Source organism: Bufo gargarizans, chromosome 3 (assembly GCF_014858855.1).
Source record: "Bufo gargarizans isolate SCDJY-AF-19 chromosome 3, ASM1485885v1, whole genome shotgun sequence".
NCBI classification, from domain to species: domain Eukaryota; kingdom Metazoa; phylum Chordata; class Amphibia; order Anura; family Bufonidae; genus Bufo; species Bufo gargarizans.
In genome coordinates this window covers 541,754,585-542,042,942 of record NC_058082.1, presented here as the reverse complement: position 1 = coordinate 542,042,942, position 288,358 = coordinate 541,754,585, and the positions used below count along the sequence as shown (strand labels likewise).

General features: G+C 41.4%; 1 protein-coding gene across 1 annotated transcript; it reads left to right on the top strand.

Moving 5' to 3' along the window:
• Nucleotides 1–55,132: 55,132 nt before the first annotated feature.
• On the top strand, nucleotides 55,133–251,111 carry ANOS1 (anosmin 1). Its single transcript, XM_044287280.1, has 14 exons — nucleotides 55,133–55,485; nucleotides 114,755–114,802; nucleotides 157,892–157,954; nucleotides 162,023–162,245; nucleotides 173,153–173,337; nucleotides 179,334–179,463; nucleotides 195,196–195,401; nucleotides 195,834–195,978; nucleotides 197,284–197,430; nucleotides 222,491–222,579; nucleotides 227,084–227,255; nucleotides 232,883–233,103; nucleotides 233,599–233,740; nucleotides 248,877–251,111. Exons 1-14 carry the CDS (start codon nucleotides 55,183–55,185, stop codon nucleotides 248,933–248,935), a joined length of 2,133 nt encoding a protein of 710 aa, XP_044143215.1. The 5' UTR covers nucleotides 55,133–55,182; the 3' UTR covers nucleotides 248,936–251,111.
• Nucleotides 251,112–288,358: the final 37,247 nt, after the last annotated feature.

The window sequence follows — 288,358 nt, the reverse complement described above, 5'->3', positions numbered from 1 at the left end:
TCCCCTTAACCATATAGTATTGGACTCCAGGGCACTTCCTCATTCAATCCTATTTTTATTTTCATTTTACCATTATATTACGAGGCTACCCAAAGTTGAATGAACCTCTCCTCTGTCTGGGTGCCGGGGCCTAAATATATGCCAATGGACTGTTCCAATGTTGGGTGACGTGAAGCCTGATTCTCTGCTATGACATGAAGACTAATTCTCTGCTGACATGAAGCCAGATCCTCTGTTACGGGACCTCTCTCCTCTGCCTGGGTGCTGGGCCTAAATATCTGACAATGGACTGTTGCAGTGGTGGCTGACGTGAAGCCTGATTCTCTGCTATGACATGCAGACTGATTCTCTGCTGACATAAAGCCAGATTCTCTGTTATGGGACCTCTCTTTCCCGCCTGGGTGCTGGGCCTAAATTTATGCCAATGGACTGTTGCAGTGGTGGCTGACGTGAAGTCTGATTCTCTGCTATGACATGCAGACTGATTCTCTGCTGACATGAAGCCAGATTCTCTGTTATGGGACCTCTCTTTCCCGCCTGGGTGCCGGGGCCTAAATATATGCCAATGGACTGTTGCAGTGGTGGTTGACGTGAAGCCTGATTCTCTGCTATGATATGCAGACTGATTCTCTGCTGACATGAAGACAGATTCTCTGTTACGGGACCTCTCTCCTCTGCCTGGGTGCTGGGCCTAAATATCTGACAATGGACTGTTGCAGTGGTGGCTGACGTGAAGCCTGATTCTCTGCTATGACATGCAGACTGATTCTCTGCTGACATCAAGCCAGATTGTCTGTTACGGGACCTCTCTCCTCTGCCTGGGTGCTGGGCCTAAATTTATGAAAATGGACTCTTACAGTGGTGGGTGACGTAAAGCCTGATTCTCTGCTATGATATGAAGACTGATTCTCTGCTGACATGAAGCCAGATTGTCTGTTACGGGACCTCTCTCCTCTGCCTGGGTGCTGGGCCTAAATTTATGAAAATGGACTCTTACAGTGGTGGGTGACGTGAAGCCTGATTCTCTGCTATGACATGAAGACTGATTCTCTGCTATGACATGAAGACTGATTCTCTGCTGACATGAAGCCAGATTCTCTGTTACGGGACCTCTCTCCTCTGCCTGGGTGCTGGGCCTAAATTTATGACAATGGACTGTTGCAGTGGTGGCTGACGCGAAGCCTGATTTTCTGCTATGACATGCAGACTGATTCTCTGCTGACATGAAGCCAGATCCTCTGTTACGGGACCTCTCTCCTCTGCCTGGGTGCTGGGCCTAAATATCTGACAATGGACTGTTGCAGTGGTGGCTGACGTGAAGCCTGATTCTCTGCTATGACATGCAGACTGATTCTCTGCTGACATGAAGCCAGATTCTCTCTTATGGGACCTCTCTTTCCCGCCTGGGTGCCGGGGCCTAAATATATGCCAATGGACTGTTGCAGTGGTGGCTGACGTGAAGTCTGATTCTCTGCTATGACATGCAGACTGATTCTCTGCTGACATGAAGCCAGATTCTCTGTTACGGGACCTCTCTCCTCTGCCTGGGTGCTGGGCCTAAATATCTGACAATGGACTGTTGCATTGGTGGCTGACGTGAAGCCTGATTCTCTGCTATGATATGAAGACTGATTCTCTGCTGACATGAAGCCAGATTGTCTGTTACGGGACCTCTCTCCTCTGCCTGGGTGCTGGGCCTAAATTTATGAAAATGGACTGTTGCAGTGGTGGGTGACGTGAAGCCTGATTCTCTGCTATGATATGAAGACTGATTCTCTGCTGACATGAGGCCAGATTGTCTGTTACGGGACCTCTCTCCTCTGCCTGGGTGCTGGGCCTAAATTTATGAAAATGGACTCTTACAGTGGTGGGTGACGTGAAGCCTGATTCTCTGCTATGATATGAAGACTGATTCTCTGCTGACATGAAGCCAGATTGTCTGTTACGGGACCTCTCTCTTCTGCCTGGGTGCTGGGCCTAAATTTATGAAAATTGACTCTTACAGTGGTGGGTGACGTGAAGCCTGATTCTCTGCTATGACATGAAGACTGATTCTCTGCTATGACATGAAGACTGATTCTCTGCTGACATGAAGCCAGATTCTCTGTTATGGGACCTCTCTTTCCCGCCTGGGTGCCGGGGCCTAAATATATGCCAATGGACTGTTGCAGTGGTAGCTGACGTGAAGCCTGATTCTCTGCTATGATATGCAGACTGATTCTCTGCTGACATGAAGACAGATTCTCTGTTACGGGACCTCTCTCCTCTGCCTGGATGCTGGGCCTAAATATCTGACAATGGACTGTTGCAGTGGTGGCTGACGTGAAGCCTGATTCTCTGCTATGACATGCAGACTGATTCTCTGCTGACATGAAGCCAGATTCTCTGTTACGGGACCTCTCTCCTCTGCCTGGATGCTGGGCCTAAATATCTGACAATGGACTCTTGCATTGGTGGCTGACGTGAAGCCTGATTCTCTGCTATGATATGAAGACTGATTCTCTGCTGACATGAAGCCAGATTGTCTGTTACGGGACCTCTCTCCTCTGCCTGGGTGCTGGGCCTAAATTTATGAAAATGGACTCTTGCATTGGTGGCTGACGTGAAGCCTGATTCTCTGCTATGACATGCAGACTGATTCTCTGCTGACATGAAGCCACATTCTCTGTTATGGGACCTCTCTTTCCCGCCTGGGTGCCGGGGCCTAAATATATGCCAATGGACTGTTGCAGTGGTGGCTGACTTGAAGTCTGATTCTCTGCTATGACATGCAGACTGATTCTCTGCTGACATGAAGCCAGATTCTCTGTTATGGGACCTCTCTTTCCCGCCTGGGTGCCGGGGCCTAAATATATGCCAATGGACTGTTGCAGTGGTGGCTGACGTGAAGCCTGATTCTCTGCTATGATATGCAGACTGATTCTCTGCTGACATGAAGCCAGATTCTCTGTTATGGGACCTCTCTTTCCTGCCTGGGTGCCGGGCCCTAAATATATGCCAATGGACTGTTGCAGTGGTGGCTGACGTGAAGCCTGATTCTCTGTTACGGGACCTCTCTCCTCTGCCTGGGTGCTGGGCCTAAATATCTGACAATGGACTGTTGCATTGGTGGCTGACGTGAAGCCTGATTCTCTGCTATGATATGAAGACTGATTCTCTGCTGACATGAAGCCAGATTGTCTGTTACGGGACCTCTCTCCTCTGCCTGGGTGCTGGGCCTAAATTTATGAAAATGGACTCTTACAGTGGTGGGTGACGTGAAGCCTGATTCTCTGCTATGACATGAAGACTGATTCTCTGCTATGACATGCAGACTAATTCTCTGCTGACATGAAGCCAGATTCTCTGTTACGGGACCTCTCTCCTCTGCCTGGGTGCTGGGCCTAAATTTATGACAATGGACTGTTGCAGTGGTGGCTGACGTGAAGCCTGATTTTCTGCTATGACATGCAGACTGATTCTCTGCTTACATGAAGCCAGATCCTCTGTTACGGGACCTCTCTCCTCTGCCTGGGTGCTGGGCCTAAATATCTGACAATGGACCGTTGCATTGGTGGCTGACGTGAAGCCTGATTCTCTGCTATGACATGCAGACTAATTCTCTGCTGACATGAAGCCAGATTCTCTGTTACGGGACCTTTCTCCTCTGCCTGGGTGCTGGGCCTAAATATCTGACAATGGACTGTTGCAGTGGTGGCTGACGTGAAGCTTGATTCTCTGCTATGACATGCAGACTGATTCTCTGCTTACATGAAGCCAGATTGTCTGTTACGGGACCTCTCTCCTCTGCCTGGGTGCTGGGCCTAAATTTTTGACAATGGACTGTTGCAGTGATGGCTGACGTGAAGCCTGATTCTCTGCTATGACATGCAGACTAATTCTCTGCTGACATGAAGCCAGATTGTCTGTTATGGGACCTCTCTCCTCTGCCTGGGTGCTGGGCCTAAATTTATGACAATGGACTGTTGCAGTGGTGGCTGACGTGAAGCCTGATTCTCTGCTATGACATGCAGACTGATTCTCTGCTGACATGAAGACAGATTCTCTGTTACGGGACCTCTCTCCTCTGCCTGGGTGCCGGGGCCTAAATATCTGAGAATGGACTGTTCCAGTGGTGGGTGACGTGAAGCCAGATTCTCTGCTATGGGACCTCTGTCCAATTGATTTTGGTTAATTTTTATTTATTTAATTTTTATTTTAATTCATTTCCCTATCCAAATTTGTTTGCAGGGGATTTACCTACATGTTGCTGCCTTTTGCAGCCCTCTAGCCCTTTCCTGGGCTGTTTTACAGCCTTTTTAGTGCCGAAAAGTTCGGATCCCCATTGACTTCAATGGGGTTCGGGTTCGGGACGAAGTTCGGATCGGGTTCGGATCGGGTTCGGCCGAACTTCTCGAACCCGAACATCCAGGTGTCCGCTCAACTCTACTCACAAGCGGTCAAAACAGATCAGTTTTTGCCCTAATGCATTCTGAATGGAAAAGGATCTGCTCAGAATGCATGAGTTTTTAGCAGTTCAGTCTCTATTTCGCTTTGGAGACGAACACCAAAACGCTGCTTGTCCACCTGATGAAACTGAGCCAAACGGGCTGGCACACAATGTAAATCAATGGGGACAGATCCCTTTTCACTGACACAATCTGGCACAGTAGAAAACGGATCCATCCTTCATTAACTTTTTAATGGTGTTCAAGACGGATCCGTCTTGGCTTTGTTAAAGATAATACAAACGTATCTGTTCTGAATGGATGCAGACAGTTGTATTATCTGAATGGATCAGTCCATGACGGATCCGCACAAAACGTGAATGTGAAAGTAGCCTAATACACCCCAAAAAAAGCTTTAAAACATATAACTGCACCGCTTAGTGGCAAATAATACTTTTTTTGCCACTAATACATGCCAATAAGGGCTGTAATTTTCTCACTTCACCACACAACGGCTAATAAGCCCTTTTTTCCCACTAATACATGCCACAAAAAGTTTTAAAAATTATAAATTCACCGCTGAACGGCAAATAATACTTTTTTGGCCACTAATATACACCAAAAAAAGCTGTAATTTTCTAACTTCACCACACAATAGGCCCTTCTTTTTTCCCACTTATACAAGCCAAAAAAAAGCTTTAGAACATATAACTGCATTGCTGAACGGCAAATAATACTTTTTTTTTTGCTACTAATACACGCCAAAAAGGGCTGTGATTTTCTGACTTTACCACAGAACAGCTAATAGGCCCTTTTTTCCCCAACTAATGAATGCCAAAAAAAGCTTTAGAACATATAACTGCACCGCTGAACTCCAAATAATACTTTTTATTGTTACTAATACACGCCAAAAAGGGCTATAATTTTCTCACTTCACAACTCAATGGCTAATAAGCCATTTTTTTACCACTAATATATGCCAAAAAAGGCTTTAGAACATATGACTGCACTGCTGAATGGCAAATAATACTTTTTCCCCCACTAATACATGCCATGAAAGGCTTTAGAACATATATCTACAACGCTGAATGGAAATTACAACTTTTTTTTGCCACTAATACACTCCAAAAAGGGCTGTCATTTTCTCACTTCACCACACAACGGCTAATAAATAGTGTTGATCGAGCACCAAAGTGCTCGGATGCTCGGGTGCTCTGGCCGAACACATCGGGATGCTCGGGTGCTCTACCAAGCTCCCGAGTATAATGGAAGTCAATGGAAGAACCTGAGCATTTAACCAGGCACCCCCTGCTCTGAAGAGGAGAGGATGCCTGGTCAAAGGAAAAGGTCAGAAATTGATGGAAACACCACCAAAATGGTTCGGGAACAGCGTGGGGAGGATGTCTGGATGCATCTTGGACTCTCAGGTTGCTGCTGGGAACCATGTTGTCCGAGTAGTACGCCACTTTTACAGACTGACAATAATACGCACAAAACCAAAGATGAAATCTATTTTAAAGGAAAAATTGTTAGGAAACATTCTTTCCTGTATATTTACTTGTATATAAATGGCGATGATCCATTCGGATGTCTGCTGTCACGAGGGTGTCAAGAACCACGCCTGACTCCGTTATACCCGGGGTCAGGAAGTCGCAGCGGGTGGCTGCGCGCTCTATGTAGAAAGATAGGGCTGTTTCTTTATGGTAGCTTTCTGGGTTTGCTTTGCAACCCTTTTTGGCTCACTCAGGGATCCGTAGCTCCTTCTCCTCAGCTGTTCCTTGTCCAGCACTCCCAACCTCCTTATATTCCCCTTTCCCACTTCTCTGGTTGCCAGATATAGAGCTTCCTGCCTGGACTTCTATACTGACCCACTGGAGCTGTGTTGCTGCGTTCCCTGGTTGTTGTTCCAGAACGTTACACTCCGGATGCCTGTTGGGCCTTTGTGGTCTGCTGTTGTCGCCCACCTGGGATTATATGTTTGTCTGTATTGTCTGTCCTCTCCTTAGTGTTTTCCTCTTAGTGTCAGTGGTGCGGACTAGTGATCCCAACCCCCCGTTCACTACATAGGGCTTATCTTAGGGAAAGCCAGGGTTTAGGCACGTGATCGGCGTTCGGGTGAGAAACCCGTCTAGGGATGTCAGGGCAGTCAGGTGCCAGCCGCAAGGTGAGTCAGGGGTCACCACCTTTCCCTCTCCCTTGGGCAGGGCCTTCCCTTTTCCCTCCCTTTGCGTGACGCCGGTCATTACATCTGCACTATCAACTTTCGATATTATTTTCAGCGCAAACCATGGTGGCCACGGGTAACGGGGAATCATGGTGCGGAGAGGGAGCCTGAGAAACGGCTATGTCTATGACATCCAAGCAAGGCAGCATGCGCAAAAATTACCTATTAGGTATAATTAGGTGAGGGCCTGCAGGTGAGCTGAGCCTATAAAAGATTTAAGATGCGGGCTTGCAGGTGGGCTGACCCTGTAAAAGATTTTAGGTAAAGGCCTGCTGGTGAGCTGACCCTCTAAAAAATTATATGCGAGGGCCTGCTGGTGAGCTGATCCTGTAATAGATTGTAGGTAAAGGCCTGCTGGTGAGCTGACCCTGTAAAACATTATATGCAAGGGCCTGCTGGCTAGCTGACACTCAAAAAAATTATATGCGAGGGCCTGCTGGTGAGCTGACCCCTATAAAACATTGTAGTTGAGGGCCTGCTGGTGAGCTGACCCTCTAAAAAATTATATACGTGGGCCTGCAGCTGAGCTGACCCTGTAAAACATTATATGCAAAGGGCATATTTGCGAGGGCATTAGATGCGATGAATAAGCATGTTGATATGATGGAAGAGGAGAAGGAGGATGAGCAAAGGAAGTTTCAACCATATACCCTTGTTTGTGGTGGAAGGGGTCCATGGGTATACAGTGTATTCAGTACATTATAAATAACACATTTAAAGTGCCTTTATGTTCATCAGCTTTCCTCTAGTGGAGTCGAGAAGCCATGGTCAATCAAGGCCTTGTTTATTTTTATAAGAGTCAACCTGTCAGCATTTTCAGTTGACAGGTGGATATGCTTATCTGTTATAATGCCACCAGCAGCACTAAATACAAGCTCAGACAGGCGAAACTGTCCCAGACTTTGGAGAGTGTTGCCCTGCCTCTGTTGGAACTGCTGTGTGTTCCCCTTGTCTCTGCTCCTCGGTTGACCAAGGAACTACGGACTCTGCCACCAGCGTTGTCAGATGGAAATTTTTGGAGCAATTTTTAAACAAGGATCTTCTGGTATTGCACCCAAGGGATGAGAGATGAGAAGGACTCTTTGTAGCAGGGGTCAAAAAGGGTGAACAACCAGTAATCCGTGTTGTCTAAAATGCATATAACGCACAGGTCACGGAAAAGGCAGCCTAACATGAAATCAGCGCTGAGAAGATGAACTGAGGGTCATCTGGCTATCACCCTGTGTAATGTCTTCCCCCATTTCCACCTATTCCACATGCAAAGCTTCGTCCTTAATTGTGAGTAGTGAGTAGACACAGAAGTGGGATGGTCACGTTGATAATAGTGTTATCGCGGCTCACCATCTGTGTTAATTCCTCAAACTTTCTTAAAACTTCACAGAGGTCAGGCATCCATGCCCACTCCTCGCTTGTGAATAGCGGAAGCTGACTGGAAAGGCGATGACCATGTTGCAGCTGGTATTCCACTACTGCCCTCAGTAAACAGTAACTGAGATTCCCCACCATCATCTTTTGCGATTGTGGATGCTCAAGAGTTTGGGAATCAGGGCACACGATCTTTCCCTCTTCAAGCACGCTTTGCGTGAGGGCCAAATCAAGGAATGGCGCAGAAAAGAGGTTCTCGGAATATCCGAGTGTGGGATCACTTGTTTGTCCAGACTCTCTATGGTGGGAGGAAGGAGGATCAGGGTGAGGATTGGGTTGAGCAAACTCTTGGCTACTGAGACTGGACTTGGTGGTAGACAGGGTGGTGCTTAAGCGACTGGAAACATTATCTGCTGCAATCCAACCGACCACTTGGTCGCACTTGTCTGACTTCAAGAGTGGTGTCCTGCGCTGCCCTGCAAACTGGGACAAGAAGCTAGGTATCATGGACGATTGTTTTTCTTATGTTCTGGCAGGAGGCACAGTTTCACCGCACCCAGGGCCACGGCCTCTGCGTGCACCATCAGCATCATGGCCACTGCCATGTCCCTTACTGCTCGTCTTCTTCATATTAAATGTTATATATGATTGAAAGTCTGTCACTGTCACACCTACAGTAGTGTAGAACTTGGAAGTGTATGTGCAAACAAATTTAAAAAGGTATTTGGGATGTGGAAACGTCACACAGGAGATATCCTGCAGATAATGTCAATGCTGTCACCAGTGGCTAATGAAAAATTACAGCGAATGTCACAGGTATTTGGGATGAATAAACATTATACAGGAGAGGTACCACCGGTAATGTCACTGTCCGAAGCGTCTACACAAAAAAGTACACTGTATGTCACAGATACATTTTTTCGGCGCACACGTTACACTGCAGATGTGGCCCTGGTAATGTCACTGTCAGAAGCGGACACGGTCTATTGACAAAGTACACTGTATGTCACTGATATTTTTTGGATGCGCACACTTTACACAGGAGATGTGGCGCAGCTAATGTCACTGTCCGCAGCGGACACCATCTACTGAAAAAGTACACTGTATGTCACAAATACATTTTTTCAGCGCACACTTTGCACTGCAGATGTGGCACTGGTTATGTCACTATCAGAAGCGGACACCGTCTATTGACAAAGTACACTGTATGTCACAGATATTTTTTGTATGTACAAACTTTACACTGGAGATGTGGCGCAGCTAATGTCACTGTCAGAAGTGGACACCTTGTACGGAAAAAGTACACTGGATGTCAGATATTTTTTGCGTGCGCACACTTTACACTGGAGATGTGGTGCGGCTAATGTCACTGTCTGCAGCGGACACTGTGTATGGAAAATGGACACTGTATTTCACAGATGAATTTTTTTAGCGCACACGTTACACTGCAGATATAGCACTGGTTATGTCACTGTCAGAAGTAGACACCGTCTATTGAAAAAGTACATTGGATGTCAGATTTTTTTGGGATGCGCACACTTTACACTGGAGATGTGGCACAGCTAATGTTTCTGTCTGCAGTGGCCTAACTATTGTACGCTATTTAGCGCAGGATGCGCTAAAAATAGGTATTGCTGTCACACACAATAGTCCTTAGAAGGACTTTGGGGTCTGTAAAGTTTTAGAAATTTAGAGCAGGGTGTTGTAAAAATATAGATTGCTGCTGCCAAACACAATAGTGCTTAAAAGTACTTTTTTCGGTCTCTGAAAAGTTTTTGTAGTAAAAATATTCCTAAATCACTCCCTACCCTGTCTGTCCCTTCCTCAGCACAGCTCTCCCTGACTAAGAATGAGCCAAACATGCGTCATCGGGTGCTTTATAGCACCCGATGACGCGGTTCGGCCAGCCAATCACTGTAATGGATAGCAGCCAAGAAACGTGCGGGGCGGTGACTCGAGCATTGCCCTCAAGCACATGCGGTATTCGCCCCAATACCGCCATTTGCTGAGCACCGAGATGCTCGAGCTGAACTAATGCTTGGCCGAGCATGCTCGATCATCACTAATTAGAACATATAACTGCACCACTGAATGGCAAATAATACTTTTTTTCCCCACTAATACACTCCAAAAAGAGGCTTTAGAACATATTACTGCACCGCTAAATGGCAAATACTACTTTTTTTTGCCACTAATACACTCCAAATAGGGCTGCAATTTTCTCACTTTACCACACAACAGCTAACAAGCCCTTTTTATCCCACTAATACACACCCAAAAAAACTTTAGAACATATAAATGCACAGCTGAACAGCAAATAATACATATTTTTTTTCATCTAGTACACACCAAAAAAGGCTTTAGAACATATAACTGCACTGCCTAAAAACAAATATTATTTTTTTCCCACTAATACACGCCAAAAAAAGCTTTAGAACATATAACTGCACCGCTGAATGATACTCAGAATCCGTGCTAACTGTGAGGTTTGATGATAATATTTTGGCCTGGGCCCCAAATTTCCATATAGCAGCCAATATATTGGATAAAAACTTTCTTCAAACTTTGCAAGACCATTATCGCTCTTATTTCAGTACATCAGTTTCCTTCTAAAGAAAATAAGGTCCCTTTCTCCTATTTACAACAGCGAGCTGGATTCTGGCTAGTTTCCACTAATACACACCAAAAAAGGCTTTAGAACATATAACTGCACCTCTTAATGGCAAATAATTATTTTTTTTGCCACTAATACATGCCAAAAAAAGCTGTCAATTTCTAACTTCACCACACAACGGCTAATACGGCAGTATATTTCTCACTTTACCACACAACGGCTAATAAGCCCTTTTTTCCCCACTAATACATGCCAAAAAAGGCTTTAGAACATATAACTGCACCGCTGAACGGCAAATAATACTTTTTTTTGCCACTAATATATGCCAAAAAAAGCTGTCAATTTCTAACTTCACCACACAACGGCTAATTAGCACTTTTTTCCCCCAACTTATTCAAGTCAAAAAAGGCTTTAGAAAATATAATTGCAAATAATACTTTTTTTTGCCACTAATACATGCCAAAAAAGGCATTAGAACATATAACTGCACCGCTGAACGGCAAATACTACTTTTTTTGCCACTAATACACTCAAAAAAGGGCTGTCATTTTCTCACTTTACCATACAGCGGCTAATAAGCCCTTTTTTCCCACTAATAAAAGCCAAAAAAGTCTTTAGAACAAATAACTGCACCGCTAAACGGCAAATAATACTTTTTTTTCCCCACTAATACAAGCCAAAAAGGCTTTAGAACATATAACTGCACCGCACAAGGGCTAATAAGACATACAGGTCCTTCTAAAAAAATTAGCATATTGTGATAAAGTTCATTCTTTTCTGTAATGTACTGATAAACATTAGACTTTCATATATTTTAGATTCATTACACACCAACTGAATTAGTTCAAGCCTTTTATTGTTTTAATATTGATGATTTTGGCATACAGCTCATGAAAACCAAAATTTCCTATCTAAAAAAATTAGCATATTTCATCCGACCAAAAAAAGAAAAGTGTTTTTAATACAAAAAAAGTCAACCTTCAAATAATTATGTTCAGTTATGCACTCAATACTTGGTTGGGAATCCTTTTGCAGAAATCACTGCTTCAATGCGGCGTGGCATGGAGGCAATCAGCCTGTGGCACTGCTGAGGTGTTATGGAGGCCCAGGATGCTTCGATAGCGGCCTTAAGCTCATCCAGAGTGTTGGGTCTTGCGTCTCTCAACTTTCTCTTCCCAATATCCCACAGATTCTCTATGGGGTTCAGGTCAGGAGAGTTGGCAGGCCAATTGAGCACAGTAATACCATGGTCAGTAAACCATTTACCAGTGGTTTTGGCACTGTGAGCAGGTGCCAGGTCGTGCTGAAAAATGAAATCTTCATCTCCATAAAGCTTTTCAGCAGATGGAAGCATGAAGTGCTCCAAAATCTCCTGATAGCTAGCTGCATTGACCCAGCTCTTGATAAAACACAGTGGACCAACACCAGCAGCTGACATGGCACCCCAGACCATCACTGACTGTGGGTACTTGACACTGGACTTCAGGCATTTTGGCATTTCCCTCTCCCCAGTCTTCCTCCAGACTCTGGCACCTTGATTTCCGAATGACATGCAACAGTCCAGTGCTGCTTCTCTGTAGCCCAGGTCAGGCGCTTCTGTCGCTGTTTCTGGTTCAAAATTGGCTTGACCTGGGGAATGCGGCACCTGTAGCCCATTTCCTGCACACGCCTGTACACGGTGGCTCTGGATGTTTCTACTCCAGACTCAGTCCACTGCTTCCGCAGGTCCCCCAAGGTCTGGAATCGGTCCTTCTCCACAATCTTCCTCAGGGTCCGGTCACCTCTTCTCGTTGTGCAGCGTTTTCTGACACACTTTTTCCTTCCCACAGACTTCCCATTGAGGTGCCTTGATACAGCACTCTGGGAACAGCCTATTCGTTCAGAAATTTCTTTCTGTGTCTTACCCTCTTGCTTGAGGGTGTCAATGATGGCCTTCTGGACAGCAGTCAGGTCGGCAGTCTTACCCATGATTGCGGTTTTGAGTAATGAACCAGGCTGGGAGTTTTTAAAAGCCTCAGGAATCTTTTGCAGGTGTTTAGAGTTAATTAGTTGATTCAGATGATTAGGTTAATAGCTAGTTTAGAGAACCTTTTCATGATATGCTAATTTTTTTAGATAGGAATTTTGGGTTTTCATGAGCTGTATGCCAAAATCATCAATATTAAAACAATAAAAGGCTTGAACTACTTCAGTTGGTGTGTAATGAATCTAAAATATATTAAATTCTAATGTTTATCAGTACATTACAGAAAATAATGAACTTTATCACAATATGCTAATTTTTTTAGAAGGACCTGTATAAATATTTCCTAGTAATACACCCTGTTAATGGCTGTATCACACAGCACTTGCACCCCAATAAAAAGAATGGTTTGCTGGAATTACAGAGGTATAATCTATTGCAAACCTGAAAGCAGCAATATAATGGCAATTTAGATCCCCAGTCAGTGCAGCAAGGTGTAATGGAATTGTTCCTATTACCCTGTCTGTAAACTACCCTATTGAACCCTGTTCTGCTTCAATACTGTGAAATAATTCCTCCCTATTATTTCCCTACACTTCTAATGCTCTTTCCCTGAACTTCTATTCAGCAAAATAAAAGTTTTCAAGTCTTTCCTAGCATATTCCCTAGCGCCTGCTGATGTCACTCCATGCACTAAGTACACTGGAAAATGGCTGAATCCAAGATGGCTGAGCCTATTTATAGTGCGGTGACATCACAGAGCCTGCTGTCTGCTGATTGCCTGCATGCATGGCATTGTGGATGATCCCTCGTTCTCAGAGTTATTTGCGCCATGTCATAACATGTGCAGCTTCCATTTTAGGAAAAAATTTGATTCGTTACCATGAAGAGTGAGGAAATTTTGATTTGGTGCAAATCGAATTTTTCGTGAAATTCGGATAAAATTCTACTTCATCAACTTCAATTCGCTTGTCTCTAGTTGTGAATCCATTTTTTGTAGACCAAAATATGGACACGGCTGTGGGCATGAGCCTTTGCATTTTAACCTCCTCAGGACCGCCGTACGCAGGGTTGCGTCCTGGCGGCGGCCCTGCTCTTCTGGGTGGACGCATATACACGTCCTCCCGCGAGAGCTGAGATTTCCTGTGAACGCGCGCACACAGGCGCGCGCGCTCACAGGAACGGAAGGTAAGCGAGTGGATCTCCAGCCTGCCAGCGGCGATCGCTCGCTGGCAGGCTGGAGATGTGATTTTTTTAACCCCTAACAGGTATATTAGACTCTGTTTTGATAACAGCATCTAAAATACCTGCTACCTGGTCCTCTGGTGGTCCCTTTTGTTTCGATCGACCACCAGAGGACACAGGCAGCTCAGTAAAGTAGCACCAAACACCTCTACACTACACTACACCCCCCCTTTCACTTATTAACCCTTTATGAACCACTGATCACCCCTGATCACCCCATACAGACTCCCTGATCACCCCCCTGTCATTGATCACCCCCCTGTCATTGATCACCCCCCTGTAAGGCTCCATTCAGACGTCCGTAAGATTTTTACGGATCCACGGAAACATGGATCGGATCCACAAAACACATGCGGACGTCTGAATGGAGCCTTACAGGGGGGTGATCAATGACAAGGGGGTGATCACGCATATAGACTTCCTGATCACTTCCCTGTCATTGATCACCCCCCGTCATTGATCACCCCCCTGTAAGGCTCCATTCAGACGTCCGTATGATTTTTACGGATCCATGGATACATGGATCGGATCCGCAAAACACATGCGGACGTCTGAATGGAGCCTTACAGGGGGGTGATCAATGACAGAGGGGTGATCACCCATATACACTCCCTGATCACCCCCTGTCATTGATCACCCCCCTTTCATTGATCACCCCCCTGTAAGGCTCCATTCAGACGTCCGTATGATTTTTACGGATCCACGGATACATGGATCGGATCCGCAAAACGCATACGGACGTCTGAATGGAGCCTTACAGGGGGGTGATCAATGACAAGGGGGTGATCACGCATATAGACTTCCTGATCACATCCCTGTCATTGATCACCCCCCTGTCATTGATCACCCTCCTGTAAGGCTACATTCAGACGTCCGCATGTGTTTTGCGGATCCGATCCATGTATCCATGGATCCGTAAAAATCATACGGACGTCTGAATGGAGCCTTACAGGGGGGTGATCAATGACAGGGGGGTGATCAATGACAGGGAAGTGATCAGGAAGTCTATATGCGTGATCATCCCCTTGTCATTGATCACCCCCCTGTAAGGTTCCATTCAGACAATTTTTGGGCCCAAGTTAGCGGAAATATATATATTTATTTTGTTTGTTTTTTCTTACAAAGTCTCATATTCCACTAACTTGTGTCAAAAAATAAAATCTCACATGAACTCACCATACCCCTCACGGAATCCAAATGCGTAAAAATTTTTAGAAATTTATATTCCAGACTTCTTCTCACGCTTTAGGGCCCCTAAAAAGCCAGGGCAGTATAAATACCCCACATGTGACCCCATTTTGGAAAGAAGACACCCCAAGGTATTCCGTGAGGGGCATATTGAGTCCATGAAAGATTGAAATTTTTGTCCCAAGTTAGCGGAAAGTGAGACTTTGTGAGAAAAAAAAATAAAAAATTCTATGAACTCGCCATGCCCCTCATTGAATACCTTGGGGTGTCTTCTTTCCAAAATGGGATCCAAATGTCTAAAAATGCCCTCCTAAAAGGAATTTGGGCCGCTTTGCGCATCTAGTCTGCAAAAAAGTGTCACACATCTGGTATCGCCGTACTCAGGAGAAGTTGGGGAATGTGTTCTGGGGTGTCATTTTACATATACCCATGCTGGGTGAGATAAATATCTTGGTCAAATGCCAACTTTGTATAAAAAAATTGGAAAAGTTGTCTTTAGCTGAGATATTTCTCTCACCCAGCAAGGGTATATGTAAAATGACACCCCAAAACACATTCCCCAACTTCTCCTGAGTATGGCGATACCACATGTGTGACACTTTTTTGCAGCCAAGGTGGGCAAAGGGGCAGATATTCCAAAGTGCACTTTTCGGATTTCACCGGCCATTTTTTACACATTTTGATTGCAAAGTACTTCTCACGCATTTGGGCCCCTAGAATGCCAGGGCAGTATAACTACCCCACAAGTGACCCAATTTTGGAAAGAAGACACCCCAAGGTATTTTGTGATGGGCATAGTGAGTTCATGGAATTTTTATTTTTTGTCACAAGTTAGTGGAATATGAGACTTTGTAAGAAAAAATAAATAAAAAAATCATCATTTTCCGCTAACTTGTGACAAAAAATAAAAAATTCTAGGAACTCACCATGCCCCTCACGGAATACCTTGGGGTGTCTTCTTTCCAAAATGGGGTCACTTGTGGCGTAGTTATACTGCCCTGGCATTCTAGTGGCCCAAATGCGTGAGAAGTACCTTGCAATCAAAATGTGTAAAAAATGGCCTGCGAAATTCGAAAGGTGCACTTTGGAATATGTGCCCCTTTGCCCACCTTGGTGTAAGATCCTCACCTGCTTTGCACTCCAGGGGAACCAAGAGGGGTCCTCGTGGAGTTGCGGGACAGGTTATGCGTGTCTCTCATGCACCAGCGCTGACCCCTTTGCGAGCCAGTGCGGAGATGCGTTCGCGTGGACATCGGAGTGGAGGACCGTCGGAGTCCCGGGGACAGAGTGGCCAGGCTAGTGACAAGACGCCGCGGCCAGGGTTGTCTCCGGTGTCTCCTGCGACTTCCGTTTCCGCATCTGGGTCCACGTGCTCGCATACTCGCGCTGAGTCAATCATGCGTCCGTGCGTACGCACGAGGGCAGGTTCGCAAAGGGATACACGGTCGCGAGTACGCGCTTCTTATGCACTTCGTCGACCAGTGGCGCATATTATACTGACTCACAAGAGCAAAGTGGATTAGGGAGCCAGCCATGGGTTAATCAACTTGTGATTGCCTTAGGCCTTGTACTCAGGTGCAGGGCAATTTGTTCACCTATGGTAGTGGACACTTGGCACCCTGGGATTGGTCAGCAGGCATTTAAAAGGAGGTCTCTCAGAGTGATCAGTGCCCACTGTTATTTTCCCTCAACCTGGTATAGGTCACAACTCCTAGTGACTGAAGACTACCAGGAACTTACAGCGGACCCAAGATCTGGAGTGACTCGACTGCCAAGTGCACAGCATCATTCAGCACTGGTTGGGACTATTCCTGGAATCTCCTTGCCTGGTTTTTTGTTATTATTCCTTGTTACCAGCAAGTGTCCTGGACGTTTATGTTTCTGGTGAATAAACACCTTTTTGCTTTCATCACTGGTCTGTTTGTTGGTGCCTTGCATTACACTTGGCTGCAAAAAAGTGTCACACATCTGGTATCGCCGTACTCAGGAGAAGTTGGGCAATGTGTTTTGGGGTGTCATTTTACATATATCCATGCTGGGTGAGAGAAATATCTCGACAAAAAGACAACTTTTCCCATTTTTTTTATACAAAGTTGGCATTTGACCAAGATATTTTTCTCACCCAGCATGGGTATATGTAAAATGACACCCCAGAACACATTCCCCAACTTCTCCTGAGTACGGTGATACCAAATGAGTGACATTCCAAAGTGCACCTTTCGGATTTCACCGGTCATTTTTTACAGATTTTGATTGCAAACTTCTTCTCACACATCTGGGCCCCTAGAATGCCAGGGCAGTATAACTACCCCACAAGTGACCCCATTTTGGAAAGAATACACCCCAAGGTATTTTGTGATGGGCATAGTGAGTTCATGGAAGTTTTTATTTTTTGTCACAAGTTAGTGGAATATGAGACTTTGTAAGAAAAATAAAAAATAAAAATCATCATTTTCCGCTAACTTGTGACAAAAAATAAAAAGTTCTATGAACTCACTATGCCCATCAGTCAATACCTTAGGGTGTCTACTTTCCGAAATGGGGTCATTTGTGGGGTTTTTCAACTGTCTGGGCATTGTAGAACCTCAGGAAACATGACAGGTGCTCAGAAAGTCAGAGCTGCTTCAAAAAGCGGAAATTCACATTTTTGTACCATAGTTTGTAAATGCTATAACTTTTACCCAAACCAATTTTTTTTTTACCCAAACATTTTTTTTTAATCAAAGACATGTAGAACAATAAATTTAGCGAAAAATTTATATATGGATGTCGTTTTTTTTGCAAAATTTTACAACTGAAAGTGAAAAATTTCATTTATTTGCAAAAAAATCGTTAAATTTTGATTAATAACAAAAAGCAGCAATGAAATACCACCAAATGAAAGCTCTATTAGTGAGAAGAAAAGGAGGTAAAATTCATTTGGGTGGTAAGTTGCATGACCGAGCAATAAACGGTGAAAGTAGTGTAGTGCAGAAGTGTAAAAAGTGGCCTGGTCATTAAGGGGGTTTTAGCTAGCGGGGTTGAAGTGGTTAAAGCGGCTCTTGAGAGTGGTAGAGTCTGACAATGTGGCACCAGAAAAGGCTTTGCCCTTATGCTTTAGATAGCTGTCAAATTACATTTGTTCAATAGTGTAAAAGTCCAGCAATACAGATAGCGAGCTTATACTAAAACGGGGTATCAATATGTATCAACAGTTAGTCCAGCAAGAGTACCCTGTTTATCCATTAAGTAACTAAATTTAATAGGTAAGTTCAGAATTTACATATATACAGACAAAACAGTTCTATGCAAATGATCCATGTAGAGGCCAGAATATGGATACCTAAGATACAGGTATACATAGGCGGGAGGCCGGGGAAAGTTATCCCTAGCACTGATTCCCTGATCTGGTCCTCTGCCCAGGGACGTCTCCTGATGGTGGGGGCGCCCTGTCCCCGTACCTGAACTCCAACTCCTAATTATCCCTGGTGAGGTGAGTGATGGAGTGGGACGATATACGTGGTGTCTAACATGGAAAACAAGCACAGATAGGAAAGGATAGGTTACAAAGGTGTCCACTGTATACTGCCCTCATGGCGTAACCAGGAGGTACAGGGCCCACCTAGAAGATAAAATATACTAACAAAACGCACAATTGGGTATAGATATATTAAGATAATTATAGATGACCTACAAACCCCGACGCGTTTCACCCAAACGGAGGGTTCATCAGGGGGTTACGTGTAGTAGGTATGCAAAGATAATGGGACCATTGCCAATGGTTATGGCCGCCCCAGTTCAGTGATGCGTGCGTGCATATATAACAGGAATAGACAATCCTTTATGACACTGCAGACCCACAGTAATGAAACGATTGCCAAATGGCAGTTTACATACGTTTTTGGCAGCGTGGTGAGTGAACTCGACTACCAACATACACACTGAGGTTGGCAATAATATATTGCAAACAAGGTCGTTCCTGAGGAGGCTCATAGATAGGAGCATATGCACCTGACTGAAGTGCAGCACGAAAGATATGCGTGCCCCAGTTTAGTCACCCAGGATGCCGGGTTACCCACCCAGAGGATACATGGTGTGGTCAGTGGTGTGGAATAATGGGTCTGAGGTGGTGATCCTCAGTTTAGCCCTCCCTTTTAACCCCCCAAAGCCCATACACAGGTGGATATCTAATTAATTAAGGTGTGGCCGAAAGAGTAGGGCGTGCCAGGGGGAGGCATGCTCATTAATGAGGTTGTGTAGATGTCATGACCTGGTGGATACAAGATGGAGGTGCCCCATGCTGTCCTATGTAGTTTGTAATCGGCCAGCATGTGTGCTTGGCCCGCACGCCGGTATGCGTGTCAACGTGGACCGCACACCGGAAGTGACGTACATGTATTCACCATCAAACCGGAAGTGCGGTGTATGCGTGTCAGCTTGACACGCATACTACCGCTGATGTCGACCAGTTGATGATGCGCCGAAAACGAGGCTGTCCTGGTATATGGAGACAGTAGGCAAAACATGTATAGATGAAGGTGCCCCATGCTAACCTACGTAGTTTGTTATCAGCCAGCATGTGTGCTTAGCCCGCACGCCGGTATGCGTGTCAGCGTGGACCGCATACCGGAAATGACGTAAATATAGTCACCATCATACCGGAAGTGCGGTGTGTGCGTGTCAGCTTGACACGCATATTGCCGCTGATGACTACCAGATGATGATGCGCCAGAGTTATATGATGACAGTGGGCTGAACATGTATGAATGGTCAAACAGTACACATACATGATGGGGGATAGTCTGTGGTCCGGTTGGGCCAGGTCGCAAGGGTTGCAAGTAATGGGCAAAAGTAGGGGACATGTATAGGGTGGGGCATGAGGAGTTTCTGTGCCAGAAAAGATGCACACAGAGCTGTTACTGTACATGTATATAACTACTGACGTACAAAGAAGATATATACAGAGAGCTCCCTTCAGGATAACAAGGAAGCCCCATACAGGGTATGTCACTGTGAATAGACATCCCATTAAATGTAACGTTCGGGTACTTTACGTACCCAGGCTATACGCCAGGGAATTAAAGATATTACTGAGGTCAGAATTGCAGGGGGGATGGCCACCTGATAGGGGATACCCCACTAACAAGGCCAGATCAGTGAAGCAAGGGGAAGTTAATGACAGAATGGAGGTCACCATTCATGTCATAAGGCAATGAGAGAGAATGAGCAGTTATAGAAAGCAAGAGAAAGTCAAGCGCTCGTTAAGTCCTCGGGGTGATTGGGAGCGAAATCTATAAATCCACTCGCTCTCCTTCTGTAGGATACGTCTGTCCAAATCACCGCCTCTTGGAGAGGGGGATATCAGTTCAAGGACAGTGAAGCGAAGGCAAGAGGGATCACCACCATGACAGTCATTTACATGAGTAGCCACGGGTGTGGGCTCTTTTTTGATGACGTCATTAACGTGTTCCAGGATTCTTCTCCTGAACTCACGTATCGTCTTGCCAACATAATCCATAGGGCATGGGCACTGGCAGAGGTAAACCAGCCCACTGGAGAGACAATTAACAAAGTCCCGGACCTGGAACGTTTGACCAGTGACCGAACAGGTGACAGACTTGGTGGTTCGAACATATTGGCAGGCCTTGCACCGACCGCATTTGAATATACCGATGGGTTTCCGGTTGAGCCAAGAGCCAGCCTTCTGAGGTGGTGAAAAATGGCTGTGAACCAGACGGTCCCTAAGGCTCCTACCTCGCCTATAAGAGACCGACGGATATTTGCTTATGATATCTGAAATATCAGCATCCATTTGTAGGATCGGCCAGTATTTCTGTAGGATTTCTCTGGTTTCACGGTTGGCGGCATCGAAATTGGCGATGATACGTGCCGGTTGAGGATCATCAGAGGTACGTCTTCTAGGTACCAGGAGTTCAGTCCGTGGTCTAGTGGATGCTTTCTGAAAAGCCTCCCGCAGAATATCCCTCGGATACCCCCTTGCCAAAAATCTATCTTGAAGCTTCCCGGCCTCCTGAAAAAAGGAGGAGTCATTAGAGCAGTTTCTCCTCACTCTTAAGTATTGCCCCTTGGGTATACCTCGTCTGAGAGGGGCGGGGTGATAGCTGCTCCAATGGAGAAGAGAGTTGGTGGCCGTACTCTTACGATAGATATTTGTTAAAAGACTGTCACCCACCTTAGTGACCCTTACATCTAGGAAGGTAATGGATTCATAATCCCATTCACAGGTGAATTTAAGACCAATACTATTAGCGTTAAGGTCTGTGACAAACCGTTTAAAGCTGAGGGGATCACCCTTCCAGACTATAAACACATCGTCTATAAATCTGGTCCAAAATTGGATGTAGTCAGCCCACCAGACGATGTGGTCCGGAAAAACCTGCGTGTCCTCCCACCAGCCCAGGAAGAGGTTGGCGTATGACGGAGCACAGGGACTGCCCATCGCCGTCCCCCTGAGCTGGTGGTAAAACCGTGCATTGAACAGAAAGTAGTTGTGGTTAAGAGTGAACGTCAAGAGTTCACGGATGAAAACATTATGCAAAGAACAGTGAGTCCCTCTGGTTTTGAGATAGTGATCCACAGCCCTTAAACCATGCTCATGTGGTATAGAGCTATACAGAGCCTCGACGTCTATGCTGCCGAGGATGCATGCCGGATCCAGATTCAAGGTATTAATTTTATTGAGGAAGTCCATCGTGTCCCTCGTGTATGCGGGGAGGGACACGACGAACTCCCTCAGAATCTGGTCCAGATAAATGCCACTATTTTGTGTCAGGCAGTTGACGCCTGACACAATAGGACGGCCTTTTAAAGGGGAGGTACCCTTGTGTACTTTGGGTAGGCCATAGAAAGTAGCGACCAAGGGTTTCACTGGTAATAGAAATGTGTATTCAGTGGTGCTAATGACCTTATTCTGTAGACCCGTGTTCAAGATGTTTTTGAGTTTACCCAAGTAAAGAGCAGTAGGGTTGTTCTGCAGTACCTCATACCCCTCCCTGTCTTTAAGGAGGTCCAGGCACATATTTTTATATAATGGGGAGTCAAGGATGACAAGGTTGCCACCCTTGTCTGATGGCTTGATCACGATCGTGCTATCCCTTTCCAGTGACCTAAGTGCCTCCATCTCTGACACTGAGAGATTGAAGGACCTGGGTCTCACATGCCCCAGCTGGTCAAGATCTCGTGTGACCAGCTGGAGGAAGATGTCAATATGTTCTGAACTCAGTGGAGGCGGCATTCTACTGCTTTTGGGCCGTAGCTTGGTGAACGGGCCTACTGTCTCCATATACCAGGACAGGACGGGTTTTGCCTACTGTCTCCATATACCAGGACAGCCTCGTTTTCGGCGCATCATCAACTGGTCGACATCAGCGGTAGTATGCGTGTCAAGCTGACACGCATACACCGCACTTCCGGTTTGATGGTGAATACATGTACGTCACTTCCGGTGTGCGGTCCACGTTGACACGCATACCGGCGTGCGGGCCAAGCACACATGCTGGCCGATTACAAACTACATAGGACAGCATGGGGCTCCTCCATCTTGTATCCACCAGGTCATGACATCTACACAACCTCATTAATGAGCATGCCTCCCCCTGGCACGCCCTACTCTTTCGGCCACACCTTAATTAATTAGATATCCACCTGTGTATGGGCTTTGGGGGGTTAAAAGGGAGGGCTAAACTGAGGATCACCACCTCAGACCCATTATTCCACACCACTGACCACACCATGTATCCTCTGGGTGGGTAACCCGGCATCCTGGGTGACTAAACTGGGGCACGCATATCTTTCGTGCTGCACTTCAGTCAGGTGCATATGCTCCTATCTATGAGCCTCCTCAGGAACGACCTTGTTTGCAATATATTATTGCCAACCTCAGTGTGTATGTTGGTAGTCGAGTTCACTCACCACGCTGCCAAAAACGTATGTAAACTGCCATTTGGCAATCGTTTCATTACTGTGGGTCTGCAGTGTCATAAAGGATTGTCTATTCCTGTTATATATGCACGCACGCATCACTGAACTGGGGCGGCCATAACCATTGGCAATGGTCCCATTATCTTTGCATACCTACTACACGTAACCCCCTGATGAACCCTCCGTTTGGGTGAAACGTGTCGGGGTTTGTAGGTCATCTATAATTATCTTAATATATCTATACCCAATTGTGCGTTTTGTTAGTATATTTTATCTTCTAGGTGGGCCCTGTACCTCCTGGTTACGCCATGAGGGCAGTATACAGTGGACACCTTTGTAACCTATCCTTTCCTATCTGTGCTTGTTTTCCATGTTAGACACCACGTATATCGTCCCACTCCATCACTCACCTCACCAGGGATAATTAGGAGTTGGAGTTCAGGTACGGGGACAGGGCGCCCCCACCATCAGGAGACGTCCCTGGGCAGAGGACCAGATCAGGGAATCAGTGCTAGGGATAACTTTCCCCGGCCTCCCGCCTATGTATACCTGTATCTTAGGTATCCATATTCTGGCCTCTACATGGATCATTTGCATAGAACTGTTTTGTCTGTATATATGTAAATTCTGAACTTACCTATTAAATTTAGTTACTTAATGGATAAACAGGGTACTCTTGCTGGACTAACTGTTGATACATTTGTTCAATAGACTGCCGTTACTCCTGACTCCTCCGTTAACATAAATGCTTGGCTTAGCTGAGCATGATGTTTTTTCAGTAAAGAGATGTAAATAAGCTGCCAGCGAATTATATTATGAGGAAACAAACACTCAGTATGTTGACATTTATGGCTCATCCTTCTTTCCCCCAACATCTGCCATCAGAAGAACATCAGGTGAACCTGGTTGGCCGATTTCGGTGACTTTCATCTAATGTGTATGGACAAGCTCAGATTCATTGTTGCATAGTAAATGGAATGCATTAGTAAATTTAATTTGTAATTTTTTACTCTACTAAAGTGTTTCCAGCCAACTGTAAGCTCAACAACAATGCTGGGGACAACACAGGCTCACAGAATGGGACTGACAAATGATAAAGGGCATACTGTCTGAACTCATTTAAAACACTTACTTCTAACTTGTTCCTATCTTTGGAAGCAATGTTAGCAGAAGCAATGTCACTAGGGGAGCTTCAATGATTGTGTTTTCATGAGCACAAAAGAGTGAGTGGTGTAAAGCTTACCAGCGTTGAATGGTAGAACAGGGGAAGCACATTCCCTGGGGTGATGATTCATTCTTCTTTATATGGCTGAATGATGAATCTACATCTGGCTGATACTCAGAATCGGTGCTAACTGTGAGGTTTGATGATAATATTTTGGCCTGGGCCTCAAATTTCCATATAGCAGCCAATATATTGGATAAAAGCTTTCTTCAAACTTTGCAAGACCATTATCGCTCTTGTTTCAGGACATCAGTTTCCTTCTAAACAAAATAAGGTCCCTTTCTCCTATTTACATCAGCGAGCTGGATTCTGGCTAGTTTCCATACATGTAATAATATCAAAGAGATTGATCAGAGAAAGATCCCAGCATAAACATTATAACAAAGAAAAAAAAGCGAATTTCCATAAATTAAAAAATATATAATAAAAAACTGTGCAAACAATTGCAATAACATAATGCTGTTCATTACAACTAATTACATTTTAGCTCGTATTATATAGACTAGATTTCATCTAGCATCTGATTGATCTCCATAATGAACATTGTTCTTCACTGCATGTTTTACTAACAGTGTTTATTATGACAGATTTAAAGCACTTGGGTCCTAAAGAACATCTTCATTGAGGTTGCATGTTCTCCCCAAGTTCCTCTGTCCAAGTAGTCCTGTCTAAAAAAAAATGCACATTCCAAAAACTTTCTATTCATACAAATCAGTTCAGCCTGTAGCTATCTAGCTAAGACTATCCTATGAACATGTGTACCTGGGTGGGTCGAACATGTATGCATATTGTGAGGAAGAGGAGGATCAAACATTGGGCAAAGATTTCATGCGCCAGTCACCGTTAATTCCTATTACAATAAATACTAATTGACGACAGTAGCTAGAAGTCACTTACTGTATATGTGCTGTAGCGGTTACCATTAATTGTGATCAAAATTAATTGGATGACATGAAAATCACACCATAGACTAATTAATGTATCTTCTCACCCTTTCATTACCCAATCATGGAGTCTGACATGCATTCTGCCTTGTGGGGTCAGACATCCATGAAGTAATCCAGTTGACTATTCTGTATATTTTCTTTAGTAGGCACTAAAATTTGCCCTTTTAAACCCATTGAGTCATTGCCTTTTAAGCCACCCACTAAACAAATAGAGGAAGTTTTCAGTATTTAGTTACGGGTAATAGAGCATGGCACAGGTTTTAGCAATATGTCTGCTTTCTGGCAGTCCTCTTATGTTAATGAGGAAACCAGACCTAGGCTCACTTCCTCCACATTTTCTTTCTCGGCAGTGCACCCTGTAACTGCTTTGTATTTTTCTTCCTGATCATGGCTATGATATTATTCACTTCCACCTTCTACTGCCTCTAAAGATTCATGTCCACCCTTGATAACCTCAATTGGCTATGTTAAATCTCCATGCCATGATCTGATCCTTTGTATACAGCTGCAGAAACACTTGAGGATCATTTTGAAGTTAATTTAAAGTCTGTTGATGGAAACTATCCATCAGTGAAAATAAGCTGCTATATTCACATTCAGTCCTGTGCAGCAGCATGATGAAAAGCATAGATTAACTCAGTAGGGGAATAAACAACCGTGGGCTAGGAAATAAAATCACATTGGCGCTACATGCAGCGTCAAACGTTATAAAGCTTCTATATGGTCTACTAAAGAAAATGAGATTCACTAAGTAGGTACTATATAATCAATGGTTTCAGAGGGCAAAATATATTATTTATCAGTGAGTGTATGGGTCTATCACTTTACAGCCCTCACAGACGATAAGGTACAGATCATTAAACACAAAACATACATGCATAAGTAGCTGCAGGCTCTCGTGTCTAGCATGCAGCCACGTAGGCTGCGTGGCTGCACGCTAGACACGAGAGCCTGCAGCTACTTATGTATGTTTGTTTTTTTATGTGCCGGCTTCCTTACTTTGCATGTACGCTCCTGATGAATAAGCTGCAATATACAGCAGCTAAGAAACGCGTTGAGCATGTGATCTGATTAGAGACATATTAGCCTCTTGTTACACAGCGACGAAAGTAGCTAGGAAGCAGCATTACAGAATAGCCAGTTTCTGTGTTTAATCAGGGAAGCTATACAGGGTTCATCGTCAACACAGTGTTTAATGATCTGTACCTCATCGTCGGTGAGTGCAACGAATGTATGAGGGCTGTAAAGTGATAGACCCATACACTCACTGATAAATAAAATATTTTGCCCTCTGATCCACACGCAGACCCAGGATCCTGTCTTAGGGTGCAAGACAAATATTCACACCTGGAATGAGTGTGATCTTGGGGTCTATCTATGTTAGCACTGAAGTTTAATCATCCACGTTTTTAGAGTATATTTAATAAAAGTTATATTTTAGCGATTGACACCTTATTAGTTAACATACTAAAGAAAATGGTCTACAATGCGGGAGAATAAAGTAGATAGATAAATAGACTAGACAGACACATGCATTAGAAACATAATACTTTAGATAGCTAGACAGTTAGATAGCACATAGACGGCATGGTGGATCAGTGGTTAGCACTGGTGCCTTGAAGTGCTGGGTTCCAAGTTTGGAATCCAATCAAGGGCAACATCTGCATGGAGTTTATATGTTCTCAGTGTGTTAGCATGGGCCTCCTCCAACACGCCAAAGACATACTGATACGGAATTTAGATCAGCAGCCAGCCCGGAGATGTCACAGCCTTATAAATACGGTGGCCATCTTAGATTCTGCCATTCTCCATCGTACTTTGTTCAGGGACAGACGTTTTTGCAGGCGCTAGGGACAGTGAAAGAAAACCTCATTGTGAAAAAAAAAATGTTTTATAAGTGCGCAATAAGGATAGGGAGGAATTATTTCACAGCATCTTAGTGCATGGACAGATGTTGCAGAGGCTAGGGAGAGTGATAAAGAAAACATCATTGGGAAAAAATATGACTTACAAGTGCAGGGAAAGATTATTTAGGGATCCAAATAGCCATTATACAGCTCTGGCATTCCAGCAATTTGTTGTAAAGGTGCAAGTGTTTTGTTGAAAAGCCTTTAGTGGCTTATATCTGTGGAAAAAGAGAAATATATACTCTGTTCACTTCTGCAGCTAAATATGGTAAAAGCGTTTAGTGCCCTATTATAGTACAATATGAGAAAAATAGACGCTGTTAACATTTCGTGTTATTTGCACTAAAAACATTTATTGTCATAATTCAGTACAATACGAGAAAAATACATGCCGTTCACATTTGGTGTTATTTGCGCTAAAAACATTTATTGTCAGATCAGTACAATACGAGAAAAATAGACGCTGTTCACATTTCGTGTTATTTGCACTAAAAATAATTTAGTGGACTATTTCAGTACAATACGAGAAATATATACTCAGTTCACGTTTGCTGTTATTTGCGCAGAAATAATTTAGCGGCCTATTTGAGTACAAAAATATAAATATATTTGAGGCTTTTAGTGGTGTTTTTGCTTTTAATTTATTCAATTCAGCTAAAAGTATGTCAGACAGAGAAGTGCCAGGCCATGCAAATAGGAGTGGCAGAGGCGTAAATGATTCTGGCACAGGCACAGGTTGGAGCAGAGTAAGAGGGAGTTGCACCAGGGGTTTCTTTCCAAGGCCTGAGCTCCCAGTGTCAGCCAGCGGTCTTGTCTTGACCAGAAACCCAGCGGTTCTTGATTGGTGGACTTGATCTTTGGCTTCGTCGCAAGTGACAGTAGCACCAGCGGCCTGAGTCTAGAGTCGCTGATGAGCAGCTTTCTTCACCCGCATAGTGAAGAAACTGCTCACCAGCAGCAGCAGGTAGACCTGGAGCAGGAACTGAACCAGCAGCTGGTGGAATACTTTGACAGCACCCTGTCAGCCATCATTGAAGATCCACTGGACTACTGGGCAGCCAAACTGGATTTGTGGCTGCAACTTGCAGAGTTTGCCCTGGAAAAGCTGTCCTGGCCAGCCAGTAGTGTAGCATCAGAGTGGGTATTTAGTGTGGTGGGGGCCATAGTTACCCCAAGGAGAACTCATCTGTCCACCTAAATTGTGGAGAGACTGACCTTTGTCAAGATGAATCAGGCATGGATCAGCCAGGATTTCCACCCACCAATGACTCATGCATCTGATTAGATCATCCATGCCGCCTCACCCAAACCTTGACAAAAGATACAGGTTTCTTCTGTCTGCATGCCTCAACTACTACTCTGATGCTGCCACCCGCCTGATGCCAAGTGTTCCTTTATTCAACCAACTTCCTCAGAGGGTACTGCCACTGGTATTGCCACTCACTGCCCCACTCTGTCAACGGGTCAATTTGTGGTATCCTTATGCTGCTGCTGCCATCTCTACACTATGTCACCTTGCCACTCTGTGGTATCCTCCTTATGCTGCTGCTGCAGCTGCCTTCTCCACACTCTGTCACCATGACACTCTGTGGTATCCTGATGCTGCTGCTGCTGTCATTGTGCCACTCTGTGGTCTCCGCCTGATGCTGCCGCCACCTCAACACTCTGTCATTGTGCCACTTTTTGGTCTCCTTATACTTCTCCCAATTCTAGATTCTGACATTGTGCCGCTCTGTGGCCTCCTCATACTGCTGCCACCTACAGACTCTGTCAATGTGCCACTCTGTGGTCTCCTCATGCTGCTTACACATCATCACTATGTCATAGGGCTACTCTGTGGACTTCTCATGCTGTTCCCACCCTCCTCACTTCATGAATGGGCCACTATTTTGCCTTTCAGCCTGGCTGACATCATCATTTATTTGACCTTTCTTCTGGTCTGTCAGAAGGAAGGAAAGATAAGACGCATAACGGATCCTGTCTGTGTTGCAGTTGCAAGGCCTGTATGGTCCCATCAGAATTGGCTTATCATTTGGTAACTAAAAGCAGAAGTGGGTACAAAACACAGAAGACATGCAAATATGCTCCACATACAGGATCCATTTTTTGTGGGTTATTGTTCTGACGGGTCAGAGGAAGGGCAAATTAATCATTTACCTCGTACTACCATTTACTAATTACAATGTTAGATCTTATGATAATTGTCGATGAGATCAATAAATATGTTTGTACACCTTTCTTGCCTTTTTTCTGGCCAAAAACTTACTGCAATGGTGACACATCCCCGCTGCGACCAGGCTGAGGCGGTGGTCATGTGTGGAGACGTAACTCAATGGCAGTGATCAGGTAAGTATACTCACCACCGCAGGTACAGCCACACTGAGGGGTTTGAAAAAATGGTCAATAAAGGTGTACAACCCCTTTACAGTAGTGTACAGGAATAGACAAGGAAAAGGCACCCTAAAAAGGCACTTTACATTTGGCAGAATTTGTTGCAGGAAAATTTTGGGACAACCTCCCTGCCGATTTCCTTCAAAAACTGTGTGCAGCATGTTTGTGTTTTGCTCCTTCCTCCGGGTTCCTTCCCTGTCTGGGACTGGAGGAGTTAATTACCTGTCTGGGTGTGGTCACTAGGTGTCTTAATTGCCTGTGGCTTTAAGGCCTCATGCACACGACAGTATTTTTTCACGGTCCGCAAAACGGGGTTCCGTTGTTCCGTGATCGGTGTCCAATTTTTCTTCCGTGTGTCTTCTTTGATTTTTGGAGGATCACCAGACCAGAAAAGTGAAAAAAAAATCTAAGTCAAGTTTGCCTTAAAAAAGATAAGAAAAAAATGGACACGGATCACTGACGCGGATGACAATCTTGTGTGCATCCGTGTTTTTTCACTGACCCATTGACTTGAAGTCCGCGAACCGTTGTCCGTCAAAAAAATAGGACAGGTCATATTTTTTTGATGGACAGGAAACACGGATCACGGACGTGGATGACAAACGGTGCATTTTCCGAGTATTCAACGGACCCATTGAAAGTCAATAGGTCCGCAAAAAATCACAGAAAACGGAACAACGGACACGGATGCACACAAACGTCGTGTGCATAAGGCCTAAGGATGGAGTCATTTGTACTCCAGCCTTTGTTTGTGCTGGAGCTTTGCTCCTTTCCTGGGTGTTCCATCTGCCCAGTCCTAGTGGGACATCAATGTCTCTCCGATGTCTTCATCTTTTATCCTTCCCTTTACTATCCATTTTGTGGTATGGTGTTTATGTATGGGTGGTTGTTGTGAAGTCTTGTTTGGTAGTGATAAGCGGCAGGGGCTATATTTGAATTCACAATATTTCACGAATATTTTGTAGAATATTCGTAATATATTCGCAAATTCAAGAATTAGAGATTTTTTTTTAATGCAAAAAATCTGCAATGTAAAAATAGCGTAATGCGAATTCGTAATGCAAAATACAGGCATGGGTCACTTTGGCTAAATTTTTCAAGCAGCTAGAAGTTTCAGGAGTTTCTCATGAGACTGGAGATAATGGTTGGCACAGCAGAACATTACACTAGCTTTAGATGCAGATAGTCAAGTGCTCCAATATATTTGCGATTGCGCTAATCAGCAGTGATTTCGAATATTTTTTCGCACTATGTGCAACTTCACATTTTAGCAGGTCTGACTACAGATTACTGATTGGTGCACTAAGTATTGTTGTGAACTTGACATTGCTTCCTTCTCATTGGCCCACAAGTAAGAAACAGAGAGGAATCATGTGTTCAGATGAAAAAAATGCAGACTATTCAATATAGCACTATATTCTAAATATTCGTGAATTCTCGAAGTGGCGATATTCGTGATAAAAATGTGCCATTCGAATATTCGCGCTCAACACTATTGTTTGGTGTTCCATGTCTGGTCTGTCTATGGTGTATGCTCAGTCCTGCATGGATGCTAGAAATCTCCCTGAGTATCTGTGCCTTCAGTGAGAGGGCCCCAGGGTTCCCTGGAGGGGGAACTACAAATCAGTGAGCAGCTCTGCCTGGTGCCTTCATGCATCCATGCATCCTTCCCGCATGCGGGTCCAGGCAGTTACTGGTGTACTGTGTCCTGTTTCATGTGTGAACTCCAATACATATGCACGGGTTCCAAGCGTGTGGCTGCGGCAGGTAAGTGTGTTGTTCTGGTCCTTACCTGCTGATCCAATAGCTGTTCATGGTCTCCTCTTTTCCCTGCATCTAGCATCTAGGCCAGGTGAGACTCCTGTTCTTCCGTATCTTGTAGGAACGAGTGTCTCATGCCCTTTCATTATCTGTAGGGATGTTCAGGGATTCCACGGTCCGAGGTTCCTGGGTATGAGTCGTCCTAATATCTGGGTCCGCTCATATGGTGTGAGGAGTCAGGGCCAGGATTAGGGTGGCTGTAGGAGGTGACCTTCTCCTTTTTCACTGTATCCAGGCCTAGTTTCTTCCCTGTTTCCCTCTTGGTGTTCGGTGGGGAGTTCCTTCCCACTCCCTACAGTGACAGTATGTCCCACTAGGTGGCCCTCACACTGGAAGGATGGAATATCCAGGGCAAGAGCATAGCTCCAGCACACACCAAGGCTGGAAAACTACTGACCTCAATCTTACAGCACCAGATTAAGAACCGCTATGAAGCCATACCCAGAACACACCTAGCCAGGAAGTTAACCCCTCCAGCTCCAGCCAGGTAAAGAACCAGAAGAAGGAGGAAAGCACAAACATGCTGCACCACAACACGTTGTCCCTGGCAACCAGCAAGCACAACAAACGTGTCACGGCCCACAACAACAAGACCGTGACACAGTCATGACTATACCATTACATTACGCATGCAAATAACATTATTGAAAATCCTTACAATGACTACAGCTAAGCCAATGACTGCAGCTAAGCCTGTGGTAAAGCTAGTAAGGTTTTTTATTTTAAGACTCAGCACAGACTATCTGGAAAATGAGTAATAAATGTTAACTGTACAAGGGTGTCCTCAGGCATCAGAATGCTAAAGGCCCATTCCACTTCATTGCACAGAAATGAGCAGCAGTATACATACCCCAACAGCGGGACTACATACCCCACCAGGGTCCTTTCCCCTGAACATACTTACCCTAATAGTGCCTTCTCCTCTCTCTGTCTCGCTCTCTACCATTCCACTTCATGTCAGAATGCTGACTGTAGGACTTCACAGAAAAGAGCAGGGAATCCTTACAGAATAGAGAGAAGGTGTGGCCATTCCGCCTGACTGGGCACCCCAACCTGGTAGGCCCCATAGCAAATGTGTGGTCTGTCTCCATTGCTATCTTGCACACTGCAGCTGCCATTAAATCAATTAAAAGTTTTTATGATCCCACTGTGGCTGGAACAGCCTTGCAGTCCAACCTGTGACTCTACTGTACCCTCATACTGCAATAGTAGCTTGAAACCAATGAGACGCATTACACAAAATCTCAGTGTAGCCCAGGCATAATATCTGTAGAAGACAATTAAGTATCAATTGCTGGGCATTTCATGATAATGATTAAGTCAAGAACAAAATTACAGGAACACTTATTTTATATCATTGCCCATTCAAGGCCCTGCTCACACCTGCACAAACTTCATCAGATGGACCCCATTGTCTTATAGTGGGGTTTCGGTGGGACTCCATCAAGGTGTCCATTATTTTTTGGGAACATAGCCTTAGCAGGGCTGAAAATAAATGTATGGTTTCATTTTTGTACAATAGGGATTGTAACTCTTAGAATGGACAGCAGGTGGAGATGTTGCCCACTAAACTATCTGCAAAGTAGACAGCTTACAATCTTGTGACAGTCTAGGAAGGTTTTAGGTTGCATGTTGCATGGTTTGATCACATTAACATATGTTGGTGATTCTGTATTTGCTGCACTTGCAATAAGCTCGGGACAAGTTTTCTATTCAGCATACAATATTATGTTACAATGATACAATTTTATATAAATCTTTGTGGTGTTTATTATATTGCACAGGATTTAACATAATGATTCCCTAAACTATACTCTTCTTGTGTAAGGGATATTCTTAACTGTATTTATTGCTATGGAGTCTGGATCCATTCCCAACACTGGATCACATGTAGTAGTCGTGTGTGATATCTATACAACCTAAACTAGTGTATGGAAAATCATGTAAATGGGCCCACTGTGTGCTTAAGATAGGTGCTGGTGCACACATTCGGCAGCTCTCAGATCCTGCACCATTTTAATATTGGAGCAGAGAAAACTTTTTCATCACAAATCATGTCCCATCAAAATGTCACAAGATGTAAAAATAAATAAAAGCAATGGGTGAATATATAATATTTAGATTTATTTGATGACACTGTAGCTTAACTGCAATGCCAAAATGAAACAGAGATCAGGACTTTGTCAATGGTTTTGCTAGTTGCTAACATAATGGAAACGATTAACTGTCGGTAAAGAAGATTTGATAAGATAGCAGATATCCAGGGCCAGACTGGCCCACCAGAGTACCAGAAGATCCTCCAGTGGGCCCAAAAGATCCAAGATATTTGGAACTGCCTTTGGAGTAAATGACTTGTTTCTAGGGTCTTTTCTTTGACTCAAAATCTATTAGCCTTTATTGATGGGCCCTGAGAATAATTTCCTTTTGTGAGCCCAAGTAATCACAGTCCATCAATGCGGATTAGCTAAGATAGATTGTAGATGTGAAGACTGAAAATTGCATTTAAATGGTCACTAACTTTTCACACAACTTTGCATAAATTGATAATAACAACCACAAAAAACTTTATAATATGTTTTATCATTGAGAAATGTCTACTTATCATATTATCAGCAGTTCCCCCTTCTTAATAATTGCTTTTCACTTTCAAAAATGCTTTAAAGGGAACCTGTCACCAGTTTTATGGTGTCCTAACTAAGGGCAAGATAAATAAGTGACTGATTCGCTTAGCAAAATGCTGGGTCACTTTCTTTAATTGACCCAGTCAATCTGCCAACATCTTGTATTGAAAAGCTCCAGCTGATAATGATGAGACATGAATATTCATGAGCTCCTGACTCTCCCTGCCCACCTGCTGCTGAATGACAGTTTGTTTCCATAGGAATCAGCAGCAGGAGGGCAGGGGAGTGGCTATAGCTCTGAATTAAATATACGCCGGACTCAATGACATCATGCCGGACTCAAATCGGCTCATTAGCATGTGGCATGCAGCATCTTTGTGTGTATATTATGAGGTAACCATCTGTCACACCAGTAAGTGAATACATCTAAGGCACTTTTTAGTAGTTTATGATTGTATATAATTAGTTAGATTATAATCAAATATCCACATGACAGGTTCCCTTTCATTCTGTCTCGAGACAGACTAGATGGAGACCGTAGGACGGAGGAGTGAGCAGCAGTAGGATTGATACAGGACTCAAGGAGAGACACTAAGGAGACTGCACAACTACATCCTATCTCAGCACGAGTGCTAAATTCACAAACATGCAGATCATTACTTCTCTGTAAAGTCCTCCATTATCCCAGGGCTGGTTCTGACTGAGTAAGAGAAGGTTAGGAAGCAGATCCTCATCTACTTTCTGTGTGTGTAATGGATGGCAGCTAGTCTCCACTCACCATGTCCGAGAGAACTGCAAAGTTCACATTCACTGTGCAGAGGAAAAAAACTGCTAAATACAATAACATATAATGGCCAAAAGTGGTGTTATTACTCATGTACACACACTGTACTATTGATTAATGCAAAGTTTGTTGAAATGTATAGTGATGCTTTAAAGACAGAGCTGAGCACTTCTCTTCCAATACTTTGACGGCAGATATCTAGTAAATGGTCACAACTATAGTGCTGCTGTAATTCAATAAACTGGTCCCCTTTGTTAGTTAGGGTATCACCCAGAGATATGATATGTATGCCTAGACGTACAGGTACCATAGGTCTAGAGAATGTCCTGCTCTTGAGATTTCATACTCCGGCACTGAACACATGTATTCATTTACAACCTTTTTTGACCACATACATAGAATAACTGTCTACCAAATGTTATTTGAATAGCAATTTTATTCTTGATTGTCTCATGAAATTCATATTGGGGGCATTTTCTGATGCATAATGAAAAGGAAAGCAGGTTAAGGGCATTTAACAGTTCATATAGGACCTCACATTATCAGCTCATATACACCACAAACGTTTGAGTGAATCTACTCCTCTTAGGATATTGCAGACAACAGATGGGAATGTCACTAGAAACAGGAATTCTAAAGATGTGTTATTTGAATTAAAATATCCAGGGACAGATTTGGTATCAAATGTAAGTTCAGCATCTAACAATGTGCAGCACTCATGTCGTTCTGGATAAGTTGCCTCCTGGCTGAACTTCCATTACAGCTCACTGCATTAGATGTTCTATACGGCCTGTTTTCCATTAGTAGGGTGTTTGGCTTGTTTATCAGTGATTTCATTATCAGACATGTAGCACTGTGATTATCACTGACATTCTAGATCTACATAACATCACCACATGCTATATAAGAATAGTGTCCCTGTATGAATTCAACTAGTGATGAGCGAATTTATGGCAATTCAATTCGGGTCCGATTTGTCAAATTGATTCTACTCAAATGAAAAATGCTTTAATCTCCCCCTCAATCTCTTTCTCTCTCTATCAAAATTCTCCTGAATCAAAACACGATATCATATGACAGAATCAATTTGCTCAAAATCTTCTGTCTTCTCGGCTTCTCTATTAAAAAATTGTACCTGTTCTTTTTTTTTCAAACTTGAACGACACCCTTAGGATGCACATTTGGCTTGGCCTCCAATCGTTTTATGAAGCAGAGACAACCTGTCATTGATCCTAAGCAAGTTGGGATTCAAAATTGAACAAATCCAACATGTCCTTTAAAAGAGTGGTTAAGAATGACATTAGTACTGTTAATTTCAAGCAATTCGATCTTCAACTACATTTAAAGCAACTAATCTTATATCAGATGCACTGGAATAATCTCCACCCGCTTTTGAGGTGGGACACTACACAGGTTGCCACTTGATCGCCCTATAGCTATAGGTTTTAGGTTGATTCCTCTGGTAGTATAGACAAACCTGGCCAAAAGTCAAGTAATCTGACCTTTTCTGAAGCCTTTATGAACAGGGAAGCTCTTCTGGTGGCTCGAGCTGATAGTATGAGGCAACCCCTCAATGTAAGGCAAAGTCAGTAGTTCAACCCAAGTCACATTATGTGTTCAGCTTCATGTTTTAAATACAGTAACAATTACTAAAAAAAGAATCTGTTTTATGGAGGCCATACACATTTAATAGCTGTCGGCCGAACAATAATGTGTATTCTATATTCTATGGAGAGAGGGGAGAATGCTGCTGCCAGACACTTATGGCAGTGGGTTATCTCCCAGGAGAGCAAAAGGATTGGGCCCAATCTTCCTCTCCCCCGACATCATGTCTGGGGAGAGTTGGGAACTCACCAAACACATTAGACTGTCGGTCGAAACAAATCTGTTTTTCTTTACGTTAAGTCACATTTATATAAAATTGATGAATTAAATTTTCCAGTAGTAAACTCGTTGTGGCTGCCATAGAATAATAGCCATATGTCTGGAATGTGTCATCAGAACATGACTTATTGTTTACATCACATTTTTAAAATATATATTTTTTATGTTTTCATGTTATCTATCTATATTTAAATAAGAAAATGTATATAATCCTGCAATTTTCACACTGGCTACTAGGTCTAATAATAGTTCATAATTTCCTGTTCTGTACAGGTAACTTCTCAGAATCTATCTGGTTATCATTCGAGGCAGATGATAAATAACATCTCTATGTAGACAGGATCCACCATTCACAATAGGTGACGTTACAGCTTATCAGCTGGAGCATGCCTAGAAAACTCTTCTATAAAAGTCAATTGGGTCAGCTCCTGTCCATTGTGTCTATGGCCCATGTAGCTGCTCTAATATGGCAGGAAGCCTTAACATATTTTAGGCCGTGTGGTCAGTGTGGAAACTGGAGGGTTTCATATATTTTTAATATAGTGACATTGAAAATATAAAATAAAATAAATAACCAGAAAAAGTAAACATAAAAATATGATTTAAAAAATAAGTCATGTTCTGATGACACAATGCGGGAAATTTATGAAGACTGGCGTATTCCTGTGTGTATAACTTATTAAGAGGCAAATTCTTCTTAATAAATTAAGAATAGTAATTCACATAGTTTCAGTGGCCACATGCCCTACTTTTTACAATCACACCAATAAGGTGGATTAAATATGTATTTAAAATACTGTTAAATCAGATCAAGATAGAAAGGTAGGTGATGATAGATAGATAGATAGATAGATAGATAGATATGAGATTAGATAGTTAAATAGATAGATAATTGATAGATAGATAGATAGATATGAGATTAGATAGATAAATAGAGAATTGATAAATAGATAGTAGATAGATATGTGATTAGATAGATAATCAATAGATAGATAGATAGATAGATAGATATGAGATTAGTTAGATAGATAGATGATAAATAATTGATAGATAATAGATAGATAGTAGAAAGATATGTGATTTGATAGATAGATAGTAGATAGATAGATCAATAGATAGATATGCGATTAGATAGATGATAGATAATTGATAGATAATAGATAGATAGTAAATAGATATGTGATTAGATAGATAGATAATAGATAGATAGTAAATAGATAGAACTAAAATGTTCCCTGAATTTCAGTAGCTGTACAGGGATATATACATCATAGGAAGTTAGACAGACAGATAGATGGATAATTTGATAGATAGATAAAAAGATTGATCAGTCGGTAGATACTGTACATCACAGGTAGTTAGACAGACACATAGATATATTGATAGATCGATAGATAAAAATGCTGATCGATAGATAAATAAATAGATTGATCATAGGAAGTTAGACAGATGATCGACAGATAGATGATAGACAGACAGGCAGGCAGATAGATAGATAGATTATAGATAGATCGATAGATAGAAAGACTGATCGATCAATAAATAAATAACTAGATCGATCATAAGAAGTTTGACAGATGATAGATAGATAGATAGATAGATAGATAGATAGATAGATTGACCTAAAATGTCCCTTGGAATTTCAGTAACTGTACAGGGAAATGTCTGTTGAATGGCAAATAGCTGTAATTGTGCTGAAACCGGTAGCAATGAATCTTCTCTAATTAGAATGATCAGCCAAAGAGCGATTTAGCAAATAACAACCATTATGAAACACATCCTCAGTGAACATAAAGGCAATGTTCACATTTCTGCTGAAATACAATTACACCAAAGAAGTATGAAGATAAATGTGCTATCCTGTTTCTGATCCATTTGCACCCACAGCTTAATTGCAGTTGTTCATCCGCTAAGAATCAATTGCGTGCACCCCAGCAAGGTCATAGGCTGTGCTTTATTTATGGCGCTTCTGCTGGAGATTCATAAACTTGGAAGAAAAGGATCATTTAGCCTCATACAGGAGCAACCAAATCGACCGCAAGATGCTTTCTTTTCCACTGGATTTCAATATCTCATTTAGCTTTCGCCTTAGACAGATCACAGGGGTAATCACAGGCTTCCTTTGCAAGGTTATCCTCTTTGAAAAGATCAATGTAATTATGCCTGAGTATGACAGCATTTTGTGTGGCTGAGCTGCGCTCCTGGTATTACTGCTGGAACTGAGCTGTATACAGTGAGGGATATGGCAGTGAAATCTATCAGCCATTACTAATGCAGAGCCCCCTTGCGCAAATTCCTTCTTCTATATTTGAGGCCACAGAAGAAACCAAATTTGCTATTAATGGGTTGGATAGATTAGGCATAATCTATGTAATCTCAACAACGGCATGTGCAGTCTCAAAGGCTTAGCTCTGCTATATGTGACTACAGAAAGACTAAAAGTGATGGCTGCTTTCTCACGAGACCGCTCAGGAATACCTATGTAGCTGGTCCTTGTAGTGCAGCCTGTGGATAATGACAAAATGGCCATGGAATCCACACTATGGTCACATGCACAAGCTCTGAAATGTATATATAAAACAAATACCATAAAAGTCTAATAGATCATGTATAAAATAAGCTATGTATAACTATATAAATTGGAAACAAAGGTATTTGTCCAAGACATTACTCATATAGTAGAGTTTCTCTATAGTACAGTGCTATACAGAGGAAACATACAGTCATGTGAAAAAATTAGGACACCCTTTGAAAGCATGTGTTTTTTTGTAACATTTTTAATAAAAGGTTATTTCATCTCCGTTTCAACAATACAGAGAGATTAAAGTAATCCAACTAAACAAAGAAAACTGAAGAAAAGTCTTTTCAAGATCTTCTGTAAATGTCATTCTACAAAAATGCCTATTCTAACTGAGGAAAAAGATAGGACACCCTCACATGTATTCCCTCTTAAATTGGCTCAGATCTCACACAGGTATATCACACCAGGTGCACATAATTAGTAGATCGTTACTCTGCATGTTGAATGAGGCTTGCCCTATTTAAACCTCAGACATTTAGTTTGGTGTGCTCCTGACTGTTGAAGTGAGAGTGAGCACCATGGTGAGAGCAAAAGAGCTGTCAGAGGACTTCAGAAAAAAGATTGTAGCAGCCTATGAGTCTGGGAAGGGATTTAAAAAGATCTCAAAAGATTTTGAAATCAGCCATTCCACTGTCCGGAAGATAGTCTACAAGTGGAGGGCTTTCAAAACAACTGCCAACATGCCCAGGACTGGTCGCCCCAGCAAGTTCACCCCAAGAGCAGACCGCAAGATGCTAAAAGAGGTCTCCAAAAACCCTAAAGTGTCATCTCGAGAACTACAGCAGGCTCTGGCTACTGTTGATGTAGAAGTACATGCCTCTACAATCAGAAAGAGACTGTACAAGTTTAACTTGCATGGGAGGTGTGCAAGGAGGAAACCTTTGCTTTCCAAGAGAAACATCGAGGCCAGACTGACATTTGCCAGAGATAAAGTTGACAAAGACCAGGACTTCTGGAATAATGTTCTTTGGACAGATGAGTCCAAAATTGAATTATTTGGACACAACAGCAGAGGACATGTTTGGCGTAAACCAAACACAGCATTCCAAGAAAAGAACCTCATACCAACTGTGAAGCATGGAGGTGGAAGTGTCATGGTTTGGGGCTGCTTTGCTGCAGCAGGACCTGGTCAGCTCACCATCATAGAATCCACGATGAATTCTACTGTGTATCAGAAGGTGCTTGAAGAACATGTGAGACCATCAGTTAGAAAATTAAAGCTGAAGCGGAACTGGACCATGCAACATGACAATGACCCAAAACATACTAGTAAATCAACCAAAGATTGGCTGAAAAAGAAGAAATGGAGAGTCCTGGAATGGCCAAGTCAAAGTCCAGATTTGAATCCCATTGAGATGCTGTGGGGTGACTTGAAAAGGGCTGTACGTGCAAGAAACCCCTCAAACATCTCACAGCTGAAAAAGTTCTGCATTGAGGAGTGGGGTAAAATTTCCCCAGACCGATGTCGAAGACTGGTAGATGGCTACAAGAACCGTCTCACTGCAGTTATTTCAGCCAAAGGAGGTAACACTCGCTATTAGGGGCAAGGGTGTCCTATCTTTTTCCTCAGTTAGAATAGGCATTTTTGTAGAATGACATTTACAGAAGATCTTGAAAAGACTTTTCTTCAGTTTTCTTTGTTTAGTTGGATTACTTTAATCTCTCTGTATTGTTGAAACGGAGATGAAATAACCTTTTATTAAAAATGTTACAAAAAACCACATGCTTTCAAAGGGTGTCCTAATTTTTTCACATGACTGTATAGCAGCACATGAAAGACCTACAACTGGGATGTGTATGAAGCTTTAGTATTAGTATCCTTGGACTATTATTAATAGAATGAAATGACCAAGGCATTTTAAAAGTAACTTGTACTTAAAGGATATGTACACCATTGGGGAATTTTTTTTTATTATTGCATTGTTATCATTTTAAGCTAAAAATAATTTTTTCAATTGGTCTTTATTTAAAGAGCCTCTTTATCTGTCCAGCCTTGAGATTCTCTAGTATGAGGTTCAGAATTTTTCTCTGTTCCATCAAGCAGCTCAGCAGATGGCTTATAATCTCTGATCTCCTAAACACTTATTATAGCTCAATTCCTATTTTATTGATAGGAATGTGACTTAAATAAGTGTTTTATTATTTTTTTAGCCCAAAATGAGTCAAATGCAATCATAAGAAAATTGCCCCTGAAGGTGTACATATCCTTTAAATGCCAGAGAGTAGCATACAGTAATATTTAGCTACTATTGAACTAGCCTGAGAGATAGATACATAGATGAGCAAATCAATTTGTTAGAATCAAAAATCAAACAAGATTTCTTTTTCTCATTATGAGATTTTTTTTCTCATTATGGATAATGCCTAAAAGGCGTGAGGAGTCCTATTGGTCAGCTGCTTTTCTAGGTTTCAGGGAATAAAGATATGCAAATGAACTTTATTTCCAAAATAAAAAGTCAGTGCTTGACCTTTTAAGCAGGCTTTGAAGCATAACTTGGATCTCATCTGCAGACAGCTGTTTTGGGGTGATTGCCCCTAGGTAGTGCTGAGTATAAAGAACTGCCTTAGCTAGTTAAGAGGCCTTGGTCAGGTTCCAAGGATGGGGGGGGGGTAATTTCTCCTTATGAAGAGCGCATAGTAGACATGAGTAGTCTTACAGGCCAGACAATGCTCTGCTAAGTTTCTGGGGGAAAATATATGCAAATTAGCTTGTCTTCCAAAAGGCAAAGAAAGCTGAGGGTGCCTTCATACAAGATGGAAAAATCCACCAGAAAATATGAAGCTGCATTTGCATAGATTTCTGTGTGGACTACATTCTCCGCTGAAATAAATGGAGACATTCAGCTTAAGAAAATCCACAACAAATCATTATTTATGCTGTGGAATGTTAATGTAAGGTCTGTAGGTAGGGAAAGACATAGACAGTGAGCAATAACCTTGAACCCAGCCCTCTTTCCCTACCTACTTGCAGGTAAAACCCTAGGTAGCAAGACTGCAACTGGTTGACAGTCCCTATGCTACTAAGGTCCAGAGACAAACACCAGGAAGGAAGGGATTTAAATAGAGCACCAAGTCCCAGGATCAGAACCTGATAGGTAATGACTCTATTAGTCAGAACACTAGCATACAGGAATAAAGCAGCTAAGCAATCATCCCACTGCTAGTCTCCTCCAGCTCACACCTGTTGTTGGAAGAAAGAGCATTGCATCTTGTTGCTAAGGACGCTGTTGCTTTACCAGGGAGTGTAGCTTAGCAGCACATCTTCTGGCCCAGTTGCACTGAAGCTAGAGATCTCGCGGCTGAAGTTGGAACAGGTAATAGGGATGAGCGAATGGACTTCGGATAAAACATCTGAAGTCGATTCGCATAAAACTTCATCAGAATACTGTACAGAGCAAGTGCTCCATACAGTATTAGAATGTATTGGCTTCAAAGCCAAAGTTATTACTTTGCAGAGTATCGCGAGAGTTCGGGTAATGACTTCAGAAAATAATTTTTACTGTTAAAAACCTTTTTACCGAACTCGGTTTTGTTTCCAAGTGGTACCATATTCGCTTATCCATAAACGGTAAGTCTGTGACAGAAATGTTTAGTAGAAAGCAACACAATGTCTAATGTCAGGGGTGGTGAAGGTGACGATAATGACGTGTCGATGGACGTCACGTGGGTGCCCACAAGAGAGGAAGAGGAGGGGAGTTCAGAGGGAGTGACCCAGCAGCAGATAGAGTGGAGAAGGAGGAGAAGCAGGCAGAACTCGCAGTGCATCGGAGGCAAAAAGCAGCCTGCAAATGTATCTGGAGCGAGCCATCCACCATGCACGGTCACATCTTGGGCTCCAAGGACGCCAGCACATGGCTCTGCAGTGTGGGCATTTTTTTAACGTATCAGCTGCTGACAATAGTGTTGCCATCTGCAGCCTGTGTTTTCAATGCATAAGTCGTGGTAAGCTCAACACTCACATAGGGACGACCGCCTTAAGAAGGCACCTGGCCTCCTATCACTGAGCCCAGGGGGAGCAACGCCGTCAGAACCCACAAAGCCACACTCCCAGCGCCCCACGCCCTGCCTCTTTTCCTTCTACTCTCTCCTCCCATTTCTCCTCCACTCCATCTTCCACCGAGCCATCGTCGCCTTCATCTGGCAGAAGGCAGGCTTCCGTGGCCCAAATGTTTGAGCGTAAAAAGTTTATGATGTCTGCCCAACGGCTAATCGCTGGCGTGTCGCAACTGCTAGCCCGCCAACTACTGCCACATAAACTAGTGGACTTGGAGGCCTTTAGAAAGATTGTGGCCATTGGCACACCGCAATGGAAAATATTTCTCCCAGAAGGGATCCCAGAGCTATATGGCCACGTTCAGCAGCAAGTTATTTTATCTCTGGCACACATTGTCGGTGCCAAGATATATCTGACCACATACATGTGGTCTAGCAAACACGGGCAGGGAAGGTACATAACTTTAACTGCCCACTGGGTGAACCTTCTGACGGCCGTCAAGCATGTACCCGTGGCACCCATGTGGAATAGGTGTTACCGCCAAGGATTTCATGCAGGCCTGCCTCTTCTCCTCCTCCTACTCCATCTTCCATCTCTTCTTGAATGACTCATCCTTTTCCACTGCTACCGCCTCTTCCGCTGCACCCCCAAAGCTCCCCAGAACCTATTCGACGTGCCAGGTGAGACGTTGCCATGCTATGCCACGGCTGTTGTGCCTGGAAGGCAAGAGCCAAACGGGTCCCGCACTGCTTTCAGCTCTGCGGTCACAGGCCGATCAGTGTCTAACCCCACTCAATTTGACAGTTGGTAAAGTGGTGTGCGACAACGGTGCCAATCTGCTGAGCACGCTGAAACAGGGCAAAATGACATACGTGCCACACATGGCACAAGTCCTTAGCTTAGTTGTGCAGCGATTTGTTGCCAAATACCCCGGGGTCCAGGACGTCTTGCGGCAGGCCGGGAAAATCTCTGGCCATTTTAGAAGATCTTACACGGCCATGGCTCGCCTTGCTGACGTTCAGCGGCGACACCACCTGTCCGTCAGACGTCTGATTTGTAACAGCCCGACGCACTGGAACTCCATCTTGTACATGCTTGATAGGCTGCTCAAGCAGCAACGTGCTGCTAATGACTACCTGTATGAACTCTGCAGCAGGACAGGTTCTGGGGAGCTTGGTTTCTTTTCACCGCGCCAGTGGCTGCTCATACGCGACGCATGCAGACTTCTGCGGCCATTTGATGAGATCACCAAACTGGTCGCAGACAGGGGGCGCCATCAGTGACATCTTACCTTATGCCTTCTTTCTGGAGCGTGCATTGTGTCCATTGATCAAGTCGTCGAGGAGCAGTAGCTAGAAGATGAGGAAGTTGCAATGCTGAATAAATTCCCAGGGGGGCTAATCCATTTGAGTCAAGTCAACAGGAGTCTGAGGAGGAGTCAGAGGAGGATGGTGGCTGGGGGGAGGAGGAGGAGCAAGAATATCAGGCTTTGAGGGGGATTTTAAACTTTTTGGGGATCCCTGGTGTTGTCCGTAGCTGGGTGGAGGAGACCAAGGACGACATTCTCCTGGGCGATGAGCAGTAGCCAGGGCGCTCCACCGCTTCCAATTTAGTGCAAATGGGGTCCTTCATGCTCCAGTGTTTGAAGAGGGACCCCTGTGTAAAAACCATAAAGCGCAAGGACTAGTACTGGGTGGCAACGTACTTAAACCCCCAGTACAAACACAAAATGGCGGACATGTTACCAGCATCACAGAGGGCTGATAAAATGCAGCATTTCCAAGCCTTGTTGCGAGAGATGCTGCATTCTGCTGTTGTGGGGGCTGGCAGAGGAATTTCCACCCACAGAGAAACAGGTGTGGGTACCAACCCACAAGGAAGCAGAGGACCCTCTGGTGTTCTACGCTGAGACAGAAGGGCGCCTACTCCCGTCTCAGACGCGTCCACCTCGAGGACAAAAGGCAACCCAGGGTTGGGATGCGACAGAATCGGAGCCGACACAAAGGCGGACTTTAGAGCCTCAAAAGCTCGGATGGCCTCGAGCGGCCAGACCTGGGGATTACTGCCCTTCCTGGTCAGATCCGTGAGAGGCTTGGCTAGCATGGAAAAGTCCCTGATGAACTTCCGATAATAATTGGCGAAGCCCAAAAAGCGCTGCAGGGCACGAAGACCACTGGGCTGGGGCCACTGTAAGACAGCCGAAACCTTCTCAGGATCCATGGAGAACCCCTCAGCGGAAATGATGTAACCTAAGAAGGTTACCTGGGATCGGTGAAATTCGCATTTCTCAAGCTTACCGAACAGCTTGTTCTCTCGTAACCGTTGCAACACTCGTCTGACATCCAGAATGTGGGCCTCCATGGATTCAGAATATACCAAGATGTCATCCAAATAGACCACCACACACTGCTGCAACAGGTCACGGAAACCATCGTTGATGAATTCCTGGAAGACTGCGGGCGCATTGCACAACCCAAAGGGCATAACCAAGGATTCATAATGACCGGTCCTGGTGTTAAACGCGGTCTTCCACTCATCGCCCGCCTTGATCCTTACCAGGTTATATGCCGCCCTCAGGTCGAGTTTGGTAAAGACCGTGGCCCCTTTGAAGCGATCGAACAGCTCGGAAATCAAGGGTATCGGGTAAGCGTTCTTGATCGTGATGCGATTGAGACCCCTGTAATCGATGCAAGGCCTCAACTCACCGCCCTTCTTTTTCACAAAGAAAAATCCAGCCCCTGCCGGGGACGAGGATTTGCGAATGTGTCCGCGTGAAAGCGCCTCCCTCACGTACTCCTCCATGGCCTCATTCTCCGCTACCGACAGTGGATAGACCTTGCCACGAGGAGGAACGGCACCAGATTGTAACTCTATGGCACAATCGTATGGGCGGTGCGGAGGTAGGGCAACCGCACGCACCTTATCGAATACATCCCGGTACTCCTCGTATTCAGGAGGCAACAGAGAGTCCGAGGAAGTACACAGCAACTTGACAGGCCCATGGATGCAACTAGCCCCACACTGCGGTGACCACGAGAGGATCTCGGCCGATCTCCAATCGAAAGTCGGATTATGCTTCTGGAGCCAGGGGTACCCCAAGACCACCGAGTAGTGTGGAGACGAAATAACCTGGAGACAGACCGACTCTCTGTGAACGGCACCAATGGCCATCCCCACTGGAAGGGTCTCCTGAGTCACGTGTGGCGGCAGAAGGGGTCTGCCGTCTATCGCCTCAAGAGCCAGTGGGGAACCTCGAGGCTGCAGAGGAATGGAATTGGCGGCAGCGAACACACTATCAATGAACAAACCACCAGCACCAGAGTCCACCAACGCCTGGGTCGTCACCGAGCCCCCGACCCAGGAGAGGACAACAGTAATCAGTGGTTTGTCAACACGGGAAACCGGGGACGAGGAGACTCCACCCAAGATCTGCCCCCGACAGGATCTCAGGTGCGAGCGTTTCCCGGACGGTTCGGGCATGCCAACCGAAAATGCCCACCGAGACCACAGTACATGCATCGGCCCTCGCGTCTCCGGAGTACCCTCTCCCCCTCGGACAGGCGAGCAAACCCCAGCTGCATGGGTTCACCCCCAGACAAGTCATCCCCAGGAGGCGTGGGAGGAGAGGGAAGGCACGGGTGGGACAGCAAACGTAGGCGCCAATCTGTTAGAAGACCTCCGCAGGCTCTCCTTAAAGGAAGGTCTCTCCCTGAGTCTGGTGTCAATCAAAATCAGGAAAGAAATAAGAGACTCGAGCTCCACTGGTAGGTCCTTAGCTGCAACCTCATCCTTCAAGGCATCCGAGAGACCATGAGAGAAAGCAGCGACCAGAGCCTCATTATTCCAGCCCACCTCTGCTGCCAGGGTACGAAACTCAATGGCGTATTCAGCTACGGATCGTGAACCCTGTCTGATGGACATAAGGAGCTTCGCAGCAGAGGCAGCACGAGCCGGCACATCGAATACCTTCCGAAGAGAAGCAACAAAACCGGAAAACTCGGCAACCACCGGATTGTTGTTCTCCCATAAAGGGCTGGCCCAGGCCAAGGCCTTGTCCGAGAGCAGCGAGATCAAGAAGCCCACCTTTGATCTCTCAGTAGGAAAGGCATGTGGCAGCAACTCAAAATAAATGCCCACCTGGTTAAGGAAACCTCGGCACTGAGTTGGCTCTCCCCCAAAGCGCTGTGGAAGGGGGGCAGAACCGGTCATACCCCGAAACACCGCAGGCGCAGCAACAGGTATCGGGGTAGACTCTGGCGCAACAACCGGAGCGGCAGTAGGAACGGGCCCAGGAGCGACAACCGACCCATCGGCAACGGAAGCTAAATGAGCCGTGCGTTCAAGCAGGGTTTGCAACGCCACAGCGAACCGACCCAACAGGTGATCCTGCTGATCAAGTCTGGCAACCAGCGTAGGTAGCGAGGATGGCCCTGTACCGTCAGAATTCATGGCTTGGTCCTAATGTCATGGAACCATGAACCAGACGTACAACAAGAGATAAGTGGAAATAAGAAGGCTTTATTGAAAATCCAGCTGTAAGGCAAAAGTCCAAACGGATGGCTAAACCGAAGCAGGGTCTTGCGAAGCCAGAGGTCAGGAACCAGAAGGGTAGTCAGACGAAGCCTGGATCAGGAACCAGCAGGGTAGTCAGACGAAGCCTGGATCAGGAACCAGCAGGGTAGTCAGACGAAGCCAGGATCAGGAACCAGAAGCAGCAGCAGTCTTAGAAGCATGTGAACACAGGAGGACCAAGCAAGGAACTGAAGCCACAGACCTCCTATATATATGAGCTAGGCATCCAGCTCCTCCCAGTGGGAAGGAGAAGCCGCAGGGTGGGAGGCTACAAGAAACCCAGAAACCAAGATGGCCGCCAGCACATGTCAAACGAAGGAGAGCAGCAAGAAGGTAAGACCATGACAAGTACATTTTTGATAGCTTCCCTTTAAGACGCATAAAAATGGCTCCTGATTAAAATACATTTTTTTTGTGGTATTTTTTGCCATTGATCCCCCTCTGGTATGTCACTGTCTATGTTGTTTGACTATTTGTGCACTTCTAGTAAATATTTGGTGGCTGCAAATATGACCTGAAGGTTTTTAAGGTTCGCCTGCCATTAAAGTGAATGGAGCCCGCAGCGATCGCGCGGTTCGCGAACATTTGATCGCGAACGCGTAGCGTCTGCGCTGATGTACGTCCATCACTAGTTAATTCTTCAGCATATCACAGCTTAGGGATTGGCAATTTTCAGGCCCATAGGATAACATGAGGGAAGTCTTTATGTTGCAGATTTTTTGTTAGAAGTTTCCACCACAAGTTAAGCCACCCTAAGCCTCATGATGTAGGGTAGCCATCCAATTAGTCAACTTTTGACATTTTAAATAGGCCTTGAAACAAAATTTTAATAATAGCTATGCCAGTACCTCATGTGTAGACAGCTGTTTTGGGATGATTGACTCTCATTAGTACAGAGCACTCCCCTCTGCACACATGAGGGCAATCTGTCTGCAGATGAGATGCTGGCTTAGCTATCATCCGATTTCTGTTCAACTCCTGGTTAAAAGGCTTACTATGCTGTCTCTATAAGGATAGTACCCCATTCTCACAGTGAGGTTCACTGTGACACGGGTTGCCTTCTTGCTCACGTTTATGCTCTTTCATACTGGCTACGGTGGATTCCATGTAGGCCAGTTGCCAGGGGCAATGTGTAGTGTTGGCAACCTGTGTTTGTTCTGTCTCTTCCTTGCTTTCCCCTCTCTTTCTTCTGGTTTGTGTGGGTTAATTTCTTGGTCTGGGTGTGGTCACTAGGTGCTATTTAATCCTGTTAGCTTTGGGCCTGGGATTCAGTCTGTCTCCAGCCTTGCTGGGTGTAAGAGCTATCCACCTGACATAGGGTTATTCCACCTGCCCTGTTTGTCTTGCCACCTAGTAAGACAACAAGGTCACGTTATCTGGTTCTGTGTCTGGTCTGTGACCGCCATGTGTCATCCCACATGGGGTCCAGACTTCTGCCAGTTTGTGCCTTGTGTGCAGCTCTGTCTGGTCATCCATGGCATCTGCTAGTCCTGTCTTCGCCTTTGGTGAGAGGACTTCTGGTTTCTCCAGAGGGAGGACATCTCTGTCTTATATGTATTTGTTCAATGCGTAGGTCTATGTTAGCCTGGCAGTGCTTATTGCTTTTGTTCCTTCTTGTTCTGCCTTCTGTGAGAGGGCTCCTGGGTTCTCTGGAGGGAGGACATCTGGTCTGTGTGCAGCTCTGCTTGAGACCGTCATTTGTTGTTCGGCATGGAGTCCAGGTATCTGCTTGTCTGGCTCTTTGGGCAGCTATGCCTGAGACCGCCATTCAGCCGTTCCTCATTGGGTCCCGGCAGCTACTTGTGTTCTGGTTCCCGTTTGTCTTGTCTGTAGTGTGTCCTGTGTGGTTTGTTTGGGTTCCAGTACGTGTGCCTGGGTTCCAGTCCATGTTTGTTTGGACTGCTGGTTCTTGGCCAAGTGCATCCGAACCATCCTAGAGGTTCATCCCCACAATCTAGGGCTCTGTGAAGAAAGGGTCTTACTGAGTCTCTGCCCTCTGGGTTTGGCCCAAAAAGCAGTGCACTTTGTCTAGTGGTATTTCCTGCCACTGGTCCTTTACCTGCTGATCCAGTTTACATAAAAGTATTCGGTTTTGGTTCTTGCCTTGTCTGCCTGATTGCTTGCCTCGTGTTTGTTTGCTTGAGATGTTCTAGCGGTCGGTAGGACCTTCGGTAGAACATGACACCCGTGGATCCTGACCACGGCCTCTTACCTAGCTAAGCCAATTTTCACTACTCAGCTGTCTGCAGATCTAAGTTATAATTTAAGGTCTGTTTAAAAAGTGAAGGAAAGGTCATTTACAAATCTTTTTCCCTATGGAGCATTGTTTGGCAATGTATTTCCCATGGGAGCATCATTTACGACTTCTCACACCTACTAAGCACTGTCCATAAAGAGAAACTCTAACTCACTCACATTTCCCAGCCATTAAAATCACTTTAAATTTGGGTAGAACCAACTCGTACACAAATCAAATTTCTTTGCCGATTCGGACAGAACAAAACAAGTTTAGGAAATTTAAGGATTAAAGGGATTCTGTCACCAGATTTAACCCTATTAAGCTCGCTGACATTAGTGATGTGCAAATGTCAGCTAAACCTAACTAGTCTATTCCTACTTTTATCTATGCCTGTGTTACGCCAGAAATCTAACTTTTATAATATGCTAATTAGCCTCTAGGAGCAGGGGGAGGGGCATTGTTCCTGTTCCTAGAGGCTCCGTTCTCCCACCTTTGTCGCCTCCCTCCAAGACCTGATTGACAGGGCCAGGCAGCGCTTGCATCTGTCTGCCATCCCTGTGCTCTGGTGAAATCTTGCGCCGTTCAGTATTCCACAAAGGCACAGTGAGGAAGCTGGCAGCCTCGGTCTTTCCCTCATCGCGCCTTCGCCGATTGCTGAACGGCGCAAGATTTCACAAGAGCACAGGGCTGGCAGACAGATGCAAGAGCAGGAACAACGCACCCCCTGCTCCTAGAGGCTAATTAGCATATTATAAAAGTTAGATTTCTGGCATAACACAGGCATAGATAAAAGTAGGAATAGGCTAGTTAGGTCTAGCTGACATTAGCACATTGCTAATATCAGCTAGCTTAATAGGGTTAAATCTGGTGACAGAATCCCTTTAAGGTTTAAAGTGGTTTTCTGGGTTCAGACCCTCCGTGTCCACCAACCAACTGTTTGAAGGGGCCACACAGCCCTCTTGCCAGCTCTGCAGTCTCTTCATTGCTTACATTGGTCCTGCATGTTATCCACAGTAATTAGTAGCCTCAGGGCATAATATTTCAACATTGTCCGATTCAATTGAACTGGACATAGCTGCAATCTGCTGTCCTGATGCTGCTAGGTAGATGGTGTGCAGGGTGTAGAACCTATTTAAATAGACTGTATGTCATTGATCAGCTGATCAACAATCTGATATTGACAGACCATCTGTACTATGAAAAAAAATAGTTATGGGAAGCTCACCAAAATAGAGCACGGCCTGCTACCATCCAATAGCTTAACAATAAATATACAAAAAGATGACCAGCTCACAAGTCAATTACATCAAATGTAATCCCAAACTGTAAAATTATGCCAGATATTGGCCAATCATACATAAAAATATGCACTCTTGTGTGCTGACATGGGCACACCAAATAGCAGTATAAAATCAAAAGGCAATTATGAATCTAAGATAGCAATAAAATTTAAATGACAATAAAATGATAATAGTCACGGTCCCTCCTTTCTATTAAGCTGCGGAGCTCTCGCAGCTTGCTCTATATTATTTGGACTGCAGCCCAACGTTGTTTTCCTTTAAATGGTCTTAACTGATGTATTTTCAGCAGGATGGTGGAATGTTCTATGGGGCGTAAGTGTCCAGAGTCTCAATACACACTGAGAGGTGCGTTAAATGATTAACAGTGATGGAGCGTAAGTCCACTTACGTGTCCAGACGCTTCGGCACCTTTGTAGTGTAACGGGTAGTTTTCTTTTTTATATAGCGCTTGTGACAGTGTCTACACTGTACTATGAAGCTGAAGAACCCCTTTAAGTGTCAACCCATTTGACACTGATTCTGTCTTTACTAGGAAATAAAACTGGGAATACTCACATTTGGGAAAGACAGTTCAGGGTATTATTTTGGAGAGGTCCATAGATCAGGGATCAGCAACGTCCAGCTGTTCTGAAACTACAACTCCCAGAATCCTCCTTTTACTTCTTTGGGAGTTACAAAAACAGCCAAGTATGTTTTCATGCTAGGAGTTGTAGTTTTACAGCAGCTGGAGTGCCAAAGGTTGCTGACCCCTGCCGTAGATAGATGACAGACAGAAAGACAGAGAGACAGAGATAGATAGATAGATAGATAGATAGATAGATAGATAGATAGATAGATAGGAAATATATAGATGATAGATAGATAGATGATAGATAGATAGGAAATATATAGATAATAGATAGATAGATAGATAGATAGATACTTCCATTGAGCTTTTCACTTTAATAAGTTCAAAATTCTAATATAATATATTCAGAATATTCTAAAATCGAATATATAGCAATATAGCAAATTTTATGTAATAATTATGTAGTAAGTCAGTGATAATATCTGACACTAGAAAAGCTGGGTAATAACTCAGTGTAGATCGCGAGTTATTGCCCAGCTTTCCCAGTGTCAGATTTTATCACTGAGTTATTAGCCAGCTTTTCCAGTGTCAGATATCATCCTAGTGTAGATCGCGAATATTCTAATTGCGAATTTTCCATGCAAAAGGCTACACTAATAAGCTTGTCATAAGACTCAGTCGAATATTCTTGTCAGAAGACTATAAAAACCAATAGACGACACTATTGAGTTATGAACAGCAACCTCTATTGGTTTCATAGTCTTCTGACAGAACTATTAGTCTGTTGTCATAAGACTGTAAAACCAATAGAGGGCGCTGTTCATAACTCCATAGCGCCATCTATTGGTTTTCATAGTCTTATGACAGCTTAAAAACAAGGCAGATTCTGCTCATTTGCATGTCTTTCCCATATGCCCATGTTTATGCAAAATAGTTTTTACATGACAAAAATGTATAGAAAGGTTATTAAATATTATGTTAGGACAATCAGGAAACTTTTTGTCGCCCTAATGATATTGATCTAGGTGTGCAGGTCCACCCAAGCCATCCAACAGATGCCACATAACTGAGGTTTACTGGTTCTCAGTCAGATGAGAGCTGGTTTGGAATATCTCATATTGCACAAGGCTGCCCTTGTAAGATATGCTGACTAAGCCTGTCATCTGTCTCATGGATAGATCGGGCACATACCTGGCTTGTGGCATACAGCCTTTGTGTGGTTGTCTATTGTATGTTGTACATAATAGGAGTCTAAGACACATCCAGCTATCCTCTTAATCCTGTTGCCAGACCATTTTTATGGGGTTTCCATCAATTTCTAACCTTTTATAATGAACCAGACACCCTCTTGTCTTCCAAGCAGGGGGTGCCTGGTTGTCTCCCATTGACTTCCATTGTATTAAATTGTATTGGAGCACCCAAATTATTCGGCTGAGCACTCAGATCTGCCGAGTATAGCGATGCTTGAGCCGAACAGGTATTCGGTCGAGAATGCTCGCTCATCACTACACCTGTGTCCAACTGATGCCGTATAGGATTTTTATTTCCCAGTTACTGCCCTACCCAGTTGTCTCTCTACGCCCACGCTAGGGTTCACCTCAATAGTCAGTACTTTTGACCCAAATCCCTCTGTACTAGCTCTGTAATACAGCATCTGATGACACTGCAGGCATATGAAGGTAGTAGTAGTCCCTATAGACCCCCATGGGTGCTGTATTATGGATCTATACAACTGAGACGGTGGAGAAAAAGAAACAATTGCATTGATTGTTGAATTTTTTTGTCTAAGGGTACTTTCACACTAGCGTTTTTCTTTTCCGGCACTGAGTTGCGTCCTAGGGGCTCAATACCGGAAAATAACTGATCAGTTTTATCCTAATGCATTCTGAATGGAGAGCAATCCGTTCAGGATGCATCAGGATGTCTTCAGTTCAGTCTTTTTTACTTTTCAGGACGGAGATAATGCCGCAGCATGCTGAGGTTTTATCTCCGTCCAAAATTCCGGAACACTTGCCGGAATTCCGGATCCTGCCCCCAATTGTTCCGGAAAAACGGATCCGGCATTGCGGTCTGCGCATGCTCAGACCACAAAAATTAGAAAAATTAATGCCAGGTCCGTTTTTCCGGATGACACTAGAGGGACGAATCCGGCATTTCAATGCATTTGTCATACGGATCTGGATCCTGATCTGTCTGACAAATGCCATCAATTGGCATACGTTTTGACGGATCCGGCGGGCAGTTCCGGCGACAGAACTGCCTGCCGGAATCCTCTGCCGCAAGTGTGAAAGTACACATCGTATTGGCATGTTTTTTTGCCTTGCATTTTTTGCAGCTAGATGTTACGGTACTTTAAAGTCCTTGTACACGGCGTTTAGTATTTTTGGGGGTTTCTGTAGGTAGAATGGTTTCCTTCTGCCTTTTTCTTCTCATTGGCTTCTCTATAGGATTTCAGTAAAGCCAGGTCACATAAGGGTACAACATAAAAAAAAAACGCCAGCAAAAAAGGCTTGTCAAAAAATCTTTGAAATGCTTGTGTTGAAACGCTGAAAAAGTAGGCGAATTGAACCTTGGTTTTACGACACCTGTGCGCTGAGATAGTTCATGATAGGCGGTCCTGATCTGGTACACTTGTCACATGTCAAGTTTAATTATATTTCCCTCTCTTTTCAACATTTCTGTGATTCGAGCTTGGAAACATTGCTATGAGCACGCGACGTAGGGCTCATTCACACAAACGTATTTTCTTTCCGTGTGCGTATTTCTAACCTTTTTTTATGAACCAGACTCCCTCTTGTCTTCCGAGCAGGGGGTGCGTGGTTGTCTCCTATTGACTTCCATTGTATTAAATGGTATTCGAGAACCCGAATTTCTCGCCTAGCACCCGGATCTGCCGAGCATAGCGATGCTCGGACCGCATTCATTTCAATGGGTCCTCTAAAAAAAAAAAAAAAAAAAAAAATGAAGTTACTCCGCGTGCATTCCGTTTCCATACGTCCGTATGTCTGTTCCGCAAAATACAGAACGCACACAGACGTCATTCGTATTTTTTGCGGTCGTGTGCATGAGCCCTTTAGAGAAGGGGTTTGTCACCCTAGCAGGGCGAGTCTATACTGCGCTGAGATAGCGCACTGCTCCTCTATTGTCCTGTCCCTTTCATGTACCACAGAATAACCTCAGCATCTTTTCACTTTTTCGTCATCCGTCTCATTCAATACTGCTCTCCCTCTTTTCAGAAGCCAAGCCGCTGTCAGTCATCTCCTTCCCCCGGCCAATGAGACTGGGTGCTGTCAGCTTGGTACCACCCTGAGGAGGTGCAGCTGTTGGGAGAGGGGTGGTGAGAAGCAGGAGCAGGAGGAGGAGTGGGACTGAGTGCAGCAGCTCCAACCAAATAGAGTTGAATGATTGAACTTTCTTTTCTAGTTTGTGCAGCTCCCCTGCCTCTGTCCCTGGCCAGCACAGGGAAGCTCCACTCTCCTCTTCCCTTGATTGATCTCTTGTACAAGATGAAGGATCCCGGCTGTTCCATGACCCTTCTCCTATGGATTATCTTGCTGTGGGGCAGCTCTTGTAACTCAGCTTCTGCTACTTCTGGCAAGCAGGATGAGTCCTTCTCTACAGTGAGTGTGTACAGAGCAAGATGCACGTCCAGGTGCCTGAGCCTGCACATCACTCGCATCTCTGCCTTCTTCAAGCACTTCCAGGTACAGTCTGAGCCTGGCTGCTCCCAGCTTGTATCTTCTGCAGCAGCATGTAGTGCAAAAAGGAATTGAAGTTTATGGATGAACCTTTAATCATCCTATATATATATTATAGTTTTTTTGAAATCACATATGTAGCAGAGCTCAACTTGTCAGTGAACTCTTTGGAGATATGTCTTTCCAGCATTATGCTAAGTGTCTCGGTTATGATATAATGTGGTAGGTTTAACTGCAGTCCTATGTAAAGCTACTTAGAAGACCTGGGAAGTCGTATTAAAAGACAAACTTTGCTCCGCTACATCAGTTTGTTAATCTCTGGAAGGGGGATGACTTGAGTTGAATGCCAGTTAACGTCTATAACTTGCCTTTTATCCCAGTTGTGCATATATTTTGTTAATTAGTAAAGGAGCTAAAAACAAACAAACAGATGTAGCACTGTTGAATATGTCACTTGAAATGGATTTGTTAATGGATTTGGATAATGTTCAGTGTAATGTTAATACGGTAGATTTGTCTGCAGTCCTATGTAAGACCACTGGAAAGGTTATGACATCGGCTACATCTGACTGACCCAAAACTTCTGTGTCACACTCAACACTGCTACATCAGAATTTATCAACATTGCTATTTCTGACATACTCTGCTCTGCTACATCTGAGTTTATTAACATTTCTATTTATGACATACTCAGCTCTGCTACATCTGAGTTTATCAATATTGCTTTCTCTGACATACTCAGCCCTGCTACATCTGAGTTTATTAACATTTCTATTTATGACATACTCAGCTCTGCTACATCTGAGTTTATTCATATTGCTTTCTCTGACATACTCAGCTCTGCTACATCTGAGTTTATTAATATTGCTGTTTAGGACATTCTCAGCCCTGCTACATCTGAGTTTATTAACATTGCTATTTCTGACATACTCAGCACTGCTACATCTGAGTTTATCAATATTGCTGTTTAGGACAATTTCAGCCTTGCTACATCTGAGTTTATTAACATTGCTATTTCTAACATTCTCAGATCTTCTACATCTGAGTTTATCAATATTGCTTGTTCTGACATACTCAGCTCTGCTACATCTGAGTGTATTAACATTGCTATTTCTGATGTACTCAGCCCTGCTACATCTGAGTTTATTAACATTGCTATTTATGACATAATCAGCCCTGCTACATCTGAGTTTATTAATATTGCTATTTCTGATGTACTCAGCCCTGCTACATCTAAGTTTATCAACATTGCTATTTCTGACATTCTCAGCCCTGCTACATCTGAGTTTATTAACATTGCTATTTCTGACATACTCAGCCCTGCTACATCTGAGTTTATTAATATTGCTGTTTAGGACATTCTCAGCACTGCTACATCTGAGTTTATTAACATTGCTATTTCTGACATACTCAGCCCTGCTACATCTGAGTTTATTAATATTGCTGTTTAGGACATTCTCAGCACTGCTACATCTGAGTTTATTAACATTGCTATTTCTGACATACTCAGCCCTGCTGAGAAAGGGCAGAAGGAAATTGCATTATTTTTTTTTTTGCCATTAGACAATAATTGTCTTCCAATTACACAAATCATGTAATTTGCCGTATCTAGAGGAAACCCAATCTGATGACCGGGTGCTATAATGTGGCTATATGTGAGATATAGATGTAGGAGAGATACATTTCTCATTTGGTCCATATTGTAAAATCAATGCACATTTGGCAGCAGGGCTAAGCCCTCTGTTCAATCTTATCTCAAGCAGATAATGAACTGCACAAATCATACTAGTCAATAGAGTAGACTGACAAATTCAGCTCAGCTATATCTATCATTCCAGACTTCTCTGTATACAATGCCATAGGGACGAGCATGTCTCACCTCAGACATCGGTAGATATGCCATTAATGTCAGAAAGGTAGAGGTCCCACCTCTGGGATCTGCTTCTATCTCCAGAACGGGGTCCCCCCAAACCGAAATAGGACACACTGCGCATGTGCACGTGCTCCCCATTCAAATTTATAGACGTCCCATAGTGATGAATAGAGAGCACACCGCGCATGTATTGCCACCTCTCCATTCACCTGGCGGAAATAGCCGGGGCAGCCCGTAGCAGAGGACGGAGGGTGGCCACCTATGCACGAGTGCTATCTGAAAGGAGTGACGTACCCTAGTGATTTGCTATCAGTGTCTGAGATGGGAATACCCCTTTAAATATGAGGGTCATCTGTCTCTAGTGCAGCGGCAACATCTGCCTACAAAAATCAGTGTTTCTCATTTCAATTTGGAGCACAGTTTGCGGCTTTCAAGTAAAATGGATAATAATTGACAACTAAATAAAATAATCTTCAATTTTACCTAAATAAATAAATAAACAAACAAACAAACACGCGGCATCCCGGCGGCCCATACACTTTAGTGGAATGTACAAGGTTTGTTTATTTGGTGCGGAGTATTTGTTTATTTTGTCTGCTGAAGAACTTCAGTCCCGTCATTATTCTGTGGAAGTGAATAGCACCTGTTGGGTATTATGGTGACAAACGCCACCCCGGAGAGCGCTCCGTCACAGCATGCTGAAGTAATAAAAACTGAGAGGGGACGACTTCAGAGATGATACGTTTGCCCCATGCTTCAATTTCAGCCTCGGGCTCCTGATAGATAAGCCAGCATTAGCTTACCTCTGAAAGCAGCATTTTACTGGGGGGGGGGGGGGAAATCCCTGCTCACCTATTAACCTATGAAATCCACATCATTATTAGTTGACCTTTAGGGGGCAATAGCTGAAAAGCTAAGACCATCAGTGTACATGTGTGATACATTTATTCCGACAGGCTGAGGGTACAGCTTGGCCTGCTGTGGGGTAGCATGACTCCAACCACACACGCCATAAGCATGGTGAATGCAGATTAGCTGTCGGCCAAGATGACTTAGGTATTTCTCTGAAATACTAGACAAGACATAGGGCATTTCACTTAGTCTGAGTGCTCGCAATTATCCCCATGTGTTTCTTGGCCGAGGAGACATCTTTATATTTGCCTCACTTCTTCATGTTTTGTCATTTGTGTAGGAGTTTGTGTTCCTTAAGAAAAGTTGCAAATCTGTAGCTGCTGAGGCTTGTCAAAGGAAATGTGTGAATCACTTGTTTTTCTCCTGCGATATCGTCAGGTTGCGATGAGGGGGCTGTCGACAACAGCTCCAATTAGCTAGCTGAAATAATAACAATATAACATTAATAGTATTACTCCTAGAAAATAGTTTCTTCTGTTAAAAGTTTTAGGGACCTTCACACTCCATAGGAGAAACATAGGAGTCCAGAAAGCAGATATACGGGGACATGTTTGGCAGGATCCTCATAATGATGGTGGTCGCCGGTGATTTTCTTGATTCTTGAGCTCTTCTGTTAGTTAATGAACTCTGAGCATCTGCTTAGCAAGCATCACTGCATGTCTTCCTGAACCCTGTGCAAAGTAGTATTCCAGTTATTTCAAGTTATATCCAATCCACAGGACGGGCGCTAACTATTTAGATAACTCCCCGGATCAACGACCCCTCTCTAGTAGCTATAGCCTGTAATATTATTACGCTCCAGAAATACATCCAGGCCCCTCTTGAATTCCTTTATTGTACTCACCATCACTAGGTAAGGATTTGAAAACAAGAATAGGGACCCTATAAAACGTAGGGTGCCCCAAAATGAACAGAGCACAGGTTGGGCGCATACTGCTGCTACATTCATCTCTGTGGGACTGGCGAAGATAGCTGAGCACCACATTCACTATTACTGGCAGGTCCCGCGTAGAACCAGGCTCCTCGTGATCGGTGGGATGTTTATAATTTAATTAGGCTTCGGGGAAGACAAAACTTGGTAGCAAGACAACCAGTAGGCGAATGATGGCACGTGAGACCAAAAAGTTTTGAAATCCATGGAATGGGCCAATAAGCTTGCTTGTTCAACCACAAAGAATTAAAGGGGCTTTGCCACAGAAGATATTTAACATTTTTCAAACCAGAACCTGGAAAAATGTAGTTAAAAATTCTGTATAGACACTGAGTTATTCAATAAAATGTATCTGTATAGCGCCACCTGCTGTTTATTATTTTCCTTATTTCTTCATCCCCCTAACTGAGGTGGTCACAGGCGCTCAGTTTAAGTCCAACTGCCACAAGTAGATATAAGTGTAGTTTTGGAAAATTTGTCACAAAGCGCATTTTTTTGTAAGTAGCGGGTGCAATGACAGGCAGCTGCGATAGCGCCTCTCCCCACCATTGTACCCCTTAGATGCCGCATTCATACATGATCGCGGCATCTAAGAGTAATAATACAGTGTAAAACGTTTAAAAAAATTTAATCAAACCGCCTCCATTTGTTCGCGATGGGGCAGCCTCCGCCATCTAGCTTGAAGATCTTGCAATCTCAAGTGGCCCAAGATGATGTCATCATGCCGGTCGGCATGGTGATGTCATAAGTCACCACACATAGGATTTAGGCCAAGAACTTCAATCAAGATGGTGGCGGCCAGCCTGTTGCAAACAAATGGAGGCGGTAAGTATCTTTTTCTTGCTTTTTGCACTATTTCAGGTTAAATTGATTTACTACCACGAAGCACAAGGAAGTATGGCTTCGCGGCGAATCAAATTTATCCTGAAATTCGGATCTAATTCCACTTTGTGGATTCGATTCACTCCTCTCTATTCACAATCCATATCTTCTGATAGAAGCTATGGCAGTTACAGGGAAAGAGTTGCAGCACAAAGGAAACATCCCCTGAAAAAGGAAACACCCCTGAAATAAATGTAGCAGAGCAATTGTAGCAATGATTGGGTTGATCTCTGGATCCATGTGAGGTACAGGGCTGGATCTAGCTTTGTTAGGGCTCATGCACACGACCGTGCCATTTTTGCAATCCGCAAATTGCGGATCTGCAAAAAATGGATGCCGCCTGTGTGCCTCTCGCAATTTGCGGAACGGAACAGGAGGCCCATTATAGAGATGCCTATTCTTGTCCGCAAAACGGACAAGAATAGGACTTGTCTCATAATTTTTGCGGGGCCACGGAACGGAGCAACGGAAGCGGACAGCACAAAGAGTGCTGTCCGCATATTTTGTGGACCCATTGAAATGAATGGTTCCGTATATGGACCTTATACAGAATCAAAATATGGTCTGTATACGGAACGCAAAATACTGTCGTGTGCATGAGCCCTTAGAAAGAGATAGTCATGTTCTATATGATGTCTGGTTTTTATTTTTTACATCAATCAAGGTGTAACCCCTTTAAATCTGATTTTGCATAACTGATGAGGCAGTTAAAATGACAACATTATATTTTCAGGAGCAGTTATTGACCAGAATTATGTTGAATCAGAGACATAGTTGAGAATGGAATCAGTATGAACAGAAGAGGGCACTGTGACTGAAGAACATAGCTAGAAGTCCACATCCATGCAGAGGACATTTTTGGATGTTTTTACTACAGCAGCCAGATGGGCAATGTTAGTGAATAGGAATTTATGAAATATTTCTGCGCTGATTTACTGAAATTAGGAAGAACCACAACAAAAACAGACATGTAAATATATTTTACTTGTGGTGCCTCATATGTCATTTTCAATCAAGTCAGTTCTATGACACTTCCCAGAGCTGTTCCTGTAAACTGGCATGGCTAAAAAAAAACATGAATTTTGGGTTGCTGCTTTCTGTATAGTTCTGAACCTCGGCGCTATCTTCTGGACTCTCGAAGGGATTATTTCACTCAATATCTGTACTTTTTAAGCTGCGAGGCTGATTTTTAAAGAATATATGTGAATTCAATGTATACCAAATCCCTACCAGAATCTTCAAGTAAATGTGACTGTGCTGCAGTTCTATACACAGCTGGCACTTTTTTTCTGGTAGAAAGATGACTTTGTCTCTTATAAAGCCTATTTCAGCCAGGTGAGAAACCCTCATGTTGGTAGGCACAATAACGATAATGATTGCATTTGATATAATGGCATATGTAGCATGGGAGTTGGCTTGTAGGCTTCTGAACACCTACTGTAGGAGTTTGATGAATGGTCTTCCTTCAGTATCTTCCATCCAGGAGGAATGAAATTGGAGATGTACTTTTACAACGCCGCTTGCTGACAATACAGCTGTGTTAGGGGTTTCTGTGGTCAGTATTGTGACTTGACTTTCAAGTGACACTGTGTTAAATACGGGCTGACATTTTCCCTCCAGCCATTTGCTTGTGACCATTTGTGAAGCACCAAACTGTTCAAGTACAGCTCAGTTCTGTTCAAGGAATCGCTTAACTTGAATAACCTTTCTAGTCCTGAGCTATATATCTCAGGCAGACAGTTTGGGTGAATCATGGAGATGTTTCTTCGTTGATTTACATGTTCCTGTAGGAGGATACATCCATATTTTACAGATAAGTAAACATCTGCTGCATTACCCTCACCCTGAATCACAGGTGTATGAAGTCTCTGCTGGAACAGAACCAGAGCACGTGTTCATCTTCACCAGAAAATCTGAGGTGGATCTACAGTCTATAGTCCACTGTTACCTACTCTGCAGAAGAAGGATGGACGGTCAAATGCGTCTGTCATCTACTCCTCGAACTTCAAAATGTGCACCACCACATAATAAGATAATTATCTTTATAATAGTATGTTAAAAAATCACAATAATGGTTAAAATGAGACCCATAGCCACACCAAATCAGGAAACCAAATTGTGGTATCTGAACATGTATGATAATAAAAGGCAATGATCACACACAGCAACCCATTATAAATGCCACAAGGATAGCTGAATATTAGGACACCATATGTACGTAGACTAAGCTACATAGGAAAAACGTCAACCAAAACGGCTCCTGAGACCCCAACACCATTTTGCAGTTGCCTCTTCCAGGGAGAAGAAGAGTCAGAAGCTAGTACACGAAGGTACGTCAAGAGTATATTCACAAGCTGTCAAAATCTGCCACATATTCCACAGCAGAAGCCATTGGGTTGTCTGCCGCAGTTTTTAACTTTTTGAATGGCACAAACCTGCTGGCGATGTAGACCCTTTGAAAGGAGCTATCTTGTGAGCAAACACCTGCTGTGGCTTCCAGTGACATCGGATTGCTTAGAAGGGTCATGTCCATTCTTGACGTGGTCACGGCCCACGCAAACGGTATCACTGGTTCCCGTTGCAAACAATGGGAGGTGGACACCAGGCAGCCACTAGCAGAATTTTAGCCCTGAATCAGTGTGAAGAGGCCCTAAAGTGAATCTGTCACTAAACAACTTTTTTACTAAATAAAAACAGATAATGGCACACATTCCATTTTTTTTCAAACCTGTTTTTATTTCGTACCGTAATTATTTTTATTTTTGTACACTTGTTTTCATTTGGAATTATGATTATGGACCAGTCATCTTGCCTGAAGATATTCTTTATAGCATCCACATATATCATAGGGCACAGAGGAGAGATGTTCATTGACGTCTATATGAGAATTTTCTAGACATGTTCTGTGACCTATGAGGAGGTCATTGTGTAGTGAGGGCGAGTAGATAAGCTGGGAGCATCACCTATTGTGTATAGTGTGATCCTGTGCTATCTATATATAGGTGTTATCTTTCATTGTAATCCTGCAAAATAACTGCTAAAAGTGATCTCTACAAAACCCAAAGTTAAGTATAGTGGACAGAATGAAAACTGCAAGATTTTTCTTGTTGTTTTATATATATATAGGAAGTGGCATGAAAAATTAAAAAGAATATCACCAACATGTTTTAAAGGGAATCAGTCAGAATCCGCATTTCCGGAGCGGGCCCCCGATCTTCCGGTCTGCGGCTCCGGAAAGAAATAGAACATGTCCTATTCTTGTCCACACTTGTGGGGATGCCGACCGGGTGTATTGAGGATCCGCAATACACTACAGACGTGTGAATGGACCCTTATACTGTCCTATGTGAGGGCAGCATGAACTGGTGACGGATATCCTGATCAAAAATTGGGTCACTTTCTTGAATTGACTGTAGAAAACATAGTCTGCTGAGTGCAGAGCACATGCCAAGGAGTCCCAAATTCTTGAGATCCCAGCTCTCCCTACCCGTCTCTGATTGATCTTTCTTCCTACTGCAATTAGCATCAGGGAGAGATGGAAGCTCATGAATATGAGGACTCCCTGGAGTGTGCTCTGCATTAACCGGACTGGTCCCTTGCTAAGGCTTTTCATCACAGAGTTTAGCAAATCGAGTGTATCTGTCACACGTCTGTGCTACCCTCAGATCAGGCAGCATGAGCTGCTGACAGCTTCCCTTTCTCCATAAAGAGTTGATATAACATTAGGTCATTTTCTGATAAACACATTCTCTTTAAATGAATGAAATTTTGGCAGAAATGTATTTAAAAAGAACTCCTTATATTATATGTTGGTGCAGACAATTGGGTACTTTTATATTTTTAACATACTGTATTAACCCAGTGGTCTACTGGAAAGGGATATGATGGTTGTCTATGGCAGTTTTTCGTTTGTACAACACCAATATCACTTAAAGTGTACCTAAACTTTAAAGTACATTTTATTAAAACCTATAGTACATGTGCAAATAATATTTCTAATCAACCTTAATTATCTTCTTTTTTTTTTTACTTAAAAATAAGTACCTATGGTGCTTTAGAGTCTGTACTCCCATACAGCACTGTGTATGGGAGTATGGATTCCCCTGTCGCCAGGCACCTATATTTTGCAAATAAAAGTACATTAAAAAGTATTAAAGTACATTAGAAATATTATTTCTAGCATATGTACCTTAGGTTTTAACTAAGTGTACTTGAAGGTTTAGGTACACTAACAATTCTCAGGGCAAGCATTTTATGGATCTCCTATAGAGAAAACTTTCCGATTACTGATGCATTGACACTGATTATAGGGGTTGTCTGACCCATGACCTATTCATCTGTGAACAGGAAGTGTGACATCCCATCCATCATCACACACTGTTGCAGCCATTCACTGCCTTCAGAGATGTGTCCCCAAGCTACCGCTGAGGCCAATGAGTGGAACGGAGGACCTGTTAATAGATAAATGATTATTTTAATTTAGGCTGAGCACCTTTGGGATCATAAGTTAAATTATTTAGAGATTGGGCAACCCCTTTAAATAACACCAGGCATTAATAAGGAAATCCATATGGCATGACCTGTTGGGGGTATTTGAGGGCTGAGGTTTAACTGGGCTATAGGAACTACATTATGGCAAAACTAGGCATATTCAGGCAGGACTTCTGAAGCTTTGCAACTGTTACCTCACCTTCCAAAACATGGGGTTGCTTGGGCCTCCATGGTTGAAGTCCAGTGCTGGTTTTGTCCTAGAGCCCCTAACTTCTACAGTGACCATTTCAGCCTCCGGTTGTTCCTAGAACTACAACACAGCTCTAGTCATTTGACTAGCTCTACAGCCCCTTTATTCTTAGGATTATTGGTGGTCCCCACAGTGGGACCCCTACTTCTCATAAAGTGATGGCATATGATATCTGGTGTAAAACTACAATTCACAGTGTTGTAGTTTAACAACAGGTCAAGTGCCGCAGGTTGCCCACCCCTGGCACATGCCATTATTTTCTGTGATGAAAATAACACATTATGGCAAACCTACTATGCAGTTGGCACTCACAGAATTGTAAAAATGCATAAATGATCAAGCCTTAATGGTGAATTTGACCCTACTACTACTATTTGACCCTTACTATCTATCACAGTAACTGCCTTATTTGCGTTGGTTTACAGTGAATAGACCTCGCTGTTTTCCCTTTTCATACCAATTTGAGGTACATCTTAAGTAAGAAATACAATCCAAACAAAAGAGTACAAATAAGGCAGATGACAGGCCTTTGATCTGGTTGGTGTAAAGATCTGTTGCAACAAGTTGTCCAAGTAGAACAAAATTGTGACATTGAATAGACTCTAATGAACACAACAGCATAACTGAAGTCCAACTGAAAATATTTTTACTAAAAAAAACACTGATTTAACTAATATTTTTCTTTTACTGCAAACACATACAAATAGTACAGGCCCTTTACATTTTTTATTGTTATACTATGAGTTATTGATGGTGTCATGTAGGTGCTAGCTACTGTGCTCAGGCATGCAAAGTTGACTCCATGTACAATAATATTCAGTAAAGAACTTACCAAGTGTGAGGTGACTCCAAACTTTGAGTAGGCATAATACTGACAACTAGTGATGGACGAACATCGGCCGGGAAGGTTCACAAATGCGTGTTTGAATGTTTCCGAACCGTGTGTTCGCGGCGGGCCACATTGACTTTGGCAGACGAACCTGAAAAACCTTCAGGTTGTATTTGCAGCCACCAAATACTTACTAGAAGTGCACAAATAGTCTCACAACATGGACAGTGACATACCAGAGGGGGATCATTGGCAAAAATTCCCACAAAAAATATGTATGTTAATCAGGTGCCATTTTTATGCATCTTAAAGGGAAACTCTTAAAAATGTGCCCGCTTGTGCCTAGAAATTTTTTATTTTAGGCCACGGGAGTAAAGGCCCGAAAAATTAGGCATTCACCTGACAGAAAAGAACAAGTGATTATGTGGCTGGAGGTACATTAGGCAGTCACTGGATACAAATTTTACTCTAGGCCACTGGAGTACAGGCCCCAAAAATTTGGCATTCACCTGACAGAAAAGAACTTGAGATGATGTGTCTGGAGGTACATTAGGCAGTTACTGGATAAAAATGTTACTGTAGGCCACTGGAGTAAAGGCCCAAAAAATTAGGCATTCACCTGACAGAAAAGGCCTTTTATGCTTCTGTATATACATAAGACAAGGACCATTCTTTGTTCTGGGTGGTGGCGGATATGTGTGGGCTGGTATGAGGAAATTTAATTACACATGGTTGTCACAGGTGTTAAATTCCTTAGAGATCCATGCCTCATTCATTTTTAGAAATGTGAGGTAGTCCACACTGTCGTGAGCTAGGCGAGTGCGCTTATCGGTCATGATCCCCCCTGCTGTGCTGAACATCTTTTCGGACAGGACACTCGACGAGGGCCAAGCCAAGAGTTCCATGGCAAATTGTGCAAGCTCTGGCCATAGGTCAAGCCTGCACACCCAGTAGTCCAGGGGTTCCTCGCTTCTCAGAGTGTCCACATCGGCCGTTAACCCGATGTAGTCGGACACATGTTGGTCTATGCGTTCCCTGAGGCTGGATCTGGAGGACGGCTCTCGATGGGTTGGCTGCAAGAATGATCTCCAATCCGAAGTGACCAACGCATCTTCAACCCGCACCTGTTTCGCTGTGGGTGGAAATTCCTCTGCCAGTGCCCACAACAGCAGAATGCAGCATTTCTCGCAGCAAGGTCTGGAAATGCTGCATTCTGACAGCCCCCTGTGATGCTAGTAACATGTCTGCCATTTTGTGTTTTTACCAGGGGTCTAAGTACGTTGCCACCCAGTACTGGTCCCTGCGCTTTATGCTTTTTATACGGGAGTCAAACACTGGAGCATGAAGGCCTCCATTTGCACTAAATTGGAAGCGGTGGAGAGTCCTGGCTCCAGTTCATCACCCAGGAGAATGTCGTCCTCGGTCTCTCCCCCCAGCCACGGACAACACCAGGGTTCCTCCGAAAATTCCCCCTCAAACCCTGCTCTTCTTGCTCCTCCTCCTCCCCCCAGCCACCATCCTCCACTGACTCCTCTTCAGACTCCTGCTGACTTGTCTCAGATTGAGTAGCCCCAGCTGGGAATTTATTCAGCATTGCGACTTACTCATCTTCCAGCTCCTGCTCCTCGATGGCTTGATCAATGACACAACGCAATGCACGCTCAAGGGTGCACCCTTTGAAGTAATCGCACGCGCCTTCTCCAACTTCCAACTTAGGCTCCAAACTGGTGCACCTGCCTGACCCCTACCACCCCTGTGGAACATCCTGCCTCTTCCTCTGACTGTCATTTTCAAAATGGCCCTATGCCTAAGTCCCTAGAGAAGAGCAGTATTTGTGGAAGCAGGTATATCGCAGACCTTATTCAATATTTGGTGGAAGCAGGTATATCAAACCCCTTAATCAGTATTTTGTGGAACCAGGTATATCATAGGCCTCAATCAATATTTGATGGAAAAAGGTATATCAATCCCCTTAAATCAGTATTTTGTGGAAGCAAGTATATAGCAGGCCTCAATCAATAATTGGTAGAAACAAGTCTATTGCAGCCCTCAATCAGTATTTTGTAAAGCAGGCATATCAAACTTCTTAATCAGTATTTTGTGGAAGCGGGTATATAGTAGCCCTCAGTCAGTATTTTGTGGAAGCAGGTATATCAAACCCCTTAATCAATATCTTGTGGAAGCAGGTATATCACAGGCTTTAATCAATATTTGGTAGAAACAGATATATCTAACCCCTTAATCAGTATTTTGTGGAAGCAGGTATATCGCAGGCCTCAATCAATGTTTGGTGGAAACAGGTATATTGACCCCTTAATCAGTATTTTGAGGAAGCAGGTATATCGCAGGCCTCAATCAATATTTGGTGGATGCAGGTATATCAAACCCCTTAATCAGTATTTTGTGGAAGCAGGTATATCAAACCCCTCAATCAATATTTGGTGGAAACAGGTATAGTAAACCCCTTAATCAGTATTTTGTGGAAGCAGGTATATCGCACCCTTTATTTTTATGTTTTTGCCATAACTGTTATATCACACCACCCTGTTTATTTGGGGCAACAGGTATATCGTTGCCCTCAATCAGTTTTTTTGGAGGGGCAACAGGTATATCACACCCGTTGCAATTAGTTGTTCCAATAGCGTTTGTCCCTCTATATAGCTGCAGTATCACAGCAGAACTGCACACAACTGCTGCACAATACAAATGCACTATAATATACTTTCTTTGTTAGAAAGTATATTATAAGTATATCACACCCCTCAGTATATCACACCTATCGATAGTACACCTATACCAGTCCTTAAAAGGACTTTTGGGGCCCTATTAGCTAGCTTTTGCTGTCCCTTACAACCTGTCCCTGCTCCACAGAGCAAATTCTGAAGGTTGAAATGGTGATCTTATTAAAACGTAACTTTTAATTGATATCAGGAAAGAAAAAAGTCCCTAAATATAAACAAAATAACAAATGAGTGCAGAAACTACACATGCAGCGGCGCCTGAGAGTATAACCGTTTGTCCTACCGTAACCCAGGTGTCATGCGGTCGTTGGGGATGTTCAGAAAATGTTCGTCGCACTGAAAATAAATTTTTAGTGGTAGGTACCGGACATGGATGACAGAAGGATCTAAGTCCCTAATTCACCCTTGGATAGGGATACTGATTTGTCCCTGGTCTCCTTACCATGGAGCACTCGTCCTAAAAAGAACGACAGGTAAGACAACCGTTTATACTCTCAGGTGCCGCCGCGTACCAATTTTCTCATGTGTAATTTTTGCACTCATTTGTTATTTTGTTTATATTTAGGGACTTTTTTTTAATCCTGATATCAAGTAAAAGTTACGTTTTAATAAGATCACCATTTCAACCTTCAGCTATTTTTTATATAATTTTTGGTAAACTAATATTTAAATATCTAGAAGCCTTCTTCTTTTCACAAAGCAACTTCTCCCTACACTGGCAAAACACAGAATGTAAAGTGGCTGCCAAATCAGGTTCTTTTATAGGGTGGGGGTGTGTCCATTTGCTGAAATATCTCAATTGACTGTCCTGTCCCTCCTGATAGATGTGTCATGGGTCAAATGCAAAAGAATATGGCTCCGGTGGCAGAGTTCGCCGCGAAATGACAGCCGGGCGAACCGCAAGGCCAGCTCTACTGACAACAGGACCATTTATGTAGACCTTTTTATGGGGACAGAAAGGCTCAAAGTCAGTTGTTTTTGAACCATTACTGACACGTCCAGTGTCGAAAGTTAGGTAAATTTAAGTGACTTTCCAGATACTTTGCTTTGTTTGTACTGATTTTGAGTTACCAGATTGCAGTACATTGTGAGAATTCGGGGACAGTTGCACACTTAGAGCTAAGTTGTTAAGTCATGTGTCTGAGATGTAACTTGAAGCTCCTGGGCCCTGATGGAAAATCTGAAGCAGCCTCTCCATATACCATGTTCCATAAACAATATTGGTTTCTTCTTATGTGGCCTTTGTACCCCCTTAGGAACCAGAGTCCTGAAGCAACTGTTACCTCTCTGCCCCCTATGGATTTGTCTCTATCTGATTTCCAAGGGCAACTAGAGGAGATGAGAGAAAGCTGCTAACAGACACCACTAGAGGTGGCTTATCCTCCCTGAGAACAAACCGATTGGACATGTTGAAATCCAGTTGCCCAATCATACACATAAGATGATCAGCCAGTCCTGATACAATTGGTGGGTTTGGTAGACAATAATATAATGTGTATACCTAGCACTAGATAGCACTAGCACTAACACTAGGTTGAACTTTCAGTGGCAAACCTAACTAAATTACATTACAAGGATTTCATAGGCCTAGATGTAAGGAAACATAAGATGAGCAAATCCATTCTACCGAATCCTTTTGTCATATTACCACAAGTCCCTTACTGTGAAAGGTTCTCTCTGCTGGTCAAGAAGCACCCACCTGTCTCTTGATTGACATGGCTGGATAATACCATGCCTGTGCTGCTGCTTCGAGTAGTGGCACAAGAGCAGAGGCTCTTCTTCTGTTACCAGAACAGTGACTGTTCATGCGCTACAACCTGGAAGTGTAGCAGTAAGTGTGTAGAAGTTTAGTGTAGGTGTTATTGTCAGGTCCAGGTGAGATGTTCAACCCTGGAAATCAAGAAATAGGAGTGGGGTTCTGCCCTGTATGGGGATAGCCCCTCACAGATGAAGAACTTTTTGTTGTTGAAACAAATCCATTTGTAAAAATCAATCTTCTCCTTTCTAAGGTGACATGGATATGCACATCAATAAATGTATTTGGTATAATAAGAATAAGAACACTCCCCACCCACTGTACCTCATTGTAGAGTCGACCATTTTGTGAGCAGAATCAATATTTATTTTGCTAAGAATTAAAGCTTTTCATCCCAGCAGTGTTATTGCTGCTAGTAACCTAAATTCACACACGCTATGGGGCAGGTTCATTAAAGGGGTTATCCAAGACTGTTAAATTCCCCCCATATGCCCAGGCCCCTCAAAATGAATATACTTACCCCGCTCCTCACTCACTGCACTGCTCCTGGTCCCTGCACCGCTGCTGCTGCTTCTCCCAGTGTGTGGATGAAAACATCCGGTGTCGGGGGGGGGGAGCAGTCAATGGCAGGCAGTGACTAGGATGAGCTACTCTATCGTCGCCCGCGATGCAGTCAATGGCAGGCAGTGACTAGGATGAGCTACTCTATCGTCGCCCACGATGCTAGGAAGGCTCGTCCCCGCCTGCCATGGGCTGCTCCTGCAACAACCCATTATGTTTTCATCTGCACATGGGGATAAGCAGCAGCGGTGGTGCAGGGACCAGGAGCGGCGCAGGGAGCGGGGATCATTGTGAGGAGCTTGGTATATGGGGGGAATTTAATAGTCTCAGAAAACCCCTTTAAGACTGACTTTTCATACACCAATCTTAAAATTATATCACGGATAGGGCATGCATCAATATTTTAAACTTTTTTGCACCATAAAAATTTTAGCAAAAGCAACAATGAATCTGCCCCTTTAGGAAACCCCACTATTTATAGATTGGTTAAAATCAGTCTACTATGTCACTGAGGTAATATGCTGACTGGGCCTAGAAAACACTGGTAATAATCTGTATCCAAATCCAATCTCCTACACTTCACATTGTAAATTATGACCCTGCTTCAACTAGCAAATTATACATTGGGTGAAAATGAAATCAATATTGCGCATTCTCTCAATGATATATTCCGTATGTCATTTTTCATGTTCTGTCCAAATGTCAGAGCACGACTATATATATACAATCTGCGCGCCCGGCACAAAATAAAAACTCATTATATCAAAATACGGCCAAGAGGTGCTGCTAATTTATTATCCAGATGTTTTATTGCATGGGATCTGAGTTCAGGAAAAGCACATAAAACATACGCCTTAAGTGTAGAGTAATCATATATTTACATTGTGTATATATTCGTTGTTATGTCAGAATACTGTATGCATGTTTTATGTCTATGACATTACAGTTTGTATATTCAATTGCACGGAACAATGTTTTAAGGCTGTTTATTTACTTCACTATTTCCGCTATGCCTTGGTTTGATACTGGCAGCCATCTTGGAATTCCGAACCCTGGCTGCCCCATCAATGACCATGTTGCATAATGAATTCCCTAAACTGATTTAGCTGTGCTTGGCACAATATGGCCTTGTGAGGGCTATTGTTGTAATTGCCGTATTGGAATTATAAAGTAGGACAAATTACATTTTAATTGCAGCGATGAGCCCTGCCAGCGAGGACGTGCCTCTACCTGACTGGAAGGCCTAGCTTGTATATTAATCATCATCAGCCTATGTCTCTCTGAACTGAGAAGATTACATTTCACAGCCAACAAAAATCAGATTACGATTAAAATGCATTAGGCGGTTAGGGCACGGAGAGCGAAGATGCTCCAGCATGGTGTAAACATCTAGTTCATCGCGGTTTACAGTCCCCTATGGTTTTAGTACATATTTTTGACAGGAAATATTTCTTCCTTTCATGTAGAAATACGTGAAGAATCTTAAATAATGCAGAACACAATCAGTCGGCCTCCGAGTTAATCCTCAGTTGGAAACATTAACATCAAAGCAACTTGCAAGCAACTCTCTGTAGATTCCGACTTTACTGGGCTACGACAGGCGCTAAGTGTCTGCCAACATCTGCTGCAGTGCAATATCATATTGGGAAAAATATTAGCTGGGAGACGGTTCTAGATTTCATTTACAGTCATGTTAGAAAAGGTTACAGTGAGATCATGCAGCAGTAATGTCAGATATGCTGTAGCTTTTAATGTGTGCTATGGACATGCTAAATGATTACTTAACCTAAGGCTATACGGTAGTTGTGTCTGACTTGCTGTCATGTTTCATTAGTCTGGCATTTGGTTCTGTGTAACATGTCTCCAACTCGAGTGTGTACAACTCGAAGAGTGTAAATGGTAGCACTCGTACCTCTAGGCCAGGGATGCTCAACCTGCGGCCCTCCAGCTGTTGCAAAACTACAACTCCTAGAATGCCTGGACAGCCTACAGCTATCGTCCTACAGCAGGGCATGGTGGGAGCTATAGTTTACAACAGTTGGAGGGCCGCAGGTTGACCTGTTTTAGGCTAATGCATACATTGCTGTAGGACGTATTAACAGACACTAATGTCTCTGTGTTCATTTCAGAACGATTAGGGTGTCTACTGTATGTGTAAATGTTGGCACCAGGTCCATCACAGGTTCAAAGATCATCCGCATGTCAACAGTGATTAGAGGGAATCTGTCACCCCGATTCCGGACCATTATCCACAGTAAATTCATGAGTAGTACTGCAGATATAGATCACTATTTTTATAGGCTACTGCCCCCATTCCTCTGCTGTCAGCGCTCAGAGCTGCACTCAAATACAATGTGCACATGAGAGTCCTCTCCATTATGTTAGAACAGCACGGCAGTCTGGATTGGGTATTTCAGCGCAGCTTTGAGTCCTAATAGCAGGGGACCAGGGGGCGTAGGAAAAGAAAAAATTGTGATCTGGACTCCTTATCTGCAGTACTACACATGTATTACTTTAAATATATGTATCTATATTGTTTTATGTTTTTGGTGAATTATTCTAACTTCCTATAGTTTGAAACGTGCAATGATCAGGCCCTTGAGTGGCTCCAAGCTTGACAGATAATATTTAATTTTCAGCCACTAACGATTAAAGTGTACCTAACCTTCTGAATAAGTTTATTAAAACTATTCCAAATGGGCTATAATTCATTTTTTGTAATATGCATTATTTACGTATTTTACTGCACTTTGGAATCAATATACTTGTATATCACTGACATGTCAGCGTTTTATGGGTATGTGGGTTCCATTTTGGGGCCAAAGTGAGAAATTAACAGGCACTCTTCCTGCCTATGCCAGCTATTCTCTGCTAAAGCCTGGCATAGCACATCCATTGTGCTATGTCAGGCTTTATTAGAATGGGCACTGTCAGGGGCAGCGTTGAGTGCTACTGCCTGTACATTGCTTACTGTGGCCCCAAAATGGAATCCGTATATCTATACAACACTATGAGCATATGGAGCATATGGATTCCAAAGAATTATAGACACCTGAACTAAAACGGTAAAATAAGTAAATAAACAAAAATGAACAACGACCAATTGAGAATAGTTTTAATAAAATTATTCAAAAGCTTAGGTACACTTTAAAGGGAACCTGTCACCGGGATTTTGTGTATAGAGCTGAGGACATGGGCTGCTAGATGACCACTAGCACATCCGCAATACCCAGTCCCCATAGCTCTGTGTGCTTTTATTGTGTAAAAAAAAAACGATTTGATACATATGCAAATTACCCTGAGATGAGTCCTGTGTGTGAGATGAGTCAGGGACAGGACTCATCTCAGGTTAATTTGCATATGTATCAAATCGTTTTTTTTTTTTACACAATAAAAGCACACAGAGCTATGGGGACTGAGTATTGCGGATGTGCTAGCGGCCATCTAGCAACCCGTGTCCTCAGCACTATACACAAAATCCCGGTGACAGGTTCCCTTTAAATCTACTAAAACAGCAGAAAGGAATATATAATCCCAATATACAGTATGGTTGAAAATAATGTTAGATACAAATGTAGCAATTTTAAACTTGAGTGTGATATCACATGATGAAAGCCATTGAAAAAGTCAATTCAAAGTTTCTTACCATTACTTAGTTTGTTAAGGATCAAGATAAGGATTGCTACATCTGTATATGTTCACACCCTCACTCCATGCATGCCATGTGCAGACTATCATAAATGTATATTTGTAGTAATCTATGATTTCTTTTTGACACATACGTAGATATTATATTGCAAGCTGTAAAGGTTTAATACAATTAATGGTTTGATAAATTAAAGAGAACCTGTCACCATGAAAATGCAGTACAATCTGTAGGTAGCAGGTTATAGAGCAGGAGGAGCTGAGCAGATTGATATATCGTTTTATGAAAAAAGATTCAGTGTAACTTGATTTGATTGGCTTAAATCCCTGCTCATTCTGGACTTTGAAGTTGAGGAGGCAGTCCTACCATTTATTGACGGCTATATCGGTATGCACGGTCATAGAGGAAAGGCTGTCAGTCACTGATAGGACCATCTCTGTGACTTCAAAGCTAAGAATGAGCAGGAAGTTAAATCAATGCAATGCAAATTATACTGAATATTTTCCCACAAAACTATGTCGCAATCTGCTCAGCTCCTCCTGCTCTATACCATGTTGTCTGCAGCTCAGAGACCAGGTTCAATGTGACAGGGTCCATTTAATGTACCAAAGTACCAATGCTGAAAATTACACATACCAAAAGACTCTATGGTGTCCAAATATTTTCTTTAAGGTTTATAAATGTTCTAAACCAGGTGAAGAAACATAATTGTTTCCTTCCTTCAATGGCAATCTCATATCTCTTCCTTCCCAGAAGACAGGAAATCAGGAAGACCATGTAATAATAATGCAATACATAAAATAGCATGGCATAAAGCAGTCAGCAAATTACTTTGTCTACATCAGTAATCAGCAACCTTCGGCACTCCAGCTGTGCTAAAACTATGACTCCCAACAAGCACTTGCCTAGCTGTTCTCAAAACTTCCATAGAAGTGAATGGAGCATGCTAGGAGTTGTAGTTTGACAAGAGCTGGAGTGCCGGAGGTTGATGATCCCTGGTCTTCATAAAGGAGCAGCACGGGTTAAGCCTTATACATGCCCTATGTGCCTGTTATTGTATTTATTGAAAAGCATAATGAAAAATAGAACTAACCTCATATACTATCCTGCCAAGTTACTAATCACTAGTCAGACCACACATGGAGTACTGCGTACAGTTCTGGGCTCATATGAATGATGAGTTACAATGATTTAGTCTCATATTTAAAGGATGCCACTTGCAGTAGCTACCTGGATGAGATTATCTCAATTGGCTCTAGACAACTGCTGCAACTAGAGATGAGCAAATCGAAGCTGACGAAGTGGAAATCATTTAGAATTTCAGGAAAAATCTGTTTCGCAACTAATGCGAATTTCCTTGCGCTTTGTGGTAACGAATCGCAATTTTCTTAAAATGGCGGCTACATGTGTGAGGACTGAGGACATGGGGCAAGAACTCTGGAAAGGCGAGATCACCCAGATTGAAATGCCTGCATGCAGCCAATTAGAAGCCAGCCAGCCCTATAAATATGTCAGCCATTTTAGATTCTACCATTTTTCAACGTTCAGAGTGCAGGGACAGACGTGTGAAGGTGCTAGGGACAGCAAGTCGGAAAATGATTGTGGGAAAAAAAAAAGACAGAAAAAAGGATTTATAAGTGCAGGGAAAGAATAGGGAGGAATCATTTCACAGCATCTTAGTGCAGGGAGAGACGTCAGAAAGCGCTAGGGACGTTGATAGGAAAGTGATTTACAAGTGCAGGGAACGATTATTTGGGAATCCAAATAGTCATTAGACAGGTCTTTCATACCAGCTATTTGTTATTGGCTGCAAGTGTTATGTTGGAAAGCCTTTAGTGGCTTATATCTTAGTATCTTATTCATTACTACAAAAAATATATATACACATTTCATTTCTGTAGTTATTTCTGGTGAAGGCGTATAGGGGCATATTTCATTAAAAAAAGAAAAATATATATGCACTGCACTGTTGCAGTTATTTCTGTTGAAAGCATATAAGGGTGTATTTCAGTAAAAAAAGAAAAATATATACGCACTGCACTGTTGAAGTTACTTCTGGTAAAAGCGTATAGGTGGCGTATTACAGTGAAAAAATATATACGCACTACACTGTTGCTGTTATTTCTGGTGAAAGTGTATAGGGGCGTATTACAGTAAAAAAAAAAATATATATATACGTACTGCAATGTTGCAGTTATATATTTGAAGATTTTTGTATGGTCAAAGCTGGTTTTAAGCTCCCGTTGTCATCTAGCGGTCCAGCAACCCAGCAGTTCTTGATTGGTTAACTTGGTCACCCACATCAGCCCAAGTGACATCAGACACCCAAAGCCAACAGTCAGTGCGTTCGTCAGACACAACCCTTAGTTGGCATGGCCCGGGAGCAGGCCCTGTGTCCTCACCTGTCCTCAACCTGCCTCCGGCCTTTTCTGTTCCCTCACCGCGAGATGTACTACATGCTGTGGGCTCAGCTCGACTTTTCCCCGAGTAAGAGCTACTAGAGGACAATCAGCAGCTACTGTCCAGCCAAGATTTGGGGTAGAAATCCGCCACTTCATCCGCTAGGCGGGCAAGTGGTGATGAGGAGAGTGGTGCAGGAGCTTGTGTTGCAAGCAGTCAGGCTCCTGACCCAGAGGCTGTTGAGGTGGACATCAGTGATGTGCAGACACTAGTCGATGATGATGAAGCCGATCGCACTAGGGAGTCAGGTGAAGAAGGGGCTTCGTCATCATCAGGAGAAGAGGGTGTCAGCTTGCCCGTGAGCCAGCAGCGGAGCCAGAAAGTTGCTAGCGTGGCCGTCAGTCAGAAGGGTGGCAGCAGTGGGAGGTCGGGAGCCAAACATGCCCGGGGTAGACCACCCGCTTTGCAGAAGCCTACATGCCTGGAAAAGAAGTGGTGCAAGGGTTCACGGAAGCAGCAGCAGTAGCAGTCAACCAGTGAGTAGTCTTGGGGGGAAAATCAGGTACTCGGCGGTGTGGCAGTTTTTTGTGAAGCCGCCAGAGGAGGTTAACATGGCCATATGTAGAAAATGTGGGCAAGAGGTGAAGCATGGGCAGGATGCCAATGTTGGCACCAGGGCCCTGCGTCAACATATATTTTCAAATGGTGGACTCTGCACCTTTCAGAGAACTGATGGCTTGTGCCGAGCTGAGGTGGAGAGTCCCAAGCGATCATTTCTTAGCAAAAAAGGCAGTACCACCCGTGCACACACATGTAGAACAGAAGGTGAGCCAGTCCTTGAGTCTTTCAGTGTCTGCCAAAGTGCACGGCAGCGCCAACATGTGGAGCTGTAGCTACATTCAGAGACAATACGGCCCACTGGGTGAATGTGGTTCCTGCACAGCCACACCAGCAACTTGGCCAGGTCATGCCGCTTCCTCCTCTATGTTGTCACGCCTTTGGTCCTGTGACAATGTTCGTCTCTGCCTCCTCATCCTCCACCATGTCCTCAACCTCCACTGCAGGGACAGCTCGGCGGTGTCACGCTGTTCTGCACCTGGTTTGCCTTGGCGAACGGAGTCACACAGGGGAAGAACTGCACCCTATGATGCATTAAGAAATTGAATCCTGGCTTTCTCGGCGACAACTAAAAATCGGAACCATGTTGACCGACAATGGGAAGAACATGGTGCTGGCGCTGCCTCAAGGAAGGCTGAGCCATGTGCCCTGCGTGACACATGTGTTCAATCTGGTTGTCAAGCGGTTCCTGAAGTCTTCCTCCCATGTGCAAGACATCCTAAAAATGTCCAGGAAACTTTGCATGCACTTCAGCCACTCGTATACCACAAAACACACCTTGAACCGAACGACGTTGCGGTGAAATTTTTTCTTTCAAATTATATATTTTTTTAAATGATGGGTTACTGAAAAACTCCTTTTGCTGCATGGACCGAATGACGTCGTGTGAGATCGTGTGACGTCTGAAAGTGTGAGGAAAATATATATATTTAGAAACAACAAATATACCAAAAGTACATGAAAACAATGACAACCACCTGATACCCTCTGGACTCGGTGGCCTCCCCATACAGCTGCTAACTCCAGACTTGGTCATTTTGCCACTCTGTGGCCTACTCGTGCTGCTGCCACCTCCAGCCTCTGTCATTGTGCCACTCTGTGGCCTACTCATGCTGCTGCCACCTCCAGACTCTGTCATTGTGCCACTCGGTTTCCTCCCCATGCTTCTGCTAACTCTGTGGCCTATTCATGCTGCTGCCACCTCCATACTTGCTGTGGCCTCCTCATGATGCTGCCACCTTCAAACTCTGTTGTTGTGCCACTTTGTGGCCTACTCATGCTGCTGCCACTTTCAGACTCTGTTGTTATGCCACTCGGTGGCTTTCTCCTGATGCTGCCACCTCCATACTCAGTCATTGTGCCACTCTGTGGCCTCCTCATACTGCTGCCAACTCCAGACTGTCATTTTGCCACTCAGTGGCCTCCCCATACTGCTGCTAACTTCAGACTCTGTCATTGAGCCACTCGTGGCCTCCTCATACTACTGTCAAATCCAGACTCTGTCATTGGGCAACTCTGTGGTCTCTTCATGCTGCTTCCACCCTCCCCACTTCATGACTGGGCCACTATTTTGCCTTTTGGCCTGGCTGACATCATCATTTTTTTACTCTTCTTCTGGTCTGTCAGAAGGAAGGAAAAATGAGAAGCACAACGGATCCTGTCTGTGTAGCAGCTGTAAGACCTGTATGGTCCCATCAGAATTGGCTTATGATTTGGTAGCCAAAAGCAGGAGTGGGTACAAAACCCAGAAGACATGCAAATATTCCATTCATGTGTCATCTCTGTTTTACATCCACTTACATCCACTTTTGGCATTAGCAGTACTGATGGATTATTGAGCAAATGCTGACCGAGTGAAGGCGTATGCTCCACAGACAGGATCCGTTTTTTGGGGGTTATTGTTCTGATGGATCAGAGGAAGGGCAAATGAATCAGCAAATGAATGATGTCAACACAAACTTCCTGCTGACACCCTCTGCACTCTGTCCGGAGGAGGGGGGGCTCTCTACTTGAATACGTGTTTAATGGAACAGGTTCTGTAGACATCTATATGGAATCAGCTGACGACGGTGTAAAAGGAGCGCGCTTCTTCTTGGCGCTAACGCCAACCTGTAAGGCTGAGTTCATACTTGAGTTTTTTGGTCAGTTTTGGCCCTGTGACTGCCCTAATAAGTGAAGTGTGCAGTGATTCTAAGAGCGACACCTTTCATCTGCATGTCATACGGACTCACAGTATTATTTCACTACCAAAGCAGACTCCCTATGCGTGTTACTACAAGGCACAGTGTTCTACACCACCATAAAAGCTCTCAGCAGCCAGGAAATAACAATTTTTTTAAGTAATTTGCAGCGAATATATGTAATCAAATTTTTCCTGAAAAATTCTGTGAACCTGCAAATTGAATTTTTAAAAAATTTGCTCATCTCTAGCTGCAACCCATGGTCTCAAACTTATTTTTGGAAACTATATTCCAACTGAGGTATCCACTATGCGTACTATGGTAGTTAGTCAGCGGCGTAACTCCAATAGAGGCAGCTGCTATAGGGCCCATGGGGAAAAGGGGCCCACGGTGAAACAAAGGCTCTGCCCCCTAATTACACTCATTACTGTCCAGCTCCAGTATAGCATCCCTATCATCAGTGGAGAAAGTTAAAGTATCTATGATGATGTCCTCACAGTTCCTGTACATATAGTGAAGGAACTGCACAAAGAATGGTGTAGTTCCCAGGTTAGATAGGAGCATCTGCCAGGACCTGTGATGACATCATCTTCAGCATCACTGGTCCTGGATAAGAACTGCAGAGTGGTAAGAGAAGGTCCTCCTCATTCTCTATTTTCCCTCATATCTCACTGATATATAGAGTACTCCAGATAGTTAAAACCACTATTACCTCATGTACCTCAGACAATAACCACAATATATAACTGACCACATATATCTGTACCCACTGCATTTATTTTACCTTGCATTTGTCAGATTAGTATGCTGCTCTATAATATATATATATATATACACACACTGCATCTGTTAAACAGTATAATAGATGCAGTGGGTACAAATATATAGTATATACAGCAGTGTACTGACATGTCAGGTATGAGGTATAATAGATGTAGTGTGTTAAAATATATAGTATATATAGCAGTGTACTGATATGTGAAGTACAAGCTGTAATTTATACCTCATACCTCACACATCAGCTTTATGATGTTTGTTTTTCTACCACTGTATAAGCATATGTTTTTACATATTTTTGTCTTGAACAAAATAAAATGCTGCAATCTCAAAAAATTAAAGCATGGACAATAAGGGTAAAGTCACATAGTCAAGTCAAGACCCTGCCCATAAGACTTACAGACATAACAATTTGTTTGGATTATTAAGGATAATCTTTCTGTTTATGGCCAATTTTAGCCCAATAATCCTTGAGTCTAAATCTTATTCTGTGACTCAGAGGTGAGTACAATACCCACAGCAATTTACAGTCCCAAATAGTCTATTTAAATAGTGTGAAAGGCTGGCCTCCTCAGTTATTAGCAGGCTGAGCTGCATGGGATGGATAAGTGGACAGCTGGTCTGTCATCTCAGATTTCAGGTAGCATCTTCCTAGGGTCAGTATTGTTTTACCATGTTATCAGTTGTTGGACGTTTGGAACACTGTGAAATATGGGTAAATGTTAAATGATGTGTTTTCACATCATTCACCATGTTATTTTAGGAAACGTAAAACTCATATTGATGTTCACGTGTGGTTATTCATGCTTGTGAGCTAAACTTTTGTTCGGACCCCTAAGAATACTTAACACCTAGTAAAACAAGACACGTCTAAACATCTGCTATGAAATGAGGCAGTGAGCTCTTGTTATAGCCCTGGACCCATTCCTATAAATATTTCAGAACGTGTTAATGAAAAGAACATCTCATCGAAACTGTTCTTTTCTGTTCTCATATCTCATGTATTTCTTTGTCAAAGTTTTGCATAAGTAACTACTAACTAATGAAGATGTACAATAATGACAAACATGTCCTGGTACAAATATATTTCTAGCTATTTAAGATATTTGTTGAAGTGGTTAAACTACACTTCGGTAGAACATTTTATTACACGTTAATTTGAAAAAAAAATAAAAATGATTTAGGCAATCAGATCAATTTGCAGTATCCAACCTTAACCACCAATGCTTAGAGTGTGAAGCCATGTTCTGCACAACTAGTACATTAAGGATTTCCATCAACAAGCACCATCAACAAGCACTAAACACTCCCAGTCAAATAGCTGATATTACTAGAGAAGCCACAGCCAGGCAGGTGGCCAACTAGAACAATTGCCATCCATATACACTGAAGAAGTCCAGCATCAGAAGCATAGAATTTTCAGGCTTTATTGAAGCATTACCATTCTTGTATCAGTAATAATGCAGTGTAAATGCTTGAAAATATAATTTATTAATGATAAAAAGCATCTTGTTCTAAATGTTATGGCCTGTCCATCTTCACAGAGAAAATACTGTTATTAGTGGCATGGCCTATAAGCATAGTTGCCTAGTGCACAGCTTTTCACAATAGCCATCGCTAGTCAATAATTATGCTCCTGATCTGCAAGAAAAGAACTTTCTCTCCATCAACATTAAGAATAATAATGATGAAAATCTCAATTACATACTTGAAGCAGCTTTTCAAATGGACCATTGCTGGTCAAGACCAGCAATGGTCCGGAAGGGAACGCAAGGGAGGAGTTTCCACCCCATGCATAAATCTCCATCAAGTACTTGAAAGAGCTTTTCAACCCACTGATTGTTCATCTGTTGCTTGAAATGTCCCATCATGTTTAAAATTGTCTTTGTCAACTTAGATGTTAACAATTTAAAGTTAACAAATTAAAGGTTCTCTAACACCTACTCTGATGTCTCCACCCTGTGCAAGTCATTGCACTGGTTGCCCATACAGTATAGGATTCAAAAAAGTTCTCACTCTCACACAAATAATTACCCACAGTGGTGCATTCCCATATATTTTCTCACTAATCTATGTCTATCACTCTGTTCTATACTCTGCAAATAAGTTAAGACTAACATCCACTATAATAAGTATCTCCCGTTTCCAAGATTTCTTTTGAGTTGCACCAGTTCTCAGGAATTCCCTACCCCAAGCAATTAGATTAGTTCCCAGCATCTACAATTTTAGGTACTTCCTGAAAACCCACTTTTTAGGTTGGCCTATCACATTCCCTAATCTATCTCTTCTCCATTCACCCCCCTTTCAACATTATTGTTCAGAACCTGACCTGTCATCCAACAGTATCCACCACACCCCATGCACTCAAAAGCACTACAGATATTGGCTGGTGGATGGCTTATGTGGCTTTTTATCTACTCCCCTATTGTGTTAAGATGGCTCATTGTACAAAACAAGCGCTTTTGTGTTGCCCCTGTGTCTTATTTACAGGGCATTCTTCTTGTTTTAATTGTTGACTTGTTTGTTGCTATGTAATATGTTATTTTATTTGTACATAAACCCTCTGATTGTAGAGTAAAGTGCTGCAGAATGTTTTGGCCCTAAATAAAGATTATGATTATTATTATTATTATTATTATTATTATTATTATATTGAAGTTGTAATGTTGAGACAACTTTGACAAAATAGCCAGTTTTTTTTTGCATTGAAATTTTAATAATTACAGATTATTTTTACAGAAGTACTGTATTGATTTTTCCAAAACTTAAACTGAAATCTGTGTCTTTGCCTTCTGAAAGCAGCTACATGCTGTATAATATATATCTTTTCAATGGGTCCCAAACCAAATTAAAGGAATGCTTGTAAATTGGAAGGTTAAAGGCAGGTGCGGCACTACATGATTTTTACACATTTTGGAATATTAAATAAACTGGCCCCCATAGTGTGAGCTCTTGCTTAGTGTTACTTAATACTCAACTATATAGTAACTGCCAGACAACTCTACAAATGTTACATATTGCACCTATTTTAAAGCATTCCAGGAACTCTTTCTCTGTAGGTGTTTCCTTTCAGCCAAACACGTTCTTTATGATTGCATGAGATGCAGTTCCTTAAAAGTATTTCATTTGGACACATTGCAGTGTAAGAAAAATATTGTATTATCAAAAGGAATTTTCCATGTGAGGAAAAACTGGTTGACACCTTTCCATACAAGTGCCTTATTCACAGTCAAGTTGTCGATGCGTGGAATTATATTTCACAAAAACATTCATTTATCCAAATGGCAACATTCAATCAATGTAGCAAGCTGTTCAAAGTCTGTGTGCAGGCTACAATTAGTGCCAAATGATCCTTAAATGCATGGAAGTAACTGGAGTTGCTTGGAAGAGCCTTGCAAAAAAGTTAAACATACAAGCAATGATGTAGTTCTTTTATCAGTTACCATTTATGGTTCTATTTTTGGCCTAATCCAGGGAATAATGTTTCAGTAAATATAAAATAGCTTTTGTGGACCCAATGCTATTGTGCATGCAAGGTTGACTGTGCAAATGGAATAGGAAGATGTGCATCATTTACAGTAAATCTGTTAATGAGACATCTCACCGTGATTTTGAAGCAGACATACTACACATCAAATTTAACATCCAATAAATAGAAATTGTTGTGTCTTTCAGGATCTTTTGCATGTCCATTGCTGCCTTTACATGCTTTGATAATGTGTAGGATTTGGTGAACTGTTCTAGGGGTAAGACAGCACTGGATATATCCCCACATCTCACCAAAACTGTAGTCCTCAAAATTAAAGTAACAACAGCATGCTTTATAAGCAGATTTTAATAGTTTCTGGACAAGTATGCAAGCAGGGAAGGTTTTGACGTTTACAAAAACTGGGTCTTTTTCAAGCTTGAAAAAGACCCAACCATAGTAAGGGTTGAAACATTACCTGTCTGTACCTCGGAAGAGATTTTCGCAATGGGTCTAATCAATAGCATACTGTCAATGGAGGCAGACCATGCAGTTACTATGGGACCCAGCCAGGATAGTGTAAACAATTCCTGCACTTCCCTAAAGAGTCATGGTTAGGAGTCCAATGTTCTAATAGTGCTTGAGGAAACCTCTGTATTTAAAATTTTGAGTTCACTTTTTTTCCAGATTATCTGTGTCACGAACTAGTGGGTGTGAACCCACTGTGCCACGTGTCCTTCCTCCTCTAAAGGCATTGTCTAAGTGAACCCCTTGTTAGTCTCAGTACCCCTGATGGTGGACATAGAGTTTCTCAAGGGGAACATGAAGTCACTATCTCTCGAGGAGAATTTGCACACAGGGCAGCTGATGCAGACAGACCAGGGGAACAGACGTAGTCAGCAGGCCAAAGGATAAGGTAAAGGTGAAGTCAAACAAGCAATAGGTCAGGGCAGGCGGCACAGGTACAGGTCAGGAAATCTGGGTCAGCAACAGGAGAGTCAAGGAAAGAAGGCAGGGATGAAATAAGTAGCAAAGCCCAGAAACACAAGCACAGGTTAGGTAAACAGAAACACAAGCAGAAATAACAGCAACCTTTGCAGGACACAATGACATTGACATTGACAGTCAGGCACCTGGGAAGGGGGCTAGACCATTTATATACATGCAAGAGGGCTGGGATTGTTCAGCATGGTCCTATGTGCTAACCCATAAATCACAGGAAGTAACACAAGCTGTCCCTTAAGGAAGCCCTGCAGTGAACAAACTGAAAGCATGCTGTGCCCAGGGCTGGAAATAAACCATGGAGCGCATTCACCACCGAACACAGAGCCTGGGACCGCAGTGGTCAGCAGGGGGACATTGGCGGACAGCAACCGCTGTTACAATCTCTTGTTTTGGTCTTGAGTTCAAGACCTGCTGTAGTGACAGAAACCTCAGCAGTTGAGCTACAGGCTTAATGGCTTAACTGTAGTGATTGAGAGGATTTTCTTTGACTAAAAACCTGGCTAGTATTCTTCCCATGTATAATGTAATATCTATAAATACATCTCTATATATCAGCATATTGTATAGATCCCAGCAAAAATATATATTTTTTTAGTTATTTAAAATAATTATTGGTGCAAAATAAATATTTTATTTACATTTATTATAGTTATATATTCACATAAAATGTGTTTATTGTAATTTATGTTATTTTCGTTGTTCTGCTGAATGTGGTGCATAATTGACACAGATGGTTCCAAACAGACCCTATTGAATATAATGGGGCCCTTTTTGGGTGCCTGCTTTTTTATTTTAGATGAATAAACAGTCCTGCATTGAGGACTTTGCTCCTTTTGGAATAAACTGCTATGAAGGCCCGAACAAAGCCTCCAGCACAGATGTGAACCTGTCTTCAGACTGCTGAAGGCCTATCCCTATTTATATTTAGGTGGTGGTGGTGGTGGTGGTGGAGCAATTCTAAATATTTTTGCATTTGGCCCGGGGTCCAACCACTGGCATTATCAAAGCATGTAAGAATATAAAGCTTCTGTTAATCTTGTGAAGCTTGCAGGAACAACATCAGGACAATCAGAGTTCTAGGCTATACAGTATCTGCTGCTATAACTTCTAGTCTATTTTCTAGACAATGTTGGAATCGTTTGATGTTATTGTAATCAGTAATGGTAATGTTACGAGACCGTATTATTCTTAATTTTTTTTTTCTTCGTAAGTTGAAGTGACCACTGATGGCAAATGGTCTCAGAACTTCATTAAGGAGTTGTCAAAGGCACAATGGTATGCATTAATAATGCCTAACTTCTAATACTTGTGAGTTGAATTTTTTTCACAAATAATTTAAATTGAAAGATTCCAATTGCAATCATCATTTCAGAATGATGTATGAAACAATGTGTCTAGTGCAGTATCTCTTCTTAACTCATTTTGATTCAAGATATCTTTTAATAGTTCGCATGCATTAAGCAAGTGTTAGACAATGTGTTGATGCACAGTTGAATTCTTCCATGAGGACATCATTAGATAGGAATGTTCTTTGTAAAGAAACATTTACTTGTTGCTAGTAAAAAGCTGTCACTGAGATAAAGCCTAATGATATTCACCACAAAAGGACGTAAGATTTGTAATAACCAGCAGTCTATACAATGACGACATCAAAATCTCCTTTTATGTGGTTTTCACTGTTGTATACGTTTGTTAGTTAATAGTGCATATAGTAGATTTAAGACTACATTTTGACTTGTATAAATATTAGGCATCATTGTATGCATTATGTAAAAATGTTCATGTCATGTGGTTCACTAAGATTCTATTAGGCTTAGAAACATACAACCTGAAGACATTAGAAGTGGGAATTTCCAAAAATCAGATGTGTAGGATGCCTTAATCCCAGAATAAAATAATATTGAGAACACCTGCTCAGTTGAAAGAAATCTTATATTCTGTTTGGAATAATGGAATTAAAAGTGCAGAGGAATTTATTAAATCTATTTACACCACTTCTTTCAGTACCTTTATGGGCACAACCTAGTCTAGATTCGGAATGCTATAGTGCCATGGCTTCCCTCATTTTCAAGATTAATTCCAACCAAGAATGTATCAATCAATTACAATAATTATACCATACCACCTATATATGATATACAGGTTTAATAATGCAAAAAAAATGAAAAATAATAAACAACTGGTAGCAAGTACCACCATGAAAAGACCAATAAAAATCAAATACAAAAAGCTGCTCCAATAAGAAAGTTAAAAACAAAGATTAAAATTGACCTAGGTGGAGGGTCACAAAGGTGCAGCATATCCCAACATAGTATAAATGTCCCAATAGAATACCTGTATGGACAGCATTTCCCAATGGAAGAATATGATGGGTGTACATCTCGCTGGGGGTATAGATCAGTGCCCCAAAAGAACAGGATAGTCCAAAAAATAATAAAGAGCAATGGAGACAGCACTCCTTCAAGTTTGTGTCCTTTGTGTCTGGGTTCAGAGAAGAGATGAGTGAATTTTTTAAAAATTAAATTCGGCCGGTTCGCCAATTTTTTTGAAAAAATTTGCTTAGATCTGAATTTATTTGTGGTGAATCACATTAAAAAATGGCTATTTCTTGGCTGCAGAGAGCCTTTATAGTGGTGTAGAACATAGAACACTGTTCCTTGCAGTAACACGCATAGGGAGTCTGCAGTGGTAGTGAAATTATACTGTGACTCAGTATGACATGCAGCTGACAGGTGATGCTCTTAGAATCACTGCACACTTCACTTATTTGGGCAGTCACGGGGACAAAAGGGTGTCAGCAGTGAGTTTGTGTTGATGTCACTAATTATTTTGCCCTTCCTCTGATCCATCAGAACAATAACCCCCAATTAAGGCATCCGCCTTCACTCGGTCAGTATTTGGTCAGTAATCCATCAGTATTGCTAATGCCAAAAAAAAACAGGAGTGTATCCAAAACAGACATGACACGTGAATGGAATATTTGCATGTCTTCTGTGTTTTGTACCCACTCCTGCTTTTGGCTACCAAATCACAAGCCAATTCTTATTTTTTTTTTTTGAACGGGAGGGAAAAAAATGTTTACTTCACAAACAGGACATTAACACACATAAAATACAACACAGAAGGGGCAAAACCACAAGATTTAAAAGACAAACTGAAAAAAAAGTGCTTCATGAAGAAGAATGGATTTATGACCAGTGTCGGCGTGACCACGATGGTAATGCATATTGATCATGAAATGTATGGGGTTATGGCTGATAACTGGAGGACAGTTCAGCAAACATGTCGACTCCAGCTCATTCCTACAGTGCAGACTACACAATTACAGCTGGAAGGTAACTGGTCGGTAAAGGCAACACCCAAAAATCTTCATAAATAAGCCTTAGTATGTGCAGGTCTCACAACCGCTGTAACAGATGGTAAGAAACGGTATAACATGTAGTAAGCACTGTAGGGATCACCTCTAAGACATGTAAGACGTCCCGGGCGTCCCGAACATTATGGACAAGGTCCAAGATGAGAGTTGTTGAGGTGTTCAATACTGGATGTTATTGATGGCCAGCTCCATGATGAATCCCAGAGCTTCACAATGCGCTGATGCTACAGATGCCGTCACCTTGACGAGCTGGGTTGCTGATAAGTGGATTCTAAAGTGTCTGAAGAAATGCGAGTAAAGACATTGGAATAAATTGTCTACTTTCTCCAATGGGACCTCGTCCTTTCATTTATTAATATCATTCCATAACGTCTTGAAGTCCTCTGCGTGGATGGCATAAGAAATGTCTATGCGAGGTTCAATGGGAATAGAGAAAACAAGCATTGTGGCCGATACTGATCAAGACAAGTCATACCTGGTCCAAATCGCTGCTAGCCACATAAGGTCCTGAGAACTGATCACCAGCTTACCGAAACAACAGTTAAAGTTTCTGAGCCGTTATATAGGAAGAGCTGGAGGCAAGTAAATATCTCTGGTAACACCTCCAATAGATCATCCTCTGTGTACGTCCCGCAGAACCAACCTGTCCACACAATCTGGTCCTCTGTGCTTGCCCTGGTGAGTGGAGTCTGGGATGAAATCTGTATGAGCACAGCCAGTGGATCTCTGTCCTTTCCTTTGAGTCCAGGTAAACAGGAAAATTTGGCTTTTAGGTTCAGTTCTCAGCCCACTTCAATTGCAAGACCGTTCTGCTTCTCAGCAGCTATGTGGGCAGAGAGGTGCTTGGAATACTTTTTCAGTCTAGTGTATTAGAAATTATACATCAGTGTCACGGTGTACAGAGTCTATTGTTTTTGAAGGATCAAAGCAGCCTGTGACGGATCAAGAGTTTCCTCCAAGGGGGTGCACTGCTGGATTTTTCTTTTAGACAAGCTTCGTAATGCAGACCATTGACGTGCATAGGTCAAGCTTCCGTGAGGATACCTCGAGCTATGAAAATGACTGCTCCTTTGTGCCGATGACCTACTTTTGAGGGTTAACACCCCATCGGTAGGTGTTTGCATATCCTTGTGATAAATGATGTTCCCGTTCACTGATACTGTAAACAGAGATCTATCTTGACAGACATATGTATCAAACTCTGCCGCCATCTAGGTGCCACGTCTCCAGTCTCCTAACCAGCCAGATTTACCAATATCTGTTCCAGTACATGAAACTGTGGAATGACGTTTATCCTGTAGTCCTGGCGACTGACAAATAACGTGGCCTCCTCGAAGGGCCTGAGCAAACGGCAAGTGTCATGCATGAGCTGTCACTGTCTGATATCGACGTCACACAGGGGAGTACTCCTGTCCGCTTGGATCATCAGGAAATCATTTAGGTATTTTCTCTGTTCATATAGTCGGTCCAACATATCGATGGTGGAATTTCAACAGTTGGAAACGTTGCATATCAGCCTATGTTGAGGGATGCCGTTCTGCCACTGTAGCTCAAGGAGGGTGTGCTTTGCGGTGTACAAGTGGCTGAAGTGCATGCAAAGTTTCCTGGCCATTTTTAGGATGTCTTGCAGATGAGTGGAAGACTTCAGGAACTGCTTGACAAATAGATTGAACACATGTGCCATGCAGGGCGCATGGCTCACCCTCCTTGACGCAGCACCGTCACCATGTTCTTCCCATTGTCGGTCACCATGGTTCCGATTTTAGTTGTCGCAGAGAAAGCCAGGATTCGATTTCTTGATGAAGAACACGGAGCTGTTTCTCCCCTGTGTGGTTCACCGAGCAAACGAGTGTAGAACAGCGTGACACCGCCGTGCCCTGCACATGTGGTATGCTGGAGGGGCACTGTGAATTGTCCCTGCAGTGGAGGCTGAGGTCACGGTGGAGGATGAGGAGGTAGAAGCAGACATTGTCGCAGGAACCAATGGCGAGAGAAAGTGGAGGCGAAAGCGGTGTCATCAGGACAAGTTGCTGGTGTGGCTGTGCAGGAACCACATTTACCCAGTGGACCGTAAAGGACATATATTGTCCTTAACCATAGTTATAGCTACCAACCAATTTTTACAAAAAAGGCTGTTTCACAAACAAATTTCACCACTGAATGGCTAATCGACGTAATCCTAGTTCTGTAATCATACAGAAGGTCTACAATTACCCATCAATTTTCCCCATAAAGACTCTTTAAAAAAAAAATTCACCAATAAGTGGCTAATCGACGTAATTTGTTTCATACAATAGAAAGTCTACAATCACCCATCAATTTTCCCTTATTCTTTTTCCTATGAATACACCTCCAAAAAATAAATATAACAATCACAATTCACTGCAGAACGGCTCTTAGGACATAAGTATCTATCCTATTAATACACCCTGTAAATGGCTGTAGTACAATGGAACTTCACCGCTCACGGGAAAAAATTTTTTTTGCCACTAATACACACCAAAAAGGGATGGCATTTTCTCACTTCAACACACAACGGCTAATAAGCCCTTTTTCTTTTTCCGCACTAATACACACCAAAAAGAGCTTTAGAACATATAACTTGCACTGCTGAACGGCAAATATATATTTATTTTACCATTACATGCCAAAAAGGGCTTTAGAACATATAACTGCACCGCTGAACGGCAAATAGGCCCTTACTTTTTTTTCCAGTTATACATGCCACAGAAGGATTTAAAACATATAACTTCACTGCTGTAATAAGCCCTTTTTTCCCACTAATACAAGCCAAAAAATGCTTTCGAACATATAACTGCACAGCACAAGGGCAAATAAGACGTAGAAATATATCCTTGTACTAAATCCTGTTAATGGCCGTATAAAACAGCACTTGCACCCAAAATAACAAGAACGGTTTGCTGGAATTACAGAGCTGTATGATGGCAATTTGGATCCACAGTCAGTGCAGCAAGGTGTAATAGGATTGTTCCTATTACCCAGGCTGTAACCTCGCCTACCCTGTTCTACATAAATGCCGTGGAATGATTCCTCCCTATCCTTTCCCTACATCTTGAATAATCTTTCCCTGAACATGTAAATAATTTTTTTAGCACAATGAAGTCTTTCCTAGCACTGTCCCTGGCACCTGCTGACGTCTCTCCCTGTACCAAGTAGACTGGAAAATGGCAGAATCCAAGATGGCCGAGGCCATTTATAGGGCTGTGACATCACAGGGCTGGCTGGCTGCTGATTGGCTACATGCATGGCATTATGGGTGATCCCGTGTTCCCAGAATTCCTTGCTCTATGTCCTCACACATGCAGCAGCCATTTTACCACGAAGCGTGAGGAAATTTGGATTTAGTGCAAATCAAATTTTTCCTAAAATTTCGATTGAATTCCACTTCATCAGCTTTGATTCAATTTGATCTCTAGTTCAGAGCTAAATCCAGACATTTGGGGAGACTTGGGGAGTTTTTTCATATTTTTTTACACCATTAGGTGGAGGTTTCTGGTGGTATCTCTGGCACTGATCGGCAGGATTTAGCGCCGCCTTAGCTTTTTTACAGCTAGGGCAGCACTACCGATGTAGAACCTCGTATGTCACTGGATCTCCAAAAAAAGCCTTTGCCCTGAGGGGCTGCCAGGATGAAAATGGGGATATGTCTGGAGTTCATCTCTGAACTCAGACAACCCCTTTAAATGGGAATTCCAGGATTTTATTATTAATGATTATCCTCAGGATAGGCCATCAATATTTGGTTGGCTGGAGTCTGACAGCCCACACACCTGCCAATCAGCTGTTCTGCGGTAAAGCCAACCCTAGAACTACACAGCTCCATTCATTATGTAGTAGATAGAGCTGATAACTACAGTGCTGCTCACAGTCACTTCAATCGGAGAAGTGCTGCACTAACCAGATCCACTACACAGTGGGAATAGTTGTGTAGTTCCAGCTGAAACCTCCAGTGTGGGAAAACATGAAGCTGAAGAACAGTTGTTTTGCAGGAGTACAGGCCTAAAGGGTGTCACACCCTTGCCAATTAGATATTCAGGATAGGCTATCAGTAATAAAATCCTAGAATATCCCTTAAATAGATTTGTCTCAGTATAGCTGTTGATGATATTTCACTAGGACATGCCACAGTTTTCATATTATAGTCTGACTGCAGTGACCCCCAGAACTAAGAAAGCACCATGACAATTCACATATCTCTGCTCTAATTTTTCTAAAGGCCAGGTCACCTTTTCTTTTGCTCCTAGAATCTATGCTGCACGGATGTGGAAAACTAACATAGAAAATAGTCCAGTATCTCAGAATCCATAAATCTGGGTTTTATTCATGAAAATCCATAAATAACACGGAAAGGCAAAGAGAGCCAAACAACTCCTATGCATTTCAGACATTGGCACTAGCCGATTCGTGCATTCTGAGATGCTGGACTGTTTTCTACTTATGTTTGGTTTATTATAGTCAAGTGATGACCAGCAAGACTTTGGGAAAAGTGAAAGTACTTCATTCTACTGGTCAACATTCAAACCTATACAAAGAGACAACTTTAACCCCTACTTGTTAGACATATCAGCATGCCAAAAAAGCATATATAAAGTAATTTGAGTTTTCCATTCATTGATTTATTTTAGTAGAAAGTAATGTATAAATAACATATTACCTAGATATCCATCTTGTTGGGGAGGGCATCAGTCTGAGACCCAGCCTAGCAATTATAAGGAATAAATTACTGCTATTCTACTTTTCATTATATCATTTATCAGCATTAGTATAGACAAACTAAAAGGCAAAATGTTGTTATCTTGACCTCTGTCACTTTGGATAATTTGTTGTTTTCTTGTGTCTTAGTAATGATTAGTAATTAGGTGCAGCAATCTATCAACTTGTCATACAAGGCACCTTGTAAAGGAAATAGTTGCACAGACAGAAGATGAGAGAAAAGGGAAGGCTTTTTTTAATCCTTCTTATCTCACATAATCTCACATATATGTGGAGGAAGGAATGGCTATGATGTCATATACACTAATTTTAGTCATCAGGAAGTTAATATGGTATTGTCTAGCCAAAACTACTTTGGAGTGTAGAACATCCATTGCATGCAACTACAGGATATTGCTTCATTGGGTTCCACCCCTGTTTGAAATTACTTTATTGTATTTTCCTGAGTTTATTGGATTTTAATTTGTAAAATGTATCATGTAATTAACAAAGTTGGTTACTAAGATATATATTGTTGCTCTGCAGTATACTACTTTGATATAGATTTGGTTTGGGAACTCCAAATGAACATGTTTTTTCCATAAGTGCAGTGTTCAGAAATAGAGCACTGCTAAGGATTTACTTCATGTTCCATCATAACTACAAAGTAATTGATCCATGGGGTGGTCATAGAAATTTTTTTTTTTTGCATTTTATGATAATAGTTATCAGGCTGTGTGTAGTACTTTTGTTACATGCAAGAATGAAGTGAAATACTTTATTGAAATACTAGAGATAACAGTGGAATGGGGGTCTATAGGTCAATATCTCTCTAAAACTTGGATATCTACTTGCATATGGCCACATTATGGTGACCTCATTGTGACAGAACGCCTTGCACCCCGACTGGGTACCTCCGTTGATGGATGCTCCTAGAGCTTCCCGAGGGCTCCGTAAGCATCACAGACCCCACGAACCGCCACAGCTTGGTTCGGGTCTCGCAGTCCTCCACCCACTCTGGACCAAAGACCAGGCTTCAGCATCCAGTGGGAGAACCTCTCCTAAATCCAGAGAGCAGGAACCAGGAAAAATCTCTTACAAGAGCTTATACTCAGGGGAGTATTGTGATATAGCAATCCCCAAGAGTGTAGTTATCCAGTCTCCAAAACATAAGCCAAGACTTCATGAAGGGGTAACGCAAGTCTGTTTAATGAGCACAAAGGCACACAAAGTCACAACAGCCAATCAACACATAATTGTACAGTTAGACACTACAAGCTAATGTACACAACCCCCCCCCCCCCCCTCTGCCTGTGATAAAATTAACAAACACAATGAAATAACGTAATCACTCATAGGCAGAAAAAACACCTGTGATACAATTAACAAACACAATGGGATAACTTAACCACTCACAGGCAGAACACACAATTTTTTCACAACCACAGAAAACACCACATATACCCATAAAAATCACATCCCCTGATAGCCTTGATCTGGGTGAACAAACTATCCAAAAATCACCCAGAATTAGTTCAGGGGTTCAGGAATTTCATGGAAGTCTTATTTTTGCCCCACCGTGCACATGGTCCCATGCCCAAAATAGTTCCATAGTCTCGACGGCAAAACACTTCTGGACATTTTAAGATGGCCGTCGCCACATGTTTGAATCTGTTCCACTTAAAAGTCAAAGGGACAGAAACAGTGTCTTTAAAATCCAATATGCCAAAATAGTGTCCCAGGCCACTGTTAGGGTACGGCCACACAGAGTGGCTGTGCTGAAGGCAGGTTGAGGCCATGCTGTGGTGAAGAACCGCATTACCAATTAGCTCGCAGCTGCCTTTCATTTAATAATAAAGACCTCACTGTATAGTCGGTCTTCATTGTTAATGGCCGCCAGGCACCTTTAATGCACCTTTAAACAGCATTTTGGGTGATCTTGTGTTCCCAGGTTTGTCTCCTCTACGCTTTGTAACACTTGCAGCCACCATTTTTGTAAAACCTGATTAGTTACACGAAGTGTGAGAAAAATCGGATTCCTTGCAAATTTAAGTTTTCCTAAACTTTAAACCAAATTCTGCTTTGAATGCTTTGCTTGGCTTAACACTACTAAATCACAAGCCAAAAAAGCATATATAAAGTCTATTTTGTAAATTCCATCAAAATCTGACAGATTAGCTGATGTGATGTGAGGTGGTCAGTTTAGAAATCTGTTGGACTGAAGAGATTAGTTTATCTGCATACTCCTTGTTGTAAACATACTAGATTTCTGTATTAAAGCCAACATGACAGCGCTTTTTAACAGACTGTCACAAGTGCTTATGCTTCCTGCTGCTTGTAACCATCATGTCATGGATTACACAGCAAAGGTCTCTTTTAAGAGCAGCTTGAACTCATGATCTATTTTCCTATGACATATTCTCCTAAGATTTCATGAGATATTTTCGTATTGAGTCGAGAAAAATGTAAGAGCATTAACATCCACAGATATGTGATAGTTCTACTTCCTCATTGAATTAATCCATTCACAATTAGATCTCGTTTTGATTCTACTACTGTAGAACATTACTGACTTGGGGATGACTGTGATTACAATTAGAGATGAGTGAATCGAAGCTGACAAAGTCGAATTTGTTCCGAGTTTCAGGAAAAATTTGATTCTGAACAAATGCGAATTTCCTATCGCTTCGTGGTAACGAATCACAATTTTTCCTAACATGGCAGCTACAATGGCAGCTAAAATGGCGGCTACACATGTGAGGACATGGGGCAAGGATCTCTGGGAAGGCGGGATGATCCATAATGCCATGCATGCAGCCAATCAGCAGCCAGCCCGGAGATGTCACAGCCTTATAAATACGGCAGCCATCTTAGATTCTGCCATTCACCATTGTACGTTGTTCAGGGACAGACGTTTATGCAGGTGCTAGGGAGAGTGAAAGAAAACCTCATTGTGAAAAAAATAAGCGTTTTATAAATGAGCAATAAGGATAAGGAGGAATCATTTCACAGCATCTTAGTGCAGGGACAGACATTGCAGGGGCTAGGGAGAGTGATAAAGAAAACATAATTGGAAAAAAAATACGATTTACGAGTGTAGGGAAAGATTATTTGGGGATCCAAATAGCCATTATACAGCTCTGGCATTACAGCAATTTGTTGTAAAGGTGCAAGTATTATGTTTAAAAGCCTTTAGTGGCTTATATCTGTGGAAAAAGAGAAATATATACTCTGTTCACTTCTGCAGTTAAATATGTAGAAAAATAGAAGCTGTTCATATTTGGTGTTATTTGCTCTAAAAACATTTATTGTCAGTTCAGTACAATACGAGAAAAATAGACGCTGTTCACATATGGTGTTATTTGCTCTAAAAGCGTTTCTTGTCATATTTCCATAGAAAAAAGGAAAAATACACTCCGTTCACATTTTGTGTTATTTGCATTAAAACCATTTATTTTCATATTTCTAGAAAAAAAGATATAGACATCTATGTGGAATCAGCTGACGAGGGTGTAAAAGGAGTGCGCTTCTTCTTTATACTAACATCGACCTGTAAGGCTGAGTTAATACTTGAGTTATTTGGTTGGTTTTGGCCCATGACTGCCCAAATCCGTGAAGTGTGCAGTGATTCTAATAACGGCGCCTGTCATCTGCATGTCATACTGACAGTATTGTTTCTAGTGATGAGCGGCAGGCGCTTTATTCGAATTTGCAATATTTCATGAATATTTGGGCGAATATTCGGCATATATTTGTGAATTTGAGATTATTTTCTTGATTGAAGGCATACTGAACCAGCAGCGGCATGCTATTCCATCTGGTTTGCGTTTAGTTGGACCATCATTGTTTCTTTAACAGGACAATGACCCCAAACACACCTCCAGGCTGTGTAAGGGCTATTTGACCATGAAGGAGAGTGATGGGGTGCCTTGCCAGATGACCTGGCCTCTACAGTCACCGGACCTGAACCCAATCAAGATGATTTGGGGTGAGCTGGACCGCAGAGTGAAGGCAAAAGGGCCAACTAGTGCTAAGTATCTCTGGGAACTCCTTCAAGACTGTTGGAAGACCATTTCAGGTGACTACCTCTTGAAGCTCATCAAGAGAATGCCAAGAGTGTGCAAAGCAGTAATCAAAGCAAAAGGTGGCTACTTTGAAGAACCTAGAATATGACATATTCTCAGTTGTTTCACACTTTTTTGTTATGTATATAATTCCACATGTGTTAATTCATAGTTTTGATGCCTTCAGTGTGAATCTACAATAATAGTCATGAAAATAAAGAAAACTCTTTGAATGAGAAGGTGTGTCCAAACTTTTGGTCTGTACTGTATACTGTATATATATTGTGGGGATTCGCTCTGGTAGTTAGGACTAGCGGATGCAGTATAGAGGCAAAGTACACAGTTCTTGAATCAAACATCGGTGTTTATTCACACATTGGTGTATAACAAAATGCAGATAAGGTGTATCACAAAACGCAGGTGGCTTTGTGTTTGTTCACACACAAGGAACGTCCATAAACAATAAAAGTCACCTTTTCTCCTGGGTGTTAATTCACACATTGTTAGCAGTTCAGCCTTATCAAGTCCATAGGCGGCCTGTTCACCTTTAGAGGGGCCTGAGTCCTCCAGCCCGGTTCAAAACTCAAATCCCAGCACAGCCCTCAGTTCACAGCACACAGACTCCTGAGCTCCACTGTCAGAGGGAGGTAAATCCACATACCTGGCAGTGCTGGCTGGTTTTTATTCCTGGCAAAACCTGGCCTGGAACATGGGGAGTAGTCACCCACCCAGCACTTTGACTACTCCCAGTGAGAGCCATCCCGGATCAGCTATGCTAAATCTCAAGGTGTCAATTAGTAGAGTTGAGCGAAGACCTGGATGTTCGGGTTCGAGAAGTTCGGCCGAACATCCCGGAAATGTTCGGGTTCGGGATCCGAACCCGATCCGAACTTCGTCCCGAACCCGAACCCCATTGAAGTCAATGGGGACCCGAACTTTTCGGCACTAAAAAGGCTGTAAAACAGCCCAGGAAAGAGCTAGAGGGCTGCAAAAGGCAGCAACATGTAGGTAAATCCCCTGCAAACAAATGTGGATAGGGAAATGAATTAAAATAAAAATTAAATAAATAAAAATTAACCAAAATCAATTGGAGAGAGGTTCCATAGCAGAGAATCTGGCTTCCCGTCACCCACCACTGGAACAGTCCATTCTCAGATATTTAGGCCCCGGCACCCAGGCAGAGGAGAGAGGTCCCGTAACAGAGAATCTGTCTTCATGTCAGCAGAGAATTAGTCTGCATGTCATAGCAGAGAATGAGGCTTCACGTCAGCCACCACTGCAACAGTCCATTGGCATATATTTAGGCCCAGCACACACACAGGCAGAGGAGAGAGGTCCCGTAACAGACAATCTGGCTTCATGTCAGCAGAGAATCAGTCTGCATGTCATAGCAGAGAATGAGGCTTCACGTCAGCCACCACTGCAACAGTCCATTGGCATATATTTAGGCCTAGCACACAGGCAGAGCAGAGAGGTCCCGTAACAGACAATCTGGCTTCATGTCAGCAGAGAATCAGTCTGCATGTCATAGCAGAGAATCAGGCTTCACGTCAGCCACCACTGCAACAGTCCATTGTCATAAATTTAGGCCCAGCACCCAGGCAGAGGAGAGAGGTCCCGTAACAGACAATCTGGCTTCATGTCAGCAGAGAATTAGTCTGCATGTCATAGCAGAGAATCAGGCTTCATGTCAGCCACCACTGCAACAGTCCATTGGCATATATTTAGGCCCAGCACCCAGGCAGAGGAGGGAGGTCCCGTAACAGAGAATCTGTCTTCATGTCAGCAGAGAATCAGTCTGCATGTCATAGCAGAGAATGAGGCTTCACGTCACCCACCACTGCAACAGTCCATTGGCATATATTTAGGCCTAGCACACAGGCAGAGCAGAGAGGTCCCGTAACAGACAATCTGGCTTCATGTCAGCAGAGAATCAGTCTGCATGTCATAGCAGAGAATCAGGCTTCACGTCAGCCACCACTGCAACAGTCCATTGGCATATATTTAGGCCTAGCACACAGGCAGAGCAGAGAGGTCCCGTAACAGACAATCTGGCTTCATGTCAGCAGAGAATCAGTCTGCATGTCATAGCAGAGAATGAGGCTTCACGTCAGCCACCACTGCAACAGTCCATTGGCATATATTTAGGCCTAGCACACAGGCAGAGCAGAGAGGTCCCGTAACAGACAATCTGGCTTCATGTCAGCAGAGAATCAGTCTGCATGTCATAGCAGAGAATCAGGCTTCATGTCAGCCACCACTGCAACAGTCCATTGTCATAAATTTAGGCCCAGCACCCAGGCAGAGGAGAGAGGTCCCGTAACAGACAATCTGGCTTCATGTCAGCAGAGAATTAGTCTGCATGTCATAGCAGAGAATCAGGCTTCATGTCAGCCACCACTGCAACAGTCCATTGGCATATATTTAGGCCCAGCACCCAGGCAGAGGAGGGAGGTCCCGTAACAGAGAATCTGTCTTCATGTCAGCAGAGAATCAGTCTGCATGTCATAGCAGAGAATGAGGCTTCACGTCAGCCACCACTGCAACAGTCCATTGGCATATATTTAGGCCTAGCACACAGGCAGAGGAGAGGTTCATTCAACTTTGGGTAGCCTCGCAATATAATGGTAAAATGAAAATAAAAATAGGATTGAATGAGGAAGTGCCCTGGAGTCCAATAATATATGGTTATGGGGAGGTAGTTAATGTCTAATCTGGACAAGGGACGGACAGGTCCTGTGGGATCCATGCCTGGTTCATTTTTATGAACGTCAGCTTGTCCACATTGGCTGTAGACAGGCGGCTGCGTTTGTCTGTAATGACGCCCCCTGCCGTGCTGAATACACGTTCAGACAAAACGCTGGCTGCCGGGCAGGCCAGCACCTCCAAGGCATAAAAGGCTAGCTCTGGCCACGTGGACAATTTAGAGACCCAGAAGTTGAATGGGGCCGAACCATCAGTCAGTACGTGGAGGGGTGTGCACACGTACTGTTCCACCATGTTAGTGAAATGTTGCCTCCTGCTAACACGTTGCGTATCAGGTGGTGGTGCAGTTAGCTGTGGCGTGTTGACAAAAGTTTTCCACATCTCTGCCATGCTAACCCTGCCCTCAGAGGAGCTGGCCGTGACACAGCTGCCTTGGCGACCTCTTGCTCCTCCTCTGCCTTGGCCTTGGGCTTCCACTTGTTCCCCTGTGACATTTGGGAATGCTCTCAGTAGCGCGTCTACCAACGTGCGCTTGTACTCGCGCATCTTCCTATCACGCTCCAGTGCAGGAAGTAAGGTGGGCACATTGTCTTTGTAGCGTGGATCCAGCAGGGTGGCAACCCAGTAGTCCGCACAGGTTAAAATGTGGGCAACTCTGCTGTCGTTGCGCAGGCACTGCAGCATGTAGTCGCTCATGTGTGCCAGGCTGCCCAGGGGTAAGGACAAGCTGTCCTCTGTGGGAGGCGTATCGTCATCGTCCTGCCTTTCCCCCCAGCCACGCACCAGTGATGGACCCGAGCTGCGTTGGGTGCCACCCCGCTGTGACCATGCTTCATCCTCATCCTCCTCCACCTCCTCCTCATCCTCGTCCTCCTCGTCCTCCAGTAGTGGGCCCTGGCTGGCCACATTTGTACCTGGCCTCTGCTGTTGCCAAAAACCTCCCTCTGAGTCACTTCGAAGAGACTGGCCTGAAAGTGCTAAAAATGACCCCTCTTCCTCCTCCTCCTCCTCCTCCTCCTGGGCCACCTCCTCTTCCATCATCGCCCTAAGTGTTTTCTCAAGGAGACATAGAAGTGGTATTGTAACGCTGATAACGGTGTCATCGCCACTGGCCATGTTGGTGGAGTACTCGAAACAGCGCAACAGGGCACACAGGTCTCGCATGGAGGCCCAGTCATTGGTGGTGAAGTGGTGCTGTTCTGTAGTGCGACTGACCCGTGCGTGCTGCAGCTGAAACTCCACTATGGCCTGCTGCTGCTCGCACAGTCTGTCCAGCATGTGCAAGGTGGAGTTCCACCTGGTGGGCACGTCGCATATGAGGCGGTGAGCGGGAAGGCCGAAGTTACGCTGTAGCGCAGACAGGCGAGCAGCAGCAGGATGTGAACGCCGGAAGCGCGAACAGACGGCCCGCACTTTATGCAGCAGCTCTGACATGTCGGGGTAGTTGTGAATGAACTTCTGCACCACCAAATTCAGCACATGCGCCAAGCAAGGGATGTGCGTCAAATTGGCTAGTCCCAGAGCTGCAACGAGATTTCGCCCATTATCACACACCACCAGGCCGGGCTTGAGGCTCACCGGCAGCAACCACTCGTCGGTCTGTTGTTCTATACCCCGCCACAACTCCTGTGCGGTGTGGGGCCTGTCCCCCAAACATATGAGTTTCAGAATGGCCTGCTGACGTTTACCCCGGGCTGTGCTGAAGTTGGTGGTGAAGGTGTGTGGCTGACTGGATGAGCAGGTGGAAGAAGAGGAGGAGGAAGCCGAGAAGGAGGAGGTGGCAACAGGAGGCAAAGAATGTTGCCCTGCGATCCTTGGCGGCGGAAGGACGTGCGCCAAACAGCTCTCCGCCTGGGGCCCAGCTGCCACTACATTTACCCAGTGTGCAGTTAGGGAGATATAGCGTCCCTGGCCGTGCTTACTGGTCCACGTATCTGTGGTTAGGTGGACCTTGCCACAGATGGCGTTGCGCAGTGCACACTTGATTTTATCGGATACTTGGTTGTGCAGGGAAGGCACGGCTCTCTTGGAGAAGTAGTGCCGGCTGGGAACAACATACTGTGGGACAGCAAGCGACATGAGCTGTTTGAAGCTGTCTGTGTCCACCAGCCTAAATGACAGCATTTCATAGGCCAGTAGTTTAGAAATGCTGGCATTCAGGGCCAGGGATCGAGGGTGGCTAGGTGGGAATTTACGCTTTCTATCAAATGTTTGTGAGATGGAGAGCTGAACGCTGGCGTGTGACATGGTTGAGACGCTTGGTGACGGAGGTGGTGGTGGTGGTGTTGGTGGTACATCCCCTGTTTGCTGGGCGGCAGGTGCCAACGTTCCTCCAGAGGCGGAGGAAGAGGCCGAGGCGGCAGCAGCAGAATAGGCCGAGGCGGCAGCAGCAGAAGAGGTAGCAGGGGGAGCCTGAGTGACTTCCTTGGTTTTAAGGTGTTTACTCCACTGCAGTTCATGCTTTGCATGCAGGTGCCTGGTCATGCAGGTTGTGCTCAGGTTCAGAACGTTAATGCCTCGCTTCAGGCTCTGATGGCACAGCGTGCAAACCACTCGGGTCTTGTCGTCAGCACATTGTTTGAAGAAGTGCCATGCCAGGGAACTCCTTGAAGCTGCCTTTGGGGTGCTCGGTCCCAGATGGCGGCGGTCAGTAGCAGGCGGAGTCTCTTGGCGGCGGGTGTTCTGCTTTTGCCCACTGCTCCCTCTTTTGCTACGCTGTTGGCTCGGTCTCACCACTGCCTCTTCCTCCGAACTGTGAAAGTCAGTGGCACGACCTTAATTCCATGTGGGGTCTAGGACCTCATCGTCCCCTGCATCGTCTTCCACCCAGTCTTGATCCCTGACCTCCTGTTCAGTCTGCACACTGCAGAAAGACGCAGCAGTTGGCACCTGTGTTTCGTCATCATCAGAGACATGCTGAGGTGGTATTCCCATGTCCTCATCATCAGGAAACATAAGTGGTTGTGCGTCAGTGCATTCTATGTCTTTCACCGCTGGGGAAGGGCTAGGTGGATGCCCTTGGGAAACCCTGCCAGCGGAGTCTTCAAACAGCATAAGAGACTGCTGCATAACTTGAGGCTGAGACAGTTTCCCTGGTATGCATGGGGGTGATGTGACAGACTGATGGGGTTGGTTTTCAGGCGCCATCTGTGCGCTTTCTGCAGAAGACTGGGTGGGAGATAATGTGAACGTGCTGGATCCACTGTCGGCCACCCAATTGACTAATGCCTGTACCTGCTCAGGCCTTACCATCCTTAGAACGGCATTGGGCCCCACCATATATCGCTGTAAATTCTGGCGGCTACTGGGACCTGAGGTAGTTGGTACACTAGGACGTGTGGATGTGGCAGAACGGCCACGTCCTCTCCCAGCACCAGAGGGTCCACTAACACCACCACGACCATGTCCACGTCCGCGTCCCTTACTAGATGTTTTTCTCATTGTTATGGTTCACCACAACAACAAATATATTATTTGGCCCAATGTATTGTATTCAAATTCAGCGGGATATAAATTTGAGGCCTAGTATTTAGGCGCTGGGTGACCGGTATGGATTTAGTGACAGAATTAGACTTGGAAATGCACAGAAGCGTGTGTGTGAAGTTATTCTGAATGACCCTATGTGCACCTTCAATATGATCTACCCTTTTAGGGATAGATTTCAAATAGCTCTGATATAGCAGAAACGACTAAATTATGAAATTGCTAAATTGGGAATTGTATTTCAACCCAGAACAAAAAATGTGCTTTGACGGACACTAAATAACTTTCCCAGCCACAACAGGACAGCGGTAACGAGAGATTTAGCGGGATATAAATTTGAGGCCTAGTATTTAGGCGCTGGGTGACAGGTATGGGTTTAGTGACAGAATTAGATTTGGAAATGCACAGTAGCGGGTGTGTGAAGTTATTCTGAATGACCCTATGTGCACCTTGAATATTATATACCCTTTTAGGGATAGATTTCAAATAGCTCTGATATAGCAGAAACCACTAAATTATGAAATTGCTAAATTGGGAATTGTATTTCAACCCAGAACAAGAAATGTGCTTGAACGGACACTAAATAACTCGCCCAGCTACAGCACTAGGGACAGATTTAGCGGGATATAAATTGGAGGCCTAGTATTTAGGCGCTGGGTGACAGGTATGGGTTTAGTGCCAGAATTAGACTTGGAAATGCACAGTAGCGGGTGTGTGAAGTTATTCTGAATGACCCAATGTGCACCTTGAATATTATATACCCTTTTAGGGATAGATTTCAAATAGCTCTGATATAGCAGAAACCACTAAATTATGAAATTGCTAAATTGGGAATTGTATTTCAACCCAGAACAAGAAATGTGCTTGAACGGACACTAAATAACTCGCCCAGCTACAGCACTAAGGACAGATTTAGCGGGATATAAATTTGAGGCCTAGTATTTAGGCGCTGGGTGACAGGTATGGGTTTAGTGACAGAATTAGATTTGGAAATGCACAGTAGCGGGTGTGTGAAGTTATTCTGAATGACCCTATGTGCACCTTGAATATTATATACCCTTTTAGGGATAGATTTCAAATAGCTCTGATATAGCAGAAACCACTAAATTATGAAATTGCTAAATTGGGAATTGTATTTCAACCCAGAACAAGAAATGTGCTTGAACGGACACTAAATAACTCGCCCAGCTACAGCACTAAGGACAGATTTAGCGGGATATAAATTTGAGGCCTAGTATTTAGGCGCTGGGTGACAGGTATGGGTTTAGTGCCAGAATTAGACTTGGAAATACACAGGAGCGGGTGTGTGTGAAGTTATTCTGAATGACCCAATGTGCACCTTGAATATTATATACCCTTTTAGGGATAGATTTCAAATAGCTCTGATATAGCAGAAACCACTAAATTATGAAATTGCTAAATTGGGAATTGTATTTCAACCCAGAACAAGAAATGTGCTTGAACGGACACTAAATAACTCGCCCAGCTACAGCACTAAGGACAGATTTAGCGGGATATAAATTTGAGGCCTAGTATTTAGGCGCTGGGTGACAGGTATGGGTTTAGTGACAGAATTAGATTTGGAAATGCACAGTAGCGGGTGTGTGAAGTTATTCTGAATGACCCTATGTGCACCTTGAATATTATATACCCTTTTAGGGATAGATTTCAAATAGCTCTGATATAGCAGAAACCACTAAATTATGAAATTGCTAAATTGGGAATTGTATTTCAACCCAGAACAAGAAATGTGCTTGAACGGACACTAAATAACTCGCCCAGCTACAGCACTAGGGACAGATTTAGCGGGATATAAATTTGAGGCCTAGTATTTAGGCGCTGGGTGACAGGTATGGGTTTAGTGCCAGAATTAGACTTGGAAATACACAGTAGCGGGTGTGTGTGAAGTTATTCTGAATGACCCAATGTGCACCTTGAATATTATATACCCTTTTAGGGATAGATTTCAAATAGCTCTGATATAGCAGAAACCACTAAATTATGAAATTGCTAAATTGGGAATTGTATTTCAACCCAGAACAAGAAATGTGCTTGAACGGACACTAAATAACTCGCCCAGCTACAGCACTAGGGACAGATTTAGCGGGATATAAATTTGAGGCCTAGTATTTAGGCGCTGGGTGACAGGTATGGGTTTAGTGCCAGAATTAGACTTGGAAATACACAGTAGCGGGTGTGTGTGAAGTTATTCTGAATGACCCAATGTGCACCTTGAATATTATATACCCTTTTAGGGATAGATTTCAAATAGCTCTGATATAGCAGAAACCACTAAATTATGAAATTGCTAAATTGGGAATTGTATTTCAACCCAGAACAAGAAATGTGCTTGAACGGACACTAAATAACTCGCCCAGCTATTGCACTAAGGACAGATTTAGCGGGATATAAATTTGAGGCCTAGTATTTAGGCGCTGGGTGACCGGTATGGATTTAGTGACAGAATTAGACTGGGATATGGCCAAAAAATAAACAGACTATTGCTGGTTAAATGCACTTGGTGTGACAGCTTCACCCTGATGTAGGCTTTAGCCAAAAAACAACCACACCATTGAGGGTTAAATGCACTTGGTGACAGGCGCAGCTTGCCCCTGATTTAGTATATGGCCAAAAAATGAACAGACTATTGCTGGTTAAATGCACTTGGTGTGACAGCTTCACCCTGATGTAGGCTTTAGCCAAAAAACAACCACACCATTGAGGGTTAAATGCACTTGGTGACAGGCGCAGCTTGCCCCTGATTTTGTATATGGCCAAAAAATGAACAGACTATTGCTGGTTAAATGCACTTGGTGTGACAGCTTCACCCTGATGTAGGCTTTAGCCAAAAAACAACCACACCATTGAGGGTTAAATGCACTTGGTCGCAGCTTGTGCTGGCGCACCACAAGACACAAAATGGCCGCCGATCACCCCAGAAAAATGTGACTGACAAACGGTCTGGGCAGCCTAAAAACAGTGAGCAATTGAGGATCAGCAGCTCAATGATCCACAGCTGCAGATCGATCAGTTAATCAAGTCCTTTGGAGGAGTTAATCTGCCTAATCTCGCCCTACTGTCGCAGCCGCAACCTCTCCCTACGCTAATCAGAGCAGAGTGACGGGCGGCGCTATGTGACTCCAGCTTAAATAGAGGCTGGGTCACATGGTGCTCTGGCCAATCACAGCCATGCCAATAGTAGGCATGGCTGTGATGGCCTCTTGGGGCAAGTAGTATGACGCTTGTTGATTGGCTGCTTTGCAGCCTTTCAAAAAGCGCCAAGAAAGCGTCACAAAAGCGCGAAGAAAGCGACGAACACCGAACCCGAACCCGGACTTTTACGAAAATGTCCGGGTTCGGGTCCGTGTCACGGACACCCCAAAATTCGGTACGAACCCGAACTATACAGTTCGAGTTCGCTCATCCCTATCAATTAGCAATAGCTGCTGCTGACACATAAAATATCGGCTCTTACTTCACCGAGGCCAGGAACCCTCGGTGACACATACCTTCCATCCACGATGATTCCAGGTACCTTCTTAATAGCTTTACAATGACAAAACATGGGCGTGAGAAATGTCAACATCCCTGTTTGACAGTAAGTTTAAATATTCTTGTTGACATCTAGAGGCTTAAAACTCATAGGGGAAAATGGATTAGTTGTGTGTATGAGATTGATTTTTGGCAATTGCTTTATCAGAGAGGTGCCAAAGATAGGTGTGCTATATCACCCTAGCAAGTGGCAAGTACACCTAGATTTTGACATACATTGCTCCAAAATGTGTCACAATTTGCCAAATCTAGGTTTAGAAAAATTGTCTGTGCTTAGCCTGAGATGAAAGCATGACATTTTGCACCATAATTTTGCCACAATTCTTAAATAAAAATGTGTCTTAGTCAACCAGTACTTGGCATAGTGTTAGAGAAAAGTGTATAGACATACAACCTATTTATCGTCCAGTCTGAACCACTAAATTGGATAATGAAGTACCGCACACTGTTTTACTCTTTCCGGTGCCAGCAAAGACCCGACTGTCATCCAATAGTATAAATATGCGGCACACAGAATATTCTTTGCAATTTAAAGGTAATTTTATTTAGTGATTTTCACAATAAGAGGTTTATGATCCAGTTTAAAGGGAAATAAATGCTGTGTAACCACTATCCATATATGAGCTAGACGTTTCGATCCATATGTACCTTCTTCAGCGGCTTGGAGTTTCTGTGGCCGGATATCCCTTTATCTCTGACCACAGAAACTCCAAGCCGCTGAAGAAGGTCCCTATGGACCGAAACGTCCGGCTCATATATGGATAGTGGTTATGCAGCATTTAATTTCCTATAAACTGGATCATAAACCAGACTGAGACACTGTGGTAAATTTGGTGAAGGTTTAGACAGTCTAAAGTTACAGAATCCAACAGAAAAATCTCTATAACTCCATATGAATTTGTGGCATATAGAGGTAGAGTATGGTACTTTAGAGTAATATGAATGACTTGCAGTACTGTGTAGTTTTTGTGGGAACCCTTTTAAATACCCCTTTCTCCTGGCTTATTTATTATCCAAATCATATCTCAGGGTCTATTTAAAAGGTTGAACATTGACTTATAGGATAGCTGCCTTACATGTGGTGGCATCAGAGGCGGAGCTTGTTAACAGCTCATTTGCATCCCTTTCTTCCCAGAGGAGTCTAATGTGTATGGCCAGCTTCATCCGTAATCTCTTTTCTGCTGTTCAATTTGCAGGTTGTTGCCTCCTACTTCTAGAAGACCGCTTGCTGTAGGTTATACAAATATACTGTATGATCAGGAAACTGCTCCTCATGCAGTTCTCTAGCATACTAGTACAGGTTCCCTTAGATTCTTGCAAATTTTTACCTATTCCCAGCAAACCATTTTAACAATTTAGTAAGGTTATATTTTCTGCTCTGGACAACCTAAACCAGCAAGAATTTTATTTTTCTTGCCAATTAAGAATTTCATGCTGTTAGATAATTTAAACATTATTTTTAACTTTCTAAATCAAACCTTTGATGTTAATATTGGTAGATGTTCATGGTTTATTCGCCTTGTAGATTTGTCTCTTTTCCAGCAATAACATTTATTTGAGCCCTGGTTTGGCAATTACTGACCACAAAACGGGGCCAAATGCTTAACTACTACACTAATCTCTACTTAACTATTAGGCTCTTGGCCTGTAACGGTCTTGCTCTGCCAAGCCTTGTGTGGCTGTTTCATATTGCACAAGCACAAGCTTATATGATAGATTGAAGAAGGTATAACGCTACTACTGAAATAAAATCAATGCTTACCAAAGAAGACAAGTAGTCTTAATAACAGAGGATCAAAGTGAAATATCACATTCTATATTTTAAGAAATTGCATATTTTAGTGATCATTCTAGCAATCATTTCATAATACCCTAAAATATAACGCCACTCATGACACATGTACTCTCACTTGTCTCTCTAGTTTCTGAATAGCTTTAGGCTAGTTTCCCCTATGTGCTTAAGATTCCAGTATTCTGTTCCAGCATAGGAGCCGAATACCGGAATCTGTGGATCCGGCAGATGCTGTGCACTGCCGACACCTGTTGGATACATTCATGTGGTCTGCCGGGTTCCAGCTTGAGTGTGGGCATTTTGCTGGACAAAATTCTACTGTATGCAGCACTATTTAATACTTTTTTTTGCCAGAATCTGTGATGGAGGCTCCTTATAGCTAGTGTTAGCCCCAGCTTGTGCAGATTTCAGCTTTTGGAGCACGGGCCATTGTTCTGCCAGATTCCTATACCTTGGCAGAATGCAATACCCGGAAGTGACACGGCCGCATCAGAATTAGCTGGAGGAGGGTGTGTGTGTGGATCTGCGCAGGTGCAGATCCACTGGATTCGTAAAAATAATTGCACCACCGCGGGAGAAGCACCTACTTCATTTACATGCGCGAAACCATACACCGCATGTGCGCACTCAGCTCTGCTATGTGGTGACCCCACAACGCCAATATCCTGCACTCAGCTCTGTTATGTGGTGAGGTAAACTACGCAAGATGATGTGTCCGCGCGTGCGCACTGAGGGGTAGGGAGATCTGATGGAACATTTTGCACTGAAAAATCGACCTACTCCTGAGTGCGCATGCGCGGTGTACGGTTTTGCGCATGCAAATTAAGTAGGTGCTTCTCCCGCGGCAGTGCAATTATTTTCACAAATCTAGTGGATCTGCGCTTGCGCAGATCCACACACACCCTCCTTCAGCTAATTCTGGTTCGACTGCATCACTTCTGGGTATAGCATTCTGCCAGGTATAGGAATCTGGCAGAACACCATCACTAACTTATCTGTCCAGGGTCCAGGGGCAATATCTCCAACTTCAGAGCAACCGCATCAGAAGAGATGCTCTGTGAAGCCACGGCCCTTAGTTAAGCGACAGCATCCCTAGCTACAGGATGCAATGCTGTGTTTCTCTTACAGTGGTCGTGTGCTGGAGGAAAACTAACAGTGCTATATTATTTAACTTTTCTGTTCCTGTGTGATGTGTCTGACTAATGGAACACCGAGTCATGGACCGATCTGGTTCTGATCCTTGAACTCTGTGCTCTATTTAAATCCCTTGCCAGTTATAGGTTTACTCCCCTCTTGTGCTCCTGGTTCTGTCTGTGAGTGTTTTGGACTGTTTAGAATATTAACCTGGGCTTGCCTCTGACCTTCCTTTGTGTTGTGATTTTGTTCCATGATACTTATCTGGTTCAGACAAATTTAATAGGAGAAATGCACCTCATATTGAATTTGGTGTATCTTACTCCACTGGACTTTTTACTAAGACTGGTATATAAAATGCCAGTCTTAGTAAATCTGCCCCTTTGTGGTTATAAAGTCACATATTCTTCCTGTTTTACTAACATTTTCAACCATTTTTTTTTTAAGTGGCACTGAATATTACCAAATAAAATGAAGTTGCAATTAGAAATGAGAAATTTGATTTTATAGAATTAGAATTTGAACCAAATTTTTGGAAAATTTTGGATTGCATAGAATCAGAACTTTAAGTGACTTGACTCACTGAAAAACATTTGGTGTATGTGTCACAGGTAAAGGGGAAGGGGAAAACACCAGATACACACAAAAGAAATACACAACAGTCTAGGCTTAAAAATCTAGGGATGGTGACCTCCTAGTAATCCCTAGACCTTTCCCTAACTCCTGCCAGTATGAGCAGATCCTGATGGTGGAAATGCTTATACACTGTATATCTATGCCCTGCTAAAACTGACGAGCCCTAAGATAGGTAGCAGGGGACGAGACAGTTGGTTCCTTCCCAGATGAAAAAACCTGCGTCTCCCTGAAGGACTAGAACCAAAACACACCAGAGAACAACAAACTGAACAGGCAACTTGAACTTAGCTTTTAGATGAACGGAGAAGCAGGAGATCCAAGACAAAATAGCTCTAGCAACTCCAAGAGGAAATATAAACCACATGGTCAGCAGTGTGAGGCAGACCTAAAAAGAGCCTCATCACTGATAACAAGCAGAACCTTAGGAGAGGTGAGATCCTGCCAAACAAAACATACAAAGAGGAAAACAGAGAGACCTGTCAGATAGCTTCATGTGCAGCAAGTCTATTCTATCTTCTCACCTCTGTCACGGGAGGGACCATGACAGTATGAGAGAGTGAGACCAAAATGTCATCAGCACCTATTCAGAGCTATTGATGCACTTTTCATTCAGATGCAATCAATTTAAATCTGAGTCGAACCAGATAATGGATGTGGTTGAATTGGACCAGAATCGAATTTGCAGAAATTTGCTTATCTCTAGTTACAATATATTCAACAACTGGTTTTCCATCTTTGTGGGCCACAGCACAAAATAATAAAAGTATTATTGTCTAGTATGTGTATATATATATATATATATATATATATATATATATGTATTTTTATATATATATATATATATATATATATACAGGTCCTTCTCAAAAAATTAGCATATTGTGATAAAGTTCATTATTTTCTGTAATGTACTGATAAACATTAGACTTTCATATATTTTAGATTCATTACACACCAACTGAAGTAGTTCAAGCCTTTTATTGTTTTAATATTGATGATTTTGGCATACAGCTCATGAAAACCCAAATTTCCTATCTAAAAAAATTAGCATATTTCATCCGACCAATAAAAGAAAAGTGTTTTTAATACAAAAAAGTCAACCTTCAAATAATTCTGTTCAGTTATGCACTCAATACTTGGTCGGGAATCCTTTTGCAGAAATGAATGCTTCAATGCGGCGTGGCATGGAGGCAATCAGCCTGTGGCACTGCTGAGGTGTTATGGAGGCCCAGGATGCTTCGATAGCGGCCTTAAGCTCATCCAGAGTGTTGGGTCTTGCGTCTCTCAACTTTCTCTTCCCAATATCCCACAGATTCTCTATGGGGTTCAGGTCAGGAGAGTTGACAGGCCAATTGAGCACAGTAATACCATGGTCAGTAAACCATTTACCGGTGGTTTTGGCACTGTGAGCAGGTGCCAGGTCGTGCTGAAAAATGACATCTTCATCTCCATAAAGCTTTTCAGCAGATGGAAGCATGAAGTGCTCCAAAATCTCCTGATAGCTAGCTGCATTGACCCTGCCCTTGATAAAACACAGTGGACCAACACCAGCAGCTGACATGGCACCCCAGACCATCACTGACTGTGGGTACTTGACACTGGACTTCAGGCATTTTGGCATTTCCCTCTCCCCAGTCTTCCTCCAGACTCTGGCACCTTGATTTCCGAATGACATGCAACAGTCCAGTGCTGCTTCTCTGTAGCCCAGGTCAGGCGCTTCTGCCGCTGTTTCTGGGGAATGCGGCACCTGTAGCCCATTTCCTGCACACGCCTGTACACGGGGGCTCTGGATGTTTCTACTCCAGACTCAGTCCACTGCTTCCTCAGGTCCCCCAAGGTCTGGAATCGGTCCTTCTCCACAATCTTCCTCAGGGTCCGGTCACCTCTTCTCATTGTGCAGCGTTTTCTGCCACACTTTTTCCTTCCCACAGACTTCCCACTGAGGTGCCTTGATACAGCACTCTGGGAACAGCCTATTCCTTCAGAAATTTCTTTCTGTGTCTTACCCTCTTGCTTGAGGGCGTCAATGATGGCCTTCTGGACAGCAGTCAGGTCGGCAGTCTTACCCATGATTGCGGTTTTGAGTAATGAACCAGGCTGGGAGTTTTTAAAAGCCTCAGGAATCTTTTGCAGGTGTTTAGAGTTAATTAGTTGATTCAGATGATTAGGTTAATAGCTCGTTTAGAGAACCTTTTCATGATATGCTAATTTTTTTAGATAGGAATTTTGGGTTTTTATGAGCTGTATGCCAAAATCATCAATATTAAAACAATAAAAGGCTTGAACTACTTCAGTTGGTGTGTAATGAATCTAAAATATATGAAAGTCTAATGTTTATCAGTACATTACAGAAAATAATGAACTTTATCACAATATGCAAATTTTTTGAGAAGGACCTGTATATATATAGTCCAGAGAATGAACGACACTCCAATAGATAATGGACAAATAACTCCTTTATTCACCTGTGCGGTGCAACGTTTTGGCTCAATACTCGAGCTTTTTTCAAGCCTTGCACCGCACGGGTTAATAAGAGTTATTTGTCCATGATCTATTGGAGTGCCGTTCATTCTCTGGACTTTTATTGGGGTAAGAAGCCTATTCCCTCAAGGACGTACACCCAGATTTGTCCATTTTCCTGTGCCGCCATTTTTCGTTGATATATATAAAGTTTAGCATATATCTGACATGTCTATATTGATAGATATTGATAGATATTGATAGGGTATGACATTGTTTCATAATGAGTGATGGTCTGACTGCTAAGACCCCAAAGGTCCCTAGAAAAAGGAAAGGAGCTTTTGCCTCTTACAATCAGATGGTGTACAGAGAATTACACACAGATCTAGTAAAGTATTGGGACTGTAGTGCATAAAGCCAGTTTAAGTGGCATAAATCTGTATTGTAGTCACTTCATAATTGGTGTGGGTTTAACCTCCTTCAAGACAAGTCAAGCAAATCATGAAAAAAAGTGGATACAAAACATCCTGCACGATATGATACTAAATATGCGGATGTACATGGCTACATTTACAAAGTCACAGAGAATAATGCACTATAATAATAGATGCAAACATAACATATGGACCTAAACCTACCTATGCCGTTATGCATCTACGTTCAGGAGCGCAGCCCCTGCACATATAGTGTGTTGCTCCTAGTTACCTCTGTGTGCATCAGCAGCCGGTGAGAGGAGGAGCATCACACACACCTATATGTACCACCCTAATCAGGGTCCACCTATTAGATAGGTGGGGCAAAAGTGCACATGAATACTACTCCCAGGAAAGGAGCATATTCACACCTGAAGGTGCCCCTCCTCCAAGACAAGTCAAACAAATCATGAAAAAGAAAAAGGGGATACAAAACATCCTGCACGATATGATACTAAATATGCGGATGTGCATGGCTACATTTATAAAGTCACAGAGCATATTTAGTATCATATGGTGCAGGATGTTTTGTATCCCCTTTTTTTTTTAATATTTTTTTGACTTGTCTTGAAGGAGTGGTACCTTCAGGTGTGAATACGCTCCTACTCTGGGTGTAGCATTCATGTGCACTTTTGCCCCACCTAAGAGGCGACCTTGATTAAGGTGGTACATATAGGTGTGTAAGGTGCTCCTCCTCTCACCAGTTTCTGATGCACACAGAGGTAACTAGCAGCAACACACTATATGTGCGGGGTCTGCGCTCCTGAACATAAATGCATAACGGCATAGGCAGGTTTAGCTTAGGAACCCCCTGAACTGAGACCACCTTGGCGCTAGGTAGGTGGGCACAGATGTATTTTGATCAAAATGTATTGACCAAGTGTCTCAGATTTTATTACTAGAGTTCGGGCTTAGTCCACTAATAATAATAAAATTATGGCATGAGTTAAGATGTTCATACACTTTCAATAGTGGCTGATCAAACAATGATTTGGCCGACAGCTACATTATCTCTAATTGCGCTATTGGTGGCTTATCTGTTGAAAGAACAAAAGGCTCAGGAGTTCAAATTGAATACTTCGATCCTTTTCTCCATGAAAATGAAAGGTACAGCAAATAATACTCCAATGTGCATCAGTGACCTTTATACATGACCTCAACTCAATAGAAAGTCTTTAAGCTTTTTAATACATTAATCTAAAGAAAGGGTGCCAATGTAGCACATTATATATTGCCAACAAATGCCTCAAAGGCATCTGTGGACATGATCCATTTTAATCAATAGCCTAAATACCTTCTACAAACTATTTGCCACCTGCAATTCTTGTGTCCTTAAGCTAGATTGTCTAGGCTGCAATGATCGAACACAGGACATAGCTTCTTAATATTAAACTCTACACTTTGACGGTTCTGTACAAGGCTCAATTATGGACAGGTCAATTTATTACACCAACCTAGAAAATAAGAGGCACGGGTAAAATGGTGTCACTTTAGATTTATATCTTATGAAGGAGTAGGGATCTATTGATACTGTGTTTGTACTGAATGATCTCTATTTTTTGTTTCAGAATAATGGTTCCTTGATATGGTGCCAGAACCACAAGCAATGCTCAAAGGTAAGCACATGCTTTTGTCCTTTAATGCTTGTTGATTGTTATTTCTTGAATAAAAAATAAATAAAAAAAGAGAAAGTGAGAAAAATGAACCATTAATAGAAGATGTGGAGAATGCTCTCTCTTTGTGTGATTCATCCTTCTGTCATTACTGCCAGGGCTTTTTAAGTACCATAATAACTCCTTCACTGTTAAGGACTCCATTTAAACATTGCTTTTCAGTGATAGTTCTTATTCAAGACTTGACAAGTCTAGAATAGAAGTAAGTACTTGTTCATTTAACCCCTTGTCTCTCTGGGAGGGGTAGCTGATCAGATGCTTCTAATGATTTAGGGGTTGAAGACAGCTCATTATTTATTGTAGCCCTGCCATTAAAAGCCCAAAGAGCAAATAAACTTATGGCTAATTGATTCTATTAGACTATTAGACAGAAATCTAATTAAGATGTGTCGACGAAATATGTGTTTCATCAAAAGTGTATGTTAATTTAGCTTGAGATCTGTAATATGTGTATGAATATCTATCTATATAAATAAATACACCGCAGCACTTCCAGTAGGTGAAAATAGTGGTATCCTTTTATTCACCCATGCAACGTTTCAATCCATATGCTGGGACCATTTTCAAGCCTATCTATCTATTTCTATTTTTAGTTGTATATGTATTGCATCTGTATCTTATATTATTTTTAGAGATAAGCGAATTGACGCTAAACAAATCATATTTGCCAAAAGTAAAAAAAAATAAAAAATTCTAACGCATCTGAAACATTTGTGGTTCATTTCGGATGAATTATTCAAAATGGCTGCCACCATCATTTTACAGAGCACAAGACAGAGAAGAAATGATCTGCTACCAAAAAGGGATACTATTTGGAAAAAATAATAATTTACAGAAAAATCCAGCAGTGCAGTGTGTTTTTAAACATGGTGTGTGTTGTTAATAGCATCCATTTACTCATAGTCCTACATGTTAGTCACTCTGACATTACTAATGCTGTCTTGGCATTAACAAGCTTGAAAGTGTCAAACACAACTTTTCAGGGCAATTGATCTTGTGAAAATACTAAGGTGGATTTTGTGAGAATTCCAAATCCAGCAGGCACACCAATGATGACCTATGTTAAAGTAGGCAATAGAAAAATCAAAACTGGACAGCACTCCTAGTGATCAAGATATGTGGGTGCCAACTCACCCCTAAAGATGGAAAATTGAGTGCAGAACAAGGGATAGAGGCAGCACTCCAAATATGTTGCAAAAAGTGGTTCTCCTTTATTCCAGATACAACATTTCAGCTTAAAGTCTATAACAGCTGAAACTTGGCATCTAGAATAAAGTAGAACCACGTTTTGCAACATATTTGGAGTGCTGCCTCTATTCCTTGTTCTGATTTTGGATATTATATCTTAAAGAGGGTTTCCCTTGAGAAACATTTGTCACATATACAGGTGAAACTTGAAAAATTTGAATATCGTGCACAAGTACATTTATTTCAGTAATGCAAATTAAAAGGAGTTGCATTAATGCAGCTTAAAATTAGAATTTTGTGAAAAGGTTCAATATTCTAGGCTCAAAGTATCACACTCTAGTCAGCTAATTAATCCATACCCCCTGAGCAAAGGGTACCTCAAAATTGAGACTTTGGGGTTTCATTAGCTATAAGCCATAATAATCCAAATTATAACAAATAAAGGCTTGAAATATCTCGCTTTGCATGTAATGAGTCTATCCCATATGTTAGTTTCACCTTTTAAGTTGCATTACTGAAATAAATGAACTTTGCACGATATTCAAATTTTACGAGTTTCACCTGTATATAGATTGAGCAAGAAATGTTTCATCTCTGTAAACTGTTAGGGCCCCCCAATTACTAGAGCAGGAGTTTGATGTCCTCTGTTTTCTATAAGTGAACCAACAGCGGGGAAGAGCTGAGAAGAGGTTATGTTTGAGCAGGTAGTATCCAGTCTTCAGTTTTGGAGATATGATAAAAAATAAAACTTTTAATGACATGGCAGCAGATTGACTAACCATTGAAAGCTTAAATTGAGCAGGTACTTATTCCTATATTTCTTATGGGATCACAAGGAATCTTGAGAAAAAAAAACTTATCTTCAAGGTAGTGGAGATGGACAATATGATATATTACCAAGCTCTACTATTCATAGACCATTTTGATATATAGTATCTCTCAAAAATGAGTACACCCATCACATTTTTGTAAGTATTTTATTATATCTTTTCATGGGACAACACTAAAGATATGACACTTTGATACAATGTAAAGTAGTCAGTGTACAGCTTGTATAACAGGGTAAATTTGGTGCTCCCTCAAAATAACTCAAAACACAGCCAATAATTTCTAAACCACTGGCAACAAAAGTGAGTACCCCCCTAAGTGAAAATGTCCAAATTGTGCCCAAAGTGTCAATATTTTGTGTGGCCACCATTACTGACTTAATTCTCTTGGGCATGGAGTTCTCTAGAGCTTTACAGGTTGCCATTGGAATCCTCTATCACTCCTCCATGATGACATCACAGAGTTGGTGGATGTTAGAGATCTTGCGCTCCTCCTCCTTCCATTTGAGGATGCCCTACATATCCTCAATAGGGTTTAGGTCTGGAGTAATGCTTGGCCAGTCCAGCAAATTTACCCCCATTTTCTTTAGTAAGACAGTGGTCATCTTGGAGGTCTGTTTGGGGTTGTTATCATGTTGGAATACTACTTCAGAATGTCACAGTACATGTTGGCATTCATGGTTCCCTCAATGAACTGTAGCTTTCCACAGTCGGCTGTACTCATGCAGCCCCAAACCATAACACTCCCACTATCATGCTTGAATGTAGGGAAGACACACTTGTCTTTGTATGCCTCACCTGGTTGCCGCCACACATGCTTGACACCATCTGAACTAAATAAGTTTATCTTGGTCTCATCAGACCACAGGACATAGTTTCCAGTAATCACTGTCCTTAGTCTGCTTGTCTTCAGCAAACTGTTTGCGGGCTTTCTTGTGGATCATCTTTAGATGAGGCTTCCTTCTGAAATGACAGCCATGCAGACCAATTTGATGCAGTTTGAGTTGTATGGTCTGAGCACTGACAGGCTGACACCCCACCACTTAAACCTCTGCAGCAATGCTGGCAGTACTCATATGTCTACTTTGAAAAGACCACTTCTGGATATGACTCTGAGCACATGCACTCAAATTCTTTGGTCATCCAATGCGAGGCCTGCTCTATTCTTGTTAAACCACCGTATGGTCTCGGCCACCGTGCTACATCTCAGTTTCAGGGTGTTGGCAATATTTTTATAGCCTAGGCCCTCTTTAAGTACAGCGAAAATTCTTTTTTTCTAATCTTTAGAGAGTTCTTTCCCATGAGGTGCCATATTTAACTTCCAGTGACCAGTACGAGAGAGTGTGAGAGCGATAACACCAAATTTAATACACCTACTCCCCATTCACACCTTAGACCTTGAAACACCAACAAGTCACATGACACGAGGGAGAGCGAAAATGGCTAATTGGGCACAATTTGGCCATTTTTTGCTTGTGGTGAACTCACTTTTGTTGCCAGCGGTTTAGACATTTTGAGGGCACACCAAATTTACACTGTTATACAAGCTGTACACTGACTACTTTACATTGTTTTAAAATGTCATATCTTGAGTGTTGTCCTATGAAAAGATATAATAAAATATTTACAAAAAATGGGAGAGGTGCACTCACTTTTGTGAGATACTGTATATATAAATCTCAGCGTGTCGTTTTCTTGTAGAACTCTTTTATACAATCTACAGCATTGCAGAATACATTACTAGTAACATTGTAATGTACTGAAGCTAGCAGTGTGACTCCAGTTGATTAATGTGAATGTACATTTGCGTCCATTTAATAGGATGCATTCAGTGATTAAATCAACAAGAATAATGTAGAGAACATTTTGAGTTGTATAGTTTCATCCCATTTGACTATTTAATGTCAGTGAATTATATCTACAGACAGTTAGATACTTGGCCACCATTTAAACATTTAGACTAATCTGATTAGAGATGTCCAAATTGTATATGTGGTCTGCAGTTTATGGATCATCTTCCCTTTTATGATCCTCTTGAGATTCCTGGTGTTTAGCTTTTGACCGAGGATAATAACTTAGAGCACAAATAAGGTAGATGATTATTCCACATTATTTGAGTTTTCCCTGCCATATTAAGATTGATGTCAGTGTTGGCAGTGCTTCGCAGCTGGGCCAAATCCAGCATAAATGATTAAAATAATAAAATACTAGTCAAGTGTTCTGTCTGCATGAACAATATGGCTTACTGTTTAATTCTGAACAAGTCAGGGTTCTATGTATGCCAACAGAGCAGGGATGTTGCACATAGGATGCTGCTTGTTTCTGAAATTAATTTCAAGAAAATAATCTGCATAGCCATGTGATATCCTTCACAAAAATACTATTAAATAAAAGGTATATTAGGTACTATTTAAAAAAAAAATGTATAATAAAAAAAATAACCTGTTATTTAAATCAAATTTTTTTGAGGATTTTTGGTGTATTTTTTTTTTTTTATGTCCATGTCACTATCAATATATTTTTTTAAATGTATAAAATACTGCAGTTTTCAATATGGCCACTAGGTTTCAAATATGGTAATACTTCCTGTTTTTTGAGAGCAGCTAAATGGTCCATAGACACAATGGACAGGAGCTGAACCATTCACTTACATGGGATAGTTTTCTAGGCATGCTCTGTGAACTGTACATTGGTCAGGAGGAAGTAGATAATCTGTTATATCACCTATTGTAAAAGGTGGATCATGTGATATTTGTCATTGTAATTCTGTCTGTGATAATGATAGGAGCTACTGAAAAGTCACCCTTACAGAAGACGAAATCATGGCCTATTAGACCTAGGGCCAGTGAGAAAATTGCAGGATTCTATAAATTTTTATAGTTAGTGACATGGAGGGAAAAAAATAAAAATGTTTAACATAAAAACATGATTTAAAGGGATTCTGTCACCTCCCATAACCCAAAATCTGATTTTAAAGCAGTCATGCAGCACAGCTTACCTTGAATAGGCTGTGCTCTTCTATATTGTAATCCGTCCAGTAGTTTATGAGAAAATCGACTTTTATGATTATGCAAATTAGCCCTGAAGGTGCCCAGAGGGGCGTTTTGTTCCCCTTAGTGTGCCCAGTAAGCCCCTCTTACAGTGCCCAGCCCGCCTTCCTTCCGACTGCCTAACCTCCCACAGCCTCTCATCCCTCTCCTCCCCCTCCCTCACGGCCGAATAAACTCTCGCGCAGGCGCAGTACCCACTGAGGGCTGCGCCAAGTGCGATCTGCAGGAGACTGAGGGCAGGAGCTTCATCCTCGTCACTGGGCATGCGCCGAGCCCAGTGACGTCCGATGCTCGCTCTTCCCTCAGTCAGACATAAAAATGTATAGAATCCTGCAATTTTCTCACTGGGCTCAGCGCATGTCACTGGGCATGCACCGAGCCCAGTGATGTCCGATGCTCGCTCTTCCCCCAGTGAACAGGCTGACTGATGGAAGAGCGAGCATCGGACGTCACTGGGCTCGGCGCATGCCCAGTGACGAGGATGAAGCTCCTGCCCTCAGTCTCCTGCAGATCGCTTTGGCGCAGCCCTCAGTGGGTACTGCGCCTGTGCGAGAGTTCGTTCGGCCGTGAGGAAGGGGGAGGAGAGGGATGAGAGGCTGTGGGAGGTTAGGCAGTTGGAAGGAAGGCGGGCTGGGCACTGTAAGAGGGGCATTACTGGGCACACTAACGGGAACAAAACGCCCCTCTGGGCACCTTCAGGGCTAATTTGCATAATCATAAAAGTCGATTTTCTCATAAACTACTGGACGGATTACAAGATAGAAGAGCACAGCCTATTCAAGGTAAGCCGTGCTGCATGACTGCTTTAAAATCCGATTTTGGGTTAGGGGAGGTGACAGAATCCCTTTAAACAACAGGTCATTTTTTATGACAGATTCCTTTTAAATGAGAAAGCTAGTTAAGATACAAGATACATGTGAAAAAAACACATTGATAAAGTCTATGATCTGGGATCATCACTGGTTTTAAGTATGAAAGTCCTCTGTAGAGATCATAAATTGAAAAATACAGTGAAAATTTTATTTTTTTATGTCATGAGTAGAGTTCAGCGAACACCTAGATTTTCGGGTTCAGGGAGTTCGGCCAAACTCTAAAAAAAAGTTCGGGTTCGGGAGTCTCGGGACCCGAACTTGATCCGAACTTGGACCCGAACCCGAACCCCATTGAAGTCAATGGGGACCCGAACTTCACTTTATTATTTTCCGTCATAACATGGTTATAACGGAAAATAATAGTATTAGATTTTTCAGATCTGAGTTTTCACGATCGTTAAAACTCAGATCCGACAGTATATTCTAAAACAGAGGCGTTCCCATGGTGATGGGGACGCTTCAAGTTAGAATATACTAAGAACTGTGTACGTAACTGCCCCCTGCTGCCTGGCAGCACCCGAATCTCAGCCCCTGTAAGAGATCGGGTGCTGCCAGGCAGCAGGGGCCAGACCCCCCTCCCTCCCCAGTAATAAAATCATTGATGGCCAGTGCGGCCCCCCCCACCCCCCTATTAAAATCATTGGTGGCTAATGCGGCCCCCCCTATTAAAATCATTGGTGTCCAGTACGGCCTCCCCTCTCCCCACCCCTAATTAAAATCATTGGTGGCAGTGGCCTCAGGTTAACAAATTTTACTGAAAGGTTCGGGTTCGGGTGCCGAACACTGTAAAGTTCGGTACGAACCCAAACTTTACAGTTCGGGTTTGCTTAACCCTAGTCATGAGGAAGATTGTAATGACAAAGTCTAAAAAGGAGCCTCAGAAGCCCCCCAAATAGCTGGTTATCAGCAATGGCCATTGGTTTGAAAATCTAATTTGTAATCATTTTATGGGCTTGCGATGAGTAGAGGCATGTATAGTCCTTGATGAAAAGAAGGGATAGTTATGTGAGATTTGGTATAGTCTATCCTAGTTGCAAAGAACTTCTCATTTGCTACTACTGGGACCACCACCAGCCATGATAAACTAGCCATCTAGAGCTTCTTCTGTGATCTGATGGTTGGTGCTTGAACCTGTGGAAAATAAATTGCACAGGATGCAGTTACATTCTCTAGTTTAGTAATTGGGTTACGTTATTTAGGCAAGTCTTTTCTGGGTATCTTATGGCAATGGTATGTTTATTTGAATGCTGTAAAAGTTAGGCATTGTACGGTACTGCACATAGCTACCCTCCAACTTACGACTTAACATATATAAAATTTTAAGTATTCATAAGGATGTGAAATATCAGAGTGAGCTAGACCACCAGGGCTTGAATTGAAGGCTAAAGAGATTTGTGCTGTGATTTAATGTAATTCTGTTTCCCAAGCAGGAATGTTTCAGGTATGGATATGAAGGTTACCATTGTAGAATAATGACAATCCATTGGTGCACTATACTTGGTTAATCTTCCATGTGATATATTTTAATCAGGCGCAGTAGGCAGTTGGATGGTGGATAAGCGCCTTGAGTGCCTACATGACAGCACGGGCAGTGTACTGGATATATAACTCTTCTTCTGCAGCTTCTTTCATTATTGCTTTAGGCCATATGCTGAGAAAAAACATTTACTTGAAAGAACTACAGGATAGTTATGGAGTGTACAAAATGTTCTTGTTTACCTGGCCACTTTTCAGCGCCCTGAGTTGTAAATTTCCCTTGTGCTTTGACAGCAGGAAATGGTCTGCTGGTGTTTGTTCTTTGAACAGATGCTCTAAGTGGACAGGCTTCATTACATTGTTTGTCATGATGAAATATTAGCGACAATGCCTGCAATTGGAGGACAAACTTATTCAGTGCCCTGGTTGCTTCAGGAAGATAAAAATCAGGCTGCAGAGCTATTAGTATGAAAAAGTTAAAAAACAATTCTGGTCAACAACTGACTGAAGACATTTTTCTTTTTCATTTTCGTAATCAAGAACTCCTAGATCATTTCAAAACTAGCAACTAGCTCTACCACAGCAGAGCTTTTCAGTGACATCCTCATGTACAGTAGTTCATTCTTTTTCTTGCCAATAGCACGTGTATGTGTCAGGAAATCAGATTTGCCATAATTTACTTCATTTACCCTCCACCTAAAGTATACAGGGAGTTTATTGTCCTGCTGTTGAGAGAAACATGGATCAGACACACTGGATGAAGAGTCAAGCATGGACCCACTAGAGAAATAAACTTGGTCTCTCTGTAGGTCTATCATCTTACTTTGCATGGTTATTAGGATTTTAGGGAATATAGTGTCACACAAACACATATATGGCTTACACACTTCCATGACCAGGTTAAAGGGGTATTCTGGGTCTTTCTCATTAACCCCTTAGGGACACAGCCTTTTTACACCTTAGGACCAGGCCATTTTTTGCAAATCTGACCAGTGTCACTTTAAGTGCTCATAACTTTAAAACGCTTTGACTTATCCAGGCCGTTCTGAGATTGTTTTTTCGTCACATATTGTACTTCATGACACTGGTGAAATGAAGTCAAAAAAATATTTTTTTTTGCACCAAAAAATACCTAATTTAACAAATTTTTGGAAAAATTAGCAAATTTCAAAGTTTCAGTTTCTCTACTTCTGTAATACATAGTAATACCCCCAAAAATTGTGATGACTTTACATTCCCCATATGTCTACTTTATGTTTGAATTGTTTTGGGAATGATATTTTATTTTTTGGGGATGTTATAAGGCTTAGAAGTTTAGAAGCAAATCTTGAAATTTTTCAGCAATTTACAAAAACGACATTTTTAGGGACCAGTTCAGGTCTGAAGTCACTTTGCGAGGCTTACATAATAGAAACCACCCAAAAATGACCCCATCTAAGAAACTACACCCCTCAAGGTATTCAAAACTGATTTTACATACGTTGTTAACCCTTTAGGTGTTGCACAAGAGTTATTGGCAAATGGGGATGAAATTTGAGAATTTCTTTTTTTTGTCAAATTTTTTATTTTAACCCATTTTTTCCACTAACAAAGCAAGGGTTAACAGCCAAACAAGACTGTATCTTTATTACCCTGACTCTGCCGTTTACAGAAACACCCAATATGTGGCCGTAAACTACTGTACGGCCACACAGCGGGGCATAGAGTGAAAGGTGCGCCGTTTGGTTTTTGGAGGGCTGATTTTTATGGACTGGTTTATTTACACCATGTCCCATTTGAAGACCCCTGATGCACCCCTAGAGTAGAAACTCCCTAAAAGTGACCCCATCTAAGAAACTACACCCCTCAAGGTATTCAAAACTGATTTTACATTCGTCGTTAACCCTTTAGGTGTTGCGCAAGAGTTATTGGCAAATGGGGATGAAATTGGAAAATTTCATTTTTTTGTCTAATTTTCCATTTTAACCCATTTTTTCCACTAACAAATCAAGGGTTAACAGCCAAACAAGACTGTATCTTTATTACCCTGACTCTGCCGTTTACAGAAACACCCAATATGTGGCCGTAAACTACTGTACGGCCACACAGCGGGGCGTAGAGTGAAAGGTGCGCCGTTTGGTTTTTGGAGGGCTGATTTTTATGGACTGGTTTATTTACACCATGTCCCATTTGAAGACCCCTGATGCACCCCTAGAGTAGAAACTCCCTAAAAGTGACCCCATCTAAGAAACTACACCCCTCAAGGTATTCAAAACTGATTTTACATTCGTCGTTAACCCTTTAGGTGTTGCGCAAGAGTTATTGGCAAATGGGGATGAAATTGGAAAATTTCATTTTTTTGCCTTATTTTCCATTTTAACCCATGTTTTCTACTAACAAAGCAAGGGTTAACAGCCAAACAAGACTGTATCTTTATTACCCTGACTCTGCCGTTTACAGAAATACCCAATATGTGGCCGTACACTACTGTACGGCCACACAGCGGGGCGTAGAGTGAAAGGTGCGCCGTTTGGTTTTTGGAGGGCTGATTTTTATGGACTGGTTTATTTACACCATGTCCCATTTGAAGACCCCTGATGCACCCCTAGAGTAGAAACTCCCTAAAAGTGACCCCATCTAAGAAACTACACCCCTCAAGGTATTCAAAACTGATTTTACATTCGTCGTTAACCCTTTAGGTGTTGCGCAAGAGTTATTGGCAAATGGGGATGAAATTGGAAAATTTCATTTTTTTGCCTTATTTTCCATTTTAACCCATGTTTTCTACTAACAAAGCAAGGGTTAACAGCCAAACAAGACTGTATCTTTATTACCCTGACTCTGCCGTTTACAGAAACACCCAATATGTGGCCGTAAACTACTGTACGGCCACACAGCGGGGCATAGAGTGAAAGGTGCGCCGTTTGGTTTTTGGAGGGCTGATTTTTATGGACTGGTTTATTTACACCATGTCCCATTTGAAGACCCCTGATGCACCCCTAGAGTAGAAACTCCCTAAAAGTGACCCCATCTAAGAAACTACACCCCTCAAGGTATTCAAAACTGATTTTACATTCGTCGTTAACCCTTTAGGTGTTGCGCAAGAGTTATTGGCAAATGGGGATGAAATTAGAAAATTTCATTTTTTTGCCTTATTTTCCATTTTAACCCATGTTTTCTACTAACAAAGCAAGGGTTAACAGCCAAACAAGACTGTATCTTTATTACCCTGACTCTGCCGTTTACAGAAATACCCAATATGTGGCCGTACACTACTGTACGGCCACACAGCGGGGCGTAGAGTGAAAGGTGCGCCGTTTGGTTTTTGGAGGGCTGATTTTTATGGACCGGTTTATTTACACCGTGTCCTGTTTCAACCCCCCTGATGCACCCCTGGAGTCGAAACTCCCTAAAAGTGACCCCATTTTGGAAACTACGGGATAAGGTGGCATTTTTTGTGGGAGTATTTTTAGGGTAAATATAATTTTTGGTTGCTCTATATTACATTTTTGTGAGGTAAGGTTACCAAAAATTGAAATTCTGATATTTCATCTCCATTTGCCATTAACTGTTGAGGAACACCTAAAGGGTTAATAAAGTTTGTATAATCATTTTTGAATACCTTGAGGGGTGTAGTTTCTTAGATGGGGTCAATTTTAGGGAGTTTTTACTCTAGGGGGGCATCAGGGGGGCTTCAAAAGGGATATGGTGTCAATAAAAAAGGCCATCAAAATCGGCCTTCCAGAAACCATGTCGGTCCTTTCCTTTTGCAGCCTCCCTTTTACGGATACAGCAGTTTACGACCACAAATGTGGCGTTTCTGTAAACTGCAGTATCAGGGTAATAAATTTTAACTTTTGTTTGGTTGTTAACCCTTGTTTTCTTACCGGAAAAAACGGACTGAAATGGAAAAGTGCCAAAAATAGCGGTTTTGGCACCGTTTTTTTGTTTTTTTTTTAACCGTGTTAATCTGGGTAGTTAGGTCATGGGATATTGTTATAGAGGAGATTCTTACGGACGTGGCAATATCTAATAAGTCTACTTTTTTTTACAATTATTTAGGTTTTTGACTATATTATCTTTTTTGATACAACTTTTTTTTTTGGGTATCTCTAAAGTCTAAGTGTAATTTTTTTAATTTTCTTTTAGCCAATTATCTTATGTGGGGGCTCATTTTTTGGGGGGGCTATATGACTTTTTGATCGCTTGCTATGAAACTTTTTGTTATGTAAGGTGACAAAAAAAAAATTTTTTGCACCTATTTTTTTTTTTTTTTTTTTTACTGTGTTAATCTGGGGGGTTGGGTCATGGGGTATTTTTATAGAGGAGATTCTTACGGACGTGGCGATACCTAATAAGTCAACTTTTTTTTTACAATAATTTAGGTTTTAGACTATATTATCCTTTTTGATACCCTAAAAAAAAATTTGTATCTCTAAAGTCTAAGAGTCATTTTCAATTTTTTTTTTTATCTGATTATCTTATGTGGGGGCTCATTTTTTGGGGGGGCTATATGACTTTTTGATCGCTTGCTATTAAACTTTTTATTATGTAAGGTGACAAAAAAAAACTTTTTTTGCACCTTTTTTTTTTTTTCTGGACCGTGTTAATCTGGGGGGTTAGGTCATGGGGCATTTTTATAGAGGAGATTATTACAGACGCGGCAATACCTATGTCTACTTTTAATAAATTATTTTAGTTTTTTTGGGTGTCTCAAGTCTGAGAACCATTTTTTTTTTTTATCCCATGTCAGTCCTAAATTGGGATATAAATTTAGTACTCCATGGAAGTGTGATACTCCCTGAAGCAACCGTCAATGCAGAGGCCCGGATGATCGGGGCATGTGTCGCACTGAGTAGTCGTGTCCTTCCGTATCCCCCTCCTGCGACACACTCTGCACTTTTTTTGGGTTCGTCCCTTCTTTCCAGTATGGGGGACCACACCTGGAAAGTGTTGGCCAGGGACGATCCGGGCGCCTACAGTTCCCGAGGTACTCCGGCCTGCTCTTTCCCGGTCCGAAAAGATCAGGGCCTTGAGGACTGCCTCATAGAACTGGAGGAATGTCCCTGTGCTGCCAGCGCTTCGGGATAGTACAAAAGAGTTGTACATGGCAACCTGCACCAAGTAGACCGCAACTTTTTTGTACCATGCCCGGGTTTTGCGCATGGCGTTATATGGCTTGAGGACTTGATCCGAGAGATCAACTCCTCCCATATACCGATTGTAGGCGACGATACAATCGGGCTTGAGGACCGTTGCCGCGGTACCTCGCACAGGGACAGGGGTGATGCCGTTACCATGAATTGTGGACAGCATAAGGACATCCCTCTTGTCCTTATACCTGACCAGCAACAGGTTTCCAGTGGTAAGGGCACGGGTCTCACCCCTGGGGATGGGTACCTGGAGGGGGTGGGCAGGGAGGCCGCGTTGATTTTTCCGCACGGTCCCACAAGCGGACGTGGATCTGGCGGCAAGGGACTGGAACAAGGGGATACTGGTATAAAAGTTATCCACGTACAAGTGGTAACCCTTATCCAGCAGTGGGTACATAAGGTCCCACACGAGTTTCCCGGTAACACCCAGAGTGGGGGGACATTCTGGTGGTTGAATCCGGGAATCTCGCCCCTCGTACACACGAAATTTGTAAGTGTACCCTGAGGTACTCTCACAAATTTTGTATAGCTTCACGCCATACCTCGCCCGCTTGGAAGGCACATACTGGCGGAAAATGAGTCTCCCCTTGAACGCAATGAGAGACTCATCAACCACGACCTCCCTTCCAGGTACATAGGCCTCCATGAATTTGGCCCCAAAGTGATCGATGACCGGCCGTATCTTGTACAGACGGTCAATGGCAGGATCACCTCGAGGTGGACATGCTGCATTATCGGAATAATGCAGACATTTCCTGATGGCCTTAAACCGGGAGCGTGTCATAACCGTACTGTAAAGTGGGGTCTGATATAGGACGTCCCCACTCCAGTACAGCCTGGCACTGGGTTTCTTGACCAGGCCCATATGCAGCACGAGGCCCCAAAATGTCCTCATTTCGGCTGCACTGACCGGCGTCCAGCCACCGGGCCTGGCCAAAAAGGAGCCCGGGTGTTGAGCGACGAACTGTTGGGCGTACAGATTCGTCTGCTCCACCATCAGATTTACCAGTGAGTCACTGAAAAAATGACAAAAAAAGTCATATTCAGTGTAGCCCACTGTGGAAATCTGGATTCCTGATTGGCCTACAAAATCAGGAATCACGGGCTCGTATCGCTCTGGGCTACACCAGACAAGTTCACCGGCAGGGTGCTCCGGTGGATTTAACTGGTGGGCCGGGAAACCAGTACGAGCCCCAGAGCTGCTCGTACTAGTGTGGGCCACAGGGTCCCTAACATGGCGGTCCCCTTGCTCCGCCTGGCGGCGTCTCCGCCGCCTTGGGGGCTCATCATCATCGCTAGATGATGAGGAGGATGCGGATGACAACAGGAATGTGGGGTCATCCTCATCCTCACTGGGACTCTCGGACTCGGAGGCAAGCTGGGCGTATGCCTCCTCGGCCGAGAACGTCCGGCGGGCCATAGGGGAGTGTGTGTCTGCGTGTATATGTGCGTGTGTGTAACTCTTTATTTGGTGTGCGTGTGTGAGGGGGCACGGGTGTTCACGAACTCACCCTAAAACTAACAGAAAAAAATAAATAAAACTAACTAAAAAAAGGGCAAAAAAGTGAGGAAAAAAAATTCAAAACTGCTGATCAACCGTCCGAAGTTGATCAGCGGTGGGGTGTGCGATGCGCTTACAGTGGCCGGACGCTAAGTGCCGGTCACAGTCAGCGAACTCAAAAAAAAAAAAAAAAAGCACCTCAAAAAAGGTGGGGGGGGGGGGGGGGGCAAGTGGCAGGGGGAGGGGGGCAAGTGGCAGCACCCCTGGGGGGTCTAGGGTCACACAGCTGTGCTGTGGACCCCAGACACCCTAACTAGGGTGATGCAATAAAAAGTAAAAAAAAACTAACTTTCCCTTTTTTTTCCCTGCCTATCCCAAACTTTCCCTAGCTGTCCCTATGTACCTGATGGGGTGCTGGGGCACAGATCGGGTCCTGGGGGCACAGATCAGGGGTGCTGGCAGCGATGGTGGACACAAGCAGGCAGCTCCTCTCTCCTCCGGCGCTGGAACACAAAAGGAGGAGGAGAGGGGCGCCTGCCTCTTTTGAATCTGCCGCCGCACCGCCCCCTGACCAATCAGAAAGCGATCCTGAGTGGTGATGTCACCATCACCACTCAGGATCGCTGGATGGTGATTGGTGGAGTGAAATCACACCACCATCACCATCCTGTTCCGGGTTATCGGGTCTTCAGAGACCCGAATAACCCGGAAACGCAGAAAACCGCAGGTCTGAATTGACCTGCGGTTTTTTGCGATCGCATACATGGGGGGGTCACCGGACCCCCCGACGCATTTGCCCCAAGTGCCTGCTCAATGATTTGAGCAGGCACGGGGTTCCGATCGCCGCCGGCCGCGCGGCGGTGATTGAAAATGCACAGGGCGTACATGTACGCCCTGTGTCCTTAAGTACCAGGGCACAAGGGCGTACCTGTACGCCCTGTGTCCTTAAGGGGTTAAAGAGGAATTAAGAAAATGAAAATACTTAAATATTACTTCATTGTAAATATATTCCCAAATACCTTACATTAGTTGGATCGTTTTGTCTGGGGAGCAATCATTTAGAGAAATAAAATGGCTGCCGTCCTATTAGTGCACACAAAACCTGTCTTAATCACACATTAGGACAAAATACTACACAACACTTAGAAAAAGAGCTGCGTCATCCTCCTCTCTGCTCTGCTTGTCTGGGATTATGATCCTGCGGAAAATTATGTATTATTATAAGCAGATAAACCTCTAGGAACAACTGGGTTGTCGCCATTAAACCTAGAGGCTCTGCTCTCTCTGCAACTGCCGCACCCTCTGCACTTTAATTGACAGGACAAGAAGTGAAAATGTGACGAGTTAATCAAAGTGCAGAGGGCATGGCAATTGCAGAGAGAGCTGAGCCTCTAGGTTCAAAGTCTCATTTGCATATATTAAAGCATAATTTTTCTCAGCAATGCAGATATATGAACATGGGACCAACACAGATGTCTTCATCTACCAAGTGCAAATGTAACAGGTCATCCAGTTTCTTAGGTACAAATCTGCTGACAGATGCCCTTTAAATAATCTTTTCAATGTACTCTGTTAATGTTTGACAAATGACAAACATGTTTCTGTACTAAATTCAACTACCAAATCTATGTAGGCGAAGCCATCCATAATCGTGCCTTGGATTTAAGAATATATTTTCTGAAAATAGAGTGTAACAAGAATTCATAGGACCTCATTGGCAACTGTATTGCCATTACTGCACCGAAGTGGATTCCCTGCTTTGCTTATACCCATGTACTCTAATTGTCTTCCACATCTTACTTCTTTAGAGGTACTAAAGGGGTCACTGATAAATTATTTTAAGGTTGCACAATTTATGTTAAGGCATTCCTAACATTCATTTCCTGACCCAATTGACTGCCACCAAAGCTAAGTAATACATACCTATCCTTCATTAGCCCAGGTGTACCATCATTGTACACCATGCCTATTCTTTGTATAACATCTATCCTCTCCACTTGCATTCCTTTACTACATTTTCCTAGTTGCCGATGCCTGCTATGAGTGCCACAAACCACACACCTCTTCATGAGAACTACAACTTAATGCACATAACTGGTGGGACTGACGGACATTAATCACTGAAGTTGTTTTGTATTATGGGTTCAAATCGAAAAAAAGATACATCTAAACATAATTTTTACGGTCTTTTGAGGTCTTCTTCGTGGTACTTCCATTTCATATCTTCGAATCATCTACTTGTAAAATCCCTTGCTTCCCTGGTCTCTCGTCAGTCTGTGTTTACTGGACAACAGCAACATTGTGTCGACATGACACGTGACCTCTACAGCCAGTCACTGACTGTAGTGGTTACATCAGTGGTGTCAAGTGTCAACATGTCACTGCTACAGCCACTTACTGGCTGCAGTAAGTGGTCATGTGTCAGCATACTGCATCATTTTTGGAGCCTGGTAAATAGAGACTGACACCAGATCAGGGAAGCATCTGCTCAGTAGGTTGATATAATGAGTAGTACTCGCTTTTTTATGCCAGTGTAAGGCTTAATTCACATCTGTTTTGGAGGCTCCATTAGGTTCCTCCATCACAGATTTAATAGATGTTATAGAATAATGCAGCATGCTGCGTTATTGTGTCCGGTAAAATGCCAGGTTTGTTAATGAAAACTAAAGGACCCATTAATAGACAATGGGGTCCATCGAGTTTTGCTGAATATGACACTTCTGTTAGTCTAATTCTTCTGCTTTTAATGGAACAGAACAATGGGAAAAATTAACGCTAATGTAACGCAGCCTAAGCAGTTTGTAAAAAGGATAATGACAATGGAAAACTCCTTTAAAATGACTGTACGTAGTTCGGCTTCTTGTCTCCACTGATATTTTTGTCTCATTCTTCTGTACGTTTCAATGTGAGTCCCAAAGGCAGAATAAATAAGAATCTTTCCTTTAAGTCGTCAAAGTTTAACAGGAGCAGAATAATGCCGAACCTTTTAAACACACTCATCGCACAGCATCTAAAAGAATGTGAATAGTCTTTGAACCAAGCTAAGGAATTGCCAAGCATTAAAAATCCCCGTTTTACAATCCTACAGTAGTCTAAACAAATAGAGATTTATAGAGTAGCTGGTGAGCACCATCAGATGGCATGTTGTGAAAATGGCTATATAAATGTGATAACAATATAACTTTTCAAAAAGACAGCAACATTCGAGCATACCGCAGTGACTGTGAACTCCAGACAATAGTTATGATGTTATATTGGAAACGTGTGTGGCGCCTTCAGCTAATCTGGTTTATTTACTATGAGGCAAGCTTGAAGTTCATGACAGTGAGCTGTAATATTCAAGCCCAGTAATAGTGAAGAATTGCTTGATAGAGCTATGTTTAAACATACGTTATGGATTATGAAGAAGCCGGTATCCATGTAAAGTTTTCTAGTAATAAAATAATACTTAAGACCCTCGTACACATTAGTGTATTATCAGGCGGTTCGGCTGACAGCCCAACATGTGTGGGGAGCTCCCAACGCTCCCTGACAGAGGTGGTCCTCAATGACATCAAAATAACAGTGCCATACACATAGCTATAGCAATACAAGCCCCACCAATAGTAATCATTTTCTCCCAGAGTTGCCTCATTAGTAATAAATTCCCTCTACAATGCCCCCAAAAACAATACTGCTCCCCTAAAAAGGGGCCTTATTAGTAGTGCTCTCATAGTGTGCCTAATAATAATGCCCATCATAGTGCACCCAGTAGAAAGAAGGCCCTCTGTAGTGCCCCAGTAGAAATTAGGCCCACTATACTGCCCCCAGTAAGGATAAGCTCCCCTCATAGTGCGCCCAGTAGTTAAGACTCATCTACAGTGCCTCCATCTATAGTGCCCCCTACTAGTTGAAATTCCCCTATAATGCCCCTTTTAGTGCCTTGGTAGTTATAATCACCCCCATAGTGCCCTAAGAGTTGTTATACAGCCCCTGACTCCCATAGTTCCCCAGTAGTTATCCAGCTCGAACCCTATAGGGACCCATCAGTCATGCAGCCTCTATCCCCTATAGTGCCATGGTAGTCATGCATCCATAGCAACAAAACAAAAATGACTCACCTCACTCCCCTCCATTCTGCCATGACACACAGATCTCTTCCAGCTGCAAACTGTGCCAGCACCTGCAGCCAACGCAGGCGATCAGGTGATAACATTGCGCTGCTATGTCCTCTAATAGGCTTTAGGCCTAGTGGTCTGTGGCCTATTAATGGGAACAGCGGAGCAGGGAGCCTTTTGGTCCCGTGCCACGCCGGATGCAGTATTCTACTATATCGCTGTCTTGAGGATGGCGATGCAGTTGAATGTGCAGCACTGCCGCCACAGTCGCAATGTGGTGTTTTGTCCTAGCGATGCCCCTGGTTTAAACACAGGAATTATACAAGCAATGATGTCATAGTATGTGGTAATTCTGAAAGTGTTGTCACAGCATGAAAATAACCTACACAGGGATGCAACAGTACAGGAATAATGCATACAATGATATAATATAGAAATATTCCAATAAAGTCAAATGGGGAGATTTATCAAACTGGTATAAGGTAGAACCGGCTTAGTTGCCCATAGCAACCAATCAGATCCCACCTTTCATTTCTCATAGCTCCTTTGGAAAATGAAAGGTGGAATCTGGTTGGTTGCTATGAGCAACTGAGGCAGTTCTACTGTACATCAGTTTGATAACTCTCCCCCAACTTTTACACAATTACATCACAGCACAGGAAAAACTATATACACTGTTGTCGTAATGCAGAGATAATGCAGAAAAAGCTGTCCCAGCATGGCAACAAACCGTGATGTCACGGTACTGAAATAACACACACACAATAATATAACATTAAAATATTGCATTAAACCCACCACGCACATAGTGACATTACAACAAATAATAGAAAGCACACAAATGTATCTCTGTACAGGGATAGCGCAATAAGTGATGCCACAGAAAAGGGATTCTGCACATACTAAGGGCCTTACAAGTAAAATAAATCCAAAGAACCCATCCTTAAAATGTTGTTCCCTTCATGTTCTCAAACTACATTGATTTGTAGGACAGTTCAATCAAAGAAATGTATGGACATTGGTAAAGCACTATTATACAGCACAACAGTGGACCTGATATGGACAATATCACTCCAAGAGTAGGGGATATTAAGTAACTAAGATGTTGCATCTGCATGATGATGGCACTTTGGTCTCAAAATCATTTTTTAGACTACTTTTGCTATTTCAATTCTACACACAGCACAGGCTGTACAGTCCCAGATACGTCCTATCCCTAGAGCTGTCAGAATCATCCATGATGGATGATGGTGTGTGCTTCAGAATGAGGCAACCATCTAGGAAATCTAGGAAACCATGGCTCATAGCAGTCGCAACACAGGCAGCTGTTGGAGCTGTGCTCAAATATATCAAATTATAATGGAGAATGAAAATACATAGTTTTCGAGTAAAATTGTACTTTCTTTATTTTAATCTGAAGCACTGTACATTTAACTTCCTCGTACATAACATTTCAGATGAACGTTGTAGACATAGCTTTAGAGTGACATAAGAATGTCACTGTGATTGTATACCATGCCCCAGTGACATGAAGCCACTGTCAATCTGTTACAGGATTATCACGCACCAATAACACTTCCAGGGTGGTATGGAGCAGAGACAAAAATAGCGGGACCTCTCTTGCTCATATAGCTTGTCTACAAATAGTTAGAACCTACTGTAGGAGTCACAGTCGGCAGTGAAAACATCTTTGATTTATGGAAAACATACAAGAATAAGAATGGAGACTTAACACAGTGATGCCCACTTAAAAGGGCTGTGCAGTGTCAGTGCATTGATGATCTATCCTCAGCATAGGTCATCAATATCAGATTGGTAAAAGCCTGACTCCCAGACCCCCACCGATCAGCTGTTTGAAGAAGTTGTGGCACTTCTACAACCACCATATCCTCTTCAAAGTCTACCTATATGCTATCCCATTTTCCCATTCAAGTGCAGCTCACTTGAATGGGAAAGAAAGGCGTAATTAAAGTGCACCACTGCTACAAGGCAGATGATGCAGGATGTACACGAGCACCATGGCCTCGCCAACCAGTTGATCGGCAGGGGTGCTAAGAGTCAGACCCCTTCCAATCTGATATCGATGACCTATCTTGAGGAAAGGCCATCAGCATCCTGACGCTTCACAACCCCTTTAATTACTGAAGCCCAATTCTCATTTGTAAGTGTTCAGAAAAACTGCTAGCAAAGTGAGGAAGACAGACTCCAAACTTTATAGATTCCAGAACTGAGGTAAAATCTTATCTTAATTAGTGATCCGTGAAAATATGTTGCAACATGATAGACCTACACAGAAATCAGCCCACTTACTTCTCAGTTCTCGATTAAGGCATGCTGTGCTCAAAATGTGCAACACCGCTGATTTTTGAGTGTGTGGACTTTATTGCAACATATTCTAATGTATCAATAAAAGAGTTATGGAATTAGGAACATTGCTTCCGTATAGATCAGGGCTTTGATAGCTAAGACGGATCCGTCTTCAGATTCCAGTGGATTCCATTGATTTTCTTTTTCTCATTCATTTTCATTGAATCAAGGACTTATAATGTGGCCTGTTTCTGTCAGTGTTCTGGTATTTCTATAGTAAGAACAGTGCAGCAGAATAGGACACTCTTACTGTCAAAATTACCAGATAGAACCCCTGATGGAAAGTGAATGAAGTGACTCTTATATACTGTAGATTGAATATAAAAAAAAGGACAGGAAGCATACTAGATAAACTATTGCAAATGATAAAGTTGAAATAAGGACTCATTGTCTTTTATATATTCAGTTGTTCCAAACTTCCTGCAGAACCACTTTTACAGATAATTCAGGTGGAAAGATGAGTTAATGATTCCAACAGATTTCCTGCTCTTTCCTGTCACTCAAAAGCTACTTATATCACGGCATACAATGTGAGCCTTAGCATCAGACTCAGCCAGAGACTGTGTCGGGGATATGCCAAGCTCCTAGTTCAGCTATTCTTATGGTAAATGTTTTGTGCTTTCACGCTGAGAGACCTTTATCAAGCATATTAGTCTGCTTTGGGAGATCATTAGCCTTCAAAGGCTGAAACATTCCAAGTTCCTTATCCTAGGAACACTCATGTCAGCTAGATGGCATGCGGTGGATACGTCTGTGGAGCCTTTACCACTCAGGAGAATTTAGCTTTATGTGATTGTTAGAGTGAGGGAGGACGATATAATTTCATTCAAACACTGCTCTTTGCAACATTGAATAGTAAAAATGCTGGAAGTAGAGATCACAGATGTGTTTTCAACAGGTTGAGGAGATGACACATGGATTTAATTGAAGTTGAGCTGCCGATGGAAGTTTGAGGACTTGGATATGGGTTAAAATAACACTTAGTAGCAGAAGTGTTATTTCTGGCAGATGATAATTAGCTAATAACTATAAATACAGACAAGTATCACTCTATAAAGTATAAATATCATATAATACAGTAGATACAGCACATTTCATGTTATAGAGAACTACTAGGGCCAAGTAGAGGAGCTGACGAGAGAAGCTGTCCTGTGATTTCCTAAATGAACATAAAGGGTTCCTAGACTAGTTCAGAATAAATCACTATGTGCTGAAGAGCTTTTATTCCGAGGAAGAAACCTCTCCAGATCTTGTGTTATTTTATGGAATCTCCATTACGGTGCTAGAAAACATTAGTACACTTCAGTATGAGAGCCCTAAAGAAGAGGCTTTTTGTTACCTTGCTTCTCCAATACCATAAGTAGACAACTTTAAGGAGTTCTACATTTTGTTAGAGAAAATTGTTAGTTATATTTTCAAGGTATAAAACATTTATCTATTTAATAGATAGACTAATAAAAAAAAGATATTTATATTGTAAAGTTTTTGTGCTTTGTTATTTCCAGTCCATATGTAAGATGTATCACTAGAGTCAGACAAACAACTCACCAGCTTCCACAGTTAGGCCACACAAGTACTAGGGTTGGGCAACATGTCAGATTTGCTTAATTGTGGTTCTGTGGCTTTATTTTCTTGCCACAAAGTCTAGACATTCTGCCATTGTTTTAGGTTGCCCTGGATACTTCTAGGTTAAATTGCATCAAGATGCTTGTCTATCAACATGTTGATCGCAGGCAAATTCTGCTCTGTAGACAAATCTCATCCACCATCCATAATATAGAGATATTATGAAAAAATGTACAACAAATTATGCCTAGTATTGGCTTGTTTTTATGGAGCAGAGCTGTGCCTACTGACCAGATTTGGCTTGGGGCTACTCCTAAGGGGCATTATCTGGGCAGTCCCCTGGTCCTATTCCATATAGAGGGATCTGGACTCCGCTGTAGGGGAAGCACCAGGCTGCTATGTCCTCAAGCAGTCCAAGTTCATAGAAACAGAAACATAGAATGTGTCAGCAGATAAGAACCATTTGGCCCATCTAGTCTGCCCAATATACTAAGTACTATGGATAGCCCCTGGCCCTATCTTATATGAAGGATGCCTTATGTCTATCCCATGCATTCTTCACTGTATTTGCAGCTACCACTTCTGCAGGAAGGCTATTCCATGCATCCACTACTCTCTCAGTAAAGTAATACTTCCTGATATTACTTTTAAAGCTTTGCCCCTCTAATTTAAAACCATGTCCTCTTGTAGCAGTTTTTCTTCTTTTAAATATTCTCTCCTCTTTTACCTTGTTGATTCCCTTTATGTATTTAAAAGTTTCTATCATATCCCCTCTGTCTCGTCTTTCTTCCAAGCTTCTTCAGAGGCTGCTTACTTATTGGGGTCAACGGACACCGTTATAAAGCTCCGAGGTGTCAGGCAAAAGCTTAGTCAGGAGCAAGCTGAGGTCAAAGCCGGGAGAGTTTTTGCTATCCAAAATCGGTCTGTGTCAGGGTCAAATCCAGAGACAGACAGAGGTCGGCACACATACAGGCAATACAAGACAATGGTGAATCTTAGAAGCACACTAGACAACTAGAATTTACTGCTCAGACAACCATACCCATATACCTTAGGGTTCTTAAGGGTATCCATACCCTTAAGCACCCTAAGGTGACCAACAATAGGCTTTAAAGGACCAAAACAAGCGTGCACCTGCATTTTAAGAGCCGGGGGAGTGTGCATACAGCCTATAACCAGCAGAAGGAAGAACAGGACATGGCCTACGTAGAGAAAATAGAGCAGTGCTTAGGTAGTTGTGCCTGCTAGAAAGGAACAGCAAGATGCTGGTGGACATGAACTGCTGAAGAAAGAGCACAGAGGACCTGTCAAGTGCTTCAGTGGCACTGCTCAGTGTTACATGTTATAACACTAGTGTTATATGCATGGTGTGATATGTTCTACAGGATAAAATCTAGTGTTCTCTCCCCCAAAAGAATTCAGTTAAAGCACATGATGTAAACCTGTATCTTTGGCTTTTTTTTTAGCTATTTAGTCTAGATGGCACTTTTATGAAGGGGAGCTGAGAATTATATTTGAAACAAACCTTGTATGTGATCATACACTTTAGATGTATTTCTAGACTCCCCCATACTCATGCATGCTACATGTGTTCTGAATGGGGACAGAGATATCTCCCCTGAGAACCAAACATCTGCCGCCGGGCGAGAGAAAATTGTATCTGGCATTTTAAAATCAGTGCAAAAATGAAATCTACGGCATTTCCTTATGTGAGCATTCCCGTGCTTTGTATTGCCAACCAGTGGGTAGTGTAAGGAAGTATATGACAAATTTGCTTTGACATGTACAGTATAATTTGGATGATGTGGTTTCTCCGGTTCCCACATTCAGTTAGTTCTGACTCGCTATACGAAATCGGAAAACCCATAAACATGGCCAGAAATAATGAAAGTATTTTAGTGTAACCAGCGCAGCATATTTGACATTTTCGACTGCATTGACTGTATGACTTTGCTAGTTTGATGTGAATGTATTATTGGGCATGCTCACCTCTGCTCTATAAACTTGTTCTTGTTTTAATTTTTTTTAAATTAAATGCAAAGCGATATTTATATGATATGATCAGATATAAAAAAAATATGCAACCATTCCTTTTAAAAATGGCCCCATCTCAGAATCCAGTGCTTCTGTTTTTGGATTAGACAACTTGGATTTTTCCAACAATAGTTTTACTGTTAAATCTTCCATTTGTGACGGGTCCAATGTTTCTTTTCAGATAATCACAATTGAGTTCTTGCAAAAAAATAAATGCAAGATATACAGTCAAGGAGTAGAAAAGTTAACACACGCATGGATGGTGCCCCGCTTGGGAACTAAATGCATCTTTAAATTTGCTTTATTCGCTCGGCTGAGCACAGTGTTTAGAATGAAGAGCTATTCACTATGCAGACCCAGAGCAAGCCCTCTTCTTTCTTCAGAATTACTTGGGCACAAAAATAATCTCTGTTTGAAAAAGCAAGTGAACTATGCAGACTAATCAACTGTAAATTTTAGCCATCTAGAGAGTCGTTGATTAAGTAGTGTCTTGCAGTAGCCCAATTATCAGTGAACCATAGTTGATCTAGCACGTTAGCAGAAGACAGTGCTTCAAAGATGCAAGGCAAATTAGTGACACAAATGCTTTAATGTAAGTGTCAGTGTCTGCCAGCTCCTGTTAAAGCTATACCGCCACTATGTGCCTCACAGACTGACCGCAAAGGGGATCAAAAGGGGAAATGCATATATGACTGGACGCTGAGGGAATTCAAATGTCAAGGAAAGTGTACAATTATATGTGTTCCTCAATGATTTCACAGTAATTCTTAATTATCTATCTCAATATCTATCTATCTATATATCTATATATCTATCTATCTGTCGTATCTGTCTATTATCTATCTATATCTATCTATTATATATCTATCTATCTGTCGTATCTGTCTATTATCTATCTATTATCTATCTATATATCATCTATAGATCGATCTATTTATCTGTAGTATCTGTCTGTTATCTATCTATCTATCTATCATATATCTATTATCTATCTATCTATCTATCTATCTATCTATCTATCTGTCTATTATCTATCTATCTATATATCATCTATAGATCAATCGATCTATTTATCTGTCTGCTATCTATCATATATCTATTATCTATCTAGAGTATCTATCTATCATATATCTATTATCTATATGTTGTATCTGTCATCTATCTATCTATCTATCTATCTATCTATCTATCATCTATCTTTATCTATCGTATATCTAGCTAGTCTGAATTTTAAAGTGGTTGTCCAATTTCATGCATGATCTGCATGAAATATAAAACCGGTAAGTACTTACCTGACGGAGCACCTCTACTATGTTTTTTTTTTTCCCGGCCTGGCTCTATTTACCTGACTCCAGAAATCCTCTTAGGACTGCTGAAGCCAATCACTGACCTCAGTGGTGCCAGTAATTGGCTGCAGTGGTCACGTGTTGTCGATGTGACATCACTGCTGCAGCCTAGTAAAAGAGCCCAATCGGGAGAACCAAAGCGGTGGTGCAGGATCTGTCAGGTAAGTAATGCTCAGTTTTATATTTCAGGCAAAACGAAAGTTTTGTTGCTGCAAATTTGCATGTGGAAAATCTACAGCATTTTACAGTACCAGCAATGTGGGCAAGATTTTAAAAATCTGCAGCATCATTTGACTTGCAAAGGGTGACATTTATGACAAATTCAGAGGTATATGTGCAACAGATATGCATGTAAATCATGTGGATTTTCTTTCATATCCATCATGGATTTTACCCAGGATTGTATGTAGTTTGTGTGTTTTCCCCGTGTTTGCTGGGATTTCTCCCACACTCCAGAGACATGCTGATAGGGACCTTAGATTGTGAGTCCCATTAGGGACTGAGAGTGAGGCGCTATATACTGTAAGTGCATAAAATAAATACCCTTATAAGTATGGTCTTTGTAGAACCAAATGTATCGCTACTGCTATCATATAAAGGGGAGGGTTGTCAGTAATAGAGGCTAGGTAATTACTCCATGGCAAATCTCAATCTGTGCAGAGAGAAAAAGTGAGTATTTTTCTCCAAACTACCCCCAGATCTCCTCCTAAACCATGTAATGTCCTCCAAGAATGCGGCCAGTCTCAAAATACCGTCAGACTATTTCCCTTTTTTTCCCATGAAGTCTTTCAGAGCAAGTATTTTCTGTTCCTATCATTTTCTTATCTCCCAGAGCTTTGCACTCATTACCGCAGAGGTCACTGGACTCATACAGAATATCAATGAGCTTGGGCCTGGTAAAGTAAGAACATAAACTATTCCTTGGGAGGCCTTTCTCAGAGCAAAATTTCTCTGACCCCCGGGAGGGGAAAGGTTAATACTGGGCACTGATTTCTCTGGGAAGATCCCTGTTCAGCTATGGTTGGCTGAGGGTTGCAGAAGCTTCTTCTGGGTGGCGTGTGCACCCAGCAGGACGGCTTCGATCTGGCTACGGTCGTTAATTTTTGTTTGGTTCTTAACCATGCTGCTGACGGATATTTGTAGGCTTCATTATTCACTCACTGGGTGGCAGATACATAAGTAACAACTTCTAAAAACCTTTTTACACTGCCCTGGCCGGGGTCAGATGCTACTGCTGAGAAGATGCAGAGAGACAGCTGACAAATGGAAACAACTGAGCGACATAATGTGAAGCTGCCTGCGTATGTGCAGGTTCCAAAATCCAGCCGCTCTGCATGTGATTCATGGGATCTCATTTTGCTCATTGACATGAATTGATACAATGTATCATTATATCTGGTTTATCACTTCATTATGTTCCTGCTGTTGTCTAGTCTCTGTAACCTCTGAAAGGGGTTGTCCCACGAACAATATTGTACAGCCTTCAAACCAGCACCTGTAATTGCATGTAATAAAAAATGTACTGTAGCTACTGTGCTGTTCACTGAAATCTATCTGTATAGCGCCACCTGCTGTTTGCTCATTTTCTAATTTCTCTGTCCTGCTCACTGAGGCGGACGCACATGCTCAGTTCTATCCTTCAACTGCCACCAGCTGCAGCCCATAGGACTCACCCCCTGAAAAAGGACACATCCCCTAATCTAACAGCTTGAAATAAATATAGCAGAACAATTTCAGTAATGAATGGGGAGATCTCTTCTCTAGACTTTACTAATCCCTACATGGCACTGTGCAGGAAATGCTTCTTAGCACCATTCACTTGAATGGCACTGTACAGTTCTCTGCGCAGTACCTGAACAGGAGCAGTACTGTGAAAAACCAAACTTAAGGGGGCCATTGAGCTCCACTGGTATAAGTCATGGCAAATTCTAGCAACTAACTATGGATGGAAAATGTAATAAGATATCCCATGGCACAAAAATGATGCATTCGGCTCTGCTACCTCTGTCTACACTTAACATAATTATTAATTGGAATTCATTGACAATTCAGAATTATGGACACTTAGATTCCATGTAAAAGCTAACCTTCACCTTCTTCCACATTTGTGACTGTAGTGGAGGCTGAGAAATCTCATCATTATCCTTAATGTAATGGCATTAAAGACATATCCAGCACGTTACAGCTGGGACACCCAGTCAATAATGTAGATAACCGTGTCACGTCTACTCAGGACTAATCAATGTCTGCCAGGCATCTGTCATTTTGTTGATTTCCTTTCGTATGCTGTGTGCTGGATTTACAAAGCAATTCTGAAGTCGTTAGTAATTTGCTATGAATTAGAATGTCAGATTCTCTAAATAGAGATTGTGTTGAGATTCCACATTTACAGCGTTATTTATTGAGGTCACGCACATGCAGGTCAGCAACTTGTGTGTCAAGTCACATTTCCACGTAGCAGTCTCTCGCTGCCCATGTCACAATCATTCACATTGATAGAGGCAGAACGAGTGAGACTGTATCAGCACTGCTTACACATCCTATGTATACTGTATAATGAATGTCCTACTTATTATCTATCTACTATCTATCCATTATCCATTATCTAGCCATCTATCTATGTCCATCTGTCTGTCCACCAATCCATCAATTCATCCATCCAGCCAATAGCTATGTATTTATCTACATCCAGAACATCCGATGTGAAACACCCTATTCAGAACATATATTCCTGGAGGGTATCTTCTGGGTGGCTTCACTTATTTCTGGCCTCCAGGAGGATGCCATGGATGTCTTTTATGACAATAGCTCCACTATTCAGTGTAATAGTAATAGGGATGCTTGAACGTTAGCATTTTTGTCATGATACAAACCAGAGGAATCAGTTGTTTCCACAGTTGATACGAGTATAGTCTACACCATCAGCAGGTCAATATCCTTTCGAGGTTAGGAACCATTTCAGTGAATGCATGGTCTTGCTGTCTCTGCTGTTCTCTTTTCTGAAATTAAAATGAGGTTTTATTTTGCTTAATAAATAAATGAGCCAGCGGGCAGTAATGAGAATGTCAGCAGGTTTTAATGTCCATCATGCTCATGCAAAATTAGATGAAAGCATGTGCTCTGTCTGAATGTGAACTTCATAGGCCACTTTCCTCTGTGAGAAGCGGGAGTCATAAAGCAGCCTGTAGTCAGGACTGTGGTTATGAATATTAACATTTCATCTGACCTGCATGAGTATTGTAATATCGCCGATGCAAAATACCGCACTTCTGCTAATAACACAATATAGCTATATACATGGAGACACAATAGGATTGTTTATTAGGGAGTCCTTTCGGTTCCTTAAAGCAAATGTATATTTTTTAAAAAGAACACTTAAGGGTGCAAGTTGTTCTTTTTCAGTCCCTTCAAGTGAATGGGACTGATCCACAATACAGATGTAGGTCATGGATGACATCTGGGTTGATTCTGGAAATAAAGCAGACCTTTTGAAAGAATTAGCTTTGATGCTAGGCCCCGTGCTGGCCCGTAGCTGTGCCCCTTAAGTTCAGAGAATGATTATTTGCATATTGTTGAGCTATTTTGTCAGATTTTTTTCAATGATTTCAACAGATTTTTCTCATGCTCTAATGTTTATATTGTTGTGGCCCTTTTCTTTGTAGCTATACCAGCACCAAACCACCCCTAAAGTTATGTTCTAAAATGTACTAATGGGGCACATACTATCAATTACTTGTTTCAATTTACTTTGTTTTCTGTTAAAGGGGTTGTTCACTTGTAGTAGCCTTTTCTAAAGACTCCACAGCATGGCTGGACCTGAGGTGGTATCAGACTTACTTGATCCACGCCATTGTGTTCCAGCTCCATCGTTACTCCACCGGCTTTGCACTGAACATTGATGTAGGGGACTTGGGAACTGCAGAGCTGGTGGGGCAATGGAGTCGAAACCCAGCAGGAAAGATCAGGTCAGTATAATTACCACCATGGGTCCAAATACGCTGTGAGGTCTGTAGAAAAGGTCAATAAAGTGAACATTCCCTTTAAATTTTCTACTTGCTTATAGATTTGAAAGGAGCCATTGAACTACATGCTCTACCTATCGTGTTTTTTTTTTTTTTTAATTCTACTTTTTACATGTCATAGTCACATGTCAGAAGTTTTGATCAGTGGAGGACTGGATGCTAAAAAAAACAAGTTTCCTTAACATTTTTAATTGCCTTCAAATTTACCTTCCACTTACTGCTCTGGTCCTTAGTGCTGACTCCAGAGTGTCCATGTTACTGTCTCCCGAGTGTTCATATCTGGTGCAGTATCTGGTGCCGTCCTCTATTTGTATTGCTCCATGCAGCTCTTTGAAGGGTGGCCAGTTCAATACGTTATACAGTATCTCATACAAGCATGTGCTCATGGAGTGGCTTGAATTACAAGACCTGTCACTTTTATCAGAGAATTAATGCTACTCGTGAAGAGAAATGGACTTCCGTATCATTCATGTGTCAGTAATAAATGACAGTATCTTAATGAAAATTACTTAGCAGATGATTTATCATAACTTTTGCACCTTGGCTACAATGTGTATGTTTTTTTCGGATCCTGAGGTGGTTTTAGAAATATCCTTGTTCTATTAATTATAGGTCTAAGTATCCTGCAAAGTATGGTACAGTAAATCACAGTCAAGTAATGTCAGCTATACATCTGCCAGAAGGATCATTTTAGAATGAACATAACCAATTAGGAAATCACGAGTCATCTTCATGAAGTCTTCATAATGGATAATTCTGGCATTTGTCATGCAAGGGTTGTTCTGGGAACTTGTGTAGCAGGCGCCAACTTATCAGCTGTCTTGTTGCAATTTTTTAAGCCCTCTTTATGTCTGACAGTTTAGCATTTAAGGTTCTTGCTTAATTTGGCCATAAGGGTGGATTACATCTATTTTCTGTGGCATTTTTACTCCAAACTATTGCCGGTCTCAAATGTAATATAAGATCAGATTATGAGTCTGTATAGTACAGTGTAACCGTTCAAAAGCAAACCTCTTACCTCCTTAGGATGGCCACCCTCTTATCCAGAACAGATCTCCTGTTACAGATTTTCAGTTCCACCATATACTGTCCATCTGCTTTGAGAAGGCCATCCCTTTAGAAGACCACTTTTCAATGCAATTGTGGGTGTTCATCTCATAGTTGTATTTTATATGATTATGTTTTTTTAAATTAAATGGGTTATCTCATCAGGCGAACCTCCCACAATCAGCTCATATGAATAGGGGGCAAAGTAATATGTAGTCTCATGAGTCCTCCTCTTATTGCAGTGGTTCTTCACTCTGGCTTCAAGAGGGGATCTCATGCATGTGCTTCCTCAATGATATTTATATTCCTTAATTGAGGAGAAGGAATTGATTTGACAACCTAATAGGACAATCCCTTTAACATTGCATTAGAAGTTGGCCAGAAGAAGGCATCTATATAACACTGGGTTCTTCTACCACACCTGAAACCATAGTCTAGCAGTTGTTAAATGCTGCCTTTCCTAAATGGAGTATAGTTTACAATGCACTTGAGGTCAGGGTTTGATTTATAGGTACTTTTTAATATAAATATGAGCAAATTACCAATCTCCCTCCTATTTTGTTGAAAGGAATGTCCGGGATTAAAAATAAAAACAGCATAAGATAATAAAAATAAATGTTATTTATAAAAGGACTCTGTCACCACAATTTTAAACTATTACATGAGTAGTACTGTAGATATGGAGTCAAGATTTTTTTCCTACTCCCCCTGCCCCCCTTAATTCCCATGCTTCTCTGAAAAACACAGTCTGGACCAATGTGCCACAATAACATGCACGGCAGTCCCAACAATTAGTTTTAGTGCAGCTTTAAATGGTGGCAACAGGGAAATGTGAGGGGGAGCAGTAGGAAAAAAAAAAAGGCAATCTGGACTCCTAATCTGTAGTACTGCCGATGGTAGTCCAACATCCTGCTGACAGATTCCTTTTAAATCTCCTGCTGCTCCATGTTGACCAGCATGACGTTACATTGACATACGCGGCCACTGTAGCCATTTCCACCCATGAATTTTCTTCTTGTTCTAATAGGCCGGTTTAATTCACCCAAAATCTGTTCAAAACTTTAGTTTTTTAACTTTGGGTTCATGAGATCCACTATCCACAAATGAAACATAGATCGGTCTGCTTGGAATTTATTTTATATTGTTACAATGTGAAAGTACTATTTGGGTATGAATATTACTGATATAGTCCTTCAAACAAAGAAATGTCTCCAATTTAGGTGCTAACTGCATGAACTGTATAAATATTCCTAAAACCATAATTTAGTAAATTCCATTTAATTCTACCTGTCTCCAACATAAATCCTAGCAGAAAGTTCTAGTTAATTCCAAGCTTTACCCCTGCAGAGACTCCACCTAATTAATTGTCTCTTATATGTATAGCTTGACAGGAACAGGAACACAATCATTACTGTCTGAGAAAATATCAGCTTAGGTAGTACATGGAAATCCTAAACTATACAGTAATATTGACACTAATGACAACCAACAGCTCTGTTCACATTAAGACTTTACTGGACTGAAGGTGCCAGTTGGATTTATGTACATGTGATTTAACATATAGTGCATTTATTTGCTATAAAAATAGCTGAAATTTACAAAAGATTGATGTTCTAACATTCCTTTTCTGTAACTGACATTATTTGGGCCACCAAACATGCTGCATCATGAAAGTCTTTTAAGGCATTAACTAAGAAACAATGGCATTTTATTATTGTGTGATTAGCAAAGAGAAAGCCTCAAGGCTACGGTAGTCTTTTAATATGGAATGTATCCTTCATGTGGGGATGTGTACTTAAATGACAGATGGACCATTTAGGATAACTCTTCAGACAAATTGGTAATTCGGAGGCTATAGAGGTCTGAATTTCTGGTATGAATAACAGATTTTACGTATAATAATGCCAATTACACAGTAATAAAATGTACTTAGACGTAAATTATATTGTCATTTCCTACAAAACAAATAGGTATCTATGGGGATTTAAAGGGGTTGTTCAGTCAAGAAAGGCAATTTCCTCAAAGGGATTGTTAAGTTTTGGCTGGGCTCAAATATTCACTGTGAACTGAGCACTTTGATCCAGTTACTATATTCGGTATATATGCCGGCCTTTGAACAGACAAAACATACTACACAAATAATTTTTGGGGCAGCCAAATGCCGGGATATATGCCGGAAAGCAGACGGATCCCTACTGGATCCCATTATAATGACTGGGACCTGGTGGTCCACAGTGGTATCTAGCTATGCTGGATACAGTGAGCTCCGGCAGTCTGTAGCTCCGCAGGAACAGACTGCCGGACTTCACAGCACATGTGAATATGGCCTTTAAAATGTTCAGGATCCTCATCTCTTGGCTAGAGTGGAGAGTGGATACAAGTGGTTCATTGATTTGAATGAGAACAGTGCAAATTTTAATTTCCACTGTGGTGGCGCATTGCTGATTGTGAGGAGTCCCATGAGGAGGACATTTTGAAAACAGCTTACTGTCAAGTGAGCTTTTTAACAAGTAGGGCTTGTTCAAAGTGGGAATCTTCTTTAAATTTGGTTCTGTAGAGCCACGAGATGTCCAAATTTGGTTCTGTAGAGCCACGAGATGTCCAGATATCTTGGGTGCAATTTAATAGCTAAAATTCAACTGTATTATTGCTGAAATTGACCTTAGGCCATAGTATAGCTGCATTTTAACACCTGTTTTATGACCGAAAGATCCAAACCCTTCCATTGGAGATCTATAGTCAATTGGGTAAAATTGTGGGGGTCTAGGTGTTACGACTGGAATGCAAATGTTAAAATTTAAAATGCTAAGAACATTTTTAATCGGGCTGTGCCTACACATAGGATGCAATGCGTCCTTATTCGGTCCCATGGGATTCTGTAAATGAGGAACCTCATTTGACCACTATATTGTGTTCGTAAGTTGCACAAGTTATCTGATTCCCTAACAAGTCAAGAAGAGTCATTCTAAACACATATGCTTTTGTGTGTCATCCCACTTTCTTTTTCTTCCGGCTGTCAGATTCTCAGCATAGTGTCAAGAGTCACCAAGACCATTCGTGTATTAATTACATTGACTTCAAATGTTCTGCCATAGCTAAACCTTTAGCACAGGACTTGGTGCTAAAAATTGTTTGTTAGTTATCCAGTGTCACGTTCCATCACCTGGAGATAGGACAGCTTCATTAAATAATCCAAATACCTTTTTTAGATTGCACAGAGTTTTCTAGACACACAGTTAACATTAAAACCACATTGCAGTCATATCTACGAGCATCATGTTCTTAGCTATTGATATGCAAGTGGATGCAGATTGGATCTTCTTGTTGACAGAGTGACTGGTGACATTGGTGATATGATACGGTGTTGACAGAGCAAAAGTTCAAAGGCATGGTTGAAAGTTGTATTAAGCACATCTTATTAAAATCAGCCTATCATCCAACTGGCCTTAAGGGCACGTTAGCAGTTCTAAATACTGCAGTGAATAATGACTGCTGCTTTATTGATGGTGGTAGAGCATTGTAGAGAATTGTAATATGATATAATGTTGCCAGACTAGAGTTCATTTTACTAAATCTCAGTGACAAGAAATTGTATTAAAATTATAACCATATATTATTCTGATTACATGCATTTATATGTTTTACCAGTGATATAGTCCAGATGGATGTCATAAAATAAGACACTTTGACTCTGATTTATCAAGGCCCGGCATGTGCTATGTCGGTCTTGATAGGGCCTGTGCTGCTGGAGGTGGCATTTCATTTATGATGAGCAGCAGGCCCTGTCATACATTTTGCTCCCTCCACCCGCAGTCCTTGCACTAGACTAAGATCTTGGAACTTGGAGCTTCCGTAGATGTCAGTCATTATTTACTCCAGTTTCTGGCATAAAAAAAGACACATTTGCTGGAGCCTATGGCACCGAGCACACCCCACCCTCACCATTGGCCCCTTTTCAAGAACCTGCCAAGGTTGGCGTGAAATGCCAAAAAACTGGCATGGAGGATTGATACATTCCCCCCTTAGTTTGGAATCTACACATGGCTGAGAATACTACATACAGACGTTTAGACATATAGATGTCGGGCCACATACATTTTTCATCCATCACATAAACATATAGATAAAATACATGGTAATAGCCATCATAGCATAACAGGGCACATTTACGAAGCATGTTGCACCAGAAATATGGTGTAAAATGTGCCAAAAAGAATGGCCTTTTGATTTGCACCAAATATATCAACTGTTTTCTCCAGAATTTTCACCATAAAGAATGCATCATGCCAGAAATGAGTTCTAAATGTCAAAGTGGGCGTGGCTATCAAATTGGAGCAAATTACACCTCATTTATAATCTTCTTATCTGCAGAAATGGCTCAAATTGTTGCGGACAATTAAGCCAGCTTATGTGGTGGTGTTTTGTGTAAAAAGTCACATTTATGGCAGGAATATGCAACTTTTTGTCAAAAAGTCGCATTTATGAAAAGAAAACCAACTTGAGGGTACAAGTGATAGGTAAGTATTAAAACAGGATGCATTTATTTTTATCTAATAGAAATGAGCTGAACTGCAGAGTTTTGTCAGTAAATTGACATCCAACAAAAACAAAACAATGACAAAAACATCCCGAGTCTGAGACAAAAGTTGCAATTTACCACTGGAAATGTTGCAAATATGCTTCAAAAGTCGCAAATATGTTTCAAATGTCTCTAGTGTGGGCTGGCAGGGGGGGGGGTGGCTGAAATAGCACATTTTAGTTTAAAAAAGTACAATTTTAGTGCCATCAGAGTTAAAATGTTGCAAATAGATAGAAGTAGGCTGATAATCAGGTTAATATTTTACAAGTGGTGTGCGCCTTTTGATATATGAGGTGAAACAAATCACCACTTTTGATTTGTAATGTTAGTATATTTTTTGGTGCAAATTACATCATTATTGATAAATGTCCCCCACTCCGTCAGTTAACAGGCCCAAAGTATTTTAAAAGTTGTATTCTCCTTGTTATATACAGTCGTGGCCAAAAGTTTTGAGAATGACACAAATATTAGTTTTCACAAAGTTTGCTGCTAAACTGCTTTTAGATCTTTGTTTCAGTTGTTTCTGTGATGTAGTGAAATATAATTACACGCACTTCATACGTTTCAAAGGTTTTTATCGACAATTACATGACATTTATGCAAAGAGTCAGTATTTGCAGTGTTGGCCCTTCTTTTTCAGGACCTCTGCAATTCGACTGGGCATGCTCTCAATCAACTTCTGGGCCAATTCCTGACTGATAGCAACCCATTCTTTCATAATCACTTCTTGGAGTTTGTCAGAATTAGTGGGTTTTTGTTTGTCCACCCGCCTCTTGAGGATTGACCACAAGTTCTTAATGGGATTAAGATCTGGGGAGTTTCCAGGCCATGGACCCAAAATGTCAACGTTTTGGTCCCCGAGCCACTTAGTTATCACTTTTGCCTTATTGCATGGTGCTCCATCGTGCTGGAAAATGCATTGTTCTTCACCAAACTGTTGTTGGATTGTTGGAAGAAGTTGCTGTTGGAGGGTGTTTTGGTACCATTCTTTATTCATGGCTGTTTTTTGGGGCAAAATTGTGAGTGAGCCCACTCCCTTGGATGAGAAGCAACCCCACACATGAATGGTCTCAGGATGCTTTACTGTTGGCATGACACAGGACTGATGGTAGCGCTCACCTTTTCTTCTCCGGACAAGCCTTTTTCCTGATGCCCCAAACAATCGGAAAGAGGCTTCATCGGAGAATATGACTTTGCCTCAGTCCTTAGAAGTCCATTCACCATATTTTCTGCAGAAGATCTGTCCCTGATGTTTTTGTTGGAGAGAAGTGGCTTCTTTGCTGCCCTTCTTGACACCAGGCCATCTTCCAAAAGTCTTCGTCTCACTGTGCGTGCAGATGCGCTCACACCTGCCTGTTGCCATTCCTGAGCAAGCTCTGCACTGGTGGTACTCCAATCCCGCAGCTGAATCCTCTTTAGGAGACGATCCTGGCGCTTGCTGGACTTTCTTGGACGCCCTGAAGCCTTCTTAACAAGAATTGAACCTCTTTCCTTGAAGTTCTTGATGATCCTATAAATTGTTGATTGAGGTGCAATCTTAGTAGCCACAATATCCTTGCATGTGAAGCCATTTTTATGCAACACAATGATGGCTGCACGTGTTTCTTTGCAGGTCACCATGGTTAACAATGGAAGAACAATAATTTCAAGAATCACCCTCCTTTTAACAGGTCAAGTCTGCTATTTTAACCCAATCAGCCTGACATAATGATCTCCAGCCTTGTGCTCGTCAACATTCTCACCTGAGTTAACAAGACGATTACTGAAATGATCTCAGCAGGTCCTTTAATGACAGCAATGGAAAGTTTTTTTTGGGATTAAGTTAATTTTCATGGCAAAGAAGGACTATGCAATTCATCTGATCACTCTTCATAACATTCTGGAGTATATGCAAATTGCTATTATAAAAACTTAAGCAGCAACTTTTCCAATTTCCAATATTTATGTAATTCTCAAAACTTTTGGCCACGACTGTACAATGTCTTGGAAACTGTTGGTGTTTCTACACCATAAAGTTGCTAAAATTGTAATGGAAAGTTTATACTGCAAGTTGAGTTAAACCCAGGTTGTCTCCAAATAAATCAGTAATAGCACATATTTGCTATGATGCACGGCTGTGTTCATATCTGCATCATGGCTTCCATTTTTAATGACAATCACAATGCCATTTATGATGTCACGTTCAGCGGATCCATGTGGTGCCTGACAGAACTGACTGACTAATGGAGTCCATCTTGATTCCATCATGATTTCCATCATTTTAATGGTGAAAATGGCACTGTATCCAGTGCTGTTCATGCCAATAAAAGTGATGGAACTGCTGATGGAATCCATGAATGGCACCTCTAATGAAAACGTGGACATAGCATTAACACAAAGTGTCCTACACTAACGTGGTGGACTAGAGATGTTGCTAAACTAATTTGCCCTATATTAGTATCATGAAATCACAGGTTTAATACTGATTTGTCTTGATTCAATACTTAAATGAGAATAAATATAGCTGTATGGCAGCTACCGTACGTATGGATGGGTGAAATATCTATATTTTTCAAATATCATGTTCCAGTATTCCTAGTTGGAAACCAAATTTTTCAACTTTCTATAGCACAATATTATTTAACTCTGCTGTATTTTTTATTGAAAATAGTTATGTTTTGTTGTTTAAAAGCAATATAGAACTTAGTTTTTGCTGATGTACAGTGTGATAAAGTGCAAACCTGTTTATGGCTGAGTTATGATGCACTGGTATCCTAAAAACAATAAAATGTCAGCACAGTATATTTGGTTGTGTCTGCATTCACGCGCTTTTATTGTTCTGTCTAGAGAAAGCCATAACACACACATCATTCATTTCAACTGTACGGCGGTCGTCTAAAAATATTCTCAGCCCTGGCACTGACTCAAAATCAACCAATCAATTTACAAGTACTAAGATTTCAGATGGTATCATCTACTTTTTTGAGTGTGCCGAAGTGTGTCCTGAAAATAACCTCTGAATTGCCGATGTAATTGAATTAACGCCTAGGAATTTAGTCTAGAGCAAATTGATTTGTCAGTCAATAAATTGCAAGTACCAATCAGTAGTTTCCTTTTGTTTAAAAAAAAAATAATTAGTGAAATCTTTGGCATTGGATGAGCTCAATTGTGCGTGTGGTATTGTTCACAAAAATGCGTGTAAGGAGTATGGCAGCAAACTAATTTCAAAACTATTTATCTTTATTGATAGCAAGTTACAAAACAGGGAACAAAGCTTAAAAAAAAAAAAATGAATAACACGCATAGATAAAATGATCCTGATTTCTAATAAAATGAATATCTCAACATAGATAATGGAGAAGGCAGCCAACTTAGAGCTCACTCCCAAAGCAAAAAAAAAAAAAACATCTGTGTACGCCAATAAATGTATGGGGTAATATATAACATATCCACAGAGGAGAATATAATTTTTTTTTTTTATATCTGACAAGGTTTTCTTGAATTCATTAAAGGGACAACTCAGGCAATTAATATTAATGACCTATCCTTAGGACACATCATCAACTTCAAATTGGCAGGGGTCTGAACCCCAGCATGATTGCTAATTGGCTCTTTGAAGGACCCTGGAATACCCCTCTTAAGTGCATGTATATAGTTTATTACCTTTAGCTAATTGTATTTCACTTTTTTTCTGTTTTTGAAAACTAAACAGAGAAATGATTGAAGCTTTGACTCCTTTTTTGAGACATTGCTGTAGGTCACATGGATCCACTTGTAACATGGATGATTGAGAATCAATGAGTGAATCAGCGGCGGAGTGGCCATAGACCTTGCAGGGAAATTTCACGGTGGGACGATGCCCAGGGGGCCGCCTGGGCCCTTCTCATGGCTGGCCAGTGGATGTTTTTGGGGATGTATTTTGTGCTGCTGGCAGTATTTTGTGAGGGACTGTAGTATTTAGCTCTGTTGGGGTGGTATAATGTGCTACAATATGGTATTGCTGGCCTTGCCTTCCATCACTTTGGACCCGACTACAAAACAAGGCCACTTTTAGTATTTTTTCCAGGGCCACTTTAAGTTCCCAGTCCACCCCTTGGGTGAATGTGTTATATGCATCTGTACTACATTTGTAGTGTGTTTTCCAAAAATATAGTAGTTCTCTACATTGACCTATATTTCCTCTTTTATCACTTGGGATGAAAACTGGAGGTTACATTAACTGACACATATGTACGTTTTGTCTCTGTTAGATAAAGTTCAGTGGAGTACACAAAATATCTGAGCAAGTACAGTAGCAGCAAGTGAGGTGTCCATGAGAGTTAAAGTTCAGTGAAATAATAGGGCTCCAGAAGGAAACTCTTTCTAACTCTCTCTGCTCTCATAATTGCAATTATTCTCGCCCTGGGGAAAGTTCTTGGTATCACTTAAAATGTTAACCTGCAATCTGGTGACTTATTCTATGCCAGAAATATGCATAAAATAATTCCGTCTAGACAGCAGAGATCACATCCTTCAAGTCTGAATTTGGAAAAAAAGAGGGACATGAAAAGTATTAGCTCTGTGTGACCATATAGATAAAGAAGTCAGTGGAATTTGATGATTCAGACTAAATATGAAATGCTTGGGTGGAATTTGGGACATGATTAATCTTTCTTTAGGGTGTTCACTGACTGGACACAGCATTTCACCTTTTTGTGGAATGACAACATAAAATAGGGTTGTTTCTTGGACTAAAGAACCATTGTCTTTTATAGGATTTAAAAAAAAATCCTATATTGTCTTTTATAGGATTTGAAAATGTATTTCAGAAATGGTGCCATTCTTGTCCCATGGCTATGTTTGATATTGTAGCAAAGCTTCCTTCAAGTAAATCGGGATGAGCTGCAATATCATAAACAGGCATATGCTAAATGATTTTTACAGCCTCAGTTTTGCCCTCAAAAGCTTTCCACATTTTTGGTACTATCTCCCACAGGTCATCGTTGAAAGCTGCATCTTTTACACTTCCCATTGTCCTGATCCTCATTAATTATTTACCATAGTGTCACATCCTATCTGGATTTTCTGTTTACCCTTTTCCTGATAACCCCGTGGGAATCTAAATGCTGACTAAACAGCATTTTTTTTCCCTCCAGTATGCATATGTGCAAAACAGAATTAAAAGTAATTGATGTGTCTCTGTCCTTCAAAAATATTTGGCATGTACATTTTAATATACTAGTGCAATGTGCTGACTACGGTAAGGAGATGCACCTCAAATGCTTTGTGCTTTCAAGCTGTAAAAATGTTAATTATCGTAAAGTGCAAGTGTTATTGGAAAGAGACATTGATCTCATTTTACGATTTTCTACTGGGAAACTTGTATCAGCAAGAAAATGTCTGTTTTAACTGGTTGTTGCCTAGTAAAAAATATTACACTTGCTCAACAACTTACCCATTTAAAATAGGCTTGCCTAATAACCAAATGTTCCAAGTATATTAAAAATGTTAATATGATCTTTAGGTAATGAAAAATGAGACAACAAAATATTCTAATCATTTTAAATGAATACTTTAGGAAATGCTGATACACTGTAATATGCCTAGTGCAGGGCCTTAAAGGCTAAGGACTCCTGACATAGAAACACGTTAGTAGTTATGTTTGGTAAAATAAAAGTTAATTTCTGCAATTTTCATTTATTTATTCCTTTTGTTATCCCCTGATATTTGATTTCCAACATGCTCCTAGTTTCAGAATCTTTTGATAATACATGATGAATGTGAGGTCTGTGGGTCCAGATTGCTGCTGCTATCACTAGCTATCATGTATCAGAATACTGATGATCAGGAGTGTGGGGTTTCCCCTTTTCCCTGCAAAGGATGTGATTTCAACACAGAGTAATGGCCAGAGTGATTCACTCCCTCTCTGCAAACTGTTGTGTGTACTTTCCTCCCTCTACACAGACACAGTGCAGCCTCTCCACTCTCTGATCAGCAATATACATTCTCCCCAGCCTGATTGCTATCTCCAACACTGAGAAAGGGACAGGGAAGAGAGCAGAGGGAACTGAAACAGTCAGGAACAGTATTGTAGAATAGGCAGATATATACAGAAATGGATAGCATGAAATATATAATCTACAGAAAAATCAGTGCAAAGATGCCCACTGGATGGATAAAGCAATGGATGTTCATGCTATCCATTGTTTTCTATGATGTGTCACTATAGTGCTGAATGCACAGCTCTGTTTATCTTATGGAGTGGGGTCTTGAGAGGACAATCCTTATTTTATCAATGAAACATGATCTAGGACTTGTCCGAAACAGACCACTCCATTAAAGTGCTCATGTTCAACAATATACAGCTTTTGTGTAAACATATGAGGTTCAATCAACCCTCTTGCCTGAGAAAAAACCTCAGAGAGCATTACTGTTTCCAAAAATGAAATCTGAGGTTAGAAGATGACTGCAAACTAATATCTTGCAATCATCGTCTGACACTACTGTAGATTTGTTCTTGCTCTTGTTGAGTACTGGAAGCTTCATTGTCACCTATATATGATATGCTGACATCAACACAGTGCTTAGTGATTGCCAAGAGTCTTCACCACAGGGCGGGTGACTGATGGGAAACCAGAATATGCATACTCATTTAAGTTGTTTGCTTCTGAAAAACAGCTGAATACTAAAATGCACTTTAATGCCTTAACAACCACAGTATAGTGTTTTTACAGTGGCTATTTAAAGGGGTTATCCCATAAATAATGTAAAAAATGAATATCATACAAAATCTAGTACATGACTATCTCTTTCTAACAAAGCTAGAACCAGCACTGTACCTCACATGGATCTAGAGATCTCCCCATTAATTGCTCCAATTGTTCTGCTAGATTTGATTCAAGCTGTCAGCTTAGGAGGTGTGCCCCTTCTCAGGGGTGTGTCCTTCTGCTGTAGCATGGAGGCAGTTGAAGGTTGGGACCGAGTATGTGCATCCGTCTCAGTGAACGGGACAGATAAATTAGAAAAAAAGCAAACAGCAGGTGGTGCTATACAGATAGATTTCATGAATAACTCAGTAACGATAATAACATTTTAATTACATGCAATTACAACAGTATTCAGATCCAGGTGATGGTTTAAAAACAGTAGAATATATTCCGTGGTATAACCCCTTTAGGGAACTTCTTCTCATGCCCTATGTTTTAGCAAAAGTGCTTCAGAAAAAAAATATCGTCCAGATGCTGAGGAGCTTTATAAGATCCTTAGATATCAGGGCATGGATTGGAGGCATCTAAAGTGTATGACACAGGTAGGGGGCTAATGAAGGCTCCCCTTTCTGTAATAAGCCCATGCTAGAGGAATATTTTTAAATTTAAATAGACCCCCTAAAAGAATTCTATCTATCCATCCATTATCTATATCTCCACTATCTATCTATCTATCTATCTATCTGTTATACATCTCCTTATCTAAGAAACTTTCCTAAAAACATTGAAACCAATGCAGACCAGTTACTTGTAAGCTTCCCATCAATGCGACTAAGTATCATATGTTTATAGAGCATACTGCTGTTACTGGAAGCATATTGTCAGCTTTCATAGCTATAAATAATTAACTGTGTTAATTATAAATTCAGGAAAGCCGTGCTAGAGTTTCAGAAGGATCCAATTTCCATGAAATTGAAAAATATATAACAAGCTTTGTGTATAACTGGCTCAATATTCTCTGAAATAAAGACTTCGTGGGTGGACAAAATCCCAGATATTACACTGAGCAAACTTCTCAGTTCACAGGAGTCATAGAGCGTTTAATGACAGATTCCATGTGAGACACAATGCGCGTAATACTGTTATGTCTGCTGCTTTTGTTTTTTTCCTGGGTTGCAGTATTACATTCCCAAGAAATAAAAATAAAACTCAAGCTGCAAAATGACAAACGTTTGACAAAGTGTTTGTTCAATCTTTCAACAGTGCTTGGAACCTTGCAAGGAAACCTGGGATTTGAAAAAGAATAGCTGCCAAAGTCTCTGCGAGGTATGTCAGATTTATTCTGGGTATGGAAAGAAATTTGCCTCCTATGATATACCGTGAAAGAATATACAAATGTCCTACTCTTTGTGACTTGAGAACATACTGCATTGTGTAAAATAAACATGTCTTAAAGTTGCATTGTATACATTTTTAAGGTGGCCAGCTGTACACATGAGATACATACAATGGACAAACCCCTAAAATATTCCAGATAACATTAGTAGTGCTTCAATTGGGAGATAAGCATACAACAAATTTTTGACTAGAAAATGGTCTTCTTCTGGATCAAGATTGCTTAGCATTTTCAATAATATCTTCTTTAAAAATGCACTGAAATATTATGTGTTGTCTAAGTTCCACAAATTTTGTACACTGACTCATTCCGTGACTCATTCACGCTGCGCGTCATCCGCAGCGTGAATGACAGCCAAGCCCCGTTCCGGACAGCAGAGACACGGAGCATTAACATGATTGATAATGCTCCTGTGTCTCTCTGTGATCTTTTTACTACAAAACCACAGTGTACAGCTGTATCTCATTGTGATTTTGTAGTAAAAAGGTCACAGAGAGGCACGGAGCATCATCAATAATGTTAATGCTCCGTGCTTCTGCTGTCCGCAGTGGGTCTTGGCTGTCATTCACGTTGCGGATGACACGCACAGGATCCGCTCGTGTGAAACAGCCCTTGCGGTTTTGTGCTATTCTGCATTATCATCAAGATCTAATGGATGAGAAATTGTCAAAGGTGCACAAGCTAGATAAAGGTACAATACCAATAGCATATAACGCATGACCCAGGGTTACTGGCGATACGCGTTGGGTGCCTTGCCCATCCCCCGGCTTGGGACACAGTGGTTTGCATTGTGTTTCATGTTATTGGTATTGATTTTTCATCTAGCTTGTGTTATCGTACACTGATTAACTTGTGGCGTCATTATTTTTTGACTCGGGGGATGGTGTGTGTATGGGTGCCTTACATGGCAGCCCTCCTGTATGTCGGTCTGTTTTTAAATGTTTTTATGCTTTCTTATACGTGGCTTGGTTTGTGATTTAACAAAAGGCATTTTTGTATTATATGTATGGTGTGCTCACTTTTTATGCCATACCACTTTCTCCAGTTTTTGCTCCATGTTATGCTAGATATTGCTGTGTAGACCCCAACTTCTTTTTACTTTTATGGTTGTGCACACACACTAGGCGCTTTATCCTAACTTGTTCATTGGGTAATTATCAGAACCTTTACAAGGGGCAATTATCTGGAACGAGTATTCATACCAATGTTTTTCCCGATAATAGTTCTTATCCTATTCTGTAAAAAGGTCTATAACTTCCACCAAAAATATCTCTGAGGTTTATCTTCTCATATGATTAAACCTCTATAATGTTCAGATGTAATCTGCTGTTAATAATACATTTTGTATGTCCTAATTGGTAGCACAAGTCTCGCAGATTTGTCTGCCAACAGCCAGTTGCGGTGCAGCTGTGGGCCGTGCGATTCAGGACAAATCTGGAGCACCTTACTGATCAGTAATTGAACCTAAATTTAGAACTTCAAAGAATTATAATGAAGAGCAAAACACTTATAGCTTGGAAGAAAACTAGCTGCAAAACAGAGCAATGGAGATGAAGGCCAGGGGGCAAATGAGACCCCAAGGGATAATAAACCTTTTTAATTAACTAGCTGCAAATTTTCAACTCACAGAAGACAACACTTTTCTTCACATGTGCAGCGCTTTTATACTATAATTAAAGGACCACGACTGTAAAAGACAAGCTGTATTATATGAAAAGCACTATACACATAGCAGCGGCACTTAGGAATGACTGCTTCAGGAGCTTATCGGGACTGAGGATGTTCAACCAAAGCTTTTCATCACGATAGAGGCATTTGTCCCTAAGCACAGCAGACTTCCTGTCAGCTAAACTAAGTCTAAAATAGCTCACAACATATGGCAGCAGCTTCCGTGAACATATATCAATGGTTACATTAGGGGCACGTCATCTATATAACTTCTAGAGTATATATGTGGGCACAACTGTGTAGTACTCCTAGTTATCACTATCAGATACATGAATCACTATCAGACCCCACAGCAAAACCTCTCATGTGACCCCACTCCACCAAAACTACCTTCAGCTGCAAGTTCTGAAACTGATGAGGACTTTTTGGAGGGATAATGCACACAGTGATGTCATAGTACAGGGATACTGCTCAAGGTAATGTTATGGTACAGGAAGAATGTGCACAATAATGTCACAATAGAGGAATAATGGGCACAGTTATATCACACAATGGTAGTGCACATAGTAATGTTACAATAGCAGGGTAATGCACACAGTGAAATTACATCAGAAGGATGATGTGCAAAGTACAGAGATACTCTTCTCAATGATGTTACAACTCAGGAATTACATTAAAGATAGGTACAGTATGTAACAGTGCAGAGTTAATCCATGCCATGCTATAATAGCACAGGAATGTTGCACTCAAGAAAGGTGACTATGTACAGTGTAACATCATAGTAGAGGGAAAAGAAACATGTTATGACATCACATGCAGCTATAAAGGGAAGAAAGGGATGGAAATGAGCACTTTGCATGCTTTGCCTCTGATGCCACCAGATGTAAGGCAGCTATCCTATAAGTCAATGTTCAACCCTTTAAATAGGCCTTGAGACATGACTCGAATATTAAATAAATCAGCATCTCATCTGCGGACAGCTGTTTCTGGGTGATTGTCCCTCATCAGTGCAGAGCAGAGAGTATGGGCTTACATGGGTGAGAGGCCTTATAGGATAGCTGCCTTACATCTGGTGGCATTAGAGGCAGAGCTTGTTAAGAGCTCATTTATATCTCTTTCTTCCCAGAATTCCAGAGGAGCATGTATGGCCTATAAGTCTCCTCACGCCGATTAAGGCGCTCTCTCCCCAAGGAGAGTTAGTTCCCCCGAAATCCTGACTTAGGCCTCTGACTTAGGCCGTGTGCTGTCCCCACCCATAAGTCTGTTCCACAGCCATACAAAACCATAGAACATGTCATATTCTTGTCTGTTTTGCAGACAGCATTTCTTTTAGAGAAAAAAACATGACGGAAAGCACTTGGCTGCTATCCGTGTTTTGTGGAGCTGTGATTTGCAGACTGTAAAAACAGATATGGTCATGTGCAGGAGCCCTTATTCAAAAACTTCTAGAAGGAATAATAAAGGAATAGCTCTACATACAGATATAAGATAAAATGCTTCGGAATTGTTATTACAAGGGGAATGCACACAGTTTTGGAGTCACTAAAACAGACATATCAGGAGAGGTGACAGGTCCTCCTTAATGGGTAAAACAGTACTTTCCACCATGGGAAAGAGGAGAGAAATGTGACCACTGAAGCATTTGTTGAGATGATCAATTTTTCTCTCTGCTTCTCTCAGTACTAGGTGTAGCAGGCAGTGTTTTTCTAAGAAAAATGAGACAGGCGCTCTAAGAAAAATGAGACAGGCACACCATAGGGTAATAATGTCAGACAGATAGTATAATAATGACTCCAAATTGGAGGCTCACCTTGTTAGGTTGTGCAAATGATAGGCACAACACTAGTGTAGACTTGGTAGAGGGTGATAAAAACCCAAAAGTTGGATGGTCATCCAGCCAGGGATAGGAGCACTTCCACGTAGGGATGCCTGGAGTCCCCGAGGAGGCAAATGTGTCCAAAGGATGTTTTAAATCAATTTGTGTATTATCAAGCACGGCCACCTAAGTGACATGTGGGCAGGCTTTGGAGCTCCCCATTCACTCAATTTTGAGCCTTTTGGTGTTTTTTTTTATGTATTTAAGCATGTGTTTAGTGTCCTTTTAGTTATCAGCAGTCTGTACCTGATGAAGGGGTCTGTTTGCCCTGAAACGCATTGTACCACCTGCTATAATAATAAACCAAGTTCCTGTGGACACCAAAGGCTAGTTCTTTGCACTGTGGGATTATCTCCTTATACTTTGGATCTCTCAGTACTAGGAGGAGAGCAAAGTAGAAGTCGGAGTCACCAAAAGGAAATAAAATAGTAAATGATTTTGTCATTTTTTTCAGCCACTGTTTCCGAAGAAGCATTATGAATGTTTAACCAGCTGTGAGTTTCTCAAATCCATCCTGTCGGTGAAGCAAGGTGAATGCCCAGCTCCAGAGAAAGCCAGTGGATTTGCGGCAGCATGTGTGGAAAGCTGTGATGCTGATAATGAATGCTCTGGGGTGAAGAAGTGTTGTTCCAATGGATGTGGTCATACCTGTCAAGTACCAAAAAACTTGTACAAGGGTAAGACTTTTTTAGGAAGATAATAAACTTTCTTGTAGTCGTGAACATAGACTTTAGTGCAATATATATTGATAACCCATAATGTATTGAATTTAAAGGGGTTGTGCAGTGTGGTGATATTGATGACCTATCCTCGGGAGGTCTGTCAAATTGGCAGGGGTTTAGTTTCCTAGTATCCCCACCAATCAGATGTTTATACAGGTCACAATCCACGTGTGAGTGCTGTGCCCTCTTCAGTGTTTAGTCATCTAGCTTGTAGTGGCGGTGCAGTGTAATTACGATTGCTGGTTCACATAAACAGGGCTAGCTGTTGTAGTTACACTGCATCGGCATGCGGTTAAACAGTAAAGAGGATGCAGCATTTGCACGAGCGCTGCAACCCCTTTAAACTGCTGATCGGTAGGGGTGCACTAATCTGATTTTGATTACCTATCTTGAGGATAGATCAGGAATATAATAACCCTGCACAACCCCTTTAAAGATAAGAATGAGCATACACTCTTTGGGGCATACATACTAAAACTGTAGGCCAGTTATTTGGCATGCAAAAGCCACAAATTGATGCACAACCATAATATGCAACAAATCTATTAAGAGACATGCACATCTTGCTCCAATTAACTTTTTACTAGGGGTACAACCTAGTTTTGGAGGCCAAAACTAGGAGTGAATTCAAAAAAGAGGAGAAGTCATATCTTTCTCACCTTTTATGATCCACTCCTGATTTTGGTTTCCAAAACTGCATCAGGAGACCTGGCCATACCCTTAGAGTGAGCTGCTGAAATGCCAATCTTTAGTAAATGTGCCCATATATTTGTATTTTTTATGACACCTCTAGATCTTCATGTTCCATATATTAATGGGAAAAATCGAAGTTGGATATACTTCAGTTACAGTTATAGCCTACACAATGGTAATCAGATAAAAATACAATACCAACGTTTCTTCCAGATATATTTTATTATAGAGAAGTCAAAGGGAAAATGCCTGAAAAAACATCACAACCAGAGCATGTAGCAATAAAAAAAAAAAAAAAAAGCTCAAGGGACCACAAAACACTAGGGAACTGTCTTAAAATTCCACTACAATAAATTCAGCCTTTGTAGTGTATTTTATAATTTCCTATTGGCCAGTGAGTAATATCCAGCTGCTGCATATTTTGGTCCAACATAAAATACCAATAAAAAGCATGGCATTTTTGAAAAAATAAAAAGTTATGTGAAATCACGCTTAAAAGAGTTTTTCCATTTGGATAACCCGACCTCTAAATGATCACTGAGGGATTGCTGCCGAGACATTTTGCCGAGACGTTATTGTGGCCACTGCAGGATGTATATGCTGTAAATTTTACAAGGCACTCCTTTAAAATGAATGGGTGACTATATAGTACTTGATCATGCTGAGTTCTCCAGAAGAGAGTCTTGAACTGGGGACTCCCTTCAATGGTGACCATATGCCCTATCAAGTTAAAAGTGACAACCCCTTTAACTGTAAACTAAGCTGTTGTTTAAATTGAAGGGGTTCTCCAGGATTTTCATATTGATGGCCTGGATAGTTAATTAATATGAGATCAGTGAGGGTCCAAATTCCAGCACCCCTGCTGATAAACTGTATGAAGAGGTTGTGGTACTCTAGGCCTTGGTGCTTCTTCCTAGGTCATGTGATGTCACATTCATTGGTCACTTGGCCTAGGCACAGTTCAGTTCTCTTCATGTGAATGGGCTGAGCAGCCAATATCCAATGAATGGCGCTGTGTTTGGAGGCTGCGAGGAGGCTGCAGCCCTCACCACCAGAGCTCCGGTGAGAGCCGCGGCTTCCTCAAACAGCTGATTAGCAGGAGTGCTTGGAGTCAGACCCCGGCCGATCTTATATTGAACATCTTAAATATTACAGACCCAGTCAAGATCCATCAGGCACCAGTGGTCTGTTTGGCATATGCCATATCTGGCGATTCAAAATTACAGGATAACAGGCTGAACTGGATAGACAGGTGTCTTTTTTCTGCCTTATCAACTATGTGGGTCATTTATTATCCAGAAATACTCCTATATTCGGCATATTCCTGGCACAGATTGTGGCGCAACGGTGACTTTTACCTGCTCACGCCAGGTCTAAAAAAAGTGGGCGTGGCATGTGGACAGAGAACTGGCCAACAGGCCCATCTCATTCATAATTTTCTACGCCTCTACGAAGCTTTCTTACATTTAGACTGGCGCTGGATGGACCGAAATGATGTAGAGGCTGGCACCTCTTCATAACTTTGGCGGATCTACCGCCAGATATAGCAGTTATTAAGATCTGCATCTAAAACGCTGGTCTTAATAAATGACCCCCTATGTTTCTATGTTACTGTTTCTATGCCTGAATTTCACTGCAAATGTGACTCTAAAGACATACAACAGGCGATTGTCGGGATGGAAGCGTTCCTCCCTGGTAATCAATCACCTGCTTGTTATCGGAAGAGGCCGCTGCTATTACATGCAGCAATGTCCTTCTCAGTATGGGTATCGCTCCTCCCCATAGTGGCTAGTTGTTTGCTGGCAGCAGATTACATTAGAAAGCATGATCTGCCGCCGGCAAACAATGATTTTTAAGTGTGCTTATAAATCTGGAATGCCTGATGAAAGAGAGACCGCTTTTGCAGTCATGTGCATGAACCCTTATATATATACAATAATTGTAGTAAAATAAGCAATCAAACGACGCAGCACTGTGCTTGTGCCGTAAGCATGTCCTTACGTAATTAATCAGTTACACACACCTACACGGTAACTTGAAATGAAATTTTACCCTCACAATGTTTTCGACCATATAGTTCCCAATCACAAGGCTTATATGGACACCGTGTATAGCTATCCTTGTGATTGTGATCCATGATCATTCTTATGCCTTGTATTATGCTGCAAACCACTTTAAAGTAGAATATTTTTAGAAGACTTCTGACAAATACTAGGTTGACAGTTCATTATGTTACTACTTCCCTCCCAGCTAATGTTCAGTGAATAGCCTGACATCGGTTCATTGTCTGACCACTCACAGCAGGATCTCAGCATTCAATGAAAGGCTCTTAAAAAGCAGATGCTTTATACCTGGAGGATAAGAGGCTAATTGTGCTCCCTTTATAACCCATTCATTATCTAAAGAAAGTGATACTAAAGAGTAGTCGGACATTATAAAAGATACATTATTTAAGTCAAGCATGTCCAATTCTGCAAATGTAGGTTGCCTCTCAGTGAGCAGAAAGTAGTCATTATTCAGAATAGGGCATGTCGTTCAGGCCAGGAGAGCTCCGTGTACCTCACACCCTTTCATTACATGATGAATTAAAGGAAATACTTTGGTTAATAGTACTAATGATATCTCCCACATCTGGCAGTGTATATTGCTCTAACAGAAACACGCTGACATGTACCATCATTAATGAATTCATAGAAAGTAAAGGAAACATTCCAAAGCCGAATCCATTCATTTCTCCAGAAGACAAGTGGGATTGGTGGTAACAATGCTGCTGAAAATAGATTGTTTAGAGAAATCCTCTGATGAATTTAGGCCATGGCCACATGTTGTGGCCACCAGCAGCCCAATGTGCAGGCAAAATCTCATCGTAATCACACTACATTTAAATATGGGTGATTTTCAAATTTAAATTGAGCAAAGCTAAACTCAGTTATTGTCATATTAAAAAAAGAACAAAGTCCATCAAGCTCAGCCATTTAGTACCTACAAACTAGGGATGAGCAAATTAATTGTTTTAATGGATGAAACACAATTTTTTTTCACTTTTTAAGGAGCACCCCCACAGCTCAGGACACTCCCTCTGCTGGCAGATTAAATATGTCTGCACAACTCGAGTGGCCTTCTTAATCTTGTGCATATGCCATTAAAGCGAGTATCTACTCATGCGCTATGATATTTAAACAAATTGGCACCAACAAATTTGCACACATCGCTAAATAGGTTTTGGCGGCAGGTGCACAATCCCTGATTCATATGTGCAGGCATAGCATTTTTGCGCTGATACTCGCAGTAATGGAGCATGCAGTGAGATTTTCATGGGCGTGTAAAATGTGTGGTCTTGTTAATTTGCCATAGCAAAGTAATTCATATGAACTAATGAATCAATTCATATGAATCGATTCGCTCATCCCTACTACAAACCCAAGTTCACCCAGATGAGGGCAAACTCCACTCTAGATGGCCGAGACTCAATTCTCCATAGAGTGGATAAAATCTTAACTGACCCTTACTGGTAAGCAGAGAGATCCCTGGATCCACATTCTATGTTCTATGTAAATATATAGTAGTTACCCTGTATATTGTGCTTCACAGTGGACGATATCTAACCCCTTCTTGAAGCTATCCACACTTTCTGCCATAACTGGTTACCATGGTGGCATGTACAGTAAGTTTATGGTTCGGTAAAGTAATGCTTTCAAATGATATGACCAAATTGCTCTTCACCTTAATGTTAAAGGGGTATTTCAGTATCATGAAATTGATAATCTATCCTCCATGATAGGTCGTCAGTTTTGGATCAGTAAGGGTCTGTCAGCTGTTTAAAGAGGCTGTTCCCCTTCAAGAGGGCCCTGCATCCTTCTCAATGTTTATCTGGACGCCGTGTAGATTGTATCGGTGATGTTGTGCACAGTAATAACAGCTTTGTTTGCCATTCAAGTGAAGGCGTCGCTGCTACAGTGTACATGGTGTGCAGGTAATCATTGCAGAGGATGCAGGACTTGCACGACTGCCCCTTCAAACAGCTGACGGGCAGTGTGCCGAGAGTCAAACCCCTACCGATCTGATATTGATGATCTATCCTAATAATAGCTCATCGATATCGAAATTCCCCTTTAAGCAGTGATTTTGTGTTCTTATGTAGTTCCATAAAATAAATTATTTATCACATAGGTTTTTATAGGGACCATTTACATATTTATCTAAAGATACCATTTCCACCTCAGCCTTCTCTTCTCTTTGGGTAAATAAATTCAGTTTTGTTAACATTTCTTTAAAGCTGAGATCTCCCATGCTTTGTACTAATATGGCCCCATCTTTGTATTCTTTCTAGCTCTCAGATATAATTTTTATAGACAAGTGACCTAAACTGAACTGTATAATCAAGATGTGATCACACCAGTGCTTTATAGTGGGTTAATACTTTCTTCTCTAGAGGCCATTACTTCCCACAGACAGTACAGTATGATCTATTAGCTGCAATACTGAGCGGCGATAAGCAATCAAACTACTTTTAGCTGTTTTTCGTTTTGATGTTGCATCCGACTTGCCTGTGGTGTGGTTTTAACCACATTGTAGACACAAGGAGTCAACACAGCTTAAAGGTTTTGCATTAGGGTAGTATCCACGGCACATAGCAAGAAAGGTGTGTATAAACACTTAAAATGACCATACACTCTATATCATGTTTGGCCATACCAGCATATTTTGGCAATCGATCTAGAGTATATGGTGGCTTCACAGTAGATGTGTGGTATAGAAGGACGGGGCATGTTGATATGTTTTCACAGCTTTTTGCCCAACAGTCATTTTATGTATATGGCCGCCTTTAGTAAGTCACAAACCTTACTACATTTTATTTGTGGGGCTTGCAAAAAAAAAAGTACCATGTCTATAGACATCCAATCCAATTATCTCTAATATATGAACAAGACCATACCATATGTGTTAGGTCTAGATCTCAACTTGAGGTACTAAATTTTAAATAGGAATAAAGTAATATAATTTAGTCTCAGCTAACATAAATTATGTCATTTTATGATTAAAATTGGGTGATTCTGAACAGATAAAATATATTTCCATACACTGTCAGAGATTTCTCCTGCCTCTTTTTCCAGCATTCCATTGATTTAAAAGTTATTGTTGAAGAGACGCAATCATTCGCTATTTTGTATAATAACTAAATGCCATCTTGGACTTTAATTTTCAGGATAAATCATTTTCTCATTTTGCCCGAGCTACTGTTCTCCATCTGTTAATATCATGGGACAACAATGTGAAATCCCAGCAATTATAAGATTAGACATAACAAATAGTTTGTCTGACATGAGCCACCTGCTTAGACAGTTTTCTGCTCCAGTGCAGTGATTCTAGATGTTTCAATCCCGACACTATCTGCGTAGTGTCTTATTTGTCATACATGCCTCATTTTATGTTCTGGCTTATTTGTGAGGTGCTATTGATGTTAATTAAAGTAATATTGTATGATTTTAAATGTTTTTGCTTTACAAGTCAATCTAAATCAAATTTAAAGAAAAATCTACGTATGAACAGCATTTTGAAATTATAATCTGCAATAAAAAGTTGAATAATTTAGTTTCCTTTACTTCTAGTACTAGTAATTTAGTTATGCTGTTGTGTTTTCCATTTACACCCAAGATAAAAATAAAGTAATCTGTACTTTGTATGTAGTTACTCTGGTCTGGACTCTATAAAGAGATATGTGACTTGAAGGGGTTTTCAATATTTAGGGGCCTATCAGGCAGATCTCCCCCTATGTCCCATGTTGGACCTGCAGAGGGAAGCATACCTACCTGCTCGCCACTGCTAGACTCCAGCTCCTTTGCTCCCCTGTTGCCACTGCAGATCTCCGCTCCCCAAGAGTCAACATCCTGTTTAATGGCTAATGCAGCCAATCACCCGCCTGGTGACAATTCCCCTTGGCTTATGTGACCCAATGACCAGACACAAGGGGGATGCATCACTGCTGCAGTCAGTGATTGCCTGCAACGGCCATCAAACTGCATGTTGAGACTTGAGGAACAATGCTTTGCAGTGGTGGTGAAGGAGATGGCTATGCGGGAGGTCTGCCAGATAATCTTTGAAGATGGAAAACGCCTAACAGTTTAGCTCTTTTAATAGGAAGATGGTAGAATTTTGAATTTAGGATTTTTTCTTAGTGGAATATAAAGTATTACTGTATATGATTAATACATAGGAGAATAAAGGGGTTGTCCAGTTCACAAGCCTCCAGCCTCTATGGCCCTAATGTGTGGCCCATAAAGAAAAGCATTGAACTGTCCACGGTCCTGCCATGTTCATATTACTGATCCATTCTTGACTGCTTTCATTCCTTGCATGACCGAGAAGTGGATTGGTCCCATGGATTGGTCCCGTGGCCAGTCACAGGCCTCAGCAGTCACATCTTCTTGAACGATAGTTCACAGCAACCCCTTTAGGCAAACTCCTTGCAGCCATTTCTAACTTTATTTTTTACATTTAAACTTTGTAAAATTCCAATATGTTGTGCTGAAGTGGAATTGTCCTTTATTATGCAGTTACCATGCAAAAAATAAGAGAAATTGTCATAATTTGTTGTGTATCACATTTAAGGGTGACCAGTACTCGCTTTTGCGCTGGTAAAGTCATGTATTCATATACATTGTGGTACTGTATGGTGTTTAGCACCCTAGTAAGAACGTGCAGCGAGAAGACATTCTTAGTGATAGTTCAATGACCATTGCGTTTGGAAGTGAAGGAAATTGGCCATGTAATCTTAATTTCCTTCCTTTTACAGCCTGCACTGATTGCAGGTTCCTGTTACATAAGCAGCAGCATAAACAGGTTAAAATTAACAGTAAAATGCTGTTTTCTTGTTCAATGAGACGTAATAAGTGCTCAAGACGGCAAGTTATCCAATAGAAAGCATCTCCATAAAAAAAGAGCTCACCCATTTTAGACACCTCAGAATCCTCTTTCATAGTATGGGAATGAACTAGTAGTACACAGAGTGTGAGTACATAATTTGTATTAAACATCCACTGTTATTTACTCCTTTTTGCCATGTGGATACAATTCCTTCAACCATGCAATGCACCATTAAGTTGGATTGATTCTACTTGTATGTTTAGATACTATTAACACAGGATGAGTTGATCATTTACATTTGTTATAATTGGGGTCCTGGGAGTGAATAAACTTGCACAGCATCTGCATGGAATTTGTATATTTTTCCCATGGGTTTTCTTTAGGTATTCCTATTTCTTTTAACACGCAAAAGACATGATTATTTTATTGTCTTCCTATGATTTTGGCCTCCTAAACGGTGGTTTGTGTATCTTAGATGAGTACATTGTATCTGAGCTGCATTGGTGAGAAGATATGGGTGCATATCTCATTCGCTTGACCGTATGGTCGCAGTGCCCATGCTGTCCACAATGCATGGGCACCAGCCGTGTGAACTCCATACTGCAGATGCGGACCCATTGACATAAATGGGTCCATGATCTGCAAGATACGGCAAAAGATAGGACATGTCCTATCTTTTGCAGTGCAGAGGCATGGACCTGAAAGCCCACGGAAGAGTCCTATCTTTTGCTGTATCTTGCGGATCGCAGACCCATTCAGGTCAATCAGTCTGCATCCACAGCACTGAGTTCACAGGGCTAGTGCCTGGGTATTGCGGACTCACTGTTTGCGGTCCGCAGCACAGGCATGGCAACCATACGGTTGTGTGAATGAGCCCTTAAGTGAATGTAAATAAAAGGAATTAACACAAATATAGAAATTAATAACTGTAACATAATGTGAAAATAATGTTGGGAACAGACAGGAGCAGAGTACTGGAATTGCTATATCCAGCATATCCAGACACCACCTTCACCACCTACAGTATTCACTATAATGGGGTGTAAGGCAAGAATGTGGACTTTATGTCGGAAAAAAAAGTGCTGCATGCAGCAGTATTTTTCCGACAGAAAGCTGCCATTCATGCCGGATACCCAACCAATCCCATTATAGTTAAAGGGCAGGCTATGCCGGATACTGCCATTCTGGTAGTATTGTCCCCTGCTGAAAAACAACTTATAGCCTTATAGCAGTAAAACAAAATGCCAGGGCAATGAATTACAAAATCTATACTACAATGCACCATATACTAAAAGGCCGTCACTCCCAGCACTGACAATATAATAGGTGGTTAAATTCTCTAATATAATCTAATATCTTCCCTTTTTGAATACAGCCAGGTACAAGTTATTGGTCAGCCTATCTATCTAAGGGCTCATGCACACGACAGTATTTTGCGTTCAGTATACTGGACGTTTTTTTAGCTCAGTATACGGAACATATACTGAACCATTCATTTCAATGGTTCAGCAAAAAATACTGAAGTGTCTCAGTGTGCATTCCGTTTCAGTATTTCAGTATTTCCGTGCCGTGAAAAGATAGAACATGTCCTATTCTGGTCCGCAAATCGCGGTGCTTGGCTCCATTCAAGTCAATGGGTCCGCAAAAAAAGGAGCACATACGGAAATGCATCCGTATGTCCTCCGTATCCGTTCCGTTTTTGCTGACCCATCTATTGAAAATGTTATGCTCAGCCCAATTTTTTCTATGTAATTATTGTATACTGTATATGGCATACGGAAAAACGGAACGGAAAAACGGAAAGGAAACGGAAACACAACGGAAACAAAAAACAGAACAACGGATCCGTAAAAAACGGACCGCAAAACACTGAAAAAGCAATACTGTCGTGTGCATGAGGCCTAACCCTATCATTTGTAACACTGGCTTTACACATCATGGCATATTTGTTGTCTAGCTGTTTTATATAGCTTAAATTAAGTGTCCAATCCCAATTCTGTATGTCTAAGATCATGTGTTGATTTATTTTTTATTATAACTGTTTCGTAACTTTTTTATTATAACTTTATAAGAATCAGAGCTTAATTATTTGATGTAGAGATGTAATTGTCCTGCATAGACTCAGTATTAAGGCATACAGTTATTTATTACTGTTCACATATTGGACACAATGATGCAACAGTATTCAGTAACCTCCTTCTAGCAGAGGCGGCAAGCTGCGAAAAACATCATCATTTAATGCTATATGAAAGCAGTGGAGCTCCCTAACAGAAAAAAAATTGGCTTTGATCCCTATGAACATATGTCATGAAATGTATCAGCAAATGATTTGGCATCTAAAAATGACATGGTGCTAAATGATAGGCATGAATGAATGGCCGAATTAAAGGGTTATTGCTCCTTGGCCAAAGGCAACAATACTCTGATCTATGGTATATGTGGATGCATTTGCTCACTCTTCTTAATTCTAATAGTTTCATTTTATTAAGTCAATGGATGTGTGTGCAGTCTGTGGAGAAAACATGGACGTGATTTGCCGACATGTGAATAAAACCTTAGATCAAAAAAAGGAAGAAATAGTAATTAATTCACATCTGTTTTAGGTGTCCTTGGGGTGGTTGTACAGAGGAACATATTGAAATGCACTTGTACTTGTTCACCTCTTTTGTGATTTAGAAATCCATATGCTGACAATTACATTGGACAGAGGGGTTGAGTAATTTCCAATCAACTGAGTCCAATAGATCTTAATGTAAACCAGATGGGCATTTCAGCATGCACATTGCAGAATCATTGCATATCACAATTAAGGATGAGGGTTGAAGCCTACAAATTCAACCTGACAGAGTTCATAATGCTCATCAAGTAAAGCTAGAAGTAACAATTGTTGGCTTGCAAGCAGCATATGCATTTCATTGTTTATTCAAGTATATGCATATTGTGAAACATAAGATTTCAGCATGTGGTATACCATAGTTATAGGCATATGTTATTGTTGGATATGTAAATTGTCTTGTATGATCCAAATTGGAGCCATTTGTTCACAAATGCTTGGCATGAGATTAGCAAAAGGGTCTTCTTTTTTCCAGAAGCAGCACGGTTTTTGTCCATGTTTTGGAAGCCTTGGTCTTCCTTCTGAATGGGGCTACGCTGCAGTACCAGGCGCTACCTCTAAAACTATTTCTGGACAAACTCTAAAAACAGTCCCTTTAAAGATTATGATTAATAAGTGGGATTTAGAAAAAAATGCAGACATATTAGTCTCTGACCTTCTTGATGTATAATATTTGCTTTCTATGTTGTAGGAGTTCCTTTAAAGCCAAGGAAGGAATTAAGCTTCAGTGAACTTCAGCATGGAAATCTTGAAATTAAATGGTCTTCAAAATTTAACATTTCCGTCGAACCAGTGATTTACGTGGTTCAGAGAAGATGGAATTATGGGATACATCCAAGTGAAGATGATGCCACCCCCTGGCAAACAATTTCTCAGGTTTGTTTAAAAAATAAATAAAATAAATAATATATATATATATATATATATATACACACATTGTATATAGCAGGCAAATGTAACATTGAAATTCAGTGAAACCTCTGACCACCCGAAGTTGTCGATTAGTGGTCAAAAGAAGATGCCCAGTGTGCCTAGAATGGTAGAAGTGAAAATCTGCCACAGGAAACCTGAATTGTACATGGGTGTGCTCTTCTCAAAGAGGTGGTCTTTAGGAGACATTTCACTGTAATATACTGCTCTTTAATATATTCAGGACATTTTATGAACAAGCTCCTTTGGCAGTGGACTAAGGGCAGTATAATTTAATGTGAGGAGAAAGTCCTAAGAAAACCTATTTACTGGTGTGAAATTCCATAATGTCACATATGCCCCTCTCTTTTGTGGAACCTCTGAGCTGTTCAATGGAGAGCTGAAGGAGGTCATATGTCACACTGCCTTGAAGCCTAGACACCTTTTTAGGCAGTCCACATGTGCCCATTAGCCCAACAGAGTATCCTTCAAATGTCCTAATCCAATGAATGCCTCCCATAATGACCAAGTCTCTTTAAATAGTCAGTGACATTTAGATTAATCAAATGGTTACTACCTTGCAATAAAAAATGGGTTCACAATTTTGTACACATGAGTCATGACATACATGAGCAACAATCTGCATTGAAGCCCATGTGTATGCAGCATATTTAATTTTTATTAAATACCACATCTGGCTCAATTCTGCACCAAAACCAGATTTTCCATTCCAAACATAAAACTGCTTTTTCTTTACGGATATTTTAAAATAATGCCAAAATAAACATAGGAAGGAGTATAGTATAATGTGGTTAAGCACTAGTCTATGAAGTGGGAGTTGTTGGCTAAGAATCAATATTAACTTTGTGTGGCCTGGCAAGAATCGCAAACGGCCTCCATTACAGTAAATGAGGCTGTAAGCACTGAGGTCATATGAATTTACTATATCTGCTGACAGGTCAAAAGAGTTGAACTAATTAACTTTAAACCCTAAATCCTTACAATCAATAATATAAGAAAGAGACTCCACATGTTCTCCATCTGAAATTTTGGGAAGTGGACACAAAGTTACATAGTTTACTGCAAATGGGTAGAATTTTTTTTTTAAATAAATAGAATAGCTATGTAGCATTGTAGCTACATAGCACATATAATTGTCCATTCTCATCCTCCTTCCATACATCCTAATGGTTGCCATGCATCTAAGTAGGAACCTTCCCTTTCCATGAGCACTTGACATGACAGAACAATGGTGGCTACCTATGGATTGGTCTGCATATTCCGTAACAGATGGGAATGGTGGTTGAGCGAGTGTTTGGATTCTCTCGCACCAATTTCTAGGCTTACAGGTACGAAACAATATCAGAAAGAAGGCTAATCTCTGCTCTACCAATGATCCTCTCTCTCCTTTACATACATCCCTAATTTTACATACTTTGTATTTCCTAATTCAACTTTAAGTGTATTTCCATCCTGTGTTTATGTTTCTCCCAGTGATATATGCCGAAAATTTTAGCTCTGGTGCCTTGCAGCGCTGGGGTCCTAGGTTCGAATCCGACCAAGGACAACATCTGCATGGAGTTTGAATGTTCTCCCCGTGTTTGCGTGGGTTTCATCCGGGTACTCCGGTTCCTTCCCATATTCCAAAGACATACTGATAGGGACCTTAGATTGTGAGCCCCATTGGGGACAGTTGGATGCTAATGTCTGTAAAAGCACTGCAGAATATAGTAGCGCTATATAAGTGCATAAAATAAATAAATAAAAAATATGATGTCTATGTGTCCAGGATGCTGATGCCTTTACTAACTCTCCTATGTGAGCACAGCTTTATTCCTGTAGTTATTTCCCTGCTATAGCCTAGAGAGATCTTTTCTCTCAAGTGCTGACACACACTGATACTCATATTTCTCCGGTCTGCTGTATATGTGCTTTCCTCTTTATCTATACTTTAACACTGTATAGCCTGCGTGATCTGCAAACCCAAAAGATATGTACAGGCCACTCACTCCCCTTTGCTGTTTTCTCTAAATCTGAGAGAATACAAGGAATAAACAAAGAGAACTGATATACAACCATGTGCTGTTGGATGTATGCTAGAAGGAGCATGACTGATAGCTATGTGAAGGAGTTACACAGACTCTACAACTACAAAATTATAGATTTTTTTGTAATTAAGACTATTTTGTATTTAAGGCCCTATTTTAGTAGTGACATTGTATTGTATGCTGCTATGATATGTATGTGTTTGCATTATATATAACACTAGGCAATTTGCATATTAGAGTAAGGTATATATTTCTCAGTCTAATAATAGAGGAGTACTACCTTACATTCCATACTTGAGAATTGAATATTACATTGGATCCTCCAGTTGGTACAAAAACTCCCACTGGAATTCCTGATTATATGTATACTGTTTATCCCACTAAACACAGAACGTAACTAGACACCAGAAAATACTATGTAAAAACTATGCAATAGTAATTGTCCAATTATAGTTTTGGAGCCTGTCCCCTATTGTGCACAATCTAGTAATGAGATGAGTGAACCCTAATTAAATTATAGATAATAAACCTATGAAATATAATATTATATTCAAATTATGCAATAATAATCACTCATAAATAGCTTTTAACATTTGCTAATGATTTACTTGACATTTTTTAACTTGTAATTTTTGTAAATTCATGGAATGTGCTGACATTTGCTAGACATTTTCCAGTAATTGCCGATAAAAGCTATGATCTTCTATGTAATTTGCGGATGAGAATACTTTATTTAAAAATATATTGAAGGCAAAAAGTGAATCCCGAAAACTTACTGATCATTCATTTTCCTCATGTACTGGTTTTGTAAGATTTTGTCTGAAAACTTATTTCACAGTTTGTTCGAAGAATACATTAGTAACCAAGTGATGTTAGGTAAAGTAAGGCTACTTTCACACTAGTGTTAATATTTTCTGGTATTGAGATCCGTCATAGAGTCTCAGTACTGGAAAAAACGCTTAAGTTTTGTCCCCATTCATTGTCAATGGGGACAAAACGTAACTGAACAGAACGGAATGCTCCAAAATGCATTCCATTCCGTTCTCATACCGGAGAGCAAACCGCAGCATGCCGCGGTTTTCTTTCCATCCTGGGAAGTGGAGCAAAACATTGACTTGCATTGTGGGCCATGACGGATTCGTTTTCTCTGACACAATCTGACACAATAGAAAACAGGTCCATTCCCCATTGACTATCAATGGAGTTCATGAAGGATCCGTCTTGGCTATGTTAAAGATAATACAACTGGATCCATTCATAACGGATGCAGATGGTTCTATTATCAGTAACGGAAGCGTTTTAGATGAACCCTGCCGGATCCAGCAAAATGCTAGTGTGAAAGTAGCCTTAGTTGTTTTACCTGATAATGTAATATTAAAATGAAAACCTCTATTGCTAATTTTGATTTTCAAAAAATACCTGCTGTCCTATGTAAATAATCTATCAAGGAGACAAGACCACCATCCATCTGCCATATAAGATGGAAATAAGTTACACATCTTTCCTGGCAGACATGGCAGACATGGCAGCCGGAGAAACACTGCACCATCTACTCCATGCAGGCTTACCTGCAGTGCTTTTCTATATTTGTAGGGCATGCTCCCACTGGCTCTTAAAGAGACAGTGCACACCTTAATCTTCCCAACCTATGGCTGTATACCCGAGGGTAATTAAGGCATCTTGCTTTGTGAGAAGGTTCATGGACAGTAGGTTACCTAGCTTGCTAGACTCAAAAAATTACACAGTTATGCTGTCTGACTACTCCTGCTTGACTCCTGCCCAGCTAACAGCTTTGACCCTCTGCTGCCTGACCTTATTTTTTCCTGATTCCTGGATTTGAATGTGTGCTGCCTTCTCTGACCTTTGATCAGTTAGCAGATTGTACAAACTTTGCCTGTCCTGACCTCAGCTTGTCCCTGACAATTTTACCTGATCCCTTGGTGCTTTTCACTGGTGTGGCTCAGCGGTCACAGAACAGAGACTACTGCAAGAAGTAGCAGCATGAGGGTTCCCCTGTAGCCATATCCATATACCTGTATATGGGTTAAAGAGCCAAGGCCAGGGGCAGCCAGGACAATGCCCTTAGCCAGATCTTTTCAATGGCATAGGGCATCCACATCCAATCCTGTTTAATAGTCAGTATAAAAGATAAATAACATGAGGAGAACAATTGCATCTAAATGCCCTCATCAAGGTAGAATGGTACATAGCTGCCTCCCAGCTATGTCCTAGAAATAAGGATATTTTTTTTTACTAGTTTTCTGACTTTATTTAAATAACCGGCACAGAACTGACAGACATGGCATTCATTTCAGCAGACACTTGACGAAAGCTTCTTTCATGGGGATAAATATGTGTAGAGATAAGATACATCAAGCAAATAGAAGCAGTGATGAGATAGCCACACAGTGTGCGAATGCATTTGACCTGCATGACGGTGACCTAGTCACATATATCAAATCTAAGACATACACTAAACTAATGGGGTCATCCAATGGTCGGTTTATAAATCCACTGATTTGTAGTCAACCTCTTTCCTGATGGCCAAATAAAACACATTTGCAGCAGCAACGCCTGGATGACGAGGCTAAAAAAATTAACGTAAACTATTCGAATAGAACTGCTTTACGCTATATATTGTAAGTGATCAATTATGTAGCTAAGAAGCTGTATGAGAATAAAACGTACTTGTGCCTGGTTTTACAGGTTATAAATTTCAGTGATTTTGTGCAGTTATTTTAAGTTGAATACTATTGTTTTTGGCTTAAGCTAAACTGATATTTAAAATGCTATCCTTGATTAACTGTTTCATTATATAAATCATGATAGGTTATTACAGGTTCTTTAAGGGTGTTCCCCCCCCCCCCTCCCCCTCCCCCTCCCCCTCCCCCTCCCCCAAAAGAAAATCTTCGGTAAATTATGTAAGCAAATCTCTTCTGTTATGCTGCTAATAATTAGATGTATAACGGCTGAGCCTGCCAATTTTGGGTGAACTGGCCAACCATCTAATGTGTATGGGGATCTCCTTACCCTTCCCTGATAAGTTTAAGGAAGTTGGATTTCAACTGCTCAAATCTTTTTATTCTCAGTGTCTCCACAATGACTCCCCTGTCCTCAGACAGCACACATGAATGTGTATGGAGCAGTCAGGAGAGATAGCAGTTAGAGGACAGCTATCTGATGTTTATGGCCAGACATATATTTGTCTGGATGTTAGTTTTATCTGTTGAAAAAACTGGGTGACAACCAACTTGGAGATTATTTTTATCTCCAATGGTGGATGTCATCCAGTTTTTCCAGATTTATTCATATAGAATAAAATTTAAGGCTTCATGCACACAACGTTCTGTGTGGATGAACCTGAACAGCAGTGCATTAGACGCACTAACTCTTTGTGAATTGGATTAGTAGGCACTCTATATGCCACACAGTGTGTGTGATCCTGTGTGCCTTGGTGTAAAGGGACACAGAAGCACACAGAGCTACAGTATAGACCTATACATTTCTTTTGCCGCTGTGTTCCTGGTTTGTCTGATAAGGACCCGTGCGTGTGGCCAAAACCTCACACTCACATTTCTAATTAGTACTCTTTAATTACATACACAAATATGCCAATATTCTAGTATTTATATTCTAGTACTCTATTCTTTTCAATCTGTAGCCAGATTTAAAAATTCAAATCGTTGGCAAAGATTTATTTAATAGGTATTTATTTAATTGTTTCTTGTGCATTTTGATTAAAATGACAACATATTTTATGTTTGAACAAATAAAATCACAAAATATATAGATTTTATTAAAGAAAATACAAATGTAAAACATGCATTTAATGACTTCCTAATCACTTTTTATTGTGCAAGTAACAAGCATATTGCTTCCATTTAAATCTAATCAGCATGGAATTTTCTTGATCAGACCACAGATGAAAGGGTGCAGCTCTCTGATGTCAGACCGAGCAGGTGGTACCAGTTCAGAGTGGCCGCTGTTAATGTGCATGGAACAAGAGGCTTTACAGCACCAAGCAAACACTTCCGTTCATCTAAAGGTTAGTAGAACATCATCATCAAATCTGAACATTAATCATCTATCTGTCTATCTATCTATCTATCTATCTATCTATCTATCTTCAGCAACAGCACCTGAAAACAATACAAGCTGCAGACTCCTTTGTTTTATCTTGGTCAGTTTATATTATGATGTTTTTATTTTCTGTATTGTAGAACAATCTCATGTTGGTAATTAGCTACAAGCAGGCTGGCTGCTGTTGACTTGATCTTATTTTGTATTTAATTTTTTTACTTGACTTGTGTGCCTGAATACTGCCTGTATTACCATTTCTTACCATACCATATTTGGGGGGTACTATCTCTCCTTGGGGAGATAGCGCCCTAGTGGACATGACAAGATTTATAGGCCCCACATGCTCCTCTGGAGTTCTGGGAAAAAAGGGATACCAATAATCTCTTTACAAGCGTTGCCTCTGATGCCACCAGATGTAAGGAAGCTATCCTATAAGTCAGTGGCCTTGAGACATCACTTGAATATTAAATAAGCCAGCACCTCATCTGCAGACAGCTGTTTTGGGGTGATTGTCCATCATCAGTGCAGAGCAGAGACTAATGGCTTAATTGGGTGAGAGGTATAAGTCAGCATTTGGGGGGTACTATCCATTGTTGGGAATGTTCATTCAGTTTGTATGAACATCCAAAAAGTCTTATTACCATACAATTACTTAACTGTGACTGTCATCGCTAAAGGGAGTAATAAGGTGTTACACTGACCATTTACATGATAGATATCAGCCAAACACTTTCTGAGCCAACAGTTATGACTTCCAAACTTCTCATAAACTCTCCAACTTGGCCAAGCCATCATTTTTAATTTAATGATAAGGGCAGGCAAGAAACTATTGGGTGTGCTGAAATCCAACACATCTGATCCTTTTTTCCCTAATTTTTGCTCACTGATTTCACAAGGACTTATCAAGAGTAAGGAATTTTTTTGTTGTATTATTGTGCACTAGTTCTTTTTGCCAGCTGTGTAGCTGCAAATTAATCACAGAGCCCCCACCCCATATGTTTATTAAAGTACACCATCTCTAACCCGTTCTCCATCCTTACAACCCTGTATTGTCTATTCCCATTCATTATAATATAGTAGCTTATCTATGGCAGTTTGGAAGTGGCAGACAATATTTTTTTTACAATAAATCATAGTGATACAGGCATGTCTCACAAAGGTTTAGATCTGCTTCGATCATGAGGACTTCAATCCTCTGCTAGAATCCATATAGTTTCCTAACTTGATGTTTTATACTTGGCAGTCTCACTCTGCTGAATAAACTGCTACCATTGATTAAAAGCATTCACCCTTAATATGATGCATTATGGCAAAGTATGGCAAGAATCATGGATTGTGGTTCTGAACACTAGTTATATGTGTTCTATATTTATATAAGTGGTGTTACATTCCTTACATCCTACATGCCTCCAGCCATTCCAGATGTAGAAATGATTCTTCCTTTATATGGGCACTATACATGTCACGAGAGAGGGGAGGGATAAGTGCTGCCCTAAACTCCACCCCACCTCTGTCCCTGCCTACTTGCACGTCCTGTCCTAACCGATGGTGTACAACTTGGCGGCAGTCCCTCTCTAAGATATGTGCAGGGGCCTAAGAAGGTAAGAGGAATACCGCAACAGAGTCAGGCAAGCCTAAGTCAAAGCCAGGAGGTCAAACAGGTACACAGGGAGCAATGCAATAATGAGGTCAAAACACAATCCGGAGTCAGAGGTTAAGAGGTCACGTCAAATCCAAGGAGGTCACAAGGTTGAGGTCAAACACAGTGTCGAGGTCAAAACACACAGAGTACATGATATACACAATGCAGGTGAGGGTAGCAAGATCAATCAAAGGCAACCTGTGGCCAGCAAACTGCCTGTTTAAATAACCCCTACAGGTGAGTCACGTGACATGGCCGATGTCACCTGACTCTGATTGCTCATAACACAGCTGAGCACTGATTCATTAATATCGGTGCTCAGATCCCCTGCTGCTTTTTATCTAGGGGATGGAGGATGCCGGCCACGCTGAGGAGGCGTGCGCAGCCGTGTCCTCCCCCCTGGTCCCCATGGAGACGAGGACGCCAACCGCGTCCTCGCTCCGCTGTATGTGCGGGATGCCGGCATTGCTGCAAATGAAGAGCGCGCTGCCAGCTCCCCGTGACAATACAAGTATAAACTAAACATTTCCGTTTCCATTTAACCATCATTCCGGGTTGAAAATTACAGAATCGAAATCTGTACCAGGTCTATCAACCTCTTATTTTTTTTAATGGACATTATTGCTAAAAATCCATCTAGTGACTAAATCTGTAAAAATCTGTAATGGTAACAATATTGATTGACATGTTCAAGACCAAACTCAAAAGTCTTATATTTAAAAGGATTTTTTTGGTTGATACTCTTAGACTCACACATGTAGTTTTTGCTACAGTTTTTGAAGCTGTTTTTGACAGAAACTCATGAATGGATACCAAAAAATGATTAGACCATGCCTGACTTCCATTTAACAAAAAAAAAAGCCACAAAATTTGACTTTAAGGTTCTTATAAAACTCATTTCCAAAATATGATTTAATATCATTTAGCCTGAGGGGGAGTGGTGAGGAACAACTTATCTTTCTAGGGAACCCAACACCTCAATGCATTACATGGAGAACACATTGATTTCAACCATTACCATGTAATGCTTAAAGAGCTCTAGCCATCTCAGACATTAATAACATATTGCTAAGATATGCCATCAATGTCAGATAGGTGTGGGTCCCATCTCTGGGATCTGCATCTATCTCCATGACAGAGCTTCTGAAATGAAGGAGAGTGCACCACACATGTGCAGTGTACCTTCCATTAATTTCTATGGGATTTCTGTGCGCCCTCTGCTATTTTTGGAAGTCCCATGGAAGTGAATAGAGAGCACACTGCACATGCATGGTCACCTTTCCATTCCCCATTATGGGACTGCTGGAAATAGCCAAGCACTGGATCAGCTATTTTAGGAACTCCCATCACAGGGAATGGAGGGTGGCAGCCCTTGCGTGGTGCGCTCTCCTTCAGTTTGCGGGGCCTGTTCTGTAGAAAGGTGCAAATTCCACCTCTGAGAGCTGGTCCTATCTGGTATTGATTGAATATCCTAGCAATCTCTTTAATTATTCCATGGTGGCTCAGCAGAGAAACTGAATGCTAGATAGGGTGGGACAACTTGGGATCAGGTGCCCTTCAAATAAAAATAGATTGTTCAAAGCAGACAGCCAAGTAAATCTAGCTGAATGTGTGTATTTACAGTAAAGTATGCACTTTGAATTCTGGAAGATATTTTGTTTGACAGGTCATGTTTATCTTCTATGGTTTCTTTCATATCTTTCGGTGTATTGGCTTTATACTGTAAATGACAGTTCACCTGTTCTAACTTGTATTTCTAGTTTTACTCCACAATTTGTGTTGTGGATTTCTTTGTCATCAGCCTCAAAAGAAAAGGTTTTACGTCATGTTTTACACATAGGTTGTAAGGAGACAAAAATAGATATTCTTTGCACTCTGCGTCACTAAGTAGGTAGACATTCTTTTCAGGTGTTGTTAATACAATGAAAAGTGCTGACTGTTATAGCACATAAAAGAGAACATTAGATACAAATATAGACAATGTAAAAAAATAAATAATCTAATGATGCTGTTGTGACTTCGAAGCCTAAAGGTGGGTTTGAACGAATCAATAATCGCCCAGATTATCAGTAATGACTGCTCCCGATAATCTGGCCATCTAAATGTTCCGTGATCACGTAATGAACAAGCAAAATGCTCATTCATCGGGTGATCCTATCGTTCCTGCAGGCACCACTGATCATCATTTGTGGGCAGCAGATCATGCTGTCTGAAAAGCGATCTGCTGCCCAGAAGCAATGATTCTGCCCTGCTGATTGGACAAATTGATTTGGGTGAATCATTTTGCTCAGCTGCTGCATGTTTTCTACTGTATGGTCACTCCTTATGGCATGGTCATTCCTTAGAAGAGACTTTACTGCTTATTCAACGTATTAAGAACAACTTCACTGACCATTTTGTTTTGCATAAGATTTTTACAGTAGCTACGAAATGTATGGTAAATTTAGCTGTTACTTTCTGAAACCAACTTTTTAGGACTAGCTACATCATAATTTTCTTTCCAAGACCCCTAGGCCATATAATAAAATAATTATTTAAGGATGATATCAACTTAGCATATTCATACTCTTGTTTCGAGGGCAGTTTTTTTACTTAGTATAATGTGCATGTGGCAAAATGCAAATAACTCAGAACAACACAATGTAAATCTTGTTTTCAGGAAGCATTAAGTCTTGCTCAGTTCAGATAAAAGGCAGGCCAAATGTTAACATACATCAGCCACTTTCTGGCCATTATCTGCACTCAAAGGCACCAGATAAGAGTTAAACATGAACACAACAAAAGAATCAATATATTACTCACAAACTGCTCACTTATCAACTTAATGCATCGTCTGCATCAGTTGACACTGTAGAAGATTGTGAAGATACTACTCCAGCTATTCAGACACTAGTGTGTGCCAAATACATTATGGGGCAATTTATCAGTAGTGATGAGCGGCATAGGCAATATTTGTTTTTACAATATTTCACTAATGTTTTGCATAATATTCGCAATAAATTCACGAATTCTAGAATTTGTGATCTCCAGTTATTTTTGCAATTGCGCAAATCGGCACTAATGATGCCCATATTTTTTGCGCAATACATGCAACTTCACATTTTATCAGGTGTGAGTAGATATTACTGATTGGTGCACTAAGTATTGTTGTGACATCACAGCACTATGTCTGTAGCATGTATTTATGAACAGTAGAGAAACAGCAATTCCTATCACACTACCTAACACCCTGCACTGGAACCTCAGCTACACTATAACACTATCTAACCTACACTGACTATCTACCACTAACTATCTGTATTATATATATATGAGCTAACTAACTAATGTAATTGTATAAGGAATAGGATCCAGATGAATGTACAGAGCACAGAAATGTCACTGCTCTCTCTCAGAACTGCAAAAAACTGCAGAAAATGTCTGCTGGGGAGTTTCTTATATAGTAAAGGGGTAGGCAACGTTCCTATTGGTTGCTGGGGATGTTGCTAAGCTCTGACAAAGATATTGCAGCCTTCTCATTGGCCGACAAGCAAGAAGGGAGGTTACTGATGAAAAAAAAATCTAGAAAATTTGCGATTACGAATATATACCACTACATTCGACATCTTTGCAAATTCTCGAATGTACCGATATTTGCGATAAAAATTTGCAATTAGAATATTTGCAATCAACACTATTTATCAGTAGCATTTTAGTAGTCAGGTTCTTTGTCTGCATTGCCATAATTTGCATCAAATTTATCAAACAGATCACATCAATATATTTTACACATCTTTAAACACAACACTTATGTCTAGCGCTAATACTCTATTTTCTGTTCACTACCCCATACAAGAGTAAAGCTGGCCATACTCCTAGTGTATCGCCAGTCTAATGTGTGGCAACTATCTAATGTGTGCAGGAAGCTGCCAACTCTCCTCTGACTAATGATTTCATGCGAGAGAAGGATGGTGCTAAATGAATATTGTTGCCCGATTCTTTTGTTCTCCAGTGATATAAGCCACAGCCAGAAGTGTCTGGCAGTGGTTTTCTCCACTTTCCCTATAGAATACACATATATGTGTGTAGGGAAGACAGGTTGATTTTGGGAGAGACAGCTGTTGGCTGGACAATCAGCTTAAGTTTGGTTCTTTTTGTGGGTTTTTAAACAGCTGCAGTTTTTAAAACTGGTGCATATGCACCAACCCCAAGTGCTTCCATTTTTTTTCTCATCTAAAGACTGTAGGTCCAAACTTATGTGCTCTTTATGTGAGTGGGAACTTTGGGGGTCATTTATAAAGAGTGGCATTCCAGACTACACCAGTCTTTTTTCTCACCTAATTATGTTCAAAAATCTGTCCTTGTGTCTTTATGTTGGTGGGAACTTTGTTTTTCCCAAATTTTGGTTGTCTTCAGCCACCATTGGGGGGACGTTTTGATGCTTACTGCATGCTGTTTATACAATAAACTCAGTAAGAAAATAGTATGCAGTGAGAGTTTAAGCTCCCTCTAGTGGTGACTGCTGGTAACTAGAGTTTTATGTTTTAACACTATTTACAATATATGCAGAGTATTTGGAACACTATATCAGAAAAATGGAGCCCCACATGCTATCAAAATAGACACGTTGGGATTATTAAATAGTGGCGTACTTTCCCATGCATTATTTTTTCTTCAGTTATTGCCCATATGCCCTCTTCACAATTACATTGCTATACATTTGGCCTATAGTGAATGTTTAAATGGAAGGAACACAATTTGTTATTAGTCTTGAGACTTATATCTCATATTGAGAGTGATTTCATGGTTCCAATGCTTGGTGCTAGTAAAATCAAAACACCCCCAGCCTTCAATAAAATCTTTCTCTCCCACTCATGGGACTAATGATTTTCTAATGTTGAACAGCTGGGTTATGTGTGTCATTTGCTGAGCACTGTGGAATCCTAAGGATATGTCTTTAATGTTTTAGTGCTGGAAAGCTTGTCTTTACCACCCAAGCCAAAGCTCTAAGGTTGGAAACAAAACCAGCAAATACTAAAACAACAACTTTTTTAATACTTAAAGGGGTTATCAAATGAAAAGGATTGCTATGCAATGAAAATAAAAGATTTTAAATGAAGCATTATTACAATATGCATGCAATATATTGTTCCTTTTTTATGTACATTACATTTTTATCCTTTAGGTCCACCATTCAGTGGTGGACTAACATGTTCAGTAGCTTCCTTTTCCCTCCTTTCATTGCTAGAATAATTATTTCCTAGTAAAGCAGATGAAGGGATCCAGACATCTTTCATTCATTAATTCCTGCTTCTAAATTCATGCAATATGTATCTCAGGAGCTATATGTGTGGGACTATTATATATGCAGTGGAGGAAGGGATTAACTTGCAATGCATCCTGGGAGATGCAGGAGCTCAATTGTCTTATGTAAACTGCTGCCCAGCCACAGAAAGGAAAAAAAAGATACCTAGATTTCTTGGTTAACCCCTTTAAAGCTTCAGAATGCAGTCTTTTTTAAAGATAGATCGAACAGCGAACAGTACTCTTGCCATGATACTCATACATGAAGCCTTGTACACAGTGTCGGACTGGGGTACCTAGGGAACACCAGTAAAATTTATTTTGGGGGCCCACCGTACGGATACATTCAAATATAATAAATAATCTAACAAGTTTTTTTATATGAACATAGGCTGGTTGAGGTGCTGTACATTGAATATATGTATGTAGTGTAGTAAATCTAATGTGTTATGTGCCACTTGTGCAGGGGGTGAGAGACTAGGGGCCCACCTTGCTCAGGGGCCCACCGGGGGATTCCCCTGTACCCCTGTGGGCCAGTACGAGCCTGCTTGTACATGGGTCTTTTCTGTTGAACTTGGAACTTTATCTAAACCTCTGTGAACAGAAAGAACGCTGGATGTATCAAATATATCAATCTAATTATCTAAATGTAGATGTAAGCCAATAAACTTAGGATATCAGATACAAGATGGCCTACACTGATGGAAAAAATGGTGAGGCCCTGGTGTAGATCCCATCTAAATCTAGCAGGGAACAGATGTTTTTTTTTTGACTATTTTATTGCTTTATTGATGGTGTCCCACATTGAGTGACATCACTACACCAAGACGGATGACATCATTAGTCCCAGCCCTCAGACTTTTATAGCCAGCCAAGTTAATTGTTAAAGATTATTGCTTTCAATGTTATTGAAAAAGGTAAAATAAATTTACGTGCACTTTTGTGTCTCCAGTCAGTTGCATGATGGGATATGGGGGTTATCTTGAGTTTTTAACGTATCATCTATCTTGTGTCTGATCTATAAGAATCCAACCTCTGGGATCCCATAACTCAAAAGAGACTGTGGTCCGGTGTCCTCCTGTATAAACTTAACTGCATTTGAGCATATGTGCCACCACTTTATTAATCTCTATTGACCTGCCAAGGAGAAGCCAAGTACAGTACTTGCCTGTGTCCGTCAGTCCCATAATGATGAATGGCAAAGTACCTGCTTTCTCATGATCAGTATGTGTCTCCACTGAGAAGACACTTCATGTGTCAGCCTGCTTGTCTGGCTTTCAGTGACTTTACACCAAAAGTTAATTGTCATGGAATAAAAATAAAGCACAAACTTAAATACATTGCATTCATAGCAGAGACAAAGTAATTGCCTTCCCTCGCCATCTCATTTTTACTGGGAGTCTTTCTTTTTCTTTATTTTTAACATCTGTTATACAATGAATGCGAATTACCCTCCATTTCTTTGTGATAATAGAAGATTACTACAAACAAAGAATGAGGATTCAACATAGTATGTTGATTATTTAACGAATGCAGTGACCGTGGAAATGTATTGAATACCTAATTTAGCACAGCAAAAACATCCAGGTGCACAGTGAAGTTAAAAGAACGCCTGACCTCATTTTGTTAAATGCTTTCAAGTTCTGCCTCTTTTTGTTCTCGGTCTATGAGTGATGCTCCACTTGACCTGCTATTTTTGTACTCGGTGAGGCTCATGTGAAATATATTTCTGTGACTATATTGTGACATATTTCAAATTGAGCAGAGATACATCACCATGAACGGATTTATGGAACTTCCAAGGAGAAGACAACATACAGTATAAAAGTAACATAACAGGAGACTAAAAAATATAACACCTGGAAACAACTGATGCATGACTAATCAGGTCTTGAGGAGCATGAAGGCTGTATATGGTTGTTCTTATGTCATAAATTAGGTATTTATGTTAATTGAATATTATCGGTTTTCATATGTCAGAAGCATATGTTAAACTTCTTGGGCCCATGCAATATCTGTACCTCCCTCCCATCCAAAATGTATAATTAATAATACTGCGTTAGAAGGGCCAGTTGGCCCCTGGGCTTCCATATGCGACTGCTATTCACCCTTATAACTAATCTTCTACTTATAGTCTATGTGCGCTTGATAATATTTATGTCTACACTTTGGTTAAAATGTAGGTACTCTACAGGTCACCTAGGTTATTATGTATGTCTCAGATGCCCCTGAAAAAAAATAATAATAATATATATATAAAGCAATATACAAAATAGCAATATACAAAATAGCAAAAAGGCAGCACTCCAAAATCAATAAAAAAAGAAAAATATATTTAGGCTACTTTCACACTTGCGTTTGGAGCGGATCCGTCTGGTATCTGCACAGACGGATCCGCTCCTATAATACAAACAATGGTATCCGTTCAGAACGGATCTGTCTGCATTATATTTCTAAAAAAAACTTTTTTCGTATTTTGTTACATTACAGCCTTAAGTTCAATGTTTTGTTAATCTGTATTTTATGTGATGGATCAAAACACAATAGTCCAAGTTGGTGAAGTGAAATGAGAAAAATGTATAAATAAAACTATTGTTTAGACATACACGTACACACCTTTTTTGAAAGGCCCCAGAGGCTGCAACACCTAAGCAAGAGGCATCACTAACCAAACACTGCCATGAAGACCAAGGAACTCTCCAAATCTATCATAACCAAATGGAAATAACATGAAACAACAGCAAACCTGTCAAGAGACGGACGCCCACCAAAGCTGACGGACCTGGCAAGGAGGGCATTAATCAGAGAGGCAGCACAGAGACCTAAGGTAACCTTGGAGGAGCCGCAGAGTTCCACAGCAGAGACTGGAGTATCTGTTCATAGGACCACAATAAGCTGTAAGCTCCATAGAGTTGAGCTTTATGGCAGATTGGCCAGAAGGAAAGCCATTACTTTCAGATAAAAACAAAAAGGCACATTGTGAGTTTGCAAAAAGGAATGTGGGAGACTCCCAAAATGTATGGAGGAAGGTGCTCTGGTCTGATGAAATTAAAATTGAACTTTTCGGCCATCAAAGAAAATGCTATGTCTGGCGCAATCCCAACACATCACATCATCCAAAGAACACCATCCCCACAGTGAAAAATGGTGGTTGCAGCATCATGCTGTGGGGATCTTTTTCAGCAGCCGGGACTGGGAAACTGGTCAGAGTTGGCTGAAAGATGGATGGTGCTAAATACAGGGATATTCTTGAGCAAAACCTGTACCAATCTGTGCGTGATTTGAGGCTAGGACTGGAGCTTCCCCTTCCAGCAGGACAATGACCCCAAAGACACTGTTAAGCAACACTTGACTGGTTTAAGTGGAAACATGTAAATGTGTTGGAATGGCCTAGTCAAAGCCCAGATCTCAATACAATAGAAAATCTATGGTCAGACTTAAAGATTGCTGTTCACAAGCGCAAACCATCTATCTTGAAGGAGCTGGAGCAGTTTTGCAAGGAGGAATGCGCAAAAATGCTAGTGGTAAGATGTGGCAAGCTCATAGAGACTTATCCAAAGCAACTTGGAGCTGTGATTGCCGCAAAAGGTGGCTCTACAAAGTATTAACTTTAGGGGAGTGAATAGTTATGCACATTGACTTGTAAATAATCAAGGGGGGTGATTTGTTTTGCAAGGCACTGTGTATATATACAGTTGAAAACCAGAAGTTTACATACACTATATAAAAAGACACATATGCATGTTTTTCTCGATATCTGAAATCAGAAAAATCCTTTCCTGTTTTCGGTCAATTAAGATTAGCATAATTATTTTTATTTGCCAAATGCCAGAATAATGAGAGAGAGAGAGAGAGAGAGAGAGAGAAAAGGTTTTAAGAAATTTTTATTACTTTCTACAATGTCAAAGGTTTACATAAACTAATATTACTATGCCTTTAAACAATTCTGAACTGCCCATATGATTATGTCATGTGTTTGGAAGTTAATTAGAGACACACCTGTGGATGTATTGAAATGTACACCTGAAACACGCTCCTTCTTTGTGTAGCATCATGGGAAAGTCTAAAGAAATCAGCCAAGATATCAGGAAGAGAATTGTGGACTTGCACTAGTCTGGCTCAACCTTGGGTGCAATTTCAAGATACCTGAAGGTGCCTCGTTCATCTGTACAAACAATTATACGCAAGTACAAACAAGATAGGAATGTCCAGCCATCATACTGCTCAGCAAGGAGATGGGTGCTTTGTCCCAGCGATGAATGTGATTTGTTCCGACGTGTGCATATCAACCCAAGAACAAAAGCAAAATACCCTGTAAAGATGATGGCTGGAAGCTGGTAAGAATTTCTCAATATCCACAGTGAAGCGAGTACTGTATCAACATGGTCTGAAAAGGCCACTCTGCCAGGAAGAAGCCATTACTCCAAAAGAAACATAAAAAAGCCAGATTAATGTTTGCAAATGCACAAAGGAACAAAGACCTACATTTTTGGAGACATGTCCTGAGGTCTGACAAAACTAAAATTGAACTTTTTTGCCATAATGACCATGGTTACGTTTGGAGGAAAAAGGAAGAAGCTTGGAAGCCTAAGAACACCATCCCAACTGTGAAACATGGGTGTGGCAGCATCATGTTGTGGGGTTGTTATGCTGCAGGAGGGACTGGTGCACTTCACAAAATAGATGGCATCATGAGGAAAGAAGATTATGTGTAAATACTGAAGCAACATCTGCCAAGAAGTTAAAGCTTTGGCGAAAATGGGTCTTCCAAAAGGACAATGACCCGAAGTATACCGCTAAACTGGTTACAAAGTGGCTTAAGTATAACAAAGTCAATGTGTTGGAGTGGCCATCACAAAGCCCTGATCTCAATCCTATTGAAAATTTATGGGCATAGCTGAAGAGGCAGGTGCGAGCAAGGCGACCAACAAACATGGCTCAGTTACACCAGTTTTGTCCCAGGAATGGACCCAAATTCTGACCAACCTATTGTGAGCAGCTTGTGGAAGAATATCCAAAACATTTGACCCAAGTTTAAGGGCAATTGTACCAAATATTAATGAAATGTATGTACACTTTTGATTTTGCAGAAAGTAATAAAAATGCCTTAAAACATTCTCTCTCTCTCTCTCTCTCTCTCTCTCTCTCTCTCTCTCTCATTATTCTGGCATTTAGCAAATAATATTAATTATGGTAATCCTAATTGAACAAAAACAGGAAAGGTTTATTCTGATTTCATGTGAGATATTGAGAAAAACATGCATATGTGTCTTTTTATTTAATGTATGTAAACTTCTGGTTTCAACTGTGTATATATATATATATATATATATATATATATGGAGAAAGTCCAATGGGAGCACCAACCTGAGAATGGGTGCAAAGTCCAAAAGGGGGTGACGGCAATCCCCAATAGTATAAAAGAGAAAAAAGAGGACTGCACTCCAAATTGTGATGAAAATCCAAGCTGTTTTATTCACCCATAGTATGGCAAATCTTGCGACGTTTCAGCTCATACGAGCTTGAGGAAGGCTCAGTATGAGCTGAAACGTCGCAAGATTTGCAATACTATGGGTGAATAAAACAGCTTGGATTTTCATCACAATTTGGAGTGCAGTCCTCTTTTTTTCTCCTCGGGCAGTGCACCCTTTTTACTCAGTTTTTTGGCTTGGTGGTGCTGCTGGTTATTTTTTCCAAATATATATATATATATATATATATATATATATGTATAGCTTGTAGAAAATAGACTGCACTCCAATTAAAAGTGAAAAAATAGTGAACTTTTATTCACCCATATTATGGCAACTTTTGCGACGTTTCGGCTCACAAGAGCCTTCTTCCAGCATAGAAACAGTGAAAATGAGAGCATATAAAGGTGTGTCTCAAATGACTAACCAATCACAGTGCAGTTACAATCATGATTTAAATTGAATACATCTGATGCAGATACAAAAAATAAACAAAGTGCATGTGCATAAAGTGACTTGTGCTAAGAGATCTGCGATATAAGACCGATGTTCCTGTTCATTGATCACATAAATATATAATATAAGTAATTTCCAAATACATGTATATAACATACTTGATGAAGTGAATAAGTGTTACAGATGGAGATCAAGGAAATCGCACCTCTAGATGGAATGGTGCTTGCATACACCATCACGCCTCATTGAGCGTTCCCATTTGTTCACTGCGCATGTCCAGATTGGCGTCATCATGTCTGTCATAGCGCTTACGTGTGACGCATGCGCTCATCGTAGTTGTACTGAAACTGCCATTTTATTGAAGGGCAACCCTGCACTGCAGTTTCTTAAGTGTAACTCCTAGATGTCTGAAATGTGCAAAGAATTTACCTCTAAAAGCGTGTCGAGCCGCGGTAGGTGCGTCCTACATAATCCAGCATGTGGAGAAGGATCCAGCTCTGCCGAGATGGATCCGACCCACTAGGTCGCATGTGTCAGAGGGGGACACTCCAATGTACCCCGCTGACACCGCCAACCTCATTGCTGGCAATTACACAGCCATAAAGGGGGTTCTCCCTCAGAGGGAAACATAGCACACAATCACTAAAATTTCATATCTGGAAATACGCAGCGGGAAGACACCGATGTTGATGCTCAGCACCATCATCATCAAAGAGGGCCAGTTCAAGGATCCCCATCCAATCTTTTAAAATTCAAAATTGTTCTAAAAGGCAAAGAGAAATTAACAAGTTAATTACGGATGATGAATCAATTTCATATGAATTACAAATTTGTATTATCACCATTTCAAGGCACTTTTATACAAAACCAATAGAGAAAGACCGCCAATACAAAGAAAATCTGGTTCAACCTCAAATCCCAGATCTCTCATCTAAATTCCACATTGAGCCCCATGGGGTGCAAGTTGTCAAGACTCAAGAGCATATATCCATCGCAATTCTCTCTTTTTCAAGATTGCCAGACGATCGCCACCTCTCCTAGGCATCGCAACATGGTCAATTATCCAGCATCTTAGATCCTGTTCAGTGTGATGAAGGGATCCAAAATGCCTGGAAACCGGTAGATCAGTACGTTTTTTCCTAATTGAATTTCTATGATTGTTCAACCTCAATTTCAATTCCGTTGATGTTTCCCCTACATATATTAAATTGCATGGACATGCTAAAACATAAATAACGTATGATGAAGAGCATGTCAAATGAAATCCAATGGGGTATTCTTTCCCTGTGGATGGATGTGCAAACGATCTAGATTTACAAATATAACGACAGTTGACGCAGTTGAGACACGCAAATTTATATATGCACCATACCTTTAAGCATCAACTACCTCATTTGAAACCATAAAGAGGTGAAAGGTTCCATCGCACCCTCTTCTAGGCAAGTTAGTGGTATACCCATTGGACTTGGCACTGTTCTATTTTCACTGCAGTTTTCCTCCGCTTAATGAACATTTAAAATAACCTCCTGCTTTGTTATGTTCTGCTTCTCAGTTTTGATGCATTCTGAAATCTTGTTTCTTAGGTTCCTCTAGATAGATATCATGTGATATAAAAGTAAAGTTGAGCAAATTGATTCAGCATGAATCGGATTTGTTAAACATTTTCAAAAGATTCAGAATCAGACTTTTATAAATCACTCGAAATGGCGGCTTCCATTTCACAGATCAGAAGATATGATGAAATGGATTGTATAACTTCTGGGGGCAGCCTTGCAGTCAACTTCCCTCTAGAACAGCCAGTCTTGAAGGACTACAGGTGTGAGTCACTGATGACTCAATAGATGATTCATAGCCACTATAAAACAGCCCAACCAGGAAATGATGCTGCTTCATGAGAACACATTTAGGAGAGAGGGCATTAGATAGAGAATTAGAGATAGTAAAACACAGAATACAGATATATAGTGGATTAGTGTCAGTGAGTATATAGTAAGTTTATAATAAAGAAAATAGGTAGATTTGGAATTAATTTATACAGAGAGATATAAAAATCAAGCTCAGTCAGTCAGTGTCAATGTGTTAGTTAGGCAGCTTTTTCATTTTAAAAAGAAAAAAAACAAAAAACACAGTGTAGTCTGTTTTTAAACAGGATATTTGTTATAACCAGCTACTACCCTTTTATCCATAGCCATGTATGTTGCTTTTATTTTCACATTATTGATGCTGCCTTGCTGTTAAAGAGCTAGAATGGGATTCTATACTGTCCTAGGAAACCTCAGAATGTCAAACACGACTTATTAGGACACTTTCGGTTCAGACCGAAACTATTCTGACAGAATGAAATCCAACAGCCGTTTTGTTCGAATCAGGGCTAAAAGGAATTTTACTCACCTGTGGATATAATGCTATTATGGAATATAAATCATTTGTAGACCAGAGCTGCAGTTGATTAAATTAGTTCAGGTATCTCCAGTATGTGACCACTGCAGCCTCTACCCCTTCTTATCTCATCTCTGTGTCTTCCCACATGTGTCTGCCCCATTTCCCACAATTCCGCCTATATCACATTTCTTATCCACATCCTATATAAAAAAACATTTTTAACATAAATGTTATGTTAATTTATACTGTATGTTTATTTGTATGTTCTTCCCATGTTTGCATGGTTTTCGTCTGGGTACTATTGTTTCCTCCCACATACCAAAATCATACTGATAGAGAACTTAGATTGTGAGCTCCACTGGCGACAATAAGCAGTAATAATGTCTGTAAAGTGCTGTCAAATATGTCAACACTATATAATTGTGTAAAATAAATAGATTTTTATTTACATTCTGTCATTTAGATCCATCAGCTCCACCAACACCAACCAATCTCAAGATAGCCAACTCAACAACAAACCATGATGGCACTATTACTGTATGGGTCACCTGGGATCTTCCAGAAGAACCTGACATTCCTGTCCATCATTATAAGGTGTTTTGGAGCTGGACATCACATGGCAAATCTGTTGTTCCAGCTAAGAAGAAGCGTAGGAAGACAACAGAAGGGGTAAACAAGTAGATTGACTTAACATATCTGTGTCAGTTGTTAATGTCATTTTGGTTTAAAAAAAAAATGACCAACTTTAAAACAGAAAAAAAAAAATGTTGCACAAGTTTTTTTTTAATGTATTTTCAAGCTGGTCAATTTGCAACGCTCAGCCCAGGATAACGCAAATGAAGATGAAAAGTAAAAACAATACATTAGTGTAATTACTAAAACTACATTTTAACTAATTTCATTATTGAACTTAATCAAATTCCTAGACAGTCACCATTATAATTTAAGAGTGTTTTATACTATCATCAATGCAACAGTTTCTTTTTTACAGTTATAAATATTACATTTTTTAGGTATCATATATGGCCATCTTTCTATTTCTATAATAATTTGTAAGAAATTTTCAGGAAATGTAACTGTAATATTTTTGTTGAATTTCAGAGCCAGAAGTATGTGACATTAGAAGGATTACAAGCCAACAGCAATTATATGGTAGAGATTCAAGCTATTACTTACTGGGGACAAGTACGTCTGAAAAGTGCAAAGGTCTCTTTATATTTTTCCTCCAGTCCATCAAGCTCATCTAGTAAGTATATGTATGCATAAACTATAAAGGTTCAAGGGCACATTTTAAGATAAGTTTTGAAACAATGGTATGGGAGGGTCAAAAAGTAATGCTTTTAACCCCTAGGAACTAATTATTGTCCACAGAAGACCAGAGAGGTTACTAGAATTTAATGGGTCCCATAGGAGCGGTGAAAAGTAGTTTGATATATCAATATGCATAAACCATAATTTAGCCCTAGACAATAAAAAGCCAACAATTTTTAATCATTGAGTGCATACAAAGTATAATGATTAAAAATGTGGATTACATTTTTTTTTAACCATAATTCCTAGACATAAGAATTTCCTTGTATATACAGTGGAGCGATTGACTAAAACACATTTGGATGGTTCATTTGCAGGAAATATAGAATTTTGTGGTGAACTAAAATATTGAAAGCTAGGCATTTAAGGGGTTTTCAAGGAGTAAAATATTGATGGCCTATCTACAGGCTTGGTCGTCAATATCAGTGCAATTGGGGTCCAATCCACCATACCCTCAGGGTCAACCATTTGAAAGATGCCCATTGAGCATTGCAGCTTCTTCTTCCTACGTTGGTGTCATCATGTGTATTGGTCGGCTATATGCAGCTCAATACCATAAAAATGAATGGGCATGAGCTGGAATATCATGTACAGCCACTATGTGATGTATGGTCCTGGGCTTAAATACAGTAAGGAGGCAGCATGGTTTGTCTACATGCTTTAAACCTTTCGAACAGATGATCAGCATTAGTGATTGAAGTTGGACTCCCATCAACTTGATAGTGATGACCTATTCTGAGCATAAGTCATCAATACTGTACTCAAGGTAAACCCCTTTAAAGTAGGCTCAGTGGCCAAACCAGGATTTGAGAAAGACACAGGTGCATATTATAGGAGGTGCAAAGGTGCAAAGGTTGCAATCACACCTGGGACCCTGTGTCTAAATGGTCCCAAAAGGTCTCCTGAGATCATATAAGGAGACCTTGTTACAGATTTTGTTTTGGTTCAAGTTGTGCCTCTGATAATACTTAACAAAAGAAAAAAATAGAATAACAGCAAAAATAGTACTGTAGTTGGTCTACAATTGCCGGTGTTGTTTTATATATTTACTTGATCATTACAGTATATCATATATGCTTTACTCCATTACTTTTGCATCTCTATTTCACAGTTCTAATGAAGATCAAAATAGCACAGAAAAAATAAATAAAAAATAGCAGCAAATAAATTCATGGAAATGCAGCTTACTGTTGATATTAGATGTTGCCAAGATTCTAATAAATCATTTAATTATTTGCAGAGGATCAAGTATCAAAAGTCAGTAAAATGAAGACTGATACTCTAGTGCCACCTCAAAGAAAACGCACAGCTCACATGCTTGAAATTGGAGCTCCATTCTATCAGGATAATCAACTTCAGGTCAAAGTTTACTGGAAAAAGACAGAAGGTGAATGCAAATTGTGCTCTTATAGTATTTTTTTTTCTATGCATCTCATACATAAGAACATAATAATGTGCAGATTTAAATAAAATGCTAGTTTAAGACATGTAGTTTTGAAATACAAGACAAGTTTCCTAAGAAGGACCTTCTGCCTCAAACCAAGTTGGTGATAAGTAGCCTTGAGTTAAAGTTCTCTCTCTCTCTCTCTCTCTCTCTCTCTCTCTCTCTCTCGAATTGATTAGAGAGAATTCTATGGTTATTATAAACTACATTTTCTAGTTAGTGTTAAATTTGGAGATTATGTATTTGCTAGTGCCATAGGTGTGCGCAGCCTATTGCATTAGGGTGTGCACCCTAAAGCACTAACACACGCCACGCGTGTGTATATTTATATACATACATACATATACTGTACAGGCCCACATACCTAAGCTGAAACACACTGGACCAAACCCTCAGAAGTAGGGAAAAGGGAAAAAGACTACCAGCTCCTTCAACCACCAAAGGAGCTTGCATCACTCTAGGGGCCTAGTAAAAACAGACACAAAAGGAAAAAGGACTTATCTTTAGATGAGCTGGCGCAGACAATCCACCAAAACTTCCAGCACTATAACCCACAAAGGCTATAGGGAGCGGGAGGAATAAATAGCCTCACCAATTACCAAACAAACCACACCTGATGGGAGGTGGCATTCTGTTCAAACCCAAAACAGTCAGATTGAGTCACATGCAGCAACTCTGACAGATCGTCTCAGAACACCCACAGGGCAGGGCGTGACATATGGGCATCTGTGGATGACGCACTGTTATGGGCATCAGTGGATGACACTATTATGGGGGCATCTGTGGATGATGCACTGTTATGGGGATCTGTGGATGACACTATTATGGGGGCATCTGTGGATGATGCTCTGTTATGGGCATCTGTGGATGACACTATTATGGGGGCATATGTGGATGACACTATTATAGGGGCATCTGTGGATGATGCACTGTTATGGGCATCTGTGGATGACACTATTATGGGGGCATCTGTGGATGACGCACTGTTATGGGCATCTGTGATGCCCCCATAATAGTGTAATCCACAGATGCCAATAACAGTGTGTCATCCACAGATGCCCCCATAACAGTGCGTCATCCATAGATGCCCCCATAATAGTGTCATCCACAGATGCCCATAACAGTGTGTCATCCACAGATGTCCATAACAGTGCATCATCCACAGATGCCCATAACAGTGCGTCATCCACAGATGCCCCCATAATAGTGTCAACCACAGATGCCCCCATAACAGTGCGTCATCCATAGATGCCCCCATAATAGTGTCATCCACAGATGCCCATAACAGGGGCATCTGTGGATGACACTATTATGGGGGCATCTGTGGATGACGCACTGTTATGGGCATCAGTGGATGACACACTGTTATGGGCATCGGTGGATGACACACTGTTATGGGCATCAGTGGATGACACACGGTTATGGGGGCATCTGTGCATGATGCATTGTTATTAACAGTGAGTCATCCACAGATTCCCCCCATAACAGTGATCCACAGATATCCCCTTAATAGATTGTTAAGGGGATATCTGTGGATGGCACTGTTATGGGGGCATGATCATTTGTGTGCAATCTGACACAGATGCGGGGGGATCTGTGGATGACACACATATATAGCAGCGCCAGCATCTTGTGCTATATGTCTCATGATCATCCACAGATATCTACCCCCCCCCCCATAACAGTGTCCCTGACAGTGACTGGGGGGTGGAGGCTGGCAACTATTGTAAGACGCGTTTCTTATGTAAGTGAGCTTAAGTTGTAAATAATAAACTTGTGCAAAGTATGTACTAGTATTACTACTATCTAATAATCCTTATCTATCACTTCACTAACTTACTGTGACAGTCACTCATTCCGTCACGTCGCATGCGCATGATCCTCCCACTTTATCAATGAAGCAGGCGGAGCAGGCGCGTGACGTCGGAGTGAGTGACGTTACGCCGCCGGCCGCTGGGAGACTGAGACAAGGAGCACAGCGGAGCAGTGGGGGTGGAGTCTGGATTGCACTACAGACCAGCACGCAGTATGTATGTCACTCTCATACATGACATGAAGCTGTGCGGTTGGACACTAGTGCGGGGCGGCTGGCAGGCGGCAGTGCAGGAGGCAGAGCACAGGGGTGTGATTAGGGTGTGCCCAGGCACACCCGGCACACCCCGTGCGCATGCCTATGGCTAGTGCACTATTATTCCTATTATTCTTCATCGTGTTCATATTAGTACTTTATTATTAGTAGTAATAGTAGTAGTAGTAGTAGTAGTTGTAGTACTAATAGTAGTATAGGGAGATCCTTTTTGCTGAACAAGCCACTACAATAGTGTGATAGAGACACTATAGGGAGATAATAGAGCTATATAAATGTGTAGACGTTAGGGAATTTGATCAGGAAAAGCTTGGAGGGAATGAGGGGCTAGTCATACTGTGTTTAATATAGCTTTTACTGGCAGCTAGTTATGTATTACAAAACCCCTTACAAGAAAAAAAAATATAAATCTATATATATATATTTTTTTAAAACCTCAAATTTCTAAAGTTCATAGGCTTATTGCTAGAACAGCACCCCAATACCATTTTGCTGCAAACGCTAAGCAATTGCATTTTTTTTTTTTCTAAAAAACATTTCACTGCATAATATCCATGTTATTAAACCAGTTGCATTATAGCAAAATCATTTTACGGAAATAAAGCACTTTAATACCTTTGTTATTAAATGCATAGTCTAAAGACATTTTTCTACAAACATTGCATTATTACATCAGTGTAAGTGCACACAATACTGAATCAGATTGTGTAGTTACTACAGAAATTGTGCATCATTATACATTATTATACCTGTGATATTAAACGCATAAAAAAATTCCATTATTGCCAAAATAAATTGATGATACCAGCTTGCGGAGGAACATTTAATTGTACTTCTGTCTTTAAATTACATCAAATATACTCGTACCATTTAATAATCCGTGTAGCAATTCTGTGACATTTAATTTATAGGAAACCCATGACTTTTCAATTATATGCCTCATAACAAATGTCTGGAAAACAGAAGAGTGCAAAACAAAAGACCCAAGTCTTGTCATCCCAGAGTCAGAATGTGGGTAGTAGCAGCAGTAGCATCATTAGCCAGTTGTAGCAATAGTAAGCCACAGTGTTTCATGGCTTTCAACAGGTGCCACATTATCATTACAAAGAGGATAGCATTGTGGACTGGATGGCTCACTTCTCCCCTAATTCACAGTAGGATGATATGGATGTCACCTCTGAGTCTGACACTGTGCCTTGGACCCAGGGTCATAGCATTCTTCCTACCCCTCCTCTTTGCAACACCGGATAAGCCTTTTGCTTTCCTAAGAAGAGGCAAAAGAAAACACCACACAATATGGAAAATAGTCAAGAGTCTCCCTGTTGATACATTGTGTAAGAAAAGTCAGTGTTTGCCATGAGGATGAGGTTCAGGGAGATGTGTTGAAGGACCTCATGTATAGCTGTGTTGGTGGTAGTTATAGCAGCACATATAGTTATGATGGTGGAGGTAGGGCAGTGGTGGAGACTATGGGATTCTGGGCAAATACATAGCAGGGAATCCAGAAGAGGGATACTATATGGGTGGTGGAACCCATGGACTTCTGGCCAAGCAGACTAGAACAGTTGCCCAAACTGGCCCAGTATGCTCTTTTTGTTGTGTCTTGTTGAGCTTCCAATTTCTTCTCAGAGAGGGTTCTCAGTGAGGCAGGGGCAATGTGACACCTAAACAGACAAAGTTGTCCTCCACTTTTATCAAAATGAAGGAGGCATAGACGATTTACACCGGCTGAGGCAAATAAATAGATCTGCCTTTGCTGATGATGTTCCACTGCCCCTTTCTTTCTGCCTACATCATGTTCTGTACAGTATGACTGCTGCTGCCACCACTGCTACAGCTGCTACTCCCTGATGCTAATCCCTTACTGCCACTTCCATTAACCCTATGGCTACTTCTATTACCCCTTCACAGCCAATACGACTACAACTACTACCCCTAAATAGCTGCACGCACATCTTACTGCCTTGTCTGTTCCATGCTGTGCTGCTTACTGCTGGCGCTACGATTGCAGCTGCATGGCACTATTACCCTATCCTTTCCACCTCCACATTGTACTGCTGCTGCTCCCAATTAACAGGGAGAATTTTCCAAGGCTTGTTCAGAACAAGCCCCTCTTTCTTCTGACAGTTAGCACTTGTATTACTGTATAAATATAGGCGTGTGTAAATATGGGTAGGCATTTTGCCCCTGTTAAAGATGACCTTTCACCACTCCTGACATGCTCGTTTTAATAGCTTCATGCATTCCTCATGTAATAACAATTCTGGAACAGCTATTCTTACGGCTCTATGTTGTGCCATTACTTTATTATTTCAAGTTATGAATGAATTGCTAGCAGTCTGCAGAAAGGGTACAGAGGGGTGGTAACCAGTTGGGATGTGTACCTGCACAGACTCTCTCTATCCAATCAGTGCTGCCATTTTCAGTCTGTGCAGGTATACCCCGCCAACTTGTTACCACCCCTCTGTTCCCTTACTGCAGACTGCTAGCAATTTATTCACAAATTCTATTATTGTTAGTATTATTATTATTATTTATTAGATCACCATTCATTACATGGCGTACATATGATAAGGGGTATACATACATAATACAGACAATTGCATTAATAATAATAAAGGAATAGCACAGCATAGAGCCATAAGAATAGATGCTCCAGAATTGTTATTACACAGGGAATGCATTAAGCTATTAAAATGAAAGGTCCTCTTTGAGGCATAATTTTGGACACTTTGGGGGAGCAAAAATTTGTAAAATAATTTTAAAATAGAAGTAACAAAATATATTGAAAAACAAATCTGTCCTTGGAGACCTCAGAGTGCCAGATACCTATTTTTAGGCAAATTGGACCAACTTTGTTTTGTGTAGGTTTGATTTGGACACAAAAGAGGACTTTATTGTATTACAGGACACAAATGCAATACACAGGCAACCTTTTACACTCTACTAGATCCTTCACATGCCATATGGGTTGAGAAGGTCTAGTAGTAGCTATATGGAATGAGAAATGCCTATATGTATTGAAGAACTTCTATCACTTGCTATATCAATTGTGACAGGCCCAGAAATTGTTGGATGGATTAAGAAAGGTCTATAAGGGAGTTTCAGATTCAGAAAGATCTAGTAGGGACCATATGGTTCGAGAAAGATCTAGCAGGGGCTATATAGATTAATAAAGGCTTAGTGAGGACCATATGGATTCAAAAAGGCCTTAGGAGGATGAAACACTAGGGACAATTTATCAAATCCAGCACTCTAGAAGTTTAGTTTTGGAATATGTCAAAAACAGGAATGGAGTGAAGGGACATTTGTGCTTGCATTTGCACATTGATATACAGTAGACAACTCTACATCTGTTCCATACTACATTAAGATGGCATCAGATCAAATTAGGGAGATGTTCTTGTTTACCATCATTCGCTGTTCATTATAAGAAGGCCATTCTCAGTTCAACCATAAAGACATTGGAATTTTCTAGTGTAAAGACTTCATTTTAATAGGATTATCAGTCAGTTGATTTCAACCTTTTTTTTTTTTTTTTTTAAATCAAATTGGCTGACAAAACAACTAAAACAAGGATGCATGTTAATAAATGTACAATTAAACCACATCATAGCTTTCATATAAGATACAACATCAAACAACAAATAAAGGAATAGTATCACAAACACAAATCCTTTCCATAGACCCAAATTGATCTCCTGCTCAGGTTGTTTGCCTGTTAGCCATAATGGAGAGCCACATGCAAAGAATGACTCTTGATCTAGTAAACCAGCTTTGCCATGCCTTTCTATTCTAACAATTCTTTTGAATGGCTGGGATCTAGTATGACATATAGCCAGCTGCAATCTCTGGACCTACAGTAACCAGCTGATTGCCAGGCTGGTCTCAACTGAAAATTTTGATTATCCTAATGAAGCCAACTCTAAAGTCAATAAATATCTAGATGATTTTGAATTATATGCTGCCTTAGATTATTTTATTCTGATGCAGACGTTTTAGTGGATTTACTGTCATGGTAAGTGGGGATAAGGGGAACATCAAGTAAACAAAGTAAACAGACAGCAACAGGTAAACAGACTAGGCCCCAAAGCTAGGGAATGGTAACCTCCTAACAATCCCTGGGCCTCTCCCTGACTGCTGACAGTATGAGCAAGTCCTGAAGGTAAACAAACTCATAAGCTGGAACCTAAGCCCTGCTGACACTGTAGCAAATCCTAACTTAGGGAGCGGGGAATGAGACTGCTGGTACCTTCCACCGTGAAGGGACCAGCATCTCCCTGAAACCTAGAAGCAACACATGCACAAAGAAGAAAACAGGAGTACTTAGCTTGAGACGAGTGGGATGTAGAGGATCCAAAAACAAACAGTATAGAACTCCAGAAGGAAAATATCAACTGCAAAGTCAGCAGTAAGAGGCAAACTTAAAGAGGACCTTTCATTACACTAAAAAAAAAATCGAAACTAAGTATGCTGACATGGAGAGCGGCGCCCAGGGATCTCCCTGCACTTACTATTATCCCTGTGCACCTGTTCTTGTTCTCCTGTGCGTCTCCTTCAAAGCAAAGAGTTTTTTTTCTCCCAGGCTATGAGCTGAAGCGCTGTGATTGGCTAGCACTGGGAGAAGGAGATGCCCAGGAGAACAAGAGCAGGCTCCTTCCGGTTGAACCGAAAATCTGAAGATACCGGAGCCTATACCGAGAGAACGGAGCGGCGCCCAGGGATAATAGTAAGTGCATGGAGATCCCTGGGTGCCTCTCTCCGTGTCAGCATACTTTAGATTAGATTTTTTATTGTAAAGAAAGGTCCTCTTTAAATAAAGCCTCTTAAACAGCTAACGAGCAGAATTTGTGGGAGGTGGGATCCTGCCCACAACAACAAACAGAAAGGAAAAACAGAAAGACCTGCCAGATAGACTCACGTGCTGCAAGTCTATCGGATCTTCTCAGATCTCTCACAGGGCAGGCAGTGACATGTGCTGAATGGCACAGATTTTTTTCATGTTGATAGGTTTTATTATAGAAACCCTAAACCTAGAAATAAATGATAAAAACATATGAGAGATTACTAGTGTTGGGAGAGCATGCTCTGCTGAACACAAATTTTACTCGAGCATCGCGATGCTCGGCACATCGCGGTATTCGAGCTACGCAGCTAATAAACATGCGTAGAGGTACTGGCAGTCACTGTAATGCCATAGCCGTGTTGGCTACTGGCATTACAGTAATTGGCTGGCCGTAACGCATCATCGGGTGCTATATAGTTCCCTCGAAGTCAGACCAGTGCGACCAGGTGGTTGGTTGTATTGTAGCTGATAATGCTTACAGTCGGTTAAGCACCACCCTGTCTTCCACAAAGTCCAGTCTCAGTAGCCAAGAGTATGGTCAACAGAATACTCACCCTGATACTTCTTCCTCCAACCATGGAGAGTCTTGCCAACCAAGTGATCCCACACTCGGATTTTCCAAGGAGCTCTTTTTATCGCCATTCCTTGATTTGGGCCTCTCACCAAGCCCGCTTGAAGAGGGACATGAGGAGATCTTGTGCCCTTTTTCCCAAGCTCTTAAGCATCCACAGTCACAAGAAGATGATGGTGGGGAATGGCAATTAGTGTTTCACGAGGTAGATGATGAGGATGAGACACAGTTGTCAATAAGTGAGGTTCTTGTTAGGTCAACAAGTCAGAAGGATGACCAGAGTGAGGAACTGGAAGAGGAGGTGGTGGACGATGAAATCACTGACCCAACCTGGGAAGGTGGCAAGCCGAGCGAGGACAGGAGTACAGGGGGGGAGGGATCCGCAGCACTGCAACAGGCTGGAAGAGGCAGTGGGGTGGCAAAAGGGAGAAGGCGGGCCTGTAACTGTTCCCCAGAGCACCCCCTTGCGGCAATCTCCCTTGGCAAGAGCAAGTGTTCTGCAGTCTGGTGCTTTTGTGAGTGCGGATGATAAAAGAATTATCATTTGCAACCTGTGTCGTACCAAAATGAGCAGGGGCGTAAACACTAGCAACCTCACCACCACCAGCATGATCCGCCACATGGCATCAAAGCACCCTAATAGTTTGGCAGAATGCATAGGTCCACAATCGGTGTCAGCGGGTCACACAACTACCTCCTCTTAATGGCCGTAACTTGGTGGTGACTTGGGAGCTCAGCAAGCTCACATACATACCATTCTTAGCCCATGTGTTGAACCTAGTAGTTCAGCGGTTTCTTAAAACCTACCCCAATTTGTCTGAGCTTCTGGTGAAGGTGCGCTGCATGTGTGCCCATTTCCATAAGTCATCGACAGCTTCCGCTGTTCTGGCAACGCTGCAGCAGCGATTGCAATTGCCAACTCACCGACTGTTGTGCAACGTGAGCACGCGCTGGAACTCGATGTGGCCAGACTTTGTGAGAAGTAGAGGGCAGTAGAATGCCAGCTGCAACATAGTCATCGCCTTTCCAGCCAGCTTCCGCTATTCACAAGCAAGGAGTGGGCATTGATGTCTGACCTCTGTGAAGTTTTTACGTAACTTTGAGCAATCAACACAGATGGCGAGTGGCGATAACGCTATTATCAGCGTAACCATCCCACTTCTGTGTCTACTCAAACGCTCGCTGCTCACAATTAAGGCGGATGCTTTGCATGTGGAAGAGGTGGAAATGGGGGAAGACCGTACACAGGGTAATAGCCAGACCACCCTCAGTTCGTCTTCTCAGCGCAAATTGGATGATAAAGAGGAGGATCAGGACAGCGAAGTCTTGTCTGTTGGAACTCTGGCACACATGGCTGACTTTATGTTAGGCTGCCTTTCCCGTTACCCTCACATTGTATGCATTTTGGCCAACACCGAATACTGGTTGTTCACCCTTCTCGACCCCTGATACAAAGAGAACTTATCATCTCTCATTCCTGTGGTGGAGCGGATGAGCAAAATGGTGCAATACCAGAAGGTTCTTGTGTAAAAAAATTGCTCCAAAATTTTCCAGCTGACAACTACAGAATACGTAGTTCCTTGGCCAACCAAGGAGTGGATATGAGGGGAACACACAGCAGTTCCAACAGAGGCAGGGCAACACTCTCCAAGGCCTGGAACAGTTTATGACACCCCACCAGCACCCTCACCCTGATGCGTGGCCTAGTGTCACAAGGAGGAAAATTTTTGGAAGATTGTGAAGGAGTACGTAGCAGACCGTGTCAACGTCATCAGTGATTCCTCTGTGCCTTACAACTATTGGGTGTCCAAGCTGGCCACATGGCACAAACTGGCGCTCTACGTCTTGGAGGTGCTGGCCTGCCCTGCCACCAGCGTTTTGTCAGAGCGGGTATTTAGTGCTGCTGGGGGCATAATAACTGATAAGCACATCCGCCTGTCAACTAGAAATGCTGACCGGTTGACTCTTCTAAAAATGAACAAGTCTTGGTTTGCCCCTGACTTCTCTACTCCACATAAAGGCACTCTAAATATGGCTTTTATGGTGTATTGAATACACTGTATTCCCATGCACACCTTTCACCACTAAAATGGGTATATGGTTCAATCTCCCTTTTCTCGTCTTCCTCCTCCTCCATAATATCAACATGCTTTTAGTCTGCCCTCAATCCTAATGTTTTAGAGCAGGCATCCTCAAACTGCAGCCCTCCAGCTGTTGTAAAACTACAACTCCCACAATGCCCTGCTGTAGTATGATACCTGTAGGCTGTTCGGGCATGCTGGGAGTTGTAGTTTTGCAACAGCTGGAGGGACGCAGTTTGAGGATGCCTGTTTTAAAGGGTCAGCTCAGTAGCAGGCCCTCACCCATAATGTTTTAGAGGGTCACCAGAAGGCCCTGACCCATAATGTTTTTGAGGGTCTCCAGCAACCCCTCATCTCATAATGTTTTAGAGGGTCCCCGGCATGCCCTCTCCCATAATATTTTTGAGGGTAACCAGCAAGCCCTCGTCCATAATGTTTTAGAGGGTCACCAGCAGGCCCTCACTTAAAATGTTTTTGAAGGTCACCAGCAGGCCCTCGCCCCTAAATGTTTCCTTACAATTTTTCCTCTAAAATCGATTTTATCTTTGGTTTTGTGCGTATTATTGTCAGTCTGTAAAAGTGGCGTACTACTCGGGTAACACCGTTCCCAGCAGCGACCTGGGAGTCCAAGATGTATCCAGACATCCTCCTCATGCTGTTCCTGAACCATTTTTGTGGTATTTCCATCAATTTCTGACCTTCTCTTTAGAGCAGGGGGTGCCTGGTTTAATGCTCTGGTTCTCCCATTGTGCTCGGGTGCTCTGAAAAGTACCTAAGCATCCCGAGGTGTTCTACTCAAGCACCTGAGCACTTTGGTGCCCGATCAACACTAGAGATTTCCTTGCCTATGGTTTGTCAATCTGCAGGATTTGCTGCATATTCTTGAAGCAAAGGGTTTCTTTAAAAAATGGCTGTTTGGGGCTACTCTACAAGGCTTGGCTTGATGATCTTTTTCCCCTACATACTACATACAGAGCAGAGGGGTAGGTTTCTGTTACAGTCTGTTGTCTTACAGACACACACAGAATGTCAAGAAGGATAATCTCTGTTTAATTCCAATGCAAGGCAAAATAGAATCAAAGAAAAGGGGGAAGTTAATTAAGGAGTTACTGTAATTAGCTGTTGGCGATCAATGGACCCACAAGGAGTTTTGGCATAGGGTCCTATGCTATCCTCTGTTCCCTATATATTTAATTTATTATACTGTATAGTATGAACAATTTTCTCGAAATCATGCACTAAAGTAATGCAATATATTACTTTCCAGTAACAGTGAACTGTACACTGAGACAAGCCATGCATTAATAAGTCCTTCTCAGACATAACAGCTTTACAAAGTTAGAGCTATAGTGTTAGATCATGTGAAAATAATATGGAGATTAATGGAATGTCTTCATATTATATGAAATATTCTCCTAAGAAGACTATTTATTTGAAGTATATATTGATATGGATGTGTATTCATCTCACTGACTTGTTTGTACTGGCCATCATTATGAAATATCTATGTTTATTAAAAGGCCTATGGTTCGGTAATCTTTAAACTAAGCACGGATCACTAAACTGAACTCCATCTGCTTTCTATACCATTGAAATGGTTATAGTGATTTTCCAGTATGAACTTTATTGTAAATCTTTAGTTGACTTAATTTATGAAAATAATAAACCTAACCCAGAGAAGTTAATTATTTTAAAACATTTTGGCTGATAATTTTAAACAAGACTGTTAGGCTATGTTAACATCATGTTTTTATCTTGCATTTAATGTATGCACAAATATGTTGAACAGATGCCTCCAATGAGTGCCCTATAGCAGTATCCCTTACCATAGGGTACCATCATAAAAATATATAAAAAAAATCTGTTTAGCATGTTTATATATATATATATATTTTTTTTTTTTTGCTAGACCCTGAACAATGGGAACGCATAGTATACAACTCTTTTGCATAATTTTTTTCCCCAACATACAGTATATGTTAAACAAAAGGTGAACACAGGAACACAGCCTTAGATTTATAATATACGATTATATACAGACTACTAGACCTTAACTGATTCATGAATGGGTACATATGTAAAGTAGCAAAAGAAAGCTAATTGAGGCTCCCAGCACCACATACATGGAATTGGAAGGTTTCTTTGGCCATTAATATCCATGGTCACTACAGGGGGAAGTGGAGAATACATTTCTGACTATCAAAGATGAATGGTCTACCATGTAGTACAGTCACGTGGGATGACCTCTGACTGTACCATTTGCCAGGAGTGTAGCCATAGGGTTTGAATAAATAGTTTCATTGTGAGTTTGAGGATTGTGTTTTTGACTAGTCATTAGTTTGTTGAAGTCATTTATAGGTCATTTTGTATTAGCAGCATTACACCTTAGGCTTTGTATACATCTCTGTTTCAATGAACAGAGACTCTGGTAGTCTGTTCTGGCAGAGGAGAAGACTACCAGCGTTACCACATCTGGTTCTCCTCCGGATCCCAATATGGTGAATGGGGATCAAGCAGTGGCCACTGGTATCCAACTATCCCTTATATTGTTACTCTAGTATCCTGCTTCTCTGCTGGAACAGACTACCAGAGTTACCTAACCAAGATGTGAACAAAGCCTTAATCTGTATGTATATTTCCCTATAGGTGTCTCCTGAACTTATATCTCTGGGAGTAACACATTGAGGCATGATAATAACGATTTAGCAGGATGTACCATCGTAATACTCCAGGATGGGGTTGTCCTTATCAGGGAGTGGCCTCTGTTTATTTAGGGCATCCTTGGTACTTACAAATTTATCCCTCTCCTGCTTGATAATTGCCTTGTCCATTAGGTGTTACTTTTTCCTGGGATATCACAGATTTTTGTTACTATTACACATGTGGTTCTTGTGTGGTTTTTGTTTGGTATCTCACGGTTTCATGTATTCATTAACTGTTATGGTTTTGAGTCTATGTTTAAACAGTGATGGTGGCATTTGATGATGTTATACCTGTATTTCAGTTTCAATAGTTTTTATTGGTTTAACATCAATAAAAGTTATATTTCTATAGTGTGGTATTTCATTTATCAGTGATGGTAGAGAACTGGTTCTGCCAGACTGGGAGTCTAACTTACATAGTGGATTTCTGTGTTAGCACATACAGATGCTATCCCGCTTTTATTCCTTATAAAAATCCTGAAAATGGAAAACTATATGGAATAGAAAAGCTTAACGTAACCATGTCATCAGGTTCATGCTACATCCCAACAGGGTCCCTCATGAAAGAGAGCCATGTTTTACTTTCAAACACTGCAATGTTTCAGAGAAGACATAGTTTTAAAAGTGGGCATTAGGAGAAGAGTTTTTCATATGTATCATCTTCACGCTCTGCTTGACTTCATTGTCAACATAGCTTTTCTTACTTTGGCTAGCACAAACCAGATGATAAGTTTCCTTTAATGTGCTTTGGCCAAATATCATCCAACTCTTGTCGCCTTATTCTTTTTTACTAGACATACACATGAGTTCTTAGCGGATTCCGGTAATGTCAATTTAAAGTAACAGTTGCCATTTTTTTGTAAATTTTGGTCTTGTCAAATAATATTTATGATCCCACTAGAAGATAGCAATATTGTGGACATTGCTATAAGATATGGAAAATCATCCAGCCATTATGAAAGAGAAGGGCATGCTGCTTTCTCATTTATATAACTGTTAAGTGGAAAACACTACTGTATATGCATGATATACATTCCTAGTAGATTAATATTTGGAATGATGTTATTTACCTCTCTTGAGATATGATGAACAATGGTCAGATGTTGTGAGAGGTGGTATTAGATGTGTGGCACGTAGAGCGCCCACTCTCGGCGATATTCTAAGTTCCAAGTTTATTCCGGAGCTCCAATGTTTGTAGACCGACATGGTTAAATTGTAGGGGTAACTTTAAGTGCGGCCATGGCAGGTGTATCTGCAGTGAGCATATGGTAATTAGTGAAAGTTTTAAATCTGAGGCTAATAATAAAGAATTTGAGATAAAATCTTACTTGAATTGTAATACCAAGCATGTGATCTATTTGGTCACTTGTATGGAATGTCACCTGCGATATGTCGGTTGTACTTCCAACCAACTTAAATCCAGGATCCTGAAAACATATCTCGGATGTGCCCCACCATGAGAGCCGCAGCGTGTCTGCGGTTAGCATGTACTTGGCGGTATGTCATTGTGGGGACACATCTAAACTGTGTGCACAGGGTATAGAAAGAGTGATGACCCCCGTGAGAGGAGGCGACCATAGAAGAAAATTATTAAATAGGGAGGCTTACTGGATGTTCCAGTTAGCCTCTCACTATCCACAAGGTTTGAATAGGAGATGTGATCTAATCTTTGCAATATTAACAGCATACTGAGTCTATGTAAATGCATTCCTGTGACTTGCTAAAACATTATGTCTTTCAATAATATTAGACTTTTTACTTATATGTAATTTTTATAAAGTTGGAATTAAGCAATTTTTTTTTCTAGTATTACATGTGATTTTAAATCATGCTATATGCGCCTCCCCCTTTACCTGTTCCTAATTAGGAGCCTTGGTGGTGTGGGTGTGGGTGTGGGGGGGTTGTGTATATATAGCATGGTCAGTTAAGTTTTGTGTTGTCATGAGCAAGGACCCCCACTAAAATGGTCCGAAACACGTAACTAGTATTTCTTGTGTTGGAATTTTTTTAAAAAGCTGTTGAAATAAAGATACAATTTTTCACTTTGCTAATTGGAGCTGGACTTTTTCAAGTTTGTTGGATTTGGAATGATGTTGAAACAAGTTGATTGAAAGAAGAAAAAGTCCTGTGTCTATTTTGCAGTTAAACCCCCCAAAACAGCAATGAGCTGAACAAAGGGAACGTTGAATTTCTTATGTAAATATTACGTTGCTTGCAGTGTGCAGATGAAGTTTGCCATGCACAAAAGATCATGCAATGCAAACCTATTCATATTAACTGCAAACATTAAAGACAATGGGAGAAGAAATCAAACGATGAATATTTAAAATTCCTTCCCAGTGTTACCGTGTTCAAAGTGAAGAAGCGTGGCAAAAAATCCAGGGCACATCTGTATAAATAAGGCTCAAAGCAGACTTAATTGACAGAAGAGATACAAATGACATTCTTTTACAAGTGCCTTAAGGAAAAATAGGGCACAACATGATGCACATTGGCTGAATTAAGAATTGGCTACAGTGATTAGTTCTGGTCTGTAGATAATCCATTCAATCAGACTGGAATGCTTGGTTCACTACTGTTATCCTTACACTTTCTTAAGATGAGAAGGAAGATCTAGCGAGACATAGATCATAAATTCATCTCCGCACTGTACTACCATACAGTGTAAGGGCAGGAGAACAAAGCCTTATTGTACTGAGAAATTCCTGGGCTTTTCTGAGGGCTTTATGCATTTGCAATATTTTTCTTACATTATCTTTCATTGAAAGTGGTTTATTTTGCCTGGTTTAATACTTCAGCTCATTCCTTTTATACAATTTTTTCACAGAATGAATAGATTTTAAGAAGGGATTTATGTACGTAGGTGACAACATAGCTCATGAACACAATTGTTACTGCACAGTAGGTGTAGCCCATACAGTTTAATAATTTAATGGACCATTTGAAAGAAGTGAATATTATGGGTATTATAACCCCCAAATGGACCACAACTTGCAATTATCAGAATGCAACTTTTACAGAATAATGGAATTTGTTCTCCACTGGGGGAAAGCATGTCTGAACCAGAATTGGGTGCTTCTGGGTTTTAGCCTCCTCAGACTCCACTGTCACATTTGACCTCAGCATCTGAGGAGTTAAATGTACGTGGTTGGCGGTACCACTGTTCGCAGGTATTAGCTGTCTGTTAATTTGTAGTCTGTGACTATGATGACATATGGGTCAATAGTGATGAGCAAAGTTTAGAAAAATCTGATTTGGCTGCTTTGACAAATATCAGAAAGAAATTTGATTTGTTACGAATTACTTTGTCACAAATTTATTTCCATTGTGGGGAGTGGGCACAATGATGGGGAATGGCGATTGAGCTGCCTCCATCGTTTAATCCTTCAGATGCCGCGATCGACACTGATGGACCTGCGGTGAGTGTGATGGCATCACCACATGATCATGACACGGGAGCAGATGGCCTCTCTGCAAGCAAGAACTGCAGGCACAAAATGGTAGAAAATTGGACTGCTAAGTTGCCTGTTTTTGTTTTATTTAGATGCTTTGAAGCAATAAAAATGAATGCTATTTAGTGAACAGAACGCCTCTCCAATGTGCCAGACGCCATTGAATGTGAGCATTTTCACACTCAAGTTGGTTACGACGACTAACTGCAGTCAGGTCCAGACCCCGATGAGGACAACGAGCATGCAGATGAGCTTCCCATTGACGGTTTCTGACAGTTTGTTATGATCCAAATTCTTTGGTTATGCAAACTAATTGTTGCTGCAGCTGTCTGGGTGGCTGGTGGCTTATGGTAGAGAAATAAACATTAATTGCATGGGCAACAGCTCTGGTAGACATTCCTGCAGTCAGCATACCAATTGCACGCTCCCTCAAACGTTGCAACATCTGTGGCATTGTACTGTATGATCAAACTGAACATTTCAGAGTGGCCCTTTATTGTGGGAAGTCTAAGGCCTGTGCAATATTCGTGCTGTCTAATCAAGACCTTAATATGTCACACCTGTGATGTGGGATGGATTATCTCTGCAAAGGAGAAGTGCTAACACAGATTTAGACAGATTTGTGAACGATATTTGAGAGTAATGGGTCTTTTGTGTATGTAGAAAATGTTTTAGATCTTTGAGTTTAGCGCATGCAAAATGGGAAAATTGGAGCAAAACCGAAAGTGTTGCGTTTATATTTTTGTTCAGTATATATGTATATATATATATATATATATATATATATATATATATAGTCCCGAAAAATGAACGGCACTCCAATAGGTTATAAGAAAATAACTCCTTTAATCACCCGTGCGGTGCAACGTTTCGGCTCAATGCTAGAGCCTTTTTCAACCAAAGAACATATACATGTGGTGGGTATATATAGGTGAAACAGCACACATCATCATCATGTGACCCAATCAAAACAGTGGGTGTTGACAAAATTAGCATACATAATAATGAGAAAAAATACATAAAAATATACAATGTACATTGCAAACTAAAAATTGCATAGGTGAAAACATGGTCAATCAATCATTGTGATATAAATTATAATCTGATATCCATGTGTGATCCATAATAACAAACACCATCTCCAGTGTTGACCATGACAAACCATCTTGGTTGCTGGTCAACTGCCCTACCTTTGCCTATCAGTGCTGTTCATATCGGAATACAGCCTTATAATCGAGCATAGTGCCGCAAACCGGTAGGGGCAGTCCCCTTCACAGGGCTGCAGCCCCACCCTTCCAGGCAACATCCCGAAGACCACCACATATCACGTGGCTATCTGGAAGTGGGGGTAACCATGAAAGTAATGCAGGCACCATTCAACTCAAGAGGGATCTCCTCAGGCCGGTGAACCAATGTATGTAAAGGGCAAATCAATCACGATGCTTAAAACAATATAGACTAAAAATAGGATTAGTGTGGCTTGTACCCTTTGGCACTCCTCACTCAGGACAGCATATAATAAATAAAACACTACAATAAGTGTGCCGGATTCCCAATGGATGTGAAGCAGCGGTTCGACTTTGATCTCCATCCCTGTTTTATTTGTGTTGTGCAAGTGATCTTAAAGAGAGAAAAAGAAAAATATATAAAGTATAAGAACATTATAAACAGTATTGCAGCTCTCCAAGTCTACACACCTGAGAACACACCACAAGTCACAGGTCAGAAAAGGCAAACCACCCTCTACATGATATCCCCAAAATTGTATTCCACATTCAATCCGTTGGGCTTAAGGCTGCCCAACCTGTATATCCACAGTAATTCCCTATGTTTCAACAACTTAAGTCTATTGCCACCTCGTCTAGGTAGAGGTATGTGGTCCAAGATCCAACATTTCAAATCATTCTCCCTATGTCCTGCCTCAGTAAAATGTTTGGATACCGGCAGGTCAAGGCGCTTTTTCCTAATACTATACCGGTGATTGTTGAGGCGAGTTTTTAGTTCCGTGGAAGTCTCGCCCACATAAAGTAAATTACATGGACAGGACAACACGTATATAACAAAACTGGAGTCGCAAGTTAAGTGAAACATAATATAATAAGATATGCCTGAACTAGGGTGTGTGAATTTCTTCCCCTTGTGAATGTACCTACAGTTGACACAGCCTTGGCAGGGAAAACACCCAGCCCAGGCTGTGCCAACGTGGTCTGTCTGATGTTACCCTTGGAACCAATATCAGCCCTAACCAACTGGTCTTGTAAGTTCCTAGATCGTCGATAGGAGAACAACGGCGATGTTTAAACTCGGGAATAATCCTGCTACAGGTACCCAATATATCCCAGTGCTTCCTGATGATCCTGTTAATAGAGGGACTTAATTCATTGTACACAAAGACAAACGGGATTCTATCTGGTTTCTGAACAGTTCTTTGTCATTCCTATCAAGGCCGCCTACTCTGTCCCTATTTTGATCAATTTTTTCTCATTATTATGTATGCTAATTTTGTCAACACCCACTGTTTTGATTGGGTCACATGATGTTGATGTGTGCTGTTTCACCAATATATACCCACTACATGTATATGTTCTTTGCTTGAAAAAGGCTTTAGCATTGAGCCGAAACATTGCACCGCACGGGTGATTAAAGGAGTTATTTTCTATAACCTGTTGGAGTGCCGTTCATTTTTCTGGACTATAATTGGGGTAAGAAGCCTATTCCCTTAAGGACGTGCACCCAGACTTGATTATTATCCTGTGCCGCCATTTTTCGCTGATATATATATATATATATATATATATATAAAAAATTGCTTAGCACATTGAATATATTACAACTGTATCATAACCCCTGTAAGTATGGCATACAAGAAAGGAAACCATTGTAAAAGTAAATTCAGAAGTGGTAGGGGGATGAATGAAATGTCATACAATCCATATGTGAAAAATTCACTTTTTAATTAAAAACACACATCATCATGGGTATGAAAAACCACAATGTTGCTGTAATTTGAAAGAGGGTTTGTGGTTGGGCATAATTATGAATAAGTCTCTGAACAGAAATTGCTCTATCACAGTCAAATGTTTTCAGAATTATCTAGTACAGGAACCTGCATTGTGGTATCTGCTGAATCTAAATGTGGATCACACATTCTTTGTTAGAGATATCCATTTCAGTCATTCTCTGTTGCACGCAAAAAGGCTTTCACAGGCACATTATGTTTGGATAACCATGGTATAGAAATGATATGTTTGGTCCATTGCAAAATATTGGTCTGGGCTCTTCTACGTAGGGTGTAGGCCTTGTAAAATAGATTTTTTTTTTTTAAAGAACTAAGATTTCTGGAAGTATGATTCTAAAGATTTTCATCATGAAGTTTAAATGTTAACTTCCAAATCATGGTACTTTCTAGAGGTTCTTTATCAGCAATTAGTAAGGGAATTATCTGTTTGAAAGTAAGTTACTAGTCATACTTTTTTTAGACTCAAAACCATTGAGTGGCCACACATAGAAACATATAGCATAGACATCTCCTAACAGAGTATTGTAAAAAAAAATAAATTGAGATTATTTTGATTCGTCCAATTCTGCAAAAAATATAAAATTGGGTACATATCGATTTTACCCGAATCAAATGTACTTAAAGCCTCTTGCACACAAACGTTCTTTTTTCCATTTCCATTCCGTTTTTACGGGTTCCGTTTGCGGTCAGTATGCGGAACCATTCATTTAAATGGTTCCGCAAAAAAAATGGAGTGTACTCCGTATGCATTCCGTTTCCGTATTTCCGTATATCCATTATGCCGAAAGATAGAACTTGTTCTTTTATTGCCCGCAAATGACGATCCATGGCTCCATTCAAGTCAATGGGTCCGCAAAAAATACGGAATGCATACGGAACACATCCATATGTCATCCGTTTTTTGTAGATCCTTGCACCTTTGTACATGTTTCTAGAAAAATTCTCCCAAATTGAATCTTACAAAATTCTGATTCTAACAAATCAGTATGTCTTTTGCTGTGTTTTGCGGTCTGTTTTTCAAGGATCCGTTGTTCCACAAACAAGATCTGTATGGTTTCCATATGCAATACGTTTTTTGCAAATCACAAATGGAAACATAAAATTTAGAATCATTACTGTAATGTACAGTAATGTTTGTAAACAATAAATACATGGGCAAAGTGGGCATGGATCCGCAAAAAGCTGATGACATACAGATGTGTTCCGTATACATTTTGTATTTTTTGCAGACCCATTGACTTGAATGGAGCCACTGAATATTATTTGTGGACAATAGTAGGACAAGTTCTATCTTTTAGCGGAACAGATATACAGAAATACAGAAACGGAATGCATATGGAGTACATTCAGTTTTTTTGCAGAACCATTGAAATGAATGGTTCAGCATATGGACTGCAAACAAAAACCGCAAAAACGGAACAGAAACAAGGCCGTAATCTGTTCAAGAGGCCGTAATCTGTATCTCCTCTAGAGGTGGCACTGCAGGCCGAGGCATTGAAAATTTGCTGCAACCTTCCACAGACTACTGTCATTAACTGTGGAGACTCAGTTTAGTATGGGAGAACCCTTCTAACGAAAAAGAATTATCGAAAGCAAACAACCTAATTATATTATCATCGACTTATCCTAGTACAGTACATGGTAGATAGCATCTACCACAGAATATTTTGTTGATTTATGTCAACTTTTGGTAAAAAAAAATACAAAAAAAACATATTTTAGGAATAAAACACAAAAACTTGGAAATGACCCAACATTGATAAGAGGATGAAAGATTTAAGAGTATGATGTTACCTGAACCATATACGATGCATGGTGTTGTCTATACAGGTGATTAAGATGACGATAACACATTCCTAGGAATTTGCACACATACTTCATTTTCAGAATGTTCCTTCAAAATGTTATTTACAGTTTAGCAATGTTAAATGTCAGAAAATGAAATATTATTGAGTTTATAGCAGTGCTCCATTATATAGGCCATTCATTATTAATTGTAGTTGAGGCATTTGACACAGATCTAGAAGATTCATATTTAACTATTCCATCTACTTTGCAAATGTCATAAATGCATGTATGGATGCTAACCATAGATAACATCATGTCTAAGTAAGGATGCTCTATTAAAGGCGTTTTTTCTGGCAAAGATAATGATAACCTATTCTTAGGATAGGTCATCAGTATCACACTGACAGCGATCTGAGCTTGAGAAAGACCTCATTGTGTTGGGATAAAACGCAGAAGTTTGGGGTGAATAAAAGCAGGTACACCACCCTTTACCATATCTAGCGTGCTGCTTCTTCTTTGTAAATTTTACATTGTGGGAGCTAGAACCTATGGTCTTGGAGGATTGTACTCAACTTAAATTTGACAGTGCTGCTGACTTTTTCTTCTTTTAGATACATAGATGCCTGTAGATAGATAGATAGATAGATTATGCGATGAATGCTGATAACTGATTTACCTGATTTATAGCGAATTGCTATAAATCAGGTATACCCAAGCCACTTTGCCATCGAGTGCAGCCACATGGAGCTAATGTAATAATGAATACCACACTGTATAGTTTCTCTTCATTGTTAATGGGTGTGTAACACATTTAAACAGGGGCTGTTGATGGTATGGAATTTAGCTGGTTAGGTGGGGGGACAATCTGCATATTATTGTTCTTCTTGTCTGAAGTCTCCTTCAAGTTATTTAACAGCAAACGGAAAATATTAATCAGCTCTGGCATACCCACTTCTCCAACTCCAGCACTCTCCTGCCCTACAGGTGGGAACCCTTCTTCTGCCATCTGCTTTTCCTCCTTTTCCACATCATCTAATATCAATGAGAAAAATGTCATCAAGAACATCCAGCTCCTCCTCTCTCTGCACCTTGATGATTTTTCTAGGACATGAAGACTTTGAAGGATGAGAATGGTCATCATTAAGACCTGGCCCCCCTAAGGAGTGCAGACTGGATGGTATTGGTTGGCACGCTGGCGCCAGAATAATAAAGGCCTCTATCTTATTGGTATTGAATTACATTTCGGGCTGATGTAGGAATAAGTACTCTAAATGTAGGAATAAATAAATAAAACTGACGCATAATAAGTCTCCCTGCATTCTCCCTACCATCTCCCTCTCCAATATTCTTCTATTAATCATTTTCAGCAACACTGTCCCTAGTGCACGAGCACGTGCCGCGTTTATCCCTATGCTTAGCTCACAGGACAATGGAGGAGACCACGTGGGATGAGGGTTTTATAGGGCTGTGACATCATTACTTTCACTTTGTAACATATGCACCCACCATTTTAGGAAAAACTGATTCATTACCATGAAGCATGAGGAAATTCAGATTACTTGCTAATCAAAATTTTTTAAAACTTCGTTCCGAATTCAGATTCAAATACTTCACTTTATTCAACACTACTGATAAATAATTAGAACATTGACTGAGTAGAAGAAATATTATAGTAAGTAATGCTTTGTAATGACATTCTCACTTATGAAAGGCATCTTTCACCTCCAAATAATATTTCACATCTCACATATTTCAGAACTATAGCCCTGAACATGCAGATACTGTTAGTGTTGAGTACAAATATTCTAATCGCAAATTTTTATTACGAATATCGGCACTTCGAGAATTCGCAAAAATCTTGAATATAGTGCTATATATTCGTAATCACAAATATTAAAAATTTTTTAATCAGTACTACTGCTTCTTGCTTGTAGACCAATGAGAAGGCTGCAATATCTTTGTCAGAGCTTAGCAAAATCCCTAGCAACCAATAGGAAATTTGCCTACCCCTTACTATATAAGAAACTCCCCAGCAGACATTTTCTGCATTTTTTTTGCAGTTCTGAGAGAGAGAGAGAGAAGTCACACTGCTGTGCTCTGTGCTTTGCAGACTCATCTTGATCCTTATTTAATTACATTAGATAGTTAGTTAGCTCATATATATATAATTCAGATAGTTAGTGGGAGATATTCAGTGTAGGTTAGACAGTGATATAGTGTAGCTGATAGGTTCCAGTGCAGCGTGTTAGGTAGTGTGGTAGGAATTACTGTTTCTCTGCTGTCCATACATACATGCTACAGACATAGTGCTGTGATGTCACAACAATACTTAGTGCATCAATCAGTAATATCTACTCTATCTACTTAGACCTAAGAAAATGTGAAGTTTCATGTATTGCAAAAAAAAAATATACGTGCATCATTAATGCCGATTTGCGCAATCGCAAATATATTGGAGCAGCATTCTATCTGCATATAAAGCTATTGTTCTGCCATGCATGCAAAATTTAATCAAAAAATGTAAAATTTTTGATAAAAAATTTAAAATTTCAGTTCTTCCTCACACTTACGAAAGTTGCTGCCAACCATTTTCTTCAGGAAACTTCTAGCAGCTTGACAAATGTAACAAAAGTGAGCCACTCCTGTATTGAGCGCTATAAGCGCAAACAACATTGCAGATTTTCACAACCAAGAAAATAATGACTTGACATTGGGAATTCTAGAATTTGCTAATTTATGGTGAATATTAAGCCATAAATTCGCTAAATATCGCGAAAACAAATATTGCCTATGCCGCTCATCACTAGATACTGTACAATAATCCTGAAGATGCATGTTTTGCATTTATCTCCAAATCATTTTACCATACCTATTAGAAAATTATATGAAAGCTCATAGCAGGCAGATAAAGTGGACAGATTATATGATTTATCCTAATAAATGCATTTTGTGAGGCCACCCATTTAGCTCCAGCATGTTTATGCACTGAGAAAAGCTTAGTCGGTCTTGCACTGCCCCTCAACCATCTGCTTACTTAAATTGTCAAGATGATCTTATCAGATAAGACTTTAGACTCTTAAGTCTTTTGTCAATTCACATATGGAATCAACCTGTGGACGCCTCAAAGCTATATTACTACCATTTTTTTTTTTAAATAAATTTCTTAATATATTCATGATGGTTTTTCATGTTTTTTCACATGACATTGAATTATAGAGCTTGACAGCAAGTTTTCTACCGTTATAACCTCCTTTTTAAGCAGTAAGGCATGTGATGAAAGCCTGTGCTTGACCTTAACATGTCTGGAGCATTTTATTTCATTGAATTTAAAATCTTGAAATCACATATTTCATTAAAATGCCAAAGAAGTACTAGGTTTCAAACTGTTTCGATTAGTGAGGATCATGGACCTAAAAAGTCTAGAATTGGTTCTTATAGCAATAATGTAAACTTCTTAGCACTAGTTCATATCACCACATGGCCCATCCTTATGGCCTGTGTTGTGGTATACAGGCTCCTTATATACTAAATATACTGCCACAGGGTGCCTTTGTACTTTACTGTATTATAGAAGAATTTTACCTGTGACTATCTCTGTAATAGCCATGCATATCATTTTCGGTGTCCTACAGACTTCCATAGGTGCTGTATTACTGCTCTGTACATCTCAGTATAGTATAGCATTTTAATAATAAAACAAACCCTTAAATGGTGAAAAACAGCTATCATATTTAGCATTAGTGATTGAATTCTGCAATCCCACCATGACCTGTTGTCATTGAATGCAGTCACCTAGATGATGAAATATACTAGGGAACCCTAGAGCACATATGCTTTATCACTAAATATGGTCAGATGAATAATGAGGACTGAGGACACCTGGTTTGCCAGGAAGTTAAAGGGTCATAGGTCTTAGATTCCTAATTTTTGTGATGTTTTGACACATGTAGGTTCTGTGATTTCAGTATGCTTGAAAGTTCACCTCTGGTTTAGAGATGTGCAAAAACCATTAGGAAACGGAATACACAACATTTCCTTACATTAATATTATTATAATAATTATTGTTGGAGATGCTCCTCCTGGTAGAGCAGACTAGCCAAGGAAACTGAAATTGTCACATCTACTTAATCAGATAAAAAAAATTAAAGGAGAAAGACCATATTCTGATTTATCTATCCCAGACAGTTCTGCTGCAGTGTTAATCTAAAAAGCACTGTCTTGGAATAAAACATTTTAATAGTCTTCTATTAAGACTTTCTGAGCAGACAACAGTATCTTAAGATGTATTTCTCTTTTCTGGATCGAACAGGGTTTAAATGGAGAGTCTAGTTTTTGCTTAGCATTTTACCCTGTACATTAAACAAATAAAATGCAATTGAGGGACACTCTTGCAGCATATGACTTTATACGAACTCATGCAATTTACTAATGGTTAGTTATTTTTCCTTATAATTCAGATCCTCTTTTGGGACTTTATCATGTACAATGGATCCCTGAATCATGTGCACAGAATGAAACAAAGGGACCCGAGAAAGCTGTAACCCAAGTAAGTTATGGTTAAGAATATTGAAACTGCAATATACAGATATGTCCACCATTACTTTTGCTTCTTATTTGTTTAGGGACGCCAGTTTGACAAAGAACAAATTCAATGTAATATCACAATAAGGTAGAGAAATCCTTAAAGGGGTTGTCCAAGTTATATTTATTGATGACCTATCCTCAGGATAGCTCCTCAATATCAGATCGGCTGGGGTCTGACACCCGGCACCCCCGCCGATCAGCTGTTTGAAGAGAAGGCACGTGCCATGCCAGTGCCTCTTCACTGTTTACCTTCTAGCAATTGCATCTGCCGCGGTGAGCAGGTGTAATTGTACCCAAGCCGTTCCATTCATTTCAATGGTATGGATTGCTCATATACAAGTGTATACAAGGGCGAAAGTCCCTAGCTTATGTACGTGCAGGGGCCTAAAAGGAGGAAACAACAAAGGGAGAAAACAAAAGACAAGGACAAAAAACACAGAAGCAACAAGCTTCCCAGGCTGGGTAAAACCACAACTGAAACCAATGGAAGCCAAGGTCAAGACCCAGGAGGTAACAAGGGCACAAAGGGGTAATTCAAGATCGAGGGTCAATACAACCTGAGGTCATTAGCAAAGAGGTCGCATCAGTACAAGGGGTAACAAGATCAAAGTCAAACAAAATTAGTCACATATGCAGAGAACGCTAGTAAGATAACAAGGCCAATCACAGGCAACCTGTGGCCATCAGGCTACCTGTTTAAATAGGTCTAATTGATGGGTAACGTGACGTGGCCAGCGTCAAGTGACCCATGTCCAGCACATCAATACACCTGAGCGCCGACTCATTGACATCAGCACTCAGTTCTTCCCCTGCTCGTTGTCTAGGGGACAAAGGACTTGTTACCATGGAGATGAGGATGCCGGCCGCTTCCTCGCTCCTTTTCATGAATGGGATGTCGGCGGCTCTGCAGAAAGAGAGAGCTGGTCGCCGGCTCCATGTTACAGTTATATTGAACTGGAGCCCTTGACCAAATTCAACCTAATGTAAATGGGACATATCTCTATGTTCAGCCAAGAGCAAAGGTAAGGAAGGATACATCTGTAGATAATCAAATAAGATGAATTAATGAGAACCAGTGATCAAGCATTTGAAAATAAATGGGTTTTCTGCTATAGATTATGCCTGGTTATATTATGGCATGTGGAGTTAAGTATCCTTGAGAATCTAGTTGTGGTTTTGACGGAGTTCACTTCAGTACAAAAAAAGGTGGGTATTATGGCCATAAGATATTCCATTCCAAAATAAATCCTTCTTAGATCCCTAAACGGCTTGTAACACAGCTACACAATATCATAAGATAGCGGCTCCAAAGGTAAACCTTCGTATAATACTAATTTATTAGAGGCTCAGTAAATATGCTAATTGGTTTTCATATCAAATTGATGCTTGGCCTTCTGTGCTCATATTTTGATGCATCATGCCATTTCATTATGTTCTATTGTTAAATGAAACCATTAGCAAGCATGAAACTCTTGGATGTCAATAGCACTCCCTTATTTATACAGTATTTTGTAGAGGCGTTATTGGTGTATCTTAAGCTGACCTTTTATGCTGGCTCTAATTCCCTGCTTGTTTTGCTTGGATGAACATTCACATTCAATGCTGCACTATACCAGTTATTATCACGTCATGGGAATTCTTTCTGTTGGAAGTAAGAAACTTTGATGCGGGGCAGCCCAGGTGATTCACAGTATGCTGCTGAAAAAGCCAGCCCTTCCAGGACATTTTAGTAGCCACCCACAATGTAAACAGACCTGCTATTTTTATCGTAAAGTATTATAGTCTGATTTATTAATGCAAAGTAAGAACAGTCTAGGTTCAGGCAACACGTCTGGGCTGTAGTAATATAACACAGATATCAGTAGTTACCTATAACACTGTGCATAAAATTTAATTAGCTATATGTATGAAAGGAAAAAGGTACATATAACAATGAACATTTTATAGCAATGTCTAGTCCCCAACCCTTCAAGTAATATTCATACATGCAATAATATTTCATTGCCTATACTTTATAATTATTTTATTCTTGCAGTAATAGCGATTAGGACTGACTTACTAGTGAGATTATGATAGATATGGTTAGTACATGCTTATACACAGCTGGTAATAAGAATATAAAAGTATACAGCATAGGTGGCAGAGCAGCAGACTGAGAGAAAGAAGGGATTTTCAGTCTACTCCAAACCTCCAAACTCCCAGTAGAGAATGCAGCCAAGGCTTTGAACAAACTGAGTTCCAGCCCTTTATCAGAAGTATACATTGGCAAGAGTTCCCAATCTATAACTATAACTCCAGTTGTTCGCTCTAAATTATTCCATTTTATATCATATCTACAATATATATATATATATACTGTGTGTGTGTATATATATATATATATATATAAAGAGAAAAATGGCGGCACTGGCTACAGAAAAACAAGGCGGGTGCGGCACTGGCTACAGAAAAACAAGGCTGGTCACGAGCTTGAGGAAGGCTCGTGACCAGAGCCGAAACGTTGCACCACTGGGGTGAATAAAGGGTTCACCTGCTTTTACTTATTGGAGTGCCGCTCTTTTTTCTGATTATATATATATATATATATATAGATTTATATTTATGTGAAACTCGAAAAATTTAAATATCGTGCAAAAGTCCATTTATTTTAGTAATGCAAATTAAAAGAAATTTGGCATCTTAAAATTAGAATTTTGTGAAAAGGTTCAATATTGTAGGCTCAAAGTGTTAAACTCTAGTCAGCTAATTAACCCATACCCCCTGAGCAAAGGGTACCTTAAAATTTGGGGTTTCATAAGCTGTAAGCCATAATCATCCAAATTATAACAAATAATCTCATGTTAGTTTCACCTTTTAAGTTGCATTACTGAAGTAAATGAACTTTGCACGATATTCTAATTTTTCAAGTTTCACCTGTATGTGTGTATATATATATATATATATATATATATATATATATATATCGGTCTAGGATGCTTACTTGGAAAATACGACTACAGTCCCATGCCATAGTTCCATAGAGCTTTATATAGCAATATCATGTGACTTCTATGGTCAAATCATATCAAGTATAATGTGGAAATATCCTTTACCACACTGCACTGTAACAGTAAGAAAACAACTCTTCTCTAATGTAAAATGCTTTTAAGATCCTAAAAACTGTATATTTTTATATTGCAACAACAATATAAAAATAAAACAAATACTTTATTTATCCTGTATGGTTACCATTGTAGAAAAAAAACAAAAAAACAATGGCAATATTGTTGCCTTGCTTATGCTACCAAAACAAATTGAAAATGGCACCAGCTAAAAGCTAAAGGAACTCCCACAAAACAAATAAGGCTACTTTCACATCTGCATTTTGCTGGATCTGTCAAGGGTTCAGCAAAAACGCATCTGGTATATAATACAACAGTCTGCATCTGTTCAGAACGGATACAGTTGTATTCTATCCCAAATGAAGTAGATGGATCCATTGCTAAATCCATTGTAAGTCAATGGGTGCCAGATCCTCAAAAATTCTGCTTGCAACACTTTTGCGTGCATCATGGAATGCAATAAAATGGGATGGAATTCATTCTAGTGCACTCCGTTCCGTTTGGTTCTGTTTTGTCCCCATTGAATGGGGACCAAACTAAAGCGTTTCTCCTCCGCTTCTGAGATCCTTTGATGGCTCTCAATAGCAGCTAGGGAAAGCGCAAGTGTGAAAGTAGCTTAAACTACATTAAAGCTTTATTAATGGTAAAAAATATACATACAGTATATGGCTGTTGGAACATGACAACACAAAGCATTTTTTAACGTTTATAAAATATAATGTAGAATGTTTATAAAAGTAGTAAAACAGAAATAAAAAACTATATGAATTTAGTGTCACTGTAATTGCTACAAAAAGTTCTGGTTTTGGAATGCGGTGAATAAATAACAACAAAAAACTTTTTAATTTTAAAGGTCTAATCTAGGTAACATCCTCAAGGGTTAAAACATAATTTTAAAGAGTTTTTAGATGCCAGTCTAAATAACCTCTATACCAGCTTCTACATAACTTTGACGGATCCTCAGCCACTTCTAAATGTAAGACAGCTTCCTAGCTGTCTTACACTTAGACCATTTTCTACGCCTAATTCAGGCATAAAAAATGGGTAGCCCCTTTTTTAGACCTGGCACTAGCAGAGAGAAGTTGAAGATTGCAGTGCAAAAGACCTTTGCACCACAATCTGCACCACAAATAATACTAATTTAGATGTATTTCTGTTTGATAAATGACCACCTGAAAGTTTATAATATGTTTTAATCAATGATTGCAATGGTGGTAGTTAGTGATTCAGATATTTGTTTAACATAATATGAGAAATTATCCAAAGTAAGCATTGTCTGCAACAAACAGATTATCAGTACAAGTACTGTCTATTGTTCATTTTTACTTATTTTTGTGTGTGAACCAAATGTGTTTTCCCATATAGGATCATCACATTATCCTGCCAGGATTATTATTTTCATGCAAGTACAAAGTGACAATACAGCCAGCTAGATCTAAGGGCCACTTAAAAGCTGAAAGCATATTCTTCACAACGCCTCCCTGTTCAGGACTGAAAGGCAAAAGCCACAAACACATCAACTGTCCAACTGAAGGAGGTAAGAAATAGTCTGACCAGAAACTGGGATCAAATAAGTTTATTTTGTGTTTTGGAACAGTGTTGCTCCATTTCGAAGAATTGTATCAAAATGAATCACATAATTGGCCTGTCTTTGCCATGCTGTTTTCCATTAAATGTATAATATTATCAAGTGTTGAACGTTTCGTTAAAAGCACCATATGTGAAATGGATATTTTCAAAGGAACTAAAGTACAATACACCACATTATGGGCTGTATCTGGTAATTAAGTGAATATTTAGTTGCAATAGGTGACATAACCCATGTTCCTAAAATAGCACAGCTTCTAGAACAAAGCAAACTCTTATTGATAATTTAAGATAATTCTTTCAATGACTCTGTCTATTAGTAAGTCCAGTTTTTTACTTAAAAACATATTTTCCTTTTTTGTTATGTTTTACAGTGCTTTGCAATAAAACTGATTAGAATTTTTAACTCATGATTACATCACTACTTCAGAAGGTCCCCCTATATATATGATATAGCGTCACTAATGGCCCTGACCAGCAAAAGTGCCGATCCTGGCCGTTCAATAGTGACTCTGGCATCTCAGTGGTTTAGAGGGAGCGAGCTCCGTCTGTCACCCATCTGTAAGTCGCAAATAAGATTGTGATGGGCCGATATATTTGTATATCAGCCTGGGGCTTAATGAAAGCTCCAGGCTTGCCATAAGTGTATGCCTAGCAGGCTGAGCCTCTCTGCAGCCTGCTAGTGTCTGTCAGTACATCACTGACAGTGGATCTTTTTCTTTTGTTTCACAGCACTGGGCATTGGAGCTTTGAAGATGGAATGAGTGCACTGTAGTACAGCTCTAGGTCTACGAAGCATGCCCTGGAGCTCTACTACAGAAACTTGACTCTCAGTGAGAGGTAGCCAAGATGGGAGCAGGCACTCATGAATGACTATACATGCTCTTGCAATCTCAGTCACAACAGATGCAAGTAGTGTTCCTTGTACAGCACAAGCCAGACACCATGATAAACAATAGCTATGGCCTTATTCCCTGGCAATGCGCAGAGTAGAATGAGGTAGAAGAATGAATAAAGCCCTTAGAGGGAGGTACTTTAGCGTATACATTGCAATAAGTGCCTAATATTCCTCTTTTTGCATGTTGGGACCTATTTAAAAAGATTGGACAGCCATTTAAATTTTTACATTTTCTGTATAAAAAAAAGAGACTGTGAACATCCATTCATGAGTAATTACCTGGCAACAGAACCACTATAGATCTCTACTTTTATGTGTTTACCAATGTAGTCACCCACTATTCTGCAGCACCTTTCTTGGTGTGCCACCATCCTTTATGTCCCTAGCTGTTTCACAGCATTCGTCAGATATATTAGGTAACTTTTTTATTATTTTTAATTTCAGCAGTTTTTTAAGGCTTACAGCTGGATAAAGTTAAAGAGGTCCAGCACAAGAGACTGTGTGCAGCTTTCTGTTACAGGCTTTCTTTTACTATATTAGATAATGTTAGTTGTACATTTAATGTTTTGTATCCCTCATTCCATATACACACATACCATTATATATTAAATAGGAATTGAAGGATTTTAATAGATTTTATTTTATTTTTATTTATTTTTTTGAGGTGCCATAAAATGTAGTGTTTATGCAAACTAATGCTATGTCTGTAATTGAAAAGGTAATGTAAGGCTAGATACAACAGAGAATGAAAGAAGTCAAGAGGAAAAAATTCCCTATATTCCTATATTTACCAATTCTATTGAAACCCTCTATGCAACTTGAAAATGAAAAAACACCTGGCTATACCCAAAGAACATTTTTGTACTACTAAATAAACTTATGTAGCTTTGATGTTCTTGGAATAGATTCCCTTGTATCATAATGGAATGTAAACTCTTCAAGTTTTTTGGGGTTAAGCAAGTCACTTTTATTGCAAATCATTTCCAATTGATGTTTAAAAAACCTAAAAGCACAGAAAAAATAGAGACCTTTTTTGTGTGTAGTGAGGTGTTGAAGTTCAGTTAGCATGCTTTTATACCCCTGTTGCTTTTACAGAGATTTAGCATTGAAGTTTACTGTAATTCGCAGAAATGTTTGTGAAGTCCTGCCAGATATTGGTAAAGGCTTTCATTGTTGAAAAATATGCCCTTACTCAAGGAGTTAGCTCATTTTCGTAATGCATTTGGAGAACTTACAGAACATTATTTGCCTTGCAAAGACAACATTGAATGCAAAGAACAAATATTAGAGACAAAGAAAATAGAAAAAAAATATTCTCTTATGATCCAATTTCACTATGAATTACATAGGATTACTTTGTGAGTTCTATATAAACATGTCCCTCCTAGATGCAGACAAGGTAATGACATTTAGTAAAAAGTGTAGTCAATTTGTGCATATAAATGTTTTTAATGTACTTAAGACTTAGAAATGAGTTTACACTGGCAGCTGGAATGCTATTAAAAAATAGGAAACAAAGGCCCTGATCTATCACGCCTTGACTCCAGGGTGAATGGGCTCAAGTGCAAAAATGTTGGACTTTTTGCATTTTTACACCTCTCACTCACTCTACTTTTAAAATATAGGTGAGAAGGTGGGTGTGGTTAGCTGTATAAATGGGATTCACTACAGATTTATCATTGAGACTTTTTTTTAAAGTCACTAAAAAGTCACCATGTCACTCCAGTAGGAGGGTGGAGTGGAAAACTGGAGTCGCTTTTCTAGACAAAAGTCTTAGGTTGAAGGATAAGACACATTTATCAAACAACATGCAACGTTTGATAAATGTGGCATAAAGTACACCAAAGAAGACTGAAGCAAAACCGACTTCAAATGTTTCCCACAGAATAAATTCCCAGAGTAAGGATTATAACAACCTAGCAGTGTGTCTTGTGTTAGAGAGGTTGTCTCATTAAGACAACCCCTTTTTAGAAAATAACCACTTGCATGATCAGCTGATCACTGTATAGTATATTAGTATGAAATAATGTAATTGCACTGCAAGGACAATTTCAGATAAGAACTGGATATGGTCTAATTATGGCATTGTAACTATGGGACCATTCTTTCAGACCACAGATTTGCATCTAATATATAAAGCTGAGTGTATGTATGTATATGTGTATGTCCACTAAAGGAATCTGCACCTTTGCATTTACAATCGCAGATTTGGCACACAGGTACATCAGGTTTCCAGGAAGGTTTTAGACCAGGTCTCAGGTCTCTAGCACGTATTGTTCCTGAGATATTCCAAAAAAATGCAAAATGTCACATGACATGACCTACATTAGCCAATAGAAGCCTGCAGGTCTTTCTCCTCATATCCCAACTGCCATACACACGATCACATGACCCTTATCAGCCAATAGAAGCTCACAGAAGCTACATACACACAGTTTTAGACCAGGTTTCCATAACAACCCAGCCATTTTTCTTCACTGCTTTAGGTCAGCTTTAAAAGGGCAGGGAGTTGTGGATGACACAGTTAAAGGGACAGTCTGCTAAGGAGGTCAGTGTTAAGGTGCACATTGCTGTAATGGACACTGTTAAGGGGGCGGGGTGTTGTGGAAATTACTGTTAAGAAGATGGGGTACTGTGGAGGTCACTAATAAAGGGGCAGCTGATGTGGAGGTCACTGTTAAGGGGACGGGATGCTGTGTAGGTCATTGTTAAAGGGGCGGGCACTGTGAAGGTCTCTGTTAAGGGGGAAGAGAATGGTGGAGGTCACAGTTAAGGGGATGTTCCGCTATGGAGGTCAGTGTTAAGAGGCGGGGTGCTGTAGAGGTCACTGTTAAGGGGGCAGGGTGTTGTGGAGGTCACATTTTAAGGGAACGGTGCTCTGTGGAGGTCACTGTTAAGGGGCAGATTATTGTGGCAATCACTGTTAACGAGATGGGGTACTGTGGAGGTCACAAATAAAGGGCCGGCCACTGTGGAGGTAACTGTTAAAGGTACGGGTGCTGTGGACATTACTGTTAAGGGTGGGGGACTGTGGAGGTCACTATTAAAGGGGCAGCAGCTGTGGAGGTCACTTTTGAGGGGGGGTTTGTGAAAATCACTGTTAAGGATATGGGGTACTGCGGAGGTCACTAATAAAGGGGCGGCTGCTGTAGAGGTCACTGTTAGAGGGGGTTGCTGTGGATGTTACTGTGAAGGGAGGAGGGGACTGTGGAGTCCACTATTAAAGGGGCAGCGGGGTACTGTGAGGTCAATGTTAAGGCAGTGATGTCACTGTTAAGAAAGCGAGGCACAGTGGAGGTCACTTTTAAGTGAGCGGAGTACTGTGGCAGTCACTGTTAAAGGGGTAGTCGCTGAGGAGGTCTCTGTTAAGGGGTCTGGAATGGTGGAGGTCACAGTTAAGGGGACTGTAACCTATGGTCAGTGTTAAGGGGCAGGTGCTGTAGATGTCACTGTTAAGTGGGTGGGCCCCTGTGGAGGTTACTGTCAATGGGGTGGGGTGCTGTGGAACGCACTGTTAAAGGGGCAGGCTGCTTTGTAATTCCAAGTTAAGGGGGTGGGCTGCTATGGAGGGGAGGTCCCATTTTAAGGAGGCTGGGCACTGTGGGGGGGATCAGTGGTAATTGGTGAAGGGTGTTGGAGGTCACTGTTATAGAGGTCGGGGATACTGTTGATATCTTTTAACAACACACACAAACATTAAATTAAATAGATGAAATATGCCCATGCAAAGCTGGGTCCTTCGTCTAGTTACACATGTTTTGCTAAATATATTTTTTGTACTTGTGTTCTTTGGGCAACCCCCTTTTGTTGGTTCTTTAGATTAAAAGCTGATTGCCAGGGATACTGACAGTAAGTGTTCAATATTGCTACAGCACCACCACAGGAGAAAAGAAGCATTGCATAGTTTTCATTTAAATAAAATGGGACGGTTCATATAATCCACAGACATGTCAGGTTTTTAAAAGTGAGAGATGCTCTATGCAGCCATTGGAATATGAATAATTGTCTTAGTTGGGCGATTCCTTTATATTAACTCAGCATTCCCTTATTGGGCATTTACAATAGGATTTTGAACCCAGACAACCACTTTAATAATGTATCAACAAATTATCTTCCAATTTGATAACTGACCCTAAAATAGAAAAAAAAAATCCTATTTTGCTCCTACTGGATAAAATTCAATTTAAATTATAAAGTGGAATGCTCTTGATAGAATTCTTGATGTTTACGGCATGGTTTATTACTGTTCATGGACAGCTTTTCTGAATTTAGAGTAAATTTTTTCTACCCGTTCATATGATTTTATAGATATCTACACTACCTGTTTTACATTCAGTATAGATTATAAACCCATCTGTAGATATTTATATATTCATGCCAGGCTGAAACAAATTCAGTCTATGTATACATTATTTATACCTCCATTTCTTTTACAATTAACATATTAAATTTATTTAGGCTACATGTGAAGTAGGTCACAGAAGCCACATTGAAACACATTAATAAAATGCTGTCAGATCATTCTAATCTTTCTTACAGTTTATAAATCTATATACTGTATTAATTTAAGTAAGATAAACTTAACAGTGTAGATATTATTGCTGTTTCTGTATTTCTCACTTGTATTTTAGTCATAGTATGACTTATTGAAATTTGTCAATTTTTTGGGGTTCTTTTAGGACAAGTTGTCCCTAAAGTGTTGGCAAAACCTGAAAATCTATCTGCTTCTTTTAATGTCCAAGAGGGAAACATTACGGGACATTTTTCATGGAAATTATCCAAATTAAACCTTCATCAACCTATGACAGGATTCCAAGTCACATGGGCAGAAGTCACAACAGAAAGCCGACAAAACAGCCTACCAAATAGTATAATTTCACAGTCTCAGATATTGCCAGCGGTAAGTGTGAATAATCAAAGGGGTTGTTAAAAGTTAGCTCCTATTCACAGGAGATTACTATTAGATTGATGGGGTCCTACCTTTGGTACCTCCACCAATCATGATAACAGGTACCCTTCAGAGCCCCTTGAAGTGACAGGTCTGGCATGCAACCTGTTGCTCCATTCACCTCTATGATAGTTCTGGAAATAGCAAAGAGCTTTTCTCTGCTGTCTCATGGACTCCTGTAGAGATGAATGGAGCAGTGGTGCACATTTTCAAACTGCTGATCCATTAATTTCGGGATGCTCCGAGGGGTACAGGGTACCTGTTCTCATGATCGATGCGAGTCCAAGCAGTAGGACCCACACCTATTCAATAGTTACCCCCTATCCTTTGGATAAGGCATAACTTTTAACAGCTAGAATACCCTTTTATTTTTGCATTTGCATTGTATTGTAGCCCTTTGGGAAGTCTTTTTTAAAAAGTCTTACATATATTATCTATTTCAAACAGGATCATTATGTTCTTACGGTCCATAATCTTAGGCCTTCAATGCTTTACCGACTGGAAGTTCAAGTTTTAACAACCGGAGGTGAAGGTCCAGCTACAATAAAGACATTTAGGACTCCAGATATACTTCCCCCTTTACCTCACCGTAAGTAAATTTTTTAAGCCATCAGTTAGTAGCTAGCAGGGGGCCTCCTAATCTCTGGCATCCCAAGCACACGATTGGTCTGCCACTATCGATATTAACAAGCCTGGTCCCTTTTTCTGAAATTTCAATAAACATGCATGTTCATCCAGAAGGTTTTGTCTAGTTAGCAGTGTGTACATAAATGGAGTTACAACAGCTAGTAACTAGTAGTAAGTATTAATAAAGTATTAGCTGCATGAGCAACATTTCTGACACATATTTAAACTTATATTACAGTGTATCAGAGGCATGTTTCAAATCATTTGAATTTAATGATGCTCAGAGTGAGAATGGCAAGAGGGCCCCTGGGCAACTGCCTCTTTTGCCCTGTCATGAATCCATCCATGCAAGAAAGTATAACATATTTACTAAATACTATTTATTTCAGCAAACCAACATAAATAAAAATCAAATTCCTTGTATAAGTCACTTATAGCTAATAACAGCGTAATACACAGCTATAAAAAAAACTCAGGTTATATTCTTTCCACTCTGATTTCATTGCCCTTCCCAAATGGATTTGGCAGCTGTTCACCCTTGCTACTTGCACAGATAACAGGTCAAAGGAGTACAGTAATTTACTGATGCTGGATGTGCATGTTCAATATATAAAATTAGGGATGGTTATTTGGTAGAAAAAAAACATCTTGGGCCATCAATCCCAATATTTCTATGCGATTTTTCCATACATCACTCTAGATGCATTGCGTGAAATTTGTCGCTCTTCAAATTACCCTTTTAGTAAAAGATGAATATTGTGCCTATATTATTCTGCAAGACAAAGCATTTTACATATACAGTTATGAGAAAAACAATGTACATTCTCTTTGAATTCTATGGTTTTACATATCAGGATATAATTTTAAAAAAACTGGTCCTTAGAAGGTCTTAAAGTTAGGTAAATACATAGTAACATAGTACATAAGGTCGAAAAAAGACATTTGTCAATCCAGTTCGGCCTGTTATCCTGCAAGTTGATCCAGAGGAAGGGAAAATAACCTGTGAGGTAGAAGCCAATTTTCCCCACTTTAGGGGAATAAAAAATTATTTCCCGACTCCAATCAGGCAATCAGAATAACTCCCTAGATCAACGACCCCTCTCTAGTAGCTATAGCCTGTAATATTATTACGCTCCAGAAATACATCCAGGCCCCTCTTGAATTCCTTTATTGTACTCACCATCACCACCTCCTCAGGCAGAGAGTTCCATAGTCTCACTGCTCTTACCGTAAAGAATCCTCTTCTATGTTTGTGTACAAACCTTCTTTCCTCCAAACGCAGAGGATGTCCCCTTATCACAGTCACAGTCCTGGGGATAAATAGATGATGGGATAGATCTCTGTACTGACCCCTTATATAGTTATACATACTAATTAGATCTCCCCTCAGTCGTCTTTTTTCTAAAGTGAATAACCCTAATTTTGATAATCTTTCAGGGTACTGTAGTTGCCCCATTCCAGTTATTACTTTAGTTGCCCTCCTCTGGACCCTCTCCAGCTCTGTTATGTCTGCCTTGTTTACAGGAGCCCAGAACTCTACACAGTACTCCATGTGTGGTCTGACTAGTGATTTGTAAAGTGGTAGGACTATGTTCTTATCACGGGCATCTATGCCCCTTCTGATGCAACAATGCACTACATCTTCAAATGAACAATGCACAAGAGAGAAATTCTACCATTTCATCGTTTAATCAACAAAAATGAAGCCAAAATGGAAATGTCTTATGTGAAAAATTAAGTACACCCCATGAATCAATAGCTTGTAGAACCACCTTTAGCAGCAACAACTTGAATTGAAAGTTTCTGTAGACTTTATCAGTCTCTAACGTCATTTGGGAGGAATTTTATGCACAGCTCTCTTAAGGTCCTGCCAGAACATTTGAATTGGGTTTAGGTCTGGACTTAGGGCCATCGCAGCACCTCCGTTCTTTTCTTTTTCAGCCATTCTGTTGTAGATTTTCTAGTATGCTTGGGATCATTGTCCTATACTGCATGTTCTAGGGGTCAACAGAACCCCTGATGATATCACTAGCAAGCAAAAACCACGCAAACAGATCATAGAAGACAAAACAAAACTTTATTAAACATGATCAAACACAAAAGAGATAAGTCTGGACAAATAAGCAGGGTAAACAGTGGCAGATAAATAACCACTGGACCAAGTGCACTGGTTTGACTTGGGGCCAAACCCTAGAAGCGTTGTCTAAGTAAACCCCCAAACTTTACAGTAGCTCTGATGGTGGGGATAGACTTTACTGTGGGTTTCTTCCTCCTGGGATGGTCCCACAGCACTTGGCTGAAACCTGCAAGATAACCAATTCTGGTGCATAACGGAACAAATGTATGGCAATCACAGAAAAGAGCTGCTAAGACATAAGACAGTCAGATGCCTGGACTCCATGTGGGACAGATGCTGGCAATCACAGACAGAGCTGCATGCCGGTTCTCCACCTGACCCCATTATAGTCAATGGGGCCAGCCTGAATTCTGGTAATATATGGCAATGCTAGATCCAGAGAGGTCTGGCAGGCTGTTTTCTGCTAGTACAGCCTGCTAGAACTACTGCCGGCAGTGTGAATCAGGCCTAATTTTGTTCATTCAACACTAGTCCAATGGGTTTTACAGGTGTAATAGAAAGAGTGCATGACATTTTCCTTGTCATTTTTAATGAATGGCCTATCCTTAGTGTAGGCTATCAATATATGGTCAGTTGAAGCCCAACCCCCAAGACTTCAACCAAACTACCCAAATAATATTAAAAACCCTGTTTATTAGCTGTTAACTATGATGCCCAGAAGAGCCTCTAGGTGTAACGGCAATGCCTCCATTATGCATTTACATATATTAAAGCATCATTTTCTCAGCAATGCAGGCATATATTAACATGGGACCAACACAGATTCTTTCAGCTGCCAAGCACACAAGCAACAGGTCAGCCAATTTCATAGGTACAAATCCGCTGATAGATGCCCCTTAATTACATTGTATGTTTGGAGTCATTGTCCTACTGCAGAAAAAGAGCCAATCAGATACCTCCGTGGTGGAATTGTTTAATGGATAAGCATTGAGAACATCATTAATTCTGACCACGCTTAGAACCGTAGAAACAGAGCAGCTGATAAAAGACACATCATGCTTGCTTCACTTCAAAATCGAAAGATGTCTAGCAGTGTAACCATCTCAGAACTGGCAGAAACCTGTGGGATCCAGCTACACCAATGTTTGGACAAGTCTCCCCAGAAGTGGCTTTCATTGAAGAATTGCAGCCAAAAAGCCATACCTTTCGACATGGAAACAAGGCAAAACACTCAACTATGCATGAAAACTAAGAAACTGGGTTGCAGAAAAATGGCAGCAGGTGCCCTGGACTGATTAGTCAAAATTTGAAATATTTGGCTATAGAAGAAGAAAATGTGTTTTCTAAAAAGAAGACTGGAGAGCTGTACAATAATGAGTATCTGCAGGCAACAGTGAGACATGGTGAAGAGTCTTGGTTTAGGGCTGCACTTCAGCACATGGAGTTGAGGATATGTCCAGGATCAGTATTGTCTTCAATGCTAAGAAATATAGACAGATATTTATCCGTCATGCAGTACCATCACGGAAGAGTCTGAATGGCTCCAAATGTATTTAGCAACAAGACAATGACCTCAGACATACAACCAATGTAGTTAAGAACTATCTTCAGTGTAAATAAATCAATTAGTCCTGGAAGTGATTGTATGGTTCTCATAGAGCTCTGATATCAACATCAAGTCTATAATGAGATTTAAGCAAGCCTACATCCACAATATATCTGAAGTTAGTTCTCCAAGATATTTGGAATGATGTTCTTGCCAAGGTCCTTCAAAAACATGGTTGGGAAGGCAAAGGACAGTCACATAAACACTGATTTGATTTATATTTCTCTTGAGTATGCATTTTGTTAATTGATAAAAATAAACTATTAACACTTCTATTTTTGAAAGCATCCTTACTTTGCAATATTTTTTCCACACCTGCCTAACATTTTTGCACATTACTTTATAACAATCTGTGTTGTATATCCACTATCTAATTGAAAGGGGAGCCTCATGCATATGTCTTTTAAGCATTGTGTAAAATTAATCTTCTTTAAGTCCTCACAAATTCTAGTACCTGATCTTCTCTACACTAAATTATTTTTAATAACCTTAGTTGACCCTCCATTAAACGAGGACTATCTTTTCTAAAATGATTTTAATTTTAAACACAAGGTTTGGTGATCTTAGTTGACCCTCCATTAAATGAGGACTATCTTTTCTAAAATGATTTTAATTTCAAACACAAGGTTTGGTGATCTTTGGGTGTTTGGATAATTGACTCTTATAAAAGTTGACAGAACTACGTATGTTTTAGTCAAGCATGGTGCTCCAGATCAGCTATGTACCTATGTACAAACAAGCTCCTAGCATACTGTAATATAGTATGTTCATGATTAAGGCCTCATTCACACGTCAGTGTTCGGTCAGTGATTTCCATCAGTGATTTGTGAGCCAAAACCAGGTGCAGCTCTAAACACAGAACAGGAGCAGATCTTTCCCTTCTACCTCATGTCTGTGGAGGCTCCACTTCTGGTTTTGGCTCACAAATCACTGATGGAAATCACTGACCAAACACTGAAGTGTGAACGAGGCCTAAGGGAGATGACAAGATTTTTGCAGGCTTAACCACTTTCAACTTTTTGTTGATGACAGTTTGGACATTGATAACATTTGTATCTTGCTATGTCATGATTCATCTTGGCAGCAACATGGGGTTGTATGATTTGCTTCATATATTGGATCATGCCCTGTTTTTTACATGCTTTTCACTACTGAATTCATGATTAATTTAAACAAGAAAAAAAGAGGCTGATGGAAAAAAAAAAAATCAGGAGGTTTTCCAGAAACATTTCAAAGCATACTCTTTGGAATGTTAAAACACAAAACAGTTATGAGATGCAAAACAATTAGGATGGTGATGAGAACACGTACCATTATCATACACAGCTGCACAGAAAGCCAGTGTAATTGGCAATTACGCCCAAAACTGTGTTTGTTGTTACATTCTTCCTTCAGTTTACATTCTTTGCAGTGTAAAGGCTGCATTGTGCACCCAACCAAGAATGATTGATTCTAAATTCACCTTTAATCTCACCTATTTGGATCTGCCTGCTGGCATTTGGTTTTGCTTTTCTTTGAATGGAATGCCATTTGCTTTTTCCTCTAGCAGGTGGAAAGTCATTTTAAAATAGCATTTTAAAAGTGATCTAAGCAATATTTCTACTAACTTACATTTAGTATTTAGAGGGAAAAAAATTAAAAAAAGGAGTAACATGTTATGATTTGGATTATTTGCTGACAGTTGCCAGATTCCCAATTGTTTTACATTTAAGAGGATCTTTAGAGTTCTGAAGCCCCTCACTTTGGGGTATAGTAATAGTTGTCAATTTTAGGGTTGTCCCAAACCAAGGTACTATTATAGGATAACACTTGTTTATATAAACTGCTTAAACGTTTATGCCAGTATGGGTTTGGAGACCCTCACTGATCATTGGAAGAAATAGTCAGAAATACTAGGCTGAGCAATATACCCCTTTGAAAGCTTCCTTGAGTAGGACAGTTGACAGGCTATAGAAAATGCATACCTAATATACACAGAATCTTGCCTCCTAGAGTAAAGGTAGAGGCTTCTTAGGGGCACAGTGCTCAGATGAGTATTTCTGCCTCTTAGTTTTAGTGATCAGTGGGGTATCCGAACCTTGACCTTGGCTGATATAAGCTTCTTATATGGTATGTCTCTATAACATGTCATTGGTTAATTGAAACTGTAGGTAAAATTTAACTTTCATAGTACAATACATAGTACAATGTCAAATAATATTTCATATGATTTTTTATAATGGGTTTATAATGGGGAGGAGCTTGTGAAGGAGTGTGTGTATATATAGAGACAGACTCATTAGCTGGCCTAATTCATTAGCTGCAAGTTCTACCTTCAAGTACTACATTAAGTACAGTGAAGAGATATTGCAGGAGACTGAAGAGATATTGCAAGAGATTGGCTTGGAGTTTGCAACTGGCTCATCTGTGTGTTCTTTTGCTAACCATTGCTTGAGAAGAGGTAAGGAATTTATTCAGGTGTTTGCTATTGTGCGTTTGCTAATGAGCCTGGCTCATTGAGGCGTTACATTTGTTGCTGGGGGAGGAGCTTGTGAAGGAGTGTGTGTATATATAGAGACAGACTCATTAGCTGGCCTAATTCATTAGCTGCAAGTTCTACCTTCAAGTACTACATTAAGTACAGTGAAGAGATATTGCAGGAGACTGAAGAGATATTGCAAGAGATTGGCTTGGAGTTTGCAACTGGCTCATCTGTGTGTTCTTTTGCTAACCATTGCTTGAGAAGAGGTAAGGAATTTATTCAGGTGTTTGCTATTGTGCGTTTGCTAATGAGCCTGGCTCATTGAGGCGTTACATTTGTTGCTGGGGGAGGAGCTTGTGAAGGAGTGTGTGTATATATAGAGACAGACTCATTAGCTGGCCTAATTCATTAGCTGCAAGTTCTACCTTCAAGTACTACATTAAGTACAGTGAAGAGATATTGCAGGAGACTGAAGAGATATTGCAAGAGATTGGCTTGGAGTTTGCAACTGGCTCATCTGTGTGTTCTTTTGCTAACCATTGCTTGAGAAGAGGTAAGGAATTTATTCAGGTGTTTGCTATTGTGCGTTTGCTAATGAGCCTAGGCTCATTGAGGCGTTACATTTGTTGCTGGGGGAGGAGCTTGTGAAGGAGTGTGTGTATATATAGAGACAGACTCATTAGCTGGCCTAATTCATTAGCTGCAAGTTCTACCTTCAAGTACTACATTAAGTACAGTGAAGAGATATTGCAGGAGACTGAAGAGATATTGCAAGAGATTGGCTTGGAGTTTGTAACTGGCTCATCTGTGTGTTCTTTTGCTAACCATTGCTTGAGAAGAGGTAAGGAATTTATTCAGGTGTTTGCTATTGTGCGTTTGCTAATGAGCCTAGGCTCATTGAGGCGTTACATTTGTTGCTGGGGGAGGAGCTTGTGAAGGAGTGTGTGTATATATAGAGACAGACTCATTAGCTGGCCTAATTCATTAGCTGCAAGTTCTACCTTCAAGTACTACATTAAGTACAGTGAAGAGATATTGCAGGAGACTGAAGAGATATTGCAAGAGATTGGCTTGGAGTTTGCAACTGGCTCATCTGTGTGTTCTTTTGCTAACCATTGCTTGAGAAGAGGTAAGGAATTTATTCAGGTGTTTGCTATTGTGCGTTTGCTAATGAGCCTAGCTCATTGAGGCGTTACATTTGTTGCTGGGGGAGGAGCTTGTGAAGGAGTGTGTGTATATATAGAGACAGACTCATTAGCTGGCCTAATTCATTAGCTGCAAGTTCTACCTTCAAGTACTACATTAAGTACAGTGAAGAGATATTGCAGGAGACTGAAGAGATATTGCAAGAGATTGGCTTGGAGTTTGCAACTGGCTCATCTGTGTGTTCTTTTGCTAACCATTGCTTGAGAAGAGGTAAGGAATTTATTCAGGTGTTTGCTATTGTGCGTTTGCTAATGAGCCTGGCTCATTGAGGCGTTACATTTGTTGCTGGGGGAGGAGCTTGTGAAGGAGTGTGTGTATATATAGAGACAGACTCATTAGCTGGCCTAATTCATTAGCTGCAAGTTCTACCTTCAAGTACTACATTAAGTACAGTGAAGAGATATTGCAGGAGACTGAAGAGATATTGCAAGAGATTGGCTTGGAGTTTGCAACTGGCTCATCTGTGTGTTCTTTTGCTAACCATTGCTTGAGAAGAGGTAAGGAATTTATTCAGGTGTTTGCTATTGTGCGTTTGCTAATGAGCCTAGCTCATTGAGGGGTTACATTTGTTGCTGGGGGAGGAGCTTGTGAAGGAGTGTGTGTATATATAGAGACAGACTCATTAGCTGGCCTAATTCATTAGCTGCAAGTTCTACCTTCAAGTACTACATTAAGTACAGTGAAGAGATATTGCAGGAGACTGAAGAGATATTGCAAGAGATTGGCTTGGAGTTTGCAACTGGCTCATCTGTGTGTTCTTTTGCTAACCATTGCTTGAGAAGAGGTAAGGAATTTATTCAGGTGTTTGCTATTGTGCGTTTGCTAATGAGCCTAGCTCATTGAGGGGTTACATTTGTTGCTGGGGGAGGAGCTTGTGAAGGAGTGTGTGTATATATAGAGACAGACTCATTAGCTGGCCTAATTCATTAGCTGCAAGTTCTACCTTCAAGTACTACATTAAGTACAGTGAAGAGATATTGCAGGAGACTGAAGAGATATTGCAAGAGATTGGCTTGGAGTTTGCAACTGGCTCATCTGTGTGTTCTTTTGCTAACCATTGCTTGAGAAGAGGTAAGGAATTTATTCAGGTGTTTGCTATTGTGCGTTTGCTAATGAGCCTAGCTCATTGAGGCGTTACATTTGTTGCTGGGGGAGGAGCTTGTGAAGGAGTGTGTGTATATATAGAGACAGACTCATTAGCTGGCCTAATTCATTAGCTGCAAGTTCTACCTTCAAGTACTACATTAAGTACAGTGAAGAGATATTGCAGGAGATATCCAGGAGGTAGGCTGGAAGGTGGAATCAATACAAAAAGAAGGTAAGATTTGTTTGATTTAAATTTACCAATTTTTATTTTTTTTTTTAATTTTTTTTTTTCTCCTCTTTAAAATGGCAGACTTGGTTCAGTGCAGGAATTGTTGTGCATTTATTTCATGTTCCACTCTTTGGCGATTCGGATGCTGTCAGATCTGTAGACAGTTCTCCTTACTGCAGCAGGAAATTGCATTTTTGAAATCTGAGATATTTACATTATCTGTTAAACAAACTCCAGCTAGGACTGCTGCAATGCCACTGCCACAGAGGACCCCCAGAAATGGCAGATGGGTTACTGTAGGTTCTGGAAGACTTAGAGTGGTAGATAGAAGACATGTCCCACAGTCGGTGATTCTCCAAAATCATTTGCAGCACTCTCAGAATGTAAGGACAACATGGATATGGACTCAAGCACAGAGGGTGAGAAACCATCGACTCCTATGTCTAATGTATGCAAGACTGCAGCCAAGGACAAAAAAGATAAAGTGAAGTCTCAAAGGAAGCAGCTGTTGCTGGGTGATTCAATCATAAGAAGTGTGGAGCTTAAAGAAAATGGTTTTGTGAGATGTCTCCCTGGGGCTACTGCTAGAAGAGATAGAAGACGTATTATTAATATTGTTAAGCAAGCAAAGCAGGAAGGGGACGTGGATGTTCTTGTCCATCTAGGGACAAATGACCTGGCTTGCAATGAAGTGTCAGAGGTGAAAAAATCTTTTATCACACTTGGTAATGACGTACAGGATTTTGCATCCACCATTTCATTTTCTGAAGTTCTGCCTGTGCATAATGTTCAGAATGATAGGCAGAGGCGCATAAAGGAGTTCAACATATGGCTTGGTAAATGGTGTCAAGAGCAAGGATTTGGCTTTGTTTCTCATAATAGCTCTACTTGGAATAGAAAGGAACTGTACAAAAAAGATGGTTTGCATCTTTCTCTCAAAGGAACAAATGTACTTAGTGAACAACTCCAAGAATTTGCGAAAGAGTATTTAAACTAGGAAGGGGGGGCAAAAGAGTGAAAATAAAAGAGTCCAATTGCCCCCCGAAACAATGCCAGAACAGGTCAGAAGCACAGAGGGTAAGAAATGATAAGCTCCGAGTCCTCTCTACAAATGCTCGCAGTTTAGGTAAAAAAATCAATGAACTTGGGTCAATAATGGCATCTGAGAATGTAGATTTAGTGGCTGTTACGGAGACATGGTTTAATGAAAGAAATGACTGGGACATAACCATACCAGGGTACTCTTTATACAGAAGAGACAGAGAAGGCAAGAAAGGAGGAGGAGTGGCCCTGTATGTGAAAGATAGCATTAAATCTAACCTAATACAAGTTGGTGAGGCCAACATAGAGTCAGTTTGGGTTACGTTGCAGTTTGCTAATCATGCAGTAACTCGTGTAGGTGTGATATATAGACCACCTGATCAAGTTAAAGAACTAGATGATCTACTAGTTGAAGAAATAGCTAAAATGACAATGAAAGGAGAAGTTATCATTATGGGAGATTTCAATCTTCCAGATATAAACTGGAAAACCAAAATAGCAAGTTCTACCAGGAGTACAGATATTCTAAATTCCCTACTGGGGTTATCCCTACAACAAATGGTTGAGGAGCCAACCCGGAGGGAGGCCATTTTGGATTTGATATTCACAAATGGGGATTCGGTATATGATGTCATTGTAGGCGAAACCTTGGGATCTAGTGATCACCAGTCAGTGTGGTTTAATATAAGAACTGTGAAAGAGTCCCACCACACAAAAACAAAAGTTTTAGATTTTAGAAAAACAGACTTTTCAAAAATGAAATTAGTCATAAATGAGTCCTTATCAGACTGGAACGGATTACATGGAGTCCAGGAGAAATGGGACTACTTAAAAGGTGCATTATTGAAGGCAACAGAAAATTGCATTAGACTTGTCAGTAAAAGCAAAAAAAGGAAGAGACCACTGTGGTACTCAGCAGAAGTGGCCCAAATCATTAAAAATAAAAAGCTAGCATTTTGTAATTATAAAAAAACCCAGAGCAATGAAGATAAGGAAATCTACAAGATTAGGCAGAAAGAGGCCAAGCAAGTTATAAGAACTTCTAAAGCTCAGGCAGAAGAAAAACTAGCTCAGTCTATGAAAAAAGGGGATAAGACATTCTTCAGATATATAAATGAAAAAAGGAAATTAAAACAAGGAATAACTAAATTAAAAATAAAGGACGGAAGGTATGTAGAAGAGAATAAAGGGCTAGCCGACTGCCTTAATGAATACTTCTGTTCAGTTTTTACAAAAGAAAAAGAAGGAGAAGGACCTCCACTAGAAAGGATGACTATTAAATCGTTTGATGCATGTGTCTTTACAGAGGAAGATGTTCTAAGTTTGCTGTCTAAAGTGAAGACAAATAAGTCACAGGGGCCTGATGAGATACACCCAAAATTATTAAAAGAGCTTAGTGGTGAGCTGGCAAAACCGTTAACAGATTTATTTAACCAATCATTAGTAACAGGAGTCGTCCCGGAAGATTGGAAATTGGCAAATGTCGTGCCCATTCACAAGAAAGGTAGTAAGGAGGAATCGAGCAACTATAGACCAGTGAGTCTGACATCAATAGTAGGCAAATTAATGGAAACCCTATTAAAGGATAGGATTGTGGAACATCTAAAATCCCATGGATTGCAAGATGAAAAACAGCATGGGTTTACTTCAGGGAGATCATGTCAAACAAATCTTATAGATTTTTTTGACTGGGTGACTAAAATAATAGACGGTGGAGGTGCAGTAGACATCGCATATCTAGATTTTAGTAAGGCTTTTGACACTGTCCCACATAGAAGACTTATCAATAAACTGCAGTCATTGAGCATGGACTCCCATATTGTTGAGTGGATTAGGCAGTGGCTGAGTGACAGACAACAGAGGGTTGTAGTCAATGGAGAACATTCAAAACAAGGTCATGTTACCAGTGGGATTCCACAGGGATCTGTACTGGGACCAATTTTGTTTAATATCTTCATAAGTGATATTGCAAAAGGCCTCGATGGTAAGGTTTGTCTTTTTGCTGATGACACAAAGATATGTAACAGGGTTGATGTTCCTGGAGGGAAACGCCAAATGGAAAAGGATTTAGGAAAACTAGAAGAATGGTCAGAACTCTGGCAACTGAAATTTAATGTGGATAAGTGCAAGATAATGCACCTGGGGCGTAAAAACCCAAGGGCAGAATATAGAATATTTGACACAGTCCTGACCTCAGTATCTGAGGAAAGGGATTTAGGAGTAATTATTTCAGAAGACTTAAAGGTGGGAAGACAATGTAATAAAGCAGCACGAAATGCCAGCAGAATGCTTGGATGTATAGGGAGAGGTATAAGCAGTAGAAAGAGTGAAGTGCTTATGCCGCTGTACAGAACACTGGTGAGACCTCACTTGGAGTATTGTGCGCAGTACTGGAGGCCATATCTCCAGAAGGATATAGATACTCTAGAGAGAGTTCAGAGAAGAGCTACTAAACTGGTCCATGGATTGCAGGATAAAACTTACCAGGAAAGGTTAAAAGACCTTAATATGTATAGCTTGGAAGAAAGAAGAGACCGAGGGGATATGATAGAAACTTTTAAATACATAAAGGGAATCAACTCGGTAAAGGAGGAGAGCATATTTAAAAGAAGAAAAACTACCACAAGAGGACACAGTTTTAAATTAGAGGGGCAAAGGTTTAAAAGTAATATAAGGAAGTATTACTTTACTGAGAGAGTAGTGGATGCATGGAATAGCCTTCCTGCAGAAGTGGTAGCGGCAAATACAGTGGAGGAGTTTAAGCATGCATGGGATAGGCATAAGGCTATCCTTCATATAAGATAGGGCCAGGGACTATTCATAGGATTCAGATATATTGGGCAGACTAGATGGGCCAAATGGTTCTTATCTGCCGACACATTCTATGTTTCTATGTTTCTATGTTTCTATGTTAAATATATCAAATGATCCTTATAGTTTTTATTTTGATCTATTGTGTCTATCTACAACATTTGCATCTGAAATATTTGTCAGCTTATAAAAGGTTCCTAATTATGTTTGCTGCTTTGCTAGAAAATGTATATCATTGTTTATGTTGTGCCTGTGTTGTGTATAGGTTAGTAACATAGTAACATAGTACATAAGGCCGAAAAAAGACATTTGTCCATCCAGTTCGGCCTGTCATCCTGCAAGTTGATCCAGAGGAAGGCAAAAAAACCCTGTGAGGTAGAAGCCAATTTTCCTCACTTTAGGGGAATAAAAATTCCTTCCCGACTCCAATCAGGCAATCAGAATAAATCCCTGGATCAACGATATCTCTCTAGTAGCTATAGCCTGTAATATTATTACGCTCCAGAAATACATCCAGGCCCCTTTTGAATTCCTTTATTGTACTCACCATCACCACCTCCTCAGGCAGAGAGTTCCATAGTCTCACTGCTCTTACCGTAAAGAATCCTCTTCTATGTTTGTGTACAAACCTTCTTTCCTCCAGACGCATAGGATGTCCCCTCGTCATTGTCACAGTCCTGGGGATAAATAGATGACGGGATAGATCTCTGTACTGACCCCTGATATATTTATACATAGTAATTAGATCTCCCCTCAGTCGTCTTTTTTCCAAAGTGAATAACCCTAATTTTGTTAATCTTTCAGGGTACTGTAGTTGCCCCATTCCAGTTATTACTTTAGTTGCCCTCCTCTGGACCCTCTCCAGCTCTGCTATGTCTGCTTTGTTCACTGGAGCCCAGAACTGTACACAGTACTCCATGTGTGGTCTGACTAATGATTTGTAAAGTGGTAGGACTATGTTCTCATCACGGGCATCTATGCCCCTTTTGATGCAACCCATTATCTTATTGGCCTTGGCAGCAGCTGCCTGACACTGGTTTTTGCAGCTTAGTTTGCTGTTTATTAAAATTCCTAGATCTTTTTCCATGTCAGTGTTACCGAGTGTTACCGAGTGTTACCGAGGTTGTATTTGATTATTTACTCCTTGGACTAGAATATGCCCTGTTTTTGGTTGAACACCTGCAAATTAATTGGACTTGTTATAAGGTTAAACAGTGCTAAATAACACTTACAGTAAAGGCCTTTTTCTATCTCAAAAATTGATGGCATATCCACAAGATTAACCATAAATGTCTAAAAGATATGACCTGCACCTATGTCTAAATCAAGCCCACTAACTGTCTGGATATAGTGATTAGAGATGTTCACAACTACATTAACAGGCAAGTGGGATGTTTCCATAGTTGACGAGTTACAGAAATAGTGTCGCTAGTTGTCTTCAGTTGTCTATGAGGCATATAAATATTGTAGCACAGCCTACTCTGCTGATTCCACAACTCTGACCACAATAGGAATACCCCTTTAAAAACAAAATTAAATCAGGGGCATTTCCTAGTTTCCAAATTTAACCAATCATTTTTCTAATACAGGTTGTACAATTAAGAAGATTGGTTGTAGTTGGAATCACTATTTTAATTTGCTATTTTAAAAAATAATTTTATGCTTTGTTTTTTAGATCCTGTTTTAAAAGTAATTTAAATTTTTCATGCTGAAGTGTATGAGTTTCCAAGAACAGAGAACAATTTCAAACAGCATTTTGCTGCAAAAGGGAGTTTGATGCCTATATTCAGCATATATAACTACAGTAATGCCAACGTACTAATGTGCGCGACAGCATCATTTAAACTGTACTTTTGGTACCTTTATCGCCCTTTCCTATCCACCGGAAAAATAGCATTGATAGATGCGCAAATAAGAAACTAAGTGCCCGGCAAGGCATTTTCAGTCTTCCAAGGAGCCAAAGCCTGACACAGTACATACTGTGAGCATCAGTCTTACAGTGTATGGCACATGTGCCACACCGCTGAGGTCTTTAATGCATGAGATTTGGATGTAGTGGCTCAACTACAGGTACATCACACGCAGGGGGAAGGGGATCAATGCTGAGGCTGGCAGAGGGGACAGTCTTGAGAGCACAAGGCTGAGTAACTGGGACTGAGAGAAGATGAGGGCTTGAGCTCTTTGTAATATTGAAAATGCCCCCTGGGCACTTGGTGCTTTATTTGTATTTTCATCAAATCCCTTTTTGGGGGTATTGGAAACAGAAATAAAAGCAGCTAAGGTATGGTTTAAAGTTACATTAAGCTTTAGTAGACACCACTAATACTTTAGCATTAGTTATATATGCTAAATAAAGGGGACAGACCCAATATTTTAATTCCATCAGAGTTTCACGATAGTGATAGTAAAATGGTAATCAATATCCTCTTTTTCCTTGGGTCCTTCCTCAGGCTATACTACGTTGTAGAAGGAATATGAGGCAACTCACACAGGCACTTACAAAACTGGAAACACTGAAAGATAGCATCTTGGAAGTAAAAACTGCAGTTCATATGCTTACAATTATTGCTTTGTGTTTTAGGGCCTCATATGAAGCAACACCATCCTCATCATTACAAACCATCTCCAGAAAAATTTTGAAGCTTTGTATCCAGAAGTATGTGAGCAGAATTTTGCATGATAACCAACGTACTCTTGGAAGGACAATGCAGAATTTTAAATGGAGCTTTCACAATTTCATGAAAACAGGAAGCTATGTCTGCTTCGTATTGTCCTGGATATTCAATGTGTCTTCTTCTCAAGTCCCAGTATGCATTGTGTAGCATATATTGAAGGATAGATTTTCAGCTTGTGTTGTTTTATTGTATTTCACATAGATTGGAAAGTGTTTTATATGGCACTTCTGTTTTTTACGGTATGTGTATCATTTATTCCATGTAGTTATTGATTCTGTGAATATTATATATTGTAAATACAGCTTAATATAGATGCTTAAATAATTATTAAGATATAGGGTGAGACCAGTTTAGAAAAAAATGGAAGCCACAAGATATGCAAACAATGTAAAACTTAGCATTGCAGAATGCTGGTCCAATGGACTAACTGGGCAGAACCTGTATGACAGTAAATAGATTGTTTAGCCATATATAACTACTATTTTACACAAAGGTGTTGAAACCAAGGATTTAGTTCACCTCAAAATTACCAACTCAATATACAGAAAATATTTAATTTATTAGCTACCTATCAGCTAAATTCATGTGCTTGTATGTTGCTTACATATCTTGTGATGTTCATGATATGCAGCAGTTAATATCATTGGCAGTCATACTAAAAATGAAGATATACCATATTTATTGTTTATATCTAATTTTATTTTTATTAAGTTACATCTCTGGGTTTCAAGGCAATGTCTTCCAGTGGTTATGTATGTTAATGTATAACGATACCTATAGCCATATCTGGAAAGCCTTCAAACATATTTTGAAAAATAATTTTAGTAGCTTGAAATGTGTTATATTTAATCATTGTTACTATTTATAGGAATCAGCTTGAAAATTCTATTAGCTTAGCTTATATTAGTTCATTTTACATCACATGTGCATTGTCTTGATCATAAAAACTAGTACTCTTATTATTTGTATTCTGTATGTATGTAATATATGGAATTTAAGACAATTTCACAAAAGTCGATAAATATACAGATATGAATCCAAGTATTTATAATGTTTTTTTTAATTAGTATTTAGACCACTTTGTCAATCTAAAATAGTAGTTCAGCTTTTTTTTATAGTTTAACTTGCTTAGAATTTATTTTATGCTATCATGGAAGTGGTTACAAAATACATGAATATTTAAAAATGGGATTATGTCTGGGAAATGAATAGTAATCAAAGTAATATTACATTAACATACAATTGAAATAACATTACTGCCCTCGTACAAATGGTACTGTGTAAAAGCTTACACCGAATATTTTCTGAAAATAATATCACAACAACCAAATAACTAAAATTAGACATTGACTGAAACTCAAGCATACAAATAGCAACCAACAAAACAGCACAATACAACCAAGTCTACACACAAATGGCTACTAGCTAACACTATTCTCTGAATTATATACACAAAAATGTTTAAAAAGACCAAAAAGCAATGGACATACCAATGCTATACACCTGATCATGCACCCAAATCAATCAAAATAGATGTGAGAACACATGCAGGCTAACACAAATAAACCCACAAATACATGCATCATGCATATCAACAAAAGTCAGAAATGTACATACCAATAATACATTATTTGTACACATTGATAAATTCAGTCACATAATTAATAAATCCATAAATAAATACACAATACATATTTTTTAAGCCACTGTATTACTTTTAAATCAATGCTAAGAAATGAAAGCAAAAAAAAAATATGGCTTGCCTATGCAATTATATCAAGCAATGCTCCGATCTTTTTATATTTTTGCTATATTTTTGTTTTGTTTTATACTTTTCTTAGTTATATCATTTTAAAACAATGAAAAATGTAATTATCTGCATATCACTCCATATCTCATAATAAGTAAATAAATCAAGATTGGTGCTGCTTAATGCGTATTTTTCGCCCAAAACAAGTGGGGGGAAATGCCCCTGCATTTTATGGGGTGAATGCTTCCTTCTACATCGCAGTCTGCCGGGAGAGAGGAGGGGCTGGAGTCCGGAACTGGGGGCTGTACTGTTACAGAGGAACAGGGGAGAGCGCAGCTTTAGTTAAACGTATTAACAGGATAAGGATTAATGTCTATAAATACTGCGGTGAGCAGAGGGCCGGTGTATTGGGGGACACTGTTATGAGAGGGATCTGTGGATGACATCCCTCCCATAACAGTGCCATCCACAGATCTCCCACCCCATAAAAATGCCATCCACAGATCCCCCACCCCATAACAATGACATCCACAGATCCCCCACCCCATAGCAGTACCATCCACAGATGCTCCATAGCAGTGCCATCCACAGATGCCCCATAACAGTGCCATCCACAGATCCCCCATAACAGTGCCATCCACAGGTCCCCATAACAGTGCCATCCACAGATCCCCCACATGACAGTGCGTCATCCACAGATCCCCCATAATAGTGTCATGCACAGACCACCATTAATTCAAAACCCACCAAAAGCACACCTTTTGGTTAAAAATATTTTTTTCCCATTTTCCTCCTCAAAAACCTTATAGAGCAAAAAATATGGTAATAACTCCCACTAAATATAATTTACTGTATTTAGTAAAAGGATGTTCTTAATTGGCAGAATTTGTGAAATAGTGACGATTGTTAGATCACCATAACTATTTCCTTAAATAGGTTTTAACTATTTTGCCAAAATTAAAAGGTGCAGCCCTGATGCAAAATAAAATTACTGTGGGTCCTTGTGGTAGTGACGTCAGCCAAAGTGGTGATGCCACATTGTGTGAGAAACTCAGCCAATCAAATGACAAACTGCCAAAAACTGACAGAGGGGTAAGAATTTCACTGAGAAGAGCATTTGTATGTCGCTTTGTCTTTGCCTATTTAGAGACACTTTTCTGCTCTATACAAATGGGATAACTTTTATGGACATAAAGTATTTATACCATTATTTTTAACCCATTAACACAATAACAGTACTGTTAATAGCAAACAAGTAGGGGTAAGCAGAAGGAGGGGCCTCCCCCTGCCCTCCTATCAGAAACTCTCAAGATGAATTTACAGGCTCTGATTGGTTGCTATGACAGCCTGGGGCAAGAGCTGACAGGCAACTTGTGAAAATCCCCTAGATTGCAATAGTATTCTATTGCCGTCAATAGTACAAGCTATCAGAAGATTGCATGTACTAGTTCACTAAGGAAAAAAAGGTTTTTAATATACAGGAAACACAATTATTAAAGATTCAAGTTACTTTTATATATGAAAATAAACAATAAAATATAAAGATTTTAAAGGTAAGTAAAGAAAAAGGTATTTGGTATCACTGTCCAAACTATTATAATATAACAATATTTATTGTGCAAGGTGAACCCAGTAACAGAAATGCCAATTTGCTATTTTTGTTGTAAAATTGCCCCCAAAAATTTAAATACATCCTAAATCCATATAATATCAGACCTTTATTGTGTGTATTAAATTGAATAAATCCATGTGCAAAGCATTTGTATCTAATTCAGTATTGGCATATGCAACAAGTTTACACGTTTGGCAAATAATTGGGAATTTTCTTCCAGTAGCTGAATACTAGCCATCTAAGCACTGTTCCTTTATGTTCTATTTTATTTTCCCATCACCATACTGCCATACAGATGTAACCTTATGCATAAAGAAGGAGCTCTGTAGTAATTGCCCAGATTTGAATAAAATGATGCACGTCGTAATATGACTATTTTATTTAACATTATAAATGTATACATGCGGATGCTACTTATTGTGTTTTCTACGTGTTGTGCATGTCAATCTGTAAGTCTTCAGTTGTAGGCATGATTCATTGAAGCACATTAAATGTTTCCTGACTATATCTGCATACAATCGCTAATCATTAAATAGATTCACCTGCACAATGACCTTTTCTGTATCTATATCTGTTTGAACATAGAAAAAATATTCTCTACTGGCAAGCATGGCTAATGTCACAGCCTTCACATATTTATTTATATGTTAGAGAAAAAAATTGTTTTGTTCCACTCGTAAAGTTTATGAAATTAAAGAAAACAAGTGTAAAGATGATTTTGTAAAGAAATTTGTAAATGTAAATAGTATCCTATGTTGCCAATATCAATGTTAGAATTTGTACATAATGTTTATGAAATAAACTATCCCTAAATGTAAAAAGAAAAAGTATTTTTATTATACTTTGTAATATTTTATTGTTTTTAGTGTTTGTCTTTTTAAACTGGCTTAGTCTAACCTGATACATATACATTCACCCGATTTTTATCTTAATTTTTCTGTGATTTTTATTTGGTTTGTAGTGTACTTTTGAAGGACTGGCACCTTCAGGTGTGAATGTGCTTCTATTTTTTTTCTATTCAGCATTTTTGTGCACTTTTGCCCCACCTATCCCACAGATGACCTTGATTAGGTGGTACATATAGCTGTGCGTGCTCCTCCTCTCATCGGTTGCTTGGTGCATATGGAGTTAACTAGGAGCAACACAATATAAGTGCAAAGTTTGCTCTCCTGAATGTAGATGTCTACTACATAGGTAGGTTTAGAGTAGGACCTGCCTGACTAAGACCACCTTGGTGCGGGCACAGATGTGTTTTGATCACAATATATGTTGGCTGAGATTCTCAGATTTTATCATACCAGAGCGATGGCTTAGTCCATATATAATGTTTGCATCTATTGTGGTAGTGCATTGTTTTCAGTAATTTTTTTACTTGATACATATACAGCCACCCTCTTTAGCTGTATAATGCAAACTGCAAAAAGCTATTCTTTATAGCAGTCTTAAAGGGAATGTGTTATCAAACATTGCTGTTCTGTAGAGATCACTTTTCAGCAATCATCTCATTATCCTCTTTAGTGCTGAACAAATTATTGCAAAATTCGATTCGGCTGCTTTGCCGAATAAAAAAAAAAATTCCTTTGCAACAAATTACTTTGCCACGAAGCACATTTCTTTGTGGGTAGTGGGTGAAATGACAGGGAGTTGCAATTGCACTACCCCCCTTCATTGTATCCCTCAGATGTTACATTCATAGCTAATCGCGGCATCTGACATTGATATTACAAATTTAAAAAATCATACTTATCTCATCCATTTGATCACAAAGAGCCAGCCACCACCATCTTGATTAAAGATCTACTGCGAAATCTCGTGTGGCCAGTGATAACGTCATCACGGTCAGCCGACATGGTGATATCATACATCACCATGCACATGATTTAATGGGAGATCTTCAATCAAGACAGCAGTGGTCATCTCTATGCTCTCAAATGGATGAGGTAAGTATGATTTTTTTGGGTGGTATGTTGGCTTCTTCTAGTCACTGTATAGCACTATATACTAAGGTAAGGAGAAGGCAGAAGCAATAGTAAACCACTGCTGTCTTCTCCTACTGGGCTGGTGACAAATAACACCAAAGGCGCCAACCTGATTCTGCCAAATTGAAGGAGCATGAGCTTTAGCAGGATCTTTGGTCCCTGGCTGTCATTGACAGCTGGGAACTCTATCTGCACCATCCATGAATGGCACTCCTAAAAAAAGACCAGCACCAATCGCAGTACATGTATAACACTTGGTTGGGTTAACATGATGCTGATCAGACTGCCTGTTTAACATGATGGGCTCCCTTGTATTCACTAGTGCACCAGTGGCCTTCAACCTTCTAAATAATTGAGTAGACCTCTCTGGTTCCTGAATTCATACACAGCAATTCAAAAGCCACCACATTCAATGATAATGGGGGATAGTTATCAAATCTGGTGCAAAGAAAAATTGGCTTAGTTGTCCATAGCCACCAATTAGATCCCATCTTTTCTACTTCAGAGGACCTTTGGAAAATCAATCTGATTTGTTGCTATGGGCAACTAAGCCAGTTTTGATAAATCACTCCCTAATGTGTGGTGCTTCTGTGGTAAACCTGCTTATGAAATTGTAAGCACAAGGTTTAGAAGCTGCAAAGCCAATGAGCCTGGAAACATGCTGCTGCCACTTAAGTTTTGCAATTGTTTTCTACTTTTTTCGATTAAAGTTTTTAAATAAAACTTATATACAAAGAAAAACATATTTTATTGCATTATTAGCCTATTAAATAATGAATGGTGCGTCCATATAACAAATGCACATATTACTCAGCCAGACTGATAAATGGTACATACTTTACTAAACTTATGCTACAAAGTGCTCAGAAAATAGTTTCTGACAGAGTCAAAATAGATAGGGGAACATATATCAAATCTGTTATGCCAGTTTTTTTGCCATAAAAATTTCACAAACTTTAGCAATTTTTCTGGCTTCCCCTTCCTATGCTACTTTCAGAAGTGTCTGGATTTCAGAGTAGATCACTTTTAAGTCACATTTGCACTTTTAAGTGACACTTTTTAAAAAGTCTCAAAGTCACAATTAATTGCAAATCCAAACCAGGTATTCCCCCATAGTAAACTTTCATTGAAATATGTGCAACAACATTGCACTTGCATCAAAAACCATGGGCCATGTTCACTAATCTTGCACACAAACGTATTTTCATTCCGTGTCCGTTGTATTTTTTGGGGGGGATGGTATACGTAACAAATAATTTCAATGGGTCCGCAAAAAAACACGGAAGGTACTCTGTGTGCATTCCGTTTCCGTATTTCCGTTCCGCAAAAAAATAGAACATGCTTGTCCTATTATTGTCCGCATTACGGACAAGGATAGGACTGTTCTATGAAGGGACAGCTGTTCCGTACCGCAAAATACGGAATGCACACGGATATCATCCGTATTTTTTGTGGATCTGTTTTTTGTGGACCGCAAAATACATACGATCGTGTGCAAGAGGCTTTAGTGCTTGTTCACAAGACCATATGTCTTTTTCAGTGTTTGGGTCCATTCACATGTCCGCAATTTCGTTCCGCATTTTGCAGAACGGAATTGCGTCCCATTCATTTCTATGGGGCAGCACAATGTGCTGCCCGGAGATGGAATTGCAGACCCGCACTTCCGGGTCTGCAATTCCGTTCCCGAAAAAAATAGAACATGTCCTAGTCTTGTCCGTGTTATATACCTGTTGCCTGCTTGAGGGCTGCGATATACCTTCTTCCACAAAATCCTGATTGAAGGGTGCTATATAACTGTTTCCACCAAATACTGATTGAGTAGTGCCATATACATTCTTCAAACAATTACTGATTGAGGGGTGCTATTGCTATATACCTTCTTCCAACAAATAATGATTGAGGGCTGCGATACACCTGGTTCCACAAAATACTGATTGAAGGGTGCAATATACCTGTTTCCGCCTAATGCTGATTGAGGGGTGCTATATTCCTTCTTCCACCAAATACTGATTGAGGGCTGTGACACAACTGCTTCCACAAAATACTAATTGAGGGGTTCCATATACATATTTACGCCAAATCCTGATTGAGGGGTGCTATATACCTGTTTCCAGAAAATACTGATTGAGGGGTGCTATATACCTGTTTCTGCCAAATACTGATTGAGGGGTGCTATGTACCTTCTTCCACAAAATACTGATTGAGGGGTGCTATTTCTATATACCTTTATCCACCAAATACTGATTGAGGGCTTCAATACACCTGCTACCACAAAATACTAACTGAGGGGTGCCATATACATGTTTACACCAAATCCTTATTGAGGGGTGCTATATACCTGTTTCCGCCAAATACTGATTGAGGGGTGCCATATGCCTTCTTCCACAAAATCCTAATTGAGGGGTGCTATATACCTGTTTCCGCAAAATACTAATTGTCGGGTGCCATATACATGTTTCTGCCAAATCCTGATTTAGGGGTGCTATATACCTGTTTCTGCCAAATACTTATTGAGGGGTGCCATATACCTTTTTTCACAAAATCCTGATTGAGGGGTGCTATATACCTGTTTCCGCCAAATACTGATTGAAATATACCTTATTCCACAAAATACTGATTGAGGGGTGCTATATATCTGTTTATGCTAAATACTGATTGAGGGGTACCATATACCTGCTTCCACCAAATACTGATTGAAGGCTGCAATACATCTGCTTCCACAAAATACTGATTGAAGGGTGCCATATATCTGTTTCCGCCAAATACTGATTGAGGGGTGCTATATACTGTACCTTCTTCCACAAAATACTGATTGTGGGGTGCTATTGCTAAATACCTTTTTCCACCAAATACTGATTGAGGGCTGCTATATACCTTCTTCCACAAATACTGCTCTTCTCTACAGACTTAGGCAGAGGGTCATTTAGAAAATGACAGGCAGAGGAAGAGGCAGACCGTTCCGCAGGAATAGTAGGGGTTGGGCAGGTGTACCAGGCCAGATCCTAAGTGAGAAGTTGGAGAAGGCGCGTGCGATTACTTCAAAGGGCGCACCAGAGTTGGTTGAGTGGCTCACTCAACCTTCCGCTTCTGCACCCTCCTCATCCTATGTATCTGCACCCTCCTCACTCTCTGCTGTGTGCACCCCTAAAGACACCACCACCACCACCATAGCCCCTCCACTCAAGTCAGAGGAATTCTTTTCCCATCCATTCTCAGACCTTTACCAATGCACAGCCATTATTGGCATCAGATGAGGAAGAGGAGGTAGCAACGGCTGCCACTCAGCGGTCTTACGACAGTACTCAGTTCAGCCCAAGAAGTGTGGTCCCCGCTGTTGCTGCCTACTCTGAGATCTCTAATGTCAGTGGTGGAGAAGGTTACGATGATGACGTGTTGATGGACGTCACGTGGGTGCCCACAAGAGAGGAAGAGGAGGGGAGTTCAGAGGGAGATACAGACCAGCAGATAGGGAGGACAAGGAGGAGAAGCAGGCAGAACTTGCAGTGCACAGGAGGCATGAAGCAGACTGCAAATGTATTTGGAGTGAACCATACACGGTCGCATCTTGCGCTCCCAGGACGCCGGCACATGGCTCTGCAGTGTGGGCTTTTTTTAACATGATAGAATACAAAAAGTGCACGGGTCTAGCTTGGAGCCTTGACCAAAATAATCCCAAAATATATGGAGTAAATGGACTGATCCCTTATTGGGGATCAAAGGGAATAAAACTTAACATTTAATGGTAATAAGATTAGAATAAATGACACAAAAAAGGATACAAAAATTAGACAAGCCCGGATGGGCCAAAAACAATTGCATGACAATACACCAGTGTAAAGAATGGAACGTTCTCACCCGGATAGTTGATAGACGGACAGGTCTATATGGACGGAGCCTGGTTGGTGATGCCTCAGGGGAGAAGTCTGGTTCTTGGAAGGTGGTGGTCACTGGAGAGCGTGCATTAAGGATGGTACCGAAATTTGCTAGATGGTAGACAAGGTCGGGAAAATTAATCCCTAGTATGTCCCTAATAGAAGGGGGAGGGGGCTAGTAGACCCTACCCACCTATATGGAGTGCTTGCTCCGCAAGGAGCGACCCCGTCCGGATACCTAACCCTGGTACGGGCCGGTGTCCCTAATATGTCCTATAGGTGTCCCGACGTGTCACGTTTCAGTTGGAAAAACTCATCAGGGGACGTAAAAAAATACAGGGTTACAGGCAAAGTAGCGCCTGAAAAATGAGCAATACTAGTAGCCAGACGGGCTAGAAGGGCTGGCTACAAGTATAAGAGCTAAGTAATTAAGCCAAGACAATGGCTAATAGACACTAAAGAATGGTCCAGTGGGGCCTATTCAAGCTCAGGGTATGGTGGCCAGGCCAGTGGGACCAGACAACAAAAAATCCAGTGGGCTGTCTGGCCACATAGAAGAAGCGCTTTAAAGCTTAGTGCGGTCACTGTGGGGCCCAAGTCAAGGGGTATAGAGTTAGGGGATGTCGGCACTGCTTACCTAGAAAGCGCCGTTTATAAAAGGAAGAGAGCAGCGCGCTCATGACCAAGGCACGCCCCCCATAGTCACGTGGAGACCGGGAAGGCTAGGTCACGTGAGCAGTTGTCCTGTGGAACGCAGCGTCAAGCGGCGCGTGCGTTCCAAATGCCGCCACAGGGGGCGCACAGATGGAGTTGTGTGCAGCGCTGGAGGAGGAGACAAATGGAACGCAGACGTCAGTCGCAATTCCCGCTGGGATGGCACGCAGGAGGGTAGGAGGGACAGGAGTGTTACAGCCTTAAGAAGGCACCTGGCCTCCCATCACTGAGCCCAGTGGGAGCAACACTGTCAGAACCCACAAAGCCACACTCCCGGAGCTCCACGTCCTGCCTCTTCTCCTTCTCCCCCCATTTGTCCTCCACTCCACCTTCCACCGTGCCGTCGATGCATTCATCTGGCACAAGGCAGGCTTCTGCGGCCCAAATGTTCGAGCGTAAAAAAATGATGATGCCGGACAATCCTCTTGCCCAACGGCTGACCGCTGGCTTGTCGGAACTGTTAGCCCACCATCTATTGCCATATAAATTGGTGAACTCTGTGGTCTTTAGAAAATTTGTGGCCACTGGCACACCGCAATGGAAGGTCCCCGGAAGGAAATATTTCTCCCAGAAGTGCATCCCTGAACTATATGGCTATGTTCAGCAACAAGTTGATATATATCTGGAACACAGTGTCGGTGCCAAGATACATCTGAACACAGACACGTGGTCTAGCAAACACAGGCAGGGAAGGTACATAACTATTACTGCCCACTTGGTGAACCTTCTGACGGCCGTCAAGCATGTAACCCGTGTGGATTTGGTGTTACTGCCACGGATTGCATGCTGGCCTCCTCTTCTTCTCCTTCTCCTCCTACTCCATCCTCCGTCTCCTCCCCAGCTGACTCCGCCTTTTCCATTGCTAACGCCTCTTCTGCAGCAGCCCTCAAGCTCCCCAGAACTTATTCGACGTGCCAGGTGAGACGTTGCCATACTTTGTGGTGGCTATTGTGCCTGGAAGCCAAGAGCCACACCGGTCTTGCACTGCTTTCTGCTCTGTGGCCACAGGCCGATTAGTGGCTAACCCCGCTAAATTTGACAGTTGGTAAAGTGGTGTGCGACAATGGTTCCGATCTGCTGAGTGCACTGAAACAGGGAAAAATGACAAACATGCCTTGCATGGCACACGTCCTGAACTTGGTCGTGCAGCGATTTGTTGCCGAATACCCCGGGGTCCAGGACGTCTTGCGGAAGGCCAGGAAAATCTCTGGCAATCTTAGGAGATCGTTCAGCGGCGACACCACCTGCCCATCAGACGTCTGATATGTGACTGCCCGACGCACTGTAACTCCACCTTGTAAATGCTTGATAGGCTTCTCCAGTAGAAACGTTCCGTTAACGACTACCTGTACGAGCTCTGCGGCAAAACAAGTTCTGGGGAGCTTGGTTTATTTTCACTGTGCCAGTGGCTGCTCATGCGTGATGCCTGCAGACTTCTGCGGCCACTTGATGAGATCACCAAACTGGTCAGTGACAGCTAGGGCACCATCAGTGACATCATACCCTATGCCTTCTTTCTGGAGCGTGCATTGCATCGTGTCATTGATCAAGCCATTGAGAAGCAGGAGCTGGAAGATGAGGAAGTCGCAATGCTGAATGAATTCCCAGGGGGGGGCTACTTCATCTGAGACAAGTCAGCAGGAGTCTGAAGATGAGTCAGAGGAGGATGGTGCCTGGGAGGAGGAGGAGGAGGAGGAGCTAAACTTTTTGGGGATACCTGGTGTTGTCTGTGGCTGGGGGTAGGAGACCGAGGATGACATTCTCCTAAGCGATGAGCAGGAGTCAGGGCGCTCCACCACTTCCAATTCAGTGCAAATGGGGGCCTTCATGCTCCAGTGTTTGAAGAGGGACCCCCATATAAAAAGCATAACACATCACATCACAGCCCTGTCTCACTCCTCTGCCTCTCATTATGTTGGCGTATGAACCGCATTCATCATAAGGACCTTCTAATGTCACAGTGTCATGTGACTGTGCCCCCACCCCGTACTGTGCCCCTCACTCCGTACTGTGCTCCATTCTACCCTGCATTGTGCCCTCTTACCACACCCTGTGCAGTGCCCCTAGTCATTCCCTGTACTGTGCCCTCTTATACCCTTTTATCCCGTCACGGTATTGCGGTGTTATCCAGTCACTGTACAGAGGTGTTATCTGGTCAATGTATGGCGGTGGTATCCACTAACTGGATGGCCATAACTGTATCCCTTTCCCTGCCCACACCATCCTTTTTTAGACCTTGCATGAGCAGGAAAAATATGCAGATTGCGGTGCTAAGGACCTTTGCGCCACAATCTGTGTCAGCAATATGCCTAACATAGACGTATTTCTATATAATTCATGACCACCTAATTGTATTATTATTTGGGGGTAGGGCTAATATCATTATATAGATTCTAGTGTATTATACTATGCCCTGTATTTTCCAATAGAAAATGATCCTTGGGAAACACAGTCCTCATCCTTGACCACCAGGACCAGGTAGCGCTCTGTTAGTACATGGTGGCCTCCCCTCTCTACCACGCTGCTCCGTTGTGTACTCGTGCTTATTCTGACACTATGGCTGGGTTCACATCCTATTATTGCCATCCATTTAATGCATACCAAAAATGTCTGACTGATGCCGTACAGTGGTGTCCATTCACCATACAGTTCCATGGTAGAAAAAAATGTGCATTAACGTATGCATTTTTTAATGGACTCTGCAGGATACAAAAATGTGGAGTGCTGCACATTTGTATACATCAAACCAATAGGAAATTAAATTTCTCTGGGCTCCAGCAGGGCACATTTTTGAGAGTTTCCCTTTAAGACGCATACAAATGGCCGCTGATTAAAATATATATTATTTGTGGGAATTTTTGCATATGATCCCCCTCTGGTATATCACTGTCTATGTTGTGGGACTATTTGTGCACTCATAGTTTGTATTTGGTGGCTGCAAATATGACCTGAACGATTTTCAGGTTCACCTTCTATTAAAGTCAATGGGCGCGATGCGAACACGCTGTTCGCGAACATTTGCTCATTCTCAAATCGTCCCGGCCGATGTTCGTCCATCACTACTATTAGTATTCGCCCCATAAGATGCAGGAGCATTTTTCCCCCAATGCATCTTATGGGGTCAAAAATACGATAATTCAAAGTTTTGCATTCCCTAAAAAAAATCTTAGGGCTTAGCAATTAGCACTGTTTCCAATTTTAAGTGCATGGGCTCAAGCAAGTCAATCCAAAAATTTTGGAAATGACATTTAAACGTGGTGCATGCCATTTGTTTAAGCTTACCTTCTGACCTCAGATTATGCTGAAAGAAGTTTATTGGGCCACTTGCTATGCAGAGAACATTCTCACTAGATGTGACAAATAATCATCTGTGATATCTGTTATTTTTCAATAATTAATGCCAGAAGCTGCTAGTCGATCTTCTTATAATCTAACATGACATCATAATAGCCAATACTCATGATGATGCTATAACATTTTTTTGTTGAGAATATATTAGGATTTTCATTTTTTGCCTTACTTTTCCTAAAAAAAGCATAGAGTGTTTATTAACATTATGTTAGGTAATATTGTTCTCCTTAATCACTAAGAGAGATCTTCATTGAAAGTTTATTAACAGATTATTCTAAATAAAGTGACTTAACTGATATGTTTAATATCCCTAAGATGTCTATATAGGATTTGTTTTATTTAATTTTATATCTCCTAACTGCTATTACAACCTATACCTTTATATATTTTTTTCTACAAGGATGCAGAATGTGCAAAGGTTGTAGGAAGAATTTCGCAACCAGAAAATGGGTGGAAGAAGAACATAGGAAATGTGTTGTGGACACAAACCATTACTTTCATTTACCACATGTGCAATGACCCATGCTGTATACACCTGTGGTTACTACCAACATGTTTATGTGAACGATTTTCCAAAAGTTTTAACATCTGTCTCAGAAGTTCAAATACAGATTTACAAAGGAAATTGCTTAAGACCACCAAGAATTCTGCAAATGCCAAACCCATAGCTGTGAGTCAGTCTGACTAAGCAATATAAATTCTAAAATTTAGAAACTAAAATAGTTATATATTAGTAAATGCTTGATATTTCACCAATTATACAACAAGATATAATAAATATATAATTTATAGTGCATTTTATCTAATATCTACATAAGATATCTTAGCCAATTATCTTATGTAGGGGCTCATTTTTTGCGGGATGAGAGGATGGTTTTATTGGCACTATTTTGGGGGGCATATGACTTTTTGATCGCTTTTGTAATGTAAGGTGACAAAAAAATACTTTTTTTTGCACCGTTTTTATTTAATTTTTTTGACCGTGTTCATCTGAAGTGTTGGGAGGGGGTATTTTTATAGAGCAGATTCTTACGGATGCGGCGATACCTAATATGTCAACTTTTTTTATTTATTTAGTTTTACTAAATAATATTTTTGAATATTTTTTTTTGGTTTTAGTGTCTCAAGTCTGAGAACCATAGTTTTTTATCCGATAGTGGCTAAATTGAGGAAAAAATGTTGTACTCCATGGAAGTGTGGTACTCCCTGAAGCAACCAGTAATGCAGAGGCCTGGATGATCGGGGCACGTGTCACACTGAGTAGTGGTGTCCTTCCGTATCCCCCTGTGACACACTCTGCACCCTTTTTTGGGTCCGTCCCTTCTTTCCAGTATGGGGGACCACACCTGGAAAGTGTTGGTCAGGGACGATCCAGGCGTCTCCAGTTCCCGAGGTACTCCGGCCTGCTCTTTCCCGGTCAGAAAAGATCTGGTCCTTGAGGACTGCCTCATAGAACTGATCCAATGTCCCTGTGTTGCCAGCGCTCCGGGACAGCACAAAAGAGTTGTACAAGGCAAACTGCACCAAGTAGACAGCAACTTTTTTGTACCATGCTCGGGTTTTGAGCATGGCGTTATATGGCTTGAGGACTTGATAATACAGATCAACTCCTTCCATATACCGATTATAGTCGACGATACAATCTGGCTTGAGGGCCGTTGCCACGGTACCTCGCACAGGGACAGGGGTGATGCCGTTACCATGAATTGTAGACAGTACAAGGACATCCCTCTTGTCCTTATATCTGACCAGCAACAGGTTTCCAGTGGTAAGGGCACGGGTCTGACACCTGGGGATAGGTACCTGGAGGGGGTGGGCAGGGAGGCCGTGTTGATTTTTCCGCACGGTCCCACAAGCGGACGTGGATCTGGCGGCGAGGGACTAGAACAAGGGGATACTAGTATAAAAGTTATCCACATACAGGTGGTAACCCTTATCTAGCAGTGGGTGCATAATGTCCCACACAAGTTTCCCACTAACACCCAGAGTGGGGGACATTCTGGGGGTTTAATACGGGAATCTCGCCCCTCGTACACACTAAACTTGTAAGTGTACCCTGAGGTACTCTCACAAAGTTTGTACAGCTTCACGCCATACCTCGGCCAATTAGAGGGAACATACTGGCGGAAAATGAGTCTCCCCTTGAATGCAACGAGAGACCCATCAACCATGACCTCCCTTCCAGGTACATAGGCCTGAACAAATTTGGCCCCAAAGTGATCGATGACCGGCGATCGATGATTTTGTACAGGCGGTCATAGGCAGGATCACCTTGGGGGGAACATGCTGCATTATCTGAATAATGCAGGCCTTTCCGGATGGCCTCGAACCGGGAGCATGTCATGGCCGTACTGTAAAGTGGGGTCTGGTAGAGGACGTCCCCACTGCAGTAATGACTGACACTAGGTTTCTTGACTAGTCCCATGTGCAGCATGAGGCCCCAAAATGTCCTCATCTTGGCTGCACTGACCGGGGTCCAGCCACCGGGCCTAGCCAAAAAGGAGCCCGGGTGTTGAGCAACAAACTGTTGGGCGTACAGGTTTGCTTGCTCCACCATTAGATTTACAAAGTGGTCACTGAAAAAAAAGACTAAAATAGTTGCATTCAGTTAAGCCCACTGTGGAAATCTAAATTCCTGGTTGGCCTACAAAATCAGAAATCACGGGCTCAAATCGCTCTGGGGTACATCAGACAAGTTCACAGGCAGGGGGCCCCAGAGAGGCTCGTACTAGGGTGGGCCACAGTGTCCATAGCATGGCAGTCCCCTTTCTCCGCCTGGCGGCGTCTCCGCCGCCTTGGGGGCTCATCATCATCGCCAGATGATGAGGAGGACGCGGATGACAACAGGAAAGTGGGGTTATCCTCGTCCTCACTGGGACTCTCGGACTCGTAGGCAAGCTGGGCGTAAGCTTCCTCGGCCGAGAACATCCGGCAGGCCATAGGGGAGTGTGTGTGTGCGTGCGTGTTAAACTGTTAAACTTTATTTGGTATGCATGTGTGTGGGGGCACAGGTGTTCGCGAACTCACCCTAAACCTAACAGACAAAAAAAAAAAGACTACCTAAAAAGTAAAATGGGCAAAAAAAAAATAAATGTCAAAAATTTCTAAATCGCTGGTCAACCGTCCGAAGTTGATCAGCGGTGGGGTGTGCGATGCGCTAACAGTGGCCGGACGCCAAGAGTTCCGGCCACAGTCAGCGTACGCCAAAAAAAAACACAAACAAAAAAAAATGCTTGCGCCCCAAAAAAAGTTGTGGGGGGCAAGCTGCAGCACCCCTGGGGGGTCTAGGGTCACACAGCTGTGCTGTGGACCCCAGACACCCGACTAAGGATGATACACTAACTTGTCATAAAATATCCCTGCCTAATTTAACCTATCCCTAGCCTTTCCCTAATTACCTGGGTGCTGGGGCACAGATGGGGCTGCTGGCTGGATATCCGTGCAGCGATCCACCTGCAGCCCCTGCAGCCGAACAATGAGAGCGATCCTGAGAGGTGATGTCACCATCACCTTTCAGGATCGCAGGATGGTGTTTGGTGGTGTATTATCACACCACCGATCACCATCTTGTTCCGGGTTATCGGGTACCTAGAGACCCGAATAACCCGGAAACGCAGCAAACCGCAGGTCTGAATTGACCTGCGGTTTGCTGCGATCTCCGACATGGAGGGGTCACAGGACCCCCGGACGCATTGAGCCAAGGTGCCTGCTCAATGAATTGAGCAGGCACCAGGTTCCGATCACCGCCGGCCGGGTGGCGGTGATCGGAACTATACATGTGTATAGTACCAGGACAACATACCGTACCGGTACGTTATGTGTCCGGAAGAGGTTAAAGGGTCATCTCACCAGCAGGCCCTCACATATACATTTTTAGAGGGTCATCTCACCAGCAGGCCCTCGCATATAATTTTTTAGAGGGTCAGCTCACAAGCAGGTCCTCGCAAATAATATTTTACAGGGTCAGCTCACCAGCAGGCGCTCGCCTACAATGTTTTACAGGGTCAGTTCACTAGCAGGCCTTCGCATATAATGTTTTACAGGGTCAGTTCACCAGCAGGCCTTCAACTACAATCTTTTATAGGGCCAGCTCAACTGAAGGCCCTAATGTATAATTTTTTAGAGGGTCAGCTCACCAGCAGGCCCTTGCATATAATTTTTTACATGGTCAGCCCACCAGCAGGCCCGCACCTAAAATCTTTTACAGGGTCAGCTCACCAGCAGACCCGCACCTCAAATCTTTTACAGGGTCAGCTCACCAGCAGGCCCTCGCATATAATGTTTTACAGGGTCAGCTCACCAGCAGGCCTTCACATACAATCTTTTACAGGGTCAGTTCACCAGTAGGCCCGCACCTAAAATCTTTTACAGGGTTAGCTCACCTGCAGGCCCTCACCTAATTATATCTATTAGGTAATTTGTACGCATGCTGCCTTGCTTAGATGTGGTAGATGTAGCCGTTTCTCAGGCTCCCTCTCTGGAATCGAACACTGATTTACCGTTACCCATGGTCACCATGGTTTGCACTGAAAAGTTGATAGGGCAGACATCCAAGTGGATCATCGCCGTCACAAGGACATGCTATCGGACCCAGGTTATCTAGAGTCACCAAAGCGGCAGCAGGCCCTCGCACATAATGTTTTAGATGGTCAGATCAGCAGGCCCTTGCTCCAAATGTTTTTGAGGGTCACCAGCAGGCCATCAATCATAATTTTTCAAGTCTGTGTATGATGCCTTCCTTTATGTGTAACAAAGGGTGTATTGGAGTACCGGTTCCTTGTAATCTTTGGCAGCCCTTTCACTTAGTGCATAGGGTTTATGAGTGTAAAAGTCCCACTACCTGGTCAATTGTACCACAATGTGAATGAGGCCCTCCTTTATGTGATATACAGGTTGTATCGGAGTTCCTCTTCCTTGTAATTTTTGACAGCACTTGCACTTTATATACAAGTAAATATACAGGAAAAAATGTTTCCTCTAAAATCGATTTTATCTTTGGTTTGATGCGTATTATTGTCAGTCTATAAAAGCGGCATACTACTCAGAGAACATCGTTCCCAGCAGCAAACTGGAAGTCCAAGATGCATCCAGACACCCTCCCCATGCTGTTCCCGAACCATTTTTGTGGTGTTTCCATAAATTTTTAACCTTTTCCTATGAACCAGGCACCATCCCCTCTTCAGAGCAGTGGGTGCCTTGTTTAACCAGCTCAGGACTGCCGAATGCAGGATTGCGTCCTGGCGGCGGCCCTGTTATTCCTCCTGGACGCGTCGGGCGATTCAGGCGAGATTCCCTGTAAACGCGCGCACACAGGAGCGCGCATTTACAGGAACGGGAGGTAAACGAGTGGATCTACAGCCTGCCAGCGGCGATCATTCGCTGGCAGGCTGTAGATGCAATTTTTTTAACCCCAAAAAGGTATATTAGATGCTGTTTTGATAACAGCGTCTAATATACCTGCTACCTGGTCCTCTGGTGGTCCCTTTTGCTTGGATCGACCTCCAGAGGACACAGGCAGCTCTGTAAGTAGCACCAAACACCACTACACTACACCCCCCCGTCACTTATTAACCCTTGATCACCCCATATAGACTCCCTGATCACCCCCCTGTAAGGCTCCATTCAGACGTCCGTATGTGTTTTGTGGATCCACGGATCTGCGAATCCGCAAAACACATTGATGAATGGAGCCTTACAGGGGGGTGATCAATGACAGGGGGGTGATCATCCCATATAGACTCCCTGATCACCCCCCTGTCATTGATCACCCCCCTGTAAGGCTCCATTCACACGTCCGTATGTGTTTTGCGGATCCGCAAAACATGGACACTGCGGATCCGCAAAACACGGACACCGGCAATTTTGCGGATCCACACATTGCCAGAACTATATAGAAAATGCCTTTTCTTGTCCACAATTGCGGACAAGAATAGGACATGTTCTATAGGCTCTACAAAAAACGCTGTGTTCGCCCCCGATCAGGCCTGATCTAGTGCGCACACCTGCGTTCAGTCCGCCCCACTGCAGTGACAGAATTTTTTTTCTGATCACTGCTAAAACACCGTAAAATCGCTGCGGCGCTATAAAGATCACTTTTGAGGGGCATGGCGAGTTCATAGAAGATTCATTTTTTTTGGCACAAGTTAGCAAAATTAGATTTTTTTGTTTTTTTTTGTTCCACTAACTTGTGACAAAAAATAAAATCTCACATGAACTCACCATACCCCTCACGGAATCCAAATGCGTAAATTTTTTTAGACATTTATATTCCAGACTTCTTCTCACGCTTTAGGGCCCCTAAAATGCCAGGGCAGTATAAATACCCCACAAATGACCCCATTTAGGAGAGTAGACACCCCAAGGTATTCGCTGAGGGGCATGGTGAGTCCATGAAAGATTGAACTTTTTGTCACAAGTTAGCGGAAAGGGAGACTTTGTGAGAAAAATTTCAGCTAACTTGTGCCAAAAAAAAAAAATCTTCTATAAACTCGCCATGCCCCTCACGGAATACCTTAGGGTGTCTTCTTTCCAAAATGGGGTCACATGTGGGGTATTTATACTGCCCTGGCATTTTAGGGGCCCTAAAACGTGAGAAGAAGTCTGGAATCCAAATGCCTAAAAATGCCCTCCTAAAAGGTACTCATTGGAATTTGGGCCCCTTTGCGCACCTAGGCTGCAAAAAAGTGTCTCGCATGTGGTATCGCCGTACTCAGGAAAAGTAGGGCAATGTGTTTTGGGGTGTATTTTTACATATACCCATGCTGGGTGAAAGAAATATCAACTTTGACAACTTTGTATTAAAAAAAATGGCAAAAGTTGTCTTTTTGAGAGATATTTCTCTCACCCAGCATGGGTATATGTAAAAATACAACCCAAAACACATTGCCCTACTTCTCCTGAGTATGGCGATACCACATGTGTGACACATTTTTTTTTATCAAAGAAATGTAGAACAATAAATTTAGAGAAAAATTTATATAGAAATGTAGTTTTATTAGAAAAATACTGAAAGTGAAAAATGTCATTTTTTTGCAAAAATTTTGGCCAATTTTGATTAATAACAAAAAAAAGTAAAAATATCAGCAGCATTGAAATACCACCAAATGAAAGCTCTATTAGTGAGAAGAAAAGGAGATAAAATTCATTTGGGTGGTAAGTTGTATGACCGAGCAATAAATCGTGAAAGTAGTGTAGTGCAGAATTGTAAAAAGTGGTCTGGTCATTAAGGGGGTTTTAGCTAGGGGGGCTGAGGTGGTTAAAGAGGTTGTCCGGTCTCAAAATCAAAATTCTTTTTATGTGCTCCTAACACCCCTCACCATGCATACATATGCCCCCAATGCCTGTTTTTCATGTCTGAGCTTTCCTCCCCCCTGGAAGACATTACATTATCCTGGCAGATCTGTTTACTTTCTCTTATCCCATTTTGCATGAAACAGCCTGCTGAGCTGTGTATCTAATTCCATTTTGTATGATACAACCTGCTGAGCTGTGTATCTAATTCCATTTTCTATGATACAGCCTGCTGAGCTGTGTATCTAAATGCTTATTCCTTATGATACTAGCTTATCCATGTTGCGGTCTGCGAGACGTAGATACTGTCCGCATTTTTTTGCAGTTCCATTGATTTCTATGGATTTCAGGTCTGCATTATGAGGAACAGATTAGGACATGTTTTTTTTCTTTTTTTGCAGAACTGACATACGGATGCGGAAAACACATGGACTTCATCAGTGTGCTTTCCACATCCATATATCAGTACAGCAAAAGATAGAACAGGTCTTATTCTGGTCCTCATAATGCAGATCTAAAACACATAGAACTCAATGGCTCTAATAAAAAATGCACATCTCGCACAGGCAGATCTGCTATTTGGAGGTAGCAGAACGGATACGGTCCCGTGCATAAGGACTAATCCTATCTTTTTTGGTCCTGACTGCTGAAGGGTTTATCTTGGGCCATCATGTGTGATACACGTGAGATAAGACCATGATCAGCCTTGGAAACACTGTCTAAAATCGATTTTATCTTCGATTTTGTATGTATTATTGTCAGTCGGTAAAAGTGGCGTACTACTCGGGCAACATCATTCCCAGCAGCGACCTGGGAGTACAAGATGCAGGGCTTTTTTTCTCAGAGAAAAGGTGGTGGAACTCACCCTCCCTCCCCTGGCCACGCCCCTACCCACCCCTAGGACCGCCCCCTAAAACCGCCGCTTTAGAGAACAGGGATGCAAGTAAAATTGCCAGTGACGGTCGTGACAGCCAGGCTGCCAGTGCCCGCGGCCGCCGCCGCCCTAGTCCACACATGGGCAGCGCAGCCTGGCCTGACCCCTTCCTTCCCTGTTCCTGTTCCCCTAATTGGCCAATTCAATCTTTTTTAATTTAAAAATTAAATAAATTAAAAATTACCTTTTTCCTTTTGTTTACTTTTCCTGCCTGGTGCCGCGCTGCCTCCTAACTCCTGCTTGTGCCGACACCCACGACACTAAACTGCCACGCTGCCTGCTGGGCGGGCCTGTCAGTGAAGCCGGAGGCGGGGGACCCCGGGTCTGGGGCCGCAGACAGCAATGGAGTCGGCCTGGGGGCGGGGTTTGGGGCCACAGAATCTGCGTCTCCTCTCTCACTCTCTCCGCCACTGTCAGTGGTGGGCAGGAGCTGGGCCGGCCTGAGTCAGTGGAGAGCCGGAGGTGCCGGAGGCTGCAGGGACTGAGCAGTCATGTAAACTGTAAGTAAGCAGCCTAAGCAGCGGGCCGGCTGGGCCCAGTAACTAAAGGGGGGCGGGGCGAGTCGGCAAAAAATAGGTGGCGGAACGCCGTTCCGCCAGAAAAAAAGGCCTGACAAGATTCATCCAAACATCCCCCCAATGCTGTTCCCATACCATTTCAGTGGTGTTTCCATCAATTTCTGACCTTTTCCTGTGAACCAGACACCCTCCCCTCTTCAGAGCAGGGGGTGCCCAGTTTAATGCTCTGGTTCGCCTATTGACTTTGATTGTGCTCGTGTGCTGTGTAGAGCACCCAGCCATCCCAAAGTGTTCTACTCGAGCACCCGAGCACTTTGGTGCTCGATCAACACTATTAATATCCTGTTCGTTAAATAAACATTGTTTTTTCTCCCTGTTAAAAAAATATTGGTTTATGATTTGGTAGCCAAAAGCAGGAGTGGGTGCAAAACACAGAAGACTTGCAAATATTCCGTTCACGTGTCATCTCTGTTTTGGATCAAAATCAGTAACTTCCACACAATCTTAATGCTGACGCCCTCTCCACAAGTGTTTAATAGAACAGGGTCTGTAGGCATCTATGTGGAATCAGCTGATGACGATGTAAAAGTAGTGCACTTCTTCTTGGCGCTAACATCGACCTGTAAGGCTGAGTTTGTACTTGAGGTTTTTGTTTAGTTTTGGCCCCGTGACTGCCTAAATAAGTGAAGTATGCAGAGATTCTAAGGTGCCTTTCACACGGGCGAGAATTCCATGCAGGTGTAATGAGTGAGGTTAACACATTGCACCCGCACTGAATCCGGACCCATTGACTTCAATGGGGCTGTGCAGATAAGCGGTGATTTTGACGCATCATTTGTGCATTGCGTGAAAATTGCAGCATGTTCTATATTCTGCATTTTTCACACAACGCAGGCCCCATAGAAATGAATGGGAATGCATGAAACATGCAAGCATTCGCGAGCAAGTGCAGATGCGGTGCGATTTTAACACATGGTTGCTAGGAGATGATAGGGATGAAAGCAACCCTGGACTCTATTAAAGTGTATTCACTGTATTATGTTCCCTTATAACATGGTTATAAGGGAAAATAATAGCATTCTTAATACAGAATGCTAACTAAAATGTGGATTGAGGGGTAAAAAAATAAAATAACTCACCTCTTCCAATTGATCGCGCTGCTGGCATCATCTTCTTGCTTCTTCTTTCAGGACCTGCAAAATGACCTTTGATGACGTAATCACACTCACCAAGTGAGTGAGCGCGGTTTCGTCAGCTCAGGTCCTGCTGAATGAAGATAGAAGAAAAGAATAAAATTAATAGAACACTTAACCCAAACCCGAACTTCAGTTAAGGAGTCCGGGTTCGGGTCTGGGTACCACATTCAGTTTTTTATCACGCGCATACAAAACGCATTGCACTTGCGCGGAAAACACTGAACATCGGAAAGCAATCGCAATCAAAACTGACTGCAATTGCATGCCTACTCACGCGGTTTTCCTGCAATGCACACGCGATGCATCCGGAGCAAATCCGGAACGCCCGTGTGAAAGAGGCCTAAGTGTGACGCCTGTCATCTGCATGTCACAGTATTATTTTACTACCAAAGGAGACTCCCTATGCGTGTTACTGCAAGGCACAGTGTTCAGTTTTTTTTATGTAATTCACCACTAATTTATTCAGATCAAACCAAATTTTTCTAAAAGAAATTCGGCAAACCGGTGAATCACATTTTAGAAAAATTTGCTCATCTCTAGTTACTACCTCTTGAGTGAGGGATTCAGGAGTTTAACTTTAAATGGCCACTATAGTCTCCTGTTACACTGCTTATTAAAGTTATGTATATAGATTGCATCAGCATAGTTAGGGCCCATACACAGAACCATATTTTTTGTCTGCATCTGAAAGGCATTTCTACAATAGTGTGGGACATGTGGAATGGGAAAGTGCGGGGTGAACGACGCAGCTGGTATCAGTGTTTTGCCAAACTGCGGTTTGAAAACTGCAAGAGAAGATATGGTTGTGTGCATGAGCCTTAATATTCGGAAACAAATCTATCTCTTATTATCAACGAGTACTCAATCCGGCACCAAATATGATAAACAAAATTTGGGATAATAAATATGTGATGTCAAAAACAAGTCTAAGGTCTCCTTCACATATAGCTTTTTGTGAGAAAACGGTATAAACTTCAGCGAAGGCCACATAACAGCTGCACAGTTTGGTGCACATTTTATTTAAATTGAGGTCTCTTTGTACAAAATGCCCCTAAAAGCACAACACCTTGTTTTAGATGATTGCATTTGGAAAAGACTCACAAATTTCAAAAGAAACACCATCAATCATAATAGCATTGTATGTTTCATCCTCATGATTACCAGCAAATATGTGGATTCTCTACTTCTAACAAAGAAAAAAATAGCAAAAAGTCGCTACATATTGAAATATTTAATATTTGGAAGAAAACAGCTTTTGTTAGTATAAATTAGTTTTTTTGCAAATGTGGTTTTGTTTCATGGAACACATTCTTATTGAGAATTTCCATTCTCTTTTCTAAGCCCATACCAACAATTTATTACCTGTGGACTGTCAAGGGAGGATTATTAAAATACACATTTAAATACATTGTCCAAAACTGTTCTCTTCTGAACGCATGTCCAATATAGTACAGTTCTTTGGAATACATTTTTCTAGGAAATAGGCTTTATTGCATTGTCACATTCACATTGACAGCAATATAGTTGTATCATTATGTCTCAACATCTCTTGTCTCAACAGAGGGACTTATAAGTAACCACCCATGAAACTTAAAGGGGTATTCCTATCTGAGATAATGGGGTCATATGTCCTACACCGAAAACGGAGCGGGAAAGGTGGTGACCAGAGGACCCCAGGTTTTCCTGGGTCTGGCCACCAACAAGCGCTCCCCCTGTAGTAGAAAATGGGAGCACACCTCGCATGCGCGGCCACCGCTCCAATTCATTTCTATGCGCCTGAAGAAAATAGCCGAGCCAGCATTTGGCTAATCTCTGTAGCTCCCATAGAAATTAATGGAGGGTGGCTGTGCATGCAAAGTGCACCATCCATAACTTTCTGAGCTCTGTACTCAGTGTAGGTGTGGGTCCCAGAGGTGAGACCCTCGCTTTTCAGACAATGGGGGCATATCCTGGCGATGAAATGGGAAAACCCCTTTAAAGCCCTGGTCAACTGTCTTATATCCCTAAACTAACACAAAATAATTGTGTATGGAATTTCCTAACTAGCCATAATTAACATTACAGGTAAGTGCTCTAGTAATGCTTCTTTTGGTGTTTTAGAGTTGGAACAAGTTATTATTGCCCTAGGAGACAAATTATCACATGACTACTGAATGCAATTTTAGACAGTCGATTGCCGCTCGGTCAAGAAAGAGGGGAGCACAGAGATCCATGTCATAGAATGTGCAGCCAGTAAAACGGAGGAGGAAGTTCTTAACCGAGAAAGCCAACTCCACCTCTAACCATTTGTGATTGGAGGAAGGGAACCACCATTCCTTAGTTTGATCAATAAGATTTGTTTTGTAATAGCTAAGGTTATCCGGAACACCCAGCCCTCCTTTATGGAGATGAGGATACAGTGCATTAAGATCTACCCTGGGAAATCTATCTCTCTGACCAAATGCAATTTTAACATAAATTACCTATATGAGGAATCTGGTTGTATGAATTGTTTTTACCTGTGTTTTACTTTTTCTACTAAATACGTCCCAAAGTATAAGGATGGCAGTTAAATTGGACCTCTTTCAAATTAATATCAATGGATATATGACTATACACTGTAAAAATACATTCTTCTACTACTATTACTACTACTACATATAATATTACTAGTGATGATTGAGCATGCTCGGCCGAACACCTGTTGAGTCTCCTACGCAGCCAATAAACGTGCAGGTAAGTACTGCCCTCATTGTAATGCCAGTAGCCATGTTGGCTACTGGCATTACAGTGATTGGCTGGCCGGAACGCATCATTGGGTGCTATATAGTACCCGATGACACATGTTCAGCTCATTCGTAGTCAAGGAGAGCTGAAAATAGAAAGGGACAGAGAGTAAAGGGAGTGTAATTGAATATTATATTTTGTACAAAACCGTTTCAGAGATCCAAAAGTCCTTGTAAGGACTATTGTGTGTGACAGCAGCACAATATGTTTGTAGCCCAACCTGCGCTAAATTTCTCAGTGTTAGGGAGAACTGTGCATAGGAAGGGACAGACAGGGTGGGGAGTGTAATAGGAATATTTTTATACAAAAAACTTTTCAGTGCACCAAAAGTCCTTTTAAGGACTATTGTGTGTGACAGCAGGAATATATATTTCTAGCGCATCCTACGCTAAATACTGTGCAATATGCCACGGCGGACAGTTAAATTATCCACGCCACATCTCCTGTTTAAAGTGTGTGCATCCCTAAAATATCAGTGACATCCAGTGCACTTTTTCCGTTGACGGTGTCCCCTGCAGACAGCTAAATTATCTGGGCCACATCTCCTATTTAAAGTGTGCGCATCCCAAAAATATCAGTGACATCCAGTGATTTTTTCCGTAGATGGTGTCCTGCTGCGGACAGTTAAATTTTACGCACCACATCTCCTGTTTAAAGTGTGTGCATCCCTAAAATATCTGTGACATCCAGTGCACTTTTTCCGTAGACAATGTCCGCTGTGGACAGTTAAATTATCTGCGCCATATCTCCTGTTTAATAGTGTGCGCATTCCCTAAAATATCAGTGACATCAAGTACACTTTTTCCGTAGATGGTGTCCGCTACGGACAGTTAAATTATCCGCGCCACATCTCCTGTTTAAAGTGTGTGCATCCCTAAAATATCAGTAACATCGAGTGTACCTTTTTCCGTAGATACTGCGAACAGTGACATTACCTGTGGTAATGTATAACGTTTCCTAATTACAAATACCTTTGTACATTTTTTTGCGCATCGATTTCCAAATCCTAAGCTACTGTACGTGTTACATAATTTGAAGCATATATCACATTTAAAATGAAGAAGCCGAGCAGTAAGCCATGAGAAAGTGGCCGTGATGTTGATGGTGCACGCAGAGGCCATGGCCCTGGGCACGGAGAAACTGTGCCAGCTGCCAGAGCACAAGAAAAACAATCATCCATGATACTTAGTTTAATGTCCCAGTTTGCAGGGTGGCGCAGGACACCACTCTTGAAGTCAGACCAGTGTGACCAGGTAGTCGTTTGGATTGCAGCATATAATGCTTCCAGTCGGTTAAGCACCACCTTGTCTTCCAAGTCCAGTCTCAGTAGCCAGGAGTCTGGTCCCCACAATCCTCACCCTGATCCTTCTTCCTCCCACCATGTACAGCCTGGCCAATCAAGAACCCACACTCGGATATTCCAAGGACCTCTTTTCATTGCCATTACTTGATTTGGCCCTCTTGCCAAGCACGCTTGAAGAGGGACATGAGATCTTGTGCCCTGATTCCCAACCTCTTGAGCATCCACAGTCACAAGAACATGAAGGTGGTGATCGGCAATTAGTGTTCAATAAGGTGGATGATGATGAGACACAGTTGCTAATGAGACAACCGCAATTACTGTCTCAAGAGGTTGATGACGAGGATGAGACATACTGTAGTTGTCAATTACTAAGAGTTGTGGTTAGGTCAACAAATCAGGAGGATGATCAGAGTGAGGAAGTAGAAAAGGAGGTGGTAGACGATGAGGTCACTGACCCAACCTGGGAAGGTGGAAAGCCGAGCGAGGACAACAGTACAGAGAAGGAGGAATCTGCAGCACTGCAACAGGCTGGAAGAGGCAGTGGGGTGCTAAAATGGAGAAGGCGGGCCACACCAAACAGGCCCACAACCAGTACACTGAGCACCCCCTTGCGTAAATCTACCTTGCGAAGGGGTAGGTGTTCCGCAGTATGGCGCTTTTTTGAGGAAAGTGCAGATGACAAAAGAGTGGTAGTTTGCAACCTGTACCATACCAAAATGAGCCGGGACGTGAACACTAACAATATTACCACCACCAGCATGATCCGCCACATGGCATCCAAGCACCCTAATAAGTGGGCCGAATGCCTGGGTCCACTTAACCACGGACACATGGATAAGTGCATTTAATTCACCAAAAAGAGCAATTCAGACGGCACTACACAAAAACGTCGCCATAATGAGCATATAAATTGTCCTCTGTGTAAACCGGGGTAGTATGCAGCTTTGGACAAGTGCATTTGGCCAGGGATGCTACATTCTACTGTTCCACGGAGCACCCCCTTTCGAAAATCTCCCTTGCCTTTTTTGAGGAAAGTGCGGACAACAATAAAAAAAAATAGTAGTTTGCAACCTGTGCCATACAAAAATGAGCCGGGGCGTGAACACTAGCAACCTCACCACCACCAGCATGATCCGCCACATGGCATCCAAGCACCATTATAAGTGGGCCGAACGCCTGGGTCCACAATCTCTGTCTGCAGGTCACATCACTGCCTTCTCTTCCCCTGTGTTACATGCTGACCAATCCCCTGTCTAAGTCGCAGGCCTGGATGCCTCCCGCCCTGCACCTCGACCTTTGCAAGCACCATCAGCGACCACATCCACTTCCGTGTTCCAGCACAGCGTCCAAATGTCTTACCCCAGGACTTTGAACGCAAACGAAAATACCCAGCCATCCAACCACCCACCACAGGCCATAGCACTAAATGCACAGCTTTCCAAAATACTGGCCCTGGAAATGTTGCCATTTAGGCTTGTGGACACTGAGGCTTTCCGCAGCCTGATGTTGTCGGCCATCCTGCGTTATGCAGTCCCCAGCCACCACTATTTTTCAAGGTGTGCCATGCCTGCCTTACACCAACATGTGTCCCGTAACATCACCTGTGCCCTAACCAATGCAGTTACTAGGAAGGTCTACTCAACCACGGACACATGGAAAAGTGCTTTCGGCCAGGGACGCTGCAATTCTCTTACGGCACACTGGGTGATTGTTACGGCACACTTGGCGAGTTTCCGCCAGCACCTATGTAAGTGGCTCCACACCCTACTTCTCCTCCTCCACTTCCACCTCCGATTTATCCGTGTGCTGCACCAGTCAGTCATTAGTCGTTAGCTTAAAGCAGTGTAGCACTGCAGTGGAAAAGCGGCAACAGGCAGTGCTGAAGTAGATATGCTTAGGGGACAAACAGCACACCACCGCAGAGATGTCGTCAGGGGATAAGAGACCAGACTGAGCTGTGGCGCTGGCCACTCAACCAACAACAATACATGGTTGTGTCTGATCATGGCTGTAAATTGGTGGTGGCTTTGAAGCTTGGCAAGCTCAGACACTTCCCATGCCTATCCCATGTGTTCAACCTTGCGGTTTCTCAAAACTTACCCCAATTTGCCTGAGCTACTGATGAAGGTGCGCTGCATGTGTTCCGTAAGTCATCGACAGCTTCAGTTGGTCTGTCAACGCTGCAGCAGCGCTTGAAATTGCCAGCTCACCGGCTGTTATGCGACGTGAACACGCGCTGGAACTCCACGGCATTGGTTGCATTATAACAGATAAGCTATATCTGCCTGTCAACTGAAAATGCTGTCAGGTTGACTCTTATAAAAATGATCAAGGCCTGGATTGACCATGACTTTTCGACTATACCAGAGGAAAGCTGATGAACATAAAAGCACTTTAAATGTGTTGTTTATAATGTACTGAATACACTGTATTCCAATGCAACCTTTCCACCACAAACAAGGGTATATGGTTGAATCTTCCTTTTCTCATCTTCCTTCTCTACTTACATCATAGCAACACATGCTTATTCATTGCATATAATGCCCTCGCATATATACCCTTATATAATCCAGAGTCAGCTCACCAGCAGGCCCTCGCATATAATTTTTTAAAGGGTCAGCTATCCAGCAGGCCCTCGCATATAATGTATTACAGGGTCAGCTCACCAGCAGGCCTTCACCTACAATCTTTTACAGTGTCAGCTTGACTAAAGGCCGTTGCATATAATGTTTTAGAGCGTCAGCTCACCAGCAAGCCCTCACCTACAACCTTTTAGAAGGTCAGCTTACCAGCAGGCCCATATCTAGAATCTTTTACAGGGTCAGCTCACCAGCAGGCCTGCACCTAAATTGTTTTATAGGGTCAGCTAACCAGCAGGCCCTTGGATTTAATTTTTTAGAGGGTCAGCTCACCAGCAGGCCCTTGCATATAATGTTTTACAGGGTCAGCTCACCAGCAGGCCCTCGCATATCATTTTTTAGAGGGTCAGCTCACCAGCAGGCCCTCGCATATAATGCTTTACTGGGTCAGCTCACCAGCAGGCTTTCACCTACAATCTTTTACAGGGTCAGCTCACCATCAGGCCCGCATCTCAAATCTTTTAAAGGGTAAGCTCCCTGAAGGGTCTCACATATAATGTTTTAGAGGGTCAGCTCACCTGCAGGCTCTTACCTAAAACCTTTTAGAGGGTCATCTCACCAGCAGGCCCGCACCTAAGATATTTTACAGGATCAGCTCACCAGCAGGCCCGCACCTAAAATCTTTTACAGGGTCCGCTCACCTGAAGGCCCTCGCATATAATGTTTTAGAGAGTCAGCTCACCTGCAGGCCCTCACCTACAACCTTTTAGAGGGTCAGCTCACCAGCAAGCCCGCACCTAAAATTTTCTACAGGGTCAGCTCACCAGCAGACCAGCACCTCAAATCTTTTACAAGGTCAGCTCACCAGCAGGCCTTCACCTACAATCTTTTAAAGGGACAGCTCACCAGCAGACCCACACCTAAAATCTTTTACAGGGTCAGCTCACCTGCAGGCCTGCACCTAAAATCTTTTACAGGGTCAGATCACCTTCAGGCTCTCACCTAATTATACCTAATAGGCAATTTGCGTGCATGCTGCCTTGCTTGGATATGGTAGCCGTAGCTGTTTCTCTGGCTCCCTCTCTGGAATCAAACCCTGATTCCGCCGTTACCCATGGTCTACATGGTTTGGGCGGAAAATAACATTAAAAGCTTATAGGGCAGACATCCGAATGGATTGTAGCCGTCACGGGGAAATGCGATCGGCCCCAGGTTTTCTAGTGTCACCAAAGCGGCAGCAGGCCCTTGCACATAATGTTTTAGATGGTCAAATCAGCAGGCCCTTGCTCCAGATGTTTTTGAGAGTCACAAGCAGACCATCAATCATAATTTTTCAAGTCTGTGTATCATGCCCTCCTTTATGTGTAATAAAGGGTGTATTGTAGTGCCTGTTCCTTGTAATTTTTGGCAGCCCTTTCACTTATTGCATAGACTTTATGAGTGTAGGAGTCCCACTACCTGAACAATTGTACCACAATGTGAATGAGACCCTCCTTTATGTGATATACAGGTTGCATCGGAGTACCTCTTCCTTATAATTTTTGGCAGCACTTTATATTTAAATAAAATATACAGGAAATAATGTTTTCTAATAATTTTTCCTCTAAAATTGATTTTATCTTTTTTTTTGGCGTATTATTGTCAGTCTGTGAAAGTGGCGTACTACTCGGACAACATTGTTCCCAGCAGCGACTTGGGAGTCCAAGATGCATCCAGACATCCTCCCCATGCTGTTCACGAGTCATTTCGGTGGTGTTTCCATCAATTTCCATCCACCTTTTCCTATGAACCAGGCACCCTCCCCTCATCAGAGCAGGGGGTGCCTGGTTTAATGCTCGAGTTCTCCCATTGACTTACATCCGATGGTGCTCGATCAACACTAAATATCACATAAATATAATTAAGTTGTAAAGAACTGTGTAATTTTTGTAGTATAGTCATTTATGTGCTAAAAGATCAATGTAGCGTTTTTTTTATATCAGCTGCTCCAGGATGAAAACTTGAATGCAATTTGTTACATTACTGTAATGTGTTTTTGTTGCATTAACACGTTAAGCCAGCCAAAATCATGCTGGCGACATCTGTATAAAATATTGAATTTCTCTGAAAGGTTGAATCAACCTTGCTACACTTTGGGTACACCAGTGGTCAAATAATTATGTACTGTACTATGATGTATCATAAATAGAGATTTCTCCCACTGCAGTAATGTTAGCAATTTGCCATGCACATAAGTAATGCATGAGGAATGGCAAATAGCTTCATCACAGTAACAGGTATCAATCGGTTTCTTAATATTATTTTCCTATATTAGGTTCCTAGAAAACTGTTTTATGAGCCTAAAATACTATAGTTTTAATTGATGGATTAGCTCAATTTGATATTAATCATTCATGTCCTCGTTCAATCTGAAAATCACTGTACAATGAATTAGAAGAAATAAGAAAAAATGACAAAACAGAATGTTTCTAGTTATGAAAATAACTACAATAAGAAGAAATTAATTGAAATGTACAATTTTGTTTTTATGTCTTTGTGTTAACTTTTAGTTATGGTATGTCCAGTCCACTCACCTAATAAAGTGCACTAAATATTGCCACTTGTTCAATTATATACATTTTTGGAACATAGAATCACTGAAATGTATGCACTAAGGGTTTTTATTTTACATATCTGAAATTTTCGCACTCAACGCATATTAACTTGTCAAGATACTTTTTAATTATTGTCACTAACTAAAGCATTATTGATTCAGAAACTCGCCAGTGCTTGGATCACACTAATTCTAGGCGGTGAATGAATACTGCCTGAAAAGAAAATGCTATTTTAGTTAGGTAACCACAAAAACAAGGCCACTGTGTGGTATTACGTCTGGATGTAATATTATCCATATGATCAGCACAGGGGGTAAGAATTATAACATCCCCTCAGATGGGAAAAGGTATCACCACTTCTAAAGAATACAGGAATGTGATTATTAAGCTAACACTTTAAAAACCCTAGAGATGACAGAGCGCCTTCATATGCTTCAGACCTTCGTGACCACACACATGCTAAGTAAATTAAGAGAACTGAAACTCCTGCACTATGTTTCCATGATAAGCTAAAACAGAATCCTAATAGTTGAATAAGTAATACCAGATAACAATATTGCACAGAGTTAACACATGAACTTACTTAAATTTACTAATACAGAACTCTGAATGTTAGCTAGAAAGAATTAGGGTTACTATTAGTTACTAGTGTATACACATAATATATAAAGAAACATAGATGTTGCATCTTTTGTCCATTAATATGTAATGCAACTTTAAAAAAATTGTGAAAATATATCAAGAGCTATATGATAATAGGCCAGTGCCATGCAGTAATAAATTGTGCTCAGCTTCACACTATGGGCATATATGAGATATTACCAGGATATATTGAACATATTTAACAGGTGAGGGCACTTACTTGCACCCACTAGGAAATTGAGGTCCCTTGGTGTCCCATTCCACTAGATGAAATGGCCGCAGGCTGCAAAAACCAGATGGCAAACGAATGACAGAACTCTCTCCAATCAAGTTTATAGGCATTATGGAACTAGTTAGGGTTAAAGAAATATAGATCAGACCTCACCCATTAGACATTTATGATATATCCTGTAGATATTAGAACCTTATTTAATCTGAGAACAACTCCATGTTCTATGCCATAGGGTTAGGATCTCATAATGAAGGAATTGTTTTAGTAGATCTAACAGCAGAATTTCGCCACACTATTTTATGTCTAGTCTTCCTGGGGTATTTAAGGCACCCTCCCCTATAGGATAGAGTTTGAGCGATATGTCCTAATTGCTAGTTTCCTGTAAAGGTCAGCCATTCCTCTGTTCATTTTACCATATTCAAATCTCTCCCTCTTAACTGGATTTGACCCTTTGTTATCTGACATGATCACTGCCTTTTTCTTGTATTGACCCTGTGCTGCCTGACCTGTCCTTTGGACTGTTTACTGAATTGCATGAATGCTGCCTGTCCTGAGCTTGGCTTGTTTTCTGACTACGGTTTTGTCTGATCCCTCAGTGCTCCACACCAATGTCTGTTGACCTCATGGGTCAGCAGCCACTCAACAGAGACTACTCCAAAAGGTAGTGGCCTGGTGGTTCCTCTGTACCGGAGTCCAGTTCTTTCTATAGCTGTTAAAGGGAACCTGTCACCGGGATTTTGTGTATAGAGCTGAGATCATGGGTTGCTAGATCGCCGCTACCACATCTGCAATACCCAGTCCCCATAGCTCTGTGTGCTTTTATTGTGTAAAAAAAAAATGATTTGATACATATGCAAATTAACCTGAGATGAGTCCTGTAAGTGAGATGAGTCAGGGACAGGACTCATCTTAGGCTAATTTGCATATGTATCAAATCGTTTTTTTTTACACAATAAAAGCACACAGAGCTATGGGGACTGGGTATTGCGGATGTGCTAGAGACCATCTAGAGACCCATGTCCTCAGCTCTATACACAAAATCCTGGTGACAGGTTCCCTTTAAAGGGTAAAGAACAAGGGGCCACATAATTAACACCCTTGCTAGTAGCCACAAGCCAAATCTGTTCAGTGGCACAGCCCATCTGCTTCCAAAACAGTTGAACACAGGCAAATGGTGAAAGATGAGTTTCATTCCTATGCAGTGCCAGGGATCTAGGACTATTTCACTTAATCTTGGACACTCTTTAGGTGGTGGGAATTAGGAATCAGGTCCATGAGACACACCTGGCCTTATAATATGTTGTTCGCAAAGTGTCATTTTGATTTGGAAGGGCTCTTTAAATGACAATTCAGCTTTGCAAATACTACCATTTCTAAGAAATCTCTTTAACAATTATTGTGTAGGTCCTTACAACTACACACTCAGATCAATTTTTGTGAAAACCTAAAATATTTGACAAAATTTTTTAATGGCCTATTCCGATCATTGTTATTTCTATCTGTATTGTCTATGGCAACATATAAAGTGTATGAACAGGAAACAAAAATCACAAATTAAATTAGACTACTTAAAAGCTTTCTTTTAATTCATTTGTATATCAGAGAGATCTCTGATAACTTCTTTTAGAGATTCTAAGGTTGTAAAAATAAATATGACCTAGGAGTAAAAATGTCTGTAGTCAGTCCTAGGCTATATTACAGAGAAAATCTCCACCAGACTCCCATACTGTATCATTTTTTCCCCTTCTATCTTGATATAGTCTGTGATGTCTCATTTTTAGGATATTTTTAGAGATAATAAAAGTTTATAAAACTTTGATTCAGCTGCCTCGACGAAGTGCACAAAGAAATGCACTTTGTGACAAATTACTTTGTCATGAAGCACATTTCTTTGTGAGTAGCAGGCATAATGACAAGGAACGGCGTTTGAGCCGACCGTCTTTATTGATCGTGGGTGGCATCTAAGATAAAAAAATTAGGGCTTTTAGGGGTTAATGTACGGAAAAAAACTCCCCTTATTCATTTGAGCATGAAGAGGCCGCTGCAGCCATCTTGATTCAATTTCCCGCTCATAATCTTGAGCAGCGAGTGAGGACATTATCATGGCAGCCAGTGTGGTGATGTCATATGTTACCGTGCACAAAATTTTGTGCGGGATCTTCAAAGTGAGTATGAGTCTTTTTTTTTACCACCATTTTAGGGAAATTTTATTCGTTACCATGAAGCACGAAGAAATTCCGCCTTGCGGTGAATCGAATTTTCCCTGAAATTCGGATTGAAGTCCACTTTAGATCATTCGATTAGCACTAGATGTTATCAAAGACAATTCCAGACGTTTTTCAATATTAGTTTTTTATTTATTTTAATAGTAGTAGCCTTTCTCATATTCAATATTTGGTTTCAATATGGAGAAGTGTCACACACACAGGGGGTGGGGTAGTGACCACTGAACTCCACCCTCACCCCTGTCCCTGCCTTCTTGCTTCGCAAGTCCTAGCGACAAGAGACAACTGGTTGAAAAACTCTTAGCTGAGATAGTGCAGGGAAGACAAACAACACATAAACAGAAAGGTCAAACAAGCCGCGTCAAAACCAAGAAAGCAGAAAAGGTACCGGAGGAGCAAGCAGAGAATCGTCAGGACACGCCGAAGTCAAACCAGGAGAGCATGCCAAGACCAGAAGATGATACGGACGGGTAATAGGAAGCCAGGCAGAAACAAACAAACCAGGTGAGTATCATGTAGGAAGGACCTCAATAACAGGCAATCTGTGGCCAGCAAATTGCCTGTTTAAATAGAGCGCTGGTGGAGTCATATGACGTGGTATCACGGTGGGGAGTGGGGGAAACCCCCCACCGTACAATGTAAGATATAATAGGGAAGCAGCTAGGCCAGGATACCGGAATCAGGGAGCAGGCTCACCTCCTAAAGAGTCCCTAATCCTCGCCCTAACTCCTCACCGTATGAGCGGATCTGGATGGTAGGACGGGCAGGGGAGAGACAACCTGTTCTTCCCAGACACAGATGAATAGGAGTCTCAAATGGCCTAGCAGCAGGGAAAGGAAGCCAAGTGGAATGACAGATAAACACCAGACCAAGGTAACCCTACAAACGTACTGCAATCCAAACACCAAGCGGATGCAGTACGTACTGACACACAGGAACCAGCATTCCAGCAACAGCACCCAGACTTGGCTTCTGATTAACCCCTCCGTGAAACCATGGAGCCCCCTTCCGGAGGCACATCTAACAGGGTACAACTTGCATACATGCTGGACATAAAATGATAAACTTACCAGACATGTAACAACAACAAGACGAGACACCAAACCCTGAACATAAAACCACACCAAACATCCACACAGGTAAGGTAGGGGAACATGGGGGATAGAATGGCAAGACATTGCTGGAGACATCGATGTCCCACTAGGTGACCCTCACACTGGAAGTTGGAACAACCAGACAAGGAGCATAACTTCAGCACACACCAAGGCTGGAGTTCAACTGACTCCTGACCTTAAGCAACAGGTATAAGAAGCACCTAGTGACCACACCCAGCAAGGTAGTTAACCCTTACTGCACCAGACAGGGGAATGTTACAACTTAAATGGGAGGTGCACACACCAGCCACAACATTGCCTGGCAACCATGTCACGGCGCACACAGCCAAAGCCGAGACACTGCCACCACATGCCAAAACAGCAACACGCATGACACCAGTGTCACGGCGCACACAGCAAAGGCCGTGACACGTGGCCAGCGTCACATGACTCCTGATGAAGCCCTATTGCGGTTGTCATGGGAACGGGCGACGCCGGACGCGCTGATGATGCAAGCGCGCCCCAGCCGTCTCCGCTTCCCAGAACACCGCATCGTGACAGTACCCTTTTACACAGGGCCACCGGACCCAAGGCCTCAGGCAGCAGCTTCTCAGGATGTTCCATATGAAAATTTTGGACAAGCCTAGTGTCACGGATGTAATAGGGGAGAACACCAAAAGACAACAATAAGGAAGGGAAAAGACACTAGGCCTCACCGGGAAGGAAAAGGGTCACCACCTATAAAACTCTGCTCCTGACCCTAACTCCTATCTGTATGGGCACCTCTCGATGGTAAAGATGCCCATACACAGGAACCAAGAAAACCCTGGTGACCCTCGGATGACCTAAAGGTAATGACAGGGCAGAGATAACCTGTTCCTTCCCTTGTGAAGAAACCAGCGTCTCGCTGAGGCCTAGTAAACAACCAGGGGGAGGGATACAAAACACAACAAGCGGAACACTTTACTTCTGAGGATGATGGATGAACAGGACTTAAACACGAACCACACTCCAGATCTTCCAAAACCAAATGAAGCTATCCAGAGCAAGGAGTGATGGGTAAAGTCAGACTAAATAGGGATTGGTAAAGGTCACATGATCCACACCTGAACAGGAGGTGTGGACATACCAGCAACACACAGACAAAGTAAAACCAAAAGAGGCTGTCTGATCAATAATGTGCAGATAATCTTTCAGACCTTCTAAGACCTGTCACAGGAGTGAACATCCTTAGCTGGTACCCAGGACCTTTCCTCCGGTCCATAGCCTTTCCAGTGTACCAGATACTGTAAGGAGTTGCGGACTCTCATAACATCCAAAATTTTTAAAACCACAAATTCCTCAAAATGATTAATCAGTACTGGCGGCGGAGCGGGCTGTGAAGGAACCACAGGAGTAAGATGTCTTTTCAGCAGAGATTTATGGAAGACATCATGGATGTGGAACGAATCAGGTAACCTTAATCTAAACGACAATGGATTGATTACCTCTGTAATCTCGTATGGACCTATAAAATGAGGTGCAAACTTTTTGGCGGCCAACTTAAGAGGCACATTCTTAGAGGACAGCCACACCTGATCCCCAACCTGAAAATCCATCCCCCTAGAACGTCTCTTATTAGCTTTGATTTTTTGATTATTTTGAGCCTTCTGTAGGTTCGACTGAACCTGGGCCCAAACTGTGCACAGTTCAGATGAGAACTTATTCGCCTGAGGGTTAGGCGAGGAGAAAGATGACCCAGAAGGAAAACGAGGATGGAAACCGTAGTTACAAAAGAATGGGGAGACACCAGCGGAGGAATTAACATGGTTGTTAATCGCAAATTCTGCCAAAGGAAGGTATTTAACCCACAACTGTTGATCACCAGAGACATATGACCTAATAAATTGTTCCACAGACTGATTAAGTCGCTCCGTCTGCCCGTTACTCTCAGGATGATAGGCAGACGAGTAGGACAATGAGATTTGTACCTCGGACAGAAGGCTTTCCAAAATCTCAACACAAACTGGACATCCCCATCAGACACAATGTTCTTGCGTACGCCGTGCAAACGTACAATTTCTTCCACAAATACAGAGGCCAGAGTCTTAGCATTAAGAAGTTTAGCAAGGGGAACAAAATGTACCATCTTACTAAATCTGTCGACCACTACCCAAACCATAGTTTTACCCTCAGTAGGTGGTAGATGAAGTCCATAGAAATATGGGACCAGGGTCTACTAGGAATGGGTAGGGGTCGCAGTTCACCGGCAGGACAAGTCCTAGGGGTTTTGGACCTGGCACACACCTCACAGGCCAACACATAGGACTTGATATCCTTGAACAGGGTGGGCCACCAATAAGACCTGGATACCAGCTCTTTAGTACTCTTAATACCAGGATGTCCACACAAAACAGAGTCATGACACTCACCCAACAACAGGAGACTGAACTATTCAGGAACAGACAATTTATCTGTTGGTGTGAGTGCCGGGGCCAGATGTTGTTCTGCCTTAAAGTATAACTGTCATATATATATTTTTGTAGTATTCGATTGTGGTGATTAATATCTCCTTGGTGGCCCTATTTCAACTTTTCACTGTGTATTCAATTACCCCTTAATTCCACAGTTTTGTTCCCTGTACTGCCTACTTTTACCTGTGCTTAAAACCAGGTTGCTATGCAGGGTCTGTCTATGTGTTGAAGGACGGAGGACGCAGAAGCACGCAGCCTGCAAGGTCAGATTACAGACAGCCAGG

Excerpts from the sequence above, each read along its gene's own strand:
- ANOS1 (XM_044287280.1), top strand. The coding sequence starts at position 55,183 with ATGATTGAACTTTCTTTTCTAGTTTGTGCAGCTCCCCTGCCTCTGTCC. Across the intron at positions 162,246-173,152 it reads ACCAAAAAACTTGTACAAGG|GAGTTCCTTTAAAGCCAAGG; the intron begins GTAAGACTTTTT and ends TCTATGTTGTAG. Across the intron at positions 195,402-195,833 it reads GTAGGAAGACAACAGAAGGG|AGCCAGAAGTATGTGACATT; the intron begins GTAAACAAGTAG and ends GTTGAATTTCAG.